Raw genomic sequence first — 288,358 nt, forward strand, 5'->3', positions numbered from 1 at the left:
ACAGAGCCTTCTTCCAGGTAGGAATAAATTATTGGTCCTATTTTAATGTAGATAGTGAAACTGAGGCTTTGAGATGTTTAGATAACCTATACAAAGTCTTACGGCTAAAGCGCTCTGAAGTCAAGATTCAAAGCCTTCTCCAAGTCCGATTTCGAGTTCCGGTATCCCAAAGCAGTCCGTGGGCCTGTCGTCTGCCGGAGCAAGGCCTGGAGGGAAGTGTTAATGTGATTGCTTTGTTCGAACCCCTGTGGTGGCTTTACCTGTTAATCCGCGCTAACACTGAGGTTTTGAAGGGACCTCAGAACCTCAGCGCTCTCCGCTTGGGGACCGCTTCGAATCACCCTTAGACAGCACCTCTCTACCAAGCTGGTTCCCCGTTTTTATAGCACCATATTGATTCGCAAAGGCAATAAATCTAAGGAACGAGGTGACCCCCCCCCCCCCATAATTACGTTGTAGTGTACATTTTACTGCCACGGTTTCAACACCAGCAAGATGCATAGCTTGTTAGGGATCCCCAAACGGCTCACCTCTCGCGCCCGGATTTGTTTAAAGCGGCCTTTTCAATTCCTCCGGTATGCCTCCTGCTTCCGCGCTCATTTAGCTTTTTGTGCTTCCTATTTTACCCTTTAATAGGATGAATAGTAGGAGTTCTGCCCACAAGAGACTCAGAATTGGGCTATGGCCAGTCGCAATTGGAAAAGGAAGTGGAAGCTAATTGGGAGCAAGTCAGCTTTCCCCTCGCTGGGCCAATTTTCCCCAAAATATCCATGTCATGAAATTATTCAAATTCCATTCTAAACCTTTAGGATAATTACAAAAAGAAACGATGTTTCCTCTGCATAGAAGTGTAATGGCAAGTTTTAAAAATTGAGGTATAATTCCGTAGTTCTTGATAACTAAAACCAGCAAAAAGATTTTTGCCATCCCTTTTGAAGCATATATCAAGCTCTGGACCAACCATGACATCACCCTCACTCCGATAAAAAGTTAAAAAACAAACAAAAAACCCTTTTGTCAGAAATCTCCCTTTTGCGAGACTGGGAGACTGGAAAGGAACCAGTATGCACCTTACATTCAAGAGGGAAATGTCACTGTTGCACTGATATGGGGTTTGCGCTGGAGGGGCGACTTGATTTTCAACAACAACAGCGGAGGGTCTGAGTTGTTCCAAAACAGCAAAAAGACCAAAGGCTCAAGAATGGAAGCTGGTCCTTAGACACACCCGGTTGGTTTAGTCTCTGCTCTTCCTAACGTTTAATCTGAGAGCCTCTGCTCTCAGCTGGCGTTAGCTCTGCTATTGATCTCCCGCGAACAGCGCAGGCACAGCTGCAGGACAATCGTGTGACCAAGAGAGTGGCTTGGAGTGCCAGTCTGGCGCTGGGGTTTACGCCTCTAGCTGGCTGGGGGAATTGGAGAGGAGATGTGCCCCTGCCAAGCCCTCCCTGGTGTTTCCTTCTCAAAAGCAAATGGAGATAGGCTACTGGACAGTGTAAACCCCTTCCAGTAATAAAACCTATGATTTTACGAATTTCCCCCAAATATTTGCACGTACACACTTTGTATCTGGAGACCGATAGCGGAATACCTTTAGTCACCAGCATGCAACACCTTGTTAGAAACTATCGATACGCATTGGCAAGAGTGGCTTAAATCACGACTTTCCTAGGCGTCATCATTTCACTTTCATAAATGTTCTCAGCTTCTGATTTTTAAGCTTTTCCCCGGCAGTTTATTCCAGGAGGCTGGGCCCTCAGGGGTGCTGGGAAGGGAGAAAAGGGCTGGTGGGAAATGGAAGCTGTTTTCTCTTTCTTTTAAATTTTAAGACCCGCTAAGAGGCTCCTAATCGCCAGACCGACTGGCTGGAAAGGAGCGCAAATATTTACATGTACAACTTGAGTGTGTGTGTCAGCCTGAGTTTACACGGCTCCGAGTGAAGCGGATTACCCTGCGAATTCGGAGAATTTGAGTTATTCAAGCTGAACAGGGCCAACAGGACGACCCCCATAAGGCCGTGGGAAGTCCTGGTCGCAGCTCAGTTTGCGAAGGCACAAGAGCCCTTGTCTACCAAGCTAAGGCGCTGTAAGTCTCGCACTCTCCCACCTCGCGTCGCGTGGTCCCGCAGGGTGCCGCGCCCCTGGCACCGCTCCCGCCCAGCGCCTTCCCTTCGTGGAGGCCCCACTTTCCCGAGTCCCTTTTGGGAACAGGAACCCCGCGTAAGTGACGCTCTGGTGCGCGTAGCAGAAGCCGTGGTTCTGAGAACAGCATCCTTTGCCAAACGCTCGAAGCCCTCCCTTAGCATGTCCTTTACTGGGCTGTGTCTCTCCAGTCCCCCTGTCAAGCAGACATTTATTTTGGAGCCCAACGCGCGCGGGGGGACCAGCCCTGGGAGCTGTCCCGCGAATAGGATCTGGTCAGTAGGTGCTGGCTCTGTGGCACCGGTTCCCGCTCTACTTAGAGCTTCCCCACTTTCTTTTGGAACTTTGAGCAACGGGAAGAAAAAGAATGGAAGAAGCAGGAACTCCCCCAGGCTACCTCTGATCTAGGTTCCCGCACTGGGCCACTCCCAGAATCCCGCGTCCTAGCCGCTTCAGAAATACCCGCTCCCGACCGCGCGCTCGTCCCTTCCGCCCCGAGACTTGGAGACCAGGCTAGCGGCATCCGCGGTAGCTAGGCAGTGACACTTTTCCCCGAACGGGCGCCAGGTTTGCGGCGGGTAGCGGCGCGAGGCAGTGCGGGCACCGCGCCCGGGGCGCGCCCTCCCAGCCCGGCCCGCGGCCCCGCCCCCGGCGGCGGAATCAGGAAGCGGTGACGTGGGTCGGTGCTGACTGGCTGCGGGCCGCCGGGATAGCTGCCGCCAGCAAATTAAGGCGCCTGGCTGCGAGCGCCCGGGCGCAGTGTCCTCCGCGCCGCGAGGTGCTGCGCACGCTTGCGCTCGCGCTCGTTGGCGTCCGCCCCCTCGCAGCGGCGCTCCACCGGTCGCCACCTTCCTGCGGGTTGGGCCGCTCCGGCTGTTCTTGCCGCGCGGAGGGAGGAAGGACGCAGTGGGGGTGCGGCAAGAACCCTGGGCTTTGCGCGTCCGATGCTGGTCTCCACCTTCCCGCGGCGCAGCCGGTGGTTCCACGGGGCGCCCCAGTGCTCGCGCACCCGGTTGAGCCCGCTACTGGTCCTCCCCGGTCCTCTCCGGCTAGTTCGAAGTCTCTGGGGCTGGAGGGCTTTGCGGTGAGGGACAGAGGCCAGTGTGGAGCTCTTGGGACGTTGGGGCTGACTCATCTGGAGTTCCCGACTCCGCTGAGATTGCACTTGGAAACTTTGCGCTGTGTGTCGGTTTTTGTCTCCCTTGGGGGAGGCTGGACGGCAGTTCGGCAGGCCCGGTCCGTGGCCAGGACCGTACGCTGGGGGCCATGGAGTTCACAGCGTCGCCCAAGCCACAGCTCTCCTCCCGGGCCAACGCCTTCTCCATCGCCGCGCTCATGTCGAGCGGCGGCTCCAAGGAGAAGGAGGGCACCGAAAACACCATCAAACCGCTGGGTAAGTCTGGCTGCCTGAATGTCCGCTGTGGGCAGAGGCGCGGTGCGCATCCGTCTGTCCCTCTGTCCCCTGCCTGCGGGAGGCTCTCGAGAGTGGCTGCCTTTCCCTCCCTGCTCGAGGCAGCTTCTGATCCTCGGGTCAGGGGCCCGACGCTAGGGGTGGGAGAGTCTTTCCTTTTCCGCCCAAATTTTCTTTCGGGTCTTCCCGGACAGCCGGTTTCGCGTCTTGTCTCTGCGCTAGCCCCTTTCCCTACCCATCCGTCTAGAATTCCCTTGTCAAGTCGTCTGTATGAAAGTGTGTGTAACTTTGTTGGGACAAACAGGGATAAACAATAATTAACCCTTTTGGAGATTCAACAGGATTTACCATGCGTGTACACCTGCGTGTGCAGTTTGATACCAAGGAGACTCTTAGCGACTTCGGGAGAAACTAGTGGAATTTTGTTTTTCCTCTTATTTCAATCGATTAAACAGAACCAGCTCCTTAAAACCACTGTCAAGTGCTGTAGAATAAGCCAGTTCTCCCCACATGAGCAATTTTCTTCACAGTAGCTCCAGACTTATCAGTGAGACGTTTTCAGTGGAGGTTGGCAAAAACATTAGCCAGTAACCATTTTCCAAATTCCTCAACTTTTAGCTATACTGTTTATTTAACAACCTTTACCATTTATAGAAGACACTAGGATCAGAGTAAAGGAAAAATAAGGATTATGTTCCCCGAGCACAAGCGAATTGTGTGGGAAAGAAACTGCTGGGCTTGAATGTTTCAGAGTCCCTTTATAACTGACAGAGAAAGGAGTGTTATCACTTCTTGGGTCTCCGGGAAATAATCATTCTATATCCTGATCATTTGGTAGCCCTAAGATGGTGAGAAACATCAAATAACAAATTGAGGGTAATATTTCTTTTTTAACTCTCCCCAATGTTTTTTTTTTTCTTTTTCTCTGTCCTTTCCAATCTTTAACATCTCACATGTGAAACAACAATCCTAGTATGAAAGATAGAGTGTTAGAGATGAAAAATAAGAGGGTCGGGCCGAGAGAAAAGAAAGAGCTAAAATCCCCGGAGCAGCTTAGAACCAAGGAAAAGGAAACAGGAAGAGCTCCAGAAAATATAATGTCAAAAATTCTCCCCTCCAAGGTTTTTCACTCCCTTCCCTTGGTTCTTCCCACCTGCCCTCCTGTCGAAGGGAAGGTGGGAAAAATATGGAAACAACCAAAGAAACAAAGCCCCCAACTGTTTACAGAAATATTAACCAACAGTTTCAAAGTTATATTCCTGAGACTGCCCAACATTATCCACTTCCTATTTAGAAGGAGTTTGAAATCTTTATAAATTCTTGAATTCTTTATAAACACCCCCACTTGCAGTTTGGTAGCTAGCAGGAAAAGAGCCATTGGGGTTAAAATTCCTGTCAGAATTACAGACAGCAGACTGGGAAACTTGCCATTTCCAGCTCATTTCTGTATTGCTTTCTTTTTCTGTTTCTTTTCCTGAGAATACCTACCTTTTATCTAAATTCTAAGCTGTAAAGCCATCACCTCTCCCCCACCACAAACACACATAGTCTGTAAAATGAGCATCCCTCCCCTGGGCTTTTGAGACAGGCTCTGAAAGAACCAGAAGGCATTCTTATCCATTGCACAGGCCAGTTCTCCGGAGCACAACAAGCCGAGGACTCCCACGAGAGAAACACCTAGAGGTTCTGTTAAGAGAGAATGCGGTGCTTTGGAACACCAGAGATGTTGAAGCAGCTGTGGGGTGGGGACTGGAAAGCGTCCCATGTTTGCCCATTTAAACACACTAAATCTATCTAGAAGAACTGCTTTAGACCACTAGAACATTTCTCAAATTTTTTTTTATTGAAATACAATTGACACATAATATTGTGTTAAAGCAATTCTGTATCATTTTCCTCCTCCACTTTCCAACCCCCACAGTCATTAGTCTGGAGCTTAGGGACTTGGGTTTTTCAGTAGTCAGAAAATAAGAAAATTTCTGAGGCTACGTGTTGATTCCCTATGAAGACATTATGTGAATGTGTTTTTGAAGATATTCATTGCAAGTAAGACTGTGCCCTGGCATACTTTTCTTTCTTTGAATTTGGGAATATAAGACTAAGATAATTAATGTAGTTATCCTTAATTTAAAATGTTCCAATGAGTTATTATTGTAAGAGAAGAAAAGGTTAAAAAAAATTCCCTGTTTCCTGCTTGTCTGCTCCAAGTCAAGGGGAAATAAAATGCTTTCTATGATATATGGCATGTATATGTGTATACCTACATTTAGAACTTGTTTCAATTCCTTGAGGGCACCCAGAACAGAGTTGTTTAGAGATCAGTTTCACATTGCAGATTCAAGTAGTTTCTTTTTTAAGGGATGCAAGATAATTGGGACAATTACAAAAGTCCCCCTGTATTCCATCAAAGTGACTGGTGTAGTCCTAGGCCCTTATCAGCTGTGGACGAGAATGTTTGGTTCATAGGCCGTGGTATTCCAACCTGATGGCTGATGGCGTTCTTCCTACTTTAATACTCTGCTAGCCTGGGGTCGGGGTTGTTTTCCTTACGTCCAGGACCTTTTTGAGAGAAAAATACACACACTCGCTCAAGCAATTGTTTCACAGTGGTTCCCAAAATGGCCTGGGGAGCTCACTTCTGTGATATCTTTGAGTCTTTCATAAGCTCTCACGCTGGGAGACATATTGTAAAAATGCCCTCATATCAAAGCCTAGAAAATGGAGAGCCAGGCAGAGAAGTAAAGTTACTTAATTTTTTTGTTTGTTTGTTTTTGTTTTAACCGAATCCCCACTTTTCTCCACTTCACCTCCCCTTTTCTTTTTTTTTTCTTATGGAGAGAAGGCTCAGGACAGAAGGGAAACTTTATGTCCAAGTGCTGATCTCTTCATTCCCTTGGTCTCCCTGGAGAAAAGTCTCTCCTGGTTGTCAGAGAGGCAGGACTGGCACCAGATCCCACAAGCAAAGTCTAGAATGTGGGAAGGATAACAACAGAAATACTTGCTTTTCATCTTTCATGATCACCTCCTTTCCCTTTAGCCACTCCTTACATTTTTAGTTCCCAAAGTGGCTTTCATAATGGTAGTAATAACCTATAAGTTCTAGAACTCATTTGGTTCAGTAAGCAAGCACTGGGTATGTCACTCTAGGGATATATCTATATATATCTTGATAACTCATCTATAAATATGTATCTCGATATGTATCTCAATATATATCGAGATACATATTTATAGATGAGTTATCACTGCCTTGCTGGAGTTTCTGAACTTAACTTTTCCCAAGTTAAGTCCAGAACCTATTTTGGTTGTGTTGTTCTCCTTCCTGTATCTTTGCTTGATGGCGTTAGCTGTCATCCTCCATTCTCTTTTCCTGCAGAACAATTTGTTGAGAAGTCATCGTGTGCCCAACCCCTGGGCGAACTGACCAGCCTGGATGCTCACGGGGAGTTTGGTGGTGGGGGCAGCAGCAGCCCATCCTCCTCCTCTCTGTGTACTGAGCCCCTGATCCCCACCACCCCCATCATCCCCAGTGAGGAAATGGCCAAAATTGCCTGCAGCCTGGAGACCAAGGAGCTCTGGGACAAATTCCATGAGCTGGGAACAGAGATGATCATCACCAAGTCGGGCAGGTAGCAGGGTTGGGGGGGTAGTTGGGGCTCAGTGTGTGAGGAGTGGGGTGGTGAGAATGGTGCCCTGGGTGGCCTAGGGTGTTCCCAGTTACTGGGTGAAACCCCACTAATCCAGAGCACCTAGAGGAAGCTTTGCTTAATGAGGGCTTCTTTCCCCTGACTTGCTTTTGGAAAGAACGGCTGAGACAGATGTCCAAGCACTTGCTTTCTCGGGATCTGGCCGTGGAAAACCCCACCTCGGCCTTGATGAGAGGGGCGTGGGGATCTTGGGATGCTGCAGTCTGAGAGGGCTTGGGGCTTTGGGGGATGGCATCTGGAGTGAAGAGGGAACTCATGCTGGGAGTGCAGGGCGGGCTGCTGGGTGCTTCCAGGGAGGCAGTAGCTTCCCTTTTATTGGCTTCAATTTGCAAAAGCCGCCAGTTCCCATTAAAAACTAAAATTAAAACCTGTGCAGAAGAATGAAATTTGAAACGACCACACGCTGTGTAGGATGGAGTGTTGTCGAGGTGGGCCCCCTGGTGCTGTAGCTGGGCATGGGGGGATGGTGGGGGGCGGGCAGAAGCCAGGGGGCAGAGGCGGCTTCCCAGGCCTGGGGCAAAGACTGTAAAGGTAGGTGGCCGATTGCAGCCCTGGTCACTGCAGCTCTCTGGATTCTGGGAAATACCCCAGGGTCTGGGGAAACCAAACCCCACTCTAGATTTCTGCTGCTGGAGCAAGTTTTCTCCCTGCAACCCTTAGGGGACTGGGCAACTCAATCAGTTCCAGATTTTGGTCTGGGAGCCTAACGGGCTTGATAGATAATATAACATAGCATTTCCCTTAATGGCAGACCTATGGGTATTAGAAAACAAAACAAAACTTTTCACCTAGCGATGAGGACTCCTGTAAAGGTGACACCTAAAATTATCTATGCTTGGGAGAAAGAAGGTCTCTGAATTCCCTTCTCTGTGGAAACAAAAAAGGGTTTGGGGGCCAAGGAGGGGAGTAGGACCTCCCTCTTTAAGTTGGTGGGCTCCTTGGGCAATATGAGCTCTAGCCGATTCTCTTTGTTTCCCTGTGTCAGGAGGATGTTTCCTACCATCCGAGTGTCATTTTCGGGCGTGGATCCCGAGGCCAAGTACATAGTCCTGATGGACATCGTCCCTGTGGACAACAAGAGGTACCGCTACGCCTACCACCGGTCCTCCTGGCTGGTGGCTGGCAAGGCAGACCCACCGCTACCAGCCAGGTTTGTGCCTCCAGATTTTCAGGCAGAGCAAAATACGTTTTAACTCAGAGAGCAGACTGTCTTTGGTTGGTTGCATTTCAAACAGATCTGGTTTCGCTGTGGTGAGCTCTGGTAGAAAACATTCCTAGCACAGATGCTCCAACTGACTCCATGAAATATCAAAATAGAAAGGCAGAGTTTGCAGAGACAGTGTTGTCTTTAATTTTATCTTTCTCATAATTCCTTTCCATGCTTTCCTAATTTCAGTTGGAGTATTCATTAGAAATCCGGACCCATTTCTTTTGGCACCCATCATTTCTAGTTGGCTACTTAATACCAGACTGAATACACCTAATGAGGAAGTGGTTGCCCTAAAAGTCCGTTTTAGAAGAGTGCATTTGGGGTGCTTATAGTAAATATTTTTAAGTAATATGGTTATATCTGCACACAATAAAGGTCATTTTGGGGAAATGCAGTTGTTTTTGACCAATAAAGGACTCAGACATTTTAAGTAAGAAAACCTAACTCTTCTTTTTCCCCTTCTCCATAGTAATTTCAGTAGATGCATGTAGTTCAACATCAGGTTACTATTCTTTTACATGAACCATTACTAGATATGTTAAGGATCATATATGTTTATTTTTGTGCTATTCATTGGTAATAATGTTTTTCAGAAAGAAGAACCCTGTTTAAAAAATCACATGCTGTTTTTTATTGTTGCTGCTTTATCCAAATTAGCCTTCTAGGGGAAAAAAAAGGGCATGAGCTTATGCAAAAAGTAGTAGCTTAAGTTATAGGAACCTAACTGCATACTTTAATACAAACAGAAAATATTAGCAGACTTTACATTTAGGGTTCTAAAACCAAACCTTACTGTTTTTTTTTGTTTTTGTTTTTTAAAGATTTTATTTATTTATTGGACAGAGAGAAATTACAAGTGCACTGAGAGGCAGGCAGAGAGAGAGAGAGAAGGAAGCAGGCTCCCTGCTGAGCAGAGAGCCCGATGCGGGACTTGATCCCAGGACCCTGAGATCATGACCTGAGCCGAAGGCAGCGGCTTAACCCACTGAGCCACCCAGGCGCCCCCAAACCTTACTGTTTTTAAGTTGTTTTCTGATTATCTAATTTTTGTAATTGGTTGGAAATTCATATCAGAACAAATAATTTATTTACATATACAGATTTAGGAATTTTGAAGATATGGCTGGTTCTGTGTATCTAGTCTGGAGTTTTAGTCAAGGCACAGAACCAACACAGACAATTTGTACATACTAGTTCAGATGCTATATTAAGCTTACTTAGTCTGATTTAATCATATTACTGAGCTTACGTATGCTAAATACATTGGAGAAGAGATTTTATTAAAAGAAGCCTCTTAGAGTTTTCGATTCCCACAAGAGACTAGGAAGGACATTTTCCCAACCCCTTCCAAATCAGTATATTAAATAACAAATAAGCAGACTAAGAACTTTTTAAAAAATGTTATACCCCCGTTTTTTTAATTGATCAAGATTCACCAGTTTCTAGCAGTTTATAATTTGTATTTTTTACTCTTTATTATTTAGTAGCTAATTCACATTACTCTCAGGCTTCCTTCCAAACTCTCTAAAATCTTTTTAAATGAGAAAGAGAGAGAGAAGGGGGTATTTCAGCAGATTCCTAACTATTTTTACAAGCAAATCCTTCCCCCTCCTCCCCCAAAGTCTCTCCTTTAAGAAGTTAATCACTCTTACTTAGCATATGTTTTCTTTCTATCAGAAAGTTTGGGGAACTGGTGCAGGCCAGCATGACTTTGGAAATATGACATGCCTTGTTTATGTTACTAATCTGCTCTGGTTGGAGAAGGAAAGCACGTACCAATACACTATCTTAACTGAAGCATGTTTAAGCTATTGCTGGAATTTTAAGTCCTGGGGGACTTGAGAGAGGAGGGGCTTCCTGTATGTTTTTTCATTCATCTTAAAGTTTATTTATATTGATATTAGATAAAAATGTTTAGTGTGTTATAGGTTATGCTAGATAATTTAAACAAATGCTTTTTATTATTATTTAAAAATAATGCTGTATTTCATAGCTCCATAAGGGAAAGGTTTGGAATAGGGGAGTTGATAATTTTTGTATTGATGGTAGAAATTCCTTGTGGTTCTTGTTGCTTATTTCAGATGGAAGTTTACCAGTCAGTTGTTCCTAATCAAAACAAATAATATTTGACGATATCATTTTGATCTCAACAGTGGTCAAAACATTATCTAAAATAATGTTGTGTTTTCATATACGACATTTCGTTGTCTTTAAAGTAACTGATATTTAAATGAGTTAGACTTTATTAACGTGATTACACATGTGGAATTGATAAAGAGGGAACATTTCATGTGCTCCTAGGAGTTTAAATATTTTTGAAACTTTTTTGATGGAGTAGGTAGAATGTGCTGGTCGGTAAAACCATTGCATGTGTAAAGTTCTAGTCTTGGAGGAATGTACTTGAAAAGATATTATGAGTGTGTCATCAAGGAATACTTAAATTGAAAGAGACTTTTGACCACTCCTCCAAAACAAACAGGCAGACAAACCCACTCCTAAAGCCTTTAAAGTTCTTCCATGAGTTTGGTAGGAAATTCTAGTGCCTTTTTGGTGCTCTGCTTCTGGTGGGCTTTCGCGTGTCAGCATGGACACCTAATTCTTAGTCCTCTGTGTGACAAAGCATGGCACAGCCTTCTTGGTTTTTTCCATAAGTACTGCAGGGAAAAGTTCCGTGACTTTTCCCCCTGACTTTCCTTCAAACCATAATATTTATGTTTAATTAAAATTATAAGGATCCTATAAAAATTGAGATATAAATAACCTGTTAAATGGATAAAAGGATTTGTCCTATCCCTTCTCTTTCACAAATTCTGTAATCTCCCCTGACTTCAGAAAAGCTTATGTTGAGTGGATACCAGGATTAGAATTTACAAAGAGTTGTACTTAGTGTTATCCTTGCTGGTAGAACAGATGGCCTGCATGTCACTGTGAATGAGGAAAAGATTGCCTTGCATTTTGTAGCTGATCAATAAATGATAAATACTTGATAAATACATTCTTTTCCCATCAAAGTGTCCCCCCCCATAAGCTGTTTATGAATAAAAGTACTGAATAATTTGAGGTTTACCCAGCTTATTTTCAGTGTCGTTTAGTGGGCACTTAACTAAATGAAAGTAGTAGTATTTAAGGTGGTAAAGGAGCAATGGACTGTGATCTGTGGACTATTAAAAGTTTGTATTTAAATTTCAAACTGAGTCATCTTCAAGTATAAATGAATGGATTCTCTAGAATTGTTTCCTCTTCAGTTCTTTATGCCTTCATTGCTTTTTAGCAGTACTTTAAAAAAAATTTTTTTAAATTTTTTATAAATGTATAATGTATTATTAGCCCCAGGGCTACAGGTCTGTGAATCATCAGGCTTACACACTTCACAGCACTCACCATATCACATACCCTCCCCAATGTCCATAACCCCACCACCCTCTCCCTCCCCACTGCCACCCTCAGTTTTGTGACATTCAGAGTCTCTTCAGGGTTTGTCTCCCTCCTGATCCCATCTTGTTTCATTTATTCTTCTCCTACCCCCTTAACCCCTCATGTTGCATCTCTACTTCCTCATATTAGGGAGATCATATGATAGTAGTCTTTCTCCAATTGACTTATTTCTTTAGGAGTACTTATGTCACGCACCAATTATACAATTAGTATCAACTAGTCTCTTGTTTGAAAATACCTACAACGGTAATAAAATTTCATATTTTACTGAAGCAGACCAATAGTTGATTAGATAGATGGAAAAATACGCACCTTTTTAAAAATGGCTTGCTGAGCCGACAATAGGTATTACCTCTTTTAGATGGTCAGTACATGAAGAAACATATTTAGATGTTTTAAAGTTATTTTGACACTGTTTGATTATTAAATTTGAGATTATCTGGGGCAAATAAAATTCACCATTTATATGAGCTTTTTGTATTCCTTTAGAATTGAACTGTTCTATAACCCACAAAGAACAGATTTTTAAAAGATGACTCAATAACATTCTCTTAAAATTTTCTTAGGCTTTATGTACACCCAGATTCTCCTTTTACTGGTGAGCAGCTACTCAAGCAGATGGTGTCTTTTGAAAAGGTGAAACTCACCAACAATGAACTGGACCAGCATGGCCATGTAAGTGCCACGCCTTGGATTATGTGGATTCCTTGGGATGGAATGGAGTCGCTCAGAACTTCTCTGTCTCTTCTTCTTCCCCTCTCTCTCCCCATCCCATCATCCATCTCTCAGTCATTCTGTGAGAACATTCCTGTGCTGTTCAGGGAATCCTGACTACTCTTCTTAAGAGGCCACTTACAGGGATGCTGTATACCGTTCCAGAGCAAGAGGGTCTGGGACATTCGGCACTGTGATTTTCCCAAGACTGCAACTACTTCACTACCTGCACCAGCTACACAAAGGGAATGTGCATTCTGGCAGCTATGATAGTTCTTGGGTTATACATCTGATTTCTGTCAGTGGTATGTTAGATAACACGGCATAAAGGAAATGGGGCTGACACCTCCTCTGGGGATTTCCCAGAGTGTGTTTTGTAGAGCCTGTTCATGTGAGACGCAATAGAACAAAAGGGTTTTATGTCCAGATAAATTTGGGGATGTGCTCTTGACTCACTATCTACGCTTATTGTAGAGTTTTATGACTATTAAAAGCATAGAGAAGTCTTAAAATGAAAAACAAAACAATTTTATTTTGTGTCAAAAAAAGTTCATCAAAATAAGGGAAAAGAGAAATTGGAATTCTGAGCCCATTTCATTAATTAATAGCACAAATAGCCATTGACACAGGCCTTTACATGTTTACTGCTTTGTAAGGAACGATGATGTTATCCTGTGTTATAAAAGAAAGATTTACATAAAAATTGTTTGATTTTTATGCTAAGAAAACTGTGGACTTACACATTTAATTTTTTTTTAAATGGCTCATTTTTTTAAAAAGATTTTATTTATTTATTTGACAGACAGAGATCACAAGTAGGCAGAGCAGCAGATAGAGAGAGAGAGAGAGAGAGAGGAGGAAGTAGGCTCCCTGCTGAGCAGAGAGCCCAATGTGGGGCTCAATCCCAGGACCCTGGGATCATGACCTGAGCCAAAGGCAGAAGCTTTAACCCACTGAGACACCCAGGCGCCCCTACACACTTCTCTTTGATAAAAAGAGGACTCTCTTTATTTTTTTTGCCTTGATTTGCCAGAAAACACTTTGGCATTTCACTGGTTGCTTCCCTTGGCTTAGATACTTTGCATATCATTATTCTCTCTCTACCCATTTATTATGACTCTTGTTACTTAAAGTTTTTGTTTTTATTGGATCTGTGCAATTTAGAAGTTTCAAAACGTTTCTCAGAAAGGATGGTTATAAGTAGATGTAAATTAGTTCTAGCCAATGGTTTCAAATGGTTTGATTGAAATTGGAACCAAATAAATCCCTTTAGGCATTGCTACCACCAATTTGCCCACAAGAGGCCTCGTTTATTTTGACCAAATCAGAGTAACCAGGTTAACTCATGACTCTGCTGGTGGCACTTCTGCAATGTTGCAAATAGGTTAATAGGTTTTTGTTATTTTATATATTGGAAAAGATAATTGACTTTTATGTTTAAGAATGTTGGGATCATTGTCTTTTTCTGCCTTTTTAAAGAGATGTTTTCATTGATGAATTTTTTTTTCAGGTTAAAAATGATGAAGTATCAGGGAGACATTTTCTACAAACCAGAGCATTCTTAATGTCATTCATATTAAAATTTCTTGACTCCACTGAAATCTTTGCAATGAAATTTTTTACAGTTGTGATATTTTCCATATGTGAAGCTTTTATTTATTTATTTTTAATTTTTAAATTTTATTAAAGATTTTAATTTTAATTTTTTAATTTTTTTAAAACATTGGGAAAGTCCTGGAATAGTTTTTTTTTTTTTTTTTAAGATTTTATTTATTTCTTTGAGAGAGAGAGAGAGAGCAAAGAGCATAGGCAGAGGAGCAGCAGAGGGAGAGGGAGAAGCAGGCTTCCCATTGGCAGGGAGCCAGACGTGAGGCTTGAACCCAGGACCCTGAGATCATGACCTGAGCTGAAAGCGGATGCTTAATGGACTGAACCACGCAGGTGCCCTTGTGTGAAGCTTTTAGAAGCACTAATTGGGTCTTTCCAGAAAGATTTGAGAATTCATTTTGAGATCAGCTGTCCAGAATTAATATGTTTTCCATTTAGTGTCAACTTCCTAGGTGGAAATAGCACCAAGCTGTATTTTAGGACCCCTGAGTTCTCATCTGATTATGCCAAGATTAGACCTTGACAGATTATTTGGTCTTAGATGGTTGTTAATATCCATATTAGCTTTAAAATTTTATTATTTAATATAACCTTTTGTCACCATAAATAATGTGTTCTGAAAACTACAAGAAAAGATTTTTAGATCCTGTGTCATTCAGCCAAGTTCTTTAAATTAGTTCTGAAGAACCCCGTCTTATTTTTCATTTTATAACAGGAAAATTTTTTACTTCAGGGAATTTATTTCTTCAGTGAAGCAAAGTTGACATTTCTATTAGTGTTCCTTAGCCCCATGAGGTCTTGAGCAGAGAGTCAAGGAGCCTTGGGGGCTGAGATTCAGCCTGAGGTTTGAGTCTCTCTGGCACTCTTTCCCAAAGGAAATTGACCTTGGGAGGGTGTAAATACGGGAGAGGGAATATTATTTAAAGCTTAGGGCTTTTTCCATTGAGACTCTGTGTGTGTGTGAAAATTCTTTCTAATTTATTAATACAACATATAATGAATACCCGGGTTTTTTCTTGTATCAGTGTTAGAAGTTTACTTTTATCACTTTGAGTTTATTCCCGTTTTATGAGTGAGCATAAATATCTTGAATTCCTTGAAATAAACATGTTATATAATGAGATGACCCCCCTTTTTTTTTTTAAGTCTATTTCAACTCATTTGAAGTTCTCATTTGTTTTAATTATTCCTAGTCAGGTTTGGGACCATAAAAGGATGGCATGTGCAAAATTCATTGCCAGTTAATGCTTTGTAACTTCAAGTTGGCTTACATCTCAGCACAGGGAGAGACTGATTCTATATTAATCATCCCACAGTGACTAGTATTTAACTTTGTTAAAGTCAGCTAGCAAAAACGCTCATCTACCATACCCATGTTAGCCAAGAAAACACGGGAGCCATTAGTTTTAACAACACTGCATGCCATTGACCCTGCTCCTGCTACAGTGTGTATCACATGCCTCTCCTGAGAGCCAGGCTCTCTGCTAGGCCCTTGGAGGTGAAGGGCCTACAGTGTGAGCACTATTATTCCAAGAAGATGGAACCCTGTTTTGCAGGTGTAGGTTCGCTGTCTGTGTGGCAGGAGGGAAGATATGGGAAAAACTTCTGTATCTGAAAGTGAATTTTATAACTCAGATTTCATAATGGCAAATCATTATATTTTATTTAAAAGATACAGGAAAAATACTGCCTTGTTAACAAAAGTAGGATCATGATTTTTAAGTATTGGGCAACTTTCACTAGTCATCACTGTCATTCATGTTTGGTTTATAACTGGGAACCAGGAATCAATGAAGCTGTCAGAAATAAGAATAAGGGGCGCCTGGGTGGCTCAGTGGGTTAAGCCTCTGCTTTTGGCTCAGGTCATGATCTCAGGGTCCTGGGATTGAGCCCCAGACGGGGCTCTCTGCTTGGCAGGGAGCCTGCTTCCTCCTCTCTCTCTCTCTCTCTGCCTGCCTCTCTGCCTACTTGTGATCTCTCTCTCTGTCAAATAAATAAATAAAATATTAAAAAAATAAGAATAAGAATAACAATAATGTTCATGTTTGCTGAGGACTTCCTATTTGCTATGCAATTTATAAGGGCTACATCATCTAATCCTACAACTCTGTGAGGTATGTTTTTGCATTGGAGAAAACAAGGTTGAAGAGGTGAGATCAGTTGGCTCAAGGTGAAGGAGCTAGAGAGTAACAGATTTAGCACTCTAACAGAGGTCTAATACCACACAGCCTTTCTTAATTCTTCGTATCCCCCATCAATCATAAATAGCATCTGTCCTCCTAGAATGTACAAGTTCTTATTTTAGAAAATTTAGACTAGTCTAACCAGACTAACAAAAAATATTTTAAAGACTTGATTAAAAAAAAAAATCAACATCTTTCAGATGACTTTTCCCATCATTTTTAAAAAAAAAAGTGTTTTGTTTTTTAATTTGACAGGGACAGAAAGAGAGCAAGGGCTGTGCCCCTGCGTGCACAAGCAGGGCGAGGGGCAGAGGGCGAGGGAGACGTGAACTCTCCGGCTGAGCAGGGAACCTGAAGATGTGGTGCTCATCCCATGTGCCCTTCCCCCCATCATTTTATTTTATTTTATTTTATTTTTTTTAAGATTTTATTTATTTATTTTACAGAGAGAGATCACAAGTAGGTAGAGAGGCAGGCAGAGAGAGAGGAAAGCAGGCTCCCGCTGAGCAGGACCCTGGGATCATGACCCGAGCGAAAGGCAGAGGCTTAACCCATTGAGCCACCCAGGTGCCCCTGCCCCCATCATTTTAGAAAGGACCCTTGAAACAACCTGTATTGTATACAGTTGTTTGATAAAATGTGATTTCAGCACTGTGACTCCACAGCAATGATGAGAAGGGTTTGCCTTGTGAATGAAAAGGGTATATCCTAATCTTAAAATTTGAATTTGAAGCTGAGATCTTATGCTTCTTTCCTTGCCTCATTGCACTTTGGTCTTTGACCTTAAAATTCAGTACTTCCCATCTCTTCATCGTAGATAATTTTGAACTCAATGCACAAGTACCAGCCACGGGTGCACATCATTAAGAAGAAAGACCACACAGCCTCGCTGCTCAATCTGAAGTCTGAAGAATTCAGAACATTCATCTTCCCAGAGACTGTTTTCACAGCAGTTACTGCCTACCAGAATCAGCTGGTGAGTTCAGCATTCAACATTCATTTCCTACGTAAGGGAAGGATTTAAGAGCTTCTTCCATTTTCTTGGAGAGAAGGGCTCTCCCGGTACTCAAAATCGAAGTTCACTTTGGTGAGTGCTATTGGATATTAGCCCCGGAACCTCTAAGCGCACTGAGTGACCATGACTCAAGGTTACTAAGGTCTGTATTATAGCATCTTTTCTAGAATCTTTATATTCTTGGTCAGTTGTTCATTGCCCATTCTCCCACCCAGACCTGTTCCATCTGACTTCTCAAATTTTCTTCTTGGGAAAATCACCTGTTTCCTTTTTCATTGTGGTAGAGGCCCATGATGTATATAACCATATACTCATTGCTTCACAAAATCTAGAGGTTCAGTTTTTCTGCTAAATTAACACACGTATTCCAGGCAACTACCCGCACTACTGACACTTCAGAAATTTTGTGGAGCTTATTCAGCTGTAACTTAAGGTAATTCTAATGCAAGGATTTTAAGTGTCTCTTTAGATAAACTGTAGCATGTAAGCAGTGTATATTTAATTAACTTCAAGATATCTAATTTATAATATTGAGCTTCATAGTTTGTACTCTTTGATATATATCACATTTCAAGTTTATGCATTTCTTCATCCATAAGGTTTCGTCCAACTGAATAAATAACTGTCAAAGTCTTACTGAGGGCTGGGTGCTGGTAGAGAGATCCCCATATATTTTCTTCTTTCCCAGTCAGCATAACCATGAAGGCAGGGGTAACAGGAATATTCTGTAGTGAAGAAGCTGAAGCTAAGAGAGGATAGTAACTTTTCATGGCCAGGAAGGACCAGAAATAGAATTCCTCTGCTATACTTCAGTAAAAGGAACTCATTCACTTTACTTGACAAACTTGGTTGGTTGTGGCCTCTCTAGGCCTTTGCAGCTTGCTTTTATTTGGTTAGTTTTAAGGTGGCCAGGGCTGTGGCTCTCCTCTTCTTTCGACGTTATTATGTTTTAGGTTCTGAGCCAGTAAATACAGGTGATGCCTGAATGATGGCTCAGAGGCCAGGGTGGGATAGGTCAGCCAGAGGAGATACGATGTCGTGTTTCTCAACAAAAGTAAGAAGGTGAAGCTGAGAGCTCAGGTAACCCTAATTTCCAAATGAGGAAATGGGAGCCCAGGGGAGGGAAATGAGCAAAAGGCAGGAGTGGATGTGTATCTATCTGTAAAGCATAAGCACCTGTAATTTCTGTCTGACTTGGAGTAGATTTTAGTTCACCACTGTGGCTGCCATTTTCCTTCCCTGTTAAATGGAGCTAAGAACTGCCTAGAACATCTGGGGAATTTCTGTGAGGATCAAATGTGGTGCTGTGTGTAAACATGCCTTTGGAAACTGTCAGGAACCCTAAAAATAAGGCATATGGCAACTATCAGACTGTCTCTAGTGTGTTCAAAGAGGCTCTGTCACTTTTTCTGATTTTAAACTGTTAGTGGCACATTTTTTTAATGAGGTAGCTAAAGGTACAAATGTTATCATACGAATCATCTTAAAGTAAAAGCAAAGTATTAAAACTTTTCAGTTATCTCTAAGGCAACAACGCAAGAGTAGAAACTTTCAGAGAATGCCCAAGCTAAAAAGCTGGCTGTAGATTGAAGCCTACCAGGATGTAAAACCCCAATACTGTTTCACTGGGAATCTGAAACATTAACACCAACTATCCTAGTTTTTATCTGAGGACACATGTAACACATATATAGATTCAGAGAACATTCCTGAAACATTCATTTTACACGAATTTGAATTTGTAGCTTTTATACTATAAGACTTTTATAGCTTTTATACTATAAGACAGTAGATTTTTACTTCTGCAAGAAGTCTGTTGATGTTTGAGACTAAAACAGAAACTTGTCATGTAAAAATTTCATTGCTTTTATCAGAATTCTCTGTAAAGAAAACCAAAGCAAGAATAGATAAATTGTTTTTTTAAGTGAAAATTACCAACTGAAGAAAATTGAAGAAAAGTTTCTAATAATAACACCTTAGATTTAGTTTAATAGGTGAAGGAGCAATCCTGAATAAATGTTGGCAGGACTTCTCAGCTCATGGTACACTGGAATCAGAGGTTTTATCTACATAATTGTAATCATAGCTAATATTTGGGTACTTACTAGGTGCTAGGGACCATTTAAAGTGCATTGTCTTATTTAATCTTCATAAGGATATTATAAAATAGGAACAAATAGTCTTTATATGTTGCATTTATAGCTGGGAAAATTGAGGCGTGGGGTTAAATTACCCATCCAAGGTCACCTTGCTGGACCTCGCCTGCCCTATTTCTCTGTACTTTTCTCCTTCCCTGAATCATTTGAAACTAAATAGCATACATCATGATACTTTACCTGTCAATATTTCTACAAGTATATACTGACAATAAGAATGTTTTTGTAAGCGTTATGTCTTTTTCACAGCTAAGAAAATTAATAAGAATTATTCCTTAATAATTAATCTTCTAAAATTCAGTTCATACTAAAATTTCCAGGAGGACCAACAAATGTTTTTTATGACCTTTCATTTACCCGCTTTGAACTAGGATCCAACTAACATTCATGGCCTAGGTTTATGACTTTTAATTTAGAAAAAAAATCTCTCTACATTTTTTTCTCAATATCCCATAATTTTGACACGAGTCTCCTGAAGGCGGCCCCGGGAGCCCCATTTTGTAGATGAAAACGCAGGTTCAGGGTGGTTACCACATTTACCCAAGGTAACAAATCTGATAAGTGACAGAAGCCATCTTCTGGGTCTTAAAGCCTCCTTTGGTGGCCTCATGCTAACTAGACTGCAGGTCAAAGGAAGTGACCACTGACAGTTTTCAAGGTTTGAAAAGTGAATTTGAAAATGTTGCTAAATTAAAAGAGACTCAGATACTAATAAACATACATCCTAACCTCAGTTGCTTTTCTTGCAAATGTTTATTTCTAATTGAGATTATAAATGGGCTCAAAATCTAGTTACCAGTTCCTAGCTCTCATTCACTGGATCATTAAATATAAAGATTAATACGGTGAGTATATCATTTCATTGCTAAATAACCTACAATAGAAGTGATTAGATTCAGAACTAATTTTTCTCAATAGATCCTGCTGTGTCTGGGTTTCTTTCTTTCTTTCTTTTTCTTTTTTTTTTTTAAGATTTTATTTATTTATTTGACAGAGAGAAATCACAAGTAGATGGAGAGGTAGGCAGAGAGAGAGAGAAGCAGGCTCCCTGCTGAGCAGAGAGCCCGATGCGGGACTTGATCCCAGGACCCTGAGATCATGACCTGAGCTGAAAGCAGCGGCTTAACCCACAGAGCCACCCCGGCACCCCTTTGGTTTTCTTTCTTAACATCCACCTTTAACCCATAATTTCCATGCCATATATATATTTGAAATTCATGTAATAATCAAAGATTTCATTGGTATGCTAATAAACCAGTTTTGCAGATGGTTTAAAATTCATAAGACCAATCAAAATTCATGTTCAATAAACATATCAAACAATCAGTTTGGAGATTAGTATTTTCATTAGTCTTCAGCAGTTTTCTAAACTTACCCTTGATTCTTTCTCAAATCTCCCCACATCTACCACTTTTCCACGGCTATATCCATGCTTGTGTACTATTTTCCCATAGCAAAAATATAATAAAATAAATATATAGGAAATAAGCATGTACTTAGTGTTAAGTATCAGAACTTTTCCATGCATAAAGAACAGAAAGAAAAGAGAGGAAGATTGAAAAGTTCACCTTTAGGATCACCTTCATATCTCTTAAACTTTGGACAGGACTGTTATTTTTATATCTATTAAAAGTAAAATCAGTTTCCAACAGAATTTGTGAAAAAGCTTCTCATGTATTGTGGCTGGTAGTTTTATTTATAAGAAATGAAAATGGGCCATATTTTGCTGTTTTTTTTTTTTTTCCGAGGAAATGATTGCATTTCTTTACATTATTAGATAAAACCTAAATACATTACACTTTCAACAAACTATTTTATAATTTCAGATTTAAAGGTCATACCTTGTTTTTGAGCAGGCTGACCATTGCTGTGCAGTTGAAGTGTAGGTCAGGTTTCATTTTTAAATGCCTTTGGACAGATCTTTTCCTGATAATTGGAGAAATGGTCTCTGAGGGCCAATTCCACCTTGTGGCTGGATTCAGAGCCCAGTGATCCCACATGGCATGGAATAATCACCCCTGGGAAATGTCCCCTTCTCCTCTCGCAGCTGGCAGTGTCAAAAATTTGTTCTCTAATTTGGCATACGTTTATTATCTGTAGATAAAGGAGATGTTGGGAGAGAATTTTCTGGCAAAGAAATGCATTATGTCCTATATTATTGAGATAACAGGTGAAAAAATAGCGGCATGTTTTGGCCCGAATTAGTCAGTGATTTGCCTGTCCCAAGCACACACAGAACTGCGGGATTTCATACGCACGCAAAGCTGCCCTGTAACACCTTTTCCTCACCAAATGAAAAACAATGCTGCTTTTAAATTTGGCTTTTGAGTTACAAGCTGTACCTGTAGTTTTATATGGGTTTCTTTTTTTTAAACATATCATATTTGATTAGTTGGCCTTTTAGGGATCCTTATGCAGTGTCACCGTTGACATGGATCATGTTGTTCAGCAACGTCACACATAGTGGCAGGGATTCTGTATCGGGGACCAGGTGGAATGATGTCCGGCTCAGATCACTGTATGTAACTTGGGTCCCTTCTCATCAGTTTGCAGATGTATAGCCTTTTCAGTTATCCCAAATGGCATAAAGGGATATAAAACTGTATCTTCAGAAATAAATTTCTATGTCACTGCTGTTTTTATTGACATATCCGTGGAATAAAATCTATGCCTGACCTCTTAAAAATGCATGATTACCTAGAATGTTGAAATCCTATTTAAAAATTATTTTACTTAAAAATTAGAAACAAAATGAAGTGCTATTTCTGTAAACTCAAGAAGAGTTTTGCTAGTCCATAACTGGTAAAAAGGTGAAATCCTGTTTCTGATTGCTTGTCCTCGGAGCAAACTTCAACAAACATTTCTGGGGTACTTAATGTTGACACCGCAGTAAACTCAGAGACTAGCGATAGCACAGTGAGCACGGTGAGTACAATAAGAAGTTTAACTCACAGTCTTTGTACCGCTGATCAGTACTCCATAAAACCTGTTCAAAATTGTAGTGTTATGTGAGGGCCCCCCTACAATTTTATTAACTAGACATCCATTCAGCTTCTTTTCCTTTAACTTCCAAAAGCAATACTTTAACCTGGAATTAGATAAAATGGTATATAGAGAAAGGCTTAAGTTCCATTTCTTTTTTTTTTTTTTTAAGATTATTTATTTATTTATTTGACAGAGATCACAAGAAGGCAGAGAGAGAGAGAGAGAGAGAGAGAGAGAGCAGGCTCCCTGCTGAGCAGAGAGCCCGAGGTGGGGCTCAGTCCCAGCACCCTGAGATCATGACCTGAGCCAAAGGCAGAGGCTTAACCCACTGAGCCATCCAGGCATCCCTTAAGCTCCATTTCTAATCAACACACTTAAGTCACATCATTGCTGTAACTAATTGGTGAATCTAGGTGTATGAGAGTACCTCATTCTGTTCTCGAAACTTTCCTATAGTTTGAACTTATAACAAAATGTGGAAAAAAAAGAAAAAAGTTACCAGTGATCTGCCTGGGCATTTTGAAAGGGAGACTAGTAAGATATTGGAAATAGAACATTCTAATGATGAAAGAAAATTCCAAGGAAATCTGAAAACTGTTGAATGTAATTGACTTCTCCAGGGTTATGGCAGTAATATTAGATATGGTGATGTCCTGCTTGAAGGACACACTCCTGCTGAGAACATTTATTCTCTATGACAGTCATCCCATTCCAAGCCAACAGCCTTTCCCTTTTGGAAATAATGGAGAAAAACAAATACAATTTTCAAAATCCTTCAGAGGGACCAAGCAGATCAAAAGCCCTTTAATCATCACAACAGTTGGTCGTACTTATATTCTTTTAGTTTGGAAAGACTCAAAGCGAGATACGGTTTGCATCTTAGAGGAACGGCTGTCCAGGGACTTGTTCCATCAGATATCTGCCACTGTCTCCATGAAATTTTATCTATTCCCTTTTAAATTTTATTAATTAGTTTATAGGGATTGAGCTTGAAAGAAGGCTTGACTTCATTGTTCTTCCTCACAGTTGCAGTTGGAAATTTTCATCTGGGTTTGGCTGACCCTTAAGTCACTAACCCCGCGGCAGATGTGGGGTCAGGACCCTCTCTGGCGGCCCGTGAAGCGGCCTCAGGACCGATTAGCTGTGTATCCCTCCGCTTGTGCCTGGCACGTTGAAGCGCCATTAGGGCAGGGCACGCATGCTCTTTATCTCCGCCCGTCCAACACTTAGCATAGTGCCTGAGAGGTTGTCCGTCCGCATTAAATATTTGTCGATGAATTACTCTGAAAGCATTTTCATGAACTAGAAAGCGTTTGAGAAATAGAAGGCATTTTTAACTTGTAATTATTCGGTAGAAAGAGACGCAGCGCCGGTCTGAGGATTTAAAAGTCTTGTTGGTGTTTTATAATTTTAGAGCATGTGAATTGCTTGTGCTTTCTGAAGATGCTTCCAGTTTATTTGAAACAAATAAAATTTTCTCCTGCATCCTGAAAGTGGACCTGCAAAACTAAATCATAGTCTGAAGGATGACTGAAACAGACTCCAGCCCTGAGAAAATCCATGGTTATGACAGTGGTGGCAGCCACTCTGCATGGCCACACCTTAGAGTTAGAACCTCAGAGGTTTCTATGTCTTTCTTTATGTGCAAATTTAAAATAGCTGTTGTTATTCATGAAGAAGTTTTCCTCCTTCCTTCCTTGTTTACCATGTCCATTAACTAAGCTGAAAAGGAAATCAGTAATTTTTTTTTTTTTTTTTTTTTTTTTGCTGCACTAGACTGAACAGGCGAACAATGAGCATTTGTGAGATATTGGCAAGCCCTCTTAAAAATTAATACTATCAAATGATTAATCTTATAAGTGGTCAGTGTTCATGACAGAAAAAGGGGGGTCTCTGGATAGGAGAGTATGGGAAGTTCTATTTTAAGTGAGGTAAATAGCTTCTTTGCAGCATATGCATTGGTTAACCCATGTTCAGAAAATTCGAAAAGGGAAATAATGCCTTTCTTTTGTAATGAAAAAGGAAGTTCTTTAGGTGTTAATGATTTAAAATGCATAGCTCATACACTTTGATCAGAGAAGAAGTTGTGTTTTGGTAAGAGTATTTTAAGCTATCTATTTTGATTGTGTTTAGTGTTTATGAGGAGGACATGCCTCAATGTATAACCTTTTCTCCAGGTTAAGATTATTTTGTGTATGTCTCTCTAAAGGTTAGCATGGGTTCTTGTTCTGATGCCGGTGAACTAGGACTGTCTTTAAGAGTGTCTGAAGTTCCAGTTCAGATATGGACTAGCTGTGTCTTGGTCCTCGTGGGTTCTTTTTGGCTCTAATCAGGAATTTTATAAGTCAAGTATCTTGTAATCAGTGCTTTTTTTTTTTTTTTTTGCTTCACAACCTAATGTCTGTTTCTTTGGAGGCACCGTGCATATGATTTAGTGGATCTTTTTACATTAATATTAATGCTGTGGGAATTATGACTAGCTCCTCTTAGATACTTAAGACTATGATTCTTATTAGGGAATGTTTTCTTTTATACAAGCACAGAGTCTATAAATAGCATTGTATGGGAGGAAAACAAAAGACTGGTTGATTCTAATTTAGTCAGATGGAAAGGGGAGCAGGGCTAAATTTATACTCTGAAAGGTTTATATCATGTATTTATGTCACATATTTCAATAGAGTATTGAATATGAAACTATTATTGGCCATTTGATCTTTTTCTTCATTATGTTATCTGTATGTGCCCATAGGATTCACAAATGATGCTGTCAAGTCAGCAGGAGGCAACATTTTTGTTTGTGTTCCCCATTACCCACCAATGCTGGCCTTCTAGGGCTCTCCCATTCCCCAGGCAAGCCCTAGCCTTTCACGGTTCTCTTAAATTCTTCACTGGGCCATTCTGGAAAGGCCCCTTCCCTAACTGGCTCTATCCATTGACCTTCAAGCTATTTTCTAGGACCAGCCAGTCCTCAAATCCCTCATCTCTGAGGCCCTTCCTGACCAGTTGTCCCACCTGGCTGTGAGTCATCCCTCCCGTGAATTTCTCCATCACTTTCCACCCTTCTCAAGATCCTAAGAAGCATTAAGTATTCTTGGGGTGGCCTGGGAAATGAACAAATTCTTTATTTCTGATTTCACTTCCTTGACCTCGGAAATGATATTGTTCTATTACCCATTCATTCCTTTGCAGATAACCAAGCTGAAAATAGATAGCAACCCTTTTGCCAAAGGCTTCCGGGACTCCTCCAGGCTCACTGACATTGAGAGGTAATGAGAATTTTCTACTTTTCTGTCCAGATAAGATAAAGAGAAGAGTGGGTTTGTAAGAACACAGTCCTTTTAACGCCAAAGTGCCATAACCTTACTGTAGATAGTCTCCGATCCCACACCCCATCTTCCCTTCCACCTAGAAGCTCTGTAGACATGTGGCTGCTTAAACTGCGACAGCTGCCACACCTGCATCTGTGTTTGCGAGGAGGTGGTTTCTTTGGTCAGGACATTGACTCAACTGTAAAAAATAGGATTTCTTCCTTATGAAAGACTCAGTCCTTTTGATGATGCTAAGCTTCCTCTCTCAGGTGGCAATCTGCAGACACATGGAATCTTGATAGCTTTTGCTTTCTGAAGTGGACATATTTGCTAACATGAGGAATATGGGTTGTTTGGAACTTTGAAGCAAGGAGATGTCATTTAATTCAAGGCCCATATTTTAAACGTGGCATAGACTGCTTATATTTAATAGGAGAGACATCAGGTCTCGGAACCTTTAAGAAGACAAACGAGAATCATGTGCCTGTAACTTACTCCACTTTTAACTTAGTTAAAATGGTTTATGCAGTGTGAGATCCTCTATGTGGTGAGTAATGTCTATGTGAGATCCGCAGCTTGCCCATAGGAATGTCAAAAAAATAATGCATTTTTTTTTTAGGGAGAAGATTTTTCAACCTAACTGATTATTTGTATCCCTTACCCGTACTATGGAACTTTCTGTACTTCTTTTTTGTGTGAGAATATTTAAGTTCTACTCTCTTGGCAGACTTCAATTATACAATACAGTGTTATCAACTCTAGTCACTATGTTATACATTAGATCTTTAGACCTTATTCATCTTCTCTACGTCTTTTGTGTGGCCCAGAGTCTACATTTGACAGGTGGTATACCCTAGCCACCAGGCTTTTGGTATATTTTACCTCCAAATCTTTGTGTGATTTCCTCCCCACCAGCTGCTACACATGTCTGTCACATTCTTTCTTACCTGACACATGGTCATGTCTCCTGATTTTGCTACTTCTCTCCAACTTGTCCTAGAAATGCAAATGAAGGGGTCATTGCACATTTTAGCCATAGCTGTCTGATCCTCCCTCTGCCCTCCCAAGTAGCAGGTATCACGGGATGGTTTTGATTTGGAGGAAAAGATACAGAGGCTCAGTAGGGAGGCAGAGCAGCCAGCAGGAGAGGCTGGGAGTGGAACAGGTGCTGTGGGATTTAAGTAGAAGGGAGAAATTAAGTCATTGGAGAACTTGACAAATGGTTGAGGGTGCTGAGATCAGGGAAAGAAACTGGAGCTTGTGGTTGAAAGTCGATTGCAGACTGCACTGAGACACCAAATGGATAGCTCCTCCCCAGTGAGGTGGGACATAGGCAAGCAGATCGGCCTTGAGACCCAAGTTACAGAGAAGGTGGCATTAGCAGTGTGGGTGACAAAAAAGTCCATTGATAAAGGCTGCTGTCATTCAGGCATGACCTTTTTCATCTCTTATTTCTGGAGAGCCAGAAGCAACGAACCTCTCCGTTTCAGTCAGGTAGCAGGTGAGAATGAAGACAGTGGCTCAGTGCGACAGTAGGATGGTGTGTTTTTACCTTCTGTCTCAGATCAAGGGGTGAGCATGATCTACTGGGAGACAAACTCATGGGTTAGAGTCCCAGCTCTGCCTTCTACTGGCTGAGTGATCCTGGAGAAGTCTGCTAGCCTCTGTCCCCTTACCTAGAAGATGGGAAAAATAACCCCGCTCATTCAAAAGTTTATTATGAGAATCAAGTAAGGTGGCATTTATGAAACACTTTATAAATCTAAAAATGCGAAATAATTATAATTTTTTGCCCCATTTAAGTGCATGTCTAATAGTCTTAATAAACTACTGCTGGAGTAAAAATAGCCCCTTATTTGCACGTGTACTCATGAGAAACGAGTCCCCAGACTGCCCTTTAGAACAGCAGATTTGATAATGCATGCAGGCACATTTTCCACTGATGGAATAAACATCCTGCTGTGGGGAGCACTCACATGTCTATGAAGCTGAGTAGCTTTCAATGGTCTGAGGGCGAAAAGGGCATCTTCTGTGACCAGCTGAAAGTTTGCAGGATGACCTAACTAGTGTGAAATTGGCCAGGGTTTTGGATTTCATTTCCAGGTATTTAAGTCTGAATTTTCCCTAAACAGCCTTTGGGGATGGGTCAAATCAGATCAATTGATCTTTAGAGACCTAAAGAAATTAAATTAGTCTGGAGTCAGTTACTGCACTAAACCATCTAGTAATTGAATTGCTCCTTGTAACTGATTGAAAACAGCCCTATCTGTAACAATATAGGGGGACTTTTCCTATAAGAGATCTGAGACAAAAACACATCTTTTTATGACATGATGACAGAAATTGCACTTTTCTAACCTAATTGAATATGATGTTATAAATATGTGACCTTAATGATTTCAAGTTTCCTGTTCCAGATTTACAACTTGTGTGTGAGACACCCAAAGAAAAACGTTGTTGGGACTGGATCTGTTTGCCTTATACCTCCAAACTCATTGTAGTATTTCCTCTACAATTGCACAAGCATTTAGGATACTGTATAAGGCATTACAGTTTCCCTGCTCTCATTTTACTAGGTCCTGTGCAGACACTTGAATGTCTTGAACACTCCATGTGTAGCCTTACTCTCCAGTGACAGAATCTCCTTCATTCATTAGATGCTTTGCACACATACCTATAATGGACAGCTTAGAAGCAAACCAAAAGCCCAAAGGGATTTCTTAATATATAATTTATAGTTATTTTGTTCAGGAAAAGAATTATCTGCTGGTATGTCAGAGAATAATAAACAGACTGCCACTTAGTGTTTTCTTTTTTTGGGGGGGGGGCTTTGTACAGTAAGGGAAAACATGGTGCTACTTTTGAGGAAAAATAACTAGGAGCATTTTTCAGAGATTTCTTCAAAATTTTCTTTTGTTAGTCTTTTTTTTTCTTTTCTCCAAAGAGACTTCATGCTCACTGTAGAAAAATGCTAACAAATAAGAAGAAGAGCTTAAATAAGTAACAAATCCCATTCACTCAGAGATAACTACCGGCAAAGATATTCTTCCAGATACTTTCCTATGACATGTATGAATATTTACTTCCTTTAAAGTTTACATACATACTATTTTTATTTTTTTATTTTTAAGACTTTATTTATTTATTTGATGGAGAGAGAGATCACAAGTAGGCAGAGAGGCAGGCAGAGAGAGAGAGAAGGAAGCAGGAGGCTCCCTGCTGAGCAGAGAGCCTGATGCGGGGTTCGATTCCAGGACCCTGAGCCCAAGGCAGAGGCTTTAACCAACTGAGCCACCCAGACACTCCAGGGATATACTTTTTAAAATCATAATCTTTTTATTTGTTAAAACTTTGAGTAAGTCCTAAATATTCACTAATAGAAAAACGGTTCAATAAACGTATATAGCCATGCAATGGAATTTTAAAAAATCATGGTAACATATGCAACATAAAGTTTACCCTTTTAATCATTTTTTAAAAAAGATTTTATTTATTTGACAGAGATCACAAGTAAGCAGAGAGGCAGGCGGGGTGGGGGGAGGAAGCAGGCTCCCCGCTGAGCAGAGAGCCCGATGGGGGCTACACCCCAGGACGCTGAGATCATGACCTGAGCTTAAGGCAGAGGCTTAACCCACTGAGCCACCCAGACACCCCCATTTTAATCATTTTTAAGTAAACAGTTCAGTAGCATTTAGTATATTCAAATGTTGTGAAACCATCCCCATATTACATTTTACATTTACATTTACAGTGTTTCCATCATCCTAAATAGAAAATCTGTGTTCATTATTTTAAATAGTGACTCTCCATTCCTCCTCCCCCAGCTCCTGGTAATATCTGTTCTACTTTCTTTCTTTATGATTTTGCCTAGTTTAGATTCTTTATATAATGGGAAAGATAATACACGCTTTTAAGGCTTTTCATACAAAATGCCAGGTTTCCTTCAAGAATGATTGTCCAAGGCATTGTTGAGTGCCCATTTCTTGTACCCTTGTCAAACATAATTTTTCATCTTTGCCAATTTGATAGAAAATTTGTACTTTCTTTTGTAAATTGGCCTGTTTATGTCATTAGCTTTTTTTTTTTTCCTTTTGGATTATTTATCTTTTATTGATCTATGTAAGCTACTTACATGAGTATTTTTATTGCTTATATATTGGAACCATTTTATCAGTTTGAAATTAGCTTTCTATGTATGTTTTTGATAAATAGAATATTTTATCACGAAAATATTATTAAAAAATATACAGGGACATGTCTGTTTTTTATAAGTGGTTCCAATACTGTGTATTAACTAACATATTCCTTTCCTACTTATTTATAATTCCCTCTATCATATACTAAATTTTTGTCTATAGTAGTTTTTGTAGTCTCTTTATTGATCTTCCAATATTGTTTTTATTTTTGTAAATTGATAAAATACATGAATATTTGATGATACTTAGATACCTGATATGGCAAACTCCAAACCTTTTTACTTGTTATTTTCTTTCTTTTTTTTTTTTTTTAAAGATTTAATTTATTTATTTGACAGAGAGAGATCACAAGCAGGCAGAGAGGCAGGCAGAGAGAGAGGAGGAAGCAGGGGCTCCCTGCCGAGCAGAGAGCCCGATGCGGGGCTCGATCCCAGGACCCCGAGATCATGACCCGAGCCGAAGGCAGCGGCTTAACCACTGAGCCACCCAGGCGCCCCTTACTTGTTATTTTCAAATTTTCTTTATATTCTTCAATATTTACACTTCCAGTCTTTGGAACCATTTTGTCAGGTCTTCCCAAAAAAGTCTTTGGAATTTTGACTGGGCTTATGTTCAATTTATACAGTGATTTGGGAGAGAAAATTGGTATCTTTACAGTTTTGGAACATCCTTCTAAGAATATGTCATATAGTTGTCCTTTTACTGAAATGTCTTCTTAAGTTCTTTAGAAGTTTTGATATTTTCTTTCTTTCTTTTTCTTTTTAAAGATTTTTTTAAATTTATTTGACAGACAAATCACAGGTAGGCAGAGAGGTGGGGAGGGTGGAGACGGTTGGAGGGGGCAGCAGTGGGGTGGGGGTGAAGCAGGCTCCCTGCTGAGCAGAGAGCCAGGGGCAGGGGCTCAATGGTGGGGATAGATCCCCAGGACCCTGAGATCATGACCTGAGCCAAAGGCAGAGGCTTAACTCACTGAGCCACCCAGGTGCCCCAGAAGTTTTGATATTTTAAGTTTGTAAGTCCTGCCTGTATTTTCTTAGGATTATAGCTAGGTCTACTAGAGCTACACTGTCCAATTTAATCAATAGCTACTGCCCACAGATTGCTAGTAAGGGCTTGAAATGTGGCTTTTCTACATTGAGATGTGCTTTAAGTACAAAAACCAAACCCCATTATTTTGAAGGCTCCTTGAACAAAGAAGGAAAATATCTCACGAACAGTTTTAAAATATTGTTAGGTGTTAAAATAATATTTTGGGTATATATTGGGTTAAATAAAATATATTAAAATTAATTTCACTTATTTTTAAAAAATGCAATATCTAGACTATTTAAAATTGCATATATGGCTCACACTACCTTTGTATTGAATAGTACCATAGTAGAGTTTTTTGGGAGGAAAGAGCTTGCTTTTGGAAGTAGAATTTTTAATCAGAAATCTACCTAGTTTAGTCTGTAAAAAGCTATTGATTCCTATGTCTTTGGCATACTGCCATTTTACTGAACTTCAAAAAAATAGTTTTAATAATTTTTCCTTTTAGTCTCTTGAATTTTCCAGTTAGATTGCTATATAATTTGTAAAAAATGATAATTTTTGTATTTCTTTCTAATAGGTATGCTTTTAAAAATGTTTTTTCCTTGTATTGAACTGACTTAAATTTTCCAGGACCCTTCTGAAAAGTAATGATGATTGTTGGCATTTTTCTCTTGTTCTTGACTTGTTTAACAATGTCTCTAATGTTTGGTCATTATATATGATTTTCACTGGCTATGGGTTTCAGGAGAATATTCTTTATCATATTGAGGCAATACCCTTCTATGCCTAAAGAATTTTTTGTTATTCTGAATATTAGTTGAAATTATATTTAATGCTCTTTTAACATTTGAGACAGTTTTATTTTTCTACTTTAAAATAATAATAGTATCAATTATACTCATAGTGTCTATGTTGAATTTTCCATTTATTCCTAGAATAAATCCTGTCTTGATTTTATCTGGCTTTCATATAATACATGGTGGATTTAATTTACTTGTATTGTACTTTTTTTTTTTTTAATCAATCTTTGAAACAGATTTGACTTTTTTCTTCTTTCCTTTCTGTCAGTTTTTGGTATCAGGTTTCTGCTAGTTTGTTCAAATGAGTTGAAATATGCTCCTTCTCTTTGTTGTCTGGATCAGTTTAAATAGCAAGGAAGTGATTTTACAGTCTTGCCTATAAATTCATCTGGGTGCAGTACTTTCTTTTTTTCCTGTAAGGATTTTATCCATTTATTTTAAGAGAGAGAGAGAGAGAGCATGAATGGGAGGTGAGGAAGGAGCGGATGTGGGACTCGATCCCAGGACCCTGGCATCATGACCTGAGCAGAAGGCAGATGCTTAACCGACTGAGCCACCCGGGTGCCCTTGGGTGCAGTACTCTTATGGGGAAGACTTATTAAACTACTTAAGTTCCATAGTTTATCAGTAAATATATCCCATTTAATGCTCTTTGTCTTGGATTCTACTTTGCTTAGTATTATATTATTATGCTTTTAAAATTTTTGCTTTATTTGCCTTTTAGTTTTTATTTTTATTTTATTTTATTTTTTTTAAAGATTTTATTTATTTATTTGACAGAGAGAGATCACAAGTAGGCAGAGAGGCAGGCAGAGAGAGAGAGGAGGAAGCAGACTCCCCACTGAGCAGAGAGCCCGATGCGGGACTCGATCCCAGGACCCTGAGATCATGACCTGAGCCGAAGGCAGCAGCTTAACCCACTGAGCCACCCAGGCGCCCCAAGATTTTTTTATTTATTTGACAGACAGAGATCACAAGTAGGCAGAGAGGCAGAGAAAGGAGGAAACAGGCTCCCTGCTGAGCAGAGAGCCCAATTTGTGGCTCGATCCCAGGACCCTGAGATCATGACCTAGCCGAAGGCAGAGGCTTTAATCCACTGAGCCACCCAGGCGCCCAGTGCCTTTTAGTTTTTAAAAATCTCTTGTTACTACAGTGGGATGCCCCCTTCTCTCTTGCATTAGCCAATATCCTGACATTTCTTCCATGAAGGAACAAACCTTTTCTGGATTCCACTTGTCTCTTCACTTACCGACTCTTCAGTTTTCTGTTCCGTTTCATGGTAAAGCTGCTTCAAGAGTGGTGTGTATTTTCTTCCCTTTGTCTTTCCTACCCTGCCTTTCAGACTTTCACCCCCTTCTCCACTATCCTACCCTTGTCCAGGTCCCTGGTGACCTCTGCATGGCTAAATCCAATGGTCACTCTCAGTCCTCATCTGCTTTGGCCTGTCTGTCGGGTTCGACAGTGCTGTTTATTCTCTCCTACTGTCCTCCTGGCTTCTAAGACCTCTCACTCTTCTGGTTTTTATTCTCCTCTACTGGCCATTCTTTCCTCCCCCCACCCTGCTTAGTTCTTCCTCTTGTCCCCTATCTTTAGACAGTGATGTGTTCTGGGTCTGGGTCCTGAGACCTGTTTTTCTCAGTCTGCACCTACCTCCTGGTTAATCTGACCTAGTTTTGTGCCATTATATGCTGATCACTATCCAATTTACATCTCTGCTTCTGGCCTCTCAGAGTCAAAGATCTGACTCGCTATCTCATTGACTCTTCCCTCTCCCGCTAGGACACCTCAAATTTCACATGTCTGCAGCAGGAGTGCCCAGTCATACTCCTCCGGCCTGTTCTTTCCTTACTCTTCCCATCTGTGCTGCAGACAGCTGCATCCTTCCCATTGCTCTGGCCAGAAGGCTGGCGGGCATCCTTGGCTCTTCTTTTTCTTTCATTTCCCACATCCAGATAGTCAGTTAATCCTTCAAACTGTTCAGAGGAATCCAATTACTACTTATCATCTCCACCGCTATCATGTTTATCTGCGATACCATCATCTCTTCCCTAGATTGTTGCATTAATCTCCTCATTAGTCTTTCTACCTCTATTCTTACTGCCCTTAAATCCATTTCTAGTACAACAGTCAGGAGGATCTTGTTGAAGAAAGCAAATTAGACGGCATTATTCTTGCTCAGAGCTCTCTAATGACTCACCTTCTCAGTGATGGTAAAATCCCAGTTCAGACATGGCTTGAAAGGCTCTGTGGAATCTGACCCCAGCTTTCTGAGGTCTGTCTCTGAACTCTTGTACCTTTCTTTCTCTTGCTCACTTTTCTTATCATACCCAGGACCAGGTTCGCCATAGGGGCTCTATACTTACTTTAATCCTCTGCAAGGAATATGCTGCCCTTAAATCTGAATAGGTCTGAGGCTTTGTCTTTTTTTTTTTTTTTAAGATTATTTATTTATTTGACAGAGAGAGAGAGAGATCACAAGTAGACAGAGAGGCAGGCAAAGAGAGAGAGGAGGAAGCAGTCTCCCTGTCGAGTAGAGAGTCCGATGTGGGACTCGATTCCAGGACCCTGAGATCATGACCTGTGCCAAAGCCAGAGGCTCAATCCACTGAACCACCCAGGTGCCCTTTTTTTTTTTTTTTTTTTTTAAGATTTTATTTGAGAGAGTGAGAGAGCATACAAGTTGAGGAGGGGTAAAGGGAAAGGGAGAAACGGACTCCCCGCTGAACAGGGAAGCAGATGTGAGCCTCCATCCCAGGACCCTGGGGGACTATGACCTGAGCCAAAGGCAGCTGCTTAACCAACTGAGCCATCCAGGGGCCCTGAGACTTTGTCTTTTGTTTCCTACTATATCCCTAGATCCTAGAATAGTGGCTGGTACATAGTACACACTCAACATACTTGTTGAGTAAATAATGATGTATATCTACAGAGTATCTGTAGTTTTAAAGACTTTTATTTATTTATTTATTTGGAAGAGAGTGAGAGACAGACAGTATGAGAAAGGGGAGAAGGAGAAGCAGGCTCCACATTGAGCAGGGAGTCCCATGTGGGCTCAATCCCAGGACACTGGGATCATGACCTAAACCAAAGGCAGTTGCTTAACCAACGGAGCCACCCAGGAACCCCAGAGAATCTATAGATTTAAAGATACTGTGTAACTACAGAATATCTGTGGTTTTAAAAATTTTCTCTGATGGTCTTTGTGTTTTAATGGAGAAATGTAATCCATCTCCTAATATTGTAATAACTGATATGTCTGGTATTTCTACTCTACTTTTAATTCAGCTATTTACTTTACATTTTTATTTTTTCTTCTTGCCTTTTGATATATTTATCAAGTTTTTGTCAGGCAATGGACTATATGCTTTACACACTTGATTTTTGTCACTTGTCAAAATAATCCTATATAATCCAAAATAATCCTATAATCCGTTTTGTTCCTATTTGGCTGATAACATAGCAAAGTTTAGAGGGACTGGTTTATTTATTCACACAATTTGTGTGTGAGTTGAGCCTCACACCCACTTTAGTTTGTCTGAAACCAAAGTCCTTTCTCTAATGTTAATTGTATTTTTTAAATAATTATGCTTTCAAATTCTAAAAGACATAATTATAAAGTTGGTATCTCTGTTACTGTCAGAAACTATACACTTTCTTTTCTTATAAAATAGGAGATACTTAGTGTTTGATTCTTCTTTCTACTACCCCTCCTTCAACCCATCATTTCAGTTTAAATAATCTGGGATTTCAAATCCAGATTTAGTGTATCTTTTTCTTTCTCAGAATTTTTTTGTAAGGCTCATAGTACCTCAACTACAATCATTTAAATTGAATTCTAGTCATTTCATTGTTAATTGCTCATTTCTACAATCTCTCCAATGTTTAGAATTGTGTTCTGACTTTACTCTCAGTTGTTGGTAAGTGTTAAGTAATTGGCCAGGGAAGGATATATGGCTCCTTTTTCTTTATGAGTTTTTGCTTATCCGAGAGGATCTGCTGCCATTGTGGTCATAGTTTTTTCCCTCAGAACTCTTTCAGCTGTCCTTTGCCATCTGGCTTTTAAATACTGCGGAATAAAAGCCACTGTCTTCCCTTTGTTGGAAGCTTACCTTTTTTCTATCTGGAAAAAATGCTTTTAGAATATTTTCTTTGAAATTGAGAAATTGTGTATTTGTCCAGTTGTAGATTGGTAAAAATTAGTATTTACTCTATAATTAAATGCTTTAAATGCAAAACTCGGTTTGGTTTTTCAGCTTGGGCAAATTGTCTTCTCATTCTTCTTTATCTCCTGGTTTTGCTTCTAAGTGGTCCGCTCTAGTCAGACCTTCTAAAACTCCTATTATTATGTATGTTAGATCTCCCGAATCTATTCCATGTTTCTATTCTCTGTTTAATAATTTTCATCTCCTTAACTTTTTACTCTGGTGTTGGGAAAATTTCCTATATGAGACTTCTAACTTGTTGATTTTGTTTTCTGTGGCATTCAGTGTTTTGGGTATTGAGTTCTTTTAGGATGTGGTGATTATTACTTTGTCATTTCTGAGTATATTTTCCCATCCATATGGTTTCCTTTTCATGCCCATTAGTGCCTGCATTGTGCTGCAAATTTGAAAATATAGAGAATTAAAATATCTCTCCTTGTCTTGAAACAAGTCAGTTTCAAAAGAGCACTTGTTCTGCTTTTTGTAATTCATTTTCATCTCTTGAATTGCTGAATGTTTTGTTAATGTCCAATTACTTTGCCCTAGATCATATATAGAACAGGATGTCTGTTTGCTTAGTGTTTGAAGTTGAGATTAATTTTGAATAAAAGCATGTGGATCTTTGTTAAATCTTTCAGGTGCAGACCCAAGAATGGGATGATAATTTAAATTTATTATAATTTGCCACTGTGGAAGTGTAATTACTCTGTATGACGTAGGGAGTTATGGCAGGTGGGTGAACATAGCCTTGGAAAGGGAGTTTTCACCGTGCAGGGACCATCCTCCTCTCTCAGTCTGCCTCAGCAGCTAGAAATCATCTACACCACACTTACCACCCACCCGGCAGAGCAGCCTCGCAGCCCTGCTCCAGAGCTAGCCGTAGTCACAGACCCACTGTCTCCAGTATCCCATAAAGACCCTGTGCTAGCTGAGAGCACTGTGGTGGGATTCCTTACTCCTAACCTCCAGCAGCATGAGAATCTGCTCCCAGTCAGCTGCTCAAAGACCTGCCTTTATTATTAATCTCTGCTGCTCCAAGGTGGGGTGTAGGTAAAGCTCTGGCAGAGGCCTTTTCATTTGTTCTTTCCCCAGCTAGCTTTCTCCCTTGTACAGTGATGACTGGGCACAGAGCTTGATGCTTCCCTCACCCTCTCCTATTTGTGGCTAAAATATCTAAGTGTGTAGTTGGCATTGTACCTGATTTCCTGAGTTTCTTTTGTTTTCTCAGTCATGTCGCTAGCACAGAGAATTAAATACATAGGCTTATCTCACCTTATTCATTCAGGATTTGTACTGAAAGTCTCAATAAAATAAGTTTAAAATCCCTTGGCATTGAATAAAACTTTAAAACACATGAAATTTGGACACAAGCCCAGTAAGAATCAGGTCTTTTTGCTCAGAGCTCAAAGCCACTCTATTAATTTAGATGAGGAAGGAAACTTCAGGAAAGTTGCAAATCTAATATTCTGGAAATGGATAGAAGTTTTACCTGCATCAAACCATGGAACAACAAATGTTTTGGCCACTTTGCCACAGTTTATGGGTAATTTCTAGATCTTCCATAATGACTTACAGTGCTAAAAAGGAAGTAGTGTTTGGTTCTGACAGTGCTCTTAGCTTCCCCGTGGAGCTTCTGAGGCAGTAAGGTATTCATGAGGAGCAGTGCAGGGTCAGTGGGTTCACCTTTAATCAGGTAAGTAGTTTAGAGCAGGGGTTGGCAAACTACTGGCCGCCTGTTTTGTAGAGTCCATATGGTAAGAATGGTCTTTGCATTTTTAAATGGTTGAAAAAAAAAAAAAAGAATGCTTTGTGACATGCAAAAATAATGTGAAATTAAATTTTATTGTGTATAAATAAAATTTTATTGGACCACACTTTTTTTCAGTTCACATATTGCATATGGCTGCTTTTCTGCTACAGAGACAGAGTGGAGTGGATCTCACAGAGACCATAAAAATGTGAGGCTTTAAACATTTACTGTCTGGCCTTTTTAGAAAAAGTTTGCTGATTCCTGGCTTCGAGCTTTAAGGGGCTGTGGAAATACTAACAACAAGGAAAACTCCTACCCAGCAATTTTATGTCCATGGGATGATTTTTTCCTCTTTCTGGGTTAAAATGAAGAAACTCAGAATTTCATTTTGAGCCTGTTGACAGAGCTGGTGAGATGTGATCTCTGCCAGCATCTTGTCTTTCCGATATACAGTGGTAGTTAGGCATGCTCACGGAGTCATTTTAGTGCCTATAGTTCAAGCCAAAGAAAGGTGACCAAGTAGGGCAACAAAGTGACAACCCAGGCATGCATACAACCCGGACTGTAGATTGCAATTATCTGTTATTTTTATCCATTTTCTAATCTTGAACCTGAACTGTGATGAATAATTGGAAAATAGGCTGTAACTTTTTTTTTTCTCTGAACACTAAAAACTTCAGGGTCTTCAGAGAACAGTATGAAAGGCTTTTGGGAAAGCAGATGTGAGAAAAGACTCCTAAAACATCATCCGGTTTATTGTGAGGGAATTAGAAAATGCTTTTTCTAATATTTTTCAGTTTTGTGTTTTAAAATGGCAAAGTAACATCCTTGAAATGTATAAGAATCGGGTACTCAAACTTCAAATAAGTAAAATGTGAGCCACCACCCCTCCACCTAAGCTTTCAGTTTGAAGAGGGTGGGCGCATGCCCGTGAACTTTAAAGATAAAATCCAACATGAGTTCAAACTAACACTTTTCATTTAAATTCAGGGCGATTGGGCTTTTACGCAACCTCTTCGGCCTTCTGTCTGTATCTCTTCTCTCATGCTGTGAATCCAGCTTTCTCTAATACAGGGAATGATGGACCGTTTTATCATTACTCATTTGCTCTATCTTGGAATGTGCAGATACACAGCAGTCTCAGGATATGTGAATCACATACCTGCAACAATGTGGCAACTAAAAATAGCTGAAAATCTTTTTGTGGTTGTTCTTTTCATCCTTAGTGTAGATTCTGCCAGGGTGTTTTTGGTTCATTTAGTTTCTTTTTCTTCTTTCACTACTAGAGTGTTCTAAAGTCATTTGGGAGCATTTCCCTATTCATTTTTTCTTATTAGCCAGTGACATACATTTAGGTTCATTTGTTATACTGTATTCTCTGGGTTTTTTTTGAATTAAAAATGTAATATTCTTACATGATTATTTAAAAAATGATTTACATGGCTTTAAGACAGATCTACAGAACATGCCTTATTCAAATATCTCAAGATTCTCTCCCAATCCACACCCTATTTCTTTCTCTCCTATAAGTAACCATTTAAAAAAAAGAAACAAAAAACGGACTATTTATCCTTCCAGCGTGTTTTTTAATAGAAGCAGATATACATTTATATATTTTTTCCTCTTTTTCTTAAATGTTAACATGCTCTATACATTTTCTACCTTGTTTTTTACCACATGGCAATGTACATTAATATTATGGGTTGTACATACATACTACATAAGTATAAAACATGTACATTTTATATAAGTATATATGTAATATTCATATTAATATGTTTGATTTAGTTCAGTTGTTTTGTTATATTTAAATAGATAAACAAGTCTTATGTAAATAATCTCTTGCTATGTGGTCTGCCTTATTAGGGACTTTTTTTTGTACTATTGTTTTTTGGTATCTAGTGAGGTTTGTACTCTTTACAAACCTTTACACTAATGCCTTCTAAAAACTCCTAGTCCCCTGTTTCTAATTTTCTGTAGGTCCCCTCCTATGAACAGAATTGAAATTAACTAGTAACTTTTCTTTTTCCCCCACTTTCCCTGTTTTTAAGCATTTGCAGTCATTACCCTTTAATCTCAGTTAATAAATACAGATACTGACAACCTGATTCTACTTACCATCTTCCCTCCCCATCCTCCTCCCATTCTTGAGAATTGTACTTGATTTACCTTGTCAGAGTATAGGTTCATCACACAGGTACTCTTTCTTTCTTTATTTTAAAGATTTTATTTGCCTATTTGAGAGAGAGAGAGAGAGCAGGGGAAGGGGGAGAAGCAGACTCCCCACTGAGCAGGGAGCAGGGCTTGATCCCAGGACCGGAAGATCATGACCTGAGTCAAAGGCAGACACTTAACCAACTGAGCCACCCTGGCGCCCCACATGTACTTTCTTATCACCATGATTTAATCTCAGTTCTTCAAGTAAATATAGATATAATGACCACAGATGCATCTTATGACCTTGTCTCCCCATTTTGGTTTTCTGAAGCTCCTTTTCTGCTAGATGCCTCAAGAATAGCTCATGGGGCCAGTACTCCTTGCCTTTTGCATGAACATGAGTTTGTGGCTTTTATTTGCAAAAGTCAGATAATCCTTGCCTCACATTTTCTTTCCTACCATATCTTAACTGTGGTGTTATTGTCTCCTGATGTAAAGTGTGGCTGTCGCCCTCTGATGGCAATCTAATATTCTTTTCCATTTAAGTGATATAGTCTCTTCTCTGGAATGACCAAAAGATTTCCTTGTTTTTCCTTCTTATTGTCCTTGATCAAAAGACAGAGGAGGATCCCTAGTTCCTGGAAGAGGATTACCTGGACTTGTTGTGTCCCTGTTTCCTTCACTCATACGTGTCATTAAGGGATGGAAAGAAGCTGCCATCAGTCCTCTGAAATGTTACTCATTGACTCCCCTTGTACCTTGTGCTTCCTTATAGTGAGTAGTCACTGGAGTATAATCTAAGACTCTCCCTTCGCTGTATTCTAATAAGCTTCCCAGTGGAATCATTTTTGAATTGTCAAAAGCTCTGCTGAGGGCACCTGAGTGGCTCAGTGGGTTAATAAGCCTCTGCCTTCAGCTCAGGTCATGATCTCAGGGTCCTGGGATCGAGTCCCGCATCGGGTTCTCTGCTCGGCAGGGAGTCTACTTCCTCCTCCTCTCTCTGTCTGCCTGCCTCTCTGCCTACTTGTGATCTCTGTGTCTGTCAAATTAAAAAAAAAAAAAAAAAAAAGCTCTGCTGAAACCTTGAGAGGCAGAGAGGTGGGAATTCATGGGTGAAGTGAAAAGGGAGGATTATGTGGATTTCCCTTTTCTACAAAAGGGTCCCCTGGGTCCCTTCCAGACACTCGCACTTGCACCATTTTGATGGACTGCTTGGTAGAGTGGAATGGATAGCATGCTCAAGATTCTCTTCAGCTGTCTGATAGTACAGTTATTTCTTTAAAACTCTCCTCTTTTTAAAAATTATTTTGTTCAATTAGCCAACATCTAGTACATCATTAGATTTTGAGGTAGTGTTCAATGATTCATTAGTTGCATATAACACCCAGTGCTCATCACGACACATGCCCTCCTTACTGCCCATCACCCAGTTAGCCCATCCCCCTACCCGCTCCCTTCTGTAACCCTCAGTTTGTTTCCTGGAGTCCATAGTCTCTCATGGTTTGTCTCCCTCTCTGATTTTCTCCCATTCAGTTTTCCCCTCTCTTCCCCTGTGATCCTCTGTGCTATTCCTGTGTTCCACATATGAGTAAACAATATGATAATTGCCTTTCTCTGATTGACAGATTTTATTTAGCATAATCCCCCCCAGCTCCATCCATGTCAATGCAAATGGTAGATATTCATCCCTCCTGATGGCTGAGTAATATTCCGTAGTATATATGAACCACATCTGCTTTATCCATTCATCTGCTGAAGGACATCTCATTGGATGTAACAGTTACCTTTTTCTTGAGGTTTGGTCGAGTGAGACTTTTTTGTGCTCTTAGCTCATCTTTCCTTTCTGTCTGCACTTACCTCTTCTCAGGATATCTGCTGATATTGGACTTTCTTCTAAGCATTTTGGCTAGCTTTTGAAAAAAGAGAATTCTGATATTCAGGAATCCCAAAGTCATGCATTTTGTGAAGTGGTTAGTCCAGCCTCATAGTTGTTGCCCAGATAGCCAACAACATAAATTCTCATATCACTTTTACGTCCTGTCTTTGGAGAAAAACCAGCAGAATAGATTTAGGCAAATGAGAGAAGTAACATATATTAGAAGGAGGGGACCATATTAGCTGAAAAAATATGTAGACTGAGCTTCAACTGAGTGAATAGAGAAATAGTTATGCTCATAAAACTTGCTAATTCCTTTAATCTTTCATAAATACAATGATACATGAGCATTATGGAGATTCTTACAAAGTAGATTAGGCAGTGTCTGTAATGATGTAAAACTGAAATATAATTTCAGTGAAGTCTGCTAAAACCCTGCCCTTTGGATCTGCCCCTGCTCCCAGTGATCCACAGTTTTCCCCTGGGACCCACTTGCTGTAACAGGAACCACAGAGCAGGCCAGAGCTTTCTGCAGTAGGGGAGGACAGAAGACTTCTGTGTCACCTCTGCTTGGAGGGACATCCTCCAGGAATGTGATGTTGCTCGGAATGAAGAGACAAATCAAAGAGTTAGAAATTGAATTTTATCTCTGAGATGATTGAGCAGTATTTGATACTCCAATCTTGTATAAATGAAAATGACTCTATTTTTAATTATTGGCATATAGTTTTCTCTCTTTCTTAAGTACAGATTACAACATAAGAAAAATATTTTAAATTATATTGTTCATACTTAAGTGTGCCTTAATAGTTTGTGGTTAAACTTCCAAAAAAACACTGAAGCCAAGCTTTCTAGGAAATATGTATTTTGAGGCTAGAAAGACTTGGGGAGCCATCCAACAATTTATATATCATTATACCAGTGAAGCATCGAGGGCCCAGAGACTGCAAGGGATTTGCTCAGGGTACACTTAGAAGATGAGGGGTTTAGAGTCCAGGGTTCTTTACAACTAACACTGGACTTTTTCAAAATAGCTATTTTTAATTTTTTTCCTTTTTATATATTTAAGGATTCATAAATCATTAGCACCATATGAATCTTAGAAATCATCTAATCCAGCCCACCAGCTGCCTACCACACCCTCTTTTTATAGAAGAAATCAAAACCCAGATCCAAATAAGGAATCCAGTCACACAGCTTCTTAGGAAAGAAACAGTTTTTAAAATCATTTCCAAAAGAGATATAGTCAAAGAGTCTATATACATAAAAGAAAAGCAGTTTTGTTTAGTAACTGGATTAAAGTCTGCTACTAAATAAAATCTATTAGTTGAATAAAGTAAAATAATCTGTTGACAACAATCTCAAGGAAGGGATGGCTTTCAACAGAATTAATTTTTTTTCAATTTACAGTCACTGCAATATTCCTTTAACTAGCAAGCTGTGTTTCTGCACTGAAAATGTTAATTCATTTATCCAGAGCTTTTAAGAGGAAGCATTTATTTTACAAAGTAGTGTTAAACAAACCAGTAAGTCAGGTAATTAGAGTAGCGGAGTTATTCACAATTGGCTTATACTTGTAAGTTGTCCTTTTTTTTTTCTTGCTTGTGTCTTTCTATCTGTGTATGAAGGACATTTGTTCCCTACCTCACAATTTACTAAAGTTTATTTAGAGGCTGAGTGATCTGTACTTTGCTTTCTTTGAGCTTTCTTCTAATTGCCACAGCTGTAAGCCTTAGAAACTAAACATAATAGCTTCTCCCCTCTACCCCCAATTGGTCCAGTTTACTTATTTAAGTTGCTAGTGATAATAGAAAACCAGAAATATATATTACTACTGGAAAGAAAAACCAGTAGGATTAAGTGAAGTAAATAATAAAGTGAGGTCTAAAAGCTTTTTAAAAAATTAGAGTTACTTTGCTTTTCTAAGATGAATTGTATTATATATTTCAGTTCTCAAAATTAATGATTTATAATGCATCTCAAATTGTATTATCTAAAGTTTTCATTTATTAAGTACTTTGTGGAAGCTACACATATTGATATATTGTCTTCCAGTAATTTATAACATTATCTGCATATATCTTTGGGGAAATATTGTGACAAGGAGTTATTTACAGAGGCCCAGGAAGACGATGTAAACTTGAACAAATTGATGAGCAAGAGCAACTTTAAATATTTTGTTTCTTATCAATTAGGATTGATTTTAATGGATTTGACATTTTCTCCCTAAACAGTTTTTTCCTAGGCCTGTCTTTAGGAGAGAAAAGTTAGAATGCAAATTGAAATTCTATTTAATTTTCTCCCTGACCTGTATAGTATAGGATGGTTTAAATGAAACATGGCAAGTTATAGTATCTCTAAGTCCTAATGTTAACTAAAATGGTCATGATTCTGTAACCAGCTTTAGGAACACCTGATCTTGCTACTCAATGATAACAGCAAGAATTTGATTTTATCTATAAACATTTATTAAAGCTTATTATATCCCAGGTATTATATCCCAGCTCTCTATGTGTGTTAATTCATTGATTCTTTTTTTTTTTTTAAGATTTTATTTATTTATTTGACAGGCAGAGATTACAAGTAGGCAGAGAGGTAGGCAGAGAGAGAGGAGGAAGCAGGCTCCCCATTGAGCAGAGAGCCCGACGTGGGGCTCGATCCCAGGACCCTAGGATCATGACCCGAGCTGAAGGCAGGGGCTTTAACTCACTGAGCCACCCAGGTGCCCCTAATTCATTGATTCTTAATAATAACCTTAATAGCTAGAGCATATTAATATTCTCATTTTACAGATAAAGAAACTGAGGCATTGAGAAGTAAAGCAATTTGCCCACAGGCACACAGCCCACAAGTGGCAGAGCTAGGATTCAAGCTAAGGAAGTGCCAGTGAACATACTTGTAACTTTGACACTAGGGGCAGTGGTTCTCCAAGAGTGGTCTCTGTCAGCAGCATCAGCATCCCCTGGAAACACACAGAAAATCACGTTCTCAGGCTATACCTCAGAACCTATGGAATCAGAAATTCAAGGGTGGGGCTCAACAGTCTGTGTTTTGACAAGTCCGTGTTAATTCTGATGCACACTGTCTTAGTTTGGGCTGATCTAACAAGAATGCCACAGGCTGAGTGGCTTAAACACTAGATCTTTATTTCTCATGGTTCTGGAAGCTGGCCAGTTCAGTGTTTGATAAGGGTCTGCTTCCTGGTTCATAGCCATCTTCTCAGTGTGTCTTCACATGGCTGAAAAGCAGAAAAGAGAAAACCAAAAGAAGATTTCCTGTCTCCTTTTACAAGGGCACTAATCCCATTTATTAGGGCTCCACCCTCAAGACCTAATTGTCTACCAAAGGCCCTGCCTCCTTCTTCCATCACACTGCCAATTAAGATGTCAGCATGGGAATTCTGTGGGAGACACAGACATTTAGTCCACAGCACACACTGAAGTTTGAGAATTACTGCCTAGATTAAGAATTGTTCTCTCCTTGTTTGAAGGCCAACAGCACAGTAGTAGAGACAATCATGCCAACACATGACTGTGATCAATCTAGTAAGTACGGTAGAAGAAGAATATATTAGGTATCATGATGGTGCGAAGGAAGAAGTGAGGAGAAAAGGAAGGTTTTGCTTTTTGAACGCTGAGAAATTTGCACTCCCGTTTCAGAGACAAGGATGGGCGATCAGTTCCAATACTGATAGAGGGTGTTGGTTTTGCTTATCTAGAGTTTGAACAAACAGGGACTTCAAACAGGTCTGAACCTTTTGGCAGGATCAACATAATCATTGTAGCTACCCTTTATCTTGCCCACCTTCTGACTATGATAGCATCTCTCACACTATATTATTCTTGGAATTGATGGTTACATGGTAGTCAAAAGAGATCTTTTAAAGATATGTAAGGTAATAATGTACTTTTTCTGCCTAGAAAAATAATATAGTGTTAGATATTTAGAATGGCCGATAATGGTACTTTAGTAATGGTACCCTATTTTATTTATCTGTTAAATCCAAAGGAAGCCTACTAAAGCTACAGTCTCTTGCTTTGGGATTTTAGAGATTTGAGCATTACAAGACACTGTCATAGCTTGTGATACCTAAGTCACTTAACCCATTAGGTGAGTCATCCCTTATTTTTCAGGGTACAGTATTTTAGAAGTCCTTGCAATAGGGTTTCTAGGCTAACAAATTCTTTGCACTTTTCATCCTGCTAGAAACAGGGATTAGACACAAAGTAAACAAAGCGGGCTGTCTACTCTTTGCGACATCTTCAAAGAGATGGGCCCTGATATTGCACCACTGTTTTTAATCACTTAAAAGGCAATAATTCAATTATGCCATCCTTTAAATAAGAACTGCCATTGCTTTCAGTTCGCTTCCAGGCCTGACACAAGTAAATCACTTCGATAAAATCCTTTTTTCCATCCCTCTTAGAGATGAGAATAAGTAATGATACCAGTGATCTACCAAGGACAAAATGAATATAGAGTATTTCTTATAGAAAAGCAAGATACTTCAGAAGGCAGTGATTCATTATGATATTTGGGAAGTGATTTATCTGGGTGTGTATGTGAAAGATGTTTAAGTGATTTTATATAATGGCACTTTTAGAGAAGCAAATACTACATTTTGGTTTTGAATTTAAATGCTTGGATTGAGCAGTTTATGTGAATAGGATGGGAAGAGGAATATACCTCAGAAATAGATCACCCAAAATGGGCTCACTGATGGCCATTCCTTTGTAACTATACAGCGAGAAAGTGTTTCCTAGGGTATTTGAAGCAAGTTCCTCTCTCATGTGAAGATGACCATATAAGTTCATTTTAAATAATTAAATATTAAATTTAAATATTAACAGTATGACACATGCTGGTGTGACTAAAAGGACATCAGCTTGGTATGTTACAGTTTCATTTTAGTAAGGGTTGCCAAGCTTACTTGCCTTTTTTCTTACCTGAGTTACCCACAAAGACAGTCACTCTCTAATATTATAGTGAATTAAGTCCTTGAGGAAGTGACATCTGCTGTTAAGGCTGTGCGGGGTCTGACATTAACCAGAGTGTGGGCATATAAAGGTTAAAATATAGGGCAGTTGGTGAATTGATTAATTAGCATCCATGTCATGCCAGATTATCCTTTCCATTAATTTTTGCATTTAATGTATTTACTATGCCTCTTAGTAAATGATGAACTATTTTCATCTCAATATGTCTAAGTCAAAGGATTCAATAAGTCTGTTCAAGAGATTTTTAAAAATAGGTTTCCTTTTATTTATTTTTAATTTTTATTTATTTATTTATTTGACAGACAGAGATCACAAATAGGCAGAGAGGCAGGCAGAGAGAGAGGGGGAAGCAGGCTCCCTGCTGAGCAGAGAGCTAGCTGGATGTGGGGCTCAATCCCAAGACCCTGAGATCATGACCTGAGCCGAAGGCAGAGGCTTTAACCCACTGAGCCACCCAGGTGCCCCTAGGTTTCACTTTTTTCTTTTTTCTTTTTTAATATTTTTATTTACTTATTTGACAGAGAGAGAGATCACAAGCAGGCAGAGAGGCAGGCAGAGGAGGCGGGCAGGCAGGGGGAAGCAGGCTCCCTGCCAAGCAGAGAGCCTGATGCAGGACTCGATCCCAGGACCCTGGGATCATGACCTGAGCTGAAGGGAGCAGCTTAACCCACTGAGTCACCCAGGCGCCCCCCTAGGTTTCACTTTTAAATAGGTGATATGGATTTGCTTAAGTTTAACATTTTATCTCCATGATAGATAGAATTTTATAGTAGAACTGCAGATAATACTGTAGTCATGTTCTCTGCTGACTTGAGTATTCTGTCACCAAGAAAAAAACCTCCTGTTTAGATCTCATTATTCTGAATTAGGATTATTCAGATGGGTAGAATAAATTGGAGACAAATATAATCTAAGAGAATAAAATATTTTTACCTGCTTTGGATACTTTATGGGTTACTAAGTACTCCTATATGCCAGACTCTGTTTTGGCCAGTTCAAATGCCTTATCATAGTTAATCCTCACAGTTCCAGTTCTTATCACTAGTCCCTGTTTTATTTTTATTCTTCCATAGCACTATTATCATCACCTAATGTGCTTCATATTTTTCTTAATGTCTCCCTCTCTCTTTTCCCTCTAGACTACTGTTCTGTTAGGGATTTTTATGTTTTGTTTATTGCTATATCCAAATTCTTAAAATAGTCCCTTGTTCATTATAAGTATTTAGTAATATTTTTGGATGAATTAATGGCCATGTGAGGCTGGTATTATGTTCCTCAATTTAGAGACGAAGAGAGATTAAGGAAGTAACAGAACTAGCATGTGAAAATGATTCTGGGTGGTCCACCTACTCATCTAAACATTCACCCATTTGATAAATGACTTTAAAGCCCATGATATTTCCAATATACTACTTTACCTTCAATGCTATACTATATAAAATATATACTTCAATACTATATAAAAATCAGCATGATAATGATAAGTTTTATCAATTCCTTATAAGAAATTTACCAAGTATTGGTGTTTAGTTCAGCAGTTTGGTTTTTTTTGTTGTTGTTGTTGTTAATTGGTAGGGTATTACTTTCATGACATTTTTATGATTTCAAATTAATTTTGAATAAACAATACATATGTTCAAAGTTCAGAGGGTATAGGGGAGTATCTGGTGAAAAACATCCATCACATACCTTTCCTCTGTTCTTAAATTTGCATTCCCATTGGAGTCACTTGGGGAACTTTAACAATTACTGAAGCCTGTGTCTCACTCCCAGAGATTGTGGTTTACTTATTCTGTTGGTGTGGCCTGGGTTTTCAAATTTTTAGAAGATCTCCAGGAGGGAGGTTGCTTCAGGTAAAGGTAAAGTAGCAAGGACCAAGTATACTCTATTGCCTTAAATATGAAGAATATACAAAACAATTTTTTTTAGTTATATTGGACATTAGGCAAAAAAAGACAGTAATCCCCAAGGGTTGGGAATCAAATGAGGTGAGCCTTATGATGGCACTAGCATATGGTTTGAGAGTATACCTAGGCTGTTGCACAAGGGCAGAGAATACAGGCAGAGCTTGGCAAATTTCCTGAGTTTAACAGTTAGTGCTAAGAGTTTGCTGAGACCAAAACAGAATCCACAGGACAGACTTTAGGATAAGAGAACTCCAGAGATCTTTAGGGGGTCCCTCTTGACTGTTCAGCAGAGATCTGATTAGCACATGCATCCAAGGAAACTACCACAGGCTGGGGGAGGGGGAGGACACCCCTGAAAAGATTAGAGGAAACAGGGTCTAGTATTTATACAGGAGTGGGAATAGTGCCTGTTCTGACATCTAACAGATGGACTGGAAAACCTTCTGATTTGCAGGGCTTTTGATAGAATTCTCAGAAGGTTTTTGCTTCAATGGTGAGGAAAAACTAAAACAGTGTTCCAATCTTCCCTCAGATATCTTGAAAGTAAGACCCAAAATGATCTGATTATTTCCAAGTAACTTAATTATATCCCAGAACAAAGCTCAAGAATATTTATAGGAATACAAAAACATCCAGCACCCAAGAAGATAAAATTCACAGTTTTGCATCTAATAAAAAATTAACAGAAGTATAAAGAGGTAGAAAATATGACCAATATTGTGATAAACTTATCAACTAAAAATGAAATTGGCACAAATATTACAATTACAGGACAAGGACATTAAAACAATTATATCCATGTTGAAAAAATTAGAGAGATGGAAGATGTCCAAAATACTCAAATCAAAATTCTACTGAAGACACACGATAGAAACTATCCAAAGTGAAACACAGAGAACAAAGAGTAATTTTTAAAGGTGACCATATTGCTAAATTATGAGAAACCTTTAAGCAGTCTAATACATGTGTAATTAGAGATCCTTAAAGATAGATGGAAAGTTGGGGGTTGGTGGGAGAAGAATTATATTTAAGTAGTAATATCCAAATTTTTTTTCTAATTTAATGACAACTTGAAACACATAGTCCGAAGAGGCTCAAGAAGCTTGAAGAAATAACACCAGGGCCCATCATACTAACATTGCTCAAATATATGATGAAGCGAAAGTACTGAAAGCAACCAGGGAAGTAAAGATATCACATAAAAGGAACAAAAATAAGGATGGCAGCAGATTTCTTTACAAAAACAAAGTAAATAGAAAAATAAAAAAGTAGGCGAGGAGATGAGCTCCATTTTTGAAGTACAGAAAGAAAACGTGTTTGTCAACCTAGAGTCCTATACTCAGCAAAAATATCTTCAAAAAAATGAAAGTAAAATGAAGACATTTTTTCAGATATATGAAAGCTAAAAGAATTCGCCATCAGCAAAATATACTACAAATATGTTAAAGGGAGTCCTTCAGGTAGAAAGAAGGTTAGATGTCAATCTGGATCTACACAAAGGAATGAAGAGCAGTGGCAATGGTAACTACAAGGATAAGTAGATCAGATTTCATATTATTTACATCTTTCAAAAAATCATTATTTAATCAAAACACCAACAATGTAATGCCGGATTCATGTAAAAGTAAAATGTTTGACAATAGCAGAAAGGATGGAAGGGAGAAATGGAAACATATTATTATAAGTCTTGAGTATACTTGAAGTGGTATCGTATCATTTGCCTAGTAAATTGTAGTAAGTTAAAAATACTTACTATCATACTAAATCAACTACTAAAATAACAAAAGTTAATGGCTAATAAATGAATAAAGGAGATGAAATGAAAGAATAAAGCAACCTAAAAGAAGACAAGAAAAGAAAAGGGTAAATAGCAGATGAGAAGGTAAGAAGCAAATAGAATGATGACAGATTTCAACCTAGCCATATTAATAATCACATTAAATATATATGCACTAAATACCCCAATTAAAGGGGAGAGATTATCTGTTTGGATTAAAAAGCACAATACCAATATATGCTGCCTTTTAAGAAATGCACTTTTTATATAAAGGCAACAAGTTCAAAGAAAGCAATAGAAAAAATATTCCATGTTTACACCAGTCAAAAGAAAGACTGGAATAACTCTATTGATATCATAGATTTCAGAGCAAAGCACTTACTATGGATATGGTAGATCAGTATGCTTTCATACTGAAGCAGGCATACTGCATTACATTGCACATTGCTTTGTTGTGATTTGTAGAGGCTGCATTTTTTACAAATTGAAGATTCAAGACTTCTGTGGAGGAAATAACTGCAGATGGGACAGAAATTGCAAGAGAACTTATGTTAGAATTGGAGCTGAAGATGTGATTGAATTGCCAGGAGCTCATGATAAAACTTTAATGGGTGAGGAGGTGCCTCTTAGGGATGATCAAAGAAAGTGGTTTCTTGAGATGGAATCTACTCCTGGTGGAGAGGCTGTGAAGATTGGTGAAATGACAACAAAGGATTTAGAATATTACATAAACTTGGTTGATAAAGCAGCAGTAATGGTTTGAGAGTACTGATTACAATTTTGAAATAAGTTCTTCTGTGAGCAAAATGCTATCAAATAGTATCACATGCCCCAGAGGAATCATTTGTGAAAGGAAGAGTCAATCTATGTGGCAGACTTCATTGTCTTAGTTGAAGAAATTGTCACAGTCATCCCAGCCTTCAGCACTGCTACCCTGATCAGCAATGAGGCAAGAACCTCTACCAGCAAAAAGATTACTACTTCCTGAAGGCTCAGATGGGGTTAGCATTTTTTAACAAAGAAGTATTTTTAAATTAAGGTATACATTGTTTTCATTAGACATAATGCTATAGTACACTTAATAGACTCCAGTGTAGTGTAAACATAACTTTTATATGTACCAGGAAACCAAAAAATTCATTTGACTTGCTCTATTGCTATATTTATGTTATTGCTGTGGCCTGGAACTGAATCCACAGTCTCTCTGAGGTATGCCTGTAAAGGGTTCAATTCATCAGGAGACCATACAGTCCTACATATTTATGCACCTAACAGACCTTCAGAGTACAGTACATGAAGAAAAACTGACAGAACTGTAAGGAGAAATAGAAAAATAAACAATTATAGTTGGAGACCTCACTATTCCTCTCTCAAAAATGTATAGAACAAGTAGAACATGAGTAAAAATATAGAAGATTTAAGCAACTCTGTTAAACAACTTCACCCAACTGACACTTATAAAATTCTCTGTCCTACATCAGCAGAATATACTTTCTTTTCAAGTGTACACAGAACATTTACTAAGATAGACAATACCCTGTGCCAAAAAACAGGTCCCAGTAAATTTAAAGGCATTCGAGTCATACAAAGTATGTTCTCTGACCACAATGGAATTATATTAGAAAGCAGTAGTAACAGGAAGATAACTGGAAAATTCCCAAACATTTGGAAACTAAATAACATATGTCTAAATAACCCAAGGGTCATGGGAGATATCAACAAGGAAATTAGAAAATATCTTGAATTGAATGAAAATGAAAATATAGCCCATAAAAACTTGGAGGATGCTGCTAAAACAAAGAGGAAATTTATAGGCTACTTTCCCACTTTATTTTTTTAAAGATTGATTTGTTTGAGAGAGAACTAGAGCAAGCAGGGGGAGGGGCAGAGGGAGAGAGAATCTTAAGCAGACTCTGCACTGAGTGTGGAGCCCAATGCAAACTTGATCTCACAACACCAAGATCATAACCTTATCTGAAACCAAGAGTCAGATGCTTATCTGACTGAGTCACCCCTACATTCCTGCTGTAGAAGTGAACAGAAATCTCAAATCCATGACTGCAGCTTCATGTCAAGAAACTAGGGAAGAAGAACAAACAAATAAGAACCCCAAATAAGTGGAAGAAAGAAAATAATAAACATCAGTATGGCAATAAGTGGAATAGAAAATAGGAAAACAATAGAGAAAATCAGTGGGAACAAAACCAAAGTAGATATATTAAGATTGGCAGTCCTCTACCCAAACTGATTAGGAAACAAGGGGAGAAGATACAAGCTACCACAGCCAGGAAATAGAGGAATAACTTCACTACAGATTCTGCAGATACTGAAAGGAAGGATAATAAGGCAATATTATGAATACTTAGCTTATAATTTCAACAATTTAGATGAAATGGACAAATTCCTTGAAGACACAAACTACTAAAATTCCTTCAAGAAGAAACAGACTGATAGTTTTTTTTTTTTTTTAAACATATAATGTATTATTAGCCCCAGGGGTACCGGTCTGTGAATCACGAGGTTTACACACTTCACAGCACCCACCATAGCACATTACCCTCCCCAAAGTCCATAACCCCACCACCCTCTCCATACCCCCCCTCCCCCCAGCAACTCTCAGTTTGTTTTGTGAGATTAAGAGTCTCTTATGGTTTCAGACTGAGAGTTTTGAAATTTGTAATTAAAAACCTTTTTGGTAACTAAAAACCTTTTTAGAAAGTAAGATGTGAAAGCATATGTCCACTTAAAAAAAGTTTACATGAGTATGGGTAACAGCTTCCTGTGTAAGAGAAATTAGAAACAAGGCAAATGTTGCTCAACAGGTGAATAGGTAAACTATAGTCCATACTATAGTTTGGACCACAGCGCTACTAATAGTTGAATAAGATTCAGCTATTGATAATACGCTCCAACATGATGGATCTCAAAATAGTTATGCTGAGTGGAAAGAAGCCAGATTAATAAAGAAAACATGAAAAAAAAGAAAACATAAGATAAGATTTCATTTTCATACAGTTTTATAAAATGCAAACTAATCTGTAGGAACAGACATCTTATTAGTGGTTTCCTCAGTCAGACTTGTTGGGGTGGGGACCAGGAAGCATTAGGAAGCTTTTGTCAGTGTTAGGTGTGTTTGTTATCTTACTTATGGTGGTGGTGTCACTGGTCACATACGCCCAAAACTGGTCAAATTGGACACTTTAAGTATATACCATTTGTTGTATATTAATTACACCTCAATTTAGTTTTTCTTTGTTAAGAGCCCTAGGGGACTCAAGTGGAACTGGGACAAATTTGAGAGTCAAGACAAGGTTGGGAAGCATTGCTCCAGTCCCTCAAATCCCTGGTTCCGCCATACGGAGATGACCTATTCTAGGTAGTTTCCTGTTCTGAAACTGGAACATTCCAGAAATATTATGCATATACAAACATATATATTCCTTGTTTTAAATTCACAAATGGTAACATATTTTATACCTATATATCTTCTGTGTTTTTTTCACTTACTATATATTAGAGTTCTTTCCATATCAATAAATATGGAATGATTTTACTTTTTAAGCTAGCTGTATGCTAATTTATTGGATATGGATCCCAATCATTTTGACTGCATGTTGGTATCGTATGCTGATTTTAAAACTCCCTGGGAATGGAGATGTAACTTGAATAGTGCTACAATTAACTTTTAAGCTTGCCCTTATGTTCTCACTTGCAAGCTATATAATATGACAAAATGCTTTCATTTCTGAGTATACAAGTTTTCTAGAAGGCCAGATTCACTGTTAGTATTTTTTTACCAGTAAAGTTTATGTATCTGTGTGAAATGTTGACAGATGTTACATTTTGAAAAGTTATTGTGACATTTGACTTGCTTTCCTTGTCCCCTCAGTGTGAAATTCAACACACAATTTTTCAATTGTTTAATTCTTTTTTCTGTCCTTTGGTATGTTGATCTTTAGGCCCACAGCTATTTTAGAGATGTATACTATGTAAGCCTGTAACCTGCTATCAACTTACATTTTTGGCAAATAATTCTTTGGCTAAACTCTTGCTGCCCCCCCCCCCCCCAAAAAAAAACAACAGCTGGTCAAATGAGCCAATACCAATATAATGCTCATTTTTAAAGTTAACTGCATTCTTTGTTAGACCATGTTTCAATAGGAAGACCACTTTCAAAGCCAATGGACCAATTTATTTGGGGGGTTTCAATTTCCTAATGACCATTTTATGTGTCCTTTAGAGATTTCCTGTTATTTTCAGTCTTTTTTTTTTCCTTAAAGATTTTATTTATTTATTTGACATATCACAAGTAGGCAGAGAGGCAGGCAGAAAGAGAGAGAGGAGGAAGCAGGTTTCGTGCTGAGCAGAGAGCCCGATGTGGGGCTCGATCCCAGGACCCTGAGATCATGACCTGAGCCGAAGGCAGAGGCTTTAACCCACTGAGCCACCCAGGCACCCCTGTTATTTTCAGTCTTAAAGCAACAGGAATCTCAAAGTGTACATTATCCCAACTACCCATATTGTCACATACTTTGTGTGCTTACTGGGTTTATGAGTGAACGTTGTCTTTTTATGACTAATGACATTCTGAACTTCCGGCCAGCATTTCATCAGATGCTGAGTCAGTGCAGTTTGTATCAGTCAAGTCTTTGTTTTATATTCATTAGCCAATGAAGTTAGAAGAGTCATTGCAGCTCCTCGGGATTTTCATTCCCTCATTTTTCAAATCATTAAACTCTACACTCGCATGTTCCTAAATTCTACATTCCAACTCTTTGTTCACCTCTTTGTCCTCCATGTTGTAGGATTTCCAGGGATTGTCCCTATCCTCTCCAGTTACGTTTGCTTATATTTGCATGTCTGAGGTCATGTTTCTGAGGAGTCTATAGTTAAATGTACATGTTTTGAATGTCCCCTTTCCCTGAAGTGGGCATCTTTTGGCGGAGAAGATGGTTTTACTGACTAGTAAATTACCTTTCAGACCCATCTCCATCTTCAAGGACTTTGTTTATTCAGGATGTGTCTTTCTCTAACTTAGGGAAAGCGTGGAGAGCCTGATCCAGAAGCATTCCTATGCCCGCTCACCCATCCGTACCTATGGAGGAGAAGAGGATGTGCTGGGGGATGAGGTTCAGACAACACAGAATCGAGGTAAGACAGCTACCAGGCAGTGTAACTGCTGGGAGCAAGAGCACCCAGAATGAGAAAGAGAAGTAGGTGATGAAACTTGTAGTTCTCAGGGAGCATTCTGCCCCAAAAGTATTTCAGGAGTCTCTTGGGGAAGGACAGCTCCTGAAGCTGATTTTCATACAAACCATTATTTTGCTTCAGAGTCTTAAGTAATTTTCTACCTGATGGTTTCCTGTGATTTTCTAGTGAAAGGACATCAAGCCTCTGAGTCTGGGCTCAGGAGTTACTTGTCTGTCATCTACCACCAAAGAGCTGTTGGACTCTGGGAGCAGTCCTTTAGTCTTTCTGAACCCCAATTTTATAATCTAGAATCAGGGACTTTATCTGTTTCTCTTACAAGATATTCCAGAACTATCTTATTAGGATCGATGACTAAAATGAAAAACACTTTTAGTTATTTTATTTTGCTTTACTTTGTAAAAGTTCTTATTAATTTGAGAGCTCACACGTGCATGAGCAGGGGTGGGGAGGGAAAGAGGGGAGAGGGAGAAGCAAACTCCCAACTAAGCAAGGAGCCCAGTGTGGGGCTCAATCCAGGACCTTGGGATCATGACCTGAGCCAAAGACAGATGCTTAACCCACTGAGCCACCCAGGTACCCCAGAAAACACTTTTTAGAAGATTTTCCTAGTGAAGGGCATTATGTACAGGCAGTGGCCCCAGTGGTGACAGTGGGGGAATACTGAGAAGTTCCTCTGTCCCAAAGGCTCACAGAGGAGCACTTTGCAGCTGGGAGTCCAGAAGGTGCCTAACCCTGAACACAGGGATGTTCATGTGGGGACAGAGCCCTCTGTCATATTTTTATGTCCTTTATATGGAATAGTGTAATCTATCAAAATATAGGACATCTCTTAAAATTAAATCCAAATGGACTACTAGTAATTAATTATACAGTTAGAAAATTCAGTGTCAACTTTTGTTTAAACTTGTAGATGCTGTGATATAAGAAAATCTTACTCTTGCAACTTGTCAAGTATATTTTTCAAAGATTTTATATATTTATTTGACAGAGAGAGAGAGATCACAATTAGGCAGAGAGGCAGGCAGAGAGAGAGGGGGAAGCAGGCTCCCTGCTTGAGCAGAGAGCCTGATGTGGGGCTCGATCCCAGGACCCTGAGATCATGACCTGAGCCGAAGGCAGTGGCTTAACCCACTGAGCCACCCAGGTGCCCTTCAACTTGTCAAATATTTAATAAAGAATTATGGAAGCTATAAAAAGAAAACCATTTTTGGGAGTTTTCACAATGCTTTTAGAAACCAGTGAGTTTGTTGAGGCTCCTGTGTGCAGCTTACCTTCCAGGCATGTTGTCGACGTCAGGACAGATAGCGCCATCTGGGCTCCTTTAAAGGGAATCCAGTTATCACTTCCAGGCAAGGTTCTAGTGTTGTGGCCATTCTCTGGGAGTATGTAGACCATCTCATGAGTTAAGTCTTTTTCTATTTAGTAAATTTTCTCTTCCATATATGGTATAAATGATTCTTACCTGGAAAAGTAGCTGTGACTCATGGTTGACAAGCTTGTCTTTTTAAATTGCAGATCTATTATATATTTAAAAAAAAAAATAAATCAGTCCTTACAGATAATGTAATTCTTGATTTGCGTCCTAAAATAGAGTTCCTAGTCTAATGAGCTCTTTTCCTTCCAGGGTCAGCCTTTACAACATCCGAGAACTTGTCTCTCAGCTCCTGGGTGTCCTCTTCATCCAGTTTCCCCGGGTTTCAGCACCCCCAGCCCCTCACTGCACTGGGCACCAGCACAGCATCCATAGCAACCCCCATTCCTCACCCTATACAGGGCTCATTGCCACCCTATGGCCGACTTGGGATGCCTCTGACACCATCAGCTATTGCCAGCTCCATGCAGGGGAGTGGCCCGACATTCCCCTCATTCCACATGCCCCGGTACCATCACTACTTTCAGCAGGGGCCCTACGCTGCTATCCAAGGACTGCGCCATTCCTCTGCTGTGATGACACCATTTGTATGACTCTTCTAAACCTAGGAGAATCCAGATCTAGAATGTGCAAATGGGTATGGAAATACGGGGCAGGGTTGGGTGGGTGGGATGTTGGGTGTTAGAGCAGGAGCTCTCCAGGAGACATGGGACCTATTAAAGAGGAGAGCTGGACTCACAATTAAACCTGCTGCTGAGGGAGTGCACCACAGTTTGAGAGAGAATCAACGTAGACTTAGCCAGCCTAAGTCCAGCAGCCAGTAGTATACTAACTTATCCAGGAAATTTAATAACACAAGGCAGATGAATCTTATGGTGCATTATACCTAGCAGTTAAAAATGCTGTGTCAATGCAGTAATGTATAAAATCAATGTGTAGATATGGTTTTCTTTCTGCTTTCCACAGGTTAAAAGAATCTTCAAAGAGGCAATATATATAACATACTGACTGTAATGCATAGTGACTAACTTAAGTCCATTTCTCCCTGTAGAAAATGGGAGCCAATAGAGAAACATTTGTAGTGTTGTAGCTTAAGCATGTTTAATTTCCCTTTGTATTAGTTTGCTGGAGAAGGGGCTGAGACAATGCTGAAGCATCCTATTTTGTGGATGAACAGGTAGTAACGACTTTACAAAGTTCTTTTTGTAATACTGAAGGGCCAGTACCTGACAAGCTCTTTTTCCCAGTCTTGTCTTCTTTATTCCTAATTCTCTTTCTTGCAATTACTTGTCGTTTGTGTAGGAAAAACCTATACACAATTTTGAAGCAAGAGGCTCTATGTGTTACATCGTAAAACTGAGGTTTTATTTTTCTGGGCTGCATTCTAAGTGCACTACTGACTTTACTCACTGAGGAACATTTCTAAAGCCTCTAGGAGATGCCACTTGAGACTTTCTCTCAGTTCTGAAGGGAATTTCTCTGCCATGGGTACCAAAGTTCTCTTCATTTTTAGTTTAGCTTTGAGAGACCTTTTGGGTGGTAAAATGTCCTGGGCCAAATTCTCATTTTTGGTAAATCTGCTTTGTTATTAGATTAGCTGTTACCACTGATTGACAAGGATTTGTGAATGACCATTCTGAATGCCCGTATAGCCACCATTTAACCTATGCTTACAAGGACTATGTACACCTATATCTGGTTTGTCCTTCTTTCTTACTGTTCATTCAGTGACTCCTTTACCATTTTTCTAGTCCATTATGTGGAATCATAGGTCAACTCAGTGACCCTCTGACTAAAACACTGGCAGTGCTTGTAAATCAATGTAAAGCATTTACCCTCTATTTTGCATTCTTAATGTCTTCTTAAGCCTTCCTTTAGTGTTTAGTAATTGAGGATATTTTAGTGATATATAATTTCTGTATTGGGTGGCAACATGTATATATGCATTTACAGTCAGGGAAGTGTATTTGGAATTTTTTAACAGTCCATTTCCTTAACAACAGAAATTTAGTGAAGTTTATAGTCCTTCAACTTTAGATATAATACATTCTAGCTATGAGATATAACCTATCTTCTTTATAGTGTTCCCCAAAACTCTATCTTAACCTAATTTAAATTTTGTATCTACTTTGTTCTGACTGTAAAAGTACTGAACCTGTTAAAAGAGATGGGAAATATCACCGCTGAGAGTAGAGGCGGGAGTAAACGCAATATACTTATCACATCAGACAGCATGGAATTTTATTTGTTCTGTTATGTTTTTCCATACCAAATGCTTTTGTGGGGCATTTCTAGTCTATGAGACAAGGCATAATGGCATAGCCTGTCTATGTGATGCTATTGTTGCTGGACTTGTCAATTGTTTTTCTCCACTATGTCCCATAGTTTACTTATGGAGAAGCCTGGACTGTGCCAGCCAAGCATCTCCAGGTCCTATGGCAGACATCATAGGCTAATTTATAACTTCTTGCATGTTATGCTACAGTATCCACAGGTAGTTTGTTTTCAAACACAGCATAGATAATGCATTTCTTTAAAAAAGCAGCTATGAGTAATGTTTAAATAACCATACAGATTAGGATAGGGATTTGACACTTAATAGTTGGCCTGTTGCCAAGTGCTCCTTTCAATACAGGGTACTGCTGCTTACGGCAGGAATAACAAAACTAGATGCTATTTAACATGATGCTACTCAATACTCTGGTAAATTACTTACTGGCCTACTAAAGTGAATCCTTCTGATGAGAAGGCAGGATCAGTTCAATACCACTTAGACATTTTCCCCAATTGACAGATCTTAAAGTAGGGTTGTATGTTTTTGCTAAATATGGTTTTACGCCAGATTTCCTGACTTCATATCTTGATATTGTAATTAAGCAATATAAGGCTAAAAATAAGTAGAGCACTTAGAGAAAAGCAAAAACTAGGATACTAAAGCATGCTCTTTGGAAATAACACCTGAAATTCTAAATTGGATGTATTCTTGAAGTATCTGGCATTATTTGAACCAGAAATAAAAAGCACCAGGTACATGGAGCTTAAACTGATCAAAATCATCCTAGCCATGAGAACCAAGGGTAGAAATTTACTCCAACCGGGGTCTTTCTGAGCTTTTCTAGTTGTTGATTCTTTAATTCTTTGGGTATTTAAGATTTTAAAGTCTAAAATCTATCCTACCAAAAGTAATTGCAACAACTAGATAGTGGGAAAGCCAATTAAATGATTCAGAGCATGAGTTATAGTATATTTGGAATAAATCCAGGGTTTCCCCCAAGGTTTATTACAGTATCAAAATGCATGGCTAATGTGCAGTGCTGCTAAAATGAGGCCCTTCCAGAACTGCTTTATCTAACCTGAAGGGATTAATTCATATCTTAGTAGGTTCTGCAGACCTGATTTGTTTTTAACACACACACCAATAATGTTGAGTAAGTTCAGTTATTTCTTTTACTACTTTTTCAAGTCTTCCCCAGCCTCTGTCCACTCTTAGCAGTATATAGGTTGTTAAATATATCCATCTGGTGTTTAATATATCATAAATTATTAGGTTACAGTTCTATATTAATGAGTTTAGGTTGCACTGCGAGTCCTTTTGAGTTTCTAACAAAGGTTTGTTGTTATTCCTAGTAGATGGCACTGAATGGGAGGTATTAAAAAGATACTAAGAAAAACTCTGTGTAGAGTTATACTATAGAAGTTACATTAACTTCTGGGGTATTCCAAGATCGCCCCTACCCCACTCTTATCCACATCTGTTACTACACTTCTCCAGCCACAATATCTCCAGCCCCTCATGCAAAAAAAGAAAAAAGACACCCTCCAAATGCCCAAGAAAAAATAGCTTTGGAAGAAACGGATCCCTATTCCCATACTGCCTATAGATTTTTCAGAGAGAGGTTAGGGTATTTAACCCATTTCTAAATTTCATGTTAGCTTTTCAGGCTGTCTCACTAATATTTAAGCTGAATTCTATTGAGAAAAATAAGCTTCAAATAAATAGAATGACTTTATTACCCCATTAAATATGCAGTCAAACTTAGCCATGACTCAGCAACTAAAGTTCCAAAAACTCAGTTATGTAATGTGCAGGGTCACATATTGCAAGAAAAACAATATTTTTATTCAGTCTTCCACTAAGTAAGGAAACTTGATATTAATAAACATGTATGGAATTGATAATCATTAGAAGCAAAGCTATTATACCCTAGTCTAGACTAGAAAGAAAGAAAGCAGTGGACACAGAAAAGATTTTCAGCTGACTCCTTTAGACAGCTTGGGTGGAAGAATAGATTTTACATGTTTTTATATTATTTCAGAATGCAAGGATTTTCTGTAAGCAAAGGGAAGGTTAAAGATTCTTAAAACTTTAGAAAACCATAAAATAATTTCTTCCCTAATATTCCATGCCAGTTATAAAATATTCTAATATTTATCTTTCTTCAGCATGCTTAAATACGCAAAGGTTCATTTATAAATATTTAATACGCAAATAATCCGTAAGTATTTTCTGGCCCTTCTTTCTCTGTCCCTCCCTCAATTCTAATCCCTTCCCCTGATAATAAGAAAATAAAAACATTGGTAAAATAATACATCTGGACAAAAAATACAATTTGTTGTATTTTACTTCTGATACATTAAAATGTGTATTCATTTTTTTTTCTTATTTTCAGAAACATGAAAGAATGTCATTTATTTCCTGAAGGATAAAATTGGATATAGCCTCTTTAGTAGACTCTATCACAGTTCTGTCGTTTGCTGTGTTCATTTGCTTAATGAATTGCGTGAGAACAGTCACTGTAATGAAGTGTGTGTGTTGGGGGTGGGGGGAAGGGCAGGGGAAATGTTTTATGAAAAAAGAAGTTATAAGCCTAATACTATGAAGTAACATCTAATGAAGTTCTTTTTAAGTGCAATATATTTATTTCTGCTAGAAATGTATTATCAACATTATGTAATATTTGAAGCATTACATGTTATTTGTAAACAGCTTAAAATTATATATTACCCAAAATTGTACAGAAGTACACATGTGCGGATATTAATTTCTTTCATTAAAAATGGTGTGTTTTGATATATATGCACACATTTACACCTTTCTTTATCTTACATACTTGCTTCGTGACTTTTGGTACCCGTTCGCTCACCTGGAAAATAAAAATGGGCTAGGTAAGGTTAGGGGTCATAGCTGGCCACTCCCAGGCCAGACACAGCCAACAAGATTGCTATACAGAGTTTGTTTTTTGTCTTTAATTGTATCTGGAAGCCTATAGAGAAGACACTGTTCACAAGTTCCCACTGGTTCCCGTTCTACACCTAATCCCTTTCACTCATTTACTCCTCCTGATGAACACTTAGAGTCATGGGACTTTGCACCTCTCTGTAAGGAATAATACTGAAGACTCCATAAAGCTTAAAGAACTACCTCTATTCCAGCCCTGAACTCTTGAATGTGCTGTAATGGTATTACACAAAGCAGGCCGATATAAAATAAGATTAGCTAAATTCAAAGTCTTAATCCTTCCACATGGCAGTCCTTCAGAATATCTGACGTTATCATACCTTCTGCTTTCAGAAGACTGCTCTATTATTCTTAATTTTTTGTGCATGCCAAACACCAACCTTTAAAAAAATCTTTTATTTGGAATAAATCCAAGCTGACAGAAAAGCTGCAAGGACAGTATAAAGAAACACTGTATAAAGAGTATAAAGAAATACTCTTTACCCAGATTCACCCATTGTGAACTTCCCCCCATTTGGTTGGTCATTTGCATTCACACTGAGGTAGTGTATGTAGCACCCCCACCACATGTAATATATACAAATCGTTTTCCTCCATTTGAGAGTAAGCTTCACATATCATGCTTCACTATCCCTAAGTAATTCAAAGTGCACTTCCTAAAACCAAGATGATTTCATTAAATAGCCACAGGAGAGTTACCAATTTGGGAAAATTAACAGTGGTAAAATGCCATGTTCTACCATCTGTATTCAAATTTTGTCAAATGACCCAGTGATGTCCTTTGTGGAATATTTCTTCCTTCAGCACAGATTCAGTGCAGGAGTGCATCTTGCTTGTAGTTATCATGCTTCTTCAGTCCTTTAAGCTAGTACAGTTCTTTGGCCTGTCTCTTTCATGGCAAAAGAACGCCTGTTTTTCAATATTTTATGATTTATTACCATTCTTAATTATCTTAATGCTCAAATCACCCCAGATTTGGTCATCTTGAGCCCCTCAAGTTGGATCCCGTGTCCTTTTGACATGCCCTAATTGGTTTTTTAGTGTGTATGTTTTTGCACTTCAGTTTCTGGCATAGCGCATTGTTCAAGGCTCATCTTGTATGCTTTCTGGAACCAGTTATTTCTCCAAGGAATCAGATTCCTTTTAGTTGAGGAACTATATTAGAAACCAAAATCTGGATGCCAGATGTGATCACTAGGGTATGTTTGTGTCTAGGCCAACTCAGCCAACAGAACTGGGGATATATATGTATATAAACATATACACACGTGTGTGTGTACAGGATGTATAAGACATCATGGGGTTATACTGCTATTTCCAATTCCAGTGCACTCCCATAGGGGACTTTTTCCCTTGCTTTTGACCTATTCCATATCTGTATGTGTCTTCTTCCACAGGGAGAACTCTGAATCCCAACATCAACATACTTACTCAATTCTATCATATACCCTGAATAATTTCATACTGCTTCACTCATAAAACTTCAATAAACAAACCTAAAAAGAGTTCCATTTTTGTTTGCAGTTGCTCCCTGCCACCCCACCCCCAACTAAGGGAATACAATCAGGTCACACATTTAGCAGTTACTTAGATCAGTTTCTTTTTTATCCTCCTGTATGGTTATGTCACTCATTCACAATACAACTGGGTTCACTTTCCAGTTTCTAATAGGTTTTTTCCTTAATAATAAACATTTATTTATTTATTTATTTAATAAGTAAGCTCTATACCCAACATGGGGCTTGAATTCATGACCCCAAGTTCAAGAGCCACATGCTTTACCAACTAAGCCAGCCAGTTGCTTACAATTTTAAAGAATTTTTTTCTTTTCATTCTTCTCGACTTTTTAAAAAACATAGAACATTAACATGCTTCCAACAAAGAAACTCATAGAACTTGTAAGAAATTACATCAAGGTTGTAGAATGCAAGATTAATATAAATAAGTAAATTGTTTTCTTGTATATCAGCAATGGACAATTGAAATTTGAAATTAAAAACACAACACTTTATTATCGGCACCCAAAAAGCCAAAAGAAAATACTGAAGTATTTATATATATATGTAATACATGTATATGTAATACATGTATGTAATACATATGTAATACATATAGCTCTTGTACATGTTATATTTATATATAATACATTCATATTACATACATATATATGTAATACATGCATATTACATATATATAAATATAACATGTACAAGAGCTATATGAGGAAAACTTTATAAAACTCTGATGAAAGAAATCAAAGATCTAAATAAATGGAGAGGGGCGCCTGGGTGGCTCAGTGGGTTAAGCCACTGCCTTCGGCTCAGGTCATGATCTCAGGGTCCTGGGATCGAGCCCCGCATCGGGCTCTCTGCTCAGCAGGGATCTGCTTCCCTTCCTCTCTCTCTGCCTGCCTCTCTGCCTACTTGTGATCTCTCTCTGTCAAATAAATAAATAAAATCTTTAAAAAATAAATAAATAAATAAATAAATAAATGGAGAGATATTCCATGTTTGCGGATAAGACGACTCAATATTCTCAAAATGTCAGTTCTTTTCCCCTTGATCTATAGATTGAACATAATCCCAATCAAAATCCCAACAGCTTTTGTGGGTACCAACAAACTCACTCTATATGGAAAGGCAAGAGACCCAGAATAGCCAAAAAAATACTGAAGAACAAAGTTGGAGGCTGGCCACACCTGACTTCAGAACTTACTATGAAATTAAAGTAATAAAGACAGTATGGTATTGGTGAAAAATAGACAAGTAGATTAACAAACAATAGAGGCTCAAGAAAATAAATCTTGTACCTCGGTGTTGGGAAAATGGTGCACCGCTTTGGAAAACAGCCTGGCAATTCATCAACAGGTTAAACTGAGTTGCCATACAGCCCAGGACTTTCGCTCCTAGGGAAATACCTAGGAGAAATGAAAACACATGTCCACATAAAAACTTGTACATGAATATCACATCAGCATTTTTCATAATAGACAAATGTAGAAAAAGCCCAAATGTTCATCAACTGGTAAATGGGTAAAATCTGGCATATCTATACAATGGAATATTTGGGTATAGAAAGAAATGAAGTACTGATAAATAGCACAACGTGGATGAACCTTGAAAACCTGTAAAAGGAGCCAGACACAGAAAACCACATGTTTGACTCCATTTATATGAAATACCTAGCTTAGGTATAGTCATAGAGATAGAAGGCAGATTAGTGGTTACCAGGGGCTAGGAGGAAGGAGGAATGAGAATTACTGCCAATGGGCCTGGGGGCCTTTTTTGGGGGTAGTGAAAACATGGAACTAATAGTGATGGTTGCACAACTTTGTGAATATACTCAAATCACTGAATTCTACACTTTAAAAGAATGTCTTCTATGGTATATGAATTATACCTCACTGTTACTTTAAAACATAATAGAAACAGCTATGCAGCAAATATTTTATTTTCATTTTTAGCATCCAACTTGTCAACTTTGAGGACCTCAAGAGGAATAAATCTTACATACTTGTGAGTTAAGAGTGGGCATTCTACACTTGATCTTAGCCAAAAGGCCGAGAAGCGATAGAATCCTCTCCCGACCTCATTTTTTTTTTTTTTTTTTTTTTAGCCTGTAAAAGGAAGATAATACTGCCTATTTGATAGCACTGTATGGCCTTAGGCCCTCCATTTATATTAATTTATTTTTATCCCCTCCAGGTTTTTTTCCTAGAAAGAATCGTAACTAAATCTTTGGACTCCCTAGGGCAGGAAAAATACAATATAAATAATTCCCTCTCTTCCCTGAGCCTTGATATGGCATTAACTTCTATCTTTTATAGAACATTTACTATATCTATGAACTTTATATACATTATTTAATCTATGCAACAGTTCTCTGAGGTAGGAGCTAGTATTATTTCCATTTGAGGTATGAAAAAGCTATGGTGTAGAGAAAACTAGTGCTCAGAATGTAGATCGGCAAGATAGCCAGGATTCAAATCCTGTCTGTACTTGTAACTGAGATACCATGCTACCCCCTCAAATATTTCTAAATTTTAAGAGATTTTTTTGAAAGTCTACATTACCTTTACTGAACCCATATAAACAACCTTAATCAAGAAATAGAAAACCTTCATAACCCAACAAATTCTCTCTTAGTAGATTATACTACTGTCACTGGTAAGCATCTCAAGAAGAGTTTTAGGTTATGGCAAAAAATGGGAAATTTATCTTTTGGGGATGGGTCAATATCTATGTGAAAGCACGACTCTGCTGCCCAAAGCAAGAGTCTGGTGGTTTTAATGTAAAAACTTATCACTCACTTAGGGATATTTTTCCTTCTCCCTTATAGTCTGGTTCCAACTTCGTTCTGCTATAGCATAGAAGTAATGCAGTCCATCATACCAAAAGACTGGACAGCAGGGAGGACCCAGAACAGAGACCAGGGATGGAGGGGAGGCCAGGTTGGGGCTGGGCTGAACAGTTTAGAGGGAGATAGGCTTAGCTCATCTAGACTGACAGTGAAGTGTAACAACTGGAGTACAGGATGAGGATAAACTGTGGGGTAGACTGCAGAGAGGAAGACCCTCAGGGTGGAATCAGAATGCAGCTGGACGCAAATAAGGAGAGAAGGGAAGCAGTGGTAAGAAGAGAGAGAGTTGGATACAGGGCGCTGTATGACTCAAGATGCAGATTTTTCTTGCTACTTTAGTATTTGTACAAATACTAATCAGAATCAAAGACTTTGAATGAACTCTGCTTATATAAAGCTATCAAGGGCAAAGAGATCTCATTTCATCTAATACAGGCTTGGTAACAACTGAGCAGAGTATGGATGGCAGAAGGAGCTCCAGTTTTAGAAAGAGAATAAGCCCCTCGAGGACACAGAAAATAGACTAAAACTCCTAGAAATTCCAGCTTACCAATGGTACCTTTCTCATGTGGATGAAAAGGCAGCCTCATGCAAAGCACTACATACAGATGTGTTTACGTTCAAGCTGTATACTTAGCCACAACCTGGTGACTTTCCATTTTCTTCTATGAAGCGGCATCTGCATCCAACTAGAACTAAAGGAGGATCTATAAAGTAAATCAACAGCATCAAACATACTATTCAAAAAATGAATCAATCCAAGATGTGTAACAGTTTTACACTGAAGTAGCTGTTTTATAAAATACACATGTGCAAAAACATTTCTTTTAGTGGAGGCAACTTGCTGAAGAAGAATTTGAAAGATTTTTTAACATATAGAAACAGACCAATTAGAAAACCCACAGTCACCAAGAAGCACATACCTATAGATATCCTATTTTTTGGAGACAAAAAAAAAAGAGATACATGATTAAATTAAAAGGTTTTTTTGTCTTTGCAATTTTATAGGAAGTCCTATAAAAATAGAAGAAGAGTTTCATTTGGTTCACCCTTCTAAAACTTCTTAACTGAAAGGAAGAAATGACTAAATAAAATGGCTCTAAAAGAATCCCAGATATGCAGTTCAATTACAGTTGACATAATTATGAGATCCTAAAAACTCTGCTACCATCTTTGGAAGTATCTAATGGTGACAGGCTAGAGGTACACACTTTGACACCAATTCCTACTCCTTGTACCGCTAAAGAGGAAAAAAGTACCTTAATGTATAAGAAACTGAAACAACACAGATAAAAACCCATCTTTTATGCAGAAGAGTATTAATTAAAGTGAAATTGGTTTGGTAAGTTATTAAATTATAGTGGAAATTTAACCTTTTCAAAATGATGTTCACTGAACTACCTCTTTTTCCTGATCCATATAATCAAGCTAGATATAGATATAACTTAGCTATCCACTTCAGTTTATATTTATGTAAAGTTCAAACATTTAAACTTGATAAAAAATTAATTGAATAAATTTAAGCAGTCATTATTATTTCAGAAACCAAATGTTGGTCATGAGTATCTTAATCATTTGATATATAAAATACGCAACAGAATTATTTCTATGTGGGATTAAATTTGGAGTTTCCCTACATGTCATATTTAGTAAACTGATTTATTACAAGAACAGTGATTTTTTTTCTTTTTTTAAGAACAAATTTTAAAAACTACCAAAATTTTAAAAATTCTAATTTATAAGTCATTATTGCCATCTGCTGGTTATTTTGTTTCACTGCATTTTTTTTGGGTAAAAATGGCTTTACTAAGAGAGACAAAGAGAAAACAAATGAGTTTTATATAACAGACTGAATTAGAAATCTCTATGTAAGAGAAATGATTTGCTAAATCATGAGGCATATTCACTTTAAATAGGATATAATATTCAAGAATATATTTTATTATATCAAATTATGGTTTTTTAAAAGATTTTATTTATTTGACAGAGAGAGAGAGAGAGAGAAAGGGATCACAGGTAGGCAGAGAGGCAGGCAGAGAGAGAGGGGGAAGCAGGCTCCCCTCTGAGCAGAGAACCTGATGTGGGGCTCGATCCCAGGACCCTGAGATCATGACCTGAGCCAAAGGCAGTGGCTTAACCCACTGAGCCACTGAGGTGCCCTTCAAATTATAATGTTTTATTTTAATGATCAGTTCATCATAGATAAGTATCAGGCATATTGGTTTAAGGTATTGTCATTAATAAGAATGTAGCTAAAATACAACTCAAATAACTGTTCAAAATAACTAAGTAAAATAAGTGACTGCTGTTGGAAGTTATAGAAAGATGAAAATGTGCCATGATTCTATTCAGCCATATTTTCCCTCACATATACAAATTTATTCCTCTTCTTAGTAAGAAAACGCATATTTATGCAACTGTCTCTCAGTTTTTTTAAAGTTAACTAATGAACCCAGAACTCATATTACTGTCTAGTAAGAGAACTACATAGAAATATAATTTAATGAAAAAGAATTCAGGTTAGCAAAATATTAAGTAATACTGACCAGTATAATTTTAATATGGTCAATCTAGAGCAAGATACAGGAACTTTTTTTTAAATTAAGCATGTATTTGTTTTAGGTGCTTTAGCATTTTTCAGAAGATTAATATCAGAGTGGCTATGTTACTAGCTTAAGGTCACACCACAGTAATCTTCCACATATGAGTCCACTATGTAAAAGATTTAAAATGGAACTTGCCATATACTTAATCATGTATTTACTATATGCCTAAATCATATACATCCTGCTTCTTACACCTTAAGCACTATATCATGAGTATTTTCAATATTATTAAATATTCAAATGAATGAATATGTCAATTTGGGGACACTTCACTGCATGAGTGTTCTATAATTCATTATTTGATGTTGAGATTGTTTCTAATTTTCGCCAGTAGAAATAATAATACAATGAACATTTTTTTAAAAATTTTTTATTTTTTATAAACATATAATATATTTTTATCCCCTGGGGTACAGGTATGTGAATCGCCAGGTTTACATACAATGAACATTCTAATAAAAATTAATTTTAAATGGAAAAAGTGACCAGATTAGTACTTTCAAGAGCTAAACAAACGATATAAGAATATGCTTTATTCTGTTAATACACTGAGTGATCCAAGAGACAACCGAAAATTCCAGGAAGCAAACAAATTGACCAAAAAGTGTAACGTAAGAAACAGGGAACATAATCCGAAGGGTAGGAAACCAAAATCAGAACGTTCAGTACAGAACTGTACAGGAAAATGGCACTGAAAATGACATCTGGTCAACATCCCAGTAGCAGCCACTCCTTCCTTCCCACAAAAGTGCCCACCCCTCATGAAAAAAAAATGAAGTATATAAAATTACTTAAGTGAATAATCTATATAAACAAGGACCCTCAGATTATCTTAAAAATATTCAACAACATACAGCTTAAAAGAAGCACATCTATTAAAATCACAGAGAGTTTAAGGATAAATAGATTCATCGGGCACTTTTTTTTTTTTTTAACACAGATAACCATATTAACCTCAGGTAGAGTAGGATGTAGAATTCAGCCAACTTGAAACGTCTATGGGAAAATACAAATTTCTCATATTGTCCCTGGAAGAGGCAGACAATGTAGATAGACCAATAACCATGAAGGAAACTGAAAGATTAAAGGATAAAAAACGTTCCCAAACCAGATGTTCTAATACAAAAAGGTCCAAATCTACCCAGTTCATTTTATGAATTGAATATAACTCTAATAAAAATAATATAACATTCCACTTACTGTTCTCAAAAATATTAAAACATAAAAATGAGGTATTTTGAGTTTGCGTATTTATTCAATAATATATTTTTATCAGCCACCCTATAAACACCTTTCATTTTAAACTCACTATTGGACAATTTATTAACTGTTAAAACTTGGGCAAATTACTATAGCCCTGATCCTCAGTTTTCTAACTTGTACAAAGTTACTATATGAATTAAATGAGACAATATTTTAAGCACCAAAAAAAAAAAAGAAAGAAAGAAAATAAAGAAAAAGCCCACAGTGCCAGGAATGTAGAAATGCTCCCTGAAAAAAAGCTTACAAAACAAATTTGTAACAGTATTTATTGAGTTTAAATAAGTAACAAGATGAATACTATGGTCAATAGTTGCTTTAAACCTTTAGAGAAGGGGGAATTAATGTAGGCTGGGCCTTGGAAGGTGAAAGAATTCAGATGGGCAGGGAGAAATGCATATGGTAGTTTTCTGGTATGAGTAAAGGGATAGAAATGAAATCTCATGACCTCCAGAGAGAGTAACTCAAACTCCTTCTAAACTGACTCAAAATTAATGGAAGATCTGTGTCCACAGAAGTGGAAAATTAAAGTTGAAAAGACAGATTGGGGCAGATTATTGAAGGCACTACATTTCATTTGTGGACTATGAGAACCACGAACATTTCTGAGAGATGTTGTATCAGGGAAATTAATCTGACCATAATGAGCCATAGATTATTAGATGGGGGAGGTGGGGATTAGGGAGTTCAAAACAAATGGAAAGTGAAACAGTGTGGACTCCAGTGGGGCCAGAGGACATGGAAAATATCAATGAACCCTATCCATAAAGCTTTGCCAGCTGCTATGGCATCATGTATGGCTATGTAGTGACTGTGGGGCTTGGTAGGGTCTGGTTTAGGAAGGTGAGAGCACTGAGCACAATGATTCTATGCTCAAGGAATTCTGTCTTGGCAACATTCTTGGGACACATAATTTCACCTGTGAAAATTAATAAAAGGAAAACCTCAAACTTGACTCTGTCTGCCTGACTTATTTCACTCAGCATAATCTCTTCCAGTCCCATCCATGTTGCTACAAAAGTTGGGTATTCATCCTTTCTGATGGAGGCATAATACTCCATAGTGTATACGGACCACATTTTCCTTATCCATTCCTCCATTGAAGGGCATCTTGGTTCTTTCCACAGTTTGGTGACCGTAGCCATTGCTGCTATAAACATTGGTGTACAGATGGTCCTTCTTTTCACTACATCTGTATCTTTGGGGTAAATACCCAGTAGTGCAATTGCAGGGTCATAGAGAAGCTCTATTTTTAATTTCTTGAGGAATCTCCACACTGTTCTCCAAAGTGGCTGCACCAACTTGCATTCCCGCCAACAGTGTAAGAGGGTTCCCCTTTCTCCACATCCTCTCCACCACGTGTTGTTTCCTGTCTTGCTAATTTTGGCCATTCTAACTGGTGTAAGGTGGTATCTCAACCTGGTTTTAATTTGAATCTCCCTGATGGCTAATGATGATGAACATTTTTTCATGTGTCTGAGAGCCATTTGTATGTCTTCACTTATTTGTGGAGCATAACAAATAGCTTGGAGAACATGGGGAGTTAGGAGAAGGGAGTTGGGGAAATTGGAAGGGGAGGTGAACCATGAGAGACTGTGGGCTCTGAAAAACAATCTCAGGGGTTTGAAGTGGGGGGTGGGAGGGGGGGGTGGGAGGTTGGGGGAACCAGGTGGTGGGTATTAGAAAGGGCATGGATTGCATGGAGCACTGGGTGTGGTGCAAAAATAATGAATACTATTATGCTGAAAATAAATTTTAAAAAATAAAAATAAATGGTATTTAAAAAAAAAAAAAAAAGGAATCCTCATTCCAAATGGAGTCTATAGGCCAGAAGGGGGAGCTCCCTCACTGTGCCAGTGGAGGTGAACGACAGACCCCGAACGGAAGACTCAAAAACTACATAGAATCCTCCCTTAAAAGCCCTAACAGGAAAAGGTGTAAATTTTATCTCCCGCAAGAACTTCGCTGAGCCGGCAACTCTTCCAATGAGAAGTCCTCTCCACCGTGCACTCTTAATGTTGGCCGGTGGATTTTTGTTCAAAATAACCCCTCCCAACTGGCTCCTTCTGGAAAGTTCCTCTCCTTTGTTGTACTTGCTTATTGTTTTGTCCATATGTCCTGAACTGCATTTCTCTGCTATTCCTTCATAAACACATTTTCTTTTCTGACTAAATCACTTTCAATTTCAAGGCCCACATACTTCAAAAATGGATTTATAAACGCCTTCCTCCAAGGGGAAAGCCGGTATCAGCCAGCTGTTGGGCCAACCCGGGGCCTTGAAGGTGGACTCACCCGGCTCGGCCTGTTTTGCCACATGTTGCCTATGGCCTTGGGCCAATCCCACTATGTAGGAGAAACTCAATGTCCAGTGCAAAGTGTTTAGGGCAGGGAGAAAGCTGTTCCCAAAGTGGGAGGCGCACCCCTTTCTTCCCCCGCTCTATGGCTCTTTCTTTCAACTAAGATCTCTTACCTTTTAATACTTCCAGACGTTGCGGTAGAAATGACCTTTTGGTAAAAAATAAAAAAGCTAAGCCTGTACCCGCAAAAAAGAAAAAAATCGAAGAGTTCCTCCGACCTCCCCCTCAGCGGGTCGGACCCTGCAGCCCAGCCCGGCACAAGGTTTCGGGAGCGCGAAGATGCGCGCGGGATTTGCGTGGGCCAGTGCGCCGGCGCCGCGCGACGGACGGTGCGCCTGTGGGGGGGATGCACGTGACGCAGAGCCCTAAGGCCGTGCGCGTGGCTGCGCGCCGAGACGGTGCGCGGGGCGCGTGGAGGACGCTCGAGCAGCGCAGGGCCGCCGGGATCTCACGCCCCGCCCTTCAGCTTTCCCGGTCGTCATGACGACCGGGCGGCCCGCAACGGCGGCGGGGACCAGTCGTTGAGGCTGTGAGCCGAACTAGGGCCTTACGGACCTCGCCCGACCGGGCGGGGCCCGCGCCAGAGAGACACAGCTCCGTCCGAACAGGGACTATGAGAAAATGGTCGGGCAGACGAGGAGTAAGCTCAAAGAAGCGGCTTCAGAGCCGGCGCACTCCTCCCGCGCCATGCCGTCCAGGCGGCGACGCCGGGCCACCGGAGCCGGGGAGCCGGAGATGGAGGAGCCGCAGGCGCAGGTGGAAAAGCCGCAGCCTCCGTTGCCCGTAGGCGGGGGGAACCTGCCGGGGGGCGCCCGGGACTACTCGCCGCGGAGGACCCGAAATCCGAACGCGCAGAATTGCATGCAAATGGAGGTGGTCGCAAAGACCCTCCTTCTCGGCCGCTTCCAGTTCCTCAACTGTTTGCTGGAGCAGCTCCGCGACAAGGTGCAGCAGTTGCGGAGACGGCAGCTCAACAGCAGGACCTCTCTGGCCATAGGTGAGCAGAACGGGCCGGGAGAGGCCGTGGCAAGGCCGGCGGGTGCTCTCTGAGCCTGGGGTGTCAGGTGGTTTGGGCGAGTCTTACAGATCAGTTTAACAAACAAGCTTAGCCGTCCTAATGACAATGTCCAAGCTCGAGAAAATTTCCGACAAGAGTTCCAGCTCCCTTTGCTCTTGTTTTAAAACATTTTCCAGGGTTTTGAGGTGTAGTGATCACCCCTTTGTCACCAACAAAATATCATTTTAGTCAGGGCAACCATTTATCTCAGGTTTAATAATGGTGGGCAAGTATGCTCTGTTTGTATCTTAAATAAAGCAAAATAAAACGTTGCTTAATTAGTTGAGAATCTTTAATAGTGGAAATAAGGTCAAATCAGACAATATATTGTCTCATCAGACAATAAATATAAATATATATTTACTTTCATTTTGCTGTGGAACCTCACTGCCTAGATTTGGGGACTTTTCTTCTAGTTTAAGCACTTGAAAGATTTTTCTTCATTTACATTCTTCCTTTTCTGTTGCTTTGACTTAATTTAAATGTTGTTCCTGTTTCATTAGAATCAAATTTGAGCCTAGTCCTTGATCATATTGGATACTGATAGACATTGAAACATAGAGAAATGTCTACTATTGTAAGTTGTTGTGATTTCTTTTCATCATAAGTTGACTGCTGATGTTAAAGAAGAAGGAGTCTCCACATCTGGGGTGTTGCAAGTACCAGAGGAATAATAGATGGGAATTCACACTTAAGTTTTATCAGGTGTCTAAGTAAGGCAATAGATAACATCCCATATCCAGAATCATAATGCTCTTGATACAGGCCGTTTTGCTGTCCCAAACACAAGATCCTAAGCACCCATGTCTGGCACACTGAAGGCAGTGTTCGGTGAGTGCTGTGTGAAATAATGACCCAGTATATTAAGTGCTAAGACAGTTCAGAAGAGCAAGCTAGTACTTTACGATGGGAGGTGGGAATTGAGATCAGAGAAGACTTTTAGGAAAAGGTGGGATTAGAATTGTGACATTAAGGCTAACATTTGGATGTGTGAGGCAGAGAACAAGTATTAGAGGCCAGTAGAATGGCATAATTGAAGTCAAAGAAGTCAGAAAACATGAAGGTAAAGTGAGGTGGAAAGGAAAGATACAAAAGGAGGAGGAAGTGGAAAGGCAGTTCAAAAGGTTGGCGGGGACCAGCAGTGAAAAGTCTAATTCAAAACGTCATTTGAGGAATTTGAAATTAATTCTGTAGAAAGCACTGATTCTTTAAGAAAAAATTTTTTTAAGAAGACAAAATGCACATCATACAGAATTAACCATTTTAAACTGAATAATTCTGTGGCATTTAGTACATTCACAATGTTAACATTGAATAACTTTTAAAAAGAGTAACATCTGTACCCCAGTGTTTATAGCAGCAATGGCCACGGTCGCCAAACTGTGGAAAGAACCAAGATGCCCTTCAACAGACGAATGGATAAGGAAGATGTAGTCCATATACACTATGGAGTATTATGCCTCCATCAGAAAGGACGAATACCCAACTTTTGTAGCAACATGGACAGGACTGGAAGAGATTATGCTGAGTGAAATAAGTCAAGCAGAGAGAGTCAATTATCATATGGTTTCACTTATTTGTGGAGCATAACAAATAGCATGGAGGACATGGGGAGATAGGAGAAGGGAGTTGGAGGAAATTGGAAGGGGAGGTGAATCATGAGAGACTATAGACTCTGAAAAACAATCTGAGGGTTTTGAAGGGGCGGGGGCGTGGAAGGTTGGAGTACCAGGTGGTGGGTATTATAGAGGGCACGGATTGCATGGAGCACTGGGTATGGTGAAAAAATAATGAATACTGTTATGCTGAAAATAAATTTAAAAAAATAGGAAAAAAAAAAAGAGTAACATCATTAACCTAACAGTGGTTTGTAAAATAGACTGGAGATGGGTGGAAAAAAGAAGGAGAAAGAAATAATTGAATACTGGAATCCAGGCAATAGTTTAATTAAGTTAAACTTAATTAAGTTAAGTTTAATCCTGAAACTTAAAATCCAGGTTTTAATGAGATTGTTAACAACAGGAATGGAGAAGAGAGGACAGAGGTGAGAGCAATGGAAGCATCTTGTGAGGACTGGGTAGGTGGTGAAGTGGAAGGAAAGAGAGAGTTTAGCAGTGAGGACTGTAGATTTGAGAATTATCCATGCAGAAGTGGATTGAAACTTGAAGATTGATTCCCAATGAAAAAAAGGTGGGCCAAACAGAGATATTTGGGAAAACCCCTTATACTTAGTGTTAAGAGATGAGAGGAAAAGGCAAAGGCAGAAAAGCATTTAAAATAGAGTGGTCAAAAGTGTGGAAGAGGGCGCCTGGGTGGCTCAGTGGGTTAAGCCGCTGCCTTCGGCTCAGGTCATGATCTCAGGGTCCTGGGATCGAGTCCCGCATCGGGCTCTCTGCTCAGCAGGGAGCCTGCTTCCTCCTCTCTCTCTGCCTGCCTCTCTGCCTACTTGTGTTCTCTGTCAAATAAATAAATAAAATCTTTAAAAAAAAAAGTGTGGAAGAACTGGAAGAGTTGGTGTAATAAAAGACGAAGAAATCTAAGATCCTACAGAGAGGTTTGAAAGACATAAGTCTTTAAAGAGGCCATTGATGTTGCTAACTAAGATGTCATTGGTCATTTTTTTTTTTTTTAAAGTTAAAGGAACTTAGAAGAAAGAAGCTGGCTAAGAAGATCATCAGCAAGTGGGGGGGGGCAGAATATGTCATAGTTTGAAGGGCTTTTAGATCAATGGAAATGTTTTAAGGCTTAGGAGAATTGAAGGCTATAGAGAAAGATCTTGGGGAGAGGGTGAGATTAGGTTATAAGAGAGGAAATAGTTGATGGAGCCAAGTCTTGGAATATTTGAGAAGGGTGGAATTAGAGACACAAATTTGAGAAGCTAACTGGAAAAGAGAAGAGATACTTCCTTGGCTGAGATGGTAGAGAATAGAAAACAAGGATTAGTATGTAGAGAAATGTTAAAAATGGATATAAGAGAAGTTGGGAGAACTTGGATCAGATGATCTCTCTTTCAATGAACTTTGAGGCTAGGTCCCTTTCAGAGGTGAGATTGACAGGATACAGGCGTCTGGAGACATGCTTTTTATCACATCTTTGGAAGAGGCTGTGATAAGCACTTCGTGCATTTAGAATATTGGAATCATTACACTTTATCATTTTTTCAGGTGTGGAATGTGGAGTCAGGGAGGGAATGAAAGACACAAGAGTATTTTGAGGATATATGGAAGGCTAGATGGATTTAGTAAGATATTTGATCTTTTCCCTTTCCTTTAACATCATTTTTAAGAGTTTTTGCCAATACATGTGATTGTCTAGAGAGTAAGAATGAGAACAGAAATATGGTTGAAATAGGATGGCATATGTATCTTAAAGCTAATGAAGCCTTATCAAAAAGGCATCTGTTTCAATTTTAGAAAAAAAAGCATAGGTCTAATTTCAAAGTGGTTCAGGGTATATTACATATTAGAAAGAGCTAACATATGTAGTGAGTATGTATTTTTTCTATAAAGAGCCAGGTAGTAAATATTTTAGGCTTCACAGGCCACATATGGTCTCCATTGCTTATTCTTCTTCTTCCATATTTGTACAACCCTTTAAAATTGTGACAAGCATTTTTAGCTTGTGGACAGTACAGAAACAGACCACGGGCTGTAGTTTGCTGATCATGGTCTTCTGAGAAGTATTGAAGAGTGGTAGGAATGAGCCCAGGATGGTTAGGAATATGGGGAACAAGAGCTGGAGAAGCATGATTGGGAATTTTTTTTTTCAAAGTTATAGTTTATTAATTTCTTTATCGATTCACATTTATTTTCTTAGTCAAGATAATTTCTTGAATTTTTGAGAGGCTAGAATTGGTGGTTTGTTAAAATGACTTGCCAAGTATATTGGGACATTAGTAGGAAGTACTATTATAAAGTCTTGGAGGGGAGACAGGACTTTAGGAATAGCTGAGTAAATTTACTCCTCCAGGATAGTGACCAAAATATTTGGAAAATTGTCAGAATCAGCTTTTCAAAACTTTATAAGTTAACCAAAGTTTTACTCTAAAGAGCATGTATTCAAAAACACGACTGCAATTGTATAAGAACAGCAGGGTTTGTGGCATTTTAATCTGGCCTTATCCTGTGCCCCCTCCCAGTTTTACGGTATCCTTGAAAACAAGCAGCATCCCAGCCAGCAAAGGGGACAGACAGTGTTAGGAGCTCCTCAGAAACCCATACCCACAGTAGTGATCCTGTTTGACCCATCTCCACACCCTCTGATAAAGCCTCATGCTTTATCAGGCTGGGTGACTGATGAATCTCAGACCACTAGGATGGGAGCAATCCAAACTCCATAAATAGGGACTTTCAGGTGTGCTGCTGAGGAAGTGATTCCCTGCATTTAACAATTTCTGAAGAGCCCTGGGGAAGATGGTTTAGAATGGCTTCTGTAAGCTAAAGTCACTTCTGAAAGGACTGAGCTGAACACCATGTGTATATATATGTGCTTGTTTTAAAAAATTTACATAAAGAAATAGAGAATAAGAGAGAGAAGAGAGAATAAACTGAAAATCCCCTCAAAATCAAGGTCAAGGTCAAAATAATTAATTTCACCACTTTTTTGGCAAGTTATGTAAATGCAACATCGTCTTCCAAACTTCCCTTTGCTCCTTGAACTCCTCCTGCCCCCACAGAGGGAAGGCACTACTCATAATTTGTTTTATGTCAGTTTGTAAATTTTTCCTATTTTATAGATAGAATTAGCTCGCCATCTTCCTGTGTCTGCTCTTCAGGAATATAACGGAATACATTTGAAGTAGTTGTTTTAAAGGTATATTATAATAAAGCAGCTTTTAATGACTTTTTTTGTTTTTCCAGCTGCCTTTGTGGGAGTTTTGCACTGGTAAGATTTGTTTCAGTTTTAAATAAATAAAAACATTTGGATTAAAAATTGACATTGCTGTTTGCATACAATAAAACAATAGCCACTTGCTATGTGTGTAGAATGTGCACCAGGTTACACGTAATTTTTTTAAAAAAGTATGTGTAGCAAAATTTACAAAATGGATGTGTTAGAGGAATAGCACTTAGGAATTAAAATATTCTTCTGATACCAAAGAATTCACTACTTTATTCCTTTAATCTCTAGCTTTTCCTAGTGTACTTTGCTTGTTTATTTCATCTTAAACTCTTCTTTTACAGTAATCATGTGTTCTTAGTGACATAAGCTTACAGGTAACACCTGTCAATTAGAAATCAGGTAGAAATGAAAATAAAGACTGGATGTTAGTAATACAGATTAAATGAGCCTTTCAGTGTGTATAATGTACCTTACTTTACACAAGTCATCTATTTGTAAAAATTATAAGTAAAATAATATTTTTCCTCTGATGTATTTTCATTTCTACCTGAGCTCAGGAATTTTTACTTTTGGGAAGTGTGTGTTCATATCCTTTTGGGACAGTGCTGTTCTGGTCATTTAGTCTGCAGGGAGATTGTGATTTTAGAACTAAGACTGTACTGGGAAGAAATATTTCCTAAAGATGTTGGTACCCTGACATACATCTCACATGTGAATCAAGGTGAGTGGAAGACAGGGTTGGTATTTGGAATTTTGTTTTCTATTTATTTGGGAACATCTATTATTTAAATGTAGGGTAGCATAGTTGCTGACTAATTTTACTTTTGCATATGCTCCCATTTTTAGTGCCTACTGCTTTTTCTTGAGTTGGACTAATTACATATTAGTGGCACTTGGCACTTGCAAGTTGATCCCTTATATGGTATTTTCTTTATTTTTAAACTGCTTTAATCTAAAGTAATTTTATTTAAAACAATGTTCCAAATGTTTTTCAACAGTGACAGAGACATCTCTCAAACCTGTTAAAATAGAATCACTTGTGAAACTTAAAAACTTGCCTCTGTTCTGACTTAGAGGCATGGAGTGGAAGGGGACAGAGAAACCACACGAGTTTAGATAAACAATTATAATTAAGAACCAAGAAGTTAAGGAATTTCAGCTATGTGCTAAACTAAATTATAAATGCCTAAAAATACACAAATTACTAAGAAAATTATAAAATTATCTCATTTATTATAAAATATATTCTTTTTCCTTTTATGATTTTTGTACTTTAATACTTAGTTAACTTACTGGTTTTGAAATGTTCTCATTCTTAGAATATGGTGCTTCATTTTTTTTCTAGGATACATTTAGTAACACTTTTTGAAAACGATCGTCATTTTTCCCACCTATCATCTTTAGAACGGGAGATGACTTTTCGAACTGAAATGGTTAGTTTCTTATAATAAATTAATTTGTAGTTTAACAATAATAAGATTATAAGGTGGACATTTATTAGGAACTGAAATGGATTTTTGTTGCACTGTTTCTCAAGCTATAACCTAGGTTTATTACGTAAATAGAAAATGTTTGGGGATTCTTTTACTTATCTCATTACGTTACTTTTCTAATGCAGACTCTTTTAATATAAAAAAGATCAGTTAGAATAGCTGTGGAAGAAGGAGAGCGAAGACAACATTTAAGAAGTGATAGAGGGATACCGAATGTTATCAGAAATTGCTTGTCCTCACCACCATTCATCTCCAGAACTTTATTACCCTGAACAGAAACTATACCCATTAAAACTAACTCTTTCCCCAGCCCCTTGTAACCTCTGTTCTGCTTTCTGTCTCTGCAGATTTGTCTAATGGAGGTACCTTAACCACGGCTTTTTAGATCTTACCCTAATATCCTCCCACTTAATTCTTTGAAAAAATGAATACATGAGCATTTGCATGGTATTTAAAGTTTTAGTGTTTTGTAGGTATTATTTCCCAAAAGAGGATATAAGATATTCTCAAATAAATTGTGTAGTTGTGGCAGAGTCTGGTCGTTGATGACAGATAATTGGATTCAGATAGCAGGTCTCTGCTTCCTTCTGTGATGGCTAGGCAGTTAAGCTCTGGTCCTCAGTGATCTCATCTGTTGTCTAGAAATAATGCTAGCTTTATAGGATTTTATTGATTATGAAGGGATATAATGAATGAAGCACATTAACACAGTACTTGGCACAAAACAGTAGATGTTATTAATAAAAACATATCTCTGTATTTCTTATTTTTCTAAATAGTGGCTTATGCATATTAGATATCCTTTAGTTGTAGTATTGTCTTGTCCTTCTAAGCCAAAAGGAACAATCCTTATGTGAACTCATATTTTACCAGTCAAAACTCTGAGGAGTGCTCTTTCAGACATCAGTTAAAACAGAACTTCAACTTAGTAGCCTGGCATTGCTTCATCTGTTAATAATGAAGTATTTGTATAAGCATGCATGAGTGTAGAGTTAAAGATTATTTTAATATTTTTGGGAGCGTGTATTACAAACAGTGTGGCCCTTTATTTGCTTTTCGATTTTAGGAAGAAAGGCAGAAAATTGATGAAGAAAGTAATATGAAACAACATGCTTTCATTAATCTCTGAGTTTTAACTGAACAGCGCTTTGGCTGGCCTAATAATGTCATTATTTCCTGTGCTGGAATAATACACTAAATTAATCCCTTTCTCAGGACTGCATTGTGTCTTGAACAACAGTAGTCAATTGACATTTATTTTGACATAACATTTGACATGTGCAGAGCTGTTAGGTGGAGCTAGGAAGTAAGTAAGTTGCAAACATTAAGTTCTGTCTCATTTTTGCTTATGATCATCGCCTGTTGTTTCTTAAGAGGTAGAAAAAAAGTAACTATCTATATGCAGAGTTGCACAAGGACATGAAGGCATCTCTGTTCATACCAGAATTCATCAGATCTCAACCTCTAGACATCTCGTAATGTGGCAAAATCAGGTGTGCTGGAATTAAAAATATATTGTAGTCATGTTTTAAGCCATGGTCAGAAAAACTCCTTAAAACATTTAACTATCCCTCCCACTCTTTTTCAAACATGCAGAAAATATGAAAGAATAGCACAGTGGTAACCTGAAAAGGCATGCCTTTTGTTGAGCCCAACAATGCAGTAGCAAGGAGAAATAGGAAGTCTTATTGATTTTTCCTTTTATTCAGAAGAAATTGTTCAAAAATTTTCATATTTAATTACATCAACAATTTGTGCATTTTAAGGGACTTTATTATTCCTACTTCAAGACCATTATTGAAGCACCTTCATTTTTGGAAGGACTGTGGATGATAATGAATGACAGGCTTACTGAATATCCCCTTGTAATTAATACAGTGAAACGCTTCCATCTTTATCCAGAGGTGAGTACTATTTGGGGAAAAATATTTGTGGAATGATCCTTTTTTATCATAAAAATAGTAAATACAGTGATGTTATAAAAAGGAGGGAACCTTTAAGGCTTATTGATTGTATGTGTCCTTATAGTTGGGCAGAGTATCAAAAATTCCTCTTAAATTTTAAAGATGCCAGAAACTGCTTACATAAAGTCAAAGGAAGGAATCTAAGAAGAGTTGCTCATTTTTCAGTTTGTTCAGCTTTTAACTTGTTAGGATGGAGTTGCAACTAATAAGCTTCTTAGATGCTGAACTTGAAAACTTTGTATTACATTCATAATCAACTTAGTGTATATTTTTATTTCCCTTGAGATTTTCTATTTGATTCATGGATTTTTTTTTTAAACTTTTTTTTTTTTTTTAAATTTTAAGTAATCTCTACACTCAGTGCAGGGCTTGAACTCACAACCCCAAGATCAAGAGTCCCATGCTCTATCAACTGAACCAGCTAGGGGGCCCCTTGCATCATGGATTTTTAAAAGTGGTTTTTTTTAAGTTCACAAGTGTTGGGAGATATCCTGTTTATTTTTGTGTTACTAGTTTTTGGCTTAAATACATTGTGTTTAGGGTGCCTGGGTGGCTCAGTTGGTTAAGCGACTGCCTTCTACTCAGGTCATAATCCTGGAGTCCTGGGATCGAGTCCCTCTTTGGGCTCCCTGCTCAGCAAGGAGTCTGCTTCTCCCTCTGACATCCTCCCCTCTCATGCTCTCTCTCACTGTCTCTCTCTCAAATAAATAAATAAAATCTTTAAAAAAAATTCATTGTGTTTAGAAAATATACTTTGTATCATTTTGACTCTTTTAAATTTATTGAGGTTTGTTTTATGGCCCAGAATATGGTTCATCTTGACATATTCTGTGAGCACTTGAAAAAGCTCATTTCATGTTGTTATTGAGTAAAGTATTTTATAAATGTTGACTCAATCCTGTGCAATGATAGTGGTGGTGATATTTTCGGAATCTTTTTGATTTTCTGTCTAGATAATCCATCCGTTGTTGGGAGAGGGATACTAAAGTCTCCAACTATAGTTCTGGATTCATCTATTTCTCCTTTTAGGTCTGTCAGTTATTCTTCATATATTTTATAACAGTGTGTTCAGTACACGTGCATTTAGTATTGCTACATCCTCTTGTTAGATTTTTATCAATGTATAATAACCCTACCCACTTTGATTATAATTTGGTTTGCCTTGAAGTCTAATTTTTTGATAGTAACAAACTTTTTTCATTTGATTAATATGTACATGATATGTTTTTTCATCCTTCTATTTTCAACCTGGCTTTATCATTATATTTGAAGTCTGTTTCTTATATTTGAGTCATGTTTTTTAATCTGTCTATATTATATTTTTATTTGTTATATTTTATGACTTATACATATGTAATTATTAATCTGTTTCAGCTTCAGTCTTTTATTTTTTCTGTTTATCTTTAATTTTTCATTTCTCTTCTTTTCTCTGCCTTCCTGTGGGTTATTTGAAGATTTTTAAATTCTATTTTATCTATCCTTTTTTTTTTTTTTTTTGTCTGGTCCTGGGCATTTGTTTATTGGGAGATTTTAAATTGCTGATTTTTTTTTTTTTTTATTTCCAGCATAACAGTATTCATTATTTTTGCACCACACCCTGTGCTCCATGCAATCCGTGCCCTCTATAATACCCACCACCTGGTACCCCAACCTCCCACCCCCCCATCCCTTCAAAACCCTCAGATTGTTTTTCAGAGTCCATAGTCTCTCATGGTTCACCTCCCCTTCCAATTTCCCCCAACTCCCTTCTCCACTCTAAGTCCCCATGTCCTCCATACTATTTGTTATGCTCCACAAATAAGTGAAACCATATGATAATTGACTCTCTCTGCTTGACTTATTTCACTCAGCATAATCTCTTCCAGTCCCGTCCATGTTGCTACAAAAGTTGGGTATTCATCCTTTCTGATGGAGGCATAATACTCTATCCCCACATGAAAAAGTGCTCCATATCACTCGGCATCAGGGAAATACAAATCAAAACCACAATGAGATATCACCTCACACCAGTCAGAATGGCTAAAATAAACAAGTCAGGAAATGACAGATGCTGGCGAGGATGCGGAGAAAGGGGAACCCTCCTACACTGTTGGTGGGAATGCAAGCTGGTGCAGCCACTCTGGAAAACAGCATGGAGGTTCCTCAAAATGTTGAAAATAGAACTGCCCTATGACCCAGCAATTGCACTATTGGGTATTTACCCTAAGGATACAAACGTAGTGATCCAAAGGGGCACATGCACCCGAATGTTTATAGCAGCAATATCCACAATAGCCAAACTATGGAAAGAACCTAGATGTCCATCAACAGATGAATGGATCAAGAAGATGTGGTATATATACACAATGGAATACTACGCAGCCATCAAAAGAAATGAAATCTTGCCATTTGCGACAACATGGATGGAACTAGAGCGTATCATGCTTAGCGAAATAAGTCAAGCAGAGAAAGACAACTATCATATTTTATCTATCCTTTTTGAATGTATCTCTTTATGTAGCGTTTTTAGTGGTAGTTGTAGCTATGTATTAGATATATTACCTATACATAACTTCTACAATCTATTGCTGTTATCATTTTACTAGTTCAAATAAGTACAGAAACCTTATCTGTCTTTTACATCTCTTTACCCTCATTGCTTCTTGGCCTTTTCGCTAATATCAAGTGTACCTCTCTGTACCCTTCTCCTTTTATAATATAATCATCTTAAATATTTCCTGTACATCCATTTAATACCACATCAGACAGTACTATGATATTTCTTTTAGTCTTCAAACTTATTTTTACTCAAGAACTTGGGACGCCTGCGTGGCTCAGTGGGTTAAGACTCTGCCTTCGGCTCAGGTCATGATCTCAGGGTCCTGGGATCAAGCCCCACATTGGGCTCTCTGCTCAATGGGGAGCCTGCTTTCCCCTCTCTCTCTGCCTGCTTCTATGTTTACTTGTGATCTCTCTGTCAAATAAATAAATAAAATCTTTGGGAAAAAAAACTGAAGAAGTTTATCTTATCCATTTTTAAAATTTCTTCCTTATGTTCTAAGATGCCATCTTTTATCATTTCATTTCTGTTTAGAGAATTTTCTTTAGCCATTCTTTTAGGCTAAGTCTGCTGGAAACATACTTTACTAGTTTTGTTTCATCTTTTATGTCAAACTTGTCAAACTCCCTTTAACTCTTGAAGGTTATTTATTTATTTATTTATTTGCCAAATATAGGCTTCTAGGTTGACAGTTTTTTTCTTTCAGCATTTGTTAAATATGCTACTTCACTCTGGTCTTTCACAGCTTCTGATGTGAAATCTATTGCCAGTTGAATTGTTTTCCTCCTTTAGGTAAGATTTTTTTTCTTCCTTGTTGCTATTTTATATATCTACCTACTTATTTATTTATATATTTTAGTTTTCACAAGTGTTCACGAATGTGATGTTTAAACATTTTAAAAAATGTGATTTGTCTTGGTGTGGATTTCTTTGTTTTTATTCTATTTTTGTTTTGCTCAGCTTTGGTTTCTTCTTTTCTCTTTCCAAGACTTTAGTGAGAACAAATATTAGATCTTTTCTTATAGTCCCAGAGGTTCCTAGGGAACCTTATTTATTTATTTATCAAATCTGTTTTTTCTGTTTCCCAGATTTGGCAAATTCTATTGCTTTGTCTGCGAGTTCATGGATTATTTTCCTCTATCTCTTCAATCATCAGTTAAGCCCATCCATTGAGTTTTAGTTTTGGTTATTGTATTTTTCAGTTCTGAAATATTTGGTTGTTTCTTTCTTACATTTCTTTCCTGAGACTCTTTGAGTTTTTGTTTCTAGCACATTAATAATTTCTAATTGGAGCAATTATTCTAATTTTTTGTCATCTCATTGTTGGAATCTCTTTTTTTTTCCATTCAGTTTGAAATCTTTATAGTTCTTGATATGATGAGTGAGTTTCATCATATTGGACATCAATGTCCATCAGCTGATGGATATTTGAACATTATTTTATGAAACTGGTTTTTTTTAAACCTTAGTTTTAAGTGGCTTTCTTTGGCATCACTCCAGCAAAGAAATGAGGATGTCTGCCATCTAGTTATTGCCAGATGGGTATCGAAGTCCTGGTTTCTCTCCCAGCCTCTGCTGATCTCAAGGTAGAGGTATTTATTCCTCATTACCTTTGAGTGAGATCAGAGTTCTGACCAACTCTGATCTCTACAGATACCACTGTATGGATAGCCTGGTTACCCCAGAGTGGTAATGAAAGCCCTGACTCCTCACTAGGTCTCCTCTGACATTAACACACTGGGAAGGGGAAAGAATGGCTTATTGCTGGTTGGGGTAGAAGTCCAAGCTCCTCACATAGTCTATACTGACACCATGGAGATAGAGAGCTTCCTTCTTGGCTTTCTGTTGCAACATCTTAGTGGGTGAATTAAGATGACTTGTTAAAAGCTTAGAGAAGGTTGAAGTCCAGGTTCCCAATTTAAACTTTTTAGTGGGGGTGAGACCTTATAGGTTTTTGTTGTCTTCTGTGGTATTTGGGTGAAGAGAGAATATTGTTTATAACATTTTTATGTATTCCCAGGCTGCTAATTTCCTGGAACTTTAGGTAGAGAGAACAGGCTTTTGTCAGTCTTTTTTTGTGTCTGGTTTGTTTGGTATTTCTGGTTGTCAGGCTCTTTAACTCCAAATCTCAGAAAATGAAGTAAAAATAAAGTCCATAAAACACATCACCATGTTGTTCTTTGGGTCCTAAGATCCCTAGGTGGTTTGCCTTCTCTCTACATTTCAGGGTCTTCTTATGTTTGATTTATATAATTTCCAGGAGAAACAACAAAAAGTATATCTACTCCATCTCCCCCAAAGCAGAAATTCATATTATTTAACTATTTATATATTGCTTTTCATTTTTGTTCTGTTCAAGTTATTTTCTAATTTCCCATGTGATTTTTCTCTTTGATCTATTGGATATTTGGTATTATGTTGCTTAATTTCCAAGTAGTTGGGTGTTTCCCAGATTTCTTTATTTAAATTTCTTTTATTTCTGTTTTTTAGAAAGGGAAAAAAGACAGGGGAGGGGTAGAGGGAGAGGGAGAGAGACAATCTTAAGCAGGCTCCGTGCCCAGTGTGGAACATGACATGGGACTCGATCTCATGACCCTGAGATCCTGACCTGAGCTGAAATCAAGAGTCAGATGCTTAAAGGACTGAGCCACCCAGGTGTTGTTCCCTTTTTTTATTCTGTAAGTATTTTTCAAGGTAATTTTCAGTAGTAATGACTGTGTAGTATACACCTAAGATCTAAGATGAAGGAAGCTGTTTTCTGCACCAGCTTTCTTTGTATCCCAGCTACACTTCAGAGACACTCTTCTGTTCTTGTTTCCTGTGATGACTATCTGTAGCACCCTGGTGTAAGTACAAAAGTTAAAAGACAACTGATTTCTTGAATCTTCAATTTTAGTTAATGTTGACTTATTCTGTGTATGTAAGATGAGGATTTATTGCACTAGTTTAGGGCTATTTTTAGAACTTTAGTAAAACACTTGTTTCTTGTCCCATTATTTTCTAACAGTATGTTCTCCAGGACATGAGCTAATTTTTTTTCTTTTTACTTATTCAAAGATACTGAATAATTAGCAGTTTTCAATCTCCTTAATGTTATGGAAGAGTAATCATGATAACATAAATAGATAGTATCATAAAGGATGAAGCAAGAAAGAATCATTCAGTCTTATTTCACATTGCATAGATACAGTATGGAGAAAATCTAGTTATGCTTGCAACCTGATATGGTACTTCAATGTTGAAATGAATGTCCATACTTTTTGTGTTCATAAGGAGATTAATTTTTCCCAAAGATAAAGAGTTAAATTTGGGGCACCTGGGTGGCTCAGTGGGTTAAGCCGCTGCCTTCGGCTCAGGTCATGATCTCAGGGTCCTGGGATCGAGTCCCGCGTCAGGCTCTCTGCTCAGCGGGGAGCCTGCTTCTCTCTCTCTCTCTCTCTGCCTGCCTCTCCATCTACTTGTGATTCCTCTCTGTCAAATAAATAAATAAAACCTTTAAAAAAAAAACAAAAGAGTTAAATTTGGAATAATATATTTTGAAAAGGCAAAGCATTTAAGGCTTAACTGCATGCCGGCATGTAAGCTCTAATCCCCCAGCACTCCTGCAAGATGGTTATTGTTAACATCATTTTAGAAATGAGGTGGCCAAGTTTCAAAGGTTGAAGGATTTCTCTGAGGATATCCAAAGAGTCAGAGGATAACAGAGTCAGAATTTGAGTTCATTTCTGACTTTAAAGCAGTGCTTTCTTATTATATCATGCTAATTTCCAGAAAGGAATATAATTCTAGATTTAGAACATACATTTAATATGGTAAGTTTTTATACATGGATGATAAATACGTAAGAATATATATTACAATTTTTTAAATAAGGTCAAGTTTGTGAAAGTGATAAAATAATAAATTTATACTTTTTGTTCATGGATAGATGTTTATGATGTTTGGTGTTGTGTATTACATTAACATCTTATGTAATATTATTGAAAACTAGATCTAGCTATGTGTTTTTTACATACCAAGGGGAAGAATGGAGGGGTGATGACCAACATATTAAAAATAGTGCTGGGTGGTTTTTGCTTTCACTTTGAACTTTATTTTTATTTTATTTTTTATTCTTTTCCCAATGATCTTGCATTATTTTTCCCAAATCTATAAATTTTCCCAATTTTTTGTTGTTTTCTATTGTTGTTCTTTTCCCTTTTCTTTAAACTTCACAAAATGGTTTGCAGAATGGGAAGAATTGGTTAATTAAACCTGTTTGGTCAAAGTTTTAATGGGCACAGGAGCTATTATTCCATATGCAGTTGGTTTTATATTTTTTAGTCTGTGTAGCAAATAAATTCAATAAATGAAATGTTATGAAATATTCCTGTAAATCATTGTATTTTTCTGTTAATCACCATCATGTTTTAATTATATGCTATTTACCTATTTTATAGCTACTGTTATTTATGTTACAGAATTGATGACAAGAATATATTGCAGAGATGGTGATCATAACAAATTTTTGTAGATGTTCACTAATTCACTAATTAGTAATATACAACTTTAGTTTATTGTGTGTGTGTGTGTGTGTGTATATATATATATATATATATATAATTTTTAAATGATGGTTTTCCAAGTGAAATGATTTAAATAATCTTGTCAAAATTTATAATGTCAAAGGAAACCATTATAAAATAGTATTTTGGAAAAATTATTATGAAGATAGGATCTTTTCTTCTATCACCTTTTTTTGTTTTTGTCTTTGTAGGTGATTATAGCCTTCTGGTATCGCATATTTGTGGGAATAATGAATTTATTTGGGCTAGAGGCTAAGACCTGCTGGAATGTCACCAGAGTAGAACCTTTAAATGAAGTTCAAAGCTGTGAAGGCATGTTTCTTTCTAAAATGTTGCTTTTTGGTCATTAATTGTATATATGTACATATATGATATTTATTAAGTTGTTACAAAGTGATAGGTTAGTATTTGCTCTTGGGATCAGGTTGACCCAGGTAGACAGGCACCTCACCCTCATAGAGTTTACACATAGGAAGAGGATTGGTAGTTATACTTGTGATGGATATTACAACTAAGAAAATGAGGTTGTTAAGGTTAGCAGTAAGGGAGAAGTATCTAAAGAATGGGAACAAGAATATTCAGAAGTCCCAAGATGAGAGAAAACTGAAAAAAGGCTAGACTTCTGGGTGTAGAGAAAGAGGGAAAAATGTTGTGAAACGATACTGGGCATGTAAGCGAGGGTCAGAAAAGGGAAGGCCACTTGCAGGCTAAGGGTTTTCTCATTCATTGAGGAATTTTCACAAGTTAGTATTTTAAAAACATTATTTTGCCAGATATATGGAAAAGATATTAGTAAAAGACAAAAGTGGGTTCATTGATAACAGAGGGGAGACTGGTATGCTCTCAGCAGCTGACTGCAGGATAAATAACTGGGAAATGCAGATATTTGGGAGATTTTAGAAGCAGAATTGATAGGATTTGGTAATCGATTGTTGAGAGAGGGGAAGGAGGGTGAAGTCATGTAACACTGGTTTCTGGCTTAAGTAATTGAGTTTCTTCAAATGGTAAAGGCATTTTAAAAGTAGCAGGTTTGAATTGCTACAGTAGTTTGAAGTACCTGGGAGACCTCAAAGTGGAAATGTCAAGAGACCACCTGCCTGGACACATATAGAAAGTAGAAAGTTCTGGTCTGACTCCAAACCTGGAGTCATCTGTGTACAGATGATCATTGGAGCCTTGGAAGTATAAGAACTTCCTTAAGGTTTCTCGTATGAGACCTGGCAATTTTTGGATGGAGTCTTTAGGGTTTTCTACGTAAAGCACATTATCTGTGAAGAGAGAGAGTTTTACTTCTTCTTTTCCAATTTGGATGCCCTTTATTTCTTCTGTTGTCTGATTGCTGAGGCTAGGGCTTCTAGTACTATATTGAACAGCAGTGGTGAGAGTAGACATCCCTATCGTGTTCCTGACCTTAGGGGAAAAGCTCTTAGTTTTTCTTCATTGAGAATGATATCTTCTGTGGAAAGCATTTCATATATGGCTTTTATGATATTGAGGTATGTTTCCTCTATTCCTACATTGTGGAGAGTGGCTAAAACTAACAAGTCAGGAAACAAATGTTGGCAGGGATGTGGAGAAAGGAGAACCTTGTTACCCTGCTAGTAAGAATGAAAGCTGGTGCAGCCACTCTGAAAGACAGTATGGGTGTTCCTCAAGAAGTTGAAAATAGAGCTACCCTATGACCCAGCAATTGCACTACTAGGTATTTACCCCAAAACCACAAATGTTGTGATCCAAAGGGGCACCTGCACCCCAATGTTTATAGTAGCAATGTCCACAATAGCCAAACTATGGAAAGAGCCCAGATGTCCACTGACAGATGAATGGATAAAGAAGATATAGTATATATATACACAATGAAATATTACTCAGCTATCAAAAAGGATGACATCTTACCATTTCCATCAACATGAATGGAACTGGAGGGTATTACGCTGAACAAAATAAGTCAATCAGAGAAAGACTATTAAATGGTTTCATTCATGTGTAGAATTTTAGAAACAAAACAGTATCAGAAGGGGAAGAGAGAGAAAAATAAAACAAGACAAAATCAGAGAGGGAGACAAACCCTCTTAAGAGACTCTTGACTATAGGAAACTAACTGAGGGTTGCTGGAGGGGAGGTGGAAGAGATGGGTTACCTGGATAATGGACATTAATGAGGGCACGTGATGTAATAAGCATTGGGTGTTAATATGCAACTGATAAATTACTGAACTCTACAATTGAAATAATGATATACTATGTGTTAACTGATTGAATTTAAATAAAATAAGTAAAAATATTTTTAAAGAATTTTTTAAGGAGAATATGCAGACCAAGAAAAAAAGAGGCCTATGACAGAACTTAAGGTGATCCAACAGGGAAGAGGGGTGGTGTGTCATGAAGTTATTACAACAGATTGAAAAGGAATGGTCAGAGAAATAGAAGGAAACACAAAAGCCAGCCTTCAGATCTTGGCTCTATCAGTTATACCTGAATAATTTTTAGCAAGCTATTTAAATTTTCTGTGTTCTGTTATCTCAGTCAGTAATAAAAGTATTTTCTTACACACACACACACACACAGGTTTATACATGGGATATATTAAGAATTAAGGTTTGTCCATACAGAGTAATGGATCAAATAACTAGGTCATCTCATGTGGACTAAACGTGCTCCTTGATGTCAGGGGCCATATCTTATTCATCCTAAAACCTAGCAAAGGATAAAAATAATGCAGTAGGTTTTCTCCTGTAATGCATGCAGTGACTCCACAGAGAGTTCTAGACACTGAACAATAGCATCACCTAAACAAAGTGAAGCACCAACTAATCATTACAGTATAATAATACCTTAGGTGAGGGGAAAGTACTAATGTAACTATTAAATAGAGTGCTGCTCAGCACTCTGAACAGCAAATATTTTCAGCAAGTTCATGAACCCTTGATTACAAAGCACTGAGATAATTATGCCCGATTGCTTTATAGTCTTTTATTCATTACTGAATAATCTGTGTCTTTTTAAAGGATTGGGAGACCCTGCTTGCTTTTATGTTGCTGTGATTTTTATTTTAAATGGACTAATGATGGGATTGTTCTTCTTATATGGTGCATACCTGAGGTAAGATTACTGTATTAAGAGATATTTCAGTGGGCTTATAAGGACTGGTTGCCATTTTCTGATTAAATGATGAGGATAGTTATGAGATTAATTGATTAATAGGAAATTTTATAAATTTACTTTTTCAGAAACTTAGCTAATGTCATGCAATCAGAAACTAGAGCTGTCACTAAAATATCTTAAAGGCCTCTCTCTTACCCTTGTGGGGATTTTTTTTTAAAACTAATTAAGATTCCTTAACAAAGTTTTTAATGAGAATACTTCTAGACAATATGTAAAATTATTATAATGTTAGGGGAATCTTTGGTTGGCATTAGTGACAGGTTATTTCTAATTTTAATGTCTGTACACGTGAAATTAAGAAAGCAGTAAAGGAAAATTTGTGTATCACTGTAGCAGACACTTATATTTGATAGCCTATCTTTGTTGTTAATAGTACCACAATTTGGTTTGGGGTAGCAATGTGTCCAGTCTCGGATGATAGGCTAAAGTTAATTATGACAATCATATATTTTGCTTCCCACTCTCCATTGTTTCTTGAGATAGGTATATGAGCTAGTTTTTCCAGTGAAAAATATGGTGAAATCGGTCATGTTTACACCTAGGAAAGCATTTGTCTGTCTCACAAAAGGACAAATTTCCGTTGCCCCTTCTCTGTCTCCTGCTTTTGAACTTAAGTGTATTATACCTGGAGCTGCTGCAGTCATCTTGTGACCATGAGGGAAAGGCCATAAACATAACATAAGTCTGCCCTAATGTCCTTGTGCTGCTGAACCAGTGCCAACAGACACTTACCTTTCATTTTCTTGTTGAATGATATAATAAACATCCATGTTATTTAAGCCACTTTTGTTAGGTTTTGTTTCTTGCAGCAGAATATATTCCTAACTGATCATCAGCTTTCTTTATAATGTTATTCTTGAACTGCACAACATTTAAAGTTAAAAATCTAGATCTAATCTTTCAGTAAGTATTGAGTTTTCATATTGGGTTTTTGTAGGGTTTATGTCTATATAGACATTAATGTATATATACACTTCTCGTTTTAGGAAGTTTTCAGCATAAAAATACTAGCATAGTACCAATAAAAAATTGTGACATTGCAACATTGTACCAGGTATCCTATCTAGCACAGTAAGTCAAGAAAAAGTAGTAGTAAGTATAAAGACTGGAAAGCTAGAAAAAAAGAAACAAGTGTCTGTCCTTAAAAGCAGATTGCATGCTTTTATGTAGAAAATTCAAAAGAAACTATGGATAAAGTATTAAAATAATAAGAATTTAAAATTTTACTGAATACAAAAATTAGTATACAGACAATATAAATCTGTACTTTGTTTTTAAGTGAAAATTTAAAAGGATGTCATTTAGAAAAGTATTGAAAGCATAAAGTTTTTGATAAATATCTGACAAGAAATATATATGACCTCTTTTTCCTCTTTGGGAAAATTGTAGAACTTTATTGAGAGACTTTTGGGAAGATCTAAATAAATGGAGATATAACTAACTATAAATAATTCATGGATTAGAAGACAGTATTTAAAAGTTGAGAGTTATTTGAATTGATTTGTAGATTCAATACATTGCCAATTTTGTTTGCCTTGGTAAATACCAATTTAAAAATTGTTCAGAAATGCAAAGGGCTTAAAATAATGGAGACATTCTGAGCAAGATAGGAGGACTAGCTTTAGTAATCATTTCTGTATTATAAAACTGATGTAAATAAGGCAATGTGATTGTGGCATAGGGATTAGACAAGTAGATCAGTGGAATAAAGCAGATCTCAGAAACACTTGTCCCATTTAAAAACACTTGGTGTATGATAGGTTGGATATTGCACATCAGTAGGTAAAGACCATTTTCTCAATAAATGCTGCTGGAATAATTGGAAGACCATAAGAAACAAAGAGAAGTTAGAACTATCTGGAAATTAAATTCTAGTTAGATTAAAAAATACAAAAGACAAAATTATAAAATGCTTAGAATGTTATATGGAAGAATACCAGCAACTTGAGGTAAGAAAAGATTCTTTTGAACTTAAGAAAACTTAAGAAAAGTTTTGCCATGAAGAAAAATACTAATAAATTTGGTAGGAAGAATTTAAGCTCCTCAAGATACTATACAATGAAAAGATACGCCACAGTCTGGGAAAACATTGCAAAGTATATACCCAACATGGTATCCAGACATTACAGTCATTAATTCAATGACTTAATTAATTTATTTAATGCTTACTGTGACCAGAATCACTACTCTAGGTGCCAGGAATACAAACAATCTCTGTCCTCATGGAATATATATTCTAGAGGGTAGGCAAAGACTAAGAAGACAGACAACCCAATAGAAAAGTACACAAAATATTTGTGATCAGACATATACCAGAAGAATTCCAAATTGCCAATAAACATTTGTAAAGTTGACCACCATCACTAATTATCAGAAGAATACAAATTTAAACCATGACATACTATTTTATATGTACTAGATTGGCAAAAGGAACCTTTATCCATGGCAGATGGACATATAAATTAGTAGAATTATTTTGGGAAAACGGTGCATAATTTAGTAGAGTTGAAGATGTAGATATCTTCTAACTCTACAATTCCTATTTAAAGTTTATAGATTTATAAATAAAGAAAACAAACTTGGTGGTTGCCACTGGGAAAGGGAGTGGGGATGAGCAAAATAGGGGAGGGGGAGTGAGAGATACAGGCGTCCAGTAATGGAATGAATAAGTCACAGGGAGGAATGGTACAGCATAGGGAATATAGTCCATAGCATTGTAATAGCATCATGTGGTGGCAGGTGGTAACTACACTTGGGAACATAGCATAAGTATAGAGATGTTGAGTCGTTATGTTGCATACCTGAAACTAATGTAACGTTGTGTATCAATTATACTAATACATATAGATATGTAAGTATACATATGCCTAAGAAACTTTGTACATATACACCAGGAAGTATGTACAAGAATATAACAGCATAGTTTGTAACAGCTGCAAACTGGAAACAACTCAAATGTCTAACAACAAAGAAATGTACACATTATAGTTCGTTAATAGAGTGGAATACTATACAGTATTGAGAATGAGTGAGCTATAGCTACACACATCAACATGGACAAATCTTAACAACATAGTGTTGAATGATGAAGGTAAGCACAGACTTAAAAGATGCATCTTCCATTTGTATAAAGTTTAAGAACGATTAAATCATAGTATCTATATGTGTATAGATGTGGTTATGTTAATAATCACAAAAATCAGGATAGTGGCTCTCTGAAGGGCCCATCATTCATGGGGTATTTATTATCTTCCAAGTGTGAAGCTGTGGATACAGTGATGACAACATAAAAGAAAAGGCAACTTTAAGAAATCCTTTTTTCTTTTCTTTTCTTTCCTTTCCTTTCCTTTCCTTTTCTTTTCTTTTCTTTTCTTTTCTTTCCTTTTCTTTTCTTTCCTTTTCTTTTCTTTTTTCAGTGTTCCAAGATTCATTGTTTATACACCACACTCAGTGCTCCATGCAGTACGTGCCCCCCATAATACCCACCACCAGGCTCACCCATCCCCCTACCCCCTCCCTTCCAAAACCCTCAGTTTGTTTCTCAGAGTCCACAGTTTCTCATGGTTCATCTCCCCCCCCCCAAACTTCTCCTCTCCTCCTCATGTCCTCCATGTTATTCCTTATGCTCCACAAGTAAGTGAAACCATATGATAATTGACTTTCTCTGCTTGACTTATTTCACTCTGCATAATCTTCTCCAGTCCTATCCACGTTGATACAAAAGTTGGGTATTAATCCTTTCTGATGGATGCATAATACTCCATAGTATATACTGACTATATCTTCTTTATCCATTTGTCCATGGAAGGGCATCTTGGCTCTTTCCACTATTTGGCGACTTTGGCCATTGCTGCTATGAACATTGGGGTACAGATGGCCCTTCTTTTCACTACATCTGTATCTTTGGGGTAAATACCCAGTAGTGCAGTTGGAGTGTCATAGGGTAGCTCTATTTTAATTTCTTAAGGAACCTCCTTGCTGTTTTCCAAAGTGACTGTACCAACTTGCATTCCCACCAACAGTGTAAGAGGGTTCCCCTTTTAAATACAACAAATTATAAAATTCAGATTACTTTATATGTATACTTTGTATACTTATACATTCAAGATTAAAACTTTACATGCGTATTTCTGAAATTTTGGCATTATTTTATATGGTTTAGTACTATAGCATTTAAATATGACTTTAAATTCTAAGGTAATTTTGTAAAGCACTGTATTTTATTAATTATTAATGTATACTCTTTTTTTAACAGTGGGACTCAACTTGGAGGTCTAATTACAGTATTGTGCTACTTTTTCAACCATGGAGAGGTGTGTTTTCTAGAAAATAATTTTTAAGATAGAAGGGGCTGTATAGGAACAAGGAAATATATTCATCAATACAATATATAATTGAATGTTATTTAGGACTTAGCAATATTTTATGTTAATAGTCATATTTTAATCATGTTTGTCCACATCTTTACATAATTAGAATTTATGATGTGAAATATCTTGCCTGATTTTTAGTGTACCTATATTTTGTAGAAAAATCAAATACTGTATTTTGTTGAAAAAGGAAATACTGCACCTACCTGTTGAGTTCAGGGACTTTATATAAAACATTATCTCATTTACTCCTACCACACTTTTATGGAAGGTGGTTATTATCCTTATGAGTAGAAGATATGAAATTGAATTTATAGTTGTTATGTTACTCATACAAGATTCCAAATTCAAAATCTAGTGAAACTGAGTTTCAGTTCTCCATCTGTCTGGCTCTAAAACCTTGCTTCCTACTACTATCCCAGTCACATGGGATATAGTTCACCTGCAAATAACTCATAGAAACCTATCTAGAATATGTTAGATTCATTCAGCAATATACAGAATATGTAACCTGTGCCAGATCCTGTTTGGGGATGAGATGTGGCAGTGAAAAGTGAGAGTATGACTACTAGCTTTTGAAAACAAAATATGTAATATATTGTGACACGGGTTACATAGGATTGAAGTTTTTATCCATTACTTCTAGGAAAGGTAAATAATTGATGAATTTTAGAAAATCAGGCAAAGGAATCAAAGAAATTATACATACATAAATATATAAACTTAAGCAAATGCATTGTCATTTACCAATATGTTCATATAAAGACAAAATCTTTTCTTTGAGTATGCCAGATGAATTAACTTTCTTATACATACCATAATTCATCTTTTAAAATTTAGTTTTGGTTTCTTGGAAGAGGAGTAATAAGAGTTTATAAGAGTTTTACTTCTTTCTAGAATTTTAGAATTATTGATATAAAACTTTTATAGTATTTTCGGAGCTCCTGGGTGGCTCAGTCGTTAAGCGTCTGCCCTCGGCTCAGGTCATGATCCCAAGGTCCTGGGATCGAGCCCCTCTGCTCAGAGGGAAGCCTGCTTCTCCCTCTCCCACTTCCCCTGCTTGTGTTCCCTCTCTCACTGTGTCTCTCTCTGTCAAATAAATAAAACCTTTATAAAAAGTACTTTTATAGTATTCTCACTTACATTTTAGAAATAATTAGTTTTAAGGTCTATATGAAGTGTCAGTACTTTCATTTATGTATCACATTAGTGATTTCAAAATACTTTCAGTTGTTTTTAGAAATTTACAGTTAACTCTTTTAAAGGCATATTTCACAAATTCAGAGACAGTCTTAATTACTTGTAGTGTGTGTCTATACTCATTAAACTTGTTATGTATGAACTCTCTTGGTGTTTTTGAATGCCCTAAGTGATACCTGATTAGATTTTTTTCTGGGCATACATACATGCCAAAGCCCTGGGATGCCAGAGTCCTCAGTGCAGAGCTGAAATGTGGATCTGGTTTTTCATTTCCCAAATCCTCATCACTTCTGTAACTACCACCTTTTTTTGTCCTTTAGGTTTTCTTACGTCTGGCGTTCTTGTGTCTGGTCTTGCTAGTTAATGGCTCTCTACCTAATGCCTATATGCCCATTAAGAGAGCTCCAGAAACTGAGAAGCTATCCCAGGCATTCAGAAACTAATGATCCTCGTTTTAAAATTATTTGAACAGCCTGCTCATGACTTTTAGATTAATGTTTATTGCAATGGAACATAAAATGAAGTAAATATTTTATTGATTTCAGGCTACCCGCGTAATGTGGACACCACCTCTCCGGGAAAGTTTTTCATATCCATTTCTTGTACTTCAGATGTGCATTTTAACTTTGATTCTCAGGTAATTTTATTTATAAAATAAATATAAATAAATTATAAGTTAAGTTTCTTAAAATATACTTCAACCTATTAAGTTATAATTATTAAATTTAGTTTTCCCTTTTAATTACTTTAAAATAGAGTATCCAGTTGAGAAAATAATCTAAATTTACTATGTAAAAAATTTCTTTCCACTGAGTCTAGACTACACATTTTAGGTGATCTAAGTTCCTGGAAAGATGGTTTATTTTCTAATTTTAGGAAGTGATTTTAGTCTGACCAGTTGGGGTTTCATGGAATGAAATGTGTTAACTACAACATTTAGGATTGTAGCCTTGAGTACATAAGCTCTGTAGATTAGCCAAAAATCACTTTGTTTGGTAAATAAAAGATAACTGAGAACTTAATATATTTTGTGATAATATCACTAAACAATATGAACATTTAAGTTTTTTCATTTGAAAATTTATATATCATAGTATAAGGATTTATCAAAAATCTAATACACCTTTTATAAAAAAGAACAGCTACAGTTTTATTATTTACACAAAATGTTTACATTTCTTTTTTCATATTCTAAAAGACACTAAAACTACCTGTGGTAAAAGGTGTTGGTTAATTGATACATCTTTCCATTGAGGACTGGTATATATATATATATAAATATATATATATATATATATATTTTTTTTAAGATTTTATTTATTCATTTGACAGAGAGAGATCACAAGTAGACAGAGAGGCAGGCAGAGAGAGAGGAAGGGAAGCAGGCTCCCTGCTGAGCAGAGAGCCTGATGCGGGACTCAATCCCAGGACCCTGAGATCATGATCTGAGCCGAAGGCAGCGGCTTAACCCACTGAGCCACCCAGGCACCCTGGACAGTTTATATTTTTATTTTTTATTTTTATTTTTTAAGATTTTGTTTGTTTATTTGACAGACAGAGATTACAAGTAGGCAGAGAGGCAGGCAGAGGAAGGGAAAGGAAATAGGCTCCCTTGCTGAGCAGAGAGCTTGATGCGGGGCTCGATCCCAGGACCCTGGGATCATGACCTGAGCTGAAGGCAGAGGCTTTAACCCACTGAGCCACCCAGGCGCCCCAGACTGGACAGTTTAAACTTCAATATGCAGTAGTTTGTAACTGCATTCTAGAATTCTTTTTCAGTCATTATTTTAATTTTTTTCTTTAAAACGTTCTCATAGTTGTTAACTGAATATGGCACCAACACTTAGAATTTTCTTCATTGCTTTTTGAAATCTAAAAGCAGTGGTATGTAAAACTGTTGCTGCTTGTATAGGCTACATATTTTGGGATATGCAGGGTCAGTTCTCACTATTTTCTGACCACATTGCTGGAGTATTAAATTTCTAATATCATGCATAGTGAAAGGAAGAGAAACTTTAATGTTTAAGGTATCTTATTTAATGATAAACTAGTTACAATATTTAAAGCTCTAAGTAAGATTGTTTTATGCTAAGTTTTTTGTAACCCAGTTATATTCAGTTCTTTTTAATGGGCTTTAAATTTAACTGAATTTTGTTATCTTACATCAAAGGTAAGTGGTCATTAGATTTCATCATTTTTCAGTTAGTTTTTCTGTTTAGTGATAGATTACTTTTATGGTAAAACTTACCGGTATCAATTCTCTCTATTAAGGACCTCGAACAATAATAGAAGGCATTTTATTGCACTATGTTTTTCCAATGTTGCTTTTATGCTTCCCTGGCAGTTTGCTCAGTTTATACTTTTTACACAGGTAAGATGATTTTAAACTAATTTAAGTTGAATGAAAGATGTACTTAGTTGTTTTTTAGAAGTTTTATAATGTCATTATGTTTCTGCCCTAATAGATTTTCAAAATGTGGAATAATTATGAAGTTTGTATATGTGTATGATTTTTTAAAAAATTATATAAATCTACATTCTATTAATGTATTGGTTTATCTAGGCAGATCTTAATTATCAACCTGCAAAAGACTTTTTCCTGTTAATTTAATTCAAAGTTTTTCTTGTGTGTATTTGAGATGATCTCTATATATTTGCCTGTAGATCTTCCTTTTATCTTAGGAATCATTTTGGATGCAAAGTTACACAACATGGTAAGGGCAAAGCCTACTCTTCATGGTAAAGAGTAGTATCTGCTTCTAATCTAGCTAACTGTTGGTTCTTTTGTCTGAAGAATAGGGTCTTCAATCATGACATTACTTGGGTGAATTTGAGGCCATGTCTTGTTTCCCCAAAACAACTAAGCAGCTAATGGCAAGAAACAGAGCTAGGAAAGTAGTAAAATTTTGATGAAATTTCATGATATCCAATTTCATGTTAGAACTCCTTTCCACCTAACTAACCAACACTGATAATAATAATGTTCTCCATTGGCAGTGAGAAATTGTGCCAAGAAGGCTTGTGCTGCTGGTTAGTTACAAAAATTAAATTATAAATTCAACTTAATTGGTGCTGCTTGTTTAAAGTATTCTCTCTGCTTTACTTCCTTATAATTGGCCCTTCCAGGTTGTAACATGGAAAGTCTGTGGTTTCCATTATTTGCTCATGCCAACATAGATTTCTAATGTGTGTCAGTTCCTTGCAAGCACATTTATTAATCCACTGGTTCTAATGAGACTGTTTAAGTAGCTGTTTGGATAATTTTGATATTGTTTTAATGATTTTCTGTCCATTCAAAAGATGTGCTAGGCTTTTAGTTTTCTTCTTTGTTTTTTTTCTTTAATTACTGAGATGTAATTGACAAACAACATTTTGTATGTTTAAGGTATACAATATGTTGATTTGATACATTATTATATTTCAATATGATTACCACCTTAGTGTTAAATATATCTATTAGGTCACATAACTCTTATATATTTTTTGTGGTGAGAGCACTTAAAATTAGTCTCTAAGTAACTTTGAAGTGTATAATACAGCATTGAATATAATCACTGTGCTCTGTGTTAGGTATCTAGTACTTATCCATCTTCTAGTTGCAAATTGGACCCTCTGTCCAATGTCTGTTGTATTCCCCCACCCCTCAGCCCATCATAACCACAATTCTACTCTTTGTTTCTACAAGTTAGGCTTTTTAAGATTCCACATGTAAGTGATACCATAGTATTTGTCTTTCTCTGTCTGACTTACCTCACTTAGCATAATGCCTTCATGGTCTATCTCTGTTCAATTCTATGTATAAGTAACAGGGAATCAAAAATTAGCATACAGAAGAGTTTTATGTTCAGTTTCAATTTTATGTTTTCAATGCACAATGCACTCAGCTCTGATTTCAGGATCAAAATTGGTCCAAGACCTGAACTGATTGAAAACTCTTTTCTGTTTTCTGGGAAAAAAAAATTCACCCACCCTCAGACCTACTCACCTTGAGGTTAGTATTTGCAAGAGCATGTTGAAACCTTCATCTGGAGGGAAGAAGAAAAGTTCATTTCTACAGTTTCAAAGCAGAATGTTGACTCTGTTACTTGTATCTAAATGAGAGGGCTCTCTTTTCAACCAGCAATTCAAATAACATTTCAGCAACTGAGCAGAATTTTCACCCATGAATGTTTCTCTTAACCAGGGCTTATTTGTGATTCTTAAGGACAGTGGTCTAGACTTAGATATCCTAACAATATTGTTCTATGAAAGAAAAGGAAACTAACATATGCTATACTTCAGTATTAGAGTTTATTTCATTTAATCCTCAAGGAGTCCAGTCAGATGGATATTACAGATAAAGACACAAAGGCTCAAAGATTAAATTAAAATCAAGTTCTGTCCAATCGCAAAGCTCCAGCATTTTCTAATTTATTTTTTGTTGCAACTCTAAGGCCTTTGAACTCTTCTCTATTGAAAGTTATACACTTGGCTAAATTACCTTACTTCCTTGCTAAAATGCCTTCAGGTTTCATGCAACATTAATAAAATAAATATGCTTTTGAAGAATATTTCTGTACCTTTTTGTGAAACTATAAAACTATAATTAACTGAGTACACTGTGTTATCTAATTGCTTTCTTATATAAGTACCTATATGACACATTTTTCATGATTAGTGTCAAGATTAATTTTCTTCTCAAGGTGAATTTATGAACTTCCTTTTAACAGACTTTAGCTATTCTATTAAATGAACAGTATTCATTAGGAGACAAGCAGAAAGCAACTGCATTTTTTTCTCCTGATACCTCTTAAAACCTGTGTTCTAGACTTGTTTCTCCTCCACCTCCCAAATTTAGATGAAATCTCAGGAGGTTCCATACATATTTTTTTCCTTTTCATTTTGAAAAAAAGTATCATTTCAGTAAAAAAAAATCTTTCTGAGTTGTTTTTTTTAGATCTTTAAAATTGTGTGTTTTCTGGCCATTAAAATGATATAGATCTATTTATTTAGTTCTTGCTTAATTTCCTTCAATAATGTTACATGTATTTTTTAGAAATCTTACAGATGTTTCATTAGATTTGTTTCCATATATAGAAAGCAATTAGATACCAGAGTACATTCAAATTTCTATTTTTATTGCATATTAAAAGATTGAGTATTTTGTATTTTTAGGTATTTAGTCCTACATGTGTTAATTAGGCAAAATATGTTAATTTTGCTATTAAATTTTTAATATATCTACTATTTTTGTTTGTTTCACTTACTAGAGGAGGAATGTCTTAAATTTTTCAACTTCACCAATGATCTGTTGATGTCTACTTTTAGTTCTGCAAATTATTACTTTAAATTTTTTGATCAATATTATGATGTGCACAATTGTTAAACATTCTTTTTATTTTTATGTAATGTGTCTTAAAATTTTTTAAGTGCATCTGTGTGTGTGTAATAAGAACACTTAACTTGAGACATCCCCTCCTCACAGACTTGTCAGTGCAGGTAGAGTACAGTATTGTTATCTACAAGCACAGTGTTGTGCAACTGACCTCTAGAGTTTACTGATACTGCATAACTGCATTGATTAGCAGCAACTTCCCATTTCTTCCTCTCCACCCAGCCCTGGCTATCACTATTCTATTCTGTGCTTCTGTGAGTTTGCTTATTCTAGAGACCTCATAAAGTGGAATCATGCAGTATTTGTCCTATAACTAGCTTATTTCACTTAACATAATACCTCATTAATATTGTTCAATATTACAGGATTTAGCTCTTTTTTAAGGCTAATGATAGGCCATTGTATTTTTATGACACATTTTTAATCAATTTATTCACTGAGTGTGACTTAGGTTATTTCCACACCTTGGATACAAATAGTGCTACAGTAAACATAAGAATGCTAGTCTCTTCAAGATTTTATTTTCAGTTCTTAAAATTAAATACATAGGAATGAATCAAACACCTAGGAATGTGATTCCTGCATTATAGGATAGTTCTATTTTTAATTTTTCTTACAGAAAATTTTTAAAAAGATTGTTTATTTATTTATTTGAGTGAGAGAGAAAGAAAGAGATCATAGCAGAGCGGGAAGAGTGGAGGGAGAAGCAGACTCCCCACTGAACAGGGAGCTTGATGTGAGACTTGATCCCAGGACCTTGGGATCATGACCTGAGCCAAAGAAGACACTTAACTAACTGAACCACCCAGGTGCCCTGTTTTGAATTTTTTGAGGAAACTTCATACTGTTTTCCGTAGTGGCTGCACAGTTTTGCATATGCAACAACTGTGTGAAAGAATTCCCTTTCTTCCACATCTTCATTATTAATTGTTGCTTGTTTTTTTGATAATAGCCATCCTAATGAGTATGAGATAACACAGCATTGTGGTTTTTTTTTTTAATTTTATTTTTTCAGTGTTCCAAAATTCATTGTTGATGCATCACACCCAGTGCTCCATGCAACACGTGCCCCCCATAATACCCACCACCAGGCTCAGCTGTCACCCCCACCCTCTCCCCTCTGAAACCCTCAGTTTGTTTCTCAACATTTACAGTTTCCCTCCAATTTCCCCCAGTTCACTTTTCCATTCCTTCTAATGTCCTTCATGTTATTCCTTATGTTCCACAGGTAAGTGAAACCATATAATTGACTTTCCCTGCTTGACTTACTTCACTCAGGATAATCTCCTCCAGTCCCATCCATGTTGATACAAAAGTTGGGTATTCATCTGGTGAAGCATAATATTCCATTGTATATATGGACCATATCTTCTTTATCCATTCGTCTTTTGAAGGGCATCTTGGCTTTTTCTGCAGTTGGTGATTGTGGCTATTGCTGCTATGAACACTGGCATACATATGGCCCTTCTTTTCACTACATCTGTATCTTTGGGGTAAATACCCAGTAGTGCAATTGCGGGGTCATAGGGTAGCTCTACTGTTAATTTTTTGAGGAATCTCCACACTGTTTTCCAAAGTGGCTGTACCAAATTGCATTCCCACCAACAGCGTAAGAAGGTTCGCCTTTCTCCACATCCCCTCCAAAATTTGTTGCTTCCTATCTTGTTAATTTTGGCCATTCTAACTGGTGTAAGGTGGTATCTCAATGTGGTTTTGATTTGAATTCCCCTGATGGTTAATGATGATGAACATTTTTTCATGTGTCTACTAGCCATTTGTGTGTCTTCATTGGAGAAGTGTCTGTTCATGCCTTCTGCCCATTTTTTGACATGATTATCTGTTTTTTGGGTATTGAGTTTGAGGAATTCTTTACAGATCTTGGATATCAGCCCTTTGTCTGTAGTGTCATTTGCGAATATCTTCTCCCATTCCATGGGCTGCCTCTTTGTTTTGTTGACTGTTTCCTTTGCTGTGCAGAAACTTTTTATCTTGATGAAGTCCCAAAATGCTCATTTTCGCATTTGTTTCCTTTGCCTTTGGAGACATGTCTTGAAAGGAATTGTGGCCGATGTTGAAGAAGTTGCTGCCTATGTTCTCCTCTAGGATTTTGATGAATTCCTGTCTCACGTTGAAGTCTTTCATCCATTTTAAGTTTATCTTTTGTGTATGGTGTAAAGGAATGGTCGTTTCATTCTTCTATACATAGTTGTCCAATTTTCCCAGCACTATTTATTGAAGAGACAATCTTTTTTCCACTGGTATTTTTCCCTGCTTTGTCAAAGATTATTTGACCATAGAGTTTTGAGGGTCCATATCTGGGTTCTCTACTCTGTTCCACTGGTCTGTGTGTCTATTTTTATGCCAGTACCATGCTGCCTTGGTGATCACAGCTTTGTAATAAAGCTTGAAATCAGGCAACGTGATGACCCCAACTTTGCTTTTCTTTTTCAACATTTCCTTAGTGATTCAGGGTCTTTTATGGTTCCATACAAATTTTAGGATTGTTTGTTCCAGCTCTTTGAAAAATGCTTGTGGTATTTGGATCAGGATGGCATTGAAAGTATAGATTGCTCTGGGCAGTATAGACATTTTAACAATGTGATAGAACATGGTCCTCTCAGAAAAAGTATTTGACAAAATACAGCATCCTTTCCTGATTAAAATTCTTCAGATTATAGGGATAGAGGAAATGTTCCTCAACCTCACAGAATCCATCTATGAAAAACCCACAGTGAATATCATTCTTAATGGGGAAAAGCTGAGAGTCTTCCCATTCAGATCAGGAACATGACAAGGATGCCCACTCTTGCCACCATTGTTCAACTAGGAGTCCTAGCACTTCTAGCACAGCAGTCAGACAACAAAGAGAAATAAAAGGTATTCAGATTGGCAAAGAGGAAGTCAAACTCTCTCTCTTTGCAGGTGACATGATACTTTATGTAGAAAACCCAAAAGACTCCACCCCCAAATTACTAGAACTCATAGAGCAATTCAGTAATGTGGCAGGATACAAAATCAATGCACAGAAATCAGTTGCTTTCTTATACATTAACAATAACACTATAGAAAGGGAAATTAGAGAATTTATTCTATTTACTATGGCACCAAAAACTGTAAGATACTTTGGAATAAACCTAACCAAAGAGGTAAAGGATCTATACTAGAGGAACGACAGAACACTCATGAAAGAAATAGAAGAAGACACAAAAAGATGGAAAAACATTCCATGCACATGGGTTGGAAGAATAAACATTGTTATCATTGTGGTTTTGATTTGTATTTCACTGATAATTAATGACACTGAGAATATCTGTTAGCTATTTGCATATCTTTGGTGGATAAATACCTGTTCAAGTCCTTTGCCCATTTTTTAAATAAAGTTGTCTTTCCTAGAGTATTATGAGTTCTTTGTATATATTTTGGATATTACGCTCTTATCAGATATATGTTCTGCAAATATTTTCTCCCATTTTGTACAATGCTTTTTTACTGTTGATTGTGTCCTTTGCTTCCAGAAGCTTTTAAATTGGATTCAATCTTATTTATCTGTGTATCTGATAAGGGATTAATATCATTAAGAAGATAAGAGATAATGAGTGTTGGAGAGGATGTAATAGGAAGGGAGTGAACCCTTCTGCTTTGTTGGTGTGGATTTAAATTGGCCAGCCACTATAGAAAAGACTATGGGAAGTTCCTTAAAAATTAAAGTTAGAACTATCATATGATCTAGAAATTCCATTTCTAAGTGTATATATCCAAAAGAAATGAAAACAATATCAAAGAGATATTTGTACTTCCATGTTTATTGCAGCATTGCTCACACTAGCCAAGGTGTGGAAACAACTAAGTGTCAACAAATAAATGCATAAAGAAAATGGGACATATATATCTCGCATACACATAAACACAATGGAATATTCTGCTATAAGAGAGAAGGAAATCCTGCCAGGTTTGACAACGTAGATGGTTGTTGAGGGCTTTGTTCTAAGTGAAATAAGTCAGGCATAAAAAGATAAATACTGTATCATATCACTTATATGTGGAAACTAAAAAAGCCAAACTAGCAGAAACAGATTTGAATGATGGTTATCAGGGTGTGGGGGTGGAGGTTGGGAAATAGGAAGCTACTGGCCAAAGAGTACGCTCTTGGGATTAGATGAATGGGGGCACCTGTGTAGCTCATTTGGTTAAGTGTCTTGATCTCAGGTCAGGTCTTGATCTCAGGGTTGTTAGTTCAAGCCCTGCTTTGGGTTCCATGCTGGGTGTGGAGCTTAAAAAAGAAAGAAAAGAAAAAAGATGAGTTTTAGGGATCTAATGCAAAGTGAAGTGGTTATAGTTAACTATTTTTTTATGTACTTGAAAGTTGCTAGGAGAGTAGATCTTAAATGTTCTTACTGCTAAAATGAAATGAGAGTTTTGTGACATTATGGTTTCAGCTAACACTGCAGTGGTAATCACATTGTAATAGATGAGTGTATCCAATCAACATGTGTACACCTTCAACTTATATGTTATTAGAAGTCAGTTATATCTTAATAAATCTGGGAAGGGGGGGAGTAATAGGATGGCCCTTGGTAGAGATTCTAGTAAATAATTATTTATTCATAATAAATTCATAATAAAAAGGGTAATATCTCATTACCAAGAATATTACCTGGAGCCACTTAAACCTACCTTGTCTATTTTGGGGAGAGGAAGTGGGTAGTAGGATATTTAGGCTGAGAGAACAAGAAATGACAAAAGGTATGAGAGTAAGATTTTAGCCCTAAACCTCCAAATTCTGGGTAGCTGATCTATAGAACTTATAACAATTTCTGCATCCTCTGACTCTGAGATTTGATGGTAGCTTTTTGCTGTGCTGAGCTTGTTTTATGAGGCAGTTGATAATGTGTTGAAGAGAGGTTTGCTGAGCAGTTTGTCTTTGCCTATTTTTCCCTCCCAAGTCAGTTCCCTTAGGGTGGAGATACCATTGGTACTCTAGTATCCATTGAAGGAATTTGAATTTATAGCACTGTTTTAAAGAAAAAAACTATTTTAAACTCCAAGCAACTAAAAAACTATATTCAGGTAAATTGATTACTACTTCAAAGTATTACCATATTCAGCTGTTTAAAACAAACATATCCTTGGGATTCTTGGGTGAATTACTCATTGTTTCTGTACTTAGAAATTTTTTGAACTGTACAGTGAACCCCTAACTTCATTACTACTGAATGTTAAATTGCATGGGACTTTTCTCTCCAAAGGGCCAAACAAAAGAATTCCTGGGCCCAGTCATAATAATGACTGTGACTGCAGTCTTCTAAAATAAAAGAAATGGTAATACTGTAATTAGCAGTAGAGCTCTGCAACCTTCAATTTAATAAAATATAACCCAAATAAAATATTGGGTACTTGGAATCATAGAGCATATCGCCTTTCCACCCTGGCTTCTTTCATTTAGCAATATGCATTTAAGGTTTCCCCATGTCTTTCATGACTTTGGATAGCTCATTTTTTTATACTGCTGAATAATATTTCATTGTATGGATATACCACAATTTGTTTACCCATTCACCTCTTTTTTTTTTTTTGACAGTAGATACAGAAAAACCATTTTTTTTTTGCACGCACATGGATTTATTATTATTTTTTTTTATTTCCAGCATAACAGTATTCATTATTTTTGCACCACACCCCGTGCTCCATGCAATCCGTGCCCTCTATAATACCCACCACCTGGTACCCCAACCTCCCACCCCCCGTCCCTTCAAAACCCTCAGATTGTTTTTCAGAGTCCATAGTCTCTCATGGTTCACCTCCCCTTCCAATTTCCCCCAACTCCCTTCTCCACTCTAAGTCCCCATGTCCTCCATGCTATTTGTTATGCTCCACAAATAAGTGAAACCATATGATAATTGACTCTCTCTGCTTGACTTATTTCACTCAGTATAATCTCTTCCAGTCCCGTCCATGTTGCTACAAAAGTTGGGTATTCATCCTTTCTGATGGAGGCATAATACTCTATCCCCAGGGGTACAGGTCTGTGAATCACCAGGTTTACACACTTCACAGCACTCACCAAAGCACATATCCTCCCCAATGTCCATAATCCCACCCCCTTCTCCCAAACCCCCTCCCCCCAGCAACCCTCAGTTTGTTTTGTGAGATTAAAAGTCACTTATGGTTTGTCTCCCTCCCAATCCCATCTTGTTTCATTGATTCTTCTCCTACCCACTTAAGCCCCCATGTTGCATCACCACTTCCTCATATCAGGGAGATCATATGATAGTTGTCTTTCTCTGCTTGACTTATTTCGCTAAGCATGATACGCTCTAGTTCCATCCATGTTGTCGCAAATGGCAAGATTTCATTTATTTTGATGGCTGCATAGTATTCCATTGTGTATATATACCACATCTTCTTGATCCATTCATCTGTTGATGGACATCTAGGTTCTTTCCATAGTTTGGCTATTGTGGACATTGCTGCTATAAACATTCGGGTGCATGTGCCCCTTTGGATCACTACGTTTGTATCCTTAAGGTAAATACCCAATAGTGCAATTGCTGGGTCATAGGGCAGTTCTATTTTCAACATTTTGAGGAACCTCCATGTTGTTTTCCAGAGTGGCTGCACCAGCTTGCATTCCCACCAACAGTATAGGAGGGTTCCCCTTTCTCCGCATCCTCGCCAGCATCTGTCATTTCCTGACTTATTTTAGCCATTCTGACTGGTGTGAGGTGATATCTCATTGTGGTTTTGATTTGTATTTCCCTGATGCCGAGTGATATGGAGCACTTTTTCATGTGTCTGTTGGCCATCTAGATGTCTTCTTTGCAGAAATGTCTGTTCATGTCCTCTGCCCATTTCTTGATTGGATTATTTGTTCTTTGGGTGTTGAGTTTGCTAAGTTCTTTATAGATTCTGGACACTAGTCCTTTATCTGATATGTCATTTGCAAATATCTTCTCCCATTCTGTCAGTTGTCTTTTGATTTTGTTAACTGTTTCCTTTGCTGTGCAAAAGCTTTTGATCTTGATGAAATCCCAATAGTTCATTTTTGCCCTTGCTTCCCTTGCCTTTTGCGTTGTTCCTAGGAAGATGTTGCTGCGGTTGAGGTCAAAGAGGTTGCTGCCCGTGTTCTCCTCAAGGATTTTGATGGATTCCTTTCGCACATTGAGGTCCTTCATCCATTTTGAGTCTATTTTTGTGTGTGGTGTAAGGAAATGGTCCAATTTCATTTTTCTGCATGTGGCTGTCCAATTTTCCCAGCACCATTTATTGAAGAGGCTGTCTTTTTGCCATTGGACATTCTTTCCTGCTTTGTCGAAGATTAGTTGACCATAGAGTTGAGGGTCTATTTCTGGGCTCTCTATTCTGTTCCATTGATCTATGTGTCTGTTTTTGTGCCAGTACCATGCTGTCTTGATGACGACAGCTTTGTAATAGAGCTTGAAGTCCGGAATTGTGATGCCACCAACGTTGGCTTTCTTTTTCAATATCCCTTTGGCTATTCGAGGTCTTTTCTGGTTCCATATAAATTTTAGCATTATTTGTTCCATTTCTTTGAAAAAGATGGATGGTACTTTGATAGGAATTGCATTAAATGTGTAGATTGCTTTAGGTAGCATAGACATTTTCACAATATTTATTCTTCCAATCCAGGAGCATGGAACATTTTTCCATTTCTTTGTGTCTTCCTCAATTTCTTTCATGAGTACTTTATAGTTTTCTGAGTATAGATTCTGTGTCTCTTTGGTTAGGTTTATTCCTAGGTATCTTATGGTTTTGGGTGCAATTGTAAATGGGATTGACTCCTTAATTTCTCTTTCTTCTGTCTTGCTGTTGGTGTAGAGAAATGCAACTGATTTCTGTGCATTGATTTTATATCCTGACACTTTACTGAATTCCTGTATAAGTTCTAGCAGTTTTGGAGTGGAGTCTTTTGGGTTTTCCACATATAGTATCATATCATCTGCGAAGAGTGATAATTTGACTTCTTCTTTGCCGATTTGGATGCCTTTAATTTCCTTTTGTTGTCTGATTGCTGAGGCTAAGACCTCTAGTACTATGTTGAATAGCAGTGGTGATAATGGACATCCCTGCCGTGTTCCTGACCTTAACGGAAAAGCTTTCAGTTTTTCTCCATTGAGAATGATATTTGCGGTGGGTTTTTCATAGATGGCTTTGATGATATTGAGGTATGTGCCCTCTATCCCTACACTTTGAAGAGTTTTGATCAGGAAGGGATGCTGTACTTTGTCAAATGCTTTTTCAGCATCTATTGAGAGTATCATATGGTTCTTGTTCTTTCTTTTATTGATGTGTTGTATCACATTGACTGATTTGCGGATGTTGAACCAACCTTGCAGCCCTGGAATAAATCCCACTTGGTCGTGGTGAATAATCTTTTTAATGTACTGTTGAATCCTATTGGCTAGTATTTTGTTGAGTATTTTCGCATCTGTGTTCATCAAGGATATCGGTCTATAGCTCTCTTTTTTGGTGGGATCCTTGTCTGGTTTTAGGATCAAGGTGATGCTGGCCTCATAAAATGAGTTTGGAAGTTTTCCTTCCGTTTCTATTTTTTGGAACAGTTTCAGGAGAATAGGAATTAGTTCTTTAAATGTTTGGTAGAATTCCCCCGGGAAGCTGTCTGGCCCTGGGCTTTTGTTTGTTTGGAGATTTTTAATGACTGTTTCAATCTCCTTACTGGTTATGGGTCTGTTCAGGCTTTCTATTTCTTCCTGGTTCAGTTGTGGTAGTTTATATGTTTCTAGGAATGCATCCATTTCTTCCAGATTGTCAAATTTATTGGCGTAGAGTTGCTCATAGTATGTTCTTATAATAGTTTGTATTTCTTTGGTGTTAGTTGTGATCTCTCCTCTTTCATTCATGATTTTATGTATTTGGGTCCTTTCTCTTTTCTTTTTGATAAGTCTGGCCAGGGGTTTATCAATTTTATTAATTCAAAGAACCAGCTCCTAGTTTCGTTGATTTGTTCTATTGTTTTTTTGGTTTCTATTTCATTGATTTCTGCTCTGATCTTTATGATTTCTCTTCTCCTGCTGGGCTTAAGGTTTCTTTCTTGTTCTTTCTCCAGCTCCTTTAGGTGTAGGGTTAGGTTGTGTACCTGAGACCTTTCTTGTTTCTTGAGAAAGGCTTGTACCGCTATATATTTTCCTCTCAGGACTGCCTTTGTTGTGTCCCACAGATTTTGAACCATTGTATTTTCATTATCATTTGTTTCCATGATTTTTTTCAATTCTTCTTTAATTTCCCGGTTGACCCATTCATTCTTTAGAAGGATGCTGTTTAGTCTCCATGTATTTGGGTTCTTTCCAAACTTCCTTTTGTGGTTGAATTCTAGCTTTAGAGCATTGTGGTCTGAAAATATGCAGGGAATGATCCCAATCTTTTGATACCAGTTGAGTCCTGATTTAGGACTGAGGATGTGATCTATTCTGGAGAATGTTCCATGTGCACTAGAGAAGAATGTGTATTCTGTTGCTTTGGGATGAAATATTCTGAATATATCTGTGATGTCCATCTGGTCCAGTGTGTCGTTTAAGGCCTTTATTTCCTTGCTGATCTTTTGCTTGGATGATCTGTCCATTTCAGTGAGGGGAGTGTTAAAGTCCCCTACTATTATTGTATTATTGTTGATGTGTTTCTTTGATTTTGTTATTAATTGGTTTATATAGTTGGCTGCTCCCACGTTGGGGGCATAGATATTTAAAATTGTTAAATCTTCTTGTTGGACAGACCCTTTGAGTATGATAGAGTGTCCTTCCTCATCTCTTATTATAGTCTTTGGCTTAAAATCTAATTGATCTGATATAAGGATTGCCACTCCTGCTTTCTTCTGATGTCCATTAGCATGGTAAATTCTTTTCCACCCCCTCACTTTAAATCTGGAGGTGTCTTTGGGCTTAAAATGAGTTTCTTGGAGGCAACATATAGATGGGTTTTGTTTTTTTATCCATTCTGATACCCTGTGTCTTTTGACAGGGGCATTTAGCCCATTAACATTCAGGGTAACTATTGAGAGATATGAATTTAGTGCCATTGTATTGCCTGTTAGTTGACTGTTACTGTATATGGTCTCTGTTCCTTTCTGATCTACCACTTGTAGGCTCTCTCTTTGCTTAGAGGACCCCTTTCAATATTTCCTGTAGAGCTGGTTTGGTATTTGCAAATTCTTTCAGTTTTTGTTTGTCCTGGAAGCTTTTAATCTCTCCTTCTATTTTCAATGATAGCCTAGCTGGATATAGTATTCTTGGCTGCATGTTTTTCTCATTTAGTGCTCTGAAAATATCATGCCAGCTCTTTCTGGCCTGCCAGGTCTCTGTGGATAAGTCAGCTGCCAATCTAATATTTTTACCATTGTATGTTACAGACTTCTTTTCCCAGGCTGCTTTCAGGATTTTCTCTTTGTCACTGAGACTTGTAAATTTTACTATTAGGTGACGGGGTGTGGGCCTATTCCTATTGATTTTGAGGGGCGTTCTCTGAACCTCCTGAATTTTGATGCTCGTTCCCTTTGCCATATTGGGGAAATTCTCCCCAATAATTCTCTCCAGTATACCTTCTGCTCCCCTCTCTCTTTCTTCTTCTTCTGGAATCCCAATTATTCTAATGTTGTTTCGTCTTATGGTGTCACTTATCTCTCGAATTCTCCCCTCATGGTCCAGTAGCTGTTTGTCCCTCTTTTGCTCAGCTTCTTTATTCTCTGTCATTTGGTCTTCTATATCACTAATTCTTTCTTCTGCCTCATTTATCCTAGCAGTGAGAGCCTCCATTTTTGATTGCACTTCATTAATAGCTTTTTTTATTTCAACTTGGTTAGATTTTAGTTCTTTTATTTCTCCAGAAAGGGCTTTTATATCTCTCGAGAGGGTTTCTCTAATATCTTCCATGCCTTTTTCGAGCCCGGCTAGAACCTTGAGAATTGTCATTCTGAACTCTAGATCTGACATATTACCAATGTCTGTATTGATTAGGTCCCTAGCCTTCGGTACTGCCTCTTGTTCTTTTTTTTGTGTTGAATTTTTCCGTCTTGTCATTTTGTCCAGATAAGAGTATATGAAGGGGCAAGTAAAATACTAAAAGGGTGGCAACAACCCCAGGAAAAAATGCTTTAACCAAATTAGAAGAGATCCAAAATCGTGAGGGGGGAGAAAGGGGATAAAAAGAGGTTCAAAAAGGAAGAAAGAAAAAAAAAGAAAAAAGAAAAAAGAAAAGAAAAGAATTAAAAAAAAAAGGAAAACACCTAAGAAAAATGTAAAAAAGAAAAAATATATATATTAAACTAGTAAAAAATCGTTAAAAAAGAAAAAGGTAACACTTAAAAAAAAAAAAAATTTTACCCGAAGGCGAGAAAAAAAAAAAAACAAAAAATGAAAAAGAAAAAAATTAAATTAACTGCAAGACTAAAAAAAAAATCACAGGGAAAAAGCCATGAGTTCCGTGCTTGGCTTTCTCCTCCTCTGGAATTCTGCTGCTCTCCTTGGTATTGAAACCGCACTCCTTGGTAGGTGAACTTGGTCTCGGCTGGATTTCTTGTTGATCTTCTGGGGGAGGGGCCTGTTGTAGTGATTCTCAAGTGTCTTTGCCCCAGGCGGAATTACACCGCCCTTACCCGGGGCCGGGGTGAGTAATCCGCTCGGGTTTGCTTTCAGGAGCTTTTGTTCCCTGAGCGCTTTCCGTAGAGTTCCGGAGGACGGGAATACAAATGGCGGCCTCCTGGTCTCCGGCCCGGAGGAGCCGAGAGCCCAGGGCCGCACTCCTCAGTGCGCCCTCAGAGAACAGCGCCCAGTTACTCCCGTCTGCCTGACCTCCGGCCGCACTCCGAGCTCTCCGAGCCTGCGACCAGTTCAAGGTAACACCGAGCTGTGAGCTTACTGTCGGCTCTGTCTCTGTAGCCGGCTTTCCCGTTCCAATACCCGCAAGGTCTACGACACTCAGACACCCCTGATCCTTCTGTGACCCTGCGGGACCTGAGGCCACGCTGAACCCGCGTGGGCTTCGCCCCGGTTTAGCCTCTGGAGCGATGTCCCTCAGCGGAACAGACTTTTAAAAGTCCTGATTTTGTGCACTGATGCTCCGCCGCTTGCCGGGAGCCGGCCCCTCCCCCCGGGGTCTATCTTCCCGTCGCTTTGGATTCACTTCTCCGCCGGTCCTACCTTTCAGAAAGTGGTTGTTTTTCTGTTTCCAGAATTGCTGTTCTTCTTCTCTTCGATCTGCCGATGGATTTTCAGGTGTTTGCAATCTTTAGATAAGCTATCTAGCTGATCTCCGGCTAGCTGAAGCAGTCTCAGCCTGCTACTTCTCCGCCATCTTGACTTCTCCCTACCCATTCACCTCTTGAAGGACATCATGGTTGCTTCTAGTCTTCAGTGATTCTATAAACATTTGTTTGCAGGTTTTGCATGCATGTAAGATTTTAACTCAAGTGGGTAAATACCCAGGAGTGTGATTGGTGGATTGTATTGTAAGGCTACGTTTAATTTTAAAGAAATTGCCAATTTTATCAGGTTTTTTAATTTAAACCATTGTAGTAGGTATGTAGAAGATTGTCCTTGTTGCTTTAATTTACAGGTGCCTAAGGGAATATTACATTTACCAGCTTTACATGTGGTTATTTGCTATCTGTATATATTCTTTGGGTAAGGTATTTGTTCAGATCTTTTGCCAATTTTTAAAAATTGTTCTATATTATTTATTTTTTTAAAAGATTTTTATTTATTTATTTATTTGACAGACAGAGACCACAAGTAGGCAGAGAGGCAGGCAGAGAGAGAGGAAGGGAAGCAGGCTCCCCGCCAAGCAGGGAACCCGATGTGGGGCTTGATCCTAGGACCCCAGGACAACTGACCTGAGCCAAAAGCAGAGGCCTCAACCCACTGAACCACCCAGGCACCCCCTTTTGTCCAATTTTACATTGGGCTATTTTCTGATTTCTGAGTTTTAAGGATTCTTGGTATATTTTGCATACCAGATCTTTATCAGATATGAGCTTTGCAAAGATTTTCTCACAGTTTCTTCCTTGTCTTTTAATTTTCTTAATAGTATCTTTTACAGAACTGAGGTTTTTAATTTTAAGAATGTCCAATTTACTAATTTTTTTCATGGGTCATGCTTCTGAATTTATATCTAAAAACTCATTATCAAATAAGGTCATTCTAGGTTTTCTCCTTATGTTATCTTTTAGAAGTTTTATAGTTTGTGTTTTAAATTTAGGTCTAAGATCCATTTTGAGTTAATTTTTTTTGGAAAGGTGTAAGGTCTAGGTCTAGGTTCATCTTTTGTGGATGGATGTCCAAGTCTTCCAGCCCATTTCTTGGAAAGACTATCATTTCTCCATTTAATTACCTTTGCTCCTTTGTCAAAAATTTAGTTGCTTGTAATTGTGTGGATCTGTTTCTGGGCTTTCTGTTTTAATGCATTATTTAATTTGTCTGTTATTTTTCCAATACTGTGTTGTCTTGATTACTGCAGTTTTGGGGAAGTCTTAAAGTCAGCTGGTATCCAGCTTTTTTAGAGTTTTCTTTTTGTCTTTGGTTTTGAGCAGTTTTTACCATAATATGCCTAAGTGTGGTCAAGTTTTTGTTTGTTTGTTTTTTAAAATTTATCCCTTGTTGGGGATTTGTAATATTTTATGAATTAGTGTTTGATTTCTTCTACAAATGTTGGGAACTTCTCAGATATAATCTCTTTAAATATACCTTTTATTTCATTCCTTCATCCCTTCCTGAGATATACAGTAAAATATATTAGATCTTTACACTATATGCTCTGTATCTCTTATGTTCTTTCACATATTTTTCATTTCTGTCATTTTATACTTTTTTCTAAATGTTTTCTTCTACCTTCCAGTTTATCACTTCTTTGTTTGATTCTGTTGAATTTGTTTTTAAATCCATCTCTGACTTCTTAATAGTGATTATTGTAGTATTTAGTTACACATTTCACTTTCTATTATGGCTTCCAATATTCTCCTGGAATTTTCAGTATTATCTGTTATTTCTTTGCACATATAAAAGGGATAGTCTATGTCTGATGATGCCAAACATGTTTCTGAGTAGTTTCCAAGAAAAGAGCTGTTTTTGCATTTTTTTTTCAATTTATTTATTTTCAGAAAAACAGTATTCATTATTTTTTCACCACAACCAGTACTCCATGCAATCCGTGCCCTCTACAATACCCACCACCTGGTACCCCAACCTCCCACACCCCCGCCACTTCAAACCCCTCATATTGTTTTTCAGAGTCCATAGTCTCTCATGATTCACCTCCCCTTCCAATTTACCCCAGCTCCCTTCTCCTCTCTAACACCCCTTGTCCTCCATGATATTTGTTATGCTCCACAAATAAGTGAAACTGTATGATAATGTTTTTGTGTTTTTAAAGTATTGTTTAAAAAAATAGAAGAAGAATATATATAACAGAGACTGGATGTGGCCCACAGAGTATAACACATTTAGTATCTGACTTTTTACATAAAATATCTACAGACCCATGAAATAGATACTTTATGGATCTGTTTCTATTGTCATAGTGATGATGTCTTATCTCCTCTGTCTGGTTAGTTTTGATGTGGTATTGGATATTGTACATGAACAATTACAGAGTTAATTTGGGACTGTGTTGATATTAACTTCTTCCAGAGAAGATTGAAAGTTGCTTCTGGTAGGCAAATAAAGGCACTAGCAATCTTGAACCATCACATGCAGGGAGAGAATGAGCTAATTCGAAGGTGGGCTTTAGTCTGTCTGAAGGCTGCTTAATTTTACTTTCTCCCTGGCTCATACAACAGCCCAAACCAAAGCTTGGGACTTAGCTGAGATCACATTCTTGGTGTGTCCTGAGTACTGAGTCCATTGAAATCTCTCAACTGCCTCTGTTAGACTCTGCTTCTGTGGGAATTGGCAGATGCTTTTGGGATAAAAGCAACTTAAAATATCATGCTCATCACTGTATATTTTCATCTCTTCTCTGGTTTTAACTTCCTAATTCTTTTTGCTTTGTTAGTAATCTGTGGATTTCATACAGGTTTTGAAATATTTTTTCCCTAGCTTTTCTAGTTCTTAATGATAAGGTTGGTTCAAATTATTTTGACTGTCATTATTGGAAATAAATGCAACTCATATTTACTTATTAACAGTGAAGTGTTTGTTTTTTACTTTTTTTCATGGTTGCTTTTTTAATATTTTTATTTCAGATAGCTTCATTATTTCCTATGTATGTTGTGGGGTACATTGAGCCAAACAAATTTCAGAAGATCATTTATATGAACATGGTAACATTTTTAATATTCAAATGTCAAATATTAAAATAAGATTTCAGGATTTATAAAATATGGGGTACCTCTTTGCAAATAGTATTTAATTAATATATTTGGTATTGATATTATCCAGGATAGATTACATTATTATATATCTATACCTATAATATTCAGATCTATAACATTCAGATGTTTTATGTCCTGGTGAAACTTTTAAAAATGTTAATGTTTTATTTATTATTGTCACTACTTTTGAAATTGCTTTTTCTCCCAAGACCTGAGACTTTTGGCACTTTGCATTCATATCACACTGTAAATTTTGTTTTTGCATTTTTTAAAATCTCAGTTTCTAAACACATACATATATTTTAGATAAGAAAATAAAACAAAGCTTTGTTAGTTATGGAAATCCTCAAGTAGTCCCAACAAAAATAATATCAGAAAATTAATACTTATGACTAAGTCTTTCTTATTATATCACTCCATTATTGAATCAATAGAAGCTCTAGTGCTATTTTTCTGTTTTCTTTATATCAAATATCAGAGAAATAAGATTAAATTCTGTATATAATTTATGGTATTGAGAAACTTAGAACCTATCCATGTATTGAACTTCTATTATCATTTGTTAATATTATTTATACATATGAAGTTTGTATTAGAAATGACTATGCCTGTAGTCAAAGTATGCATTATGCTATATATCTAATAACAATAAAACAGATATTTCCTTTCTTCAATTGGCAGGTTTCAGTTCTCCTTTGTTTTGTATTGATGTTTGGAAATCCAATGTATTTATCTTCTTATTATTCTTCATCTTTGTTAATGACATTGGTAAGTGTTTGCTAAGCTCATGAAGATTTTTTTTTAACTGACATATAGTAGGTTTACTCATGTAATGTAAGTTTAGGAGAATAAATAGTACCCTTCCCTGATTATTATTTACTCACATGAAAAACTTTTTCCCAAATTATGCTTTTTCTCTCTCTCATTATTGATAAATGAATACAATATTAAGTTTATCTCTTTAAAGTAATGTCCAGGTAAATATTTTTTAAAAATCTTAAGGTAAAAAGACTTACTTTAAAACTATGCCATAATTTATAATAAAAATTAGTTATTTCCTTCTACATCACTTCAGTACATGATATAGTTACTGCAACGACGTTTACCATTTCCCAAAACATTTTTGGAACTCCTCTGAAATGCTTTCACAGACTATGGCACATCCTTTTGAATATCTTCATTGGCGGCAAATCTTCATCTTTCAAGGGTGGATTTAATTTTGGAAATGACCAAAACTTTGTGAACGAGGTAGGTGATTAGATCTTGGGTAATCTAGATCTTGATCAGAATATGGTGTGACAGTAATTAGACTGATTTTCTTGACCATAACTAAATTATCTCTGAAGGCAGTTTGGAAAAAGGAGTTTCAAACTGTTTTGAGCAATGGCAACGTGATTAGAATAATATATATATAGTCTAACAATATTTTATATAGAGTCTATAAAGTAACTCATGTGGCTTACTTCCAAGGGATAACGCTCATTTGAATATGTATTTGGAATGGTGATTCAGTAAAATTGTTTCATTACTTTATAGTCACACTTCTAATATTCATGAAACAGAACATGGAGTATTTTCCTCTACTAGAATGTTTCTGACATATGCTCTTTCTACAATGATCAGAAATTACATGAATCACAGTAATACCAAATTATGGCACTTTTTCATGTATGGTGCATTGACTGACTCTTGAGATTGTCCCTATATTTTAACATTTTGTTCCCCAAGCCTTTTTTTTCTTTGGCCTCATACCAAGTAATCTCTCCTTTTTCTTTTTCCTCAAAAACATTTTCAAAATTTTATCAAGCTTTGTTATCCTTAAAAAGTAGGGAACTTGGAATCATCTACCTCTTTTTATGAAAACACTTTATTTTGAAATGTAGCACACATCTAGGAAACTACATGAAACAAAAGATTTGTATACTTAGTACTATTACTAATAACTACTGATAAATCAACTGTTATTTGACAAACGTGCCATCAAGCTATATGAAATAAGAAAGAAAGACAAAATTTGTCCTTCCATTTGTGTCTTTAGTTTCTTTCAGCAATGTTTTGTAGTTCAGTGTATTAAGTCTTTTACACCTTTAGCTAAGTTTATTCTTAATATTTTATTCTTTTTCAAGCTATTGTAAGTGAGAGTGTTTTCTTAATTTCCTTTTCAGAGTGTTGTTAGTGGGTAGAAATGCAACATATTTTTGTATGTTGATTTTGTATCCTGCTACTTTTTAAAAGTTAATTCTAACAGTGTGTGTATATGATATTTAGTGTTTTCTTCATAGAAGATCACATCATCTGCAGAGAGAGATAATTTTACATCTTCCTTTATAATTTTTATACCTTTTATTCCTTTTTCTTGCTTTATTGCTGTAGCTAGGACTTCCAGTACTATATTGAATAAAAATCATTAAAGTTGGCATCCTTGCCTTTTTCCTCATCTTAGAGTAAAAGCTTACAGTTTTTCACCATTTAGTATGATGTTAGCCGTGGGATTTTCAAATATGACTCTTGTTATGTTAAGGTAATTTCCCTCTATTCCTAGTTTGTTGAGAGTTTTTATCATGATAGGATGTTGAATTTTATCAAACGTTTTCCTGCATCTATTGAGATGATCTTGTGATTTTAATCCCTCATTCTGGTATTGTAGGATGTTAGGTTAATTGATTTGCATATGTTGAACCATCCTACTTGCAAGATGAATCTCACTTAATCATGGTGTATGATCCTTTTAATGTGTGCTGTTAAATCTGGTTTGCTTGTATTTTGTTAAGAATTTTTGCATTTATGTTCACCAGGGATACTAGGCTGTAGGTTAATTTTCTTGTAGTCCTTGTCTGGCTTTGGTATCAGGGTCATGCTGGCCTCATGAAACATGTTTGGAAATGTTCTCTTCTACTAAGTTTTTTTGGAACAGTTCAAGAAGTGTTGGCACTATCTTTTCCATAAATGTCTGGTAGAGTTCACAAGCAAAGCCATCTGGTCTTCGTCTTCTCTTTTTTGGGAGTTTTTTGTTTTGTTTTTGTTTTTATTTAATCACCTTACTAGTTATAGGTGCTCAGAGTTTCTGTTTCTTTATGATTCTGTCTTGGTAAATTGTATACTTCTAGGAATGTATCTCTTCTATGTAATCCGATTTGTTAGCATCTAGTAGTCTTTTATAATCTATTTTATTTGGGTTTAGTTGTTTCAGATGGGAGAGTACGTGTAATTCCTGTTATATCAATTTGATCAGAAGCAGAAATTCCATCTTGATTGATTTTAATAATTTATTTTTGGGGTAAAATATTATATTCATAAGAATAAGAAATATACAAAAAGCTATATTCAGAAAATGTCACTCCCTCTTATTTCTTCTTACCCCATTCTCTCCACCTCTCTTTACACCTTGGTTGTACCTTTCTTGTAAGATCTAATTGGTTTTCTGGTTTGCCTATTTAGTTATTTTTTTTTCTTTTTTTGCACTAATAAATATTACATATTTTAAAAATTATGTCACCTCTTATTTACATGAAAAGTAGCATACTATATTCTGCACTTTGGTTTATTGGCCTGTTGTGGATATCATGTAACAATCTATCCTGGATATCATTCTATATAATTTCAAGAGTTCTTCTTCATTCCTTTTATAGTTTCATAGTACTGTACTATGGCTGTTCCATAGATAATTCAACTACTGTTCGATGTTTGGGCATGTAGGTTGTGCCTACATTTTGTATTTACAGTGTTAAAGTGTATAATCTGGTACATTTATATTTTCCTGTTGTTGGAACTTCAGGAATCCTGGCTCACCCTGAACTAACTAGATGATGCAAAATTCCAGTCAAAATCTATGTAATGCACAGGCCTAAGATTTCAGTTTCTTATAGGACTTTTTTTTTTCCTTCCCAAACTTGAGAATAAACAACTACTGTATCACCTTGTAGCAATGGTAGGACACTCCTATTAATTGAGTGTCTGTCAGTTTGGGCTGCTGTAGTAAAAATATTACAGACTGGATAACTTACACAGAAATTTATTTTTCATATTTTTCATGGAAGTCCATGATCAGGGTGCCAGTCAATTTGGTTCTTGGTGAGGGCCCTTTCCTTGATTTGCAGACAGATACCTTTACCATATCCTTACATAGTGGAGAGACATCTCTCCCATATTTCTTCTTATAATAGCACTAGTCCCCTTCATGAGGGCTCCACCCTCATGGTCTAATTACCTCCCAAAGGTTTCACCTTCCCATATGTCACATTGAGGATTAGAGTTTCAACACATATGTTTGGTGTAGAACATAAACATTTAGTTGATAGCACCTCAGATGGACTGAGGGTATAGTTTTTGAGGGCCCCAGCTTATGCCTGTCTCAAGTCCACATTCTTACCTTCCATAGACCCAAGCCCTTTTCTACTTTTGGTGCAAGTCCATAGTGAAAACTTTATTCTGCTATCCTCCTTTAAGACTACCCTATATTCTCTCCTAATTGTTTCAGTTTTTTAAAGTCATCTGCTTTTCTCTGGCACCTGGAAAATTCATTTTCTTTCTTACATGTTCACTTAGACATATTTTAAGCATTTTAAAATATTTTATTTAGGAATTCAGAGAGGAAGGGTTTTTATGTTAACTTAGACAACTAATTTTGCTGCATGACGTATATATACTCTTGCATGGACACACCTCCTACATACCATCTATACCCTGAGAAGATTGGCTTGCACAAGACATCTCAAGTAACTCAGTGAGGAATTAACTTGACCCTAAAAGCAACTTTTTGGCACACAAAGCATTTAGCTCTCACTACAAGGAAATTTTCCAGGTCCAAATTTTGAAAAATCAAGAATTAAGAAGGAAAATGGGTGGTGATAGCCAAGATGGAAGTGGGTCAACTGTGTACTTTTTGAAATGTATCATTCATATAAAATGTCAATTTTATTTAATTGTTTCATTTTATATCATGTGAATTTTAGGTGATAATTCTAAAGAGAAATAAAATTCAAAGATTGGGAGTGTCTGAACTCAACTTTTGGGTAAGAGTCAATAGTTTCAACCATATCTTCAAACTCTGTATTTCTATAGACTGACTATAGACAATATACCTTAAAAATTGAATGACTTATGGTCAATACCTACTCGCATAGAGAGAGAAATAGCTCATAGCAACATCTACAAGTCATTATCAAGAAATGAGTTCATTTATTTCAGCACTATGCTCACACCTCTCTTTACTTTTTATCTTGCTATACCCTTACTGCCTTGCTTTCTAAATTTTGAGTTTCTCTCTTTAGATTTACTAATCTTCTCTTCAAAATAACTCAGTCTGTAGTCCTGATCCCACTTTCCCTTTTCTTTTTCCTCTGCATCTGTCATCTGTCTGTTCTTCTGCTTCCTACTTTAGACTATTATTTTTGTCCCTATATCATTTTCCCTACAGTCTCCCAGCCCCTTTTTATTTCAACTCAGCTACTACCTAATCTCTTTTACTTTTTCCTAAATATGCAAATGGATGGCCCATGTTACCTCTATATTTGTGTGTCTTGTTCCCAAATAAAATAAGTATATTATCAGGTAGGCATTGCAATTACTAATTCTTGTAATATTGGACAGATGAGATTCCTTTTTTTCTCTTGGTCTTTAATGTAGATGTATATATATTAAAAAATAAAACCTATATTAAAGATTTATGTAATTCATATGATATATTAATAAGGTAAAACTGGAGAAGTTATGGTAAGATCAGGTAGATTCCTAATCAGAATGCAAAAGAACAAAATGGACAGTTGCCAGTTACTGTTGGAGGCTTTCTCCCATCCCTAATGATGAAAATGTAGGGATATTTGTGCGGTTGAATTATTAGATTATTTTTACTTCAGAAAAATTAATGATTTTAAAAGATTAAACCAGGAAATCAATGGAACATTCAAATATTTAATAACTGAACTCAAAAGAAAATAAAAATTTCCATTACAAACTATTGAAAAATGACAGTACAAAGACATTTAGGGAATTGTGTCAAAGCTGTACTAAGAAGAAAATTTATTGTCTTAAGTATTTACAGTTTAGACTGGAAAGAGTAAAAAAAATATGCTTTCAACTCAAGAATTTCATAGGAACAAAATTCTAAGGAGAAAAAAGATGAGATATAATTAATGTTCAGCTTACCTTTATATTTTGAAGTTGACATAATTGATATTATCAGTCTTTTGCAAAAGGAAGAAACAAGGGGCACCTAAGTGGCTCAGTGGGTTGAGCCTCTGCCTTCGGCTTGGGTCATGGTCCCAGGGTCCTGGGATCAAACCCCGCATGGGACTCTCTGCTGAGAGGGGAACCTGCTTCCCCCTCACTCTCTCTGCCTGCCCCTCTGCCTACTTGTGATCCCTCTCTCTGTCAAATAAATAAAAAAAGTCTTAAAAAAAAAAAAGAAACAAATCACGTTAGTCATCTAGACAATACAAAGGATATTGTGGCTTTTTATGCCTTTTTTTTTTTCATAAAAGAATGGTAAAGCAAAGAAGTTTTGTGAACTGACACTTTTTTTTGCAACCTCCTCCCCCAAATCTCTGTTAGTCCCGAATAATTCTTTCATGCCTGTGGAATAAAAATTATATTGTATATCTTACTCTGTATGGTATTTAGAAACCAAAGATCTGAGTGCTGAGTATCCTCATTGCTACCGCTCTGACCTTGCTGATAGACAGATAGACAGATAGATGCATATACACACATACATCTAAATATTCATATCATTGAAATTCCACAAGGAGAGGTAAAAGAGAGTGGGACTGAAAACATTTTGAATAAGTAAAGGCTGAAGACTTTCCAATTTGATAAAAGACATAAATCTACAGAGTCAAGAAACTCAGTGAATCCCAAGTAGGATAAACCCAACAAAATCCACGCAAAGGCACATCATAATTAAATTTCTGAAAATTAAAGACAAATCTTAAAATTAGGCAGAGAGAAACAATGTGTTACCTATCAGGCAAAACAGATTTGTATTACAGTAACCTCATCTGAAACTATGGAGCCAGAATGAGGTGGCATAATGTTTGTCAAATGCTGAAAGAATTGTCATCCACAAATGACACATCCAGTGAAAGTGTCTTTTTTTAGGAGTGTAGGGGAAATAAAAGATATTCTCAGATGAAAGAAAACTAAGAAAATTTGTTCTGTTACAGCTTTATGTATTATTTGCCCATGACCTGGCTTGTATTGAAAAGGTATATCTAAATCTTTAGGTATTAGTGTGTTTCTATTTCTCCTTGTATGTCTTTATAAAGACTGTTTTGCAATGGATAAATGTTCATACACATTTTCTTTATGAAGTGTCTTTTAATGTCAAAATATGTTTTATATCTAATGCTTGTTGGTGTGAACTTTAGTGATGACAGAATTATAAACTATGATTCCTTATTTGCTTTGGTTGCTCTTGTCTTTGTCACCTCTTTGAATCTGTTTCTGTACCTCTTTGTACAGCACAGGGAGAGTCTTGCTTTGTGAGAATTTAAAGATTTTTATTAATGTCATAAATGTTACATATATTTTTATTGTATTTACTATTTCTCTCCATATTTCATTCCATGGTACTCTTCAATTTTTAACTTTCTTTATACATTCAGGAAGATTATTTCCTCAGTTATTGCATGCTTGAAACTAGTTTTCCATAATCTTTATACCTGAATGATAGTTGTGTTAGATATAAAGTTCCTGGTTTCCACTTTCTCGAGTGTCTTGAAAATGCTTCTACACCGTTGATGTGCTTTTATGTTTCTTTTAACATATATGATGCAAAGTAAATTCTCTTGCCCTTCTAAGTTATGTGGACTTTGTGACTACAAGTGTTAAGGAATTTTTCTTCATTTTTAAATTTTACTAGGCAATACCTTGAGGTAGTTTACCATACTGATCAATTTCCGTAGTACATGGTGGGTCCTTTCCAAATGTAAATTCAGGTCTTTTATGTCTAAGAAGTTTTCTTGGATTGTAGCTTTTCTTTTTCAGGTATTCTAATTATAAATACATTGCCTGTCCTCTGTTTCTGCCACTTTCTCTGATTCTTTTACTACCTTCTTTAATCTCATTTTTATTCCTCTGGGGTTTCTGTCCTCAGTGCTCTTTTTGAATTTTTATTTGGATCTCTTCTCCTTTATTACCTTGATATTGCCTTCATTTTTCAATGGTTTTCTCTTCTTCTTTTTTTCTTTTTTTAAAGATTTTATTTATTTATTTGACAGACAGAGATCACAAGTAGGCAGAGAGGCAGGCAGAGAGAGAGGAGGAAGCAGGCTCCCTGCTGAGCAGAGAGCACCATGCAGGGCTCGATCCCAGGACCCTGGGATCATGACCTGAGCCGAAGGCAGAGGCTTTAACCAACTGAGCCACCCAGGTGCCCCGTTTTCTCCTCCTCTTCCATTTATTTTCTATATTTAGTTAAGTATTCTCAATTTTGGGGGGGTGGTGTCCATTTCTGTCCTTAGTTTTCAAATTTTTTGTTCTTTTTTTTTTTTTAACCTCTCTGAATGCTTATTTGAGCTTATGTAATTCAACATTTAATTCTGCATTGTAGATTTTTTTCTGCTTTGTGAGATTTTAATTTATTGGAGCAAAGATCATAAACTGATATGCTTGACTCATTTTTTTAACTTCTTTTTTTTAATTTTTAATTTATTTTCGGCATAACAGTATTCATTATTTTTTCACCACACCCAGTTTTTTTTAACTTCTTAAAGAAGCTATATTATAGCTATTATGGACCTCTTTGACCTTATTATTTTGTGGTTAGAGCAGTTGTTTTCTAATCTAGGTGCAGCCTTTTTTGTTAATGTAACAAAATGTGGTTTTATCAATTAACAATAACTTCTTTCATTCATCTTTTAGTGACAGTAGTGATTGTCTTTTGTTTGATCCCCATTTATTTTTCTGGATAATTAATTCTCCCTTCTTGCTTATTTCCTTTTCCACACACTATCCTGGGGGGTTTCTCTCTTTTCTTTACCCTTCCTCTCTTTCCAGAAGTAATGCCTATACTGAATTTTATACTGAACACTTGAAGTCCCTGCTCTATAGCCCATTCTTCAGTCTTCTCACACATAAAGTGGACTTTTCTAAAGTTATTTCAGTTCAGTTTGGGACCCCACATTTCCCTCTTTCCTCTTCCATATGGTTTTGAGAGCCCTCATTCTCTACAAAGGCTTAGATCAGGACTTGAGTTTCAGCTTTGCTATATATGGTGTTTCTTTCTATTTACAGGTAATTTGAAGTTGTACTGTTACCTGTTTTTAATATTTGTGGTTGCATTGTTCTACTTGTTGGATAAGTGTGGAAGATTAGGATTTAGGCCACTATAATTTTCCTCAGGTTATCTAGAAGTCCATACTTCTAGAAATAAGCTCTTTCTAATCAAGGATAACTGAAAAACAAATAAAAAATAAAGAGAACCCCATGTAAGTTTCAGTTTCTGCTTCTCTCTTTAAAATAAAAGCTTAAGTTTTCAAATTTTCCTTTCTTGAAGAGGGATATATTTCCAAAAGATTGATAGAAGAATTTTTTAATAATTTAATCCTATTTTTTGAAAAAAGAACTTTCAGCTAGGAAATAATATTTGGAAACATGCATATAGCTCTTTTTTTCACAGAAATTGAAAAGAAATAACTTTAAAAATATTCCTTTAGAATTTGTAGAACTCTAGGGTTGTTACATATTTTATAACAGTATCATCTCTTCTAGTTCTTTGCCTTTGTAAACAGAATTTTCTATCTTTCTTTAGACTTCATCATTAATATTCTTTACATGAATAAAATTTTCCTGTAACATTTGTTGATATAATTAAATATTTTAACTGGGTCATTTTTAATTTTTGTATTATAATTTTATTTTCTAGCTGATTCAAGGTTGTGCTTGGTTGTGTGGAACAATTATTTTGAAATTTCTGACATCTAAAATCTTAGGTGTTTCAGATCATGTAAGTACTTTCTAGTTAAAGCATAAAAATTCCTGCAAATATGTAAATAGATGAAAACTTTGAAACCATCTATTTTTACCTATTTATTTTATAGAGATTAGGTGCCTTCCTCAAAGACCTAGGGGTATTTATTGGCTGAGTCAGTAATAAAACCATGCAGTTCAATGATAAAACCACGCAGTTCAATGATCTTTTCAACCCACTAAGAAAAAACTGCTGACTTAGCTATCCAGGAAAAATATTAATAATATCTTAAGTAGTTATGTGTTTGTATTTCAGTTAAAATACAAATAAGGACATCTGGCTGGCTCACTCAGTAGAGTGTGCAACTCTTGTTGGGAAGGTGGGTTCAAGGCCCATGCTGGGTGTGTAAATTACTTTAAAATATTTTTAAAAAAATCATTTGTTTAAATTAATAAATTGTACATTTATTGGAAATGTTAACATATGAGAAGTCTGTACTCTGCTTTGAAATATAAAACTCTCACAATCGCAGTGTCATTTTATAGATGTGTAATTACAGACTGAAATTAAGATGTGACTTGATATTTTAAAAGTTTTCTTGTAATATAAAAGGAAAATGGGAAATGTTAAAAATTCTTTATTTTTTCAGCTTCTGGAAAATATATGGACCTATCCTTCATGTGTGGTGTGTGTTTTAAAGCTAGTGTCTTGTTTGCCTTTGTCAAACCAAAGCCCCTACTTAGCTAATCGGTTCAGGTGAAGAGATAACAGTGCAGGAATTTACTTTTGATTCTTGACATTTACCGTTTGGATATGAGTGTACATGAGTGTATCATACAGTAACATACTCTGGAATGCACTTCATCCAGTACTATCCAGTTAGGAACCTGTGTAATGCTGAAGTTTCTTCACCTTTAACCAGAGATTATGTTACTTACTCACTGAATGGTAAAGTGCTATCACTCTCCAAGAGAACTGAGCTTATGTGCATGTTGAGGTTAAATAAAATTTCAAAATGTAGGGATTTATTCATCATTTATTGCTATCTCTGCGTGATGATTCATTAGGTTTTTGTTGTTGTTGTTGCTGCTGCTGTTCTCTGGTATGTTTGACACATTTTCCTTTTTTCTTTCCCTTTCTATTCCTAACTTTTCATTCTGTAGGGGCTGTACATTTTATGATAAACTTTACTGAAGCCTCCTAAGTTATTTATTTATGTTGATTTGGTCTATGGTTTTCTTTTCTGCCTTGCTCCACATTGTCACCCAACTGATTACAGATCTTACACACACACTCACACCCCCACACACATACACACACATTCTTGGTACTCTCTCTCTCTTTTTTTTTTTATAGTCTTTTTTAAAAATTAACATATGATGTATTATTAGCCCCAGGGGTACAGGTCTATGAATCATCATGCATACACACTTCACAGCACTCACCATAGCACATACCCTCCCCAGTGTCCATACCCAACCACCCTCTCCATACTTCCCTCCCCACCAGCAACCCTTGGCTTGTTTTGTGAGATTAAGAGTTTCTTATGGTTTGTCTCCCTCTCGATCCCATCTTGTCTCATTTTTTCCCTCCCTATCTGCCAACCCCCACACTTTGCCTCTCAAATTCCTCATATCAGGGAGATCATCTGATAATTGTCTTTCTCTGACTGACTTATTTTGCTCAGCATAATACCCTCTGGGTCCATCCGCATCATTGCAAATGGCAAGACTTCATTTCTTTTGATGGCTGCAGAGTATTCCATTATATATATATATACCACATCTTCTTTATCCATTCATCTGTTGATGGACATCTAAATTCTTTCCATAGTTTGGCTATTGTCGACATTGCTGCTATAAACATTTGGGTGCACGTGCCCCTTTGGATCACTACATTTGTATCTTCAGGGTAAATATCCAGTAGTGCGATTGCTGAGTCATAGGGTAGCTCTATTTTCAACTTTTTGAGGAGCCTCCATGCTGTTTTCCAGAGTGGCTGTACCAGCTTGCATTCCCATCAACAGTGTAGGAGGGTTCCCCTTTCTCTGTATCCTCTCCAGCATCTGTCATTGCCTGACTTGTTAATTTTAGCCATTCTGACTGGTGTGAGGGGGTATCTCATTGTGGTTTTGATTTGTATTTCCCTGATACCAAGTGACATGGAGCACTTTTTCATGCGTCTGTTGGCCATCTGGATATCTTCTTTGCAGAGATGTCTGTTCATGTTCTCTGCCCATTTCTGATTGGATTATTTGTTCTTTGGGTGTTGAGTCTGAAAAGCTCTTTATGGATTTTGGATACTAGCACTTTATTTGATACATTGTTTGCAAATATCTTCTCCCATTCTGTCAGTTGTCTTTTGGTTTTGTTGACTGTCTCCTTTGCTGTGCAAAAGCTTTTGATCTTGATGAAGTCCCAATAGTTCATTTTTGCCCTTGCTTCCTTTGCCTTTGGCGATGTTTCTAGGAAGATGTTGCTGCAGCTGAGGTCAAAGAGGTTACTGCCTGTGTTCTCCTCAAGGATTTTTATGGATTCCTTTCTCATATTGAGGTCCTTCATCCATTTTGAGTCTATTTTTGTGTGTGGTGTAAGGAAATGATCCAGTTTCATTTTTCTGCATGTGGCTGTCCAATTTTCCCAACACCATTTGTTGAAGAGACTATCTTTTTTCCACTGTATACTCTTTCCTGCTTTGTCAAAGATTAGTTAACCATAAAGTTGAGGGTCTGTTTCTGGGCTCTCTATTCTGTTCCATTGATCTATGTGTCTGTTTTTGTGCCAGTCCAATACTGTCTTGATGATGACAGCTTTGTAATAGAACTTAAAGTCTGAAATTGTGCTGCCACCAACTTTGGCTTTCTTTTTCAACATTCCTCTGGCTATATGAGGTCTTTTCTGGTTCCATATAAATTTTAGGATTATTTGTTCCATTTCTTTGAAAAAAATGGATGGGATTTTGATAGGGATTGCATTAAATGTGTAGATTGCTTTAGGTAGCATAGACATTTTCACAATATTTGGTCTTCCAATCCATGAGCATGGAACATTTTTCCATTTCTTTGTGTCTTTCTCAATTTCTTCCATGAGTACTTTATAGTTTTCTCATATAGATTCTTTGCCTCCTTGGTTAGGTTTATTCCTAGGTATCTTATGGCTTTGGGTGCAATTGTAAGTGGGATCAACTCCTTAATTTCTCTTTCTTCTGTCTTGTTGGTGTATAGAAATGCAGCTGATTTCTGTGCACTGATTTTATATTCTGACACTTTACTGAATTCCTGTATGAGTTCTAGCAGATTTGGAGTGGAGTCTTTTGGGTTTTTCACGTAAAGTATCATATCATCTGCAAAGAATCATAGTTTGACTTCTTCTTTGTCGATTTGGATGCCTTTGATTTCTTTTTGTCTGATTGCGGAGGCTAGGACTTCTAGCACTATGCTGAATAGCAGTAGTGATAATGGACATCCCTGCCGTGTTCCTGACCTTAGTGGAAAAGCTCTCAGTTTTTCTCCATTGAGAGTGATTTTTGCTGTGGGTTTTTCATAGATGGCTTTGATGGTATTTAGAAAGTACCCTCTGTCCCTACGTTTTGAAGAGTTTTGACCAAGAAAGGATGCTGTACTTTGTCAAATGCTTTTTCAGCTTCTATTGAGAGTATCATATGGTTCTTGTCCGTTCTTTTATTAATGTATTGTATCACACTGATTGATTTGTGGATGTTGAACCAACCTTGCAGCCCAGGAATAAATCCCACTTGGTTGTGGTGGATAATCCTTTTAATGTACTGTTGGATCCTATTGACTAGTATTTTGGTGAGAATTTTCACATCTTTATTCATCAAGGATATTGGTCTGTAATTCTCTTTTTTGATGGGGTCTTTGGTTTTGGGATCAAGGTAATGCGGGCCTCATAAAACGAGTTTGGAAGTTTTCCTTTCATATCTATTTTTTGGAAGAGTTTCAAGAGAATAGGTACTAATTCTTCTTTAAATTTGGTAGAATTCCCTGGGAAGCTGTCTGTCCCTGGGGTCTTGTTTGTTGGGAGATTTTTGATGACTGTTTCAATCTCCTTACTGGTTATGGGTCTGTTCAGGTTTTCTATTTCTTCCTGGTTCAGTTTTGTTAGTTTATACGTCTCTAGGAATGTATCCATTTCTTGCAGATTGTCAAATTTGCTGGTATATCATAGCTCATAATATGTTCTTATAATTGTTTTTATTTCTTTGGTGTTGGTTGTGTTCTCTCCTCTTTCATTCATGATTTTATTTATTTGGGTCCTTTCTCTTTTATTTTTAATAAACCTGGCCAGGGGCTTATCAATCTTATTAATTCTTTCAAGTAACCAGCTCCTAGTTTCATTGATTTGTTCCACTGTTTGGTTTTGTTTTGTTTTTTGGTTTCCATTTCATTGATTTCTGCTCTGATCTTTATTATCTCTCTTCTCCTGCTGGGTTTAGTCTTTCTTTGCTGTTCTCTCTCCAGCATCTTTAAGTGTAGGGTTAGGTTGTGTGTTTGAGACCTTTAATATTTTCCTCTCAGGACTGCCTTTGCTGTGTCACATAGATTTTGAATAGTTGTGTTTTTATTATCATTTGCTTCCATGAATTTTTTCAATTCTTCTTTAATTTCCTGGTTGACCCATACATTCTTTAGTAGGATGCTCTTTAGCCTCCATGTATTTGGGTTCTTTCCAAATTTCCTCGTTATTGAGTTCTAGCTTCAAAGCATTGTGTTCTGACAATACACGGGGAATGATCCCAGTCTTTTGGTACCAGTTGAGACCTGATTTATGATCCAGGATGTGACTTATTCTGGAGAAAGTTCCATGTGCACTAGAGAAGAATGTGTATTCTGTTGCTTTGAGATGGAATTTTCTGAATATATCTGTGATGTCCATCTGGTCCAGTGTGTCATTTAAGATCTTTATTTCCTTGGGGCGCCTGGGTGGCTCAGTGGGTTAGCCCTCTGCCTTCGGCTCGTGTCGTGGTCTCAGGGTCCTGGAATTGAGTCCCGTGTCGGGCTCTCTGCTCGGTGGAGAGCCTGCTTCCCTTCCTCTCTCTCTGCCTGCCTCTCTGTCTGCTTGTGATCTATGTTTGTCAAATAAACAAATAAAATCTTAAAAAAAAAAGATCTTTATTTCCTTGTTGATCTTTTGCTTGGATGATCTGTCCATTTCATTGAGGGGGGTGTTAATGTCCCCTACTATTATTGTATTATTATCAATGTGTGTCTTTGATTTTGTTATTAATTGGTTTATATAGTTGGCTGCTCCCATGTTAGGGGCATAGATATTTTAAATTGTTAGATCTTCTTGTTGGACAGACCCTTTGAGTATGATATAATGTCCTTCCTCATCTCTTATTGTAGTCTTTGGCTTCAAATCTAATTTATCTGATAAAAGGATTGCCACCCCAGCTTTCTTTTGATGTCCATTAGCATGATAAATTGTTTTCCACCCCCTCACTTTAAATCTGGAGGTGTCTTTGGGTCTAAAATGAGTTTCTTGTATACAGTATATTGATGGGTCTTGTTTTTTTATCCATTCTGATGCCCTATGTCTTTTGATGGGGGCAGTTAGCCTATTTACATTCAGGGTAACTATTGAAGGATATGAATTTAGTGCCATTGTATTGCCTGTAAGGTGACTGTTACTGTATATTGTCTCTGTTCTTTTCTGGTCTTCTACTTTCAGGCTCTCTTTACTTAGAGGACCCTTTTCAATATTTCCTGTAGAGCTGGTTTGGGGTTTACAAACTCTTTTAGTTTTTGTTTGTCTTGGAAGCTTTTTATCTCTCCTTCTATTTTGAATGATAACCAAGCTGGATATAGTATTTTTGGCTGCATGTTTTTCTCATTTAGTGCTCTGTATGTATCATGCCAGTTCTTTCTGGCCTGCCAGGTCTCTGTGGATAAGTCTTCTGCCAATCTAATATTTTTAACCTTGTATGTTACAGACTTCTTGTCCCGGACTGCTTTCAGGATTTTCTCTTTGTCACTAAGACTTATAAGTTTTACTATTAGATGATGGGGTATGGACCTATTTTTATTGATTTTGGGGAGAGTTCTCTGTGTGTCCTGGATTTTGATCCTTGTTCCCTTTGCCATATTAGGGAAATTCTCTACAGTAATTTGCTCCAATATACCTTCTGTCCCCCTCTCTCTTTCTTCTTCTTCTGGAATCCCAGTTATTCTAATATTGTTTCATCTTATGGTATCACTTATCTCTTGAATTCTGCCTTCATGGTCCAGTAGTTGTTTGGTTCTCTTCTGCTGAGCTTCTTTATTGTCTGTCATTTGGTCTTCTATATCACTAATTCTCTCTTCTGCCTCTTATCCTAGCAGTAAGAGCCTCCATTTTTTATTGCACCTATTAATAGCTTTTTTGATTTCAGCATGGTTAGATTTTAGTTCTTTTGTTTCTCCAGAAAGGGCTTTTACTTCTCCAGACAGGATTTCTCTAATATCTTCCATGCCTTTTTTGACCCCAGCTAACTAACACCTTGAGAATCATCATTCTGAACTCTAGATCTGATGCATTACCAGTGTCCGTATTGATTAGGTCCCTAGCCTTCAGTACTGCCCCTTGTTATTTTTTTTTGTGGTGAGTTTTTCCTCCTTGTCATTTTATCTTTCCGGAAGTGGTTGATTTTCTTTTTCTAGAATTGCTGCTCTTCTTCTCTTCGATCTCCTGTTGGGTTTGTAGGTGTTTGGAATGGTTTGATAACTATCTAGCTGAACTCTGGCAAACTGATGTCATCTCAGTCTGCTACTCCTCTGCCATCTTGACTCCTCCCCGCTTGACCCACACCCTTGGTACTCTTAAGTGAATTCCTGTATGTGACATTGTGAGACTTGAAATGAATGTGGTTTAGTTACATCATTATCAATCATCAGGCCTAGTTCAAATTAGAAAAGTCTGAATTATCCTTGCTACTCATAGTTAAGGGAAGCATGAATAAATGAAAACCCAGACAATTGTTACATTTGATATAAAATGTATTCTGTTCCTGCAGAATAATTTGAATTAAGGTTTACATTCCAGATATTTTCTTTCTTTCTTTTTTTTTTTTTTTGGCCTTGTGAGAATGCAGTAGAAAAATAATTGTCTCACTGACAGTAGGTAATAAATAATCAGTAGAAAATAGGAGTTCTACATTGAGTTTGGTTGGAGATGTTTATTTCAAAGGCCTTGGAGATTAACTAACTAAATCAAAGTAGTGTTTGTAGTTGCAGTTCTTATGATGAATAGCTCTTATGTTTAATGGCTTGAGTGTATGTCTGAAAAATTCAGCAAGCACCAAAAATTGTAACCAGTGTATGAGGCTTTGAGAAAATAGAAACACATATAAAATTTAATCATGATTTGTGATATGTAGTGAAAGGGTTAATGTGAGATAGTTTCCTTCTTAATAAAGCTGATTATAAAATCTCATGATTAACTGCATGGTGGTTTCTGCCCAATGAGTATTGGTCTTAACTCACTCTTTATATTATCATCTCTTTTTAATTTTTTCTGACCTCTATTCTTCTTTTCATTTCTTGTGATATTTCTCTTTGTTTTCAGTTTTCTTCATAATTCAGTGCATAGGAATGTATAGTTCACAGATTTTTAAAAAAATTTTCTTTGAGGGGCATCTGTGGACCTTGAATTATCTCCTTTGTAGACTTTACTAATAAAACAAATTAATTATTATTGACCATAATTCCTAGGGTAATTTTAATTTATTTTACTTTATTTTCTTCTCAGATTCGCTTGAGTGACCTTATAGCAGCCAGAATCCTAAGGTATACAGATTTTGATACCTTAATTTACACTTGTGCTCCTGAATTTGACTTCATGGAAAAAGCGGTATGAATATTTTTTTGATTTTTTTCCTTTTCTACAGGTATGATAGTTTTTTGTTCTTGAATTTTCCTTTTAGTCAGAAACTCACAATTTTTATCCAGAGACATCCAACTTTATCATTTTTTTATTATAACTTTTATTAGTCATATAGTAACTTCTATCTTAAAGAGTTATTGATGATGATTAAATGAGATAATCCAGGAAGAGTGCTGAACATACTATCTGATCCACAGTTCAATTGCTTTCATTTTTTTAATACATTTTCAATATAAATAATTTATATTTATACTATATATTATATTCTATATATTATATTCTATAATATATAAAAATATATTTATGTTATTTAACATATTTATGTTAAATATATTTGAATACTTTAATATAAATATATTTAAATATATTTAACATATATATATTTTTCATGTATTTTTTTAAAAGATTGTTTTAAATTTATTTATTTGAGAGAAGAGAGAGAGAGCCAGAGTTTGAGCAGGGGCCAGGTCAGAGGTAGAGGAAGAACCAGACTTCCAGTGAGCACAGAGCCCATTATAGGCTTGATCCCAGGACCCTGGGATCATGACTAGAGCTGAAGGCAGATGTTTAACTAACTTAACCACCCAGGTGCCCCATACCATTCAATTACTTTTAATAATCTAGGTCACCTGCTCAAATCCAAATTCTCTTTTGATTTTTAGAAACTTTAGTTTTATTTCACTTAACACTCCAAATATTATAAAAAATTTTTAACAAGATGCTGCCATGAAAGGTATACTACTAATCATACATTATTCTCTTTTTTATCCAACCAGTCATACATTCACTCAAAAACTATTATGAGTACTATTTATTTATCTGTGAGGCAGTTTGCTGTAGGACTGACTACAACGAGGAAAATGTCTTGGTGCCTGCCTTCAAGAAGTACTTAATTCAGTGACATGGTAAATCACTCAGACCACAATAATGGGTCATGAGAATTATTTAGCTGGTGATGTTATTTTATTGCTTCTCATTTTTACAGTTATTACATAGACTGGCTTTCTCCCTTGTTGGTTCTAGTTTCACCAATGAAAATAATGGAACTTTGCAGCTCAGGAAATGATAATGTAGGGTCTGGGGATTAGTAAACATAAAATTTAAGAATTAATTTTATGTAAATAAAAGAAAGATAAAACCAAAAGAAAGGAAAAAATAATAGACATAGCTTATTTTTGGCTTAATGTTTTTTACTGTTAAACTCTTTGGTACATTTGTATAATTTTTTATAATTTTCATTCTTGTAGTAGAAGATGAAGGTTGATAGATATATATATAATGTTAATGATAAAAACATTTTTACCTTTAAGGAATTTCACTGTGAGGGGCACCTGGGTGGCTCAGTGGTTAAGCAGCTGCCTTCGGCTCAGGTCATGATCCCAGGGTCCTGGGATCAAGTCCCCCATCACATCGGGCTCCCTGTTCAGCGGGAAGTCTGCTTCTCCCTCACTCATTCCCCCAACTTGGATTCCCCCTCATGCCGTGTCTCTCTCTGTCAAATGAATAAATATTAAAAAGAAAAAAGAAAAAAATTTCATTGTGATACTCAATTTGACAGATTTTTACTCATTTACTGTAAAATTTAATAAATGACTAGTTTGAATAATTTGCTTTATTTCAGACTCCCTTGAGATATACAAAGACATTATTGCTTCCAGTTGTTATGACGATTACTTATTTTATCTTTAAAAAGGTATTCCTAAAAAATTTTTTCATTTGCTTTTGGGTTCAAGATAAGGACTATAGTGGATTAATGTTAATAACTGGGAATTCCATTTTATTTTTAGGAGGAATCCATACCCCCCTTAAAAAATTTCTTATTCAGCTCTCTCTTTATTTAGTATTATATGGTTTTTAAAAAACTATTATATGAGTTTTTTAGAAAGCCTCATCAGAAAGGATATTCTTATTCTTCCAAAAGAAATCAGTTACCCACTATGTACCATGAACTACATTCACAGTGTTAGTCCACTGGGACAAATAAAACAGGTCTTCTCCTGTCTTGGAACTTACAGTCTTGGTGGGCTTCAAGCAAATAATCGCACAGTTTGAAAAATTAAAATTGTCGAAGGAGCTGTGAAAGGAAAACAACAGTTCAGTATCTTCTGAATATAAAGCACATTCAAGCAAGTCTTGATCCATTTTAAGACACGCACAGGAGAATTTTGTATAGAAATTCTTTAAAACATTGTGTATTCTACGTGTTTTCCCAGCAAAAGAAATATTACTATGATAAAAGAAATAATGTTCTAAAATACCTCTGGCAGATTTTCTTGGTCTGGGAGTGGTATATCTAAAATTCTAACTAAAGACACTGGGTTTTAGTTTTTAGCATTTTTGAACCATCTTTATATTGTTTAGAGGTTGTCTTAAGTCACTATTTATTTTATACCTTCAAGTAGATAGCAATAACATTTCTCTACTACTATACCGCCTGTGGTCCTGTTAAAACTGGTTTTCTTTATTTAAAGTCAAATTGCTTTTCCTCTCTCTATAGTTCCAGCTCCCACATTTCTCATTCCTGTGTTTTCACATAAAATGTGAACAATTTGAGTGAGAAAGGCATCTGCCTCTACATCTCTGTGGTTTCTCCCTTGACGCAGTTCCCTAGAGACCACTTGGAAAGAGGATAGGGGCAGTAAGAAGAAATGGGTAACTACACACCGTGTCCCTTTGGCTCTACCTAACTCTCCACTAGCCTATTTCTGTTACATCATGACAAATGGTGCTATTCTTTGAAGGCTCCACTTAGAGGAGCTAATGCAGGAATTAACTACTCAGTGGGGATATAGCTAACATGGGAGAAGATGACAGCTAGATCCACTATTACTATCTTTATAAAATTAAGGTCCATGATTCATAAACATAGTACTATCTCCCAAACACACCACAGCTCAGACCATGCATATGCATTAAAAGGCATTTCTGTGCCTTTGCTGCATGTGCACACACACGTGTGTGCAGACATGTCCCCGTCCCTGTACCCATTAAAGTGTAACACTTTTCTGTCTCCATATAAACCCTTCCTTTTTATTTGTCCCATTGTGGCTTATTTTTTTTTTCCTCAAGAATACTTCTGATGTTCATTTACTTTTTCACTTGTATGAAATAGCTTCTGGGAAGAAAGAAGGAAAGCAACTATCATATGATTTTTCTGTGAAACTACTGAATTTTAAACTCCTATGAGTGCATATGTTCTATTAACTAAACCCCTAAATAGGCTTTTTGCTTGCCTAAGTGACCAGAATCTCACTCGTGTCACTTGAAACATTCATCCACATATTATGCACAGTGTAAAACTTGAAGTTCCCCATAATTTTTTTTTTTTTTTTACTATACCTTTAAGTTGCTTAGGATGCAGCTAAAAACTCTTTGGCCCAGTCAAGCCCCCACATTCACCTTCACTCCTCCCTTCCTCCCTCACCATCAAGTGGTACATTGTGGTAAGCGCACTTTGGCCTTCTGTTGTGGTTATTTCCGCAGGAGCTAGATCAGGGAAGAAGATATGCCACAGCTAATTTTATAAGAATCAGAAGTTTACTGAAGCAGAATATAAACTGCATGGGTGGGAGGAGGTGGGTGGGTGGGGCAAGGGAGGGTTGGGGGAAGGAGAGAGAGAGTCCTGCTTTGCTTGGAAGATTAAGATAAAATAGTCTCAAAGTACAGCTGCTGCCTCGGTGGAAACCAATTCCCCACTTGCAGCCCACTTCCCCCCCAGTAAAATATAAACTCTAATAAGGAGCTGTCCACGTGTACGAGCTTAGAATTTTAGAGTTGAAATGGACCTTAAAGATTTACCCCAATGCCGTTTTCTTTCTTTCTTTCTTCCTTCCTTCCTTCCTTCCTTTCTTTCTCTTTCTTTCTTTCTTTCTTTCTTTCTTTCTTTCTTTCTTTCTTTCTTTCTTTCTTTCTTTTTCTTTCTTTCTTTCTTTCTCTTTCTTTCTTTCTTTTTCTTTCTTTCTTTCTCTTTTCTTCTTTCTTTCTTTTTTATAAAAGAATTTAGAACTTCATGAAAATATTTGCCTGAGGCAGAGGTGGGATTAAAGTGCTCCTGATGACTCACTTTAACAATAAAGACACGTCTTTCTAGAGAGGGTATTTATGTTTATAAATCAGAGCATTTTAAATGTCACATAATTCCTTACAAAACCTTAATTTATTCTATTCACAGGCTTATCGTGATGTTTTATGTGTCTTATCTGCAAATACTTATCTAAGGTAATTATATCATAATTGTTTTTAAATCATACTGTATTCAGTTATTAAATAACTACTGTAATATCAAATGAATGTATATTAAACCAGTTTGATTAAGAAAGGAGACATGAACCAATCTTAGATGTTCTCTTTAAAAAATATATATTATTTTTAGACATCTCTTTTATGTGTTTGGACTTGTTTTGGAGATATTTCTATTTTAATTAATTCAAAGTTTTAATCAATTTAGTTTAATTTTAATATATGACTAGAATTTCAAGTCCATAAACAGAAGTAAGCTAAAGTTTTGTTTTAGCAATTCTTGTTTAACTTTCAGAGAAAACATAATTATTTGTTTCTCTGCGTATTCATGAAGTAGTTTTTCTGCATTTATTGTTAAAACCATTTGCTGTATCACATTTTTTTTTTTGGTGGTTTAAGTGAAGTCACTAACTTCACTGGCATAAATATATGTGAGAAAAATATAACTCAAATCACACATTGCTACAGGACATGTTGAGATTGTGGAGAAAACCTCCTTATGAGGAAAATCTTAAATTACATTTTATACTTGCAGATATATGATTAAATTTGATGTATTAATGAAATTTATTTTTTAGGACAGTTTCAGATTTACGGAATAGTTGTGAAGATAGTACAGAGAGATTCCATCAGTCCTGTACTCCATGCTTATATTTTCAGTAAACAGTTTTGTATGGTGATCGGAAGGGCTTAATAGAACTTTATGGTTGAAATAGTTTAATCTTATTTGTCAAAATCCAAATCAAAGGGCTTAATAGACCTACTCTCCTTTCTCTGGTCTGAGGGACCTCAGAGCAGTATGCCGTAACATTGTAAAAAGAGTGTTTTTAGAGCTCTGAGAACTATTCACATAAGGAATGCATGATGGCATCTGGGATATTAATTGAATAATAGAAGATTGAGAGTTACATGACAGCTGTCTTCAAGTATTTGAGAGGGTGCAGTGTAGAAGAAGACAGACTCAAGGGGACCAAAGGGAGAAGATATCTAGCTCAAAATAAGGAGGTGATTTACATTCCTGGAAGTGACAGGCTTGTGTGTGTGGTGGGAGAGGGATGTAGAGGAGTTTTTAAATTACAAAATAATACATGCATACAGTAAGACATACAGATGAAATATTTCAAGAAAAGAGGGAGTGTTTCTTTCCCTTGGATCTACTCCTCACTGGTGCTGATTGCAAATGGTTTTGTATGTATCATTCTAGAAAACATTTCCAAAAACAGTGTTTTTATAAAAAAAATAGAATCAGTATTATTACGTAACTTTTATTTTTACTTAATAGTGTATCTTGGGTGTCTGCCTATATCTTCTTCATACTTTTTAGTGGTCTCCACATTTTATTGTTTGTCATCATGAATGATTACCAAGTACTTAACCACTCCCACATCAGTGGCGTTAAGATTCTATTTATCTTGGGGCGCCTGGGTGGCTCAGTGGGTTAAGCCTCTGCTTTCGGCTTGGGTCATGATCTCAGGGTCCTGAGATTGAGCCCCACATCGGGCTCTTTGCTCAGCGGGGAGCCTGCTTCCCCCTTTCTCTCTGCCTGCCTCGCTGCCTGCTTATGATCTCTCTCTCTCTCTGACAAATAAATAAATCTTTAAAAAAAAGATTCTATTTATCTTTTTGTCATAACAACCAGTGCTAAGAGTAAGAACATATCTGTATGTATTCTTTGCATACGTATTTTAGTATTTAGGATATTGAAATAAGACTGCTAGATCATAATGTATGAATATTTATAATTCGATAAATACTGAAAACTAATGCTGAAAGTGTCCATTTCCTTGAATCTCTATAAACACCAGTATTATCAAACATTTAACTTTTTTTTCTGAAAGATTAAAAAAAAAGGAACTCATTTTACCAGTCTTCCCTAGTAAAGTTTCACATCTTTCAAATGTGCGTGGCATATTTACGTTTCTTGACCACTTGAAAATTGATGTATAGGATATTTTATATTATAGACAGTAACCTTTTGCCTGTTACATGTATATAACATTTCTTCTAGGATATTAGTTTATAATTTATTAATGGTTTTTGCCTTATAGAAGTTTAAGATTTCTTTACAGTCACTCCTATACATTTTCTGGGGTAATTTATTGCTTAGAAACACCCACATCAAAATCATTAAATTATTTCCAAATATTTTCTTTCATAATTTTCTTTTTTTGCCAAATACATATGCATATATTTAAAGCATACAACACAATGATTATATGTACATTATGAAATGATTACCACAATTAAGTTAATAACACATCTAACACATCCATCACCTCACAGTTACCTTTCTGTGTGTGAGAACGCTTAAGATCCACACTCTTAGCAAACTTTATATAATATGGTATTATTAACTGCAGTCACTATGCTGTATATCAGTTTCTCAGAACTTCTTCATCTTACAACTAAAAGTTTGTACTGTTTGATGAACATCATCCCTGTTAGCCCTCATTACACAGCCCCAGAAACCACTATTCTATTCTGTTTCTGAGTTTGGCTTTTTTCTCTTTTTTAGATTCCACATATAAGTGATACCATAAAGTATTTTTTTTTCCTTTGGCCTATTTCACATAGTATAACACCCTTCAGGTTCATCCATGTTATCACAGTTGGCAGGATTTCTTTCTTTTTTTATGACTGAATAATAATACTCCATTGCATGTATGTATGTATGTGTGTACACACACAAACACACACACACACCCTACATATTCTTTATCTGCTTGTCCATCAACTTACATTATTTCTATATCTTGGCTATTGTGAATAATGCTTCAATGAACATGGAAGTGCTGATAGCACTTCAAAATATGGATTTTGATTATTTTGGATATATTCCCAAGAGTATGATGGCTGGATCATATGGCAGTTCTATTTTTAATTTTTTGAGTAACCTCCATACTGTTTTCCAAAATGTCTTTTCAAGTCATTTGCCCATTTAAAAATCAGATTATTATCATATATTTTTTTGCCATTGAGTTGTATGAGTTCCTTATGTACTCCAGATATTCACCCCGTATCAGATACACAGTTTGCAAATACTTTCTCCCATTCAATAGGTTACCTTTCCATTTTGTTGATTTTTTCCTTTGCTGTGCAGAAACTTTTTAGGTGATGTCATCACACTTTTTTATTTTTCCTTTTGTTGCTGGTGATTTTGGTTGCCAGATTAAAAAATTAATTGCTAAGACTCCTGTCAACTTAATCTTTGTGACTGGTGTAAGATAGGAGTTTAACTACATGGTTTTGCATGTGAATATCGTTTTCCAACCATCATTTATTGAAAATACTATCCTATCCCCATGGTGTGTTTGTGCCCTTATCAAAGATAAATTGACCGTATATGCATGGGTTTATTGTTGGGCTCTCTATTCTGTTCCATTGATCTATGTGTCTTTTTATTCCTGTACCTCTACTGTTTTGATTACTTTAACTTTGTGGTATGGTTTGAAATCAGGAATACCTGTAGCTTTGTTCTGCTTTCCCAAGTTTATCTTGGAAATTTAAGGTCTTTTTTGGTTCCATATAAATTTTAGAATTGGTTTTTGTTTGTTTGTTTGTTTAGAATTGTTCTTTTTATATCTGTGAAAAATGTCATTGGAATTTTAATAGGGATTGCATTAAATCTGTAGATTGTTTTGGGTAGTATGGATATTTTAACATATTTCTTCCAAACCAAAAGCATAGAATATCTTTCTATTTATTTGCGTTGTCTTCAGTTTCTTTTATCAGTGTCTCATAGTTTTCAGTATAGAGGTCTAGCTTCTCCTTTGTGAATTGTATTCCTAAGTGCTTTATTGTTTTCGATGCTATTATAAATGAGATTGCTTTCTAAATTATCTGTTTAGATGGTTCATTGTGATTGTGTAGAAATGCAGCTGATTTTTGTGTGTTGATTTTGTATTCCACAACTTTATTAATGTATTAGTTTTAACAGTTTTTTTGTGAAGTCTTTAGGGTTTTATGCATGTAAAATCATGTCATCTGCAAACAGATAGTTTTACTTCTATCTTTATTATTTTTTTTAATTTCTTTTTCTTGCCTAATGCATTGATTAGACTTTTAGTACAATGATGGAGAGAAATAAGTTAGAGTGGGCATCCTTGCCTTGTTCTTGATCTTAGAAGAACAACTTAGAGATTTTACAACATTGAGGATGAGGTTAACTCTGGGCTTGTTATATATTATATGCCATTATTCTGTTCAGATACCTTCATTTTGTACCTAATTTGTTAAAACTTCTTAGCATGGAGGGTTTTTGAATTTTGTCAAATGCTTTTTTCTGTGTCTAATGAGATGATCATAAGGTTTTTATCCTTCATTTTTTTAATGTGGCATATCACATATATCGATTTGTGTATATTGAACTATCCTTGTATTGCAAAGATAAAATCCCACCTGCTCATGTTGCATGATCTTTTTAATATGATGTGGAATTTGGTTTCTAGTATTTGTTGAGGCTTTTTGCATCTATGTTCATCAGGGATATTGGCCTACAAAATTCTTTTATTATCCTCATTTTACTTCAGTATGAGAGTAATGTTAGCCTTGTAAAATGAGATTAAGCATATCCCTTCATCTTAAGTCTGTTGGAAAAATTTGAGGAAGATTTGCATTAATTCTTGTTTAAATGTTTGGTAGAATTCTCTAGTGAAGCCATCTGGTCCTCCACTTCTTCTTCTTCTTCTTCTTCTTTTTTTTTTTTTTTTTTGAGAGAGATTTTTTTGGATTACTGATTCAGTCTCCTTACTAGTTTTTTTTTTTTTTTTTAAAGATTTTATGTATTTATTTTTGAGAGAGAGAGAGTGGAGGTGTTGGGGGAGGAGCAGAGGGAGAGGGACAAGCAGACTTCACTCTGAGTGCAGAACCTGATGTAGAGCTCAATTCCTGGGATCTGAGATCATGACCAGAGTTGAAATCAAGAGTCAGACGCTTAACCCACTGAGTCACATCACTGCCCCTCCTTACTAGTTTTAATTTTATTCAGATTTTCTTTTTCTTCATGATTCAGTCCTGGTAGGTTATTGCTAGGACTATGTTCTTTCTTTGGGGTATCCAGTTGTTGGTGTATAATTGTTCATAATAGCCTCTTATGACCCTTTGTATTTTTGTGGTGTCAGTTTTAATGTTCCCCCTTTCATTTTTAAATTTTATTTATTTAAATCTTTTTTTCTTAGTCTAACTAAAGGCTTATAAATTTTATCTTTTCGAAAGACCAGCTCTTAATTTTTGTTGATGTTTTCTATTGTTTCTTGTCTCTGTTTCATTTATTTCTCTTACGACCTTTGTTTCTTTGTTTCTTCTTTCCTTTTATTAACTTTGGTCTTAGTTTGTTCTTTTTCCAGTTCCTTTAAGTGTATAATTATTTATTTAAAATCCTTTTTTCTTAATGTAAGCACTTATCACATAAAATCCTCACTTAGAACTTTTGCTGCATCCTGTAAGTTTTGGTATGTTATTTTTATTTGTTTCAAGATATTTTTTATTTCCTTTTGATTTTTTTCTTCTACCCATCAGTTGTTCAGGATTAGATTGTTTAATTTCCATGTATTTGTGAATTTTCTATCTTTCCTACTTTATTGATTTCTAATGTCATACTGTCATGGTCAGAAAAGATACTTGATATGATTTCAGTCTTAAATCTGTTAATGATTGTTTTGTGACCTAACATAGAATCTATCCATAGAATGTTCTGTGTGCATTTAAGGAGAATATGTATTTTCCAGCTGTTGGATGAAATGTTCTGTGTATATTTGTTAGGTCCATTTGGTCTAAATTGTAGTTCAAGTCCAATATTTTCTTACTGATTTTCTGTTTGGATGATCCACCCATTTTTGGAATTGGGTATTGAAGTCCCCTTCTATTTTGCACTGTTTTCTATTTCTCCTCTCTGATCTATTAATATTTGCTTAATTTATTTAGGTGTTCCATTGTTGGGTTACATATAGATTTACAACTGCTATATCCTCTTGATGAACTGACACCTTTATCATCATACAGTGACTTTGTTTGTTTCTTGTTACAGTTTCAACTTAAGTCTATTTCACCCGGAATATAGATTGAGATCTAGGTTTAGATACGTGTCATCTATAGGTTTGTGTGTGTGTATATGTATGATATGTAGAGTTGCCCCTGCTTTCTTTTTGTTTCCATTTGAATGAGTATCTTTTTTCATCTCTTCACTTTCATCTTAATGTGTTCTTAAAGCTAAAATGAGTTTCTTGTAGGCAGCATGTAATTGTCTTTTTTTTTTTAAGAGAGAGAGCACAAGTAGGTAGAGAGGCAGGCAGATAGAGAGAGGGAAGTGGGCTTTCTGCTGAGCAGAGAGCCCAATGCGGTGCTCGATCCCAGGACCCTGAGAGCATGACCCGAGCTTAAGGCAGAGGCTTAACCCACGGAGCCACCCAGGCGCCCCTTGTTTTTTTGTTTTTTAATTCATTTAGCCACTTTCTGTCTTTTGGTTGGAGAATTAAATCCATTTATGTATATATTTTTAAAGATTTTATTTATTTATTCAACAGAGAGATCACAAGTAGACAGGCAGGCAGAGGGAGAGAGAGAGATGGGGAAGAAGGCTCCCTGCTGAGTGGAGAGCCCAACACAGTGCTCGATCCCAGGACCCTGGGATGTTGACCTGAGCCGAAGGCAGAGGCTTTAACCCACTGAGCCACCCAGGCACCCCTAAATCCATTTATATTTAAGATTGTTATTGATAGATAAGGACTTGTTATCTTGTTATCATCTGGTTGTTTTCCATTTCGTAGTTCCCTTCTTCCTCTCATGCTGTATTCTTTTTCTGTAATAAAACACTTTGTTTCCTTTCTCTTAATTTTCTGTGAGAATCTACTGTAGTTTTTTTCTTTGTGGTTATCATGAGGCTTACATAATACATCTTATAGTTATAACAGTTTATTTTAAGCTGACAAAAACTTAACTTCAATCACATATAAAAATTCTGCCTTTTTACTTATCCTTTTGCTGTTACAGTTTATATCTGTTTATTTTGGTATATACATTAACAAATTGTGCTATATTTATTTTTAAATACTTTTCTTTTTTTTACTTTTATAATAGATTTCAGTGATTTACATGGCACTATTACAGCAGTACAGTGTTTCTAATTTGACTGCATAGTTAACTTTATGGTGAGTTTTATACTTTCATAGGTGTTCAGGTTACTCATTAACATCCTTTCATTTCAGCATGAATAACTCCCTTCAGCATTTCTTGTAAGGCAGGTCTAGTGGTAATGAAGTCCCTCAGCTTTTGTTTGAGAATTATTCGTTCACTTCATTTGAAGGGCAGCTTTGCTGGTTGAAGTATTCTTAATTGGCAGATCTTTTAATTTGAGCATTTTGAATATATCATCCCATCCTCTCTTGACCTGCAAGGATTCTGCTGAGAAATCCACTAACAGCCTTATGGGGGTTCCCTTATATGAGATAATTTTCTGCTTTGACAGTTCATCGTCTTTGGTTTTGATAGTTTCATTATAATGTGTCTAGTGAATTTGGGAGATTAAATTTGTATTGGTTCTATGAGCCTCATGTACTTGGATATACATATCTGTCTCCAGATTTGGCAAAATTTCAGCTGATCTTTAAATAAGATTTCTGCCCTTTTCCCCTCTCTTCTCTCTTAGGCTGCCATAATGTAAATATTGTTTCTCCTGATGGCATTTCATAATTCACATAAGCTTTCTTCACTCTTTTTCATTCTTTTTTTCCTTTTCTCTTCTTACTGGATAATTTCAAATTATCAGTCTTCAAGTTCCCAGATTCTTTCTTCTGCTTGATCAGGTCTCCTGTTGATGCTGTAAATTGCATTTTTTATTTTCATTCATTGCATTCTTTACTTCTAGAATTTTTTTAGTTCTTATTTTATAACTTCTAGTTCACAGTTAAACTTGTTTTGTTCATGGGTTGTTTTCCTGATTTTATTGTTTTGTCTACAATATAGACAGTGATTTCTTCTGTGGGGTCAGTTACTGGAAAATGATTGTGTTCCTTTGGTTGTGTCAGGCTTCCTTGATTTTTCATGTTTCTTATAGCCTTTCATTGATGTCTTCACATTTGATGGAGGAATCACCTCTTTCAGACTTTAAGGACTGGTTTTGGAGAGGAAAGACATTCACTTGTAGGTGGGTGTAAGGAGCCAACTGGGTAAGGTGTGCTGTTTCCATTCCTGGGGAAGGCTCAGCAGTGTAGTATCTGTGCAATTGAGTTTAGCGTCAATGAGGATTGCATGGGTCCTCAACCCGAGGGTTGGTGGGTGCATTTTTATTTGAAAAACACCTTTACTTTCCCCTCACATTGAGTTGGTGGTTTGGTGAATAGGTATTTCTGGTTTTGTTTTTTTTATTTAAAGCATTTTATAGATAATTATTAGGTGCCAGGGTGGTTCAGTTAGTTAAGCATCTGACTTTAGCTCAGGTCATGATCCCAGGGTCCTGGGATCGAGTCCCATGTCTGGCTCTCTTCTCTGCAGGGAGTCTGTTTCTCCCTCTGTCCCTCCTCCCATTCATTCTCTCAATCTCTCTCTCTCTATCTACTAAATAAATAAAATGTTAAAAAATTCTATAGACAATTATTTCCTAGCATTGAGCATTACCAATGGGAAATTTTTTTTGTCGTTTTTGTTTTATTTTAATTTTTTATTTTTTATAAACATATAATCTATTTTTATCCCCAGGGGTACAGGTCTGTGAATTGCCAGGTTTACACACTTCACAGCACTCACCAAAGCACATACCCTCCCAATGTCCATAACCCCACCCCCCTTCTCCCAACCCCCTTCCCCCCAGCAACCCTCAGTTTGTTTTGTGAGATTAAGAGTCACTTATGGTTTGTCTCCCTCCCAATCCCATCTTGTTTCATTTATTCTTCTCCTACCCCCTTAAGCCCCCATGTTGCATTACCACTTCCTCATATCAGGGAGATCATATGATAGTTGTCTTTCTCCGCTTGACTTATTTCGCTAAGCAAGATACGCTCTAGTTCCATCCACGTCGTCGCAAATGGCAAGATTTCATTTCCTTAGATGGCTGCATAGTATTCCATTGTGTATATATACCACATCTTCTTTATCCACTCATCTGTTAATGGACATCTAGGTTCTTTCCATAGTTTGGCTATTGTGGACATTGCTGCTATAAACATTCGGGTGCACGTGCCCCTTTGGATCACTACATTTGTATCTTTAGGGTAAATACCCAGTAGTGCTATTGCTGGGTCATAGGGCAGTTCTATTTTCAACATTTTGAGGAATCTCCATGTTGTTTTCCAGAGTGGCTGCACCAGCTTGCATTCCCACCAACATTGTAGGAGGGTTCCCCTTTCTCCTCATCCTTGCCAGCATCTGTCATTTCCTGACTTGTTGATTTTAGCCATTCTGACTGGTGTGAGGTGATATCTCATTGTGGTTTTGATTTGTATTTCCCTGATGCCGAGTGATATGGAGCACTTTTTCATGTGTCTGTTGGCCATCTGGATGTCTTCTTTGCAGAAATGTCTGTTCATGTTCTTTGCCCATTTCTTGATTGGATTATTTGTTTTTTGGGTGTTGAGTTTGATAAGTTCTTTATAGATTTTGGACACTAGTCCTTTATCTGATATGTCGTTTGCAAATATCTTCTCCCATTCTGTCAGTTGTCTTTTGGTTTTGTTAACTGTTTCCTTTGCTGTGCAAAAGTTTTTGATCTTGATGAAATCCCAATAGTTCATTTGTGCCCTTGCTTCCCTTGCCTTTGGCATTGTTCCTAGGAAGATGTTGCTGCGGCTGAGGTCAAAGAGGTTGCTTCCTGTGTTCTCCTCAAGGATTTTGATGGATTCCTTTTGCACATTGAGATCCTTCATCCATTTTGAGTCTATTTTCGTGTGTGGTGTAAGCAAATGGTCCAATTTCATTTTTATGCATATGGCTGTCCAATTTTTCCAACACCATTTATTGAAGAAGCTGTCTTTTTTCCAACCAATGAGAAATTTTATATGAAGTTATCTCTCTGGAAATTTATGGAGTTTGAGATATGAATATACATATGTATACATGAATGTGTGTATTTTACATGTTATACACGGGACATGTTTATTTACATGGGACATTTTAATCTGAACATTCACAATGTCCTTTACCTCAGAGAATTGTTGGCTCTCTTAAACTTTTGCTTTAGCCTCTCTCTTTTGAACATCTGTTATTGCTCTTTATCAATTTATATTATTTGTATGTTTGCAGATTTGGTTGTACATTTATATTTTAGATTAGCTATTAGATTTATTTGCATCAGCAATTATTGTCAGGGCCTGTCCTCCCTTGCACAGAGCAGCTCACCGTAGGATCCTGTTGTGACCAGTAGATTTCAGGACAGGTGGGAAGCCCCCTACCCAACCCCTCTACCGGGCAAGTCAGGGCCAAGCTGCAACAGAAGCTGAGTGATTTGGTGATGGCACAGCTTTCCTGACAGGCCACCCCCTGACCAGCCTTTAAAAACAAACAAACAAACAAACAAAAACCCTCTGGATCTGTTTGTGCCCTTGAACTTCCTTACCTCTTAGTGTCTTACCTGAACTGTAAAACCACTTTCTCAGTGGATCAACTAAACAGGCAGTCCATACCCCTGGTATGAGTGTAACACACGAGCTGAGAGGAGAACAACATCGACACCATTCAGGCTGTGTTCACCTCACAGTGCCCAGAGCTCAATAGGTTCTTTAGACATAAATTTTTGTAGAACTATAAATATTTATATGCTTTACCCAGTACGTTTTCTTCTGGAAGTTTATTCTGAAGAAACACTCAAGGATGCTCAGAGTTTTATGTACATGGTTGAATATTTAATAGAGATTATTTTTCTTTAAATCTTTCTAGAGGTATAGTCTCCAGCAATCAGTAAAATCTATTTTATCTTAACCAAAGCATGACTTTTTAAATATACCTTACATAGGATGACTATAAGTCATGCCTTTCAAATTTTTATTTTTAGTGATATTGTCTAATTTTTATTTACTGATTAGAGAAAATCAAATTTCTTAAACCTAAGAACAAATAAATTAAGTTTGTATTTATGTAATCATAATGGACATTCAGTAAGTAGAGAATGTTTTTTATTCCAGAAAACAGCTCCTTGAACATGGTGAGGTAAAGCTTTCATTTTAATCTTTGCTATATTTGTGTATTAAATTCTAGTTCAAGGATAATTCACAAAGGTTTTGCCTTGCTGCGAATGCACTGTCAACAGTGGTTCAGTGGTTCAGCGTTGGTAATAAATGCTGATCCCTCCCGTGTGTGCTTTTGCTTTTTTGAATAGTAGGATTTCTGAAAAATGGAAGGCTTATTTATGACCATGGAACATAATTAAATTGCTTTTATTTTTCATCCACTCTTTTATTCATTCAACAATAAAAGCATTAATTCCTAACCCAATGAGCTATTCAGCTTCAGCCCATCAGGGCAGACATCTATGGCCCTGTGACTGGTGGCCTTTGGCCACACCCAGACTTGATATGCACTCAGTTACAATCTTGGAGTTTTATAGGATACAGAAGATGGTATAGTAGTGTTGCTGCCCTCTGATATGCATAATTTTTCCACAGAGACATGAAACAAATAAGACAACATATTATATGATGCCAAATTATTTTGTGGCATATGAAGAGAAAGCTCAGCAGGGGTAGAAATACGATTTCCTAAATAATAGTGCTTTGAGTCTTAAAAGAAAGGCCAAATATACAAGACAAGACAACTGAATTTGGACTTAATAAAAATAGCCTATAATGACAACAAAGTTTTTAATAGTTACTATGTGCCATGTACTGTGCTATTTTAATTCTCATATTATTATTCCCATTCTGCAAATAAGATAAGTCTGTTAATTAGATAAAAATAGCTGTTAACAGAGACAAATATTAATATTTCAATGGCTTAACTCAGTGAAGTTTGATTCTTTGTTCACATAAAGTTGAAACCAGGAGTTCCTGGTTAGTAGGTGACACCCCCTCTCCAGCAAGCAGTGATTGAGGAACCCAGATGCCTTCCATTTATAGCTTGGCCATCTCAGTGTGCTTGTCTGCATCACATCAGCAAAGGAGAAAGAACAGAGAAGACTCTGCCCTGGAGGGCTGATGTTCTTGTCTACATGAAGGCAGCAAAGGAGAAAGAAAGATCCTGCATTAGAGATTTTGTAAGGGCTAGGCCTGGAAATGGAAATGGGGACTTCCTGCCCTCAGCTGGGACCTCAGGCACATGGCCACACCTGTCGGCAGGGAGCTGGGAAATGGAGTCTAGCTACATGTCTAAGAAGAAAAGCAAAGCAGTCTTGGCCACAGAATAGAGACCCACAGAAATTAAGTAGTTTTTTCCTCAGGTCTGCCTCTAATTCATAATAAAGCTTGCATTTCAACACTGGCAGTCCATTTCCAGTGCCTTCAAAGTAGTAGTCAATACTTCCTGCTTCCTATAGACAGGGCATTTGGGGAAGGGATTTACATATAGTTATAATTTCATTCACACAACAACCCATTGAGGTAAGTACAGTTGTTTTGTGTGTTGTACAGGTGAAAGAAAACTATGGCATGGAGAAGTTGAATAACTTAGGGTCGCAAAGCTGAAGGGACATAGGGACCTTAGCTCTGTGGAACCAAGGCCTTTGAACCTAGGGCATGTAGCAGCAGAGTCCGTGCTGTTAATCATTTAACACATGCTATGGCCTAATGTGAACTGTGTTTACGCAAATGAGTTGTGTCACATTGCCCAGTTTTACTTAGCAGGGCACATTCGTACTTTATGTTTTATCATATGGTATTCAAAACCCAGGGCTTTTTATTTATTTTTTTCAACCCACTCTTTTTAAAAACACAGTGTTGCTTACTTTTCTGCCCTCTTCTCACATTTTATTTTCTTACTCTATTTCTCCATTTATCCTTATTTTTCCCATTTTAATTTTTCTTCTGTTGTGTTCTAATCAGTTTAATCTTTTTTATGTGTCTGTTATGCACCAGGTCCCTGCTTTTGTAGAATTTAATGTGTAGTGTAGGAAGACAGGCAATGTGAACAGATAATGACATGTGCCTTGATAAAGGAGGTAGGTAGAAAAATAGTGCAGAAAAAGTGATTATATCTGTGTGAAGAAGATGGGGTAGTTAGGGACAGATTTTTTTTTTAATGATGTTAGAGGAGTTTACCAAGGGCAGAGCATGTTACATATACAAAGGAGGCATAAGGTAATATGGTATGTTAAGCATTACAGGCAAATCAGGATTGCAGATGCATAGAAAAGAAGTGATACATGTTCAGACTATGGTGACTTCATATGCAAAGAAGGTAGACTCTATCCTGGACTTTGTTGTTAAACAAGAAATGATATAATCAGATCTAATTGTAGATATTTTTGTTCAGCTGTCAGTCAAAAGGATGGCTTTTTAAAAGGTAATCAGAATTTGGGGGAAGAATTACTTCTTTTGAAAAATAGATTGAGTGACATATGTTGGGGTTCTGTACCCTTCCATGTTCTCAGATTAATAGAACTATGTGGTTGAATAGTTTATTGTCTGGAAAAGAAGCATAGTGTAGTGGTTAAACACACAGACTTGAGAGTTGGCTGGCCCCAGATCCCTCTTCTTCCATTTACTGGCTGTGTGATCATAGCCAAATTACATTACATCTTTTTGGGAACAACCAGAACAACAACAGTAACAGCAATACTTATCCCACATGGTGGCTATAGGATTAAATGAGTTATATGTAAGATACTTACAGTGATGCCTAGTGTTAAGCCCTGTGTAAAGGCCCACTTTTAAATCTGTGTGCTTTCTGGACTGAGACCTCAGGGGCTCCAACTAATACTCTGCCCTCTGTTAACTGTGTCAGTGAGGGTATTTCTACCATGTTCTCAAGACATCTTCACAATTGTTGTGGGAGGTAGTTTTGACAGGGTCAGTCTGCCATTTGGACTGACTTTCTACACTTTGTTTTTTTTATGCTTGGGAGCTGCCATCTCACACTCTACCCAGTCACACTCCCTTATTCCAGGGATGGGGAGTGAACCATTTCCTGAGCTGCTCTTCTTTCCTTGCTTCCAGCCTCTAAAAGATGTTGTGAGGATTTTCCTAGTAATTTTTATGTGGAGAGAGGTACTAACAAATTGACAGTAGGTTACATACAGTACAGAATTTTGGACTGTGCTTTTTAACTGTAGCCCTCTGTCTTCTACTTGGTAGGTAAAAAGAAAACTGTGTGATAGAATAGGAGATAAAATAACTATGGCAAGAGAGCTCCATAGAAAGTCAATTGTAGCCTGTGAGTGGAAGGGAGTTTAGAGCATGTGGATAACCATAGAAGACAAATATGAGTGGTGCTATTTAGAGTGTTTGTTCTATGTCATTCCCCCACAAAAAAAATGTTGTGCAAGGAAGATAAGGAAATGGTGAAGATCTTTCAGGTCTCCATATGCAGACAGAGTCCTTTCAGCTTTTAGGTGAGAAAGGAAAGTCAAGAAGAGTTACTACTTTAGATTTAATTCTGGTCATATGAGAAGTTGGTGCTAAGGTAGAAGTGATGGGAAAAATAATAGAGTACAAGTGATGGGATTTCGAAGAGACAATGACAGTCTCATCCTGTGACTCAGAATAACCAAAGGAAGGCATATTGGGAGAAGTCAGATGTACACTTGCATAAATTAGACCACACCTATTGTAGTCGAACACTTTAACGGAACATGGGCAATCTGTACCATGTTCAGAGCAAGGCAACCAGAATTATGACACCATAGAGCTAATGATTCCAAGTTTCTGAATATTTAACTTAAAAATAGAAAGCTTTCTAAGGGTAAAGGTGGGATTAGTGCAAAGTCATGAGTACAGTATTTGAATAATAGAGAACTGCTATGTGCAAATAGGTTAGACTAATTTTGTGCAGTTGCAGAGGTGTGGAAATTATAGGGAGACACTGATTCAGTTTCAGAAAAGATTTTCTAACATTTACAGCCATCCATAATTATAATAGGCACTCCTATGCATATTCCTTTTCAGGAATTAGTGAAGCGCCAGTTCATAGATTGACAGAAGAGATCTCTGTTTCAGATACAGGGTTAAAGAAGATGACCCGTGTAATCTACCAATCTGTGATTTAATGGTCCTAAACAAAAAGACCTATTTGGGTGTGAAGTGCGTTAATGTCTTTTGCTCCTTCCGCAACATGGCCCCAACTGTGTCCAAAGAGTAGTTTCAGGAAAAATGAAGGATTGACTTTGAAATAAATCTTCCACATTTTGACTTTGGATTCAAGAATAATGAAAAAATTAACAAGTTCTATTTTTAAACATCTTTACTTAAAAAGGAAAAAAACACAGCTTTGCATTTTGTTTTAAACATAAGTTATATATTTCTAATCTAAAATAACACATTTAAAAAGTAAAATTCGGAAAAATCACCATTCAGAAGGAACCTCTATTTTTAGGTACATATTTTTGTAGCCATCTCCGTCCCTCCCACCCCAGCCATGCATGTATATATACAGATAGATGGTTTTCACAAAATTAATCTTTTGTGTATATAATTAAACACATTGAAAACTTTCCATGCCATTAGATAATCTGCTAACACGTAATCTTTTAATGGCTATAGACGTGGGAAATGTGGTAATTTACTTATTCCCCTATAATGGTCACATAGGTTTTTTCTGTTTTTGCCACTAAAAATTCACTTAAGTGATCCTCTTTATACAGTATTTTTGGTCTTCATTATTCCCTTAAATTAGAATGTAAATTTAAGTCAAAGGGGTTGGCTCTTTTGTAACATCTTGATAAATAATGCTAAATGTACAAATTACATCGGTGTATGTTTCAAGGACTCTTCTCTAACACTCAGTATTAAATAGTTGTCCATTTTATAGGTGAAAATACCTTATTATCTTCAGTGCTTAATTTGTTGAATATTAGCAAATTCAAACATAAATATTTAATGACACTTGACTGGGTTGCATAGTCTATTTTTCTAATGAAGAACTGGCTGATATTTTATGAGTATGTCTGTTAGAAAAATTTTGTCTGAAATCTTTGCTCAGTGGAACCCCATCTTAATAAAATGAGTGTCCTACTAATCAGTACAAATATTTATATATATGATTCCATTACTTTAAAAATAATCTAGCTCCTCTCTAACTCCCCATGTCCTCAGGGATTTGGGGGAAATTGGAAGGGGAGGTGAACCATGAGAGACTATGGACTCTGAAAAACAATCTGAGGGTTTTGAAGGGGCAGGTGGTGGGAGGTCAGGGTACCAGGTGGTGGGTATTATAGAGGGCACGGATTGCATGGAGCACTGGGGGTGGTGCAAAAAATAATGAATACTGTTATGCTGAAAATAAATAATAAATAAATTAAAAAAAATAATCTAGCTTGTGTTTTGTTCTGATTTTTGTTGCTGGCTAAGTGACATGCAAACTTGTGAAACACTCAATATTTGTACGTCTCTGTGGCTCACTTCCTCACCTTGCATGTGTGCTGTTCAAATGCCACCTCTTGAGTGAGGCCCTCCCTGATTGTCCTCCTTGGAATTACAACTGCTCCAGCTCGTGGCCTCACACCACACACAGTGTACTCCCAGCCTTCTTCTCCTGTCCCACTTTCTAAGAGACTATAATTGATTCATTTACTTGCCATGACAATTTCTATCTCTACTTAGTGAATGTTCTAAAATGTAAGTCTCACAAGGGCAGACTTTGCTTACTGTTATTTTGTTCACGGTTGTATCCATGGCCTCCAGAACAGTACGTGGCATTTAGTACACATTTGCTAAATCTTTGTTGAATGAATGAATAAATATTACCAGATTTACTATTAAATTAAAAGATCCTTGTCCTAATGAATGGTAATAGTTTTAATATATATTATATGTATTAATTTAAAAATATATAAAGTGAAATATTTCATTTTGTTTTTACAGCTGATTTTTCACACATTGCAACTGTTAGCATTCACTGTCCTTGCCATTTTAATCATGAGGCTGAAGTTGTTTTTAACACCTCACATGTGTGTTATGGCTTCCTTGATATGTTCTCGACGGGTAAGGTATTCATTTTGGTGCCACTACACTATAGTAACTGTATGTGTTACTGCTGGTGAGGTTTCCATAGTTATTTTAGATGTCTATTAGAGGGTATTACAGGATTTAGTTCCAGGATGTTTCACATTTTTGTGATTTGCTAATCTTAATCCTTGGTAGTAAATCAGTACTAGAAGGATGAGGTGTGTTTCTTTCTTTATTCTTTTGAGGATAAAGAAAGTTCCATTTTTATTAGGTCCTATAATTCCAAAATATATACTATTTTTAAATAATAGGTGACCATCATGTGTGTATTATTAGTGCATTGATAATCTCAAACGACAATCCACCATGGTTTAGTAGCAAGGTGAGAGTTTATTATTGGCCCTATAGCACACTTCATATAAGAATTAAAAGTAATGGTTTCTTTCATTTCAGCTCTTTGGCTGGCTTTTTTGCAGAGTTCGTTTTGAGAATGTTATCTTTGGCATCCTAACAGTGATGTCAATACAAGGTTGTGCAAACCTCCATAATCAATGGAGCATAATAGGAGAATTTAATAATTTGCCTCAAGAGGAACTGATACAATGGATCAAATATAATACCAGACCGGGTATGTAGCTCTTTAGTTCTATGTAAAGCTAGTATACAGACATGTAGAAACAGACACACAGAGTCATTAATCACTCACAGATTTTAAACATGCAAATTGTAGTGTCCACCAGTCAAACCTTCTCGAAAAACAATTTTGTGCCCTCTTTAGCTGCCTCCTCGATAACTGCCAAGAATTTTAATTAACATGAGGAATTAATGGTTGTTCTTAGATATGTACTATAATGCTTAGATCATTTTCATATTTTAACCCTAACAATGACAAGTAATTGTTCAATAACAAATCTTCACACCTTGTGAACAGACATTGGAGAAGATACTTTTTTGACCATGGGGAGGTCAACAGTGCCCTTTCTATCACTTCAGTCAGTGCTGACTCTCTCTTCCAACTTTGTAAAACCATTTGTGCACAGAAGAGTTAAAATCTCATATACTCCATTTTCTTCACTAAATTATTTCAAAAAGACTCCAAAATATTTTTAGCTTACTTTTTTCCCTATCTTTATCCAAAATCACCTCAACCAGACATATTTCAATTTTTAAAAAACCTTTCCAGAGAATAAGTGTGTTCTACAGTATTTTCTATAAGTAATCCATAATCTTGTCCAAGACTATTTCATATTTATCTCACCAACAAGAATTAAGACTTTGCAGAGTATTTCTGCCCCTCTTTATGCCATAGTTGTTTTCTCTTCAGTGATTTCAGCTGTTGCTGGACAGACTCCCCTACCTTTTTTCTGATAACTGTGTCCCTGGGCTTTGGGTTCCTCTAACTCACATTTGCTCAGTCTTGGCACTATTGACATTAGGGACTGGCCTGTGCATTGAAGAATATTTTGCAACATACCTTTCCTCAACCCACAAGTTGCCCACAATACCTCTCTCCCCACAGTGTGCCAATCAAAAATGTCTCCAGAAATATATATCCCTAGAAAATAAAATCACATCTGGTTGAGAACCACTGCTCTAGCCTAAGGACTTTCCATCATTAATTATTGAATCTTGTGATAATACATATACATTGATTGACTTATGTATCTTCAAATTTAAGTCATATGTAATGATACTCTCTTAAAGTTACATTTAGAATATTTAGTTAGATTTGCAAGTAAACATTCAGCTATTTACAGTAGATCTGAATAACATGCCTTGTTAGTGATTTTATTATATTGATTAAAAATGACAACCTTCAAAATTATTTAATAATTTATTATATAGAATTATCAGGAGGTAAGTAAACATTTTTGACTTCCAAGAAACTACAGCTCACAGTTTCATCTTAACACATACAGCATGAGACTTGCCTTTTGTAACAGTCTCTCAGTTCTTGGCATTTTAAATTATCGGAACAAGTATAAAGTTTTGTAATTCTTTCTGGTCCTATGTGTTTTTGTAGCGTTGTCTTTTACATTGAGCTTGAACATGGCAGGAAGTTGTAGTAAAGTGCCTGAGTGTGGGCTCTGGTTCCACCTAGGTGTATAGACTTGACAAGTCAATTATCTTTGTTGGTTCTCAGTTTTCTAATTTACAAAATAAGAATAACATAGAACCCACTTCATAAAGTTCGGCAAATTAAGTTGTTTAAGTTGTAAATAAGTTGTTAACTTATTTAACACAGTTCCTGGCACAGAGATAACAAAGTTGGCTATTATAATAGCAGACAATATTGAGCAAAGAAAAAGAATAATGCCAATAGTTATTATTTAAATGTATTTCATCTTTCTTAATTTGGGTTCAAATATTATAGATAAGTACTGATCTTTGGTGTTCTTTAAAATATGTCATTAGGGAAAATGTCCTTGTTTTTCAGATGCTGTTTTTGCAGGTGCCATGCCTACAATGGCCAGTGTCAAGCTGTCTACCCTGCACCCCATTGTGAATCACCCACATTACGAGGATGCAGACTTGAGGTTGGCAAATGATTGAATGTTTTAACCAGACATGCTAATTTTTCTCAAAATGAAAATATCATGTATTTATGACTAACCTGTATGTTATTCTATTTGTTCCAGTAGAACTGCTAAGTACTAATACTAGGAGATGGGATGGTTCTAACCCATGGCTATAGTTTGCCAGCCCCTGCTCTGAACCCCACAAGCCCCTCTGACTGATTTAAGAAACCATTCTCTATTTTACCAATGGCCTACAACTAGCCTTTTCTAATAGAAAAGTACATGAAATTTGCTATATTACATGATTTTATGAAAATTTAGGGTGTTTTTGGTTAGCTAGTTATGAAACACTGCATTATTTTAATCATGTTAGTCATTGTCAATGTAATCTTTTCCTGTTAATGCATCTTTGGCCTATTTTTAGAGTTAACATTTTAAATCATTTAAAGTTTGATGTCTGGTTTTGGACATTGTACATCCTATATGCTTGAAATTTTGAGAAATGTCCAATGCGGGGTGGGCAGATCAATAACTGGGTGATGGACATTAAGGAAAGCACATGATGTATAGTGAGCACTGGGTGTTATATGCTACAGATGAATAACTGAAAGCTACATCTGAAGCTCATGATACACTCTATGTTAACTCATTGAACTTCAGTAAGTTAAAAAAGAAATACCCAATGCATAAATGGTAATTATTCAGGATGTCATAAAAACTCCTCTATTTGGGGGCCAAATTATCTGTTGTACCATATTTTGGTGACTGATCCTGTTTGTCAAGCTTCCTCACTGCTACACTAGATGCCCTCTGTCTGAATATATGATTTGTTATATTTCAACTTCAATTCATATGCTTTTCAGATAATTTCAGTAGGTGAAATTATCTACCAAAATCTGTTTTCACTCTGTTCACCTCTATTCGAATGTGTTCCGTGAGCAGATTAATTACTTTATGCATATGCAAAGCAAATTTATATCCTGAACTTTGTAGTCTCTAAGCCACTTGATGTTTGTTCTGGTAAAAACTAACAAGCAGTACCTACAAAATTCAAACCACTGTAAGTTTTAGCATATGCAAAATAAAAGCAGGAAAGTGGAAACTGCTACCCAAAAATAATCTGTGCTGTCCCCAAACCAGTTCATGCTGCTTGAGGTCATATATATGAGTGTTCCACCCAGTGAGTGTTGAGATTTTCATTTACTAGCAGAATTGTTTCAGTCCATTCTATTCTAACTTATTAAAAAATATTTAATTGTGTTTTGAATGTAAAGGGCTCGGACAAAAATAGTTTATTCCACATATAGTCGAAAATCTGCAAAAGAAGTGAGAGATAAATTGTTGGAGTTACATGTGAATTATTACATTTTAGAAGAGGCATGGTGTGTTGTGAGAACTAAGTGAGTATGAGTCCTATGCTGTATGGTATGGAATATCTTTAAGCAACAACCGTTTTACCTTATTACAGTAGTTGTGATTCTTTAAGATGGAATTGGGGAGGGAGACAAACTTAACGTTAAGAGACTCTTAATCTCAGGAAACAAACTGAGGGTTGCTGGAGGGGTGGCTGAATGATGAACAATGGGGAGGTTATGTGCTATGGTGAGTGCTGTGAATTGTGTAAGACTGATGATTCACAGACACCTGTGTCCCTGAAACAAATAATACATTATATGTTAATTTTAAAAATACTGAAAAAAAGAATTTTTATTCTAAATTAATTCTATTAAAGTACTATCCTGGTATTTTATTTAAAATTGTTTCATGTAGGAAAATAAATATCATTTCAGTAGAATCTAATTTCAAGAAACTGTAGTGTATCTTAGCTTCCTGATTTTTTTTATTTTAACATCTTAAGCATTGCTTTCCTTCATAGTTTTTCAAATTTTTATCATAGTTTTTATTAGATGTATGAAATACATATTTGAGTTTACAGTAAGTAGTGTGAGACATTAACATTCTTTTACTACAACTGGATAACATTGAATTTATAAGAACTATAAGAAAAGTTTTTGATAACTCAAGAAGATATAGTAAGTGAAACATTACTAAGTATAATCTTTAACTTCTGAATTTTCAATTTCTAAAAATCACAAAATTCTAAAATGGTTAACGGATATCTTGAGACCTTCTTTTAGATTCCTTGACTTAAGAGGTCCCTAGTTGTATTAGGTCTAACATTAAGAATTTTCATTTCTCATATAGATAATTAGGCATTACCATAAAACATTTTGGAAAAGTGAAGTTCATAAGTTTTAGTAGCTAATTTTAATACCTAATATATCTAGGAAGAAATGACATCTTGTAAAAGAAGAAGCTGGAACATCATAATGTTGATGCATGTGCACATCACATTAATTTAAAATTTAATAAGACAACGTAGACTTCGAAGCAAGGCATAGTACCACAAAAAGATGAACATTTTATAATGACGAAAGGATTAACTCATCAAAAATATATAACAGTTCTAAAATGTGTATATCTAAACAACTTCAGAGCTCTTTTAATTAAAATTAAATTAAAAATGTATAGAATATAAAGAAAAATAAGCAAATTTTCAATGATAGTTGGAAATGTTAACTTCCCTTTCATTACTGAGAGAATTCAATAAAAAGAGTGTAAGGATTAAAAGATAGAAACATCAAACAGTATCAAATAATCTGACCTAATTACTTTTATAGACCAGTATAGGAAAATACATTCTGCAGAATACACATTCTTTTAAAGGGCACAAGGGAAAACATATGCTGGGCCATAAAAATGGCTTCAGTATGTTTAAAAGATTGATATCAGAGAGAATAAAATTAAAAATTAATAATTAGAAATCTACTAAATATGGATATCTGGTAAATCCATACATGTTTGGAAATTAGGCCGTAAATTTATGGATAACTTATGGGTCAAAGAAAAAACTACAAAGGAAATTGAAAAATAATGTTTTTTTACTTGAATGCAAAAAGACATGTTTTCAACAATGTTGCTGATCTAACTGGATATCTGTAGAGAAGAAAAAGTGAGCCATGACCCATACTACAACATAAACGAAAAATTAACTTGACATGGATTATAGCACTAAATGTAAAAGCTAAAATTAAAAGATTTCTTGGAACACAGAACACTAACCATTAAAAAAAAATCAAATAAAGTCCTGGTATTTTACTTAAAATACCATCAAAATTGAAATCTTTTCCTCAAAAGATATTAAGGAAATAAAAAGAGAATCCACAAACCGGAAGCAAATATTTGTAAAGTAGGTATCTGATAAAAGAGATATATATTTTTTACATGAGATTTTACAAATTAATAATAAATTGACAATACAATTGAAAACAGACAAAAACTTGGACAGACATACTTCATGAACGAAAATGTGATGACTAGTAAATACATCAAAAGATGTTCAATACTGTCAGCATTCAGTGATATGCAGATTAAAACCACAAAGAGATACTATTACATATACTCTAGAACAGATAAAATCTTAAAAACTAAAATACCAGATATTGGCAAGGATGTAGATTAACTAGAAATCTCTTAAATTGCTAATGGGAGTAAAAATGATACAACCACTTTGGAGAAGTATTTGGAGGTTTCTAACAAAAATTTAAGCATATATTTGCCTTATTACTCAGGAGTTCTACTCCTTGTGGAATTTTGGCTCAGTGGGTTAAGCCGCTGCCTTCGGCTCAGGTCATGATCTCAGGGTCCTGGGATCGAGTCCCGCATCGGGCTCTCTGCTCAGCAGAGAGCCTGCTTCCTTTCCTCTCTCTCTGCCTACTTGTGATCTCTCTCTGTCAAATAAATAAATAAAATCTTTAAAAAAAACAGATGTTATAGCATCTTCATTCATAATATCTCAAAGCAGAAACAACCCAAAGATCAAGAGAAAAATGAATAAACAAATTATATATAGTATATTCATACAATGGAATGTTACTTAGCAATAAAAAGGAACAAAATACTGATTTGTGAAAAAAGGATGAACCACAAAAACATGCTGAATGAAAGAAAACAAACACAGAAGAGGACATACTATGTGATTCCATTCTATGAAGTTTAAAATATGCAAGGCTAATTGGGAACAGAAATCAGAATAGCGGTTGGCTGTGGTGATGGAGGAAAGATCCTCTAGAAAGGGATTCAAGAACTTTTTTCTTTTTCATAGAATAATGATAGTGTTCATTATCTTGATTGCCCTATTTTTTATATGAGTGTACACACTTGTCAAAACTCATGGAATTGTACACTAAGATCTGTGCATTTTTCCTCCTGTAATTGTATCCTAATAAAAAGTTACTCTAAATATACAAGTAAATATTTATGCAAAGAAGTCTTCTAAAATTCTGGGATGTAGAAAGACATTCTTCAGCTATCACTAGTAGCCTTCTGAGACACCAGGAATAAGTTCTAAAGAAGGAATAGCAAATTTCTCTCAAGGCAGTTCTTTTTACAAAATTGACTTGTTCTGCTTTTCTTTACAACTCTGTTCTATTAAGTATTACATATCCTTTACCTAAAAGCCTAATGCTATCTGACATTTAAAGGAAATAATGAACAGTGCTAATTTTTTTTTTTAAGATTTTTTTTTTTTTTTTTTTGAGAGAGAGACAGTGAGAGAGAGCATGAGCGAGGAGAAGGTCAGAGGGAGAAGCAGACTCCCCACGGAGCTGGGAGCCTGATGCGGGACTCGATCCCGGGACTCCGGGATCATGACCTGAGCTGAAGGCAGTCGTCCAACCAACTGAGCCACCCAGGCGTCCCGAACAGTGCTAATTTGATTTTATAGTATGGACAAACTGAATTTAGGAGTTATTGGTCTGTCAAATCCCAAAGGAATTGAACATAGGACCCATAAGAAATGAGTTTTTGAGGGAGTTCAGTTAGTATTGGCAAGAAGAGGTTGACCTATTGTTCCCAGAGATTATAGTTATTAGAACATAGGTACTCTTCACTTTGTCTGGTACTATATTAGCCGAAACTTGAGCATGTCAAAATTACATTTTGCTTTGCATGGTTTCATGGAGCTCAGTGTCATCTTGAGACTCATGTGAATTGGAACCATGTCTTAAGAGTTTCTTTGGCATGGGGTGCCTGGGTGGCTCAGTGGGGTAAGCCTCTGCCTTTGGCTCAGGTCACAGTCTTAAGGTCCTGGGATAGAGCCCCGCATCAGGCTCCCTGCTTCCCTCTCTCTCTCTGCCTGCCTCTCTGCCTGCTTGTGATCTCTCTCTCTCCGTCAAGTAAATAAATAAAATCTTTTTAAAAAGAAAAGAGTTACTATGGCACAACTTAAAGCAAGGACATAGTTCCAGTGTGCATATAGTTCAATTAATAGGATGCATCCAAAATTAGGTTTAATGGTATTAAAAACAACTACTTGAAGTCTCTGGGAAGTGACACAAAAGCAGGGAGAAACTTGAGAAACATTTGCTCTTGAAGGACTTCTCTGAATTTGGGACCTTCTTGCCTATGAATACTTCATAAACCACCCCATCCCTGCTTCTAGTATAGCAGAAAATCACAGCCTACTGGCTTGAGGGGACAGATGGTGACAGATGAGCTGTGAGTACCAAAGCAGCTGGATATTTGAAGGGGACGTTTTAGAAGCAACAGCAGTACAGAAAGACCAAAACCTAAAATCTGAAATATAAATTCTGCCTTAAACTTATTCTACACATGCTTGTGAGAATCCCCTGGGAACTTGGGAAATGGGTAGGTGGAAACTAGAGCAAGATGTCTGTCCTCTTTATTTATTTTATTTATTTTTATTTTTAAAAAATGTTTTATTTATATATTTTAGAGAGAATATGAGTAGTGATAGGGGTAGAAGAGGAAGGAGAGGGAGAGACTCTCAAGCAGACTCTGAGCACAGAGCCCGACATGGGGTTTGATCTTACAACCCAGAGACCATGAGCTAAGCAGAAACCAAGTGTTGGTGACTTAACCAACTGAGCCACCAGGTGCCCCAAGATGTCTGTCCTTGAAAGAGAACTCCTGGTGAGACTTGAAAATTCCCTGTTGCTTTTGACCATGTACATTTCCCAAATTTCACACACCCTAGGAAGCAGAAAGCAGAGTCATTACTTGTTTAAGGTGTCAGGGCAGGGATGGCTAGGTGGCTCAGTCTGTCAAGCAACAGCCTTTGGCTTGGGTCATGATCCTGGGGTCCTGGGATCGATTTCTGTATCTGGCTCCCTGCTCACTCTGCTTCTCCCTCTGACCCTCCCCCATCTCATGATCTTTCTCATTCTCTCTCTCTCAAATACATAAATTAAAATCTTAAAAAAAAAAAGAAGGGCAGAAATAAAGGATAACAAAGTAACTACACATTCTGAGAGGACCCCCAAAAGTAAAGGAAATATAGGAAGATGGGTTTCCAAATATAACTCTGCCTAAATCCTTGGCTGATAAAAACACAAGAAAAACCCCAGGGCTAAAAGAAAGAAGTAGCTGGTCATCACATTACCTGATTTCAAGCTTTACTACAAAGCTCTGATCACCAAGACAGCATGGTACTGGCATAAAAATAGACACATAGACCAGTGAACAGAGTAGAGAGCCCAGATATGGACCCTCAACTCTATGGGTAAACAATCTTCGACAAAACAGGAAAAAATATAGAGCGGAAAAAAGACAGTCTCTTCAATAAATGGTGCTGGGAAAACTCGGCAGCTTTATGTAGAAGAATGAAACTCGACCATTCTCTTACACCGTACACAAAGATAAACTCAAAATGGATAAAATACCTCAACGTGAGACAGGAATCCATCAGAATCCTAGAGGAGAACATAGGCTGTAACCTCTTCGATATCAGCCACACCAACTTCTTTCAAGATATGTCTCCAAAGGCAAAGGAAACAAAAGCAAAAATGAACTTTTGGGACTTCATCAAGATCAAAAGCTTCTGCACAGCAAAGGAAACAGTCAACAAAACAAAGAGGCAACCCACGGAATGGGAGAAGATATTTGCAAATGACAGTACAGAGAAAACGTTGATATCCAGGATCTATAAAGAACTCCTCAAACTCAACACACACAAAACAGATAATCATATCAAAAAATGGGCAGAAGATATGAACAGACACTTCTCCAATGAAGACATGCAAATGGTTATCAGACACATGAAAAAATGTTCATCATCACTAGCCATCAGGGAGATTCAAATTAAAACCACATTGAAATACCATCTTACACCAGTTAGAATGGCCAAAATTAGCAAGACAGGAAACAACATGTGTTGGAGAGGATGTGGAGAAAAGGGAACCCTCTTACACTGTTGGTGGGAATGCAAGATAGTGCAGCCACTTTGGAGAACAGTGTGGAGATTCCTCAAGAAATTAAAAATAGAGCTTCCCTATGACCCTGCAATTGCACTACTGGGTATTTACCCCAAAGATACAGATGTCGTGAAAAGAAGGGCCATCTGTACTCCAATGTTTATAGCAGCAATGGCCACGGTCACCAAACTGTGGAAAGAACCAAGATGCCCTTCAGTGGACGAATGGATAAGGAAGATGTGGTCCATATACACTACGGAGTATTATGCCTCCATCAGAAAGGATGAATACCCAACTTTTGTAGCAACATGGATGGGACTGGAAGAGATTATGCTGAGTGAAATAAGTCAAGCAGAGAGAGTCAATCATCATATGGTTTCACTTATTTGTGGAACATAACAAATATCATGGAGGACAAGGGGAGATGGAGAGGAGAAGGGAGTTGAGGGAAATTGGAAGGGGAGGTGAACCATGAGAGACTATGGACTCTGAAAAACAACCTGAGGGTTTTGAAGGGGCGGGGTGGGGGGAGAGGTGGGGGAAACAGGTGGTGGGTATTATAGAGGGCATGGATTGCATGGAGCACTGGGTGTGGTGCAAAAACAATGAATACTGTTACGCTGAAAAGAAATTAAAAAAAAAAAAAAGAAGTAGCTGGAACCTAAAAAAAACTGAGTGGAGATAGCTGCTGCATAAAATAGGAGATCCAGACAAGTTAACTGCCTACCAGAACAGGAACAAGAAAGTAACAGTCATCAGAAGAACAAAACAGATTCCAGACTCACTACCAGCTGTTTTCTCTAGTGTTCAGTTTCCAACCCCAAATTACCAGACCTGTGAAAAAATTTTTTTTTATATTTGGAATCCATTAAAAAAAAAATATTTTCCAATACTCCAGAAAAAAGTTAGTAGAAACTGATTCAAATAGGTTGAGATGTTGGACTGAGCAGGGAAAGACTGCAAAGCTGCTGTTATGATTATATTCAAGGAATTAAGGAAAACATGTTCAAAGAATTGAAGACATGATATCAGTAAGGGACAAGATACGATTCTTAACAGTGAACACCCTCCCCAGAAAAATGGAAACTCTAGAATTGAAAATTATAATAAATGAATGACAGTTCTTTAAAAGTTCTCAAGAGATTTGATGTAACAACAGAAAAAAGATCAACGACTTGAAGGTAAGTAAAGAAAAAGTATAATCCAGGGGCGCCTGGGTGGCTCAGTGGGTTAAAGCCTCTGCCTTCGGCTCAGGTCATGATCTCAGGGTCCTGGGATCGAGCCCTGAATCCGGCTCTCTGCTCAGCAGGGAGCCTGTTTCCTCCTCTCTCTCTCTGCCTGCTTGTGATCTCTCTGTCAAATGAACAAATAAAATCTTAAAAAAAAAAAAAAAGAAAAGGAAAAAAAGTACAATCCAAAGAACAGGAATCAAAAAGATTGAAGAAGAATAGCAAAAGCCATAGAGACCTGTGTGTTATTAAATAGTTCAACACGTGGGTTATGAAATACCAGAAAGAAATACCAGAAATACCAGAAAGAATGAAAGAAAAGAAAAATGGGAGGACAATAATACCTGAAGAAATCTTGGCCAAAAATTTTTTGTTTGTTGAAAGCCATTAACTTAAAAATCCAATTAAGGTTAACAAATGCAGCTAGGATAAACCCAAGGAAATCCACATCATGGAATATCATAGTCAAACTGGTGAAAAACAAGGAGAAAAGAGAAAATCTTGAAAGAAGCAAGAGAAGAACGATACGATAAACATCTGGCTTTTCATAAGTAGATGTCAACTGACATTGAAATGATAATTCCAAATTCAGAAATACAGGATATACTAAAATGTGCTGGAAATGTTAAAAATGTGGATAGATATTAATCACTATGTATATATATATTTTTTCTTCTTTGAAAATCTTTTAAAACCTTATGACTAGTTAAAGCAAAGATAATACCATTATATTTTTGATTTTATAATGTAAGTCATATATAGATGACAGCAATAGCACAAGCAAGGGGAGTAAACAAAAATAAAATGTATAATTTTCTGGAAATAATCCAAGTTTAATGTTAAGTAACTGTGATACGTTGAAGATGCCTGTTTCAATATCTAGAGCAAACACACACACACAGGCAAAAAAAATGCATAAACCAATGAATGAAATGGATGATAAAGTAAAACTTTTTGCTTGACATAAAAGAAAGAGAAACAGACATTTAAAAAATAGATGAAACAAATAGAAAACAAGGGAAAAAAGCCTAAATCAATATCAGTAATCACAAATATGAATTGGGACAAAACACTCTAATCAAAAGACAAAGTTTGGTAGACGGAATACAAAAGCAAAACCCAACTATGTGTCCCCTTGAAGACATGCATTTTAAATACAGATACATGTATCGATGGAAGGAAAAGGGATAGAATTGTTTTGTGAATAACATATGAAAGCTGCAGTGAATATAAATATCTGGAATATTCTAGAGAAGGCAAAACTATATTGCAGAAAGGAGATCAGTGTTTGCCTGGGCTAAGCTGGAGCTAGGGGACCCACTGCAGAGGGGTTCAAGGGAAATTATTTCAGTGCCGGGAATTTTCTATATTATGATTATGGAAGTGCTCACAGACCTATACACAGTTGTCCATATTTATCAAACTTTACTCATAAATGAGTGCATTTTATTGTACATAAATATTTCCTCAATATAGCTGTTAAAAAATAATAGCCAGTTTGGCCTTATTTCTTCCCTTTACTGCCTGCCTCTCATGCAGGGTTATTCCCTAGTGAGAACTAGTATCCCAGTCAGTCCAATTATAAAGCCACCCAAAATAGGAAAAGGTAGAGAAGAACAAATCTGGCCAACAAGAGCTTTCCTTTGTTACCTGGGACTATATGTTTTCATGCTGATCTAAGTCAGATGAAACTCAAAAATGGGAAATTCATCAGGAATTAGATTAGCTTTCCTTTAAACTGTCTCCTGCTACTCATGAGCCTTATGTTTGGATGGTGATACGATGTAGAAAATATATTTATTCATATTTCATTTTGAAAATAAATTTTTAAATATGTATTTCTGAATGTATATTGGACTTTTACTGTTAAGTTTAATAATATGCTTGTTATTTGGTTAAGTGGAACATGAAAATACAACATATTTAATTTCATTTTTATCCTTAAATGTTGAACTTACATTTTTTGAAATGATGCTTTATAATCTTTATTAAATAAATTAGTCTCAGGGCGCCTGGGTGGCCCAGTCAGTTAAGCATCTGCCTTCAGCTCAGTTCATGATCCCTGTGTCCTGGGATGGAGCCCTGTGTCAAGTTCCCTGCTAAGATTCTCCCTTTCCTCCCCACTCATGCTCTCTCTCCATATCTCTCTAAAATGTCTCTCTCTCAAATAAATAAAATCTTAAAAAAAAAAAAAGAGTCTCCAAAGATCTTAGAGCTACTTTATAATTTATATATTTTTCTTGCATATGACAACATTTTTAATATGGATATATATATGTGCCTTTTTTTTTTTTTCAGGCCTGGTTGCAGTATGCTGGAAATTTGGGATGTGGAAGACCCTTCCAATACAGCTAATCCTCCCTTATGTAGTGTCTTGCTCAAGGATGGGAGGCCTTACTTCACCACAGTATTTCAGAATAGTATGTACAGAGTATTAAAGGTTAACTGAGAACAAAACCCACCACACTGTGGTGAAAACAAGTGTGTAGAAAACAATCACTTTGCCTTATTTGCATTAATAAAAATCACAAGCTTTAACAAGGGGTCCTTAAAAAGAAGATATTAAAAATGATCTCAGGTTATTTTGATTACCAAAAGGTAAATTATTTCATTGGTTTCCATTGAATGTCAGCCTTTTAAAGCTTGTTATTTAAATGATTAAATCATTTCATATTGCATAAACAAATGTCCATCCTAGAAGTTGTAACGAAAAAAAGATCAAGACATTTAATAATTTAAAGGTAAATGTCAGTCCTTTTGTACCCAACTAGATGCTTCAGATTTTCTCTAGTACCAGCATGCACCAGCTCAGACTCTTGAAACCACTTAAAATAGATTAATGCAGTTTCTGAAATGACACTTCCTTAAAATCCTGATACTAATCACAACTTCTTTACCTCTGTGAGGAAATTTGTGTGTAACCACGTGTCTATTAAGGTGGTTTTTGCTTTTATTAACCCTCGGGAAAGATCTTTACTAGCTTTTAATAGTTTTTTATTATTTCAAGTAAGTTAAATATTTTTAAAAACACTTATTTAGTAATGTTTTAAATGTCTTGAAATGTATTTACCCAACCAAATAAGTATTTTCTATTGATTAGTTCCCAGCTGAGGTTCAGCAGGTTATTAATCTGTCTTTATAATCCAGTGATTTTTCCTTTAACATTCAAGTAAAATAAAAACTGCTATGGTACAAGACCACATTTGGGGGTTAAAACATAAGCAGAAAAGAAACTCCAGCTAAGTTTATCATTTTTAAGGTCCTAGATCCTGAATGAAGCAAAGGCATTTTTCATCTCCACAGCCCTGTAATTCGGTGGACATAGTCTTTCTGATCACCATCTTTGTAATAACATATTTCTAAATCCTCATTTATTTTTGGTTTTGGATAAGGAAATTGATGTTTTATATATCTTCTCCTCCAATATGAAACCTGTGCAACAGTAATGCTTTGAGAGTGGGGAATAATTATCTTGAAGATACTGCCGAATGCAAAGATAAACACTAGAAAACAAAGATAAACACTCAAGCAGAGAACTGCTTGAGAGACAGTAAATATGCTACATCTGTAGTCTTTTGATATCTGCTTTAAATTAGTCATCTTGGAGTTTTTGTAATTCCCTTATGTTCTTGGCCCTCTGCATTTGGACTAACAAAATTACTTAGTTCTATAGGTTAGTTCATGTATGGGAGGTAGGAGATTATATTTAAGAAAGCTGATAAAATTATTTTTCAACTTTTGTAATTGTAAAATATTTTAATACAGGATACAAAACATCTAAGAAAGCATGCCCCATTTCATCAGTATTTTCAAATAACTTATTTGGGCCTAAGTATGGGGCAAAGAAGGAAAGGAGAATTAACATCTAATATTCATAAAAATAAAATACATTTTGGATGATATTTTCATAGGAAATATTTTAAAGAAGTTGGTAGAAGTTTTTAAAAGAGCTGTATTAGCTAATAAAATATAAAAGTATACTTATGTGGATTGACATAGGAAAACCAATAAAATTATTTTCAACTTTTATAGTCATAAAGTATTTTAAACACAGGATGCAAAGCAAGCTAAGAAAGCATGCCACATTTTACTTATTTAAGCATTTTCAAATAATTTGTTTTGGTGTGTGGGGCAACAAAAGAAAAAATATAAAACCTAATATTCATAAAATTAACACATTTTTGATGGTGTTGTCATAAAAGCTATTTTTTTAAAAGTTGTAACTCAACAACAGAAAGGGAAGAATAGTATTAACTAGTTAAATGTCCCATACAGATAAAATGTACTACTATGGATTGTGTTACTTTCATGTACTATGTATATTTGAAAATTAAAAAAGCACTTGAAGATCCTCTGTGTGTTTTCTATATTTTCTCATCCTTTACCAAGCATACATTTTGACATTGAAATAATTCCAATATGAAGGTAGAAATCACAGGTCCCTGAATTTATCAACCGTGTTTACACAGGCAGTGATCTTTCTTAGCCGTTTAAAAACAACTCTGCATCATCTCACACAGAAGGCAGTGTACTTTGATGGAAATAGTGTGAGCTTTGTAACTAGATGAGTCTAATTTTAAATCCTGGCACTTCTATTTACCAGGTGGATCACCTACCATCCATTTGAACAATATTTATTGAGTACTTACTATATGCCAGGCACTGTGCTAATTCAGCTCGGTCATGTTATAGGACTGAACTTCAGTCTCTTCACCTGGAAATTAGAACTCACATTACCTATTTGACAGTGTCCTGATGAGGATTAGTAAGGTAGTGTGTTAAAGCGCTTGGCACATGTAGGTAAGTCACTCAACAAATGTTCGTTCCATACAATCGTTCTCCCTGCATTCTAAATAACCAGCTTAGTAGTATCAAGTTATATAGTAGGTTATTTCATCTCGGAATTTCAAACAGTTCTACCTTTATTCTGTGTCAATAAATAGGAATACTGGGCTACAGCTTGCTTTTGTACGAATAAGGCTATTGGCTTCTTTCCTGTACATATTGTTTATTTTTTTTGAAATGTGAAGACTGTGCGTGAACACTGCGGGTTGGGTGATGATAGATTTTCCTCAGAGCAGGGAAGTATCTTCCTTCGTTTCCTATGCTCTTATTTATGTGCACCTATTTGAAACTGGCTAGAAGTGAGTTGCACACAAGCTACAACAACCCCCCCACACACACACTTTCTGCTTGTCAGAATCTGATGTACAGCTTCAGTGAACAATATGTGTCTTCTACTCTTCTGCTGCTAATACACACCACATCAAAAAACAGAGTACTTTTCATGTAAATTTTAACTTTTAAAAAAAATTGTATTTGAGAGAGAGAGAGAAGAGGAGTGGGGGGAGGGAGAGGGAGAAGCAGACTCCCAACTAGGCAGAGAGCCCGACACGGGGCTTGACCCAAGGACTCTGAGATCATGACCTGAGCTGAAGGCAAACATTTAATAGACTGAGCCACCCAGGCACCTCTCATGTCGATTTTAATAATAAAACTATATTTCATTTGATAAGTGTCTATTATACAAGAAATACAAACTCATGGAATTTTTGTTTTCAAAAACAATTTGAAAGAAAGGATAAATATTCAACAAGAACCATTACTCTCCGTTTTCTTCCAACTGGTAGGCATATTTTGCTTGTTTTCTTTTAACATAATTTAAACCACTTCAGGTTTTGTTCTTTACACAGCAGATGTGAAAAAGTTTTACAGAGACTATTTTAATGGCTACCTAATATCCCATCAGGTGTGTGTTGGCAGGGGGGGACCCTACTGAGTGATTTCCACGTTTACTACTGCATGTATGTGTATGTAGAACAGCACTACAATGGATATTTTAGTGCAGTAAGATTTTTAAATTTTCAGATTATTTCCTTAGGATTGTTTCCATAAAGTTAAATTTCATTTTAAAAATGTGGATACCCTTAAAGCCTACAATGCAGTTCACCTCAAATTGCCTTTGCAAAAGGATTATACACACCACCTGAAGTCCATATGACAATACTCATTTCACAACACCCTCATTAACATTGGTCAGGCTTATTAAAATTATTTCTTGTTAATTTGTGACACTCAGAGTTATTCATTAATAACTGATTATTACAGTTATTCATGTATCCATTTGTTCCATGGCTTCTGAGGTTGGGTACCTATTCACGTCTGTTAAATGGCTGCATTTCCTTTTGTGTATTGCCTCTTTGCATTCATCTGCATTTATATGCGTCTAGCCCAGCACAGAGATTGTCTGTGTTACAGACACTAATTTTTAGTGACACTGTCTTGTACATTGTTCAGTAATGTTGTTGAAGTTGCCATGTGAGTTAGGATATTCTTACTACTCTGTAGGCTGGAGATTATACTTCAGCTGTTTAAAGTAGTTTATAATTTGTACCATATTCAATATATCATATTTAATATTAAATACCAAGTCTCAAAGTCTCCGTGCCTTACCCGTTTATTTTATTTTTTAAGATTTTATTTACTTATTTGACAAAGACACTGCAAGAGAGGGAACACAGCAGGGGGAGTGGGAGAGGGAGAGGGAGAAACAGTCCTCCTGCTGAGCAGGGAGCCTAATGGGGGCTTGATCCCAGGACCCTGCAATCATGATCTGAGCCAAAGGCAGACTCTTAATGACTGAGACACCCAGGCGCCCCACCTCACCTGTTTAAATAGATTCAGTGATCATAATTCACAGCTGGATACTGTCAACTTTGTAAGTTATGTATGAAATTTCTGAAACCATTATTGCTCTAAACTGGGTTGCTTTTTATAGCACATAGAAAGCAGGATTAGTAAATTTTTAACAGTTTTGGCCTCATGTGAACTAGTGGAGTTTCATGTCCAATAAAAACTCCCTATGTTCTTTTTTTTTTTTTTTTAAAGATTATTTATTTATTTATTTGACAGAGAGACATCACAAGTAGGCAGAGAGGCAGGCAGAGAGAGAGAGAGAGGAGGAAGCAGGCTCCCCGCTGAGCAGAGAGCCCGATGCGGGACTCGATCCCAGGACCCCGAGATCATGACCTGAGCCGAAGGCAGCGGCTTAACCCACTGAGCCACCCAGGCGCCCCAAAAAACTCCCTATGTTCTTAATCTCTAAAAAGTATATTCTCTGTAGCTCTGTTCATATTCTTTGATAAATCCATTGAGTCTCCTCGAAAGAGGGAAGGTTAGAAATAAGGGGAAGGAAAATCTCTTTTTGAATATTCTATTTTAACCATGAGAAGCAAAGGGAAAATTTGAAAAGAATAGGTAAGTATATAACTTAATGCATAAAAATAAAATTTAGATGGGTCAAGAACTTAGAACTTCTAAAACTGAACTTTTAGAAGGAAATGGGGAAATGCAATTTAAAACCACATGACAAAATATACAAGTCTAATAGTAATTGGTGAGAACAGGGAGCAACAAGAACTCATGAAACTGTAGTAGGAGGACAAATTGATACAGCTCTCTTGGGAAATAATTTGTTATTACCTAATAAATTTTTAAAAATACGCAGTCCCTGCAACCTACAATTTTACCCTAAAGAAATGCTTGTGCAAATATGCAAGGGAAAACAGTTGCAGGAATAGTTATGGAAACTGGGGGCCTGGGTGGCTCAGTCAGTTAAGTGTCAAACTCTTGATTTTGGCTCAAGTCGTAATCTTGGGGTCATGGGATCAGGCTCTACCTAGGGCTCCATGTTCAGCACGAAGTTGGCTTATCCCTCTCCTTCTGCTCCTCCCCACTGTTCATGCTCCTTCTTTCCTTCTCTCGCCTCACAAATAAATAAGTAAACTTTTTAAATCTTAAAAAAAATATTTATAGAAGCATTATTCTTATCTTGGGAGGACAGAAGCTGAAAACAGCCTAAAGGACCACCAATAGACCAAATAAAATGGAATATCATACAGGAGTGAAAATGATCTATTCATGTATCAGGAAGACTGAATCTCAAATACAGTGTCAAGAATAAAAAACTAAGTTACCAGGCATGGGACGTGTGTGTAAATATGTACGCCACTTATATATAGCCTAAAAGCAAAGATTGATGGCAAAACAGTAAAAAAACAGGCACGATTAATGCAGAGCATAGGCGAGTGATCACTTCTAGCAGAGAACGCAATCCAGGAGGGACCTCGGCTGCTTCAACCATCCTGTTCAAGTTTTTGACTGAGTGTTAGGTAGGTAAGTGTTCATTTATGCTTTATAATGTTTGATATATTTTACACTCTTCAAAGTAGGGCTCTGATATCACATCAATGGTTCTTCATCAGATTCTCTTCCAGTAGCCCTTGTGTGCTTAAACAAGCATCAGGAGTTGTTCTGATGACTGAGGTCTAGCTAGCCAAGCATTGTCAGCCCGTGGATTTCATTGAGCTTCCACTCGTGTGTTATTAGTTTCTTGAAACAGCAGATGGTATGACAGTGCCTTTATTGAACAGCAAAAACGTAATAGAAATTTTGATAGAAATTTGATTATTTAAAAATTTTTTCTATGAAAGGAATTCACGTGCACTAAGGAAAAGTTGGAAAAATCCTGAATAGTAGTGAAAAGAAAAAATATGATTTTCTAGTACAGCTTTTTAAAAATTGCCACATCATGGTTCATTGGGCTTTGAAGAAAGACAGCATTTATAGAAATTGTATTACAATTCATAATTCATTTTGTTGTCAAGATGAGCAATATAATGGCTTTGTCGTGGCCTTAAAATAGCGTCCATAGGATGAGAACTCTATTTGCAACCAAGCACAGTGGATTTGATAACCTATGTCTATTAGATACCCATGTTCTATATAATATATAGAAACATTACAAATTGGATTTTTTTTTTAATGTCAAGATTTTTACTGTCCAACTTGAAGATAGTACATTGATTAGGACTTCAAATTAGGCTCCCTGTTTCTCTTGAATCATGTTAAATTATTTTTTTTTAACCTCTTCTGCTGATTAAATACCAAAATTAGAAAGAAATACAAAATGAACCTACTTAATAACACATCCATAAAGAGCTGTTTTTTTCCAAAAGAAAAAAATTTCTAGCCTGGGTTTCAGTAATATTAAACAGGAGACATTGCTTTTCTTTGAAATGAGGCCTAATCAAGTATCCAGTTTTTAGCTTAGATGCTAACTGGTGATAACCATCTCTGACAGACGCCCTGGCACAACTGAAGGGATACTTGAGCAGACCCTGTCACTTCACAGAAGACTTTCCTCCCATGGATGCTGCTTGATCTGCATCTTAAAGGGAAAGTAAGGGGCACCTGGGTGGCTCAGTGGGTTAAAGCCTCTGCCTTTGGCTCAGGTCATGATCTCAGAGTCCTGGGATCGAGCCCCACATGGGGCTCTCTGCTCAGCAGGGAGCCTGCTTCCTCCTCTCTCTCTCTCCTGCCTCTCTGCCTACTTGTAATTTCTGTCTGTTAAATAAATAAATAAAATCAAAAAAAAAAAAAAAAAAAAAAAAAAAAAAGGAAGGTAAGAAGTAACCAACTCAATGGGATGGTGGAGGGGGAAGGCACTTTCCAGGAAGGCAAAGCAGTATGTGCAGGAGCCCAGAACCACTGAGGCCCGTGGCTCAGTCCAGGACATGCACTTTGGTTCTGTGAAAGCACGGGCATGCTGAGGTGCCTCCTGTAAACCGGACAGAGACAAGCAGCTCATGCAAGTGGCAGGGTTTAAGGGAAATCCGCCTCCGCTGTGGGAAGATGGAGTCTACGCCCTTACTCTCCAGTCTGGCAGCTCCGGGGCTCCATTTCTCTGGAAACTTTATAATACCTTCCTCCCGGAATCGTGAGGATCCAGCAAGAAACCCCATGTGGGAGTGGGTCATCCAGTAGTATACTTACGGTCCATCTTAACTCCTGAAGACGCCGAGGCAACTTCGAATTGGACATGCATAGGAGGCGACTCTGAGAGGTATTAGTAATCCGAAAGGACAAATCACAAGATCCTTTTCATTTGGCTTTGAATCATGTTAGAGGAGCTTTTTCAGACAGAAACAAAGAGAAACAGAGAACTCACTTATTAGGCTAGGCTGAGATTAAAATTCATTTGTATCCTTTGAAGGCATATAGACCATGGCCCTTATTTTTAAAATTCCTTGGAACAACTGTGCTAATGCATGGATAGGTACTGAGATGACTCAGATGAAGCCACAAAGGCCCTTTATGGAAGACGCTGAACTGAGTAGAGCCCCAAGGATGTAGGAACTGGCATCTACGGAAAAGTAGCTCCTCTACTGGGGCGGGGTGGGGGGGGGAGCTTGGTCACACAGCGCCGTCGGAGAGGCCCAGCGGATACAAAGGGGATCTTAACAAGAATAAGTCTTTTTAAACTAGTGTTGTGTGGCAGCCACAAAGGCACATTACCGTTGGGACAGTCCTCCAGGGAGGAACTTACTGTCTAGCAGCCAGAGTAGAGTTCGCCGACCATCCCCAACCTGCGTCCCGGCAGCTTCTGGCCTGGCCTCAAAGAGGCCCCACTCTTCTGAGCAGTCCTGAGGGGTGACAGCATGGCGGGTGCGAGGGCCTGGCCATTTCCGCCAAGGGCTGGACTCCCCAAAGGGGCAGCCTCTTCTTTGGAGCTCCTCACTGAGTCAGCCCAGACATGCTCAGGCATCCCTTGCTCCTCCTCTCCGGGGTCTGGGATGGGCCTCGCAGCCGTCAGGCCTCCTCACCCAACTCACTTCCTCTCAGGGCCATATCTGCCATCAAGCCCCTTGCCCTCCTTTCTCCATCTCAGCTTCTGTTTCCTGAGGACATTGCTAGGTCCGTAATCAAAGGCGCGAGACTGATACAACGTGAAGGTCAAGCAAAGCTTTATTTTGCTCCAAGCATCGAGAATCAAACCGACCAGTCGGAGGTGCCTCTTACAGAGAGGGCGACCCCTCCAAGCCTCATAGACTAACTTTTAAATCACAAAGGCCATGTGGTTGAGCCTGGCCACACACAGGTGGCCAATGAGACTGTAACACACAGAGAAAGCTGCACAGTCATGCTAGGTCACACACGGGTGGCCAATTGAATTACAATTCACCCCATAGTAGCTATTTGAACTAGCCTATCACCTTGGTCAGAATTGGCGCCCAAAAGGTGGGGCTCACACTCCTTGCGACTCATCCCTGCATCCGGGCTCTATTATCTCCACCTGACCTGACCCACTCTTGTATTTGGGCTCTGTTACCTGGGACTGGCCAACCATATTATACTAGTTTCCCAGACTTGCTTTTAAGTAAGTCCCCTTAGGGGAGGCAGGGTCACTTTAAGTTTTACTGCATAAACAACAAAATGGCTGTTTAATCCAAGATGGAATTGTTCTGGCTACATAGGCCCTTACAGACATGAGCTCATCTAGGCAGATTACTAGCCCACATCCTAGGCAGAGCAAGTTCAGACTTCTGTTTCAGTCTTGCGGGGTGTCTGACAGATCCTGTTCCTCCCTGTGTATGTGGGTTTTACAAATACAGAGAACCTTACTGACTACAGAAAGCCTACTTTCACTCATGCTACTTGGCCATGGATTTTCCTGACCATTCAGAGATGGTGCCACCGACAAAACGCCTCTCTTTTTAGAATCCTACTGGGGTGCCCAGGGTTATTCTTAGGAGCCTTTTTGCACAGCAGCTATTGTCAAGAGAGGGGACCAGACCTTATGCCTATGCGATGCCCGTCTTTTCTCACAGTTCCGGACCCTCATCAGATCTTAGGGTTCTCCAAATGGAGAAAAGTAATTTGAGAAAGGTAGAGGCCAGGCATTTAAGCCATTAAGGCACAGTACATTCACACTGTGCAGATGAAGAGTTAAATGGTGAAATTTGGTCAGGATATTAATCTAGCCTAGTCCAATTATTTTAAATGATGAGTCAGGCTTTGTTAGACTCTCTTTACAATATTGTGAAAAGCAAAACTATCTTAATCTGAAATACAGACTTGTTTGTTCCCCGCACTTACCAAAAAGTTTACTGTATTATGAAAACTGGATTAATTTTTTTTTATTAAGACCCTCTAAAAGCATGCAGAAATTCATTTTATATATACTTAGTGCCATCTGCTGGCTGTGATGTATCATAACATCTGTCATGAAATAGAAAAATTGTTAAGCAGCTAGTTTGCATTTGTTTTAACAGGTAACAGGAGAAATTGGGAGAGAAACAGAACTCACAGAACGAACTGCACCTTTAGTTGTGATTATGTTGGCAAACGGTGATAGAACAGTCATTCCTGGCTCTTCTTCGCCCTACCCCGTCTGCACTATGACTTTCGTCTCTCTCCGCCTTCTGCCTCTGGAGCTTCTCTTTCACTTTCACCCTTGCCTCCCTGTCCAAGAGCACAGGTGCTGCCAGCATCACAAGTTTCACTCAGCAATAATGAACTGCAGAAATCTCCAGCGTCTCTTTGTCCCACCTGGGCTCACATCGTCCCTTCAATCTAATAAGGTCTCCCCTGTCTTCTGGCTTCCTCTTGCTGCTCACCCATCATCTCTCTGCCCAGAAGTCCCTTCCTCTTGGAAGTGGGTCCTGCCCAGTTCCTCCGTGGTCCGCTAATACCACGCCACTTGCCATGTTGTCTGATTGCTTAAAAATTATCTGTTTGCCTTCGGAAGCCTCTTATTGAGCTACGCACCACTTGCAGGATGTGTGTCTTATTGACTTCTGGGTTCCTCCACCCAGCACCGTACCCAGAACATACGAGATGCTCAGTAAATGTTGCATGAAGGTATAATGTGGGAAATGGTCAGGTTAAAGGGAAAAACAGAGATAGGGTGCGTGGTGATCCCCTTGGGTCATTTTTCTCCTATTTTCTGTCTGTACCACATGGCTAACTTATCCAAAAATCATTCAATATATTCTTAATTATTCCTTAGGTAGCCAGCACCACATTGGATGTTCTGAGGGACAAATCCAAAATATTAGGATGTCGATTAAGACTGGGTTTGAATCCCTGCTCTATCACTTACTAACTGAGCTATTCATTTGACACTTAAAATTTTCCTCTGTACACACTAGAGGTATTAAGGGGTATCCCTCAAAATGATCTGCTGAAGTAAAAAATGAGATAATACCCATAAAACATAAAATAGAGTAAGCGCCCAGCAGGATGCTTTCTGTTGCTCTTTTTGTCCTTGTTCTTGCTAAAGTCAGATCAGCACAGAGCACCTGCTGACTGGGTTGGGTTTCCAGTCTCCACTCAATACTTTTTTAATTCTTCAGGGACCGTCTGTTCCCTCTAGAGTCTACTACCAACACCTCACGAGGCCAATAGGGGAAGCTTTGCAATGGTGTTGTTTCTCTGATGAGGGCTAACTTAGTTCTTTAATTTGAAGAAGCCATTATGGGAGACTCAGAAAATGCACACAGCCTAAATATATGACTATAGCTTATGTGGCAAAACAGCGGATGGCTATAGTATAATGGTATTTTAAGTTTTAAAATAACTTTGATTCTTCTCAGGTGTTCTTTCCATCCAAGTATAAAATAAGAAACACAATGATACAACCTTTGGAGTTTGGCTTCTGACATACTCTTCACCAGTAAAGGCAAAGCAAATTGAAATAGATAAATGACTGTTTCTCAATTGGAAACGCATCTAAATACCGTCGAGGGAGTTGAGGTGCTGGGCACAAATTTTACCTTATGTCACAGCCTAGTGAGTGGAGGACGGGGTGTGGGGGGAGGTGGCTGTCTCTGTTTACTCTTGGTGGGACTTTGTCAATGCTTCTCTAAATTTGTTTTTACAGCAGATGATTTTACCTTCACAGAATCAGAAAACAAGAAGGCAAACAGAGGCAAAGGTTCGTGCCTTGGTTCATTTTCTTAAAAAGATTTTATTTATTTATTTGAAAGAGAGGGAGTGAGAGAGAGAGAGAGAGAGAGAGAGCATGAGCAGGGGGAGGGGAGAAGACTTTTCCTGCCAAGCAAGGAGTCCGACCTGGGGCTTGGTCCCAGGACCCACTCACGCGCCCCAGGCATGGTCCTTTAATAAGTGGTTCTGTTGCTCTTTTTCCTACCTTCTACTCCCACTGCCTCAAACAAGGTGAGAAGGGGAGGGATGCTGAAGAGAGAAGATGTGGAGGGAAAAGAAGGAATTGGTGGTTGGCAGATGGTAGGTGTCTGGGTTGCACCATGTTGGAACAGCTTCCCAGAACCCCTTATTGGGTAGAGCCACGTTGCGGACATTTCTAGTAGGATACTTGGGGTTTAAGATCATCCACATAGGGGCGCCTGGGTGGCTCAGTGGTTTGGGCTGCTGCCTTCGGCTTGGGTCATGATCTCAGGGTCCTGGGATCGAGCCCCGCATCGGGCTCCCTGCTCCGCAGGAAGCCTGCTTCCCTCTCTCTCTCTCTCTCTCTCTGCCTGCCTCTCTGCCTACTTGTGATCTCTGTCTGTCAAATAAATAAATAAAATCTTTAAAAAAAAAATCATCCACATAGGTTGGAGAGTCAGTCTGGCCTGCCTCAGATTTTCTGCATTCTGCTCTCTGTATTGACCATGGCTTTTACTTACCATAACAGGTGATTCTCTTTGGACAGTATTTTCCCACTACTATCACCACCCAAGAAAAAACAAACTTAAATATCAATTTCAGAATATTTTAGCTAATGCCATGTCTCATATTAGGTGGTTTATAATTATGGAATCACACACACTCCTATAACATAAAATATTCTATGTCAAATACCTTCATACTTTTAAATCTTCACACACACACACACACACACACACACACACACACACATGCCCATACTTCTATTCAATAGGTCCACAGTATGCCAGAAGCAGGGCCATAGAAAAGTAGAAAGAGACCCTCCATGAAGAGACTTTTTGCCAACACCATTCCCTCCTGCGGGAAAATTAATATAGTCACCATAGTAAAGGCAAGAAATTTGGTGTTATAACAATTTTCTCAACTGAGTCTCTGGATACATCAGACATTAGAAGATAAATATGAGAGTACAGCAAAAGTATAGAGACTCTCTACAATGTCCCCTATTTTGTTCTCCAGATCAGAAAAATAGGCAGGAAGAAAATTTCTGCTTTTTGTTTTAGGTTCCCCACTATGCTGATAAAGACTCCAATTGCAGAACAATGGCATTTTGGTGCCTTTACTCTCTACTTACTTTCATTTTCCTTGAGGGTATGAAATGCACCTTAATAGGAAAGCAATTTCTTGGTATGCCTGAAACCCAGTTCAATGCCTGGCTTCTCACAAGTACTTGGTAAATGTTTTCAGAATAAATTTCTCATTTCAAACAGATCCCACATGCATGGTTCCCATGGAGAACCAGAACTGGGCAAATAAGGGAAATCAGTGGGGGTCTTGAAATTAAAAGAAGAAAGTAGCTGAGCATCTTACGGTGTTGCTCTGATGGAGTCCACTCTTTGAGGACACATATCTATCTTTCCTGTGGCAGCTGCTTCTCTCCTGCCTGACCAGCAGAACACCTTTCTTGCAAGCAACTCGCTCTAGTTTGGATTTCTAAGGGCATTTCGGCTCTAAAAAAGCCCGTGTTCTGTGTGTGACTCATTGGCGCTAACACTTTTCCTCCCGGGGAGGGGGGAGAAAAGAGAAGCAGCTAAAAACACACAAAAATGTCAAAATGACCAAAGCTTTTGGATTGGGGATGGGAACTAATGTGAGCCCTGGAGTTCTGGGGAGGTCTATCAGCACAAGAAATTTGAGGACATAGGTAAAATAATGAAAATACTTACGGTTGATAAACCCAAGCAAACATGGGTAGCAAAGAGACTGGAGGGCAGCGTAGGCATCATTTGAAAAGCAGGGAAGTTTCCATTCAGTGTTTCTTCAAGGGAGCTCCAGAAGCTGAAGTGGGTGACTTCTTGATATCACATTCAGACCCCCAATTCAGTCTAGTTTAACTCGGTGAAGTGCTTTGGGAGTACCTCTCACATAGCCAGTGACAGAAGGAGCAGTGGTAAAGACAGCCTATTAACCACGATTTTTATTTTCTGGATTTTGGCACTTTGACATCGGGGCACCTGCTGACCCTGGAAGGATGGCCTCTCTCTGGGAGAGCTAATTCCTGGGGATGACAGGCAACTACAAGGGCACCTTTCATGTACACACTAACCAATCCCTAGGCGCCCTCCCCAACCACCCACTTTATATGCTCCCACATTCCAGGCCATCACCCACCTGCTCTAACCACCAGAGCCAGAGATCAGGCAACTAGGGACAGCCCCTTTACCCCAGCCCTGGCTGCAATTATTCAAACTAACCAATTCCAAACTTACTTACATTTGCTTACCCATTTTCCCCCATAGAAACCACAGTGAAGCCCCCTTTGCCCACATTTCCCACCACTTTCCTCCACCTCCTGATTGGCCTCGGTACTTCCCATGCAGCGTGGCATGGGGTGCCCCCTCTGCTGGGGAGCTGCGAGCTTTCTTCCTGAAAGTCATCGCCATGGCCATGTGTCTTCCTGTGCACAGTTAAAAGGAATCTGAAGGCCCAGATCTGGGACATTGACCACCAGGTGGGGAAGGAAATGAACAAGGAAGAGCTGGCTGAGAACGAAGGCACTGGCACTCCTGTGAGTGATAACTCACAGAAATGGCTAATTGGCAGGGACCTGCAGAGATGTTCGTAGAGTCCTGCAGCTCACTGGCCCGCTGCGGGCTCACCAGCAAAGAAGAGGATCCTGGAGCTCAGGTCTCTGCTCTCCAGACTAGGGGGATTCCCTGTAACCTCGGCTCCTCTGTTGCCTTGCGTGAAGCCCAAGTCCATGGCCCAGGTGTCTGAAGTGTTTTTTGTTTACAGGCACCCATTTGCTGGAATTTAAGATTCTCTGGAGGAAATCAAACTCCCATCTGAAGCAATTTGGTGACAGTGTGAGCTCTGTGTGTGTGTGATTCAGTGTAGTTCCTGAGGGTGCGAAGCTGTTCCCAGAGATGTGTGATAGATGTCTCATTCAGCCAGACAGGGCAGGTGCTCAATTTGGAACATGCAGGTGAATGGCTGATGTGACATCTTGCTGGTACCTCTCAGATGCAGAGTTCCTCAAGTATGGAAAAGTCTTGGAAAATAACACGAAATTGCCTTGCCTGCACTCACACACCAGTAGAATGTAAATGCTTTTTTTTTTTAACTTAAAAAAAAAAAAAAGACACACCAGTTGAAGGCTTTTTGTTCCACCATAGAATGGAAATGCTACAGCAGCGCCGAGCCCAGTGATGTCGGTGAAGCATGGCGCTCCGTGTGCTTGGTTATTAATGCAATCAGAGACACTGAGGAAGGCAGAAAACATATTCTTAAATGATGTCTTCATGCAAAAGTAAAAGTGAATGACTTGTGAAGGTCTATTGAGCTGTGCGCTATGCAGCTGAGGGAAATTGAAATCAGAACTGCCATTATGGGTCTCGGTTGACTCAGATTCTCCATTTCAATTTCTTCATGGTGATTAATAATTGTGGGTTGAAGGAAGAGACAACTGACTTCCCGCTGCTTTAGTTTACCTGTCTCTGAAGTAGCCGAGATTCAGGGGGACCTCTCCCACTCGCTCCAGGACGCTCATGGTTGTGAAGTGTTGATCTTCTCGGGGATGAGCCACTGTTGTCCCAGGCCAGTTCTCAGGGACGTGTGGTATATTGTTGTTAGCGGACAGGTTTAACAAAACCAGAAAAATACCACTCACTGGCATCACTCATGATGCCAAGAATCAGGAAGTCAATTTTAAGTCAGACAATTAAAAATATTTTTAAAATCACATTTCTACTATGTGTCAGAGACTGGAAGAAGCCTAGAAGGCAGATAAAAATTCTCAGCCCTCAAGAAACCTCTAGGAGGAAACAGACCTACAAACCAACAATGACACTAAGTATTACGGGTAACGATTGTAGGAGCAGTAGGGTATGTTTCCAGTATGGGAACATAAAATTGGGACCCTGGATCATTATGATTTCTGAAAGGTTGAAAGGTACCAATATGTAAATGAGTCACATGCAGACTAACAAACAAAGCAAATCAGATTCCCTCAAAGTCTCTAAAATCCCCACATAACCAGCATTCCTAATCCAAGTTGTATATAGAATTCACTGTTAGATGTCGAATATTACTGAGGCTAGCTTCTCTGGCCAAGATGAAGTGAGCCCTCAGCCCATTTTCCCCACAAACTGTAGCTAAAAGCCAATACAAAATACCCCAACTCCTTAAGGAATCTGAAAAGCAGACAGTGGAAGGTAAGTTGGAGAGGAAAGACAAAATTTAAGAAAAACCAGTATTGGGATATTTGGGGTTATTTTTCCTCTTTCATGTCACTGTTTTGACCTAATCGTGGCCCCAGTTATGGAATGGCACACAGACACAGACATCAGAATTCTGAGAGAAAACTCCTTTCTTGACCAGAGCAGGAAAGGGGGCCCCATGAGCTGAAGAGTGTGCCACACATTGACTTTTTTGCTTTATTCCCCCTCCTACCTCTCACACAGGAGTGGCCCCTGTCTGGAAATTGACCACAGTGGCTATGGGCCTGAGCCCTAAAGCACCAAGGAAAGACTAATCTCTCTTGTCAGAGGAATCTGGCAGAAGGGTGCCCAGTGGTCCAAAGAGTATGGAAGAAGACTCTATTATTGTCTTCACTCTTTTTTCCCCCTCACCATTTTGCCCAGAATGCAGCACCAGTCATTAGGAATTGGATAACACAGTGGCCTGAATAAGTTCTCAGAACTTGTCTTTTTGGTCAGAAGAACCAGGTACAAGTATTCCTGGGGACCTGAGAGTGGGAGGGAAATCTGGGAGAGATTAGAATTGGAGGAGGGAAAGCTTTAGTTCTGTGTACAAACCAACAGGACGCCTGGGCTAGTGAGGAAGCTGCATATACATGAAAACAGACCCAAAGCAGCATGGCCACTACTCAGATCTGTAGCCTCCGTCCCACAGAACTGATCTGTATCTAACGAGGCTGATTGCTGCTAAAGCAAGAAAACACACAAAACCAACATTCTCTAGATTTCTCTCTGGAGGAAAAAAAAAATCAACAATTTCTGAAGGATTTTAACAGGACCCAGAGTCTTAGAACATCGTAATAAACTGTTTAGAATACAATCGAAAGTGAGTTAGCAAAAAACCAAGAAAATGTGGCCAGTTCTCAAGGGAAAATCTATCAGCCAAAGCCAATCCACTCTAAAACAGCAAAATTCATGTTCTTTTAAAGTGCCTAGATAGGCTGTGTTCTAAGACATTAAATAAACCTTAGATTTTTTAAAAATTGAAAGCATACCAAGTTTGTTGACAATAATACATATGACTATAACAGAATTAGAGAGGAAAAAAAAAAAAAAACCAAGAACAGAAAGATATCTAGGACATACCCAAACATTTGCAAATTAAACAAGGCAATTCTAAATAGCCTTCTGGTTATCGAGTGTAAAGAAGTCTCAAGGTAAATAAAGTATTTTAAAATGAATTACAGTGAAAACACAGCTTATTGGTCATTGTAGGAAGTGCTTAGAGAAAAAAATACAGCACAAAATGCTCATATTAAAAAAGAAAGTCTCAAATCAATAATCTAAGCTTACATATTAGGAGACTAGAAAAGAATCAGCTAAACCCAAAATAAGTAGAAGGAAGACAATAATGAAGGTAAGAGCAAAAATCAATGAAAGAGGAACCAAGAAAGGGAGAGAGAGAGAGAGAGAGAGAGAGAGCGAGCCTGTGTGTGCGATCATCAGCTAGCAGTATCAGGAATGAAAGAGAAGATACCACTAGGATAAGGAATATCAGGAGCCCTTGTCCTCAGGGGCTGGGTCCGTTAGAGAAACTAGAGGTTCCTTGGAGGAGATTATCAGGACTTTAGACCTCAGGATAAAGAGACACACTCAAGAGGAGCTGTGGGTTGTTAACTGCAGGCTCAGAATGGTGCCAGATTGAAGAAAGGGTAGAGCCAGGGTCTGGGATCAGATTAAAGGCCAAGTAGGAGGAACAAACATGGTGGCCAGAACTGTGTTTTTCCCGAGTCATGTTCAGCCGAGCTCTTGAGGGCATTCTACTGTTTCTCATGACACCATGAGGCATGAGTGTTTATAAGCAGAGATTCCCTCAGGGAACACAGAGACAGAGAGTCTGTGAGAAGCATGACCTGATTTGGCCAGGGCTGGGTTGGAGGCCAGGAAGAAGTCAGCTCTTGTCATCCTGTCCTTTCAAAGAGGGATCCTAGTATAGTTAGGAAAGAAGGTAGCTACCACAATGGCTGGCATTTAGAAAGTGCTCACGACACACTGGTTTCCTCCCTCCCCCACTCAGCAGCCAAGCTACCTAAGGCCATGTGTCAGAAACATGGCCGAAAGAACCATAGTCCAGCAGGAGCCAGCAGAACCCATGGCCATCACGGTGGCCAGTCCCTTAAGGAGGATGAGATCTAGAAGAGGTGCTCCATAGAACAGGCTGGAAGTGGGGGCAGACAGGTGGACTGGTGGGCAGCCCTGCAGCAGCCGGTTTGCACTTGGGGAAGAACCTCCTAGAGAGGAGGCAGGCGAGGCCCACTATGGGGCTAACTCTCTGTAGAGAGCCGCAAAGACCCCCAGGGGAGAAGACCGCTCAAGAGAAGGGGTATGAGGGCAATGAGCTGAGCCCAGTAACAAAGTCTTCACTGCTGAAGGAAGTGAGGATTCCGAGTTCAGGGTGGAGGCATTCACACACCCCGGGCCGAGCCCAGCCTCTGGGAAGCAGGTCCTTGTCTGTTTCCTCTGAAGAGGAAAGACACTACATGTTTCTTTAAAGAGTAGTTCTGTCTGTAAATTTTAACTCAGTGGGGCTCACAAGCCAGCCTGGTTGGCCTTCCTCCAACAGCCAGTCATGCAGCACTGGTCCTTCTCTCCCTGCACCTGAGCGTCACAGGGGGATCACGGCCCTATTCTCTAGACATCTGCAGGTGGGAGGCAGAAAGGCTGTACCTCCCACCAGAGGAGCTTCCCCAGCCGGGACAGCCCTGCAGACAGGGTGTTCTGGTGACGGACAGGGCATATGCAGGCCTGCAGGGCGCAGACAGCAGCCCGGTGCTTACCCGTCTGTGACACACCTTCTGGAGTTTCCCAGAAACACTGGGCTGCAACTCACAGGTGGAGGCGGTGTGAAGGTCCTGCAGATGGCGGCCAAGCAGCCAGTCGATGAAATTTAAATTGTCTTGCTAGTTTGACCTCATTTTTATCTGCTTGGTGGAGAAACACTGGAAAGATAAGGTGAGAACAGTAATGACCGGTAGTTATCAGTCATGGAGCCACTATCTTGGGCCAGAACTATGCTTAATGTTCTAACCATGTTATTTAGTCCTCATCACAAACCTGAAACTCTGCCTCTTTCTTCCCTTCCTTCTCCTCCTTCTTCCTTCCTATGTGTACATGCCTTGATTAAAGGAAACCTAGAAAGCATAAATATAAATTTGGCAATGAATCTTTTCATTGGACTTGGATATTGCAACAGGCAAAAATAAGCATGTTCTCATTAAAAAAAAAAAAAAACCTATTTAAAAAAGTGAACACTTGGTAAATATTTGTCAATTCAATTCATGAAACATATAGATGTTAAATGAAATTGCATATGCCCCAGAAATGAAAAAGATGACTTATTTTTGCCTAGCACACAGTACCACAGAAAGGCTATATCCCAGGTGGCGCCATGCCCATGTTGTTTTTTTTGTTTGGGTTTTTTTTTTTTTTTTAAAGTGGCGCCCCCTTCAGGACATCCTTGGAACACTAACTGAGGGCAGGCCACCCAGCAGCCCTCAGTTCATTATAAGTGAAAAATGATTTTTATATTTTTATGCCTTTTTACCAATCTCTTTGGAAGAAGCAGATGAACATTTACAATTTTAACAGAGAATGTTTATTTTAGAACAGAGAAGCTCGATTAAAAGATCAGCTGGGGCCCAGAACACACATATTTTTTCCGTAGATGCAGCCAAATGTGAGACCGGGGCCTGCGCCTAATTCATCAGAGCCAAGCAACACTCTGCAGGCAGGGTGCAGGGCACCCACCTACTTTTGCAACACTGCCTGCTTTTAAATGCAAACTCATCGGAGGACGCCCAGAGGACTGGAGGGAAAGCCAAGCTGGCAGCGGACTTGGCCACTCTTGGAGCCAGAAGCCACCTGCACACGGCGTGGTGCTGAGGAATAGCCATCGTGCCCTGGAACCATTTTCTTCTAGAAAACAGCTGCGGTGGGGCTCACCCCCAGGAGGCCAGAGCTGCTGTGAGGGTGAGCTGGAAGGAGGAGGGCCAGATCGTGGAGGGCTGGGGCCGTGCCTTAGTCTTCTGCGCCCCCAGGGCTCACCGCTGTCTGGTGACTACCCCACTGAATGGAATGCACAGATTCGAGCCCCAGCTTCACTGGGAGGTTCCCGAGGGATCTGGGAAAGCGGCTTCTCTTGGAACCTGCTGAACGACAAACCACCCCAAGCTTAGTAGCATAAAATGAAAATAAGCATTTATTATCTTCCATGGTTTGGGTGTCCACAGGGCCCTGCCGGGGAGATTTGGGTCTTTCTGCAATTATCATTACACGGTGGCTGGGCTAGGGTTCGCACGAAAACCTTTCCATTCACAGGTCTGCTGTCCGGCTGGCGGGTCCTAAAGAGTTGGGGCTGGAACATCTCGGGCTCGTGGGACACCCGTCCCTAGCACAGTGTGGTCCCTCTGTGTGGGCACTCCAGCACCGCGGCTTCAGGGCAGCTGCACCTCTTATATGAAGGGTGCTCCTTACACAAGGGTGCTCGTCCCAGAAAGAGGCAGGTGGAAGGCGGCCGTCTTTTGTGACCCGGCCTCACAGGCCACACAGTGACCGGTTCACGACATTGTTTTCCTGGAGGACTTTGAAAGTCCTGCTTATGTTCCAGGGCGATCCCGCTTCTTGATGGGAAGAATGTCAAAGAATTTACAGAGATCTTTTGAAAGCTCCACAGAGCCTCAGTTTATCCACGTTAAATAGGATACTATTACTCCTTGGAATAGACCTTTGGGAGGAGGGATGGGAGGATAAAGGGGGCTAATGCAGATGAACTCAGGTGGCAAAAGTCAAGGCACTGTCCAAACAAAGAAGATGAATAATTAGAAAAAGCTGTCTGGTGTTACTAATTTTCAAATTGGACCATATTATAATATTTCAAAGGCTGAAAAGCAAACATAGTTTTCTCATTGACATTCTTCTCTTCAATAAACAGATCACCTAAGCCAAAAGAATATAATTTCTCCCATAGGATCAACAACAAAGCCACTCTGAATGAAAGAGAGATATAGCCTGTAAGCATTTGTGCTTTTTCCTGAATTTGCCCTTGATCAAAATAAGGTTGCCCAACATTGCTATGCATCTTGTTAACCCCATTGTCAAGCTCAATGTCTTGCAAATATGTTGCTGCTGAGTATGAATGTTTATAAAGGAAAGAATTTAAAAACAAAAACAGAACGGTCATCGGCCTGTTTTTCATGAAATATGATTGTTATTTTTATCCTACATGTAGCAGTAAGACAAGTAAAAAGAGTTTTCCCTTGATGTAGACCGACTGAGTCTGAGGACCCAGGAGGTGTCCCTCAGGACCAGCCAAGAGGGCTCTTGGCTTCGCACAGGATAGAAATCAAATGCAAGCTGGAGAAAGTGCTAGCATGAGCAACAGAAGAGTATACGGAGTGTCTGGGAGACTCCGAAAAGAAAGGAGAATGAGTCTCACTCTTGCTTGGGGTTGGGATTTATGTTGAAAGGGGTCTGGTGTATGTGTTCTTCCAGGAATCCAGGGTAGGGTCCAACCAAAGGAAATGTCAAGTGAACAACAGGTGTTGTTCCTTAAGTCACTGAAGGTAGGACTGTTGACACCAGTGTCAGCCACGTTTGTTGGCAGAGAATGTGCTGGATGGTGTTTGGGGTCCAGCTCTTTCTCGATGTTATCAGGTGTTGGGGCCCTAGGACAGAAGTTAGAAAATGATTCACTTTCTTGCTTCCCCCTTGAAGTGAAGCTTCTTTGGCTTATTCAGAGGCAAAATATAGAACACGAGTAAATGGGGCCTGGAAGAAACCAGCGGAGACAGAGCCATTCTAACATGGAGCCTACTCTGCTTTCCTACCTCACCTTTGCCCATTTCAGCTGTCACATTAATGACAATTCACTCATTTAGGAGTTAGAACTCTTGGTTGTAAGCATTTAAAAAAAAAAAAATGTGAGCAGACTTCACAGAAAGAACTGCAGGGCGCCTCTGGCCTGGGAGCCTTGGAACGTGGCCGGCCTTCAGGCCGGGTCTGCAAGCAGCAACTGGTGGGAAGCATGGTTCTTCAGGACCCATTCACTCATCCACCCTCCCTCCCTCCCCTCCCCTGTTCTCCTGCTGTCTGTTGCATTCCACTCTTCCCGCAGATTGATCTCTTTCCTACTTCTCGGTTGATGTGACAAGCAGAAGGAGACTGCTCCATCATTTTCTGTTTCGAGTCCTCCATTCAGCAGGCTTGTCCAAACTAAATTAGATGGAATTTTCGGTGGAGAGGCTATGCTAGGCCCCGTGTGGGTCAACATCCGTTCACCTGGGGCGAAGGGTCAAGTCACAGAATGCAGCTGCAAGCTTGCAGGTGTAGGTGGGGGCGAGGGGCATCCCCCATTCTGGTGTCAAGCAATGTACGCTTTAGAGTCTGTGGGCCAGAGACAGACTAGTAGGGCTTTGCAAAATCTCTTTACTGGAAATGAAAAAGAAAACGACACCGAGATGGATTACTGGGAGAAGACTGAAGGCAGGAGAAAAATACGCAGTGAAAATCTAGCATTCGAGCTAGCCCTTCACAAAGGGAATCAAAAGTCTGCAGCAGTCTCATTTTAATCAAATCAACACAGGGTTCTGAGTAAGAAGGGACTTAGGGAAGCACGCACTTTCATAGTAATATTCAGTGACTTGACCAAAGTCACCTCGCTGACCCGAAGCATCAAAGGAGCAAGACATCCGGGCATGCGGATGTCCCGGGAGAAGTGGTTCATTCTTCCCCCAGGGCCTGCCGTTTGCTGTTTCAAAGGGGGGAGCTCTGAGCCAGCAGCGATTTAATCTTACGCAATAAAAGCTGCGGCTTCTGGGACTTCTGTCCTGTAGTCTTGGCAGGCAGCAGGATGGCCTGAAGCTTATCTCTGCAGCTCAACTGCAACACTGTGACGCTTGCTCTTCTGCCAGCTACTTTCCTTGCCCACTTTTCCAGAAAGGCACGAAGCTGGGAGGTCTGACGCAAACTGCTGCTATCTAGTTTCATGCATCTTCCAGCTACCTTTTCCAACTCAGTCATATAAATATCCTTCCATTTAGGTCTATTCGCCAGCCTGGTGCTTCCCAAAATGGTGGTATTGCAATTCCACACACCCCCCACTCACCCCCGGGGGTTGCAATGGGCTGTCAGCTATAGAGCAAGTCATGTCTTACTAAAAATAGAGTCCCAAAGTCTACACACAACTTACTTTACAATACATGAATTAAAGAGAACTCAAGTTAATCCCTGTGATATGTCACACTCAGTCACCCGGAACATACTCTCTTGTGAAACCCCGTAATTGTTGGATGGGAGGGTAAAGGTTTATTTTCAAGGAAGCAATTTTTAGCTCTTAAGGGAAACCACAACTCATGGTGCCTTTCATGAACGTTCCTCTTCAGAGAGTACAGACTTAAGGATTGGGCAGGGTGCCCCCTCCTGCCCCCAACCACGGGTTCATATCCCAGGTCCACCTCTAACCAGCTGCCTGACCTTGGGCAAGTCACTGAGCCTCTCTCTGCTTTCCCCCTAGTAAGTTGGAGAGAATAAAAGTATGCAACTTGCAAGTTGTTGTGAGGATTAAATAATTTGGGAAAGGCAAGTTTTAGAGTAGCTGTTGCTATTTATTATTGGGAGGCTTTTGCTTTTCTGAGGATTTTCCTTTGTGCCCAGAGACCAAACTACATAAAGGACATATACATAAAGGACAAATACATCATACCTGCGCGAATACTGCCTGCACATAACTTACATAGGGTGCCTCCACCCGGATTTCTTTTGTTTTCAGTATACTTCAAATCCCATGGGCCTCTTCCTCGGCTACCTCCAGAAATATGTCTTGGGCTGGGGTAGCTCCAGGAAAACCGAGATCTGGCACAAGGAGCTGTTCTTCTAAATATTTCGTGACTCTCTTCACTGGCTGCTCACACTCGCACCTTGATTCATTTCTCCTTCCCTACATCCATCACTGTTCAGCTCTTTCTGTTTCTGGCTATTCTGGGAAAGGGGGAGAGAGGAGATTCCTGCTCTGGGTTTTCCAAGCTGTGGCAAAGCTGGGTCTGGGCCAGGGGGAGGAAAAGGAGTCTAGGAGGCGAATCCCTGGCACTCCAAGTTGAAGTTCCCACCTACTTCCCAACCAGCGCGGTGTACTACTGTGTGCTGTGGGTTAAGCTGGTATCTGTGACCAGGTCTAGGTGTTGGAGAGGCTGCAGAAGAGAGATTCAAATAGAGATGGTGTCCTGGACAGAAGCCTGCCTCTGATGTGAGAAAGCCACTCTTGGCTTTGAATGGAGTGACATCTTGCATTTCTTCCTACCTCATTGTTTTTTGTTTTTTTCCTTTTACCACACAGACCCTGCAGAAAATAAATTAATATATGTTGAAAGTCTATCATGTAACCAAGGAATACACATAATTTTTCTTCCTGAGGGTTGAGGGGTCTCAGCCTCACGATTTTGCCGAATCACCTGGGAGCTTCCGTGGCCTCTCTTTCTGATTTCATGCTTTGGGGTGAGGTCTGGGCACTGGTATTTCTTAAAGCTCCCCAGTAGTGTTAATGTTGCCAGAGCTCCAGGGATGGGAGCTGGCTGAACTGTGGTATTCACTGAGCGGCTGTGGCCATTCCCTCACGCCTTCTCCCCCCCCACCCTTCAGGGTCAGGTGACACCAAAGATCCCTCCCACAGAACTCAAAATCATATATTGTGTAACCTTTTAACAAAGTTTTATAAATAGTACGTGGTCTATTGTTATCTACCTCAATTTTTTTTTTTTTTTTTTGGGGGCAGTATCTTCAAGACCTGTTTCCAAGATCCATCTTAAACTACTAAAGAAGAATTATTAGGGACATTCAAGAGCTATTACTCAAAATATGACTCCAAAATAAAGAATGAAGGGTAAACTTTGTGAAAATGTATCTATATTGCTTTTCCCATTTTTTTTTCCTACTGGCAAACTCTGTATGCTTCTCCTGAATATCTCCTTCACAAATGCACAGGTTATTAATAATAAAAGAGGAATTTGAGAAAAATGTTTGTCTTCAAAAAATGAAAATGGAAGCAAAAGCTAGAATAGGTTCCTGTGGTGCGTCAGGCCCTGAGACACCACCACCTGGTGTGGACATGGGTGCTGTGTGCAGTGGGGGGTGGGGGGCGGGCGGAGAGTTTGGGGTGGAGGCTGCTGAGGGTTTATTGCTGAGCCCCTTTTCAGGAATTGGGGGATTGCCCTTGGGTGTGCACCCTCCATGGAGCTGCCTTGCTCAGTTTTCCCTAACCCCTCCCCCCTGTAGGCAGCTAGCATCCATGGTTGTCGATGTGTGATCAAAGGCTGGTGTCTCTTGCCGCAATCTGGGATGATCTGGAAGGGCCATCCCAGCTCCAGAGCTCCCTGTTGGGCTTGCTGAGGCCTTCACTGCACCTGCGCTGTGGCTCAGTTCCTCTTCTGCCCAGTCGAGCTTTCCTCCCTCCCTGCTCCCTTACAGGTTCTGTTCTTGAGAACGCCCCCCAACCAACCACCTGCATGTGCCCTCTCACCTCCGAGTCCGCTTCCTGGGCAACGGCACCTACTACAGAGCTTTCCTTCAAGAAATGTATGGTCTAACAGAGAAGGGAGAGCAATAAACAGGCAGAGACTGTGTGGTAAGTCATAGGAAAGAAGGGAGTCTAGGTTACTGGATGTATAGCCCAGGAGGCGGGGAGGGAGGGGGAGGAAAGTTGCTGCAGGAACTGGTTTCTAAGTGAGGTGTGAAGGATGAGTCAGTTGTTCTGGAGAACTGCTAGGGGCTGGATAGGCAGGAGTGGGACAGTTCAAGGGAAGAGCGCGTGCATAGGTCCAGGGGGATTGAGGGCACAGAGTGTTGGGACAAGGCGGGGATGGGGCTGGAGAAGAAACAGAAGAGGGAGAGCACAGTAAGGCACAGATCATGATGGCCTGGTACCTCATGCTGAGGAATTTGGGAGGGCTGAGTTTTTTGCCTTTTTTGTTTTGTTTTTAAGGAGCAACATTGTCAAATTTGCGTACTGCATTCTCCGGACGAGTGATGGGCAGCAAGAGAAGATGCAAAATCATTAATTTAGGAAGTGCTGAAGGCCATGTGAAAAAGAGTGGTGGATCATGGCCATAAGGATGGAAAGAAAGGAATTTATTTGGGAGCCATTCATGAGACAAATCAGTGGGATTCTGTGATTGATGGGATGATGGAAGTGAGAGAGAAGAAATAAGAGTGACTTCCTCGACAGGAGGATAGAAGGAATTGTAGTGCCATTTACTGAGATTAGGACACTAGAAATGAAACAGGTTTGGATTTTTTTTTTTTAAGATTATTTATTTATTTATTTATTTGGCAGACAGAGATCACAAGTAGGCAGAGAGACAGGGGGAAGCAGGCTCCCTGCTGAGCAGAGAACCTGATGCGGGGCTTGATCTCAGGACCCTGGGATCATGACCTGAGCTGAAGGCAGAGGCTTTAACCCACTGAACCAACCAGGTGCCCCGGGATTTGGGATTTTAAGGTGCCAAAAATACATGCCAGAGTGATATTGAATGTGCAGTTGTGTTTAGGGAAGGAGATTTGGGCTGGAGATGGAAATATTCATCAGAGAACAGTGAAAATGGTCAGGGAACATATGTAGAGTAAAAAGGGGGAGAAGCTGATTTTTGAACCTGGGGGAGATCAACATTTAGTGAACAAGAGGGAATTTTAAGGGAGATTGGAAAAGAACAGCCAAAGAGACACAAAAACCAAGTGTGTGGGTCAGAAAAACCAAAGGAAGGGTGTGGTCAGATGACAAGATGGAGACTGGGTGGCCTATAAACAACAAAAATTCATTTCTCACAGTTGGAAGCTGGAAGTCCAAGATCAAGGCACTGATAGGTTTGGTGTCTGGTGAGAGTCTCTTTCCTGGTTTAACAGACACCCTTCTTTATAGCATGTCCTTACATGGAGGAAGATGGCAAAGGAGCATGCTAAGACTCTTTAATAAGGACACTAATCCCATCCCCAAGGTCTCTGCCCTCATGATCTAATCACCTCCCAAAGGTCCCACCTCCAAACACCGCCACACTGGGGACTAGGTTTCAACATGTGAATTCTGTTCTAGGGACACTCCTTTGCATTAGTGAACTTTTGCTGCACCTGCTCTGGAGAATGGGACCAGGAGAATATGGAAGGATTTCAGGAAGCACTTAGGGTCCACCTGCTGAAGGAAACTATGAATTCCTAGGGATTACTGCCTTCCACATAGTGGGATTTCTCCAGAGTTCCTCAGCAGTACTGGGTGCAGATCTAAAGTTGGGACAGTACCATTTGGCCAGGTTGGTGGGAGAGGAGGACATGCAGTAGGGGAGGTGGAGATCTTGGCAGACAGAGCTGCAGGGATAGGCGTTGGCACTCGAAATGGAATAACCAAGAGACTTAGAGGCCTTGGAGGTTGGGTGGTTTGAATTTTAAACGTAGAGCAAAGCCAGTCAGGGTGCTGACAAGGATCCGGAAGAGCCGGATGGATGGATGACACGGAGTAGGAGTGCAGCTCACCAGAGAGGATCTTGGGGGAACTGAGGGGCTGGGTGTTGTTAGACAGGTGGTGTAGTCCCTCAGAGCACTGGAAGGAACTGAGCAGATTGGAGCCAGGGCTAGAGTAATGCCCATGGAGGACAGCTATGACAAAGGGTAGAGCTGCCTTGGAGTTTGGAGAAGCTCTCCAGGAGGCAGAAAGGAGCTCTGGGGAGAGAAGCGGTGGCCTTGTCAGGAATGAACCTGTTGCAGAAGGGGCCTCTGGAAACAGCGGGAGGTGGAGACTACTGAGAAGAACGGAGTGTATCAGGAATGGACTGATGGCCTCAGGGAGCACAAGGTAAGGTTGAGTGGAGGCAACAGTTTAGGGGTGAAAGGCAAAACTGTGCAATGCATCCAGGTGCTTCCCCTGAAGCCTTGAGACAGGAGTCTAGGTCAGTCCCCTACCTGATCCGTGGCTGCAGGCAGGTGAGAGACTCAGTGTTCTGGCTAAGGGTCACCAGAGGCCTGCCAGACGAGAGTAACTCCTGGCCCAAATCAGAGCCTGGGGGTGGAATCCATTGGCTCTCAGTATTTCTAAGGCCCCTGGGTGTGAGGGTTGCTTAGCATCCTTCAGAGAGGAGCCTGGTTGGGTCTAGATAGATCTATGGGGCTTTGAGAGCCAGGAGCCATGTTGAGGTGCTCTGGGCATGTCATATTACAATCATTACTTCATTTACTCACTCATTAATCCGTCTATTTATTCCTGATACTTACATTAGCTGTTTCTTCCCTTCCTCACTCTGAAAGGTCTTAAGATGTTACTATTAGTACCTACTATACAGCGTATCAGCCACATAGGGTTTCAAAACATGCTGTTCCCCACCTGTAATGCCTTCTCTGTGTTTCCTTCTGTTCAAACAAAATCTATTATTCCCACAAGGCCTAGACCCAGTTTCTCCTCCTCCCTGCGAACTCCCCAGTCATGTCAGCCATGGGCCCTTCTCTTTGGAGCTCTTTCAGTACTTACACTCTGGATTACATATTTTCCTAGAGAACTACATTTCATTCTAGCTTATCCTGTGTCTCTAACTAAGCTGTAAACCCTTTGGGGTTGGAGACTCAGTATATGAATTTTTAATGTCTGTAATGTCTACTAAGGCACCAAGGACACAGCAAGCCCTTAGCCAACAGGACCTGCAATTTAGGGAAACATGCACCTCTGAGCCTGAGTGGTTTTCCACGATGCCCTGTAAGTAGAACTAATGATGTGCACCCTGAGTTTCCATGGAACACTCCATTTGAGCAAAAACAGTTTAAATTACAAGGTCAGCTACTAGAAAGAGGCAAGATAAAATCTGAAAAACAATAAAGTAGCAATTTCCATTTGTTCTTCCCAGAGACTAAAGACATACATTGTAAGACACTGACAAATTAATGTTGGAGCTTTGCTGAAAGTTGACTGTTACACAGACTTTGTTGCACCCACCCATTTTAGGCTTCTGGGAAAGTGGGCTGGGATTTTGCAGGTTCTTCCTGTTAGGAGCTACTGCTGAGAAATCTAGAACTTACCCCCAAGACACTTCTCCAGTAAAGAGATAAGTGACCTAGTCCAAGAAAATGAGAAATAGAGGCCAGAGTCAAGATTCTCCTTTTGCTTCACTCTGTGGGCAAGAGAGCAAGTGGGAGGAAATGGGGGAAATCGGAAAGTTTTAAAGGGCCTTTAAAATGCCAATGTAGAGAAATAATGAAACTGGTTCTCAGCATAGTCTTCCCTTGACCAAATTTTTCTTTTCATTGCTTATTTAACGTGATTCCCTGGTTGCTTATTTTAATATTGTTAAGCTTTATTTAGGGGCATTTACTTGTCATCTCTTTTATGCTCATTTCCCCTTTTTAATTCCCTCTCTCTCCACCCCCAAAGTCTTTATAAATTATTTTTTTAAGTAGAAGTTTTTATTTCAAATGCCTGAAGTGTAGCTTCTAGTGAGAAAGGGACTGGGTTTGCATCCTGGGCACCAGACTAGGGATTCTTCATGAGTGGTTGCTCTGTTGGAATCTGTCTGCCTTGGCTCAGTATTTCTATAATGTCCCATAAGGAAGTTCCTTCCTGCTGCATCTGTAACTCTTAAAAAGAAAAGCACATTAAAGGTGGCCACTGACTATAATGCTTAATCCATATTCATTACAATCATTGATTCACGGGATCATCTGTGCACAACAATTTTTAAAATGCAACTTTCAGTTTGTCTTTTTTTTTTTTTTTTTTTTTTAAAGCATCCACGATTATGTGGCAGGCACTGGCCTAAAGATACAAATATGAATACAGTGCACCCCGGGCTCTTGTGATAAATGCAAAATGAAATCTGGCATGTAACCTTCCATGACTGTTCTGGTTTCTGCTCTACCACCCACCCTGTGTGAAATATACTTTTTTGGGGGTTGGGATGGAGGGAGGAAGAGCAAGAGGATATGCCTACTGTTTTATCCAGGTTTAATGCCCCACCAATGGGCATTATTTGTAGAGCATGTGTGGAAGCAGGATCCTCAGGGAAGGTCAACTCCTCAGGTAGCTTAGAAGCTGGAATCACATCCAGTCTATGACTGGTCCAAAGAGCACACAGCTGCCCTTGCTCTTCTGTGATCTACTCCCCTACCTCCTCACATCCATTGGAGACTGTCAGCCTCTGGCAGGGCAGAGTACTTCCTTACTCACCATCCACTGCTTTGAACACTTACTGACCAATTACTCTGATGGAAGTAATTATCAGATACTTTACAGACATTGTCTAATTTAATTTTTACAAACCTGTAGGATAGATGTTTTCATTACCCCCATTTTAGGGATGAGGAAATTGGCCAACGTCATAGGGCTGGCACATTTCAGACCAAAGGCTGGAACTTTGGCCTAAAATCACCAGGTTTTCCACCAATATCCCACACTGCTCCTCTCTGGGATTCTCTATATGGTCTCTAAGCAAAAAAGAGGTCTCATCAGCCATGGTGGACTTAATCAAAATCCACTGGCTGGGTCTTAAATATATGTCCTCCGTTAATTCTATTCAACAAACTTCCATAGTCAGGCTCTGGGTTAGGTTCTGCAGGTTAGGTTCTATTTAATATGAAACTGAATAGTAAAGACTGTCCTCTAGAAATCTGAGACTGTAGGAGAGAGCTAGAACAAGGTGATTTCAACTGCACTACAAAACACAGGGTTTTGAATCATTTGATTATATAATTTCCTGCATTCATTTACTCATTCATTCATTCAACATGTATTTTCTTGGGTGAAATGGTACCAGTTGAAGGGAGGCAGTTCCTGAATCCAGCCTACCATGTATAGGAGACAGCCAAGCAATCCCGTTGTTCAAATACTAAACTTCCTTTTCCAGGTGTTTTTCCAATCTTTAAAAACAGTCAAGAATTATTTATATTACCTTTAACAGACACTAAAGTAGGGTACTTTTAATCTAATCGATCATCAATTCAAAATTAATCCAAGAGGACAACAATGGATCCATGTGACACATTGTTTCAGAATTCAAGTATTGAAAAAAAAAAAAGAATTCAAGTATTCCCTGATTTCACCTGCAATCACTTTTTTGAAAAAGTGTCTAAAAATAGTTGTTCCCTGTTCCAATAAAAACAACAGCTGTAAATCCTAATTCACAAAATACAGAGTATGAGGGATTACCAATTAGCATGGCAACGTTTTTTTTTTTTTTTCCCTTTACAAAAGAATTCTCTGTCGCTTAAAAAGGCGTAACAGTGAATGGATGCCTGTATTAACTTCCCTAATAAAGACGTCGCTCGGTGGAGCAACTTAAAGGTAGGATCCAAAGCCACGTGAAGCCTCTGGAATTATAATGGAAATAATCAAAAGTGACTTGATTTACAAAACTGGGATTTAAGGACAACTTTCTGGAACAAGCCCACCGGACACTGCAAGGTAGGAAATCTTTTAGTTAACCCATAAAGCTGTAGGGCTTTGTGCAAAGAATTTGGGAGTTCGGTGGAATAGAGGGACGAGGGAAACTGGGGTTTGCCTGGTTTTCTTAACCTTGCTGGGCTTCCTTTACTCACGCATTCCGTGCTCTGTTAGAGAAAATACGTTCTCACTACAGTTTTGTATTTTATCAGCAAATAAAGTTTCTCTGCTTTAAGTCACGAGATCACAGCACGCGAAACTTACAGAACATACTTGATAATCTTTCCTTCTCGGGCCGTTCAGTTTGATCACCTTCAACCTGGGTTCCCACCATGGTTTTCACTTTAGGATTGCAACGTCAGGCACACACTTACTTGTGCCTCCACGCTTATCACTTTCCCGGAGATACTCTGCTGCCATTTTAAATCGGGCTGCACGGTCGGTCCAGTCCGTGGAGGGAACTGCCCTGGGCAGCGTCCCCTAGCAGGGAGACCACACACTGTGGAGTCCGTGAGACCACTGACTTTTCTCCGTTCGCCTCCCAGCGGAGGGGCCCCGGAGGCTGCAGAGGGCCGGCACAGCGCCCCTCGTGGTCGTTCCCGAGCGCCTCCTCCCCCGCCCGGTCCACTCCCGACACGAGCCGCCAGGACCACGCGGGCTTCGCGGGGCTTCACGCGCACCCTGAATGGGGTCCGAAACTTCGCCGACAGCCCCCGCCCCGAGACGGCCCTTGCTTCCTCCAACCACTCCCAGGGGAAGGAGCGGCCGCTCCCGGAAGGCGTTCAGCGCCAGAGCCCCGACAGAACCCCACTCGGGCCCGGAGCAGGGCGGGGGTCCCGGGGCCGCCGCCAGGTCTTACCCTTCCCGCGCCGGAAGTCCGCGCGTGCGCGCTAGCCAGCCGGGAGCGCGCGTCCGGCGCGGAGGGGCGGCGGGGGCGGGGCCGTGGCTGCTCACAGGGTGTCCCCGCCCCCGCCCCCCGGCGTTCCGCGGTCGCCGTGACAACCGGAGCGGCGGCAACGGCGGCGGGCGCGCGAGTCCGGCGCCGCCTCCCGGCCGTACCGCCAAAGCAAGCAGCCGCCGCCCGGCCTTGCTGCTCTCCCCGCCTCCCGGCCCGCGGGGAGGGAACGGCCCGCCCTCCGCCCGCCCGCCCGCCCGCCGGAGAGTGAGCGGCGCCCGGGCCGCCCCGCCAGCCCGCCGTTCCCCGGCCGCCGTCCGGGCGCGCGCAGCGAGCGGGCGCGACTATGCCAAGATGGTCCTGCAGGCGCGGAACAAGCACCGAGAGGCGGCCCCCAAGCCGCCCCAGCCGCCCCGCGCCTCTCAGTCGCCGCTGAGGGGGGCGCCGGACGCCGGCGCCGGGGAGCCCGGGCCCGAGCGCGCGCCCCGGTCCCCCGGGCGCAAGGGCGCCGCGGGCAGGAAGGGGCCCCGCGCCGAGCCCGCCGCGCCGTCCGCCGGGGGCGGGCTCGGGGGGCGCCTGGTGGCCGGGCTGCGCGGGGCGCTGGGCCTGCGGCGCGCGGGGCGCGGCCGGACCTGGACCACGCTCCTGCTAGGTGAGCAGCCCCAGAGCTCGGGCGCCGCCGGGACGCGGAACTTTGAGGCGCGGGCCCCTTTCCCCCTCCCCTAGACTCTCCTCCCACTTCCGCGCCGCCGAGCCCCGCCGCCCGGTCCCCGCCAGTTTGCAGCCCTCTCCGACTTTTCCTGGGACGTCCTCACCTCCTCTTCCCCTCCCCCTCCGCCTGGCTCAGCCTTCCTCGCTCCCTTCCCGTCCGCTCTCCGTCTCCGTTGAAAAAAAGAAAAAAAAAAAAATGGCCCCGAGATCAACAGCTGCCCGGCCTGGCGGCGAACTGACAGGTCTGCGCTAACGAGACTTGGGCGCCGCTGATTGGCGCGGACCGGCCGCTTTCCCGTTATCTCGGCCCCTGGCCGGAGAATGGTTTGCTTTTGGTTGGAAGTGATGCCGTGGAGCTCAAAAGCAGAAGCACGTTCCCTGTCCTAGAAAGTTGCTAAACTTATAATTAAATTTTAGCGTGCTTTTTTTCTTCTTGGCCGCAAACACTGCCGGTGGTACTTAGTGATTCCTCTCGGCACGTCACTTTCCAGGTTGTGTTGTGCTTGGGGCACTGGAGCTCTAATCCTCTCTGCTGACCTGGGAACATTTGGTGTGGAGGACTTCCCTCCTTTTCCGCTTCCATGCACCAAATGGATGATGTGCAGCGATGTGCTGGAAAAAAAAAAGTTGAAAGAGTCACAGGTTGTGGACCGACTTTAGGTATCCTTTGTTTCCTGACTGACATTCCGATAAGGCGAGTTGTAGCAGTTTAGGTAATGGGCCTAATTTTTCTAAGCCAGTAAAATGTAATACTGCCTTTAGTATATAATACCGTTAATGGGCTTTGGCTACTGCATTATTTAACTATTGGTGATTTATGCCTAATTATCCTTTCAAATTCCCTCAGTGGCCCAAAACAATTTGGATTTCAATATAGGCGAAGGATTAGGACTCAGCAATTCGGCTTCCCCTGACATAACATCCACCACTAGAAGCCGCTCAGTTATAAAAGGCCAGAGTCATCTCCGTGTGTGTGTGTGTGTGTGTGTGTGTGTGTGTGTGTGTGTGTGTGTGTGTGTTTAATGGGCTCAGAAAGGTTGATACTGTTATTTGGATACTTTTATGTATTGTAGATTCAAGCCAAGAAAATTCAGTATTTTCTGTATATTCATCCTCTTTTCAGTAGCGAGCCTGAAAAACCTTACCAGTGTGCAGGTTAGATAAGTTCACCTTGGGGAGGCAGCATGGTACAATGGATGAGACAAGCTCAAAATCCTGTGCAGAGTGGTGGTTCGGTTTAAGTTTCAAATTATTTCCTCTGTGAGCCCTTCCTTCTCTGTGACCTGAGAGTATCACCTCCCCTACTTACTGAGTAGAACTAAAAGGGGGTGGCTAATATATGGGAAGGCATTCTGTGTCTAAAGCCTTTAATGAGTTTTAATTGCTGTTATAAAAGCACATGCATAATGCTGATTTGTGACAGAATGAAGCTGCATTTTTATTGAGTGGCTAGTGTAAACATTAACCACTTCATAGTGAAATATGGAAGGGCACCACTTCTTTTTCAGGGAGGTTACAGTAACACCCATAGGATAACCATCTTGCAGTTTTCTTGTAATTGCATTTACTTTGAATCTTTTATTGGATGGCTTAGCTTTGGATTTAGTAAGCATTATATTTAATGCTTATACCTAAATGCAGTTTTGTATTAATAGAACACTGTGGCACTTTACTTGACTTCCCCTTTGGGTATTGGTAAGAGGTACAGGGAAGGAGCTGTCTCACATCTGTGGGTGTACTCTGGACACTGGTCGTTGGATGGAGGTTGGATGATTTTCTATACATTTACAAAAGGCCATCTACCGGATTCTGGAGAATGAACGGACATAGGATGTTTGGTTCTTCCTCTGGCCTTGTACCCTTGGGTCCTGCAGGAAGGAGCAGAGTTTAGACATTTTTGAAAGCTTTCTCATTCCCTCTCTTTTTGCCCTTTGCAGAATGAGTGTGAATTGAGTTGACACCATGCAAGTCTTTAGTGTAGGATTTTGCTATCACAAAAATGGCTTTATTTCTGTTTGGGAAGAAATTTTACAACTTGAAGCTCCCTGATAGCACACATACTTAAGTGTTAGAAACTGACTAGAGGTTCTCGATTCGGTTTCTTTCATCTCCTCCGTATGTACTAAGCACTGATAAACTCACTACCTACCAGGATGACCCTTTCTGCTGTTGGGCAGTGTTAAGCACTGTTAAAAAAATCTACTTAACAAACACACATGTTTTTCTTATTTTTAGACCTTATTTCTATTTCTCACTACCTACCACGATGACCCTCTCTGCTGTTGGGCAGTGTTAAGCACTGTTAAAAAATCTACTTAACAAACACACATGTTTTTCTTATTTTTAGACCTTATTTATCCATCCAATGACCAGTGTTATTTAGTGATAACAGTCATTATGAATTGTTTTTCAAATGTTTGTTTTTTGCAGTATCACTCTAATAGCTCCCTACATCAGTCAAGGGGAGCAGCAATATAGTAAAGAAAAACCATGATGCTGTTTCTCCAACGTTATTGACCATAACTCACAGTAAGCAATACAATGTACATTAAATCTGTTCACACTTCTAGAAGTACAACCCAGTACATATACGCATGTTTCTGTTATTCCATTTAGGTATGTCGGTGTCCTGGTAGGAAACAGATTTCACTTCTGTTTTCAGAAGTGAACAGTTTTAAGGAACCCATAAAAGACACTGAAATATCCCTGCCTATCAGCAGTCAGAAGGTGCTGCCACCTCTGGGCCTCCAGGGGAGGGGGTGCTTCATCAGGAGCTGACCCCGGGGAGGGCTGTGCTCTGGGCGCAGTATCTCCCAGGAAGGGGGACCCCAGATCCTCTCCTCCCACCCTCTGCTCTCCCGCTCATGCCCCTCACTGGCTGACCAACTGGAACCCCTCTGGCAACGGACCCAGCTGAAGCATTCTGTAGGCCCTGGAATAAGACAGAGAAGGGAAGAGAGTGGGTTTAGAGACGCAGAAATGTGCGTATACTTGAAACAAGTGTCGTGTAACAATACTTACTCCTATAATGTGCGGTATACTCTGATTTCCTATTCTGTCGTTTTTAAAAAATAAATGCCATTTACTAACTCTCGAGTTTTATGACATCGTATTAAAACTTATGGTTTGAAAACACTGCCTTAGAATAACTGTTTTCTGATTCTATACCTGTTTTTAACTAGTTGGGGGCCTGAGGAAGGCATTTAGCTTCCCTGAGCCTCAGTTTGTGTATAAGTAAAAATGGGAGGCCTGGGTTAGACTGGTGGCTCTCAATCTTAGCAAAACTGGACTAGAGTCACCTGGAAGCTTTAAAAAAATCCTGATAGTCAAGCCACGCATCAGACCAGTTAAGTCAGAATCTGGGGTAGGGTTAGGTGGAGGGAAGTGTCAGTAATTTTAAAGCCCTATGTCCTGCCTCTACTTAGAAGCAAACTGTCCAGCATCACGGGGATGACATTCCTACACATCAGCGACCCCCCTAGTACTAAGTGCTAGTACTAGAAGCACTAGTACTAAGTGCTTCTTGCTTCCTGTCTTTTACTTATATTTTAAATTTATTTATTTTTAAGATTTCATTTATTTATGACAGAGATATTGAGAGAGGAAACACAAGCAAGCGGGGAGATGGAGAGGAAGAAGCAGGCTCCCTGCTCCGATATGGGGCTTGATCTCAGGACTCTGGGATCATGACCTGAGTCAAAGGCAGATGCTTAACTAACAGAGCCACCCAGGTGCCCCCCTCTTTTATTTATTATTTTATTTTATCTTATTTTTTAAAAATTTTAAAAAAGATTCTATTTATTCATTTGACACAGAGAGAGTGCACAAGCAGGGAGAGTGGTAGGCAGAGGGAGAGGGAGAAGCAGGCTCCCTCTGAGCAGGGAATCCAATGCAGGGCTCAATTTCAGAACCCTGGGATCATGACCTGAGCCAAAGACAGATGCTTAACCGAGGGAGCCACCCAGGTGCCCCTCCCCTCTTTTAAGGCAGGGGAACAGACAGTCCAGTTTGCCCATTTCTCCTAGTCTCTGTTGTTTTCCCAAACCTGGGGCTGTAAGTTGCCATTCTTTGTCTGATATGGCTGTTAGTTTAGAGTTCTTTGTACCCATGTCTATTATCAAAAGAGGGTAGTGAAAAGGATAACTGGAGAGGGCTCTGTGTTTCAAAGAGAAATGGAAGGAGTCCTTTCTGAGGCGGAAGTGAAGAATATGCATGTTAAGCACGCAAATAAAGCATGCCTGTGGCGAAAGGCTACAAGGTAAGATGTCATCTACAAAACATAATAAAATTGTAACCTGAATACGGAAGAGACAGGTAATGAAAACTATTGTTTTTCCCCTTACCTCTGTCCTACTTGACTCGTTTGTTACCTGTCTGGTTCCTAAAGTCAACGGCAACTTCACCCTACTGTAAGTGGGTCCTTTATTGGCAAGGCTTCTCATATGCACCGTGAGGACATTTTGGATTGAATAATTCTTTGTTTGGATGGAGGCGGGGGAAGCTTTCCTGTGCATTGTGGGATGGTTAGTGGCCTCACTGGCTTTGAAGTAGCATAGACATCTCCGTACTGACCTGAATCTGAATCTTGTTTCTACACTTAAAAGCTATAGGTCCTTTAATATTTCTGACTCTTGGCTGCCTCATCTTTAAAATGGGGATGATAAATGCCCCACATGGTTATGGTAAAGAATAAATAATATATGTAAACTGCAGCTTTACTCGTGTTTACCAATTACTGAATGCCTACTACGTCTGATGCTAGTTTAGGGGGATAAGATGGAAGAGAAGACAGCTGTAGCCTCTGTCTCCATGGAACTCCATTCTAAAAGGGTCAGGGACAAATAAAAGTAATACTACCTTGCAGTAAGTCCAGTGCAGGAAAGAAAAAGTAGCTGAGATAGAAAAAAAAAATAGGAGATACCTGCTTAAGAATCAGAAAAGTCTTTGGGGAGGTAGCCTTCAAAGTGAGCCCTATAAGCAGAGAAGAAGTGCACTGTCCAGAGGAAGAGAAAGGGCAGTGTGGCACACAGCATTTGCTGTGGTAGGCCACAGCTTAGCCTGTCCTACACGACAGGGGCACGGACTGGGTCTCCTTAAAGAGCTTGTATGATGGGAAGCTACTGAGGAGTGTTGAATAGGAGAATAGCATGATTTAATTTTTATTTTGAGAAATCTACTCTTGGGAAAATGGCTTGTGGAGTACAAGGGCAGAGCAGAGAGAAACCATGCAGGGGAGGCTCTGGCGGGGATCTGTAAGAGAATGGTTGGCTATGATGAAGGGGAGGAGATTTGAGATCTGTTTTGGAGAGTAAAACGGTAGGAATTGCTGATGAATTGGACTTGTATTGAAGGAAACGGAAGAGTTATGAATCATTTCTAGGTTTTGGTTGCTGTAACCAGGAAAACAAGGTGGCATTAATCGAGATCATGAAGACGAGGGGCATGGGTGAGGGCATAGGTTTGAGAGAAAAGATGAGAATTCTATCTTGGTTATGGTACCTTTGAGACATTTTGTGAGGTGTCCAAGTAAAACTGCCAAGTGGGCCGTGGGGCATAAGAGAAGATGTCAGAATGGAAACACAATAGGGCATCACCAGCAACTGGGTGGTATTAAATTAATGGGAATCGATAATAGCATCTTTTACTGATCCCGGGTTTACTCTGTGCCAGGCATAGCTCTAAGTGCTTTAGATTAATTCATTTATCTTAAACTCATTTCACTGCTAACTCAGTCCTGACAATGACTTTGTGATCGTCATACCCGTTTTATCAGATAGGAGATTTGGGGCACACAGATGTTAAATAACTTGGCCAAGATCATCCCTAGAATGTGGAAGGGTCAGGATTTGAACCCAGGCAATGTGGCTTCAGAGTTCATGCTCTTAACTGCTATGCTGTATTTCATCTTCTCTAGGGCGGGTATAGCAAAAGAAGAAATGAAGCCCCAGGACTCAGTTCAGAGAAACCGCTAACTTTAGTATTCAATAAATGTTAGCTTTCTTGTTCCTTCCTAGGGGAAATAAAGAAAAGAGGGATCATGCATAGAGATATGGGAATAAGAAGTGGACATATTGAGGTGGCATAATGGACAAGAAAAACTGAGGAACTATGAAGACAGGGACCACTGGCCATCTTAGTGGGATGGCTTTCAAAGAAACACTTAGATACAACTGAGCATCAGCTCTGAGGGTGTAGGAATACATAGATGTTGGGCCAGTACATTTCCCTGGAAAGCCAGTGAATGAAATGGGAATTTGGGATTTAAAGGGTTTCTTCAATGTTTAAAACCAGTGTTCTTCTTTCTGAGATAGACTTCTGGTTAACTCTAAAGAACTATTTATAATAATTTAAACAGCTTTATTATTAAACTAAACAATTAGGAGGGTTTTGAATATGTTATATTCATGTGTGCTCAAGTAACAAATGTGATGAGTTTAGATTGTGTAAATATAAGGGTATATTACCAATTTGTGATTGATTTTTGGCCTATTATACGGCATCAATACTAAAAGCAGGTAAAACTTTATTATACACATGCATATTTAGATGTTGCTAAAATTTGAACTATAGCTGTTTTTATAAGTTCTATACACTTAGCCTGTTAGACTGTATTAATGTTTCTTAAAGTTTATCTTAATGAGATTTACATTATCGCAGAGACTGTATGTCTGTGTGCCTGTTTCTAAGCAGGGTAGCTTTAGGCTTTATAATTTACATCTTTAGTGCTAAATTCCTGCTTTGCTAGTTTATCTTTTGCCATCAGATTATACTTTGCCCAAACCGTTGGAACATTACTCTTCCAGGGATGAGTTTGCTAGTTTTCTTTGGTTACCATTCTAAAGAGGATTAATCATCAAAGTTAGTAAAAATTACATCTATTTCTAGGTCAAGACCTTTATGCTGCTGTTTAATTCCATAAAAGGCAGTATCATTTCATAGGAAAGATCAGTTCTCCATGAATGATCTTTCATAATTCAAGAATCATTGAATAGGAATAAATTTAAAAGTGGAAGAATTGATTTTTAGAGTACATAAATCTACAACTATTGTTAACTTTTTTCCGCTTCAATACTATTTTTAAAAAATTTTTTTCAGCATTGTTATTCTTTCCCGAATACATTTACCCCTGAATACATTCCCCCTGAATACATAAATGAGCAGCTCACACATCTTCACGTTTGTCCAGAATATTCCATCGTGTTTGACTTCCTTTCCAAAGTAACCAGTTGCTGGATGTGTTTTTCAGGTCTGTCACTGCACATGATCAATGCTTGGGCAGCATTTTGTAATTTTAACTTTTAGCAGCAAATGTTAACATAATAACCTAGTCACCAAGATCACTCACAGAAGTTCTATTGTGATTCATTGTACTGACCAAGAATGGGGGGAGTTTTTCTTCTAGTTTATAGTAGTACCAACTGTATTTTAAACACAGTTTATAAATTACTTGGCCAATTACTTTTGAAAACTTGCCACCTTGACAGATTTTTAACTTGAGAAGTTTGTTATAATTGAGAAGAGTGAGGCTTTAGTCATATTTTTATACAACTCAACTCAAATTTGCCTAAAATGCTATTGCTCTGCACCGGATTTGTCTATTACTTCCTAACAGTAATCACTGCTTTTTGTAATGCAGCTTTTCAGTGCTTCAGTTGTCAAACCTCAGAATCTTTTCTCCACATTTTAATAATAATCATAAAGAACTTATGTAACTAGCACAGTGCCACTGTTTTCTACTACATTTAAAAGTGTGTTTTTTTTTAATAAGACCTTATTTCTCATTCTTTTGTCATCTTTGATCTCGATGGAAATATCATAAAAAATCTAGAACTGAAATGTTAGTTACTGGAATTTTACATGTGAAGAAAGTAAAGTAGGTCAGGTGAGTGGCCTGACATCATTAGTGAGTTCGCAGGGGGAAGTCTGAGATCGAAGTTAAGGTCTCTTGGCTTGTTGAGCATATCTGTCAAATTGTAGGTTTCAGATCTATAGTTTTAGGCAACTGTCAAAAAACTATCAAAGAAACATTAATGCAGGGTGCCTGGGGTGCTGCATTTGAGTGTCTGAGGTTTCAGCTGGAAATCTCAGGGTCCCAAGATGAAGCCCTGCCTCTGGCTCCGCCCTCAGTGCCTTGTCTGCTTAGGACTTTCTCTGCCCTGGTGGCCCCAAACCTTCTCCTCCCAAATGAATACTCAATTTTTTTTTTTTTTTTAAGACACACTAATGGGACGATGACCTCCTATATTCTAAGACCTGATAACTCTCTTGGCAAGAACACTACTTTTCTGGCTTCTGCTTATTTGGGGGGAATCACTCTGTTATATCCTTACGGTCAACCTGTTAGTTTCCATTTTGTTTTTCCTAACTATTTTTTTTTTAAATGATTAGATTCTGAATTATTTTGGATTGGTTGGTTGTTTGGCATTAGTATAAAACAAAGTAAAATAGTAATCAGTGATATCATGGTTTTCTTAACCATTAAGGAATAGGGTATTTGGGATATCCAAGGGCAGTTTGCAATTTGTGGGGGACTCTATAACCTGAAGATTGGAATGATTTCTTGATTTTAAAGATTTTATTTATTTATTTAACATAGAGAGAGATCACCAGTAGGCAGAGAGGCAGGCAGAGAGAGAGAGGGGGAAGCAGGCTTCTGCCGAGCAGAAAGCCCAATGCGGGGTTCGATCTGAGGACCCTGAGATCATGACCTGAGCCGAAGGCAGAGGCTTAACCCACTGAGCAACCCAGGTGCTCCGGAATGATTTCTTGATTAATGAACTTGTTAAAATCTCTTGCCTAATGTGATAGGCCTAGGTTTATATTGTATATGTGTGGATCTTTTTTTCCCCTCTAAAGAAGAGCTGCAGCTTCTACGCTTTTTCCATTAGGTTTATTAAAGTTTTGCAGTTTTGCTGTGATTGCTCAGAAGCATTTAATGGCCTAGCATATTATTTTGGGTCTGTATTTATCTAGCTACTTGTACTTAAAACACTGAAATGCCTTTCTTTCAATAAAGAGAAACCTACTTTGTGAAGATTAGTAATGTAGGTTACTGTTTGATTTAGAAATATTTGTGTTCACATTATGTGAGGATAAGATTTTAAAGGAAGTTAGAATTTATTGCTGTAAAAACCCATATGCGGGTAATATTCTATTAAGTATTCCCTACTTTAATATATGTATATGCATAAATGTTTAAAAATGTGAAAATTTACTTTGTATATTTCTCTGTTTAGAAGCCTAATTATATTCTTTTTGAGGGTGGTGATATACATTTTCTATGCTCTGTTTTCATATATTCATTTTAAAATAAGACTTTGTCCTTGATTTTTAAATTATTTCTAAAGAATTTCCTTCCATATGTGAATGCATTCTTTTGGTTAAATGTGCTTATTAACATTTTCATGCCCAAGCTTCTAATTCAAAGGACATCAGTGGTCAGAGTCATAGAATCCAGGCTTTCCTCCAGGTAATAGTGTGTCCCACGCATGTGACCGTGTACCTCCTAGGAAAATAAGAGTCATATTAGACTCATGAGGACTCCTGGATCGTTTTACTTAATATGTGAAAGTGTTCTGTAAACTGCAACTGAAAAACAGATATTAGACATTGTCATTGTAATTGAGAGCTTCCTAGTTTTTTCCATGTATAAGGTACTGTTTTGGTTAATGCCAAATATATGGAGGAGATTCAAATGAACTAAAAGTCAGCCTTGCTGCCATAATCACATAGACCCCTGAATTCTAGAGCTTGGTAGTAGTGTCTTCATACATAACTGAATTTTAAAGCGGTCATGGTCCTTGGGACTCAATATCTCTAGTAACAAATTGAGTCCATTTCTTTTTTTTCTCCATTCAAAAGAGAAAACAAATTAAAAGGGCCAAACCTGCAAAGACTTTTAGTTTAGGGAGCAGGAAGATCAAAATGAAAACAGAAAATAACCAGGCAGGCATCTTGGAGAGTGTGAAGTCCTATGTATTAGTAGTAATTGTAGCTATACAAGGTTTTTAAGTACAAGGGAAAGAGATAACTGAGGAAAAAACGCTTATTCACATTTGGTAAAAATGAGGCTGAGAGAGGCTAAATAACTTATAAGTCTTAAAAAATCCAGGGACCTATTTTCTTTTTAAGAGTGACTTTCTTGCCAGGGGAAGTAAAGAAGGATTTGATTTTTAGTTTAAAATTTTTCCCTTTCTTAATCATGTTTTCTGCTCTAGGATTTTGACAATTTCTCCTTCGGAGTGTCTTTTGAACTAATATTTGCCTTTTCCTAATAAAAATTGCTAGAAGTGTAGATGTCCAAGCCCCAATTGAAAGCTTTTGAGTCGGGGTCTTTGAGAGTGGGGGCCCACAAATGCAGTCTTAATATGCCTCTCCTAGATAAACACTCTCAACCCTCATTGAGAACATTAGAATCACCCCCTGTGCCAAACCTAGCAAATGTTCAAAGCTCTCAGGTGATTTCACTGTGCTGTCAATGTTGACACATTGTCCTTAAAAGAGTTTCTGTATCATCTAAGGGGCCTTGTTAAAATGTACATTTGGAGTCAGGCTTCTGGGATGGGACCCAAGAGCCTGCATTTCTTTTTTTTTTTTTTTTTTTAAAGGACTTTTTTTTTTTTTTAAGATTTTATTTATTTATTTGAGAGAGAGACAGTGAGAGAGAACATGAGCGAGGGGAAGGTCAGAGAGCGAAGCAGACTCCCCGTGGAGCTGGGAGACCGATGCAGGACTCGATCCCGGGACTCCGGGATCATGACCTGAGCCGAAGGCAGTCGTCCAACCAACTGAGCCACCCAGGCGTCCCAAGAGTCTGCATTTCTAACAAGCTCTCAGGTGATACAATTACTGCTGGAGGACACTTGGAATACACAGAGCCGATTTCACATTAAATTTTGTGAACTACCACCTACATTTTCTTCCAGTCATTTTTGTACCAATGATAATGAACCTTGACTATATACCAGAAACACTTGTGAATTAAAAAAAAAAAAATTCCTGGGGCACCTGGGTGGCTCAGTCGTTTAATCTCTGCGTTCGGCTCAGGTCATGATCTCAGGGTCCTGGGATTGAGCCCTGCATGGGGCATCCAGCTCAGCTGTGAGTCTGTTTCTCCCTCTCCCTCTGCCCCTCTGCCTGATAAATAAATAAATAAATAAATAAATAAATAAATAAATAAAATCTTTTAAAGAAAGTCCCTGGAATTTCAGATATAGAGGCTCTGGGTTAATACTCAAGTATCTCTAGTTTTATTTAGTGCCACTGATGATTCTAATGCAATCTCAGGGTTTAGACCACTATGACTTGTATTACTGCATGGTGATGTAATCTCTGAAACTTGCTTTGGTTCTTTATTGAGTGGCTCAGTGCTTCCCAACCTTTTTCATACCATGGCACACATGGAAAATAACAATATTTGTGTGGTAGGGAGTGGGGAAGTGGTGTCTTCAAAGCCTGGAGGTTCTTGGCCCCCAGGGACTCTAGTTCTCTCATCCTTAGCACTCCAGGCCCCACTGGTTGAGAAGCTTTGTAAACTAGTATTCATGGAGCTCTGAGAGCCGGGCACACTATATGTGTGTGTGTGTGTGTGTGTGTGTGTGTGTGTGTGTGTATAGTGAGTAGGCCCTCAGTAAATGTTGTCTTGTTACTGCCTTTATCATTTATATTCTGTACTGTGTATTAGTGATGGGAGTTTTTTGTTTGTTTGTTTGGTTTGGTTTGGTTTTTTGTTTTTTGGTTTTTTATCATGTTGGAGTCCAGGCCACATGCGGCTTTCCTGTAGCTGTCTTCTTTTCTGGCTACCCACCATAAATCCTCACCTAGATGGTAATCATATCTTGAGCCCTATCCCTCCCTTCCATCCAACTTTAATAGACCCTGCCTTGAGAAGGTCACTACTAATCTGCCTTTTCAGATTTTTTTTTTTTTTTTACAGTTCATAGACTTTGTGCCCTTTGCTTCAGTGCCTAATGTGTTCTCTCATTATTTTATGTGCCTAAATCTTATCTCTCAAAGGTTTTATTTTTAATGTTGGCTAATATTTCTTTAATGTTGTTGGTTTCTAGGAAAATGCATTATGCATCTAGTTGGCATTTAGATACTTGTTGACTTTAGAGCAGTTATAACTCAAAAATTCTAGGTGCTAGAAAGAAGACGGGAGCTGAGCTTGTGTATACATGACTCTTTGCCCTTTTTAAATTGGGTCATACAGAATGTCTTTTCACTTGTTGCTTCATTACACAGAAACTGACCTCTGTTTCATTCTAGGTACTGTAGACTGAAAATATGATTTCTTCGAATATTAATTTTATTGTAATATATATACCTACATGTAATGGGAACCCTTTGAGCAGTTTGGAATGCTTAGATATTATCTTTAGGAATGTACGTTTTTGTTTAGTTGAGTACATTCTGTAGTTTCTCTTACACAGTGATCATCATTTAACATTTCAACCCAGTGAGGTGCCAGGCATAATGCTAAGGGTGTGGATATTAAGATGAATTAAACACAAGCTCAGCCTCAAGGCCTTTGCATTCTAGCAGAGGAAGCTGTTGTATGCATGACTAGCTATTTAGGTGCTATAATAAAGGTATTTTAGCTAGGGTGGCAGGATAAGCTTCACAGAATGTCAAGTTTGAATTCCTGTGACTTTGAAGGATGAAATAGGAGTTTACCGGCAGAAGCAAAGGCGTAGCCTCATAAAACATGTGGTATTTTAGGGAATGGTTGTCCAGTGCAGAGGGCAGGAAGGGTGTGTGGTGCGGATTAACTGGAAGTTGACTAGAATGTGGGCTCCATGGTCTGAGCTATGGGAAGCCATGGAACTTTTCAAAGAGGGGGATGAGATGCTTAAACCTGTACACTTAGAAATTGACTTCATTCTCTAGGATGATGGGGAACAAGAAGACTATTTACTGGTGTCCTTTCCATTTGGAAAGAAACTCTTAGACTCTGAATAGATCCTTGAGAAATAAAAAAATGACTAGTAATATTAGGAAGAGGTTGAGTAAACTTGTCAAGGTTGACTTGGAAACCTTGTCCAATAGATTTAAGGGGAGGATCCTTAACCTCTTTTTGTCATTTGTCACTTGAGAGTTAGAAAGGCTAAAACTCTTTAGAATGCTTTAAGTATGGATTAACCTCTATTTAGGAATAAAATATATTAAATTTCACAAGTCATTTTGGACTTAGAATATATTTTTCCATATAAATATTGTTACAAGACGAGGTCATCAAATGCCCGTGTGGGAGAGGAGGCAGTTCTTCCCCAGTGGAAAAAAAATGGAGGTTTTGAATTAGAACCATCTGCCTCCAGGTGGTTCTTGCCATTTATTAGCTTTGTGCCTTTGCGGGAAATGACCCCTCGAAGGCCCAGTTTTCCATTTGTAAAATAGGAATAAATACCCCCAAGGCTGTGTGAGAATCAAATGAGAGAGTTGGTGAAGATGCTCTGAATTTCAAGTCAAATACTGGTTAGGAAGTACACATATAAGGGCAAAACGTAACCTGGATGGGATAGCGCGGTCCTTATCAGGAATGCCTGTTGCTGGCTGCAGTTGAGGGCGAGTCTCCTCTGGGGTTACCACAGAAGGGCAAAGGGAGAGGCAGCCCCCCTTGGTTTTGTGGTTCTTGCTTTCCTCCCTTGAGGAGGAGAAAGAAAGAAAGGGCAGTGGGTCTCTAGCCCTAGAGTGCATGAAACTGAGTTGGGTATCTTAAAAATGTAAATCACAGGGGTCACTACTTTCCAGCAATCCTGATGGCAGTGTGCGGATTATCCACAAAGAAGCCCAAGACTTCAGAGTCATCTTCTTAGGAGGGGCAACTTGAGGGAAGGGAGGATGCTGGGAGAGGAGGTGAGTGCAGGAAGGGTTTGGGTGCTGGGTGGAGAGGGAATAGGGTTTAGGAGCCCCTGAAGATTGAGTGGAACCTATGGAAAAGCCCCCTCTCCCACTTCTTTTCTGTTCCTCCTGCCTTCCCTCTGTTAGGGTACGGAGTCGACCACCCCTCAATTAGACAGAGAACACTTTCGATAATGCAAGTCACACAGCGAGGTTTATTTCCAGCTAGCTGGGGTCCAAGTATCTGCCCGGTGCAGCGGGTTTCAACAAGGACCCCAGCACTCAAAGCCAAGGGTTTATATAGCATTTTCAAGGCACTTCTTCATGGCTACATACATATCTTGCGCCGCCCCACTTTGACAGTTTAACTTTGTTTAAACTTTTGCCACCCCAGCATCACCCTGGCGCCATCCTGGCGGTTAAGTGAGATTTAGGTTTAGAAGAAATTTAACTTTATTTACATTTCCTTCTGCCTCAGCCTCCTTCAGTTTTATGGTGGGGAGAGTGACCTTAGGCCTTGAGGAACTGAGCCCGTTGTCTCTGGAAATTGGGCCATTGAAGAGATAGCCCTTTTTGTTGTAAATCACCAGGACATTTGCAAACCAAGGGAGACTCCTGTCTTGCAGGATTGTGATCTCTGCAAGTTAACTATTTGTTTTTCTTTAACATCTGGTCCCTGTGGTGCCATCACCTAACCGCCCTGGTGGTATATGATTAAGTTGTTTCTTAGGTTTTAGCTACTTTCTCTTATCTCAAGTTACGTGCGCCCTATGGGCTGGTTAGGGACCCTCAGTAAAATGGCTTCCTGCTAACCCACTCTTACAGAGCAAGGTGCCGGCTTTTGCTTTGCCAAGATGGATGTACTTACGTCAGGGCTACACTCGAGGTGGGTACAGCCTTGTTTTTCTTGGCCTCCACACCTGGAGCTGGTTTCCAGGACTTGTTTTTAAGGCCCTTGGGGGGAAGGGGAGCAGGGACAGTTTAAGGGTTAAACAAGAAAGTTATTGTTTAACTTCAATGGAAGCCTCTGGCTAAAACAGAAATATAAAATAGGTCCTCACACCTCCTACTGCTGACCACTGTGGGCCAGGCATTAGGGTAGGGGCAGGAGGCATCCCCTCCCTATTCTCCCAATGCACTGTACTTGCTGGTGTTGGGCCATCCAGAGGAAAAGACATGATTTAGATTATTTCATTTTCCTCCGTAATTTTATCAGGTTGTGTCCATTAATTCAGCAAACATTTGAATTGAGCTCTGTGCTCAGCTTTGTGCTAAATACTATAGTATAACTTTCCGGTAAACATTGTTTCTGTCCTCAGGAAGTTACATTCTAGTTTGTTTAAAGGAGATTCTAATAACAGGAAGAAAACAATTTTCAGTGGAGAGGCTGTTCATCCCATGAAACTGAAAATCGATACATTGTGACATACAATCTGGTACAAAATTTCTTTAATCAAAAAGTGGAAGGAGTGTCTGGTTTAGTTTCAGAGTGTTGGTTATTTAGGTGCTTCCAGCAAAATGTTAAGAACCTTTCAGAATTCTCAGCCATAGGATTGCAGTCTTTTGAATTAGATTACAGAGCAAATCTTCCTTCCTTGAATGCTTTTTTTCTTATGGGATAGGCTTAGATTTTTGAAATTTCGGTGTTGGGTTTTTGTTTTTGTTTTTGTAATGTTCTGATTAAAACAAACAAAAAATGCTATATTTACTACAGTCCCTTAGAATGACAAAAAATAACATATGTATTAAAATGGAAAAGGGGATTATCAATTTTATTACACACAAAAGACTCGATGGGGTTGGTAATCACTGGACTAAATTTAGAGAAAATCGTTTATAATCTTTTCTGTAGGCAAGGAAGCAAGAAAAGCTCTAGGGGTGCCGTTAGGAATTTTTTGTCATTTTATGTCTTTATGCTTAAATTATATTCTCACAAGGCTGTATCTGCTTCACTGGGGCTTTTGTTTTCAAATGACATATAGATATACACATGTACTTACTTCAGTTTTGAATTAATTAAAGTGTAGCTAATGTGTTTTTCTCTTTGAGGGGGCAGGGAGAGAGGAGGAGAAGGGCAAAGGGAGAGAGAGAGAATCTTCAGCAGGCTCCATGCTCAGCACGGAGCCCTGTACAGGGCTTGATCTCATGACTTCGAGATCATGACCTGACTTGAAATCTAGAGTAAGATGCTTAACAGTCTGAGCCACTCAGGCGCCCCATAACTCTACTTTTTCTTTCTTTTTTTTTAAATTTATTTTTATTTTTTTTTAGAGAGAGAGAGCGTGAGCAGGGGGGAGCAGCGAGCAGAGGGAGAAGCAGGATCCCTGCTGAACAGGGAGCCGGATGTGGCACTCAGTTCCAACACCCTGGGATCATGACCTGAGCTGAAGGCAGACTCTTAACTGACTGAGCCACTCGGGTGCCCCTCTACATTTATATATAAAACTTGGTAGTTTCTGTAAAACATACTGTTTCTAACAATAGATGAATTGCAACTTTCCCTCCCTTTTATCTTAAGGTGGGGGGGGGGGGAGAAGAAGGGGAATAAGATACTTTATGGTAAGGGGAAGCCTGGCTTTTGTCTTTCCACTGCCCCCCACCCTCCACCCCATTCTCCTCAAGGGCCCATGCAGTGTAAGGCTTTCTTGTAAGACTTCTTGTCCTTGATCAACTTCCCTTTCTCTGTCCGCCCACTTAGATTACACAAGTTACTCAAGTTAGTTCTGGTAAAGTATTTAAAAAGTATCTGGCATGTAATAAGAATGCAAATGTTAGCTGCTTTATTATTATTACTACTAAATTGAAATGAACAAAGAAATTAAAACTACTGGGCAGGTTATGAATTGACCCTGGAGGCTGTGAAAGAGTTCCATTCAAAAGCCCAGAACTCTAAGAATTGTTTAGTGCTTGAGCTATTGAATTTAAGGAAGGCACCAAAAGCCACTTGGTGCCTTTGTTCTTCTGCAGAATTGTGGTATTCTGAGGAACTACAGAGGTGATGGCCTTGAGAAATCCTATTTATCACTCTGGAATTGTGAAGGTTAAAGTCTAATTTAAAAGCATATGTGAAATGCATTGCCCTTAAATTTAGTAGAAGACCTGATGCATTCTTTTACCAGAATTACTTAGTATTATTCTAGAAATGTATTACTGTTGTCAAATGAGAAGAAACCAACAGCAAAATTATAAAATAGGAGCAAAATTATCATTTTTAAGTAATATCGTTCAAAATAGAGGATTGAGGATGATAAACCAAAAAACTATAAGAATTAATGATAGTTTAGTAAATGAGTAAAACAAGTACATTGCAAAATAAGTACACGTCAAAAATAAATACATTAACAGCATCTAATAAAGTATAAAAAAGATTTCATGGATCTTAGTAGGAAAAATGTTGATTAAGCTTACAAGAAAGACAATATGAATAAACTGTAATAACTATATTAATTCTACTGATAAGATTTTTGTCAAGGCAATGGAAAAAGGAGTTGAATAATTGAAGGTATATACCATGTTTATGGTTGTAAACATATGGATTCCTACTGTCAATGTGTAGATTCTTTCCAAATTATAAATGAAATCCCAATTATAATCTCAAAAGGATTACCAAAGTATTTGTGTCAAGTGTTATGTATGATAAAGATGGCATTTACATTTTATGAGAGGAGATTGATTTATTCAGAACATGATAGATTATTGAGAAAATAAAGCCCAAACTTCATTATTGCAGGGCTAAGTCTTTAAAGGCAGAAACCAAAAAGGAAATGGATGGTAAATTTGGCAACAACGACAACAAAAAAAATCAAAATTTTGAAAGCTCAAAGTACCATATATAAGCAAATGTCAAATGACAAACATGGTTAAATATTTGCAGTTGTAGTGATCTAGAAAGAGTAACTTTTGTCTTGTATAACCATTAAGATCTCCTAGGTAGAGTGTATTTTTTAATTTTTAAAAATATAAATACTACAGGCTGCCTGGGTGGCTCAGTGGGTTAATGCTTCTGCCTTTGGCTCAGGTCAAGATCCCAGGGTCCTGGGATCAAGCCCTGCAGCGGGCTCTCTGCTTAGCAGGGAGCCTGCTTCCCACTTCTCTCTCTGCCTACTTGTGATCTCTGTCAAATAAAAAAATAAAATATTAAAAAAAAAATATATATATATATTTCTTTAAGAATAAAGGCAATAAGTTCCAGACTGGTTTTCATTTCTAAGAGCATTTTCATACTTCAGTTCCTTATTAGTTATTTAATCAGAAGCCTGCAATAAGATGAATCTTGTGGCATAAGAAAATTGGTATTTTCTGGATTCTTCTTAGTACATTCTTTTTACTTGGACAGAAAGCAACTATTGATTTTCCTATGAGACTGATTTTATTATTACCTTGTTTTCTCTTCCTTACCTTTTCTTTCTTCCTTTTACCCTGATAAGAGAAAAAAACTCTAAAGGCCTGAGATATAAGGGAAGTCATTTTAGATTTCTTTCTAAGTCAGCATAACTATACATAAACTTGGTTTAAACCAAAAGCCTGATTTATGGCCTGCCACACATACATTATACACCTGCTTTGTAAATGAGTAGCCTAAAGGAAAACCATCTTGTCTTTAAGATATCGATCAATGCTCCTACTCTGCATTCCTTGACATTAAAACTTGTGTTGCCTGCCTGTATGCTAATCTATAATCTTTTGAGCTTTTACAAGATGTAAAAAAGTATATAACAGTAAAAACTGTTTATTCCACAAATCACTTTCTTCCCTGTGAAGAGTGTGTTTCCTGGGCAGCTGTCCTAACTTGGCCTCTACTTTTAGAGATTCTAAAATGTTTGCTTGTTTTGCGTCAACAACCCCTCCATCTCTTGTTTTTATTTCATTCTACATTTGTTTAAAAAAATAGGAAAGTTTATCATAAAAATCCAGATATTGCAACAATATACAAAAAGTTGTAAGCTCTCGTTTTATTCATCCCCAGTCCTGTGCCCTGAGGTCACCATATTTCTTTATTCTAGAGTTACCTTTCACTGCTGGTTCTGTCCCTGTGGCAGTGCTATTTGTGGAAGTTTCCATCTGAGGTTTTCTTGTGTAGTTTTTGTCAAATAGTAGGCCCCCATTTTGTTGAATGACTGAATAAATGAAATTTGTAGATATATGCCTAATTCTTTCATAGACCAAGCTGTTGGATTTTAAACCTAGCCCTGGGGTTTCTTTCAAAGAGTCACTCTCTTTCCCCAGTTGCTAAGAGTCCAACATCACATATCCCAAATGCTTATCTTTATAATCCTTTTCCATAAAGTGAAAACATTTCTTTATGCTAGTATACTAATTTAAATTTCTTTTTTTTCTTTCAGCTGCCTTTGCAGCAGTGTTGCACTGGTAAGATTGTTTTTTTTCCTCTGGTGTATTTTATGCAGATGTTTACAACTCACCGAAGCAATTTCTTGTATATATAAAGAAATAATTTCAGGATGATAAGGGTGAATATATATTATTACATGCAACACAATAGTCTGAAGAAGTAGTTTAATTGATAAATCAAGGTCAGAATAATGTAATTTTTTAATAAAAAAAGAGATCCATTATTAAAGAGGTTATATTTGAGACTCTATTTCACTTAACATTAATATAGTGTTCATGTTGAGAGGAAGATTAATATTTTTAATCTTCTGGATAGAGTGAAATATGAATTTCATTAATCAGACATTTCGGAGATGGTAACCCAATGACATTTATAGTTCAATTTATAATTTTATTGTACTTGACTTAAATTATTGTTATTCTGGTTCATTCTAATTTTAAGATCTCATTTGAATGTGTTTTCTATTAGAAATTTTAGTGGAATGTTACGACAGAGTGGAAAAATAGATACAGATACCACTGTATTTGAATTTTATTACAAAATTATGTGCAAGTTTCTAGATACCTTTATTTTTGCTCTTAGAGTTTCTTTTAAAAATAATACTTAGTATAAGCATCAACACTTGGTCTGTCACCCTTTTGTTTTTACAGGAGCCATATAACACACCTCTTTGAAAATGATCGTCACTTTTCTCACCTCTCAACATTGGAAAGGGAGATGGCTTTTCGCACTGAAATGGTTAGTTTTTATGTGATATTTTTGGGATCTAAAAACTTTTAAGCATTTTCTAATGGAAATTTTCAAAGAAGTTTGAAAAAAGAAAGAGTAGACACCTCCCCTTGCCCATTCCGCAGCTTCAACAACCGGTGACACAGCCATTTTTCCTTCGTATGCACCTCCACACAAAGGAGACCTTAGACATCATCATTTCATCAGTAAATACTTTTGTATGTATCTCAAAAGAAAAGAATTTTTTATTACCTACAGTACTGTTGGCACACTTGAAAACAGTGAACGGTGATCTCTTAATATCGTTAAGTGTCAGCCACTGTTTAATTGGCATTATTTTTTCTTTTTATATTGATGTGTTTGTAGTCTGGAATCAGGATTCAAACCATGTCTGTACATTTCATCTAGCTGATGTTTTTCTTAAGTCTTTTAATCTATAAATTCCGCTTCCCATTTTTATTGTTTTACTATTTAGTTATGGAAGAGTCCAGGTTATTTGTCTTATAGAATTACACGTAGTAATTTATGTTATTTATTATGTTCACTGTCCAAAGTTCCCTGAAAATTGGTAGATAAAAGACTTGATAGCTGAAAGTTCAATTTTTTGGGGGGGTGGGCAGGAATATTTCATAAGTAATGTGCATTTCTTGCACCATACAAAGAGGCACACCACATCTGATTGTCTCACTTTCTGTGATGTCAAGATTGATCAGTGGCATTAGGTATTGTCATGTTGGTCCTTCTGTTATAGCCTAGCCATCAGCCTAGATCAGGTAATTCATTAAGATTACCAAATGGTAATTATCTATTCTATTATTTTTCCCCTCTATTTGTTAACTGCAGTTCTTCTATAAAGAAGAATTTTCCCGTAATATTTATTTGGTTTCTATGATGTATAATTTGTACAGGTATGAGAGGTGAATATTTGATTTTTTTTCTTTTTATTTACCACTTTTTGGAAAAATGAGTTCATTTCCTAGCATTTTCTTCTGGTAACCAATTGAGTACCTTCTTTCAGATTCTATCATTATTATCTAATGGATTTTAGCATGTTTTGTGAACTTACCTGTCTTTAGCTGACGAGAGCCTTTGCAATTGACTCTGTGTCCTTTTGACATGACCTCACTAGTATTCTATAGCTTTCTTACTTTCTAGTACTATTAAGACATTTTCTCTATAGACCTGGAATCCTACCATTTTCCAAGGAGCCCCAGTTCCTTTCAGTGGCAGATGGTATCCAGATACCACAAATTTGGTGCTGGAGGTCTTTATTGCTACTACATTTGACCCTTAAAACAACAAGGGGTTAGAGGTGCTGACCCCCGTGCAGTCCAACATCCATATATAATTTTTGACTCTTCCCAGATTTAACTGTTAATAGTGTATTATTGACAAAAAGCTGATACCATAAACAGTAAGTTAACACATATTTTTTATGTTATCTGTATACTATATTCTTTCAACAAAGTAAGGCACAGAAAAGAAAATATTAAGAAAATCATAAGGAAGAGAAAATAAATTTGTAGTACTCTATTTATTGAAAAAAGTCAAGGTGTACGTGGAGCTGTGTAGTTCAAACCTGTGTTGTTCTAGGGTCAATTAAAATTTAGGATTAAGTGGTTTTTACTTACTTCGTTTTAAATTTGTATCTACTATTAGCCCAAGAATCTTGGTTTCATATTACTTATTTTTGTGAAATAAAAGTACCAAAGATTATTAAAACTAAGATGATTGAAAACATTTTAAAACTTTCTTGCATTCCTTTTTGACTTTGGGATATGTGCCATTAGGGATGTATAGTAGAATTACTGTATCTTAAAGTTACTTGAAATCTTCTAATTTGATAGTTAATTTCTCTATTTTATTTTTATTTTGATATTTAGGGACTTAAAAATTTTCATTTTACAATTAAATAAGATGTTTACATGATTCCAAAACAAACCTATGAAACAAGATATGTTGTGGTGGTGTTCTACAGCTGCCATAACAAATATACCATAAACCAGGTGGCTTAAAGAGCAGAGATTTATTCTTTCAGAGTTCTGGAGGCTAGAAGTCTGAAATCAAAGTGTTGGCGGGACTGTGTTCTCACTGAAGGCTCTAGGGAGAATCCTTCCTTGCCTCTTCCTAGCTTCTTGTGCTTCCTGGCAATCCTTGGTGTGCCCTGGGTGGCATCGGAAATGCTATCACTCCAAGCTGTGCCTCTGTCTTCATGGGCACTTTTCCCATTGTTTCTGTGTTTAAATTTCCCTCTTCCTATAAGGATACCATTTATATTAGATGACCTCATTTTAATTTGACTACATCTGCCAGAACTTGCTCCACATAGGTTCATATTCCCAGGTTCCCAGTGGATATGAAATTCAGGGAGATATTATTCAACCTAATACAGTTGGAAATATTTTTAAAAATAGTGATAGGAAAGCTAAGCATCTTAATATCAAGAACCATTTTTTTCCTTTTCAATAAATATTGGGTATGCGAATCGCTTTCATATTGATGAGCCTTAAATCCAGTGTGGAGTTTGACAGCTGATGGATGCTGGCTACTAGTGCAGCTCTAGGCAACACTGTACAGAAGGTGAAGTTTGTTTTTTGTGTTCATCTGTCGAACCCTGTTCTGCCGCTTACCCCCTCACAAGGGGAGCAAGTACTAGTACTTGTTGATTTTTTTGATCCATGCATTATTCCAATCTTAGTATCTGTCTGAATTCCCTCATAATGAGAGTACCGCTACTGCACTCCTCCCTGATTCACACAGCCCCAGTCCTCCAGGGTTTTTACCTTATTCTGAGCTGGAAGGAAGGAAAATAGTCTGTAAAATTAGTTGGCATCTGAATGTAACTTACATGTAATATACTAACATGTAGCTTTCCTAATATATTTGGATTTTTACATGTAAATCTGGAGGAAGGATGACTGATAACACCATTTTGGGGATTCATAATGGGTTGTAGGGGGAAACATTTTTGGCTAGGGGAGGTTTCTTGGATCCCAGTAACTTAAGTTCCATAGTAAACCACTCACTTGCCCTGTTCTTAAGATAGCCTTTTCTAACACTTAAATTAGTAGGGATATGGAGTTTTCTTAAGTTACATATGTTGTCTGAGTTATGTATATTACTTTTTTAAAAAAAGATTTTATTTATTTATTTATCTAACAGAGAGAGAGAGAGAGAGAGAGAGAGAGAAAGAGAGAGGCAGATCACAAGTAGGCAGAGAAGAAGGCAGAGGGGAAGGGGGAAGCAGGCTCTCTGCTAAGCAGAGATCCCGATGCGGGGCTTGATCCCAGGACTCTGAGATCATGACCTGAGCCAAAGGCAGAGGCTTAATGCACTGAGCCACCCAGGTGCCCCTGTATATTACTTTTAAACGTTGAAACTCTTTTTGAAGATATTTTGAGTTCAATTATTTTAATTAAGACAAGGTTATTCTAAAATACGTAGTTCTTTTTTATAACCCAAGATTCTATTAGTGATCAAACACCATGAGAATAATTGTAGCTATTATTTGCTTGATTGCTTTGTTTTTCAAAAACAGTGTATTTAATTTTTTTAAGCTGGTAAGAGGCATAGAAATTATGCATTTTAATTATAACTATAACATATGCTTGTTTCAGGGACTGTATTATTCCTACTTTAAGACTATCGTGGAAGCACCTTCATTTTTGAATGGAGTATGGATGATTATGAATGATAAGCTGACTGAATACCCCCTTGTTATTAACACATTGAAAAGGTTCAATCTTTACCCTGAGGTAAGTCACTTTTTCAATTGTGTGGGTTTTTTGTTTTGTTTTGTTTTTACTTTTTAAAAGTGTTATTGCATTAAATACTGATTCTAAATGTGAGATGTATTTCAATATATTTCACCTCATTTTTAAAGAAAGATGTGTCTGTTTTCTTGGAAAGGAGTATGGAGAAAAGACTTATTAATTTTGGTGGGCTTTAACTGATTTCATGGAAACCATTACGATTGCATGGTCTAGAAAATTTAAAAACTATCTAGATTTGGTGTGTTTGTAGAGATTATAGCAAGGAAGCACCATTACATGTCATTTGCCAAATAATGTTTCTTCCCTCTCTGGGATTCTTCACTTAATTGAATGCTCTTTTTTGGGTGGAGTCGGGGAAAGGGGATTCACCCACGAGGTGAGGGAGGAAGCCAGGGGTATCAGTAACTTTTTTGGCCTCTCGTTTACCATCCCTGCCCTAATTTGACACATCCGTAAGCATTTTCCAGGGCCAAGCTGAGAGGTGACTTCTTCAGCCAGATCCTCCCTGACTTGATATGAGGGTCATCTGTTAACACACTGTCCCCGTGACTCCCCCTTCTTAGCTTACTGATGTTGCTGGACAGCACGTCCTCGTGCCAGAGCCCTGGCTGCCTTGGTCCCTGGGGATCTCAAGCCCAGGCTCAGTACCTCGACTTATCTATCGGGGCTCTCAGGCATTTCCCATTGAATGAGAGAAGTCCTGTTTCCGTCTAGATCAGTGAGTAAGCCGAATGATTAATGAGGAGATGGAGATAGAGGAAATAGAGACAAATAAATAACCACCAAGGTGAAGTATTGGTTCACTAATGTACTGTTTACTGAGTACTTTCTATGACCATGTACACATTTACTGCTACAGAAATGGGATCACACAGCAAATATTTTTTTATAAGTGATTTTTTTTTGTCTTTTAGAATATTTTTAACAGTCTTGTGTCATCTTTTCTTCCTCAGGATCAGTTTTAGTGGCTATTTATACAGTCTTCTATTGTTTATTTAGTCCATCTTTTGTGAAAATGTTCATTGTTTTCAACTTCTAAAATATTCTAGAGCTGCCATAAGCATCCTTGAAGCTAAATTTCTGTTCATAGCCTTATGTTTTTTAAACTATAAATTTGTTGATGTGGAACTATATTTAGTTCAACAGAATATATACTTTAATGATTTTGGTATGTGTTGCCAGAATGCTTTCTAGATAGGTTATACTAATCAAAGTTACCATTGGCAGTGTTTTTGAAAATGCTTATTTCCCTGAATCCCTGCCAATTTGGTAGACAAAAAAATTAAAATCACAGAGTATACTTTGTTCATTGCTATATATTTGTGTATATATGTATTTAATTCAATGCTATACATTAAAAATGCATTTGAAATTTTAAAAGTAATTGCTTGCTTATGCCCTTTGTCTATATTTCTATTTAAGTAGAGAGTAAGACCTCATTTATTACATGCTGGATATTAATACTGTGCTATATGGGTAAACATTTTCCCCCCAGCTTTTTGTTTGCCTTTCAACTTTGTGTGTGATCTGTGTGTATTCTTTCTGTATAGAAATGCTGTTACCTATTCACATCTGGAGAAATTAGATCTACTCAAGAAGACAGAGTATTTATTTGTTCAACTCTTCTTTTACGTACCTTACTAGAATTTTATACCTTTCAAAAAATATAAATCTTGTGTGTTTCATGTTATATTTTATTCTTATGCATCAGTGGAGAGTTGAACACTGACCAATGAAGAATCTGTGTAGGGGATTGTAAGGCTTATTTTACTAGGTTTAAAGGGAGCTAAGTAGATGGTATAGGGAAGGAAAATTTGATAACTATCAAAATATCTCAAAAGTATTTTAGTAATGGAACTGTTGATGATAATATCTTTTCTTTAAAAAAAATCTAAAAAATGTCTTTATTTCTTTAAAAATAGGTAATCTTAGCCAGCTGGTATCGAATTTATACCAAAATAATGGACTTGATTGGTCTTCAAACCAAGATATGTTGGACAGTGACCAGAGGAGAAGGACTGAGTCCTATTGAAAGCTGTGAAGGCAAGTTTCTTTCCTTCTTTCCAATTTCTTTCCAGATCTTTGTTGGGGCACGTTAAACTAACTACAAATTTAGTGATATAAAAACTATTTAGTGATATAAAAACTATTTTATTGTGCTTATGAATTCTGCAAGTGAGGAATTTGGGCAGGGTATAGTAGGGTTGGCTTGTTTCCACCATGTCAGAGACTTCTGCTAGACTCAGGTGGCTTGACTGAAATTAATTGGAGACTGCTTCACTGACATTCTAGCTCCCGGCTGGGAGCCTCTAGCGAGGCTGGGCTCAGTTGGGACTCTCAAATGGGACACCTACATAACGCCCTGTCCACACACCTTGGGCTGTTGTATAGCATGTACCTCAGGGTAGTCAGGCTCTTCATGGGCTCCAGGTCAGACACTGCTTGGCCACTTCCAGCTGTAGAAATCCCATGTATGACCTCCGACGTCTTCTGTTGAGGCAGTCACCAACCCAGCTGTCATCAAAAGCAGGAGCAGAGACACCCCTCCTCCCTTTACAGGAGGCGTGTCCATGAGTTTGTAGCCCTGTTTAAAAACTGCAGCTCCTGCCTTGTTCTCATCTTTGTTCCGCAGTAGTGTCACGTGTTCATATGGGAACCAAGGCAACCATTTAATATATCTGTGCCATTTTCAAAATAAGCACATTTTAATATAAATTGCCAGACATACAAAGTAATTTATAGTTAGAACATATGTTTTATTTTTATTTTTATTTTTAAAGGATTGGGAGATCCTGCTTGCTTTTATGTTGCTGTAATTTTTATTTTAAATGGACTAATGATGGCATTATTCTTCATATATGGCACATATTTAAGGTAAGACCATTCATTGAGAATATTTTGATATGTGTTATAATACTATGTACTAAAATAGTGAGATAAAGATTAACTTGCAGTTCAGTTTTATAACTATGTTATTTCTAATACATCTACTTATAGATATAAAATTCTTTCCTATTTGTATGATTTCACCATTGCATAGTCAGCTAAACTTAAAATAATTTTAGATGCTTAAATAAAGAGAATGGTGGAAATATTGGATAAATTTTAAATATTCACAGGCTTTTGAGCATAAACAGTATATTGTTTGCATAAAATATAAGGACCAGTCATCAAATGTTATTAATGACTATTTTGCTGACATTAAGATGGAAGTATATTCTATACAGATATTTAATATCTGACCTGATTAATAACGTCATAGTCCAACAATATTCCTTAAACTAAAAAGATTGACAAATTTTTTAAGGTTTCTATGTTTCTTCTTCTTTTGACAATTTGTTACATTGTATACTTGTTTAAATATTTAACTTGAGAGTATCTTTAGAATTTTTTTTTTAATTGCTTACTGATTTCTTGTTAGTATAGAAGTGTGAGCATAGATATATGATTTTCAGTTTGGGTTAATGAGTTTGAATCTACTATTATTCTATTATACTTGCTTTGGAAGTATGGCATTTTCAGTTTAGTACCTCAAAGATCTACTGCATTCCTTGCTCAGTGCTTGAGCAGATAACGGTTACTTGTTAAATATTTGTCAAATGAGGAAGTTATTAGAAGATCAATTTAGAGTATATTTGCATATAGATTTAAGATACTGTGATGCTAGTATTTCTGATTTAGCTATAAGGAAGTTCTTTTAATTATGTAACTGGGGGAGATGGAAATGAAAATCCATGATTAAAAGAAGAGGTCGTAAATTTTGTTTTTGAAGCAAGACACAAAGATAACTAGAAGTATACGTAATCAGAAGTATACGTAATCAGAAGAGGAAGCTGACTTGAAAGAAAGCAAGGCTGGTGTGCCTGGTATCATGATGAGCCAAAGGTCTCTACTTTAGCTGGGGGGGTGGTGGCGCTATCAGCTATTAGTGCTGAGTACTAATGGATAGCTTTTCTACATTTGGGAGATTTGATTTTGAGTAAGAGAGGTTAAAGTATGGAATGTGGCAATGTTGTTAAATCGCTGATCTGTATTATGCTATTTTTTAAAAAAAGAATTAAAGTTTAAAGAAGAATTTCTAAACGTTTATTAAACATTCAGTATCGTTTTCTTATAGTGCTTAATGGCTATAGTGGCCATTGTTTCAAAGGCCAAAGGTACACTATCTGCTGTGGAGAGCCTGATGTTCTGGTTCTGACTGAAAGGTTCTAGGTGGTTTGGGCCCTGACCTCGGATTTCTCGGTCTTCAGCCCCAGCAGTCCCCTGACAGCAGTTTTCTCCCTGCATAGGAGATACATGTGCATTTGTCTAGTCAACATAAAGTATAGACCAGGTGGCTTCTTTTGGAGATGGCATGCTTGGGTTTTGAAACTATGTGGTGGGGTGAGGTGGGAGCTGGAGCCATGCCAGGTGTGTCAGTGGGACACAGACAGCAAGGGGAAAGTGCTTATAATGCTGGAGGCCGGAGACATTTACTCTGTGTGGAGGGTTCCTTTAATTGTGTCTTGGAGCATCAGAGCATTTTGGACAAGTTGGGGAGAAAAGAATCCTAGGGAGAGGCAAAGGTGGGCAACCTGGGATGTAAAACCTTGGATCAGTTTTGCTAGGATGCAGATTATTGAGGGCCGTTGTAGAAAATGAAGACTGAAAAAATGGGTTGGGCTGGTTGATGAATGACCTTGGCTGGTCTGAGACTATTCCAGAGCCAGTGAGAGGAATCAGAAATCTGACCAATAGAGGGACAGAATTCAAGCTGAACTATCATCTTAAGAGACCATTGATTTCACCTCTCACTGAGGTTAGCTGGTGACTACTTGAGTACGCTGTCTGCCAAACTGCAGGGTGATTTTAGAATCAGTTTAGTGGGTTTGGCCCAGGCCTTTTTTTTTTTTTTTTTTTTTTACAAGAAAAAGAAAAGATTATAAACATCAATAAGAGTACACAACACTTCGTAAGATGGGTGTTATTTAGAGCAACTTCTGTTTGTTGATTGTATATACATGTCTACATGTGCATATGCTGAGTTGTAGTGTAAAGTCTCATTTCTCTCAGTTTGAGTGTAGAAAAAAGATCTGTAGACCACTGCTTAGGGTAGCAAGAGGGAGTGACTTTGCTTAAAAGTATTTGAGTCTTGGGGTACCTGGGTGGCTCAGTCAGTTAAGCATTTGACTCTTGATTTTGTTCAGGTCATGATCTCCGGGTTGTGAGATAGAAACCAGAGTCTGGCTTTGTGCTGGCTGGGTGTGGAGACTGCCTAAGATTCTTGCTCTCCCTCTCCCCTCTGCCCCTCCCCTCCTGCTTGTTTAACCCTTGCTCTCTCTCAAAACAAAACAAAACAAAACAAAAACAAGAGGCATTTGAGCCTTTCCAGAGAGCTGTTTTTTGTTTTCTCTTTCTGGCTCAGAAGGCTGTGACCTGTTTCAGCTTCACCCACTTGACTGCTCTGGTCCCTTGCTGGCCCCCTTGACTCTTAAGCCCCCCGGGGTGCTCTGCCTTATGCCTGTGCTGGGCTGTAGACACTGCAGTGGTGGCACAGATTTCTCTTTTTTTAGTTCTCCCTTTGTTCCGTTTGCTAGTGTTTTGTTTTAACCCTGGCTAATCACTTTAGCTCTACCCAAATACATCCTAAACTCATTTCCTTCCAGCCCCAAATGAGCATCCAGTTCTCCCACATGATAGAGCCCCTTGTATTCTCTGGAGCCTTGGCTATTGCCCTGTGCCTTGAGGAGGGCGGGTGTGTAAATTAGATTCCAGTGGTGATCCTGCTTTATACTGTGTTGAATAAAGTCTTCTGTCACTTCTTTCATCAGTCTTTTTCATCATTTTAAAAAATGTTCTTGACATGAGTATTTTTAGAGGTCTCAAATTGCTAGGTAGTTCTTATTGTTTTCTTCCTTGGTGGTTAGTTTTGTCACCCTTCTAACTTTTAAAGTGGGATGAAGCTGCAGACTTCTTAACATGTGGGTTAAGAATAAAGAGGAGGATATCTATAATTGTGGTTAGAATCTTTTTATAAATTGTATTATATAAATTTACAGGCAGATTGAGTATGACATTTTTACTCCAGAAGCATATTTCTTTTAAGATAGTACAGATATAAGTTTTCTGAAGTCAGATAAGCCAATCCATTTCACAGAAAATGAAAGTGGAAGAGAAAATAGAAAACACAGCCAAATGGTGAAGTGGGGCTGGGCTGCCAAGCTCTGGCTTGAGGAGATGAAGTCAGATGTTTTTGCAAATACAACTTATTCATGCTGTACCTCTTTTTCTAGAATTCTCAGTATTTTGGTATTTTTAAAAGCAAAACGCATTGTTTTTATTATTTTCTAAAAGCCATGTTGTTAATCCATGATTATAGTTATTTATTTTATAAGATGCCCTGACATGTGTCAGCTACAGTTTCTGGAGGCTAGTTTCTTAAGACTTGGTGTGTGTAAGTCTCTATTCTGTAGGGAGGAGGGCTCCCGGAGGGAACCTTCAGGGACTGTTAGTAGCTCCGCTGAGCTAGGTAGGATGGGGAGTTCAGCTGCCAGGTACTGGGGTAGTTGTTTAAAGCAATAAGCTAAAAACAAAAAGAGTTAAGCCTTTTATTACTTACTGTGATGGTGTAACAAGATTCTAAAACTGGAAAAAACACAGACTCCCCTGGTCCACGTCCCCCCCTGGAACAGTACCCTGGCTGAGATTGAGGGAATAGTGCAGACATGGGGGTCATCTCGCTGTTGAGGAAGCCCTGAACAAAAGGCTCCAGCATTTTATGGACACTGAGGTAGGAAGGGGGAGGGCGAGGGGAAAATGGCAAGGAATGGAAAAGTACTGGGTACTGAGTTAGACTGGGCAAAAGTGTCTTCAGGGTTTTTTTTACCCCTCCATAAGTGGACTTCCACCCAAAGTCTCAGATAAAGAGACCTAGGAATGAAGGTGCTGGGGTTAGGAATGCAAAGGAGGGCAGGGCTGGCCAGGGCTTCCTGAGTCCTCAGAGACTGCATTGTACTGACCATGAACCATGAGTGTGTGAAGAGGGTAGCTGTCTCAGTGAGGCCTGTCAGGTAAACCTTTGTCATTGTGTATGGTTGGGCCGCAGAAGTCATATATAGGTTTTTAATCAGGAGTCCAGCTACCTAGGACATTAGTAGGCAAGGTCGTGAGCTAGTCCTGGCATGTAGGGCAGGGGGATCTGGAAGAAATGCGGTGTGGGCCTGGTCCTGAATGTCCAGCAGAAATATTGTGATGGGAAGAGTTGTCCCTGTTTCCAAATTCACCACTATGTACCCTGGCTCTCAAGAGCATACCAAAGCAGAACAATTTCTGTAGGTGAGATGAGTGTCTTTAGCTGATGCCAGCAGTAAGGCATGTAGAAGCCAAGACAAAATATAGACAACAATCTGTCCAGGCTCACTGGGGCATTATTCTCGGGTTAAATAAAACATGAGGATCTGGGCATGAGTCAGTACTTGATTCTGGACTGACTGCTTTCTGTTGCTGGTGTACATCTGTCACCTTGGCATTTTCCTTCACTATCCAGAGTTCTTTCACTGCTCTCTCATGATGGCATCTCTTATGCCATATTCTATGTATTCCTCTTTCTTGGTTTATTTTTTTACTCTGGCACATCTTCCATCTTCTAGAAGTTTTTGAGAATGAATTGATGGAAAGTAAATTTTTGAATCCATGTATGTTTGAAAATGCCTTTATTTTGTCTTCATGTTTGATTGAAAGTTTTGCTTGAGTATTAAACTCTGGATTGGAAATCATTTTCCTTCAGAATTGTGAAGTCCTCACACTGTTACTACTTCGTGTGGTGCTATTCAGGCATTCCTAAATTATTCGGAATCCTAAATTTTTGTATGTGACCTTTTCTTCCCCCCCTTTTTTTTTTTCTGAAAAACTGTAGAATCTTCTCACTGTCTCCGTGGTTCTGAAATTTCACAATAAGTCTCGCTCTAGATCTGTCTGTTCCCATATTATCTTGGGCATGTGACGTGTTGTTTCAGTCTTGCACCTTATGCCCTTAATTTCAGGGAAATTTTCTTGGATTATTTCTTCACTTACTTGAGTCCTTTCGTTTTCTCTTTCAGAACTTTTTGTTATTTGGATATTGCATTTCCTGATCCTCTAATTTTCATGTATTTTCCCATTTTTAATATCATTGCTCTTCTGTATTCTGGGAAATTCTGTCAACTTTATTTTTCCAACTCTTCTATTCTGTTTTTCATTTGTTATCTTCTAATTTTCAAGAATTTTCATTTGTTCTTTGAATGCTCCTTTTTTTTAAAAAAATAGTATTTTATTTTTGTTTCATGGATTCAGTATCTTTCTTCCTGAGGATACTAATGATTTTTTTCCTCCCTAAATAATTTGGTATCTTCTAGTTCACTTTTTAAATTCTTTTGGTCTTTGCCTACCATGTTAGAAGTTTCCCTTAGCTATCTGGCTATCCTAGGCTGTCATGATTGAGATTGGAGGACAGAAAGTTGTATGGGAGCTCCAGATCGTGGGTGGAACCTGTTAACATTGAGTTTTTATATAATTTGAATAAATGATGTGGGAAGAACTTAGAGTGACTGCCAGTTCTTTGGTCTGCCTTTGGATGTAAAAGAAAATTTAATGTAACAAAGGTTTTTCAGGGTTGTAATAGGGAAATGAAGTGTTTCATAAGTTAACTGGAATACAAAATTATAGAATTTTTAAGAAGCGCCATGGTTGGAGGGAGAACACCTAAATGAGTTAGGAGACATCGTCTTCTATGTGATACTACAATAAATTAATGCTTGCAAGTCACCTAGAAGAATGCCTGCTTTCAGAAAGTAGCTTTTAATTGAATGAAGTGAATAAACAAATTAATTGGGGGAAAAAAACCTAACCCCTTGATTATTATTTACAAAAGACACAAAAATAATATATTATCTGTCACATAAGCTTTGTTAGAATTTTACCAATTTAGGAAATATTTTTTTCAGTGGACTCATCTGAAGCATTTACTCTGCAGATTCCACTTTTTTTTCTTTTCTCAGATTCTGGTCTTAAGATTGTTTATGTACTGAAGAAATATGTATCTAGCACTTTAAGAGGTAACTCTGAGGAAACAGAGTCACAGGAAAGTTACTGATCCTAGAGGTCAGACTTGGGCAGCAAACGGTGTGGTTAAATGTCATTTGCTGAGATAATGACCTAAAAAGGGACAGGTTTTAGAGAAAAGATGCCAGTATTTTCAACAAATAACTTTCATCAATTTTTGCATACTAAGGAGAAATACTTATCTTTTAAATATTCATATACAACTGTTAGACCAAATGATTAAAGATGTGCTAGAAGGCCAAGTTAATAGAACATTCCAACAGCAAAAAACAACAAAACTAAACAACCCACAGCAACACAGAGTTGAAAATTTTGAGCGGGTATAATTCATAGCTTACTTAAGACATGCTTTTAGCCAAAAATCCAGACTGCATAAACAGTAATGCTTGATATTTTAATGAAGCATGAACAACAGACAAATCTCAAATAAAACAATGGAAGCAAAGCTAAATTGGCATAAAGAATAAGAAGTTCAGCCCTGCCTTAAAACAGGTACAGGAAGGGGGAGGTGTGTATTGATTGATGTAAATAATTGACAGGAAAAGCTACTCTGTTCTGCAGCAGAGTCTAAAAAGGACACTGAGTCACTTCATAGATAACTTTGGCTGGATCATGAGAAGAAAATAGAGAAAATGGTTATATTAACTATGACTATTCACTCTCACTACTCAGGAGAGAAAGGAGGATGTTAGTAAAATTTAAAGGAAGGTTTGGCATATAGATTAATCTACAATGCCTTCAGGGCTTCTGGAACACATCTACAAATAAAATAGTTAAAAATTCTTTCTGGGTGGGCACCTGGTGGCTCAGTGGTTAAAGCCTCTGCCTTCAGCTCAGGTCATGATCCCAGCCAGGATCCTGGGATCCAGTCTGCATTTGGCTCTCTGCTCAGTGGGGAGCCTGCTTCCACCTTTCTCTCTCTGCCTACTTGTGATCGCTGTCTGTCAAATAAACAAAATAAATAAAATCTCTTAAAAAATACAGTTAAAAAAATTCTTTCTGGTATCAAAGAAGCATGAACTTTCAATGACCAAAGAAAATAATAGAGTAGAAAATCAAAAGATGAATACATTATGCTCTGTGACTGGTTGGTTCCTCCTGTGGAAGAAAAGGCATTTTCTGATGACTAGCTGTGTCTACAAAAGAATGGGCAGGCTTTTCTGACAAGAGCTGAGAAGCCGTGGAGAAGAGTGGAGACAGAGAAAGGTAAATATTCAAGAGGAGGAAGAGATCAGAGACAGATCTGAGTGGTCACAGTGATACAGAGCAACAGACATTAAGTCTAGAGAAGCTCATAAAAAGGATCATTAGAAAGTTCTCAAAAAGCCACCTCAGTGCATTAGAGGGAATGGAGAAGAGGAACAGGGGACCCTGGACCCTGACTCTGTGAGTTAAGACTCTAGACATGCTCTTGACGAAGGCGAACAGCTGTGAATTATGGAGAACGAGCTGGAATACTAGGAGAGAACTTCTGTGAGGAGGCAAGTGAGAGAAATGAGCTCAGAGAAGTAGGCTTTCATGAAGGGTCCCAGGTGAGGTCTGAAGGTAGCAATAGAGGAAGCTTCAGCCTTATCTCTGGGCCTTGAGCCATATAGGTGCATGGTGCCATGAGGAAGGGAAACTTCTCAGAGGAGGATAAGGTTTCATGGAAGCATCTGAGTAGAGGCCAAGGTTTCCTGGAAAGAAATTGTTCCCCATGCAGTGGAGGTTCTTGAGGGCACAGTGGTAGGTCTGGATGGGGAGTCAAGCAGTGTGGTGGTTGGGTCACAGTAGACACTCCACTGAACCCATGGCTCTGATGATGAGCAGGTAGTGTGTCCAGGCCAGTGATCAAGGATGGCAGTGATGAGAAGTGTGGTGTGTTTGTCTGACAGTGTCCCCTCTCCTCAAAAAGGAATGCCAGCCTACTTTTGGTTGGGTAGTTTTTATGTTTTCATTTACTGCCGAAATACCTTTTGACTCTGTGCCATAGACAAGGCTCACGTCCAGTATTAGGCACTGTGAATGCTATGATGATGACCTGGGAAGTTCACAGTCTAGTAAATAAAATCTTCCGTTTCTTGGCCCTGGCGGACAAAGAGTTAAATTAAAGGCCTTAATTAGTTGCCTAGAAGTACTTAATTAGACTGGAAGGACTAAGCTGAGACCTTTTCTTGCCCTCCTGATGTCATTCTTATTCCTTACCTATACTCTCTGCAGCTTTCTTTTATGCTCTAGAGAAGCCAGTGGATCCATGTGTGAATTTAGGGGAAGAGGCTTAGCTCTCAGCAGTTCTGCTGGGCATTTTTTCATCTGGCTAGCAAGGTGCTTGTGCCTTACCTCTCAAACTTGAGACTGGAATTCTCTTAATTCAATTATTTCTACATTATTCTCTCATTTTCTCTTGTATTAGCATTCACGCAGCAGAAGTTATTTAATTTAACTCATTCCAAGATTTATTTAATAACATTCTGAAGTAATCTTGATTACTTTTTCTCCTTGTATGTTGAACTTTGTACATTTTGTGATTTTTTTGGTAAATCGAGGTACAAGTATCAGTGATTAACCAAGCCTGCCAAAATATGATGATTGATTTGAATCCATGATACTTAGAGATGTGAGAAAGAAGAGAATTGTAAATTATTAAATGTCAGAATTGAAAATTTTTTTAAGATCTTTTGCCCCTTCATTTTATACCTGAGGAAATTGAGGCTCAAAAGGTGAATGAGATGAATGAGTAAATGTGCAAACTTAGACTATTTTAAAATTTGCACAATGGGAGCTTTCATATTTTCTGATGGTGGTAGTATTGCAGAAGAATCTTCTTTTTTTAACCACTAGGGAATGCTGAAATATCAACTGATGAACTATAATGGAAAAAAAAATCAGTCTTAAGTTTTCTGATTATTACATCTTTTCTATTTAGCAAAATAAAATGACCTATGTGCTAGTCTATAAGGATTGGAGGGAAAGGAGGTAAAATGCTGGGGATGCTATTTTAGAGTTATTTTAAGTCACACCATTTCAAAATGATCATAAGTCAGATATTTATTGTAGATAAGCAAACATTGTTCTCCCCTCCTAGCTGTGCAGGGCATGAAAGTATACCAGAAAATCTGCCTCCCTGGTTAGGTAAGCAAAGCTGTCTGTGTTTGTGGAAGATGCTGGGCCACGACCTATCTGGCAGTTATTTAGTGAAAAGAGAGTGATGTCACACTGATTCTACCATTGGGAAAATGTCCAGTCCCAGAGCCCCACAGGTCACATGGCACTCGAGTATGGATGGAAGACTTCTTGAGCAGACCCCATCATGAGATTTGGTTGGGAAATTGGACTTGGGATTTTTCTGTCCTTGTCCTCTTTTTATCCCTGTCCCTCTCTTTACTCTGCCATTAAAAATTTTTTATCTTGTGGGGGTGCCTGGGTGACTCAGTGGGTTAAAGCCTCTGCCTTCAGCTCATGTCATGTTCCCAGGGTCCTGGGATCAAGCCCCACGTCGGGCTCTCTGCTCAGCAGGGAGCCTGCTTCCTTCCTCCTTTCTCTCTAGCTGCTTGTGATCTCTATCTGTCGAATGGATAAATAAAATCTTAAAAAAATTTTTTTTTGATCTTGTAAAATTTCAATTTTGAATCTTTTTCCATTCAGGGCATTTTTAAAAGGGAATTTTATATTAATTTCTCAAAGTGTTGTTGTTGTTTTTCAGTCTCTCTTGTGTAGGTTGTTTTTGGATTGTAACCAGAGAATGAGGAGTCTTTCCAGCTAGGTGTTCCAGATGCTATACAAATCATGTATATTCTCTGTATAATCAAAGTACTATATATAGATTTATAAAATTGAGTTTATTGATGATCTCATTCAAATCCTTAGTATGTTTTCTTTAGCTTATATGACCTGCCAAAGTCTGAAAGTGTTAAAATACTATACTATGATCAGATTTTATCATATCCCCATATTTTTAGAAGTTTTAGCTCTAGATATCTGGTGGCTGTATTGCTTCTCCATAACATTTTTATTTAAAGAAATAGAATTGAATAAATGGAGAGAGACATACTATCCAACTGAATGGGCAGAATTACCATCACATAAATGACAGTTCTTCCAAAATTATATATAAATTTAATGACCTTATGATTAGAAAAACAGCACTTTTTTGTGTGTGTTTTGTGTGTGAGAAGGGGCACTGGTTAGAATTACCTAAAAAAGTTAGAATAAAAATTAACAAGACAGTAAACAACGCATGTTGGAGAGGATGTGGAGAAAGGGGAACTCTCTTACACTGTTGGTGGGAATGCAAGTTGGTGTAGCCACTTTGGAAAACAGTGTGGAGATTCCTTAAGGAATTAAAAATAGAGCTTCTCTATAACCCTGCAATGGCACTACTGGGTATTTCCCTCAAAGGTACAAATGTCATGAAAAGAAGGGCCATCTCTATCCCAATGTTCATAACAGCAATGTCCACAGTCGCCAAACTGTGGAAAGAACCAAGATGCCCTTCGATGGATGAATGGATAAGGAAGATGTAGTCCATATATACAATGGAGTATTATGCCTCCATCAGAAAGGATGAATATCCAACTTTTGTATCTACATGGATGGAACTGGAAGAGATTACGCTGAGTGAAATAAGTCAAGCAGAGAGATTGAATTATATGGTTTCGCTTATTTGTGGAGCATAAGGAATAACATGGAGAACATGGGGAGATGGAGAGGAGAAGAGAGTTGGGGGAAATTGGAGGGGGAGACGAACCATGAGAGATTGTAGACTCTGAAAAACAATCCGAGGGTTTTGGAGGGGCAGGGAGTGGGAGGTTGAGTGAGCCCGGTGGTGGATATTATGGAGGGCACGTATTGCATGGAGCACTGGGGTATGGTGCATAAACAATGAATTCTGGAACACTGAAAAGAAATTTAAAAAAATAAATAAAATTTAAAAAAATGTTAGATGGAAAAAACCTAGATATCCATCAATAGATGAATGGATAAAGAAGATGTGGTATACATATACAATGGAATACTATGCAGCCATCAAAAGAAATGAATCTTGCCATTTGTGATGATGTGGATGGAACTAGACGGTATTATGCTTAGTGAAATAAGTCAGTCAGAGAAAGACAATTATCATATGATCCCCCTGATATGAGGAAGTTGAGAAGCAACGTGAGGGGTTTGGGGGTAGGAATAGAATAAGTGAAATAAGATGGGATTGGGAGGGAGGCAAACCATAAGAGACTCTTAAATCTCACAAAACAAACTGAGGGTTGCTGGGAGGAGCGGGGTAGGGAGAGGGTGGTGGGGATATGGACGTTGGGGAGGGTATGTGCTGTGGTGAGTGCTGTGAAGTGTGTAAACCTGGCGATTCACAGACTTGTACCCCTGGGGCTAATAATACATTATATATTAATAAAAAAAATAAAACAAAATGTTAGAATACTTAGGGGTGGAGAATTTTCCTTATCTTATGTTAATATTACAGAAATGAAAACATTTTGATATAGAATTAAATCAATTGACTGGAATTAACAGATTCTAGTATTGTGAGAAATTAATGTATGATAAAGTCTTAATTTCATTACACTGGAAAAAGGAATGTTTATTTGATAAATGGTGTTAGCATAATTGGCTATCTGTTTCAAAGAGGACAAAATTAGGGCTTTATACATACATTCTGTGGGTGAGAGATTTAAATGTAAAATACAATGATATTAGAAGATTTAGAACACTGTGTCATTTTGAGGTAGGAAATATCATCACAGACAAAACAAGGAATATAGGAGAAATAAAGGAAAATATTGACATTTAACAACATAAAATTTAAAATTTCTTTTTGGCAGAATACACCACAACTTATATCAAAAGACTTAATCACACATATAACAGTCAAAAAATTGATACCCTTAATCTTTGCATAGGGAAATCGATGATCCGATAGAAAAATGGACAAGAATGTAAACAGGCAGTTCACAAAAGAGAAAATGCACATTGTCCCCAAAACCCATAAAAACGATGCCCCATGCTAGTAGGCAAGAGGTACAAATCAAAATAACAGTGAGAAAAAAGTTTCCGCCTACCCAGTGGGCAAAATATAAAAGGGTCTGGACACATCAGATGTTGTGTTCTGGAGAAGCAGACACCTCATACACTGTGGGTGGGGAGGGTGTGTGGACTGGTATGGCATTTTCTGGTTCACAGTCTTTGACTTGGCAGTCTCACAGTTAGGTCTGTCCTGTAGGAATAAAAACACCAATATTTACATGTACAAGGATATTTATTTTAACATGTTTCTGTAATAGTAAGAAATTTAAAAATACCTATATGTTTGATAATAGGGAAAGGTCTGAACAAATTGTAGTATGTAGTATTTGTCCTATGCAATGTTTGACATCTATTAATAAGGATGTCTTGGGTTACATGTATTGATTAGGAATAATCTTTATAGGGGCACCTGAGAGGCTCAGTGGGTTAAAGTCTCTGCCTTCAGCTCGCATCATGATCCAAGGGTCCTGGGATCGAGCCCCGCCTCAGGCAGGCTCTCTGCTCAGCGGGGAGCCTGCTTCCCCTCTCTCTCTGCTTGCCCCTCTGCCTACTTGTGATCTCTGTCAAATAAATAAATAAAATATTTTTAAAAAAGGAATAATCTTCATAATAGATGAATTAGAAAAGGAATAAATTTCAAGGAGGTGTTAATAACGTGATCACATTAATATATGGGTATAGAGAAAGATCTGGGCAGGTGGACACACACACAAATGTTATTGATTATCTTGAATGAATAGGATTGAGAGAAGGGTGGCAATGAGGAGAACAATTTTTAAAATACGTAGACCTGGCGCCTGGGTGGCTCAGTGGGTTAAAGCCTCTGCCTTCAGCTCAGGTCATGATCCAAGGGTCCTGGGATCGAGCCCCGCCTCAGGCAGGCTCTCTGCTCAGCAGGGAGTCTGTTTCCCCCTCTCTCTCTGCTTGCCTCTCTGCCTACTTGTAATCTCCATCTGTCAAATAAATAAATCTTAAAAAAAAAATACATAGACCTTTGCACTTTTCTGTCTTATTGACATAAGTTCAAAACATTACTATTTATTTATTTTAACCCATAACTCACACTTAACTAATTTCTTATGACTTGCTGTGAAGCCTGGTGCTGGCCTGCCTGTTGGTTGATTTTTTAAGGTGTGCTGGGCCTCGTAGGGGAGAGCCCTGTCTTCCGCTTCCCAGCCTGTATGACTTTCTGACTCCTTTATCTGTCCCTCTTATTTCTGTAGATTCATCACTTCAGCCATTTTCTGGCCAAAATGTCGTTTCTTTGCCCCTTTATATTTCATTTGTGCTGGTCTAGGTTGATCATTGGTAAAGAAAAATCACACAGTTGTTCCATTAGTGTCCTATAAATTTGTGGTCTTCCAGCTTCCCATAATCCCTTAACGCAGCCCTTCTGTTTTCCCTTGTTACCTCTGTCCTTAAATGCAGGTGGTATTTCAGATAACCCCCTTCCTCAAACTTCTCACGCTGCCATCTCTTCTCTAGAGCAGCAAGGGGCTGGAGACTCTGTAGGGAAAATGGCAACTCCATAAACCACTCGCTGCTGAACATGCAGACTTGCCCCTCGTCTTGTGCTGAGGCTGACCGGCCCCCTGTGCTGGGACTACCAGCCCCCCTCTCTCCTGGGAGGCTGGAGGGATGCGGAAGGGGTGTGTGCTCTCCGCATGGATTAGCCCAGCCATCTCCTCTATCTCCTCCATGTTTCCTCATTTATACATCCCCTGGAATAAGTAGCATAGCCTAGAATACCTGTGTCTGATTCCTTGTTACCACCCTGGCTTGTCTATGTTCTACACATGCTTGTGTAGAAAGAAGGAAGGATATTTGGGTAAAATAATGAGAAAACAGCATGAGTTAAAGAGAGTAGAAGATCTCAAGAGCAAAGTGAAAGAAATGACAGAACAAACCTAGAACAGCCTTTCTTCCCTATATCCAGATGCTTCTGGCCAGGGTGGGAGGAGAGTGGGGGACCCGCATTACTCTTACCCCAGCAAACGAAGGCCTATCTGTTAGGACAGCCAAACTATGGCATTGTGATTTCTTAGCTAGAGTTAGAAGCCTGATGGTTGTATTTTGATATTTGTGTTCTTTTGCACGTTTCTAAAAACAGATGAAAGATGAAACTTTGTAAACTTGTTCTCCAAGCATGTTCTACAGGAAAGTAGCTTGGGCTCAGTCTTGGGAAATACCAAATTTATTACATCTTTAATGTGCTGGCTTGCTTTCTGAATTTCCAAGTGTGGTGTTTTCTACCTTTATGACCACAAAGACTTTTTCTGCACTTCTGTCCTCTTTCCTGAATGTATATCATGTGTCCTTAGAAAAATAGTTTGGGAACTGCAAGAGGACACGAATATGTGGCACTAAAGAAGAGAAAAGAGAGAAAGAAAAAGGTCAGGTTGCACAATGCTTGGTAACATGACTAGTCACCATTTTTTATTCACTGTCTTTTTTGGGTACATTTTGAAGATGGAAGATGCCTTTTTAAAAATGAAACTTATTTTGACTAATGATACTATAAAGGAAATAAACTGTTTTGTAAATAAGCATAGTAGAATTCTAGTGTGGCTAACACTTTGTGTAGAACTAGAAGTTTGTCATATTCTATTATTTCATGGTTTCATTAGGATTGACCTGGATTTTTGTTCTTTGAGTTATGTTCTTTATCTTCTTTTCCAGCGGCAGCCGGTTGGGAGGCCTGGTTACAGTGTTGTGCTTCTTTTTCAATCATGGAGAGGTAGGTTGTCAACACCTATTTTCAAAATTGTATTTTTAGAAATACAAGTTTCTTCTTGAAGTAGTAAGTCAAATATTCTTTTTTTTTTGGATAATTTTTTTAAATTTATTTTTTCTTTTCAGCATAACAGTATTCATTATTTTTGCACCACACCCAGTGCTCCATGCAATCTGTGCCCTCTATAATACCCACCACCTGGTACCCCGACCTCCCACCCCCTGCCCCTTCAAAACCCTCAGATTGTTTTTCAGAGTCCATAGTCTCTCATGGTTCACCTCCCCTTCCAATTTCCCCCAACTCCCTTCTCCTCTCTATCTCCCCATGTCCTCCATGCTTTTTGTTATGCTCCACAAATAAGTGAAACCATATGATAATTGACTCTCTCTGCTTGACTTATTTCACTCAGCATAATCTCTTTCAGTCCCGTCCATGTTGCTACAAAAGTTGGGTATTCGTCCTTTCTGATGGAGACATAATACTCCATAGTGTATATGGACCACATCTTCCTATCCATTCGTCCGTTGAAGGGCATCTTGGTTCTTTCGACAGTTTGGCGACCGTGGCCATTGCTGCTATAAACATTGGGGTACAGATGGCCCTTCTTTTCACGACATCTGTATCTTTGGGGTAAATACCCAGGAGTGCAATAGCAGGGTCATAGGGAAGTTCTATTTTTAATTTCTTGAGGAATCTCCACACTGTTCTCCAAAGAGGCTGCACCAACGTACATTCCCACCAACAGTGTAAGAGGGTTCCCCTTTCTCCACATCCTCTCCAACTCGTGTTGTTTCCTGCCTTGCTAATTTTGGCCATTCTAACTGGTGTAAGGTGATATCTCAATGTAGTTTTAATTTGAATCTCCCTGATGGCTAGTGATGATGAACATTTTTTCATGTGTCTGATAGCCATTTGTATGTCTTTATTGGAGAAGTGTCTGTCCATATCTTCTGCCCATTTTTTGATATGATTGTCTGTTTTGTGTGTGTTGAGTTTGAGGAGTTCATCATAGATCCTGGATATCAACCTTTTGTCTGTACTGTCATTTGCAAATATCTTCTCCCATTCTGTGGGTTGCCTCTTTGTTTTCAAATATTCTTAAAAAATTTTAGGAGATTATACCTCCAGAACTACAGGTTTCTTTTTTAATTTTAATTTAAATGTAGTCCATGGTAGCATTCTTTAAATGTTTGGTCTTATTTTAATTCAAATTTTAACACTAGCACTTATTTTAACTTTTCATGAACATTATATCCTTTATGCAATATATCTCTTAGTGATTTGAAGTAATAGTGGCTCTGCGTCAATTCTTTATATAATTTCAAAGTGTGAACATTAGCTATAATAGAAATAAGTTGACCATGGATAAAGTTAATTTACTTGTGTAGTAATAACTTTTTTGGTAGGAGCTATATAGTATGTTTCTATTTTAATGCATCTTATTACACTTGGTTGTATTTTTAAGTCTCCTTTTTAGAATATTATATTATACCTGTAAACTTGAACATATCCAAGGGTTTTCTAAAGAGAATGCTGTTGTAAAAAATATTGGCTCTGGATCCAAGCTACCTGTGTTCAAATCCTGGCTTTGCTGTTAGGTAGCTCTGTGACCAGAGCAAATCATTAACCTCACCTGCCTTAGTTTCCGCTTTGTAAATGGGTGTAATGATGGTACTTATCTCATGGGATTTTTGAGGAGTTTAAATGAATTCATAAGTGTAAAGTGCCTGGAGGAGTGTTTGGCACATAGTAACCATTATGTAACTGTTACCTTATATTATTATTAATAATTTAGATAAAATTCTAATAAAAATTCAGAATACCAATGAAATCCTTCCACTGTATCAGTCGTAGTTGTAAATGAATTTTTATTAATATATCTCTACCTGGTTTTCTTTCATGGTAAATCTTGTGTGAGAGAAAGAGAAGAAAGGTCTTCAGCTTGTTTTGTGTGAAGTAAATTAATCCTTATGCATTTATAAACTCAGTGTGTATGCTATTTGAATATGCACATGTTACAAAGCCTAAGAGTAATCATACTAAAACTGAACTGTAAAGTCAAGGTTGAACTTCTTTTTTATTGTTCAGTGGATTACTAATGGATATTGAACCAACACATGCTTAATATTTAGAATCACAGAAATTTAAAGCTAAAATGGCCTTATAAATTAGAGCATTTGAGAAAAATCCTTGCAATATGGCATGGTCTGACTTTTACAGAGAAAAGAAAGATTTTTTTTTTGCCTCTTCTTGACTGTGGATGCTTTTGAATGTCGTAGTATGGACACAGAACTTGTGGAGGTTCAGATCCTATGAGAATGACCTAAGAAATTGGAAGTAACTTCTTAAGAGTGAAGGAAAGGAGCAGCTTTGAATGTTTGCAATAAGACGTTGCAGGAAAGATGAAAAATTTGAAGCCAAGGTCTGCAGTTTTAATGACAACTATTTGTGAAGCAGAAAGGTCTACTGTGTTACCCTCAGTCTAAATTAGAGGCTGTCAATTCCTGATCTTACGTTTTTCATATAATTTTGGTACTCATGTAGCATAAGCATCATTCCTTACCAAAGTCTTTTCAGTTTATACCAGTGAAATTTGGACTATTTTAGTTCATTTTCAGGTTGATAGACTTTTTTTTGATACCTTTCAGCTAATTGGTCTGTTTATTGTTTTATTTTTTCAAAATCTTTAAATTTTTTATTTTTTTAGGAAATTTAAACAATTTTTTTTAATTTTTAAAATTTTTTCCCTTTTTAAAATTATGTTAATCACCATACAGTACATCATTAGTTTTTGATGAAGTGTTCCATGATTCATTGTTTGTGTATGACACCCAGTGCTCCATGCAATCCGTGCCCTCCTTAATCCCCATCACTGGGCTAACCCATCTCCCCACCCCTCTCCCTTCTAAAACCCTCAGTTTGTTTCTCGGAGTCCATTGGTTCATCTCCCCCTCCGATTTCCCCCCTTTCATTTTTGCCTTCCTTCTCCTAATGTCCTCCATGCTGTTCCTTATGTTCCACAAATAAGTGAAGCTATGTGATAATTGACTTTCTCTGCTTGACTTATTTCATTTAGCATCATTTAGCATGACCTCCTCCAGTCCTATCCATGTTGATGCAAAAGTTGGACATGCTTGCACATCACTTTCTAGTTAGGAGAGGGTAGACTAAATGTGATTAGAATTAGAATTTCAGTTTTGCTGAAATAGTCAAGTAAAGAATCATACTTATATCAGTAACTTAGCTTTCAAGTAGAAAAGGGACCATTTGTAAAGACATTAAAATTGAGGGAATAAACTGTAGCTTTGGGTAAAATAAGTTAAGAACTTAAGTAACTAAAATAATTTAATATTTATTTTGGTTTTCAGACTGTGAGATTGAGACCCAATTATTTTCCTAAATTTTAAAAATGTTGCCCCAAGTCTATAATTTTTATATGAGGGAAGTATCTGCTGTGGTAGTACCCATTCCCACATTTAGTGAACTCTGTTCCAGTGTCACAGTGTACTCACTGAAATTGCTGGTGGGTTACTGACTGGTACTTGGTATCCGTTTTTCTTAGGAGAGTTCTGCTAATCATGCCAATGAGTGGTTTACATACCAAAAAATAGTTGTGAGTTGTTACTTGCTTTTAAGTTCTATTTCCATTATTCAGTTCGCTCTGTATTTGAGTCTAAGATAGACTATGATGTACTTTTGAAAATACTCTTTTCACTCAGATGGTTTTATAAGGGAAAATTTTGGCCTCAACAAAAGAACTGCAAGATGTGTAATATAAAGGGATTAATCAAATGATTTAAAACAGAAGTTGAAACCTTCAAATCTGGAACCTGTGAAGATATAAGAAAGAACTCACTGCTCATAGTAATGATCGATGATATTGAGGCTATACATTTCATAATAAAAATTATGTTGATGTTTTCACTTATCAAGCTTTTTTTATTAAGTGTTGACTCTGTCCCTGTTGAGAATAATTGCTAAGAGGAATGCTAAAAGTTTTGCTCTGCCTTTTAAATCCTTCCTTATTACAAGATCAGATGTATGTTCCATGGCTTGATGCTGTCGGATTTTTATCATGCCGACTGGAAAGCAGTTAGAGGAGTATATGGAAAAAAATGAGATATAATATTTTTCTTTAATTTTTGACTATTAAAAATTCATTATATGTGAAGTAATTTTGTTTACCTTTTTCATGAAGAGATTTTTAGAAAAGTTATTACCAGGCATGATTGATTGTGTTTTATATAAAATATCCTCACAGATAAAAAGATAGGCACATTTATGAGGAGGAAAATCCCCCCCTTTTTTTTTGAAACCTAAGTAAATCTAAGTAGTATATGAAAGAGGCATATCTAATTAACCTTTCTTTGGTACCCATAACATATTTCTGACCCATATTAGTTTCTTAAGTATTTTTTAACTGAACTGAGATAATGTACACGTAACTGTCCTTGTTTCTAATTAGTTATTGACATATTTATGTTATTTATGTAAGATTTGGAAAACCATTCTTAGAATACTTTGAAGAGAGTCTCATTAATCCTTAGAATGTTCTTGTATGGTAGATAAGTAGTAAATAATAATGTTCCAGTTTGTATAATAATTGGAAGCACTGAAAGGTTAAGTGTTTGAGTCAAGGTTGTGAAGCAGGGACAGGATTCTAAGTTTCCTGATTAACCAGTAATCTCTCCAAACTTCTCTCAGCACAGATGAGGGAAGCAGGATTTCAAAGATAATACCAAGGTTTATCTTTCACAAGTGAAAAGTACAGAGATCTTTCCTTGCTAATTTGTGAAACTTTTTCTCTTCCCTTTCTCTCTGTTTCTCTTTCTTCTTCTTCTTCTTCCCTCCTTCCCTTTGTCCCTTTCTTTCTTCACTTTCTTGTAGGGTCCCATTTGGGCCAGGACATTTATTCTAGCTCTTCTTTTTATTCAGCTCAATAAGGACAGTATATACAGAGGGCTCACTGTATGCCAGGTACTTGTAGATGCCTAGTATTTGTTGATAAGTCAGTAAAGCAAAGGTCCCTGTCTTTGTAGATAATCATGTGAAGGTAGGACCATCTTCTACCTAAGGTGGGGGAATACTGGCTTATATGGGGAGCAGCAAGGAGGCTTTTGTGACAGGAGCAGAAAGCGGAAGAAATGAGGCCAGTTAATAATGGGAAGTGGGATATGGAAGGAGCCTTTTCTCTAGTCCTTGTTGGTCATTGTAAGTTTCATTTGAAGAAGGTGGAAAGGCCATTGGAGGGTTACATGTAGAAGAGTGATACGGCTTAAATTATTTTTTACATTAATTTGGAACATAGTATGAGTGCAAGATGCATTATTTATTCAAGCTATTGAGAAGTGTGCTTATGGATTTGTGAATTTACACTAAACTTAAATTAACTCCAAAAGTGCCCCCCCCCAAAAAAAGAGTGTACTGATCTTAGATGAGAATGTATCTATTGCTTAGATGAAAACTACCTAGAATGTAATAGAACTAGCCTAGCCTACAGCCCACTTCATGACCTGGGCCCCTCTGGGTCTCTCACTGATGTCCAGGCTGTTTTCTTTGCTTCAGTCCCACTGTCCTTCCTTCTCTAGTTCCCAGAGAGGACTACTCCTTTTCCTTCCTTAGGGCTTTGGTACACACTTTCTCCTTTGCCTTGCATACTTCCCTCCCTTTTTATCACCTAGTCTTTCACATCTGAGTATTTGTGTTTGGGTTTCAGTAATATTTTTTGTCCTGCTGATCTGGGTTTCCATCTGGTATAATTTCTCTTCAGTCTTAAGAACTTTATTTAACATTGTGGTGAAGATCTCTTGCCAACAAGGTCTCTTAGCTTTTGCCTGTCTAAAAATGTCTGTATTTTGCCTTCATTTTTTGAAGTGTATTTTTGCTGGGTAAGAATTCTAGGTTGGTATCTTTACCTTTCAGCACTTTAAATGTCATTCTATTGTCTTCTGTTTTCCGTTGTTTAATGAGATGTCAGTTATTGTTCTTATTGTCACTCTGCATGTGGAGTGTCTCTTCTCTGGTGGGTTGAAGACTTTCTTTTTATATTTGTTTTTTATTCGTTTGATGGTAATAAACTTAGATTTGGTCTTCTTTGTATGGGCCCTATTGACAGCTCACTGAACGTCTTTGTTCTATGGGTTGTTGTTGTTTTTATCAGTTTTGGAAAAATTTTAACCAATATCTTCTCTTCATATATTTTGTTTTTCCCATTTTCTCTCTTTTTTGAAGATTCTAATTTCATGTTGGCCATATACGTTTTTTTGAAAGCATTTGTAAGTTCAAGATTTAACAGAGTATTATAGTTAACACTAAGGAATGTAAAGCAGTATTATAACTAATAAGTCTGCATAGCATTCAGAAGTGGGACGATTTGTTTTAAACCTAAACATTATACCAACAGCAATTTATAACTAATCCTACAAATGTCTACTCTAGTCAGAACTCTTGGAACAAACCTTAAATATGATCTGTCTGATGCTAATTATAATTTATAATTCAGTAGTTAGTTATACCCCTATTTAGTTTTACATTAAGGAGAGAAGTATATTACATTATGATAGATTTCTAATAGTAAAAGTGAGCTATTTTGAAAGTAAAGCTTGACAAATGAAGCTTCCTATTACTAAAATTCCTTGGTTTTTGATTCTCGAGTAAATGATTTAAAATTCAGGCTTTCTAAAGAGACAATAGGAGCTTGTTCTTGTCCATATCTAGACAATATTATGCCGCTGCGTTATTCAGTGCTTTGAAATGTGTGCTAAAAATTATATACTCTAAGAGGACAATTAAAGGAAAGTCAGATTTTCATTGAGTCCATTTTCACCATTGAGGAATGTCTTGTATTTTGCCTGAGTGCTTCATACAGTGATGTAATGCCTTGTGAAGGAGTTCATAATTTATTCCCTTCTTTAATTCCTAAATTTCAAGATAATGACTTTAGAAGGCATTGGCGTTCTGAACTGTCCACCTATATAGGGAGCTGTGTTATAACTATAATATTTATTTGTTGAAACTTAAGGTATGATTAAAGCAAATATGTTTACTGTTTTCAGATTACATGGGGTCATCTGAACCAGCAATTATGTTTGTAGCACATCTAGTGAAGCATGTTGTGTCATTGGAGAAACAATAAGAAGCTTTCACATATTTGCGTTCATTCACTCTTAACACTGTAGAGGCGAAAGATCTTGCTCTTTGTTTCAATTCTGTAATTTAGCCTTCTCATCCTACTTTACAAACAGTGCCATTGAATTTGAGAGAATTGAGTGCTTTCAGCTATTAAAAGAAACAGATTTCTAAGGGATGGCAACATAGTTGAAATTGGGTAACAAAATAATGTGAGTGAACAGTCTGTATGAAGAAAATTCTCTAATTGTACATTACAGGGTTAAAATATTTTCTCTTCTTGATTTTTGCATAGAGATTGATAACTTTGTAAATTGTGGTTACATATCTCTACTATCAATCATATTAAAATTTCTAGTTAATTTTGTGAACCAACAGATTTTTAAAATTGTGTTCCGGTAACAATAAATACACATCAAAAAAGACTTTTTCAATTTTTTTCAGAATTCTCTTGTGTGTATACTTCATTTATAAATATTTATGTTAAATCTCATAGAGGATAGTGAATTTTGGTTAAAAAGAGAAGTAAATTGGCTCAAATTTTCTATAGCAATAGTAGAAAGATTTAATAGTCTGAGATAGAGCTAAAATAAAGGAAAGGCTTATTTCCAGTATGGTCTTCGTAATTCCGTATAGTTTTTAACTGCTTGACTTGAAAGATGTCGTGATTTCTTCTAGTGTGACTAGCTTAGTTGGGGTAATATCAGATTATTTATATTTCATCCAGTGCAGTGTTCCTCTAATTAAAAGATAGACTTATTAATTTATTTAGTGTAGATGCAGAAAAATGCTACACTGCTAAAATTGGGATGGAACATTATTTTTTTTTAAATTTTACTTATCTTGGTGCATGTGTGTGTGTGTATAGGGGGAGGGGCAGAGGGAGAGAGAGAATGGGATGCAACATTACTTAATTATGCCCGAAGTGAGTTCTTTAGTAGAGATGGTACATGACATTTTAGGACTTTTGTTATTTTGTATTTGAACCCCACTTCCCCTTTTAAATTTTCACAGCCCAGGTTAGTTTGGGCAAAGGAAAAGTAAAAACAGAAATCAAGTGCTCTTTTTTAGGAGCATTGTGAATAGAAATGCTAATGTTGATGACTGCAAAGAGTTTTCAAGTATTGGTTATGGATGTTTTGCTGAAACTCAAGTGGAAGGGCAAAGTAAACTGGTTTATACACCAATTCCAGTGAAATGTTTTTAGTTTTGGCAGAACATTTTCTGGCTGGTACTTTCCCTACTTTCCTTTTAGGCTCTAGTTAAAATTTTTTGGTATTTGCTGTCGACAATTCGTGTTAATATTTCACAAGATCTTATGCCATGTGTGTCTCCCTCTCAGTAATGTTTCCTTCTCACTTTTTAGTTTTGCTCTTGGTGGAAAACCTAGCAGCTTGTTTTCCAACATACCATTTAAATTATGTGTGAAAAACTTTTTTGTGTTTATGAATAGCTGCTTTCGATTACTATGTCCTACTTAACAAATTTCACAAAGAGACCATACATTACGAATTTTGTTTTCAGTGCACTCGTGTGATGTGGACACCACCCCTCCGGGAAAGCTTCTCCTATCCATTCCTCGTACTTCAGATGTTGCTTGTGACTCACATTCTCAGGTAACTTTGACTCTCCTTAGGTCTTTGGTGTGTTTGTTTTGCACTGAGTAAACTTAAGCTGGGATTTTTTTAAAGGTTCCATAATAAAACAGTCAGTGTAATTAAAAAAAATTAAGATGATGTTGCTAAGTTGAATTCATGGTTATTTTAAGCATGTCACTTCAAAATATTTACTACCGAAAACATTTCCTTCGTCTGCCTTCCAGTCTTCTTCCTTTTTCCTTAGTGGCCCGCAGAGCTGCTCAAGGAGCAGCAAATTTGCTTTCACTTCTGCCATCTCCACTTTCTTGTGTCATTCTCTGCCACCATCACAGCTTCCCAGAAAGTAGGCAGGAGGAAGGGGGAAGACTGACGGCAATAGAGCGTGACCTGTATGATAGAGTCCTTCAGAGGAAAGAGCAGTTTGTAGAGTAATCATGGCCGGGTATGTTAACATGTTATTCTTCTTCCCATATTTGCTTAGCATCCTTGAGCATCAGATAGTAGGCTTAGAAAGAAACCACTCAGTAGGCCAGAGCTAAACTAGGAAAACTCCTGCTGGAAATTCAGGATTGGATTGGGTTCTCCCATGTTCATCTGGCCTTCAGCAAGAGACCTTACAGAGATTCAAGCACCATATGAGTGGAAGAGAATAGGACTGAGAACAGTTCGCTCCCCTTTCTGTCGACAAATACTGAGTTTGGACAGATGCTACCTTGATTCAGAGGGTAAAAATAAAACAAAATGGGGACTATGGAAAAAAATAGAATGAAGCATGATGAGAATCTGAAGATGGCTCACACTAAGAACTCCCTTTAAGGATCTGCAGAATTTAGGAGAAGCTGGTGGAAGTCTGTTACACCAAACCCTTTGGATGGTCCATTTCCCCCTGTGATGACTTTAGCAGCAGTAGAGCAATTATGTGGACTTGTCTCTTAGGTAGTATTTCTAGACAGGCCTCTCTCTGAATGTGGGATGTACTCATTCCATTAAAACTTTCGGGATTTTATCTAATAAAGTGATTTCATAGCTCACAAATAGGTGACCTAGATTTTTAAAAGACTTGATTGAGGGACATGATAGAAAGAGTTGGATTAGAATAGCAGAGGGGGATGTCCGTGGAGAAGGGATACTTAGGGAAGTAAAGAAAGGCATCTTGTGGTGCTTGGTGCCCCAGGTAGGTTTATCCTGAGGAGCATTTCTTTAAGGTGCAGACCTAGTAACCTTGAGATGCTGCATATACACTTCACTTTGTGAAGGCGTTAAATGTTTTGGGGGCTTCACATGAGCTGATTTAGGAGAAAAGTACTTCTTAAAACTAGCATGAAAGATAAAATTACCTCACCTTTCTAAAAACCCCCTAAACTGCAAGTCAGGACCAAAGAGAGGCCTTGGCTCCAGATTGGCCCCTGGCCTTTCTCGCCTCTTCTCTTGTGTGTCCTTCCGTGCAGGACCCAGCTGTCCCCTCACATCCTCCACGGAGTCGCCCACTGCTCGGCCCATAGTCTCAATTCTCTTTGTCTGCAGAACACTGCTATCACTTGGAATATGCTGCTCTCTGTGGTTTTTTATAGACATTCTCTGTCTCTCCAAATGAAGCTATTTGATGCAGCATTAAATATGTTCGATTATGAATTTACCAAAATAGAGTTTGACAAAATTCAATGGAAGTACTGACCCAGCTGCCCTCTCTGTCTTTGGCAAGCTTTGTTTTTACAGTAATAATGGGCATTTAGTTTTCACGGAAAGTTGTTGTAATTGAGTGTCGGGAAGTATAATTTCGAATCCATTGGTTCATCTTATGTCTGGTTTATGTTATAATGAGATCATGTTTAGAGATTCTAATTTGCAGCAGTTTGGGCCCATGCTAGAATACCTTGTGGTCAAACTTACTGATGTTTATTTTCTCTTCCCAAGGGCTACAAAACTTTACAGGGGAAGCTTGATTGCACTCTGCATTTCCAATGTATTTTTCATGCTTCCATGGCAGTTTGCTCAGTTTGTACTTCTTACTCAGGTAAGGTACTTGGATATTTAAGCTGAATTAAGCTTGGTATATTTTATTTTGTGAACTCATTTGTGTAAAATTATAGAACTGAGATCTTATATGATTCTTAAAGAAAGTTCAGGGTAGGCAAATATGTGAGATTTATTTATTAGTGAATATTAGTTATTTACTTACTAGTAGAATGCATTTATTGAATTCAAATCAGTAAGAATCCTTTGTTATTCAGTATTGTTAGTGTCCTTAAAAGAGGACTAGCACTATAACTTCAACCATTTCTCTTAAAAAATGTACTTCTTTTATGATGAATGCTGTGCATTCTTACACATAGGATAAATGCACGTAAGATAACATAGGACAAATAAATAGTTCTTATTTATATAACTCCTCTACCAGTCTGTAATTTGTCATTTTTCTGTGCATTCTTGCCTCCCTCTCTCTTCAAGTAGAGGTGTATGGAGCTAGGTGAAGATGCCTGCTGAGAGAGGGAGTAAACTGTGTGCCAGGCTCTCCCTGTGCTGCTCCCACCCCCAGCAACTTCTGCTTCTCTCTCTGCTGGCCGTATTCATTTCATATAAAGAGGCTTGGAGTTGTTCTGCAATCTTCTGAGACATGTCTTGCTTGAGTCCTAACTCTATCCACTAGCAGTTTGACCTGGACAGACTGCTTAGCTGTGCTTAGTTTCAGTTTTCTCATTGGTGAGATAAAGAAAATAAGGGTTAGGATCAGATGAGAGAGTGTGTATAAGACTGAACACCGTGCTGAATACTTAGCAAGATGTCAGAAAGGTTAGCTGCTTTTTTCAGTATTTTTTTAAAATTTTTTATTTTTTATAAACATATAATATATTTTTATCCCCAGGGGTACAGGTCTGTGAATCGCCAGGTTTTTCAGTATTTTTAAATTTTTTTTTTTTTTTAAAGATTTTATTTATTTTTCAGAGACAGAGGGAGAGAGCGCGAGCGAGCACAGGAGAGAATCTATTTGTACTTAATTCTTTCTTTGATCCTACCTTTTAGATTCCTTTGTCTTCTTTAGCGTGGTGACATTTTAAATGTTCCTGGTTAAAAATGTTCCTGAAAAGAAAATGAAACAAAAAAGGTCCCTGAAAGACACTTCTTAAAGATTCTACCCTTGTAGGTCCACTGTGTATTGCTTGGCCCTGGGGTGGAAAGGGAGAGTTCCCATGTCTTCCAGCTAGGGGTGATGACCTGAGTTTTGGGGGGTGAGTGGGAGAAGGTGTTTCATGGAGTGCGGGGCTTATGTCGAGTAACAAGGCACACTTCCTCACAGTTACAGTGTCATATGAGTCTCCTCCTTCAGCAGGGCAGTGTTCCCCGTGGATAAATCTGGGGAAAGGGAAATCTTGTTTTTCTTGCTCATGGGAAAATCTGTCATAGATTTTGGATTACTTGGAGGTAAAAAAAAAAATAATGAATGAAACTTAAGTTATATCTTTAAGTATTCAGCTACTTTGCTGCTTATTTATACCATGTTTGTGTAGCAGGGGAGGCATGGGATTTAATCTGAGTTGCTTTCTCCACGAAGAAGGGTGGAGAGGCATTGCGTGGCATAGTAACTACATTTTACTAAGAGGTACACCATCATCATTTAGTCAATTAACTCACCTAAATAACTCCAGTACTCTTTGAATTCTTGGTCAATACCTACGCAGGTTTGTTCAAAACTCTAAAGAAAGTTAAAAGTAATGAAAGTACTCCTTCTAATTTGAAATTTGATAAATTTGATTACAACGAATATTTGAATGTTTGTTCGAATGAACACTAATGGAGATTCTTGTAAAGAGTGACTAATAAGCAGAACTTATTGCATTTTTACACACATGCATTACGCAGTTACTTTTGAGATTAATGTGCCTTTCCCAATTATGTATTAATTGTCATCAGTTATAATTAAATTTTCGTATTTCTTGATTGGGCAAAAGCACTTTGTAATTGTACATGTTGGCAGTAGAGTCACCCTGACATTAAAGTGAGAATTGTTTTTGAATAATCCACAAAGTAGATAATTCACAAGGTTAATTGAGAGAGCTGTTCATGGAAGAAAAAAATTCAATCTATATTTGCTATATTAATATATTGACTATATTCAATAATAATTTGACAGGTCAGAGAAAAATTAAAGAATTCCTTTTGAGGGGCGCCTGGGTGGCTCAGTGGCTTGGGGCCTCTGCCTTCAGCTCCAGTCATGGTCCCAGGGTCCTGGGATCGAGTCCCACATCGGGCTCTCTGCTTGGCGGGGAGCCTGCTTCTTCCTTTCTCTCTGCCTGCCCCTCTGCCTGCTTGTGATCTCTGTTGAGTAGACAAAATCTTTAAAAAGAAAAAAAATCCTTTTGAATATAAATACAAATCAGTGTGAGAAAATAATAAAAAATAATCTTTTTTTCATTCTTATAGCTATTCATTACATATGTAATTTTTATTTGTAATTTAACTTCTTTTTAAATTTCAGATTGCTTCATTATTTGCAGTATATGTTGTGGGATACATTGATATATGCAAATTACGGAAGATCATTTATATACACATGGTAATGGTTTAAATTTTTTTTTTTCCTTTTAGTTTGACCTTAAAACAAACTCCTGATTAGTATTTGTGTTACACATGGTTGAAACTAGTTGTGACAGGATTCCATAACTAAAACAAGTGTCATCCAAATGCTGCGATATAATTACAGGCCATGTTTTAAATAGGCCACCCAGAAAATTTTAATTTGGGTCATATTATCTGATTTGAGATTGTGCCTGACTTCCTATAAGTAAAAGAGATAATTCATGAGAGAAAAACAGGGAATGGTATATTATCTAAGAGGCTTCTGTTAAAATGAAAGAGAATGTTCGTTTGCTGTGCACCAACTATGCAGGCATGTGGGTCATACTGCAGAATAGAAATATAAGGATCCCCGCATACATTTTGGTGGAGTGGAGCAAGGTGAGAGGACAGAGGATAAATAATAAACACCGTAAATGGGCAACTTATATATAGTATGTTAGAAGGCAGTAAAGGATGATCAAAAAAAGAGAAAAGAACAACTCATGGTATCCCAGGGAGATCAGGAGGGCCAGTGTAAGGGGGCAGGGGATTAAGATAGCAAATGAGGTGGTGAGGGTAGGTCTTACTGAGGAGAGGAGAATGTAGCAAAGATTGGGGGGGAGGGGGTAGTGAGCTAAGTAGATGTCATGAAGAATATTCTTGGTTCTAAGACTGCATGGTTGATTTTGAGGAATGTTTACCCTTTAAAAACATGTCTTCTTCTTGTCATTAGCTCTACAATTTTGATGTTTTCTTTTTCCTAAAATTTTGATGTTATTATAATATGCCACATTATTTTTTATTCTCTAATAATTGATACATATTAAAGGACATTATAATATGTATAGGGAAGTTATGAACAAAATTATCATATGAACAAGCTTGAGCCCCCCTCCCCCACAACTGAACACTAGAGCCGTCACTGCTTAGAATCCCTTGTGTGCTCTGGGGATGTCCCCTCACTTCTAGAGAGAACAGCTATCCTGACCTTTTAAATTGTAACTAGCTTGCTTTTCTTTATGACTTTACCATATATGTATTCCTAAACAATACATCTTTATTATTAAATATTAGTATTTTTTTTAAGTTTTATAAAAATGGTATCTGTTTATCAGACTTATATTTTTACTTAGGTTTTTGAGATTTGGATGTTATGGATTGCAGACATTTTCTTCCCTTTATATTTTCCATTCTATAAATAAAGCACAGTTTATTTGTCCATTTTCTTGTTGAAAGACATTTAGGGTCTTTTTCCCTCTTTTTTTCTTCTTTGAATAATGCTGAATGTTGTCACACATTCCTCCATAATGAGGCATAAACGCTAAGAGTTTCTTTAGGGTCTTTACCTGGTAGTAGAATTCCTGGGTGGTAAATTATATCCATGTTCATCTTTTTAATTTAATCCTATATCGTTTTTCAAAATGATTAGACTACCTTGAACAGTAATGTATAGTATTTTAGCTCATATTATTGTACATCTTCTTTTATTTTATCATAAAATGGGTGAGTATAAAATGGTATCTTATGGCCTTAATTTGCATTTTCTTTGATTCTCAATAAAGCCAAAGGTCTTTTGATATGTTTGTGGGCCCTTTGTGTTTCCTTTTTTGTGACATTCCTATTTTTGTAACATTCCTATTCAAATCATTTTACCAGTTTCTCTCTTATATCCAAGAGAAAATGGCATCTGTTTTATTTGCTGCAGTAAAATCCACTGTTTTCATTATTTATTTTTATGCTTTTATGCTTCACTTGTTCCTGATTTGGCCAGCTGCTTTAAGCTGGCTTCTTTGTCCTTTTAACATATCCTCAAGCTTTGAGCACTTCTTAAAAGAAATTAATAAAAGCTAAGCTTCCTCAAACACTTTTCTGTGTCTGGCTGCGTGATCCTATGTGTTTTTCCATCTAATATGTTACTGTGATGAATTATATTAATTGATATTCTGCATTAAGAAAACCTTGCTTTTCTGGGCTAAACACAACTTTTATATATTGCTGGATACACTTTGCTGCTGTTTTGTTGGGATTTTTAAATCTTTGTTCATGAATGGGGTTGGACAGTAATTATCCTTTCTTTACACTTGGCTTTTTTTCCCCCCAAACTGTCTAAAATGGCTTTTGTTTTTTCTTATGCATTGCAGTAAAAAATCAGAATAATTGGTTAGCATTTAGAGTCGGTCAGCCACATGGCCACATAGGTAACTGTGGATGAGGTGTTTGATTCAATTACAGTTATAAAAGTACTAACATTACGGAGGTTTAATTTGTAGTAGGACCTATCTTGGGTGAATGGTTTGTTTTACCATATGACTTACTAACTATGGAACTGGTTTCTTACTGTGGAATATCTTCTTCCATTATCCCTTTACAAATTTCTAAATCCCTATAGTTACATAAAGGAAAAAAATACAGAATTGTTTCCAAAAAGGAATTTTTTTCACATTTTTTAGTGTGGTGAAATACACATAACATTTCCTGTCTTAATCTTTATAAGTGTACTTATCAGTGGTATTAAGTATATTCATTCAGTGTTTACATCCACCACTGCCGTCTCCCAAACTCTTTTCATCTGGTGAAACAGAATCTCTATACCCATTAAACAATAACTTCCTATTCCCCTTCCTACCCGCCCCCAGCTCCTGGAAACCCCCACTCTGCTTTCTATGTCTATGATTTTAACTTTGCTTGGTACCTCATGTAAGTGGAATCATGCAGTATTCGTCTTTTTCTTAATGTGCTATTTTACTTAGCATACTAATGTGCTCAAGATCCACCCATGTTGATGCAAATTGAAGGATTTCCTATCTTATGGCTGAATGATTTTTGCATCATGTATATATGTGTGTGTATGTATATACACACTGTTTTAAAATCTATTTATTCACTGATGCAAATTTATGTTGTTTCCATGTCTTGGCTCTTGTGAATAATGCCGCCGTGAATATAGGAGCACAGATATCTCTTTGAAAACTTGTTTTCATTTTCTTTGGGATGGCTGGATCTTATAGTAGTTCTAATTTTAATTTCTTAAGGAACCTCCACACTATTTTCCACAGTGGCTGTACCAATTTACATTCCCACCAACATAGAAAAAGGATTCCTTTTTCTCCACATCCTCCTCAATACTAACCTCTTGTCTTTTTTATAATAACCGTTCTGACAGCTGTGAGGTGATAGCTCATTGTGGTTTGGATTTGCATTTCCCTGATGATGAATGATGCTGAACACCTTTTCATGTACCTGTGGACCATTTGTGTGTTTTCCTTAGAAAAATGTCTGTTCAGGTCCTCTGCCCATTTTTAATCGGATTATATGGGCATTTGATTGCTTTTTGGCTATCGAGTTGTGAAAATGACGTACATATTTTGAATATTAACTCTGTCTGCTAGATGGTTTGCAGATATTTTCCTCCCATCCTGTAGGTTGCTTCTTCCTATTGTGGATCATTTCTTTCTCTGTGCAGAAGCTTTTTCTTTAGGTTGATACAGTCCCACTTGTTTATTTTGCTTTTGTTGACTGTGCTTTTGAGCTTGTGCAGGACTGTCTACATCTGGGCTGGTGTGTGAGGGATGGTTAGCTGCTGTTGAGATAAGAGCTGAAATTCACTACAGATAACTCCGTTTCCCATCGAAGCATTCTCCTGGGAGTTACAAGTCTTGGGAGACTCCCGAGTTCCCACATAGTTCCATTAAGACAAATTTGGGCAGCATAGTTGTTGTCTAGGTGAGGAGATAGATTCCTGCCATTTTCCCAAGATCTTCTGGCTACACTTGACTGATTTGATATCAGATTTATTTTAGCCCTATAGAATTAATTGTAAAGTGCCCCTACCTTGCCTTTCTGTGGTAGATTTTGTGTGAGATGAGAATACTCCCTGAAAGTTTGGTGGCTCTCGTCTGCTAAACTATATGGGTCTGTTGTTTTCTTTGTGGACAGATTTTAAATTATTGATCTAACTTATTTCACAATAAGAGAACAGTTGAGACTTTTTTCTTGAGTAGTTTTTGGTAACTTCTATTTTGCTAGGAATTATCCCTGAGTTTTAAAGTTCGCTAACATAAGTCATTCACAGTGTTGTCTTATGTTTTTGAACCTGCTAAAATACGGATACTAAAAAAAGACACAAATACTAAATAATTTGTAATAATCTCGATTCTGTACCTTTCAAGTTCTCAATTTTCTTTATTAATTTTCAAATTTACTTCCTTGAATTTAAATTCACTCATGTTTTTGAGCACCCAGTTTTTTGTCAAACATTTCCCAGGTTCTAAGGAAATGGCAGTGATAAAAACAATACAAAGGAAAAAAAAAAAAACCAAACCCTTCCTTCATGGAGCGTATATTCTAGAGTACAAAGAAACAGATATGTAAGTTAAACAGTTATGGTAAATGTTAGTAGGTATTGTAGTTTTTCCGGCGAGATAAACACAACACCAGGCAAAGTGGGTGCAAGGCAAGATTTATTAAAAACACTCTCCGGCAAAGTTTCAGGGCTCAGAAGAAGGGGAGCCAGGAAAGTTGCACCGGGAGGAGGTGGGCACCCTCTGGCGAGGTTCCACCACTCTGGAAAGCAGAGTGGCAGAAGTCGCGCCCAAGGCATGGAGAAGGGGGCTTTTAAGGGGCCTCCAGGGGAGTTCAGGGGTCTTCTGGCAAGTTTCCCTTACTTGGATATTTCGCCTGCATGTCAGGGTCCCATTGGTCCAGGGGAGCCCGGGGCGGGAGGGTTTTCAGATTCCTGCTTGGGTCCTTGTTCTCCTGTCCCGAGCTCAGGTTTTGTGGCGGGGACTTTCGCTATCTTAAGTAGCCCTTTCTTTCTGCCAGCCTGCCAGGTATTAGTGAGGAACAAGGAGCGTGGGATTTGCTGACTATGTGGGGGAGGTCGGAGTTGAAAAGGGTGTAAAGACAAGGCTGCTCTGAGAAGTTACATGGAGATAGATTCAGAAGTTGAGGTAGCCAGCCACTAGGGTAAGAGAAACAGCAAGCAGAAGCGCTCTGCTGTGGAGGTGTACCCGCTGTGTTCTAGGATGTGCAAAAGATGGCTGGATTGGAGCTAGATGGGGAAGAATAATGTGAAATGAGGTCCCAGATGTTAGTGGGGTAGGCCCTGCAGGGTCTGGAGGTGTGGGAAAGGCTTTTGGCTTTCCCTTAACTTGAGAATCGAAACCTTCGGAGCATTTGAGCAGGGCACTGACCAGACTGACTGCTGAGGTGGGAATGGACCTCAAATCTCTCTCCAGACCTTTAGCACCTCCTTTTTTGATACTACCTTATATTTGTTTCTTGAATACCCTTGGCATTGCTTCTTGGTTATGAATCTGTTTATGCAAAGTGATGTTATTCTGCTAAATTTTATCAAAATTGATTTGGAAAGTTTAGAGTTTGTCTTAAATTTCAGCACTTATGGGAAAAAGCTATTGTTATAAAATTTTGAGGATTTAGTTGCTTACCTGTTCATAAGTACAGGAGAATAACATACCATGAAAAGTTAAGTTTGTTTCTGGGAATGCAAGAATGATTTGACACCATTAGAAATTATATCACTATAACTTAGCCATCAGTATATTTTAAAAAGATCAACAATATGATTATTTCCTTTGATGTTATAAAGGCATTTGATAAGTCAGTAGCTATTTCTGATTTTAAGATCTCAATCAAATGAAAATAGATGAGTGTTTCATTGCAATCTTAAATATATACATATACATCAATTCAAAAGCTAGTAGTATCACACAAAATGATGAATCAATAGTTGTATTCCCATTAATACCAGAAGCTTGACAAATATGCCATGCTTAGTGACATTACTTAGGCATTACTTAGTGGCATTACTTAGGTTTATTGCAAGAATATTAACTAATACAGTTGACTAAAAAATAAGGCTTTTGAAAATTTGAAAGGAAGATGAAGAAATATTATTTGTAGGTGATATGATTTTGAATACCAAAAAACCAAAATTTATAAACTAATTACTACTGGAAACAATCAGTGTGTTCATTTCTGCATATTTAACATAATGTTTCTATATGCAGTCAGAAAATATGATGAGAGGGGAGCGCCTGAGTGGCTCAGTGGGTTAAAGCCTCTCCCTTCGGCTCAGGTCATGATCCCAGGGTCCTGGGATCAAGCCCCACATTAGGCTCTTTGCTCAGCAGGGAGCCTGCTTCCCCCCTCTCTCTCTGCCTACCTCTCTGCCTACTTGTGATCTCTGTCTGTCAAATAAATAAATAAAATCTTTAAAAAAAAAAAGGAAAAAAAAGAAAATATGATGAGAAAAGATTCCCTATACAATAACAAAAATAATACACTTAGAAATAAATTTAATATGCAGGATCCATACGAGGAAAATTTTACACCCCCCATGAATGTAAAGGAACACTTAAATGGCAACAACGTGTGTTATTTTTGGATGTAAAGATTCAGCAGTGGACAGATATAACTCTAAATATGACATGATGTACATTATTGAATAAAGTGGTTCTAATAAATATGTCAGCTTTTGAACCATAAGCTGATCCTGAAATGCAGATGGAAATTCAAATATATGGATCAAAAATAAAACTTCTAGAAGAAAACATGGATTATTTTATTTTTAAAAGCTTTTCTAATTATAGAAGACCTAAGGGAAATGAACGATAAATTTGACTAACATAAAAATTTGGAAAATAACCGTAATACAGAAATACCACAAAGATAAAAATGAACTTAGAAAAATATTTACAATGTATTTGCCTGATAAGGAATGATATTTTCATAACATATAAAGAGAGCTCTTAAAATAGCTAAAACCTAATAGAAAAATGGGTGGTAGGAATAAGCAATTCAGACCCACAATAAAAACAACAAATAGAAGAAAAGATGCCTGTCTCACCAAGTATTAAAACAATGGAAAAGTGAAACAGTGAGGTAATGTTTTTCTTGGTTGAGATGGTCAAACATTTTAAAGAATTGATAAGGGTGTGTATCAGCAGGAACTCTCATGTCCTACTGGTGAAGGAGTAAATTGGTACAGTATTTTTTATGGCATTTTGTCAATATTTTTCAGATTTCAAAATGTATATACCCTTGATCCATCAATTCCACTTCTAGTAATTTATCTCATGAGTGTGTTAACTTGTATCTAAGATACACACCTAAGGATGTTTATCATAGCAGTGTTTGTAATAGGGAAAACCATGTAAGAGCAAAATAAAACTAGAAAGTACTTACCTGTTCGGCAGTAGTCCTAGGACTGGTCAGTAAATTATGGTATGACTCTAGAGTGGTGTACTTTTTTCAACTATTCAATAGAATGAATTAGGTTGGTTTGGATTCATATGGAAAGCTCTCTGAAACAGAGTAAAAGCAAGCAGTAGCATCGCTTATGGGCCAAGTTTCCATTTGTGGTTTTTAAAAAATTCAAACTAGACTTTGTACTTGTGAATGTTTTGAGGGATGCACAGGAAACTGTTGATGGTGGCGATCTTTTGGGTTTTAAGTGTGGATAGGATGTGGGCTGTTTTCATGGTATATCCCCATTTATGTGGTTTGAATTTCATCATGGGCATGTGCAATTTTCAGAATAAAAAGCTGTGTTCTTTTATGTGCATTAATTATATTTTTCTTGGATTTTTCCAGATTTCTCTTGCACTTTGTTTTGTTTTGATGTTTGGAAACTCAATGTTATTAACTTCTTATTATGCTTCCTCTTTGGTAATTATTTGGGTAAGTGTCTCTTAAGTACATGGCTATTTTTGAAACTAATGGTTCACCAGTTTTTAATCACTGGCTTGGGATTGGTGAGGGATTTTTGATAAGAATTATCTCAGGCGTTTTTACTGATTTTGTATATATGTAATAGAGTTTTCCAGTATTCCCTTCCCCAACAGGAAAGGAACACAAGAGTTCATACCAGAAATACTAACATAGCAACATAGCACCTTGTCTTCTATCTGGACTTTGCCCTTTCTCTTTCCTTGTTTTTTCTGTCACATGAATTTTGGTCCAGGGTTCATTTTAGAAAGGTTTTGTGCTTTCTTCTTTTTCTTGTTTCTTCCCCTTTGCGGTTTTTCTCCTATTTCTGCTCCATTCTCTGACCCCCTTGCCTCCCTGTGGCGTCTCATAGCAGTCTCTCCTGATTTCACTGTGATCAGAGGCTTGGGGCTTTGGGTTCTCTTAGGTTTTTTTTTTTTTTTACTCTTTGTGTCTATTTATGTAAAATATTAAGATAGTTTAAATCAGGTGATGATTCAGTTATATTTTGCTAAAGCACTGCAAAGAGCAGATTTCAATAATTGGGAGACTATCTTCTAGAATTAGAGCAAAAGGTAAAATGTCATCTAACCCCTGCCACTTTTGGCAGGATCACTTAAATATAAGTCTTCCTAAATTTAAGGACTTCCAGAGGTGGGTATGGCTTTTTTATGAATAGGCTTCACCATTACAGGGTTTTGTTAACCTAAAAGGAAAAAAAATTCCTATATTTCAAGTGCACATGCTTTAGTATTAGGCTGCTTTCCTGAAGACAAAAGTGCATTGTGCTGTCTTAATTGAACTGTATTCTGCTTCTCAAATAGTTGTTTAAGTTACCCAGATTATTTTGGCTTTCTTAATTTCTAGAACCCACGAACAACTTGGGAACTTTGTATTTCTTTGTCCCATTTCACAAATAATATTTAAGATCCTGTTTCCCAAGAATATGCCTCTTCCTAGTCTGGACTGCTTCCCTTTTCAGGTTGTGTGGCTCAAGTATGCTTAGTCACAGATGTTAGCAGTTACCATATGGGCCTGTGGGGTTTTCAGCAATGCCAAAAATATCATTAATGGAGTTGCTGTGCTTTGAGATTAATGATAGTTCTTACAGTCAGTGAATTCTGTTTGTAATCAGGAAATGTAACAGTACACTCGGTTCTATATTTACATGTGTTCACAGGCAAGCCCTGCTATTACTTAAAGTACACGACTCTTGAAACTTGTGTTCAGGTGCCAATGAAATCCAACCCAAGTACATTTGGCAGGAAACTTCATTCCAGGACCTATAATGTATCAGGTTTTCTTTTAGGTGCTTGACAGTAAGCTGTGTCTTGGGTATGAATTAAGCATATTTATGAATATTTCATATTTGGGTGTATAAAAATAAATGATGCCAACAGTTACAGAATATAGAGAATGTATGCATATATAACTATAAACACAAATTTGCTTATTTTTATTCGTAGTAATCTCTTTGAAACCTAAATCATAATACTTTTTGTATTCTCAGATATTCAGAAACTTCTGAAAGATTTAATTTGAGTTCATGTATTTCTGTATTGATCTCCAACCATATTTTTGCCAAGTTTGAAGTAGATTTAGTTCCTTATAGGTACCATATGTGGGAGTCTATTAATTTCCTAGAGAGAGAAAAGATTTGGTAGAAGAGAAGTATTTAGTTGATCCATTAAAAACTCACTTGTAGTTTATTCTAAGAGTTGATAATTTTTAACTTAAATCTTACAACTGTAAGACACCTGTCTAAAATTATTATATACTATATGTAATAGCACACACGTGTATATATGAATGATACTGCTTCTGAGGTAAATCTGAGATGTAAAATCCATCATAGAAATTTATATTTGGTAAATGTGTTTTCAACTTTACGAAGTCACTAACTGATCTAATCTACATTGGATAAAACAGGGCGATTTCTTAAAGTCAGTGAGCTTGTTGTAATGCTATATGGAACATTGACAATGTGCTGAATTTTAGATTCTTGAGAGGCTTATTATTTAGAAATGTTTTTTGGTACTTTATGTATGTAAGTATTAACTGTATGCTATGTTTTTTTCTCCATGAAGGGTATACTGGAAATGAAACCGTATTTCCTGAAAATAAATGTATCCGAACTTAGTTTATGGGTAAGAATCAATCTGTTTGAATGCATAAATTTTTCCCTTCCTAAAATATATCATCAGTTTTATGTCTTACTTTTAAGGAAATTAGCTATTCTTATGTAATCCAGGAGATCTAATAGCTTTATGATGTAATTAAGGCTCAATTTTAATGTGCCAAATTTCCCTTCTCATGTGGCAAGTTAAAATTAATATTGGGTAGGTGAAGTATTCTGGTTTTACTTACTTTATCACCTATGTTTTTTCTGGGGAGCAGTGCATGTGTAAGAGACTGTTAGTAGAAGGGGAATGTAACTGCAATTGCTGTGTAAATCTATAAGATATATTAATTTTGATAGTATCATATGTATATATTTTTATTTTTGGTGATAGCCCCTTGATTTTGGATAACATTCTTTAAGCTACATTTTTTAGCATCTTTTTTGGGGGTATGGAAATATTTATTTCACATGTGATTAAAGCATTAATTTTTTTCTTCATTGGCTATGTCTAAGGAATGTCTGTATGAAGCATTAGTTTATTTTTGTTTTGTTTTGTTTTCCTTTTTTTAGGTTATCCAAGGATGTTTTTGGTTGTTTGGAACCGTCGTGCTCAAGTATTTGACATCTAAAATCTTTGGCATTGCTGATGATGTAAGTACATTTTTCTTTAACCTGGAAGACTTGTGAAGAATCATACAGGCTAATAATGAATTACTTGAGTTATTAAAGTACCACTATTTAAGCCAAATTCTAATATGAAGTCTATTCACTTATTACTTTATATAGTTATGATAATAGAAAGCAAATATGACTCTGTGTATAGTCTCTATTCTCCAGTATTAATTTCTTGACTCAATCCTGTTATTTTAATTGGTCTTTCTGTATCACAGAGATTTTAAAATTTTAAAGCAAGAAAGCTCTAAAGATGAGCTCAAATTTTAGGGTATATACAGTCATTTTTCTCTGGTTTCTTTATAATCCTTTGGTAACACATCAGTATGCCATCTTCAGAACCTCTAAAAACTATAGACCATATTATAGTCTTTTTCCCAAGCCCGTTTCCTGGTCGGTGCTTGTGAAAGATTTATTTATAGGTAATGTAATCCAAGTTAGTCTTATTAAGAGAAGGGGCTTTTGTTGTTGTTTTGTTTTAGTGTTCGGGTAGGAGAGAAAATAAAATGAGAAGAATTCTGCTTTATAACTTTAAGAATTCTTCTTATTCATAATTATTTTGCCTATTTTATTTTGGTGTTTTAGTAAACACATTGATTAAATTTAAAAAAAGAAGCAGCACAATATCCCACACAAAAAGAGTAAAGCAAATCTCATATTTTTTCTGTAATGTATTTTAATTGGCTATCTTTCCTTCATCCATAATAGATTAAAGCTACAGTTTTGAAACTGGGTTTTGTGAAGTCCTGGAATTTGCATACCTTCTGTGGGGGTCTGTCTACTTCCCAACTTCCCTGGCAGCCTTTCACCCAGGGCAGTTGTGCTTTAATTTCTCACACACTGGGCAATTATGAAGCTTTTCATTTGAACAAGGGAATTTTTTGCTTTAAAATGATTGAAAGCAACTGGGTTGTTCATTGGGTGATCTACAACCTGTGGAAAGTAGAAAACTATAGTCTAAAGTTACTTACTTACTCATTCAGTATGTACCTGGTGATAGAATGTATCCTAGAGATACAGAACTGAGTAAGATTCGGTCTAGTGGGATTTCAGGACCATACATAGCAGCTCTAATATAATGTAATAAAGGCTGTGATAAAAGCAGGAATGCACAGGAGAAGAGTCAGAGAAGGCTCCTGGAAGTCCGATGAGAAGAGGAGCGCTACAAGGTCATTGAGTAGTGAGGATACAGAGAATGAGTAGGAAGAAAGGGGAGACAGCCCAAGTTTGAGGGGAGTAGAATCTGTCTCCTCACTGGGGAAGACTATCCAGTTATGGTACTGATTCAGATAAAAGTGATGTTGTGATTTCTGTCACACCCTGATGTTGTAGCAAGGACCAAACAAATTAGAAGTAATTCAATTGCAACTTCAGTATTTCTAGAAATCTGTAACACTGATCCAAGACATCAGCTCATAGATTCTGAATTGTGACATTGGTTAAATAAGAGACTGGCAAGGCCACACAGCCTTTAAGAAGCATTTCCGCTCACACTTCTCTATTAAGATAATCAGACACTGCCCTGTTCTTTAGGAACCACGGGAGCCATTTCTCAGTACATCCTCACTTCCCATCCCTGCTCCTGTCAACACTCTCCCTGGTAGAAGTCTGAGGTTGTTTACCAGGGAAGCTTAGTCAGTACTTAGAGACACATAGTTTTTGCTGGGGGCTGGTAACGTAGGCACCTTCTGCCTGGCACGTATCTAAATTCCAGACTCCCAGAAGGAATGTGGGTGCTCCGCAGAAACCAGAGTGTTTTAGGTACAGGGAGCCCCTACTCCTTCTCACTTAGGCTGGTAGGAGCCATCTGAAATCTAAGTTCCCTGATGCCAGCCAAATACCAGCTTTGCAAGCAGATTTTTCAAGGATATCATCGGGCTCACTATGTTAACTCTCATCTGAACATCAAGTTTGCCCCATCTCTTCCTCTCTTCCAAGCCTTCTCTGTCTTCCGTGAATCTGCATGCCACCTCCCAGCCAGTTATAGATTAGTGAAGAAGCTGGGCTTCGGGATCCCTCAGCCTATGTGTGCAGTTTTCCAGGCCACCAGAGATGGGAGGATTGGTTTACCCCCTTGTTGGTTTTCCCATTTCCAGAATCCCTGTAAAGTCTCTAGCTCATCTGCCAGTCGGCTGTTCACTGCAGGGATGATGCAACATTAGGCTGGCAAAGCATTGCCTGCTTTTTGACTCTTTTATTAACAGTGTCTCTGAGCATAGATTTTTTTGCTCCCTGCCCCCAAACAAGTCAGCACCCTCCCGCAGCAAAGGTTCTGCTTCTCATAGCCAGCCCCACCCTTGTGGACCTCTTGGGCCTACCAACCCCGGGAAGTGGCGTTGCTGCTGAGGGTGGATGGGAGCCTCCCAGGCAAGAATGCTGCCGACACCCACTGTTTCCCTTTGGAATTAATCAGATTTTGTAGGGATGAGTGCTTCTCAATTTGTTTTCTTTTTGGTCACTTTCTAAAATGGGATATGGTTATTTTTGACAGTTTTTTTCTAATTTTATAGGTGTTATTGGGGGAGGGGACTTGTCAGTTTCTACCTTTGCCATTAGGAAGTAAAGTCCCCATTTTCATTGATTCTTGAGTGTTGATCTTTGTATTTCTCGGATAACCTCACTTGCTCACAATATATTATTCTTTCTATAGATTGTTGGATTGGTTGTTAATATTTTTAAGGATTTTTATATAAGGGAGGTTATTAGTATGTCATTTTATTTTCTTATAATGTTTTTGTCTGGCTTTGGTTTCAAGGTAATGCTAGCTTCCTTAAATTCTTGGGAAGTGTTCAATCTCCTATTTCTATTTTTAAAAATTTATTTATTTTAGAGAGAGAACACGCATGTGTGTGAGTGCATGCAGGGCAGGGGAGGGGCAGAGGGAGAGAATCTCAAGGAGACTCCCCACTGAGTGTGAAGCCAGACATGAGCTCCATCTCATGACTTAGGGTTAACCCATAGAGATAGGGTTAGGATTAGGGTTAGGGTCATGACTGGAGCTAAAATCAGCAGTTGGGGGGCACCTTGGTGGCTAAATGCTAAAGCCTCTGCCTTTGACTCAGGTCATGATCCCAGGGTTCTGGGATCGAGTCCCACATCGGGCTCTCTCTCTGCTCGAGAGGGAGCCTGCTTCCCTTCCTCTCTCTCTGCCTGCCTCTCTGCCTTCTTGTGATCTCTGTCTGTCAAATAAATAAATAAAATCTTAAAAAAAAAAAAAAAAGAGTTGGTTGCTCAACCAACTGGGCCACCCAAGCACACCCAATCTCCTCTTTCAAAGAGAATTTGTATAGAGGTGATGCTATTTCTTCCTACAGTGTTTGGTAGAATTTGACAGTGAAGCCTTCAGGGCCTGGAGTTTTCTTCATTAGAAAATTCTCTACTACAAATCCACTTCCTTTAGGAAGTTATTGGTTGTTTAAATCTTTAGAGGAAACTTACCTATTTCATATATGTCATCAAATGGATCATGTTTTTTTTAAAAAAATTGTTGTAGCTTTCACTTAGTGAAAATTCCTATTAAAATTTTTGCATATATGTGAAATGGTCTTTTACATTCTTTTATTATCTTCCTTATTTGGATTCAGAATCAAGATGTGTTAGTCTCCTATAAGGAGCTGGTTTTTGAGGGTTTTGTGTGTGTGTGTGTGCTGTTTTTCCTGCTTTCTATTTACTATATTCATATTTTCAAAGTACCACCCTTTTTTGATTTTTTGAGTCTTCCGGTTTTGCTGAATTGCTCTTTGTCACCAAATTGTGTCATCCTTGTTTCTTATGTCTTTGTGCTTGTTCTGTAGCTTTTTCTAATGTTCAAGGGAAAGTGCTTGGCTCTTTTGTTTTCAACCTCTTTTATTTTCTGATAAATGCATTTAGAGCTATAAATATCCATATTAGTAATATTTTTTCTGTGTCTTACAAATTAACTATTTTGAGATTTTCTTTTTAGTCTGAAGGTTATTAAGTTTTATGTTATTTGGTTTCTAGCCAAAAAGATTTTCAAAGCCATTTCTAGTCATCTTACAATTTTATTGCATTTATGATTAGAAAAAAATAATTTGTATTATATTGATTCTTTGAAATGTATTGTGGTATGGTATATGAACTTTTAAAAAATATTTTACTTATGTTCAAAGGTAACATGCATCCTTTCTTTGTGAAGTTTGTGTTTTCCATGAGCATATTAATAATAATATTCAGGTGTTATATTAACAGTCATCTGCCTTTTCTATTTTAAAGGGAAATATTTAACATTTTCAGTGACCACGATCAACCTATCCTACTTCCTACAGTATTTTCAGCTCTTTATACCCTTTGAATCTATACTGTGAACTACAGATATGTTCATCATACATATGACCTGTCTTTGCTCTTCACTTTATGAGTATAGAATGTCATTTGTTGTCTCTTTTCATTTATTTTTTGCTTGAATTCAGTTTTGTGAGATGTTAACGATTGCTAACCTAGATTTCTTTGGTTCAATTTTATCTTATGTTGTTGTCCTCTTCCATTTTCAACCTTTCTACATACTTTTGTTTTAAACATGTGTCTTGCAGACAATATAAAATTTGAATTTTTTCCCTGAAATCCAGTTTGAGCAACTGTCCTTTAATTTGTGAACTTAAGGTCTTTGCATATATGGCAGTCATTGTATTGTGACTTATTTCTTCCATTTTGTTTTAGAGTTTCCAACTATTTTACTTGCTTTTTTGATTCTTTCTCCTTTTGTTTGGATGGTTTTCTTATGCTATTTAAGGCACTGTATATTCTCCCTTTTTTTTTATTTTTTATTTTTTCAATTTATTTATTTTCAGAAAAACCGTATTCATTATTTTTTCACCACACCCAGTGCTCCATGCAATCTGTGCCCTCTATAATATCCACCACCTGGTACCCCAACCTCCCACCCCCCCGCCACTTCAAACCCCTCAGATTGTTTTTCAGAGTCCAAGGCACTGTATATTCTCCCTTTTGATTTCTTAAAGTTATCAGCGTACATTTCTTCCCCAACAAAATAAAGTATTTTGGAATTCTTTAGCACATTCCCACCATCTCTTAGTTCCTACTCCAGTCCTTTCCTGCTTCATGTACGTATCATTTAGGATTTCAGCTATGTTTGTTTTATGTAATTTCCCTCTTTTTTTTTTTTTGTTCTTGTTTTTTTAGACAATAATGAATTGAAAATTTGGTAAATGCTTTCTAATTTGGTAATTGCAAATAATCCTACTTTCCTCACATGACTTTTTATGGGAGTAGATGAGACGATGTACGGGAGAGCACTGGGTAGCATGTAAAGAATCACACATAGAACCGATCAGTATTTAAAGGTGGATGTTTTTCCAAAGCCTGCCCATTTTCTACTTCTTTCAAAGGGAAAGTGGGCTTTTTTTTTTTTTTTTAAAGTGGGCTCCATGCCCAGCAGGGTGCCCAGTGTGGGTGGGGCTTGAATTTATGACCCCGAGGTTGACCAGAGCTGTGATCAACAGTCGGACAATTAACTGACTGAGTCACCCAGGCATCCCTTAATCCCCTTTTCAGAAATCGATATTAATGTTTTCTTTTCTTTCACTCTATTGCACTCTGTCCCTTAGGATTGACAGAGGTCTGCGTGTGTTACCAAGCCCGCTCCCCCTGGTAGGTTCAGGAAAAGGAGGTGTTGTACAGTGTATTTTCTCAGGCTCAGCACACTGAGCAGGGAAAACCCAGGGATAAAAAGCCTTTGGTCTGCTGGTGATGGATCGTGGAAGGCGGGCGTTGCTAGAGCTATCATTTGCCAGCAAGAGAAGGGGAACCATGAAGTTGCAGTGTTTTAACAGAAGCAAGTCTGGCATGGGAACAGCGAGCTCTGTGATATAGTGAAAGCTGTTTTTAAATACTATGAAGATTAAAGTGCATTACTACAATATATGGCATAGTCTAATGGTACCCCACGTTATTCCTTCCTAGGCTCATATTGGCAACTTATTAACATCAAAATTCTTCAGTTACAAGGATTTTGATACTTTATTGTATACCTGTGCAGCAGAATTTGACTTTATGGAAAAGGAGGTAAGATGCGATTTCTAGTTTTCCTTCCTCAGGTTTTGGTCCATTCATTGTTCATAAAGGGCGCTCCTCTTATCTCAGACTCTCCTCTGTGCTCTTACCTCAGTGGGCGGAAAAGGAAAATGATGGCTTGGGGGAGGACATTCCTACTACTGTTAGTATGGTCTTTTCTCATTTTGATAATTGAGAAGCATGCCTTCAGACTAGCAATAGTGTTTTGGATGAGTAAACACGGAGGCATTTCAAGTAGCCTCGTTTCAGGGATGCTGCTCTCGAGCTCTCACATTTCCATTCACTCTGTGGTTGTTGATTTGAATAATCTCATTGCTCTGAAATATCATTGAGTACAACTTTTTCATTCCAACAGTGTTTTTCTTTCTAAAACTGTATTCAGATGTTTAAAAAGAAAGCAGAGAGTAGCGTGGGGGGTTGTGAGATGGAAGTCTGCTAGAGTACTTGAGGTTCTTGGACAAGCAACTCTCGTTTGTTCTTCTGTCATGGCTTACTAGTTCCTAGTGGTATGCTGCGAAAAGATGCTGTGAGAACCAAATGAGATATGTAGAGAAGGATTTTGACATTTTAATGATATTTTGTATAAAATATGTTGTAGCGATCAGTGGGCTGTCTTGGTTCAACAAACATGTATATATATGTATATATAGTTACAGATATACCTATAGATAGAGATATATAGATGTGTGTGTCTTTTTTAACACCACCCATGTGGCCCCAATTTATTATGATATTTCATTATCTATGAGACAGTTTCCTTCACAGCTCTGTGTGTGTATTTCTTGCACACACACACAAACAATACTCTAGTTCCCCTGATCCTGCTAGGTGGCTACGTCTGTGTCCTGAGTTACAGACCAGGGGATCATAGTGTACCCCACTGCACACTCTTACCAACCAGACATTCTGAATTGAGCATGTCCTGCAGATGTACTGTTTGCTCCAGTGATCTGTCAGTCTTCATTCCCAGGTTCTGGCAAATTTTGACACATAATGGCTAATATATAGTGTATGAATGATAGTATCGAGCCCGCCAGAAGAAACTAAAGAAGAGTGTCTTGTGAGACATTCAAATGCATGTTCACAGAAAATCAAGACTCCTTCAAGCAAGTGGTAAAGGAAGTAGAGGGTAAAGCTCGGTAGAGCGGGAGGATATGGCGGAAGTCCTTGGGCATTATTGAGGATATTCATGCCACTCTAACCTGAGAGTATGCAGCATCGGTGAGATGATAGAAGAAATTGTTTATTGAGGCATAGTGTGACTTCAGTTATTTTGAAGAAAATAACAAAGCTGTTTGCAGCCTGGTATTCCACATCTCTGTAGGTATCCTCCCAGGGCTGTGCTGTAGAGACAGTGTGGTGCCCGTCCCGAGAAGGCATCCATTGTATGATACGCCCAAACACTGAGAGAAAGGAAGAGTCTGTCATGCTATTATACTCATATGGAAAGACATGTATCATGGAATGAACAAGTGGTATGCCCTTATTTGCCTATAATTAACATGTATAGAATAAGGTATAAGAGAGCAAACCTTTAACAGTGGTTTTTGATTAGAGAGTTAATGATTAAATTTTTTGCAGTTTGCATCTTTGAAATTTTAGGCAGTAGTCATATTTTAATTGTATTCTGCTTGAATTTATGACCCTAAGGTTGACCTGAGCTGAGATCAGCAGTCAGACGTTTAACTGACTGAGTAAAAACAAAGAGGGGGATCTTTCCTTTCTAGATATAGAAATGGTGAGCAACACTATTTAAAGTACAGCAATATTAAGGAACATTTTTATGGCCAAAAATAGACAATGCTTGGATAGACCCATGTGTATGTACTTAACTGTGTTTATGTGTATGTACTTGATATGAAATGAAGAGAGAAGCACAGATAAACAGTTAAAATGCATTATTTCATAAATATTTGAAAAATGGGATTTGGGGTGAGGAGTTAGGTTAAAGCCTTGTGTCACATTATGCAATAAACTTCAATTCAGTTAATTAATGTGTCAAAATTAAATGAAGCCTGAAAAATAAATTTGAGAGACATTTCAATGAGTATTAGCTTCATTTTTTAATGAGCAAATAGCTGTTCAAAGCACATATGAGAATGATTAATAGATTTGACTGCATGTAACTTAAAACATCTGTACATTAAATATTATAAAAATTAAAAAGCAAATGACTAACTGGGATGACTCTTGCCATAAATATAACAAATGAAACTAGGGATTAATGTAGTGAGTATAGGAGATTGTCCAAATCAGTAAAAATTACCAAGGACTCTACCCTTCTCCACCACCAAAAATACATCCTCACTCCCACACACATATGCAGAAATGGGGGAAGGATATGAACAGAAAACTCATTGGGGAAGAAATTTTGATAACCAATTAAAATGCAGAACTGGTTCTCATCTTTATTTTTTCTGCATTTTTAAATTTTTACAATGAGCATGTATAACTTTTATGCTTAGAATAAAACAAAGAAATTCGTGGAAAAGGAACTTACAATTCTAAAGCTCACACACATGTACACACACGCCTACTCTTTTCCCTGTGTGGTTTGTTTCCTTTGTATTTGTCCATGTGCCTGTACTCTCCCTGACGGACCTTTTGGAATTGAGGAAATTGTGTACTTTGTTTCCTTTATATTAATTCTTTTATATACTAACTCGAGTCCCTTCTGTGGGTTTCCTACTGAGAGTTACACTGAACTCAGTCACTTCTTATCCCCCTATTTCTAATTTATTGAAATACTATAATCAGTGACAATATTTTATTTCCCATATAGTTACCAGTGAAGTTATTTTACTTCTCCCCTCTGACCCCACTGTAGGACTCCCACTGCACCTTCAGTATCTGGACATGTAACCACTCATGCTGTTCTATCACCTGTGTATCCCTGCCCTTGACACAGTTCTGTAGGTTGGTGTTTTTAATGCTGCATGTTCTGGGAAAGAAGCCTCTCATGCCTATTTCTTGATTGTGTGAAGCTTACTCTCCAGTGGATTCCTCAGGAAGGGCCATAGGATCCATAATCCCTGAGTTTTCACATGTTCAAATATTTTATCAGTGGCTTTTATATGTGAACGGCTGGCTAGATACAAAATCTTTGGCTCATGTGTTTTTCCTTGACTGTCTTAAATAAATTACTCCACCATCTTCTGGTCTAAGTGTTGCTGTCAAAGTTTGATGCTAATCTGATTTTTTCATTTTAAGAAAAATATTAAAAAATATTTTTAAAACAAAGTTTTGGAATATAATTTTAAAATTGTTTGAGTTCTTTGTTAAATTTTGTTAAATACTTTAAATGCAGTTTTGATACATTGCCTTTTTAAGGTAAACACCTGAATCTCACAACTTTTCTTACATTTATTGTTAGTTGTTATTAGCAAATGTCTAAATTTTTGAATAATAAAATACTTTTGGTTATATGATTTTTATGAGGTTAAGACAATTAAAAATTTACAAAATAGAAATAAATATATTTTAAAAGTGTAAGTATTGTGCAAATGTTTATAAAGGTAAATAGTAAAATAAAAACATAAAAAAGTCTCCTTTCAATGAGACTTCTGTGAAGTACACATTTGGGGGCTAATAAATTATCAAAATTACTTGTGTAATATGGGATAACAAGCAAGAAAAGTGGACTAATGAGAAGGAAAATCAGAAAATACTACTTACATTTTATATTATTAAAATGTAGCAGTGTTTTTAATATGTTGAACCTAGATGTCTCTTGATAAACACATTTGGGAAAGTGTACATTATTTAACTCAATGATACAGGATTATTTTTGTGAGGGTAAATGTTGGTGGTAAGAAAATCAGTTGCAATTTAGAAATTTCAAACCTAGAGTTGTTTAAGACTATGACTTCAAATGATTGTAAAATATATAGGATTGCAGTTGTGGGGTTTGTTATTAAATGTTCCTGTAGTTTTAAGGAAAGGTAAAAATATTTTTATTTCTCTTGTAAACGTGGGTCATTAGTATGTGCGTGTGTGGTGTCTTGGAACGATGGTTAAGATTTTTACCCCCCACCAAATATACAGGAAAAGCTCATGCCATTTAAAGGAGTTCTGCTGACGTTAGGTGAATATTAAGTTGAATTCTCTAGTTAGAAAAGTAGTGTACAAAGAAGGAACAATAATCTTTCCAGTCCCAGTCACATTTTATACTTACAAGTGTTTGGGGACTGTATTTGTGTTTTCAACTCAACATTTTGGGGAAGTTTGTTTCTATGGAAATTTATCTTCATTTTTATGATGGGACTCAAGTCACTGGGTATATTGGATGGACTCAAATGGGTGAAGGCTCTGTTTACACTTTTTAAAATTCATTTTTTTCATTATTGGAAATGAAATTTTGTCTGAAAATAATATTTTCCTCTAACAAAGCATCTCTGGATTTCAGACTCCTCTGAGGTATACAAAGACACTGTTGCTTCCAGTCGTTCTGGTTGTGTTTATTGCAATTGTTAAAAAGGTAGGTCTATCACATCTATTTCTTAAGAACTCTTTCTTTTTCTTTTTCCTTTTTTATTAATTTATCTATTTTGGAGAGAGAGTGGTCTCAAGGGGGAGGGGCAGAGGGAGAGAGAATCTCAAGCAGACTCCCCCCTGAGTGCGGGGCCAGTTGCAAGGCTAGATTGCATGACTCTGAGATCATGACCTGAGCCAAAGCCAAGAGTCCGATGCTCATCTGACTGAGCCATCCAAGTACCCTTCAAGAGCTCTTTCTTAAAATAAAAGACTTTCTTGTTTCTATGCAGTAGTTAAGTATCTTAAGTTATATGTTAATGACACAATGTTTTATATGGATCTGTTGAAACATATTCTGTATTTTCTCACTTCTAGTCCTTGATGAACATTTACAAGCCTTAAAAATATTCTACTGTCTACCAGCATAAAATAGACATAGGAAAAGGATAGTTCGAGTTTTGATAGTCATGTATTTTTGAAAGACATGATCAAAGAGACCATATTGACCCAGATACAGTTATTTTTGTCTTTGTAAATTATTACTGACTGACTTTTAGCTTTATGTAATATTTCACTAAAATATTTAAAATATGCCATTCTAAGTCATCTGTGCATTGCTCACAAAGTCCTGGATCGAGTTTATTATTATTGATCCAAAAAATAGAATATTAATAATGTATTACCAACATTGATAAAATCTTTAGATTCCCAACTTGGCTTTGATAGTGAAATTCTAAGCCCAGATTTGAATCAGGTCAGGGAAGTTCCAGTTTTTAGCAAAAAACAGGTATGATATTCTCTTTTTTCTTTTAACATGTGGCAAATTCTGGAACTGCAAGTGTTTTAAGAGAATGAATAAAGATTAATCTGTAATCAAGATAACAGATGATGGACCCTAAAGGTTTTCTGAGTTGTAGTTACTGATCTCTGTGTTAACACAGTGTTATGTATTTGTAGAATATTCTGTGCTGTAATTACTGTTCACATTATATATTTGTACTCTCCCCAAACATATCCCATGTGTTATCGTACCTGCTTATTTGACAGCCCTGTCGAGGATATTATTATCCCCATTTTGACAGATGCACCTTTAGAAGATGAGAGAGGTTGTTACCAGACTCACATTGTGTCCATTAAAAAGCAAGGGAAGAGCAAGAATCAGACTCGGCACCTTTTCTGCCTTACTGGGTGTTGTGTCATGTTCAGCTTTGAAGTCTCACAAGCTTTTCAAATCTAATGAGTTTATTGCCAATCAGTTTCTGCTCTATGCTGGCTTCTGTGCTTCCTTTGCACTTTTGCATACTTTATGTGCATGTGCACCCCGTAGGTAATCAAAGAATACCGATGTCGGCAATTCAGAATGCATTAAAAAGACAGCAGCCTGGATGGCTAGAGATGATGAAAACAGTTAAAACAGGTTAAAAAAAAAAAAAAGCTCAGATGTTTGATTTAAAGAAGAAGGATTCAAAGGGGAAAAGGATAATTATTTTCAAATATTTAAAAGCCTGCCACTTGGAAATAAGAGTATACTCATTTTGGCTTCTTAGAATCATCGCCAATTCTAATGGGGAGGATTTTTGACCAAAATAAATCTGGAGACTAGGAAAGTATTACAAATTCAAGCAGCAGTTGGGTGGTTCTTCCAAGAGGTGGTTGAAAACCTGTGAGTAGTGTCATAGAGGACACCCACCCTGGTGATAGGATTCAGATTTGATGACCTTCCAGTTGCTGCTAAATATGCAAACTCAGTGTTGGGTTAGTTGTACTTATTAGTCTCCAAGCTCATTGTCCAGATATGTGTATATATGATTGAGGAGAGGCATTGCCAACAACCTTGGCATGGTGTAATTTACTGAATGTGAATTGGAAGCCAGAAGCTCGGGTTCAGGGCTTCGCAATGCTTTCTAGTTTTTTCACCTTCTGGGAGATCATCTAATCTGTCTGAGTCTGTTTGCTCATTTACAAAATGAGGGTAATGCAATCTACCTGAACAGGGTTGTTGGATATTAGAGATGACCAAGTACTGTATAAATGGAAGAGTTTGGTGTTATAATTATTTCCCAGATTATTTCTTATCTCCATACTTCTTACATTTTTAAGTAGATGTTTGAAAGTTTAAAAGATACTTTAGTTGAAATTTTGTTTTTCCCAACACAGCTCTTCTAAAGTGTTAAAAAATCTATTTGCAGATTATTAGTGATATGTGGGGTGTCTTAACTAAACAACAGACACATATAAGGTAAATATGCTATTTAATCATTTGACATTAGTAATTAGATATTTACAGTGTATTTTTATAGTTGATGTTGCACACTCAGCATTTGATAACTAGTGTTTTTGATTGTCATTCCTCGTCTTTGCTTTTCTCATTATTGCCTCTCAGTGCAGAGCTCAGAATATCACTTATTCATACTTCAAATTCCATCTGCACAATCTGACTGTGGGCCTACTCATAATCTATACATGACGATACAACTTTGTGCTTCAGTAGTAGGGAACAAAAAGTGTTTTAGGACCAATGGGCTGTCTTTTGAGAGAAGAGGAGGGAAATATAAAACTAATTCCATACTTTATGTTTTACACAGAATAAATTCCAGATGGAGCAAATATTTAAATGTAGGAATAACATAAAACCTCAATATTAACCAAGAGATTATTTTTAGAATTTTAGGATTAGAGACTGCGTTAAGTATGACATAAAACCTGTGAGCTAGAAGGAAAGATTAAAAAGGTTGGCCAGATAAATATTTTCGTGTGATAAGATACTGTGAACATTGTTCAAAGAAGAAGAAAAATGGAGGAAAATACTCACAGTATATGACAGAGGACTAATGACTGGCATACATAAAGGAGTTCTACAAATTAATAGGAAAAATGCTAAAACCCAATTAGAAAAATGAGTGAAAGACACGAAGAGACAACTGAGAGAAAAAGAAATTCTCATTTTCCTCTTTTCCACTGCACTCATGTCCCATGGACCGCCTTTCTGCTCTTTAGCCATGGCGGCTGTTTCCTGCCTCTGTGGTTTTGCCCTAGTCGTACCCCAAGGTCATCACTTCGCCCTCTGCTCCCCACAGCCTGGCCCTATATGTGGCCAACTCCTTTAATTCTTGTGTGAATGTCACCTCCTTCAAGAAGCCTTTCCTGACCATCACTTCTGAGGAGATTCCTTGTCTCCTTGCTTATTATTCTCCATCATCACATGCTTTATCTTCTCTCTCAGCATTCATCACCATTCACACTTGAACACTGTACACTGCCTGTCTGCTGTGGCTCCGCAGTTCTCCCTCTACCTCTCTCTTCTCTAGTTATGGTGTCTTTGTAGTTAGCCCATTAAGGACCTTCCCACTATGAGGCTCTGCACTTTCTGTCTGCTTGAGGGATGCTCAATCTCAAACTCTCTCCTTCAGGTCTTGCTCTTGTGTCCCTCAGTTGGTGACCCCATGTTTTGACATATACCTTCCCAGTTGCCCACACTCCTGGCATCTTTTGCCCTGTTTCCTTTCTCTCCATAGTACTTACCACCATGTGACATATGCTCATTTGCTTTTTGCTAGTCTCCCTTGAGTTTGTGTAAGCTCTGTGAGGAGACAGGTATTTTCTTATCTTATTTATTGCTGGATCTCCAGTGCCATCAGTGCTCAATGGGATTGAGGATGGTTGGGTTTGTGCCCTGTAGTCCTGAGGGGTCGGTTTTAGTAGGGAGAGATAGTTGGTAATCAAGAAACCAGTGAATGAACACTTTTGAGGAGATAAAACAGGGAAATGGAGTAGGAGTGATTATCAAGAGGGGCACTGAATATGGGTGTCTCCCTAATGTTTGACAGAGTAAGATTAGTCTAGTGTGATTGGGGCATGGTGACTGAGAGGAAATGTGGTAGATGAGGAGTTTCAAGAATGAGAAGTAGGAAGACCATGTGAAGCATAGTGAGGATTCGGGAGTTTATTCTAATTACAAAAGGAATACATTGGATGGTTTTAAGTAAGGATTAGCATGACTAGATTCCCATTTTCAAAATATTGCTGGCATCACTGTGATGATCATAGAAATGGGATGGTGGGGAGAGGGGGTGTGGGGTAAAAGGGTTTGTAGGAGGGCATATAGGCCTTAAAGCATATTTATTTTCTCAGGAAATTAAAACTGTCAAGCAAAACTAAAGGGGGAATTTTGTGGCTATTTGTATATTCCAAAGCCCCTGCTGAAAACATCTTTTTATGTGTGGTTTCCTGAATGATCTCTGTAGCAGTTACAGTTTATGGGGGAGCTCAGAGACCACTGGTGATGAAAAGCAAGGGTATAGAAGTAGGAAGGCTTCAGGCTTCCCTTCACAGCATTCTCTGTTTGCCAGAATATCCCCAGGGAGGTATCTGATAGACCATAGTGTGGCCTTTTGTTGGCCCAGTAATTGTCCTTGTAGTCAAATGTTCAGGGTATGCAACATTGTCCTTTAGAAAAAAATCAAATGTCCTTTAAAAGATTGTGACATCAGTTTCAGTTCATAATTGTTATTTTTATTTATATATATGTGTCCTTGGAATATTGTATATGCAACTTACAACTCTCGTATTTCTGAGATAATAATGCAAATGATTGAAATAAGTGCTTCAGTAATGATTCAATAGTAGTATTTCTTACTTCATTTCAGGAAACACCAGTTTGATCACGGAGAGGTAAAGACTCAATATTACTAAAACGTTCTTTATTTTAATGTTTGTGTATATTTGGACTTTTCTTTCTAGTTCCAGTTTCTAGGTATTGGTAATTGTCATTAATCATCTTCAGAATAGGTCTGTATGTGTTTTTATGAGACTATTACAAACACAATCATTCATTTGTTAAAATAGTTAAGTAGGAAACCCGCTTGGTCTGCTCTGCTCATCCTCATGATGACCCAGTTTATTGTGTGAATGGTTGCTGCTCCCATCTCCTGGTGATTCCACTGCTTTCCTCCCTCCCTTCCTGCTGCCTTCCCTCCCTCCCTCCTTCTTTCTTCCCCTTTCCCCTTCCCCCATGCCCCCTTCCTTCCTTTCTGTGTTTTTGTTTACTTCTAATAAAGGTATGATAGACATTAACATGATACTGGTTTCAGATATACAACATAATTAATCAGATGTGTGTACATTGTGAAATGATCACCATAATAAGTCTAGCTAGCATCCATCACCATACAAAGTTACAAAAAATCTTTTTTCTTGTGATGAGGACTTTTAAGATCTACTCTCTTAGCAACAACTTGGTGACTACAGTTAATAATACCGTATTGCACATTTCAGCCTGGTTTTGATGGCTGCTCCAAGGCAGAGCTCTGGGATCTTAAACAGTACTTATTTTTGTTTACCACTTTCCTGTCTTAATCTGATGGTAGCACCAATGTTGATTCAGAAATGTGGGTTTTATTAACTGCAGGCTTAACTCTGAGCAAAATTCTAAAACCACTTGCAGTACTGACTTATAATTTTAGCTTCTAATAAGATGGAGAAGTTTGAAAGTGAATTTTAAGACTCGTTTATTTCAGAAATCAAAATATTGTTACTAAGAAAAATTTCCCTTTTCTGGATATTCATCTATTTAACCATATATTAAATTTCACAAATAGTAGGAATGAAAAATATTTTCTCTTTCTTTCAGCTAGTTTATCATGCATTGCAACTGTTAGCATATACAGTCCTTGGTATTTTAATTATGAGACTAAAACTCTTCTTGACGCCACACATGTGTGTTATGGCTTCCTTGATTTGTTCAAGACAGGTAAGATGGTTATGTTGGAATTATAGTTGCTATGATCACTTTACCCAAGCCTTGTTATTGAATGGCCCTAAAATAATATTGAGTTACTCAAAAGTCTTTAAATTGTTGTAGTGAAAGTTCTTCATGGTTTTGTATTCATTTTTCCTAAAGGGCAAAGGCCAAAGAAGGTCATTTATTCTAAAATAGTGTTTGGCATACAATAAATGTCAAGTAGTGTACGCTGAATTCATGAATGATTACTCCAGATGTTGATAGAAAACAGAGCTCCATTGTAGAAACAATTTTTTATTGTTTTGATATTCCTACCGCAAAGAATTCCAGCCAGTGATTCCAAGTTGCATTTACTTTCAAATAGATGTTCTTTTTCGGCATCAAGCTTTAACAATCTTTTTTTCACTTGAGTATACATTTGTATGCACATCCCTGACTTGACTTTTTAAAATTTAGTGTAAGGCATTTTGGTTATTTGCTACTTATTTTTCCTGGCTAACTGCCTCCTTGCTCTGTATCTACAGATTTATGCTTCTACACAGTGTCCCCTTTTCATCAGACCATTAGCCAAGGTGCAGCAGCAGAAGTTCTCTTAAATTTAGCAAATATTTACTAAGCATCTATAGCATGTTCAAGGGATGAGGGTAGAATGGTAAATAGAGACATCAAAAAGCAAAAAACCAAATATGCCCTCAAAAAACTGGTTCTACAGTTATGTAGAGAAATTAAGGAGAGAATGATAGGGACAAAGTGTTATTGAGTATGGACTATTTAAATGAAAATATCAGCCAGCCTTGAGACTCCCAGTCAGAATGGTGGTGCTGTATTAGAGAAGCACTGTTTGCCTGAGGCCTGACCTAGGGATGAAGACTTCCTTCCTGACTCCTCCAGGCTGGGGCAGGAAATGAGGTTGATGGGAACCCTTGCCTCTTAAATCCCAACCTGCACCATGACTGAAGATAGAGGACCTTGCACCAGACAGGCTTCACAGGTGTGGAACCTCTGCAAACACATGAGGGCCCACCCTCAGAAGGACCCTACACCTACTTGGTTGCTCTTCTTTTGTTCTTTTGAACTTCTAAATAATTTTTGAACAAGAGGCTCGACATTTTCATTTTGTGTTGGGCCTGGCAAATTTCAGAGGTGGTCCTGGCTTTACCTGAACCTGGAATTAGAATAAATTGAGAGAATTCCTTCTTAAATTATGTCCCATCTGTGTAAGGCTAATGGCAAAATTCTTTTAATCCCTCTGGTCATTGTTTCTAGAACTCTCTCTCAGGATAATTAGTTCTTTATCTGGGACTCTACCAGAGAGTGTGTTCTTCTCTGGGAGGAATTTTTGTTGATTGGATGCAGGCTGCTTTGTACTAACAGTTATCAACATAGTCTTCATTTGGTTTCAGCTGTTTGGATGGCTCTTTTGCAAAGTACATCCTGGTGCTGTTGTTTTTGCTGTATTAGCAGCAATGTCAATACAAGGTTCAGCAAATCTGCAAACCCAATGGAATATTGTAGGGGAGTTCAGCAATTTGCCACAAGAAGAACTTATAGAATGGATCAAATACAGTACTAAACCAGGTATGTGTTTTCTCCATAGTTTTATATACCACTGCAAAATCTTAAACCCACATTACTTCCAATGACCTTACTCTTTGTAAGCAGTGCTGCTTCTAGTTATTCAGAAAAAGATGTCAATCTTACTTAAATGGTTTACAAAAGAAATGTGATATTTTTTTAGTAATCTATTCTGGTTTTTTCCCCATAAATTCTAATGTTTGTTTTTTTTTTTTTCAAAAAGACTTCTGTGGCATGATTTACAATAATTTTTTTTTTGTGCTTATTTTCCGAAAGAGTTTTTAATCTTAGTCCTGCACATTCCTTCTTGAAATAAACTCATGGAATACGACATTATATTCAAGGGGGATTTTATTGTTATCTGAGTATCAGATGACTGCATTTTAAATCATTTTCCAGAATTCTTGGTGCTATAAAACTTTCCTAGTCCATCTAACACTTCTTCCTGGAGCAAGGAAAAATGTCTAGGACATTACAAAAATAAACAAGCAAACAAACCCACACCCCGGAAGTCCTCACTGATGAAAGGAGAAGGCTCTAACTTCCAAAGGAAATGGTTTACCCAAACCAAGGGGCTGATAGCCATTTTACCAACCAGCTGACTTCAGTCTGGGTCTTACACTGAATCTTTAAAGTCGTGAACCTCGCTGGGCCTCCCGTTTCTCACCTGCGAAGTGACCACGTTGACCAGAAGGAGACCTTGTAACGCTCACTGAGTGTCTTCCTGAGACTGCCTTTGCTGCTTTGCAGACGCGGTGTTTGCGGGTGCCATGCCCACCATGGCAAGTGTGAAGCTGTCTGCGCTTCGGCCCGTTGTGAACCATCCACACTATGAAGATGCAGGGTTAAGGTTAGTACACAGTTCTCACATCACCCCAAACAAATTTCTCACATAGATCCTGAGTGAGGAAACTGGTAAAATAATGAGGAGTGTTTTTAGAAGGATGTGGCGAACAGGGATTTATAACATCAGGGGAGAAAACAATGCTGAAATAAGAGGGCTGAGTCAGATATAAAACTCTTTATTGGGCAATAAAAC

At 38.0% G+C, this 288,358-nt stretch overlaps 3 protein-coding genes and 1 long non-coding RNA gene across 7 annotated transcripts in view; 3 read left to right on the plus strand and 1 right to left on the minus strand.

Annotated features, from left to right (window-relative positions):
- Positions 1-3,307: 3,307 nt before the first annotated feature.
- On the plus strand, positions 3,308-62,250 carry TBX20 (T-box transcription factor 20). The gene is made up of 9 exons (XM_032304168.1): positions 3,308-3,531; positions 6,926-7,178; positions 8,242-8,406; positions 12,468-12,576; positions 17,224-17,382; positions 25,752-25,828; positions 55,603-55,715; positions 57,400-57,784; positions 61,818-62,250. Exons 1-8 carry the CDS (start codon positions 3,405-3,407, stop codon positions 57,738-57,740), a joined length of 1,344 nt encoding a protein of 447 aa, XP_032160059.1. The 5' UTR covers positions 3,308-3,404; the 3' UTR covers positions 57,741-57,784; positions 61,818-62,250.
- LOC116568634 lies at positions 62,180-73,402 on the minus strand. Its single transcript, XR_004276711.1, has 3 exons — positions 73,082-73,402; positions 65,196-65,303; positions 62,180-62,291 (listed from the first exon to the last, which is right to left on the minus strand). It is a non-coding gene; the product is annotated as an uncharacterized LOC116568634 (long non-coding RNA).
- A 42-nt stretch (positions 73,403-73,444) lies between these two features.
- On the plus strand, positions 73,445-172,853 carry DPY19L2 (dpy-19 like 2). The gene is made up of 22 exons (XM_032304163.1): positions 73,445-73,965; positions 78,885-78,909; positions 80,213-80,300; positions 82,127-82,264; positions 89,620-89,740; positions 92,436-92,529; positions 96,848-96,905; positions 98,708-98,799; positions 100,434-100,533; positions 118,742-118,819; positions 119,552-119,638; positions 123,823-123,882; positions 128,733-128,813; positions 136,523-136,624; positions 138,279-138,350; positions 140,829-140,875; positions 152,005-152,029; positions 157,831-157,950; positions 158,368-158,542; positions 160,352-160,451; positions 161,708-161,833; positions 171,235-172,853. The coding sequence occupies exons 1-22, from the start codon at positions 73,590-73,592 to the stop codon at positions 171,383-171,385; spliced, it is 2,316 nt and encodes a 771-aa protein (XP_032160054.1). The 5' UTR covers positions 73,445-73,589; the 3' UTR covers positions 171,386-172,853.
- Positions 172,854-203,597: 30,744 nt separating this feature from the next.
- The window catches only part of DPY19L1 (dpy-19 like C-mannosyltransferase 1), a 93,936-nt gene continuing 9,175 nt past the window's right edge, over positions 203,598-288,358 (plus strand). For 2 of the 4 annotated variants that reach the window (XM_032304165.1, XM_032304166.1), the window contains exons 1-20: positions 203,807-204,104; positions 223,345-223,369; positions 224,003-224,090; positions 227,699-227,836; positions 229,777-229,897; positions 230,635-230,728; positions 245,624-245,681; positions 254,331-254,422; positions 256,319-256,418; positions 258,879-258,956; positions 266,573-266,659; positions 268,774-268,833; positions 269,379-269,459; positions 275,421-275,522; positions 279,937-280,008; positions 282,194-282,243; positions 284,651-284,675; positions 285,634-285,753; positions 287,148-287,322; positions 288,070-288,169. In XM_032304165.1, the coding sequence (XP_032160056.1) occupies positions 203,807-204,104; positions 223,345-223,369; positions 224,003-224,090; positions 227,699-227,836; positions 229,777-229,897; positions 230,635-230,728; positions 245,624-245,681; positions 254,331-254,422; positions 256,319-256,418; positions 258,879-258,956; positions 266,573-266,659; positions 268,774-268,833; positions 269,379-269,459; positions 275,421-275,522; positions 279,937-280,008; positions 282,194-282,243; positions 284,651-284,675; positions 285,634-285,753; positions 287,148-287,322; positions 288,070-288,169 (1,964 nt within the window). Of the gene's footprint in view, positions 204,105-223,344; positions 223,370-224,002; positions 224,091-227,698; positions 227,837-229,776; positions 229,898-230,634; positions 230,729-245,623; positions 245,682-254,330; positions 254,423-256,318; positions 256,419-258,878; positions 258,957-266,572; positions 266,660-268,773; positions 268,834-269,378; positions 269,460-275,420; positions 275,523-279,936; positions 280,009-282,193; positions 282,244-284,650; positions 284,676-285,633; positions 285,754-287,147; positions 287,323-288,069; positions 288,170-288,358 lie in introns of all 4 variants that reach the window. The other 2 variants (XM_032304164.1, XM_032304167.1) reach the window with 2 other exon arrangements.

Source organism: Mustela erminea, chromosome 11, assembly GCF_009829155.1.
Source record: "Mustela erminea isolate mMusErm1 chromosome 11, mMusErm1.Pri, whole genome shotgun sequence".
Taxonomy (NCBI): Eukaryota; Metazoa; Chordata; class Mammalia; order Carnivora; family Mustelidae; genus Mustela; species Mustela erminea.

Bases quoted from the DNA above. Each gene is read 5' to 3' on its own strand.
- TBX20 (XM_032304168.1), top strand. From the start codon at position 3,405: ATGGAGTTCACAGCGTCGCCCAAGCCACAGCTCTCCTCCCGGGCCAAC. The intron at 12,577-17,223 runs GTAAGTGCCACG...TCTTCATCGTAG, and splicing joins AACTGGACCAGCATGGCCAT to ATAATTTTGAACTCAATGCA. The intron at 25,829-55,602 runs GTAATGAGAATT...TCTCTAACTTAG, and splicing joins AGGCTCACTGACATTGAGAG to GGAAAGCGTGGAGAGCCTGA.
- DPY19L2 (XM_032304163.1), top strand. From the start codon at position 73,590: ATGGTCGGGCAGACGAGGAGTAAGCTCAAAGAAGCGGCTTCAGAGCCG. The intron at 100,534-118,741 runs GTAAGATGATTT...TTTTTATTTCAG, and splicing joins AGTTTATACTTTTTACACAG to ATAGCTTCATTATTTCCTAT. The intron at 161,834-171,234 runs GTGAGTATGAGT...TTTTTTTTTCAG, and splicing joins TGGTGTGTTGTGAGAACTAA to GCCTGGTTGCAGTATGCTGG.